Here is a 288,358-nt window from a genome sequence, read left to right as displayed (position 1 = left end):
CGATGGAAGACAAAGAATTCTTGAGAACCATGAGTAAAGAGTTCTACCAAGATGATTCCAACAGCTGGGTGGCACTGCTACCATTTTGCACCCCAAGTAAGAGAATTCCAAATAATAGACAACATGCAGATTTACGGTTTATCTCTTTAGAGCGCAACCTGAACCGGAAACCGGAGATAAAGAAACATTTTGTCGACTTTATGTAGAAGGTGTTTGAGAGAGATCATGCCGAGCCTGCACCCCCTCTTGCACAAGGAGAAGAATGCTGGTACCTTCCGTGTTTTGGTGTCTACCATCCTCACAAGCCTGACTAGATTAGGGTGGTCTTTGACTCAAGTGCTCGTCATAAAGGCGTTTCTCTCAATGACAATCTTCTCACTGGGCCTAACCTGAACAACAACCTCCTAGGAGTCTTACTCCGCTTTAGACAAGAACCAATTGCCATTATGGCCGACATCCAACAAATGTTTCATTGTTTCATCGTCTGTGAAGACAACAGAAACTTCCTCTGGTTCCGATGGTACCGTAAAATTGATATCAACGATGAGGTTATGGACTATCCGATGAAAGTACACGTTTTCGGTAATAGCCCTTCCCCCGCAGTTGCCATTTATGGACTGAGAAAAACGGCCCAAGAAGGCGAACAAGAGTTCGGGTCTGATGCACTTCAGTTTGTTGAAAAGAACTTCTACGTAGACAACGGGCTCAAGTCTCTACCTACGGAAGAAGAAGCCATCGACCTTCTCACCAGAACTCAGAACATGCTCACTACTGCCAACCTCAGACTACACAAAATCATCTCCAACAGCAATGAGGTAATGAGAGCATTTCCTTCTGATGATCATGCTGTCAGTGCTAGGGAATTCCAACCTGGGTCTGACCTTTCCCTCACAAAACGCAGCCTTGGATTGCTATGGGATGTTAAACAAGACACGTTCACATTTCAAACATCAGTCTGTGACAAGTCCTTCACAAAACGAGGAGTACTGTCTCCAGTAAACAGTATCTATGATCCCTTGGGATTTATAGCACCCTTTACTATTCAGGGCAAGATTTTACGAAGACAACTTACTTCAGAGAACACTGACTGGGATGCCCCTTTACCCAAAGAGAAACAACAAAGGTGGGAATCCTGGAAGCAGTCTCTCCAGGCATTGGAACAGTTTAGGATACCATGATCTTACACTCTTGCGTCCTTGAAGAATGCCACCAGACTAGAGATCCATGTCTTCTCTGATGTATCCATGGAAGCCATAGCTGCGGTAGCCTATCTCGGAGTTGTACACCTCAACTGTGAAATAGGTGGAGGATTCGTCATGGGCAAGGCCACGCTAACTCCAAAGCCTGCACATACTGTTCCAAGGCTCGAACTCTGTGCAGCCATGTTAGCTGTTGAAATTGCTGAGCTTATAAAGCACGAAACAGACTTAAACATTGACTCCTTTGACTTACACAGACAGCAAAATCGTGCTAGGATATATACACAATCAAACAAGACAGTTCCATGTGTATGTCGGCAATCGAGTGGAATGCATTAGGAAATACTCCATTCCCGAGTAATGGCACTATGTACCCACTGATCTTAACCCTGCCGACCTAGGCAGTCATGCAGTACCTGCTGCTGCTTTTCTGGATACATCATGGATATCTCCACTAGTACTCTTGAATGATGAATTCTTCTCAAGCCCTATAGAGTCTACCATTGAACTTATCCATCCGGAGTCCGATAAGTAAATCAAGGCCATTGTAGTTACACTTAATACCTCCGTGGAGGCAAAGGTGAAACTGAAATCTTACAGTTTGAACGTTTTTCCAAGTGGTCTTCTGCTGTATGAGCGACTGCACGTCTTATTCACATTGCTCATCACTTTGCAAACAGCGGTGACACTAAGAATGTCGTAAGTGGCGCATCTGTAAAGGACCCCCCACAGTTGCAGAGTTTGCTCAAGCGGAAAGGCTCATCATCCAATGTGTCCAACATGAAGTATATTCGCAAGAGATTCACAATGTGTCAAAGGGACTCAACCCCTCTGAAGACAGCCCTTCAAGTCAACTTGATTAAAGGGAGGTAAGAAGGACTGGTGCATGTTGCTGCCTTCCCCTCTGAAGATGGACTCACGGATCTATCTTCCCCCTAATGCTGTCAACTCTAAAGAGCATGTCTACAAGTATTGTAGTAATGTTTTCCTTGTTGAATTTTTGTTGTTCCTTTTCGGTTCGCAGATTTTCCAGAAGAAGAAACATCTATTATTCATGGACTTATCTAAAGTTTATTATTGTTATTAGAAATCATAGATTTCAACGGGGAGTGTCATGTTACACACGCATGGTTTGCCTTTTTATTCTGTGTGTCCCTTCTCTCTTCCCCTCCTGCTGTGCTCTTTGTACAGTCTCTTCCTCTCTCTCCCTTGCATTCTGGCTGCAGTGTTCATCTCAGCCACATGTATCCTGGTGGTCATGATTTTTTGACCTATCCATTTGTTCATCTGTGTATGATCTGCACAGTTTGGAATAAACGTCTTCACGATCTACGAGGTGTCATTTGGATCGAGTCACTGTCAGCCAATTCAACTAAGATTGATGGTTACCGCTATCTCATCACAACTGTAAGTTACAGAGATCACACTTTCAATGCTTAGATTGGAGAGGCAGAACAGAGGCCTTAGACATTTTTCACATATCACTGTTAGTGATGACGTCCATGGCAAGATAGTCAATGCTTCATCCATGAAGATGTCCGTGAAGAATGTCTTTGCTCCATGTGTATGTTTTTACCACACATGTGGCATCCATATTCCTCGGCCCGCTAGGTTGAAAAGAGGTTTCCAGTGTATCTCCTACCAATGGTCCATGAAATCCACTGGATACCATCCATGTTGTGTCAGTGGTTTTCAAAGTCTGATAGGGGGAGATTTATCAAAACTGGTGTAAAGGGAAACTGGCTTAGTTGCTCCTAGCAACCAATCAGATCCCACCTTTAATTTTCTAAAGCTCCTTCAGAAAATGAAAGGTGGAATCTGATTGGTTGTTATGGGCAACTAAGCCAGTTTTCCTTAACACCAGTTTTGATAAATCTCCCTCATAGACTTAAGTGCGCGTCTTTGGTCTGCAACATGGACAAAAGTAGTGCATTTCTTAGTGATTTTTCCACTGACCCACCGTCAGTGTAAAACCACTGATGTGTGAATAAACACATTATGGCTAGGTGGCTGTCCGTTGAGTACGCTATTCACTGACATGTAAAAGAGACCTCATTACCATCTCGTGAAAGTTAAAGGGAACCTGTCATCAACTTTATGCTGACCTCACTGAGGGCAGCATAAATTTGTGACAGAAATTCTGATTTCAGAGGTGTGTCACTCATGAGCTAAAAGTCAGTGGTTGCCAAGAACCAGCATCATATTCATTGCAGCCCAGGCCTTGAGAAGAGTCAAATCTACCTGAGAGTCATGGTTATTCATAATCTCCTGCTCTCCCTGCCCATCTGCTGATGATTGTCAGTTCTCTCCTAGAGAAAAAGGGAGAAAACTAGGTATTAGACTGTCAGTCATCAGCAGGTGGGCAGGAGAGCAGGAATTCATGAATAACCATGACTGTTCTCAGGTGGCCGGGACTCTTTTTCAGGCCCAGTCTGCAATGATTGTGATGTTGGTTCTTGGCAACCACTTATTTTTAACTTATAAATGACAGACAGCTAAAATCAACTCACCTGTCTCTACTTTATTCTGCTGTTAGTATGGGCAGCATAAAGTTGATGACAGGTTCCCTTTAACAGAAGGCCCTTACCATTGTAATGCTTTACTGGAAGAGCCTTCTTTCCAAATTTTAGCTCTTTATGTGGGAGGACAGAATCCTTGAACTGAGCAATCTTGGTTTATCTGGCAGATCACTACACACCTAGGTCGAGATGTCTGCACTGTTTAATGTGCTGTGTCCCGGTGGTTAGGAGAACAATGATTAACTGGAATGACAGCAAAAGGTGCACAGAGGCGAACCTCTGCACAGACTGATCATCTGATTAGAAGAATGGAGTGTAATTATCCATTCTTCACTGCAAGTGAAATTGGATGTCACATCCTAAGCCTAGGGGGCGGTAAACCATCAGAAGGTATCTGCATGACATTGGGCCAGACGTCCAGCTACAGATGTTCCATTGATCTCACACCATCGTTCTTGAAGGCTATTATGGTGCACAAGATGGCAATGGAGGATGAACTGAAAGTCTGTCCTCAGTGATAGTCTGAGATTGATCTGGAGACCATGTGGGTAACGCCATGAAGAGGCCTTTACAAGGGAATGTCACATGGTCCACCTCCTGGGATTATGGGGTGGGGTGGCATAATGTACTGTAGCTGTTCCCCTCTATCTTTGTTTCAGGTACACTAACAGCTCGGCGTTACATTGATTTAGTCATGGAATCAGTGGTGCGACCATTTCTCCGAAAATGTGCCAGAAGCCGTTTTTCAAAAGGACAGTGCCAGGCCGCATGTTGCTTGTGCTACTCTGAGCTGTGTGCGTGGCTTAAACCTGCCACAATGGCCTGCAGCGTCTCCAGATATGTCACCCATCGAGCACATCTGTGACGTCATTGGTCAACAATTGCAAACGGAGGGAGTCGGGAGAGAAAGCTACCGGCCAAATGTGGATAGCTTTATTCTCCATAGGTCCAGGAAGAGTCCTTGTCCATTGATTCAGAGCTCCCTATTGTTTATTGGAAGCTAGCAGGAGTAAATCTGTAAATCAGATCTTTATGAGGATATTGCCACACGGTCAGGTTTCTGCATACAGTTTTGGAAGCCAAAATCAGGAGCGGATCATAGAAAGGAGAGAAAGTATAAAGGACATATACAACTTCTCGTTTTTGAATCTACTCTTTGTTTTGGCTTCCAAAACTGCATCAGGAAACTGACCATATGGTCATACCCTAAGGGTATGGCCACACAGTATGGCTGTGTACCGCACGACCCCGCATGCCACATAGTATTCATTTTTTCTGGTATCTGGGCAACCTGGGTCAAACCAGTAGATTACCGGCAGTGTACAGGACCAACTGGTATATAGTGTCTTGATCCAGTACAAAAATGTTTAGACCTTGATGAGTATTTTTTTGGACCTAAGCATTTCAGAATGATAAAATATGAAGATTTAAAGTGTACCTGAGTTTAAAAGTAATTGCATAATGGCTGTGCTTTTTTTGTACAATCATAACTGTGAAGGAACAGGTTTTTTTTGGCCTTCCCCAATGGCTCCCTCAGCCATATTATTCTCTGTTTCAGCTACACAGATAGATGCATTTCACTCAGAAGCAGGGGGTGTCTCCCTTCTAAGGAATCTGCCAGTACTTTACTGGTCTGATTCCCTTTCTAGAGATGAGCGAATTTTTGAAAAGTTTGATTTGCCTGTTTCGCCAAATTTAAAAAAAAAATTCAATTTGTGACGAAAGCGCATTTTTAGCGGGTGCAATGACAGGGAGATGTGATAGCGCAGCCCCCCGTCATTGTACCCCTTTAGATGCCGCGTTCATACATGATCTCGACATCTCAGTGTAAAAACGGTGTAAAATGAACATAAAAAGAAATGTAATCAAACTTACCGCCTCTATTTGCTCGCGACGGGCCGACCTCCGCCATCTTGCTTGAAGATCAGGCGCGAAATCTCGCTCAGTGCCAGATTACATCATCACGCTGGCCGGCATGGTGACATCATACGTCACTGCGCACGGGATTTCGGCCGAGATCTTTAATCAAGATGGCGCCTGGCGGCCCGTCGCGAGCAAATGAAGGGGGGAAGTAGGAATTTTTCATTAGGATCAAATTTCACTTCGTGGGATTCGATTCCCTCCTCTCTAGTCCTTCCCCTTACTTCCCACTATGTTTGTTTTCAGTTCCGGAGCTCACATAACAGATAAGGATGGGAAAATCCCACTTTTAGACACACAGGAGGCTCCTGTTGTAGAAGCTGTTTTATTTATTTTTAGTTTTTTTTATCAGGTCCAAGATCTCTGCTGGTTCTGACACGCCCCCATTTCCTCTCTGCCATCTTATTTATCTCTGTTACCAGGGACAAATCTTGCCTGACAACAGGCACTGGACTCCAGATTAGGTGGAAGTGAGACCCCTAGTGGCCATGACTTTACAGCTTTTTTTTCAGGTGGATGCAGGCAGATTTTTTAAATGAAGTGATTTAGGAATTTGCTACAGAAGAAATAGGTGGTAGGACAGCACTACTTACTTGGATCAACTCAAAAGATTTTGCGGCGGTGCTCGTGGCGTCAGGTCTCGGCCTCAGAGATGTGTGGTGCTACACATCTCCGCTATACGTATACCCAGTGAGGTACTGAACCGTAGTCCTGATAGGATTGAGTTTTTTTAGATACCCTGCAGGGAATGGTTCCTTCGTCGCTGTTAAATGAAATCATATTTTGATTAATTGATATTACCACCTCTGACATTGTACCCGTGGTGATCGGCGTCCGTATATTTAGATATGCGCATCCGAATTAGCATTAATCAAAGAGGTCCACACAGTATAATTAATTATTTTTGTAGGACCTGTGGTTTCCATGACAGTGACCGGACGCTTAGGTGCGTCACCTGTCAGGAGACCAATAGGAGCGCCACTGATCATGTGACCGCTTAGTCGAGCATGTGATGCATGTGAATCTCGTCTGGATACTCGCGCAGCCGCAGTTACATGCGGAAGACGCCGAACACCATGAATTCATGACAGAATGGGAGCCTTCGTACGAACACTTGGTATGCCTTATATTATCATACACTGTGGTTGTTAATGTGAATTGATTATGGACATTGGATTATATGATTGTCTGTACCTGTGAGGGGGAGGGTTTGTTGTTTGGAGCACACCCACTAAGTAATTGGTATGGATATGTACCCTTATAAAATGTAGTGTGAGTCACTTGTAAACTTTTATGTAGCTTGATAAAGACTGTATTGTCGAAACGTTGCTGCTGTTATTTTGGTCCAATAAAGAAAACTGAATAAGCTACTAGAGTGCCGTGACCTTTTTCATCTCTACTTAGGAATTTGCTAGTTACGCCATTCTCTATTAAATGAAATTAAATTGTGTGAAACTACAGAGACCCTTTAAGCACCATTGATCAATGGCTTGGTTAAAAATCTTGACATGCTTAATATATAAAAAATTTCATCATGAAGGAAAATGGCACCAGTATAAAAATGGCACCAGTATATTAAACTGTTCTACTGAATTGTGGTTGACATTAACCATTGCAGGTGTGGACTGTGACCTGAACTCATCGCTGTGTTCTCTTTCTACAGTTAGGCAGCTCACTATTTCGAGAAGAACAAGCCCCGTATCTTATGTACCAGCCCCTTCCATGGCATGTGCAGTACGTAACACAGAATAGACGGGCGAGCCGAGACCAAGAGGTAGAAGAAGAAGAACATGTTTGTTAAATGTTGTGCAATTTTGATGGTTTTCCATAAAACAGCAAATAGAAATATTAAAGGGGTTTTACGAGAGTTTTTTTCCCTCTGGACAGGTCATCTGGGACCCTCCGCTGATCAGGTTGTTTGAACGCCACAGCCTTCTCCGTGCTCACCAAGTGCCTAGGGAAAGCTGGAGAAGGCCTCAGTGCTACGGAGAGCGCAGCTGCCTTCTCAAACAGCTGTTAGACCCCTTTGATCAAATACCGATGACCTATCCAGAGGATAACCCCTTTAATATTTCTTAAGTGTTTGTAGCAATAACTTAGTGATGAGCAGCATAGGCAATATTCGAATTCGCCATATTCTGCAAATTTTTAGCTGAATATTCGACGAAAATTCGCAATTGCAAAAATCGCCAATGTAATATGCACGTATTGCACGCGCAATTTCATTACCTATAACAAACAATCACACAAAGGCTATATGCCAACAACCTTTCTATGAGACAGGTATAGTCAGCATACCTTACAATGGCAACCTTGTGAACTATGGGACATTCAAGACCAGCTCTCTGTCCACACAAACTTGAGAGCCAGTAAGCCTGAAAGTTGCTTAACTTTTGTTGGATGGCTTGGGGGACCTGTGGACCTAGATCATTATCACTAGGGTGACAAAAATTGTAATTATTTTTTTTTGGATGCCAGCATTAGTAGAATTTGCCTACTATTTGCATGTCTTTCCCATATGCCCATGTTTATGCAAATGAGTTTACACGACAAAACAGTATAGAAAGGTTATTGAATATAAATGTTAGGACAATTAGAAAACTGAAAATTTGTATGCAGCCCTCCTAAGCAGTGAGAGAAGAGTTAGCTGGCATCCCAATTTTTTTTTTTTACATTTTTGGCACCCTAATAATAATGATCTAGGTGCGCAGGTCCCCCAAGCCATCCAACAAAAATCAAGCAACTTTTAGGCTTACTGGCTCTCAGTCAGATGAGAGTTGGTCTTGAATGTCTCATAGTGCACAAGGCTGCCATTGTAAGGTATGCTGACTAAGCTTGTCTCATAGATAGATTGTTGGCTTGTGCATAAAGCCTTTGTGTAATTTTCTGTTATACACTGTTTATCCAAAAAAAAAATCGCCACCAAAAATATTTTGTTGGACCGCCTTTAGCTTTGATTATGGCATGCATTCGCTGTGGCATTGTTTCAATAAGCTTCTGCAATGTCACAAGATTTATTTCCATCCAGTGTTGCATTCATTTTTCCACCAAGATCTTGCATTGATGATGGTAGAGTCTGACCGCTGCGCAAAGCCTTGTCCAGCACATCACAAAGATTCTCAGTGGGGTTAAGGTCTGGACTCTGTGGTGGCCAATCCATGTGTGAAAATGATGTCTCATGCTCCCTGAACCTCTTTCACAATTTGAGCCCAATAAATCCTGGCATTGTCATCTTGGAATATGCCCGTACCATCAGGGAAGAAAAAATCCATTGATGGAATAACATGGTCATTCAGTATGTTCAGGTAGTCAGCTGACCTCATTCTTGGAGCACATACTGTTGCTGAACCTAGACCTGACCAACTGCAGCAACCCCAGATCATAGCACTGCCCCCACAGGCTTGTACAGTAGGCACTAGGCATGATGGGGGCATCACTTCATCTGCCTCTCTTCTTACCCTGATGCGCCCATCACTCTGGAACAGGGTAATTCTGGACTCATCAGACCACATGACCTTCTTCCATTGCTCCAGAGTCCAATCTTTATGCTCCCTAGCAAATTAAAGCCTTTTTTTCTGGTTTGCCTCACTGATAAGTGGTTTTCTTACGGCTACACAGCTGTTCAGTCCCAATCCCTTGAGTTCCCTTCACATTGTGCGTGTGGAAATGTTCTTACTTTCACTATTAAACATAGCCCTGAGTTCTACTGTTGTTTTTCTTCGATTTGATTTCACCAAACGTTTAAGTGATCGCCGATCATGATCATTCAGGATTTTTTTCCCGCCACATTTCTTCCTCGAATACGATGGGTCCCCACTATCCTTCCAGTTTTTAATAATGTGTTAGACAGTTCTTAACCCAATTTTAGTAGTTTCTGCAATCTCCTTAGATGTTTTCTCTGCTTGATGCATGCCAATGATTTGATCCTTCTCAAACAGACTTACATCTTTTCCACGACCATGAGATGTGTCTTTCGACATGGTTGTTTAACCGCCTCACGTCCGCCCATAGGATATAAACGTCCTATGGGTGGACGTCTATTTCTGACAGCACGTTTTAAAACGTCCTGTCAGAAATAGCAGCTGCACGCTAATCGTGCAGCTGCTAATCGGGTTGCCCGCTGTCAGTGACAGCAGGGCAACCCTAAGACAAGGCAGGGACAGTGCCCAGGTGTCCCTGCCTTCACGATCGCTGCAGACACAGCGCTCACTGTGCGCTTCCTGTTCCGGCCCGGCGGTCATGTGACCGCCGGGACCGGAGTGTGCAGGAGCTGTGTGAGGTCTCTCAGAGACCTCGATCAGCCCTGCTGTGAGGCTGTACAGCGCAGGATTGCTGCTGTACAGCCTCTCTAGGGGTGCATTTGTCCTGTAACTGGGGCTACTATGTCAGCCCCAGTTACAGGAGAAATCAACTGTGAAAAAAAAAAAAAGTGAAGTAAATGTCCCCCAGAGGTCTTGTATGACCTTATGGGGGACGAAAAGTGTAAAATAAAATAAAAATAAAATAAAGGGTTGAAAAAATAAAATAAAAAAAAGTTTCACATGTAAAAAAAAAAAAGTAAGGAATAAAAAAAAAAATTAAAAATAGAAAAAATAAAATAAAATAGACATATTTAGTATTGCCGCGTCCGTAAAAACCAGCTCTATAAAAATATCACATGACCTAACCCCTCGGGTGAACACCGTAAAAAATAAATAAAAAAAACTGTGTCAAAACAAGCAATTTTTGTCACCTTGCATCACAAAAGGTGCAACACCAAGTGATCAAAAACGCGTATGTCCCACAAAATGGTACCAATAAAACCGTCACCTCATCCCGCAAAAAATGAGCCCCTACATAAGAAAATCTCTCAAAAAATAAAAAAACTATAGCTCTTAGAACATGGAGACACTAAAACATCATTTTTTTGGTTTCAAAAATGCTATTATTGTGTTAAAGTGAAACAAATAAAAAAAAGTATGCATATTAGGTATTGCCGCGTCCGTAAAAACCAGCTCTATAAAAATATCACATGACCTAACCCCTCGGGTGAACACCGTAAAAAAAAAAAAAAAACGGTGTCAAAACAAGCAATTTTTGTCACCTTGCATCACAAAAGGTGCAACACCAAGTGATCAAAAACGCATATGTCCCACAAAATGGTACCAATAAAACCGTCACCTCATCCCGCAAAAAATGAGCCCCTACATAAGAAAATCTCTCCAAAAATAAAAAAACTATAGCTCTCAGAACATGGACACATTAAAACATAATTTTTTGGTTTCAAAAATGCTATTATTGTGTAAAACTTTAATAAATGAGAAAAAGTATACATATTAGGTATCGCCACGTCCGTAACAATCTGCTCTATAAAAATGTCACTTGACTGAACCCCTCAGGTGAACGCTGTAAAAATAAATAAATAGAAACTGTGGATAAATAGAAACATGGAGCTAAAATATACTAGCTCTGAGTGACTGTATTCAGCTTAAATTGGCTGCGGGCATACAGTTGCGACTTTTGGTCCTGACCATAGGCCATATAGTACACGTTATATCCAGTGGTTTCAAATCCTTTACACTGCTACTGGATCAAGGTAGCGAGACTTAGTGTGCTGAGATCTGTATACCAGTGGGTATTTACCTGTAATTCTCCTTATATATTGTCCTCAGGGTCACTGGCACACACACGCTCTACATCCGTTCACACTGTCTCTTTTCTATTGTGTCCGTCTCCTGACTTGCATACTCTAGCTCAGGGATGCTCAACCTGCGGCCCTCCAGCTGTTGTAAAACTACAACTCCCACCATGCCCTTCTGTAGGCTGATAGCTGTAGGCTGTCTGTGAATCATGGGAGTTGTAGTTTTGCAACAGCTGGAGGGCCGCAGGTTGACCATGCCTGCTCTAGCTAGTCTAGCTAGCAAGTCAGATATTAGCCTGGTCTTTCTGGATATACAGAGGTGTTATTTAGTCTCCCCCTCTGTATGTTCATTAAAGACTAGTTGCCTGATGGTCACAGATTGTGACATATGGGTTCTCCCTACCCTATTTTAAACAGACTTTAAATAAAGGTTTTGTTTTTTTCTTTTTAAACGTTCATCAGGCTGTTATCTCACACTGCACTATTTGCCTAGCCTATGCTTGTCAATGACTGGCGCACTAGTCACTTAGTACCCTGTGCCAGTCAGGCTGATGCTCGCTATAACCACATTACTTTGAAAGCTCTCTTAAATGTTCAATTGGTATTAACCCAATAACTAAGGGTACTTTCACACTAGCATTGTTAGAATCCGGCAGGCAGTTCCGGCAACGGTATCATCCGGAATAACGGATCCGGTATTTAATTTTTTTCAAAGATCAAAAGAGAAACCTGCTCTTCCTATATCCCGACGCATGCGCAGACCCGAAAAACGGATCCTGCATTGCATCAATTTCTGGAACACTTGGTACCGGATCCGGCATTAATACATCTGGAAATTAATGCCGGATCCGGCAAGTGCAGTATTGTTCCGGGATTTTGTCCGGAAAAAATACCGCAGCATGCTGCGGTATTTTGTCCGGTCAAATACCGTACAACAGATTGAATGGAAGACATCCTGATGCATACTGAACGGATTGCTTTCCATTCAGAATGCATTAGGACAAAATGAATGCGTTTTTTTCCTGTATTGAGACCCTTTACTGGATTTCAATACCGGAAAAGAATAACGCTAGTGTGAAAGTACCCTAATACAGTCAGATCCATAAATATTAGGACATCGACACAATTCTAACATTTTTGGCTCTATACACCACCACAATGGATTTGAAATGAAACGAACAAGATGTGCTTTACCTGCAGACTGTCAGCTTTAATTTGAGGGTATTTACTTCCAAATCAGGTGAACGGTGTAGGAATTACAACAGTTTGCATATGTGCCTCCCACTTGTTAAGGGACCAAAAGTAATGGGACAATTGGCTTCTCGCCTGTTCCATGGCCAGGTATGTGTTATTCCCTCATTATCCCAATTACAATGAGCAGATAAAAGGTCCAGAGTTCATTTCAAGTCTGCTATTTGCATTTGGAATCTGTTGCTGTCAACTCTCAAGATGAGATGCAAAGAGCTGTCACTATCAGTGAAGCAAGCCATCATTAGGCTGAAAAAACACAACAAACCCATCAGAGAGATAGCAAAAACATTAGGCATGGCCAAAACAACTGTTTGGAACATTCTTAAAAAGAAGGAACGCACCGGTGAGCTCAGCAACACCAAAAGACCCGGAGACCACGGAAAACAACTGTGGTGGATGACCGAAGAATTCTTTCCCTGGTGAAGAAAACACCCTTCACAACAGTTGGCCAGATCAAGAACACTCTTCAGGAGGTAGGTGTATGTGTGTCAAAGTCAACAATCAAGAGAAGACTTCACCAGAGTGAATACAGAGGGTTCACCATAAGATGTAAACCATTGGTGAGCCTCAAAAACAGGAACGCCAGATTAGAGTTTGCCAAACGACATCTAAAAAAGCCTTCACAGTTCTGGAACAACATCCTATGGACAGATGAGACCAAGATCAACTTGTACCAGAGTGATGGGAAGAGAAGAGTATGGAGACGGAAAGGTACTGCTTATGATCCTAAGCATACCACCTCATCAGTGAAGCATGGTGGTGGTAGTGTCATGGCGAGGGCATGTATGGCTGCCAATTGAATTGGTTCTCTTGTATTTATTGATGATGTGACTGCTGTCAAAAGCAGCAGGATGAATTCTGAAGTGTTTCGGGCAATATTATCTGCTCATATTCAGCCAAATGCTTCAGAACTCATTGGACGACGGCGCTTCACAGTGCAGATGGACAATGACCCAAAGCATACTGCAAAAGCAACCAAAGAGTTTTTTAAGGGAAAGAAGTGGAATGCTATGCAATGGCCAAGTCAATCACCGGACCTGAATCCGATTGAGCATGCATTTCACTTGCTGAAGACAAAACTGAAGGGAAAATGCCCCAAGAACAAGCAGGAACTGAAGACAGTTGCAGTAGAGGCCTGGCAGAGCATCACCAGGGATGAAACCCAGCGTCTGGTGATGTCTATGCGTTCCAGACTTCAGGCTGTAATTGACTGCAAAGGATTTGCAACCAAGTATTAAAAAGTGAAAGTTTGATTTTATGATTATTATTCTGTCCCATTACTTTTGGTCCCTTAACATATGGGAGGCACATATGCAAACTGTTGTAATACACCGTTCACCTGATTTGGATGTAAATACCCTCAAATTAAAGCTGACAGTCTGCAGTTAAAGCACATCTTGTTTGTTTCATTTCAAATCCATTGTGGTGGTGTATAGAGCCAAAAATGTTAGAATTGTGTCGGTGTCCCTATATTTATGGATGCCCCCAGTTGAGCTAATGTTCCCATAATGTGCCAATATAAAATACCCCTTCTTAGTGCCCCCGTAGATGACCCCATAGTTCTCCTCTCCCCCTTCCCCATAGTACCCACCATAATGTGTCCCAGTATAAAATGCCCATATACAGAGCCCCCATATAAAATACCGCTTCTTTTTAGCCTCAGTAGATGCCCCTATAGTGCCACCCAATAATGTGCCAGTAAGATGTGCCCCCATAGATGCCCCCTAATCATGTGCCAGTAAGATGTGCCCCCATAGATGCCCCCAATCATGTGCCAGTAATAAGAGCCCCCATAGATGCCCCCAATCATGTGCCAGTAATAAGAGCCCCCCCACCATCATGTGCCAGTAGCCAGAGTGCCCCCCTATCATGTGCCAGTAGCCCCCTTATGTGCCAGTAGCCCCCCTATCATGTGCCAGTAGCCCCCCTATTAAGTGCCAGTAGCCCCCCTTATGTGCCAGTAGCCCCCCTTATATGCCAGTAGCCTCCTATCATGTGCCAGTAGCCCCCCTTATGTGCAAGTAGCCCCCCTTATGTGCCAGTAGTTCCCCTTATGTGCCAGTAGTCCCCCTATCATGTGCCAGTAGCCCCCCTATGTGCCAGTAGTCCCCCTTATGTGCCAGTAGCCCCCCTTAGTTACCCATAGTCCCCCTTATGTGCCAGCAGCCCCCTTTATGTACCAGCAGCCCCCCTTATGTGCCAGTAGCCCCCTATCATGTGCCAGTAGCCCCCCTTATGTGCCAGTAGCCCCCCTTATGTGCCAGTAGCCCCCCTTATGTCTGTGCCAGTAGCCCCCCTTATGTGCCAGCAGCCCCCCTTATGTGCCAGTATTGTAATTTGTACATATATATATAAAAAAAAATCAACTTATACTTACTTCCTCCAGGATGCGATGCAGGCCTCTTCCGGCCTGTGTCCCTCGCTGGCTCAGGCGGCGTGATGACGTCATCGCGCCGCCTGCACCGGCCTCTGATAGGCTGCCGGCCTAGTGCTAGCAGCCTATCAGAGCAGGGAGGGGACACACCTCTCCCTCCCCTGCCGGCTGCCGAAGCACAGACATTTGTATCGCCGTCCTGAGGACGGCGATACAGATGACTATAGAGATGAGTGAGCTCTTCCACAATGGAAGCGCAGCGCTCATCTCCTGCTGTGCCCTGCCGGCGCCCCCCTTCTGACAGCGCCCCGGGCGGCCACCCGGCCCAAGAAACGGCCCTGGCTCAGATGAGCTTAAGTTATTACTTTGCGAAGTCTCGCGAGACTTCAGGTAATAACTTCATAAATTAACTTCTACTGTAACTTCGGGAAAGGTTTTTAACAGTAGAAATTAATTTTTGAAGTTTATACTCGAAGACTCGCGAGACTTCGTCAAGTAATAACTTCGGCTCATCGGAGCCAATACATTCTAATACTGTACAGAGTGCTCGCTCCGTACAGTATTCTAACAAAGTTTTATGTGAATCGACTTCGGATGTGTCATCCGAAGTCGATTTGCTCATCCCTAGTCATGATAATATAATTCAACTACTCTTGTAATTTACGTTCTTTCTCAAAAAATTTCCATCTGTGAGCTGCCCTCTTTAGTTTATTATAGTGGCGCCTCCTGGTGTTTAATCTGTATATTAGTTGTACGATCAACTACTTAGGGGGTCGCACATGCTCAGTTCTATCTTTCAACTGCCACCAGCCACATCTAATGTGAAAAGCTGTTGACAGTTACAGGAAGAGAGCTGCAGCAGAAAGGACACACCCTCTGAGAAAGGACATGCCCCCTGAGCTGTAATAGAGCGCTGTAGCATATAGAACATGCCCCCTCAGCCAGAAATCCTGAAATAAATCTAGCAAAATCACTGATCAATGAATGTGGAGATCTCTGGATCCATGTGAGGTCCAGGGCTGGTTCTAGCTTTGTCATCTACTATATGATGTCTGATTTTCATTATTTACATTAATCATGGGATAACCCCTTGTAAGCTCTACTTTCCTTATGTTTTTCTCTCTTTTCTCTCTCTCTCTCTAAAATAATATGATCATATGTTAGACGTATGTTATATTAGGTCCATTCTGTGTGCCATGGTCTAGGGGCGCCCTTGACTTGTGCTAGTTAACAGTGCCCCCTCTGTGCCCATATTGTTAGCACACACCGGTGCCCTACTGGAACAGAATCCAGTGCCCATATTGAAATACCCATGCAGTAGTGCGAGACATACATCACAACCAGATATGTTATACGTGAGCAGCATATCCCCGACAAAACACATGCAATGTGCTCTTCCTGCAAAAATAATTCTGTGACAGAAGTATCAGATAACTCCAGCCAGGATATTCATGTGGTGGATATCTCATTCACAGAAGATACAGGAAAAATTAAAGGGTCACTCATTTTTCCAAAAACTTTGTGTCATAGAGACATATCAAAATTTTAGATTGGTGGAGGTCTGAACACTGAGATCCCCCACTGATCCCTACAACGAGAGGAGAGAAGCGGGTGCATGTCACGCTCTATGTCCTGCCTGCATGAGATGGGCTCCATAGAAGTCTATGGGCCTGACTCGATTTTGTCCTCAGCAGCGAGGGGTGCACTTCTCTCCCCTCGTTCTAGGGAGCAGTGGGGGTTGCCGTTTTTAGAAAAGATAGTGACCCTTTAAACTTTCTTCACTGCACTGCTGGATATAAAACTCCAGTGGATCCTGGGTTCTGCACCAATCCATTCCACAGTCTGCAAGGTTTCTCTTCATGTCAAGAGGCTCCTAAAATATACTTGCAAAGCAGAAATGAGATGTCTGTCCATAGAGCAAGATTACTGAAAACAGATAAATAGATTATAAAAAGGAGACTGTCACCAGGAAATTCACCATAAACCGGGCACAATGTCATGTAGGACTAGCTCAGCTGAATGTTATGATACCTTTTCTGGAGAAAAACTTTTAATCCGTATGCAAATGAGCAATTAAGTGCACTGAGGGCGGGTCCAAGCCACTCTGTGCACCCTTGCTCCTCCTGCTTCCTCTGCTACTCCTTCCCTCTCTTTTTCGATTGACAGGACCAGGCGAGATGACTATGCAGGAACCTGGCCCTGTCAATATTTGCAGGATATGCCATAAATATCTGATAGGTGAGGAGTTCTGTCTCTGAAGCCCCCATCTATCAATCCCCCCACCTCTGTTTTACAAAACAATACTCTATGGGGGCATCCACGATTATTGTAATGCCAATATATGTGTCATTTCTATTATGCGCTGCATGCTTTTTATAGAATTATTTTTTTTCTACTGCATATTAACCCTTCGTATGTTTATTGCACATTGTAGAGGAGAGGAAGCTGTCAGTACTCATGTACAACGTACCCTGCGAGAGGTCAGTATTCACCATGCGTATGCAAGCATGCTATAGAAATGTGCAGATGTGGTGATTATAATTTCTAAAGTCTGTGTCAAGTCCTATTCATAAATCAGGTCGATGCATGGTTGTGGTGAATGGTGTATGTACCATACAGGCAGCCCTTGGAGGGAATCCAGTCATGGTCAGTCCCATTGCCTTTCTGTTGGGTGCCAAGTATCTGGGAAGGTTGACTAACATCTACACTGCTGTGGGTAAGGGCATGGCAGGCATGACTAACACCATACCCTTATGTCCTGGGTTGTAAAACCTAGCACCGTAATGGGGACCCAGGTTGATCCTAGCCATGTGTGGCAGGCGGCCCTTCTGGAGCGATCGAGTCCTAGTGTTCAGGAATGCCGAGTGGTATGTTGTGTCCCTAATAGTTTGTGTAATGGTGCTCCTACCTGGATACTGTAGCTCCCTGGAGTTAGGCTCCGTAGCAACAAAGGAGTTGTAGTTGGTGGAGTAAGTAGAGTACAGATTTAGTGAAGTTTAACAGTTTTTACTTGAATAAACTTGCGATAAACTTGTGTCATCCAAACAATTCTCGATCTTTCTCTTGGCTTTAGCAGGCTAAGGGTAAACTGGCAGGTAAACTTGAATACTTTGCTTTATCTCTCCCTGCTGTGCTAATCTCTGGCTTCAGTCTGGTTCCTATCAGCTTCAGTTACTGCTTCTTATGAGAGTGAGGTATCCTGTGACCTGTTTTGCTGAGCAGGGTGTCTTTGGCACCATTTTGGCTCTCAGAGGTACTAAGTTCTTTAGGAGTGTGCTGCTCTCTGAGCTGCTTTTCCAAAGCTACTGCAGCAGTGAGGGGAAAACGCTCCCTCACTGCACCATGCTGCTTCATTCTCTCGCTCCAACTCTCAACTCCACTTCAGCTTCCTGCAACCCCTCCCTTTGTAGGAAGCAGGACTAGCCCACTACAGTCCAAAAGGGGGGAGAATGGAATTGTAAGTTCCATTCTATCTAAATGTACTCTCTGCCAGGCACATTACATGAACATAACAGTTTTTGCATGTAACAAAATGACACTTTGCTGCTGGTGATACAGTTGGTGGTGCAAACCAATACAATGATGGCAAACAGGCTAGCAATAGGAATGTAGGAGTGGTAGACGCTTCTGGGACACGACACATGTTGCCCCTTCCTTTTCTGTGGACACCAAAGGCTGTAGACCAAGGGTGCACAAACTTTTCTGATCCAAGAAATATTTGACCTATTGAAACACTCGGAAGGGCTGAGATAAAGCTTAGACTACGCAGCAACATGTATTGCGCAAGAAAAATTGCCAAAACAACTTACTGTACTGTCGAGAAACTATTTTAGAGCTGTAATTTAGCTATAAAAGACAAAAAAAAGTCAAATCACAGAAAGGTCACAGGCAAATCACCATCTCACTCTACTTGCACTGTGGTATGCGCTGGTCTATGATGGCAAAGCTACTTGTGACCAAAAATCCAACAGTGTTAGATTTTTGTGACTCTTGTGTCACAGTAGATCACGTCACAATGCGAGTCCACGTAATGCAACATTGCAATCTAATGTGACACATGTCGCTGCGTAGCCCCCGCCTCCCAGCCTAAAACTTAAAAGGGTTATCCAGAAATTAGTTTTGGATAGGTCATCAATATCAGATCAGCGGGGTTCCGACACCTAGGATCCACTGTTAGTAGAGGCCAGCGCTTCATGAGAGCCGTGACATCTTCCTAGGTCATGTGACATCACCATACATCGGTCACATGACCTAGTTGCAGGTCAGCCCCATTGAAGTTAGTGGGGCTGAGGTGCAATACCAAGCACAGCCACTATACAATGTACAGTGTAGTGCTTGGAAATTTTCGGTCAGCTGATCGTTAGGGTTTTTGGGACTCGGACCCCCATCGATCTGATAATGACGACCTATGCTGGGGATAGCTCATCATTATATTTATCAGGATAACCCTTTTAAAGGAGTATTACCGTCTGAGACATTTTATGATGTTCCACCTCGAGAACACCCACCTATTGGGATGATGGGGCGTCCAACTTCTCCACAAGTTAGCACTCTAGACAGTAGGAGACCAGCGTGCATGTAGCTCTCCATTGTAAATGATGGGTATTGTGGTAACTGCTTAGCTTTTCACAACTGCCATAAACTACAATGGAGAGAGCAGCGGGCATAGATATCCACCGCTAACTCTGGAGTGCCAGACAGGGGTTACTGGACCCCCATTCTCTAGATATATGAGCGCCCCAAAGATGGATACGCAGTTTAAAGGGGTTGTCTACCATATAAAGGTAGTAGAGGCCAGCAAACCCGACACGCCAGCTGTTCCAAGAACAAGTGTGCACGCTGAGAGTTGTAGTTTCACAGAAGCTGGAGGTTGCTGATCCCAGTAATAGAAGGTGGTCGACCAATAAACGGAGCCTCTACCAACTGCAGCAATAACTTAAATTAAAGAAAATGTCCAATCATGCTCTTAAAGGGATTCTGTCACCCCAATTTTGGACCAGTAGTACTGCATGGAGTCCAGATCACTTTTTTATTTTCTTACTGACCCCCATTCCCTCGCTGTCAGCGCTCAGAGCATGCGCACAGGAGTCCGCTCCATTATGTTAGAACAGCACAGCAGTCCGGACTGTGTATTTTAGGGAAGTTTAATTGCTGACAGTGGGGGAGGAGGGGGGTTGTAGGAAAATAAAAATGAGTGATCTGGACTCCATATCTGCAGTTCTAGATGTGTATTACTGTAGATAATAGTGCAAAATCAGGGTGACAGATTCCCTTTAAACAATAAATGTCTTTGAGTTGTGTGTACCTGTGACTTTAGATGGCTATATCACCTCCTGGGGTCTAAAAATCTCATAAATGTTATTATTACCCCAGGCTTAGGCTGCTGTCCTCTATCTACCTCATGCTTTACACTGCAGGTCGTATTGTGCTTAAAGGGGTTGTGCAGTGAAAAGATATTGAATAGGTCATCAATATCCGATTGGTGGGGGTCTGACTCCTGGCATCCCCTCCAATTAGATGGCCGGATTTCCTTTTCAAAGTGCCCAAGCCCACCGCCCTTCTCCCTAACCTTCCAAGACTCCTCCCTGGTGCCACTGTGATGGGAGGTTAGGAGAGGAGCAGACAGCGGGGAAGGGCGGCAGCGGGCAGGCTTGGGCCCTTTGAAATCCCACCAGCTGGGCGCTTGGGAGCCGTTTTTCAGAGAAATAAAAGTGCTTTTCCTAGACATGCAATAAACATCCAGATGACATAAAGGTATGGATATAATGCTTTTACAATGTTCTAATGGCCAATGCTGGGTGAAATGTACGTGACGAACCCCTTTAAGCTCATGTTATATCAGTGAACTCTTATCTGTAATATGCTACATAGGGCCGCCTATTAAAGGGGTTGTCCAGGTGTTTAATATTGATGACCTATCCTCAGGATACTGTAGGTCATCAATATCAGATTGCTAAGATAAGACTCCCATAATCCCCGCTGTTCAGGCCATGGGGCTTCAAACAGCTAAATGGCAACCTCTTAAAAAAGCAGATCGGCGGGGGTGCCAGAAGTCAGATATTGAAGATAGGTCATTAATGTTAAACACCCGAAAACCCCTTTAAGATGACAGATCCACTTTAGGTTGAGAAGTGGCAGATAAACTGGAATTTCCACTATAGATTACAGAAATTGACCTGCAGTGCGGATTTTAAATCCATATCATGTCAATTTATGTTGAGGATTTTCAAAGCGGATTTCATCCTTCACAATGCACCGGGTAAAATCCAAGACAAATCTGCAACAAATCCACGTCTAACACATGTGGGCACCACAGTGGCTCAACAGGTCCTAGGTTCGTGATGACATCTGCATGGTTTTGCATGTCCTCCCTGTGTTAGTGTGGGTCTCCTCCGGGTTCTCTGGTTTCCTCCTACACTCCAGAGATATACTGATTTAGAAATTTAGATTGTGAGCCCCCCTGGGGGGACACCAAATGATGATAATGTCTGTGAAGCGCTGCAATAGGAGTAGCTCTGAATTGCATTGTATCATTGTCACGTAATATCTGTCCTCTCCCAAAATGTCCCTCACGTCCGTACTGTAATCGGATCAGATCTACCTAATCCTTCCAGTTGAACAGAGGACAAATGCTTACTATTTATAGTCAATGAGAAAAAAGTCTAGGACCATGGCAAACCTTTCTTCTCTGTCTATTCCACAGGTCTGAGGAGCCCACGGAGGGACATATCGACAAAAGATGCCACTGAGCGAGCTGCCCTCACCATTCAGAGTCATTACCGCAAATATCAGCAGCACAAGCATCAGCAGGTGTAGGTGTCTGGATATACTGGACATGTTCGATCCAGCTCTGTCCTGGAGTGGAATGAACCTGCCGACCAGAAATCATCCCTGCAACTTAAATGAGCACAAGTAACACCTCTCACACTAGATCAGGGGCTTCTACCTCACAAATGGGGTCATGTATGAAAGAGGGCTAATAACATATCAAATTTATAGCAGCGCAACTTATCTATATAATAACCTACCCCTTCATGTGTGTGCCTGAATAGCATTGCCTTTTAATTCATTTTAATAGAATGTATATTTTCGGTGGGGGCCTGTGGCTACAGGGTGACCACCATCTCCCGTAGGTTTCAGAGTAATGTGCTGGTCACCTTTATAGAAGAAGCTATATATCTATTTGCTTACAGACAGTACTATCTCCTTGTCTCTCTGTAAATGATATAGGAACAGACAGAACTGCCTCCTTGTCTCTCTGTAAATTATATAGGAACAGACAGTACTGCCTCCTTGTCTCTCTGTAAATTATATAGAAACAGGCAGTATTGCCTCCTTGTCTCTCTGTAAATGATATAGGAACAGACAGAACTGCCTCCTTGTCTCTCTATAAATCATATAGGTACAGACAGTACTGGCTCCTTGTCTCTCTGTAAATGATATAGGAACAGGCAGTACTGCCTCCTTGTCTCTCTATAAATGATATAGGAACAGACAGTACTGCCTCCTTGTCTCTCTATAAATCATATAGGTACAGACCGTACTGCCTCCTTGTCTCTCTATAAATGATATAGGAACAGACAGAACTGCCTCCTTGTCTCTCTGTAAATTATATAGGAACAGACAGTACTGCCTCCTTGTCTCTCTGTAAATGATATAGAAACAGGCAGTATTGCCTCCTTGTCTCTCTGTAAATGATATAGGAACAGACAGAACTGCCTCCTTGTCTCTCTATAAATCATATAGGTACAGACAGTACTGGCTCCTTGTCTCTCTGTAAATGATATAGGAACAGGCAGTACTGCCTCCTTGTCTCTCTATAAATGATATAGGAACAGACAGTACTGCCTCCTTGTCTCTCTATAAATCATATAGGTACAGACCGTACTGGCTCCTTGTCTCTCTATAAATTATATAGAAACAGGCAGTACTGCCTCCTTGTCTCTCTGTAAATGATATAGAAACAGGCAGTACTGCCTCCTTGTCTCTCTGTAAATGATATAGGAACAGACAGAACTGCCTCCTTGTCTCTCTATAAATCATATAGGTACAGACAGTACTGGCTCCTTGTCTCTCTGTAAATGATATAGAAACAGGCAGTACTGCCTCCTTGTCTCTCAGTAAATGATATAGTAATAGGCAGTACTGCCTCCTTGTCTCTCTGTAAATGATATAGGAATAGGCAGTACTGCCTCTTTGTCTCTCAGTAAATGATATAGGAATAGGCAGTACTGCCTCCTTGTCTCTCTGTAAATGATATAGGAATAGGCAGTACTGTCTCCTTGTCTCTCTGTAAATGATATAGAAACAGGCAGTACTGCCTCCTTGTCTCTCAGTAAATGATATAGTAATAGACAGTACTGCCTCCTTGTCTCTCTGTAAATGATATAGGAATAGGCAGTACTGTCTCCTTGTCTCTCTGTAAATGATATAGGAACAGACAGTACTGCCTCCTTGTAAATCATGTAGGAACAGACATTAGTGCTCGCACACCCCTGGCCCCATAGAAGTGATCTGGATACAGTCCAGGTGCAATGCATTTTTCACTGATAGTTGCTAGGAGATGTTTGTAAATCTTAATTTACGCGCGTGAAAAACACATCAAAACGCATTGTACCCGCGCGGATACACTGAACACAATTGCAGACAAAACTGACTGAACTTGCTTGCAAAATAGTACAAGTTTCACTGAATGGCAAGAGAGTTTCATGTTCTGATGGATCAAGACCCCATTCCAGATTCTGCTATGGGACGCCTATGGTCACTCCCTCTGGTGGCATCCTCTCCCACTTATAAACACAGCACTAAGTAATGAAAGCAACTTTCTAAAAAAAATATGGCTGCTGGACCCAAGAAATTACATGTAATTGGACTTTAATATAATTAAGGCCAGAAGATTGCATATTAGTATGTAGCTGTTAACTGGCGGGTTCATGGGTAGGGGTAATATTGTAAAATTGTCAACTAAACAATGAAACTTGAGATGTTTTCAAGATATTCATTCAAATTTCCACTTGTCATTCTGAACCCTCCTTCATACATGACCCCATTCTCTAATACAGTATCAGAACACATTCATCTTATTGGAGATCATACAGATATTCATGGTTCAGACTTCGTATTCTACCATTGTAGTTGTTAAAGGGATTCTCCTCTATAGCTGCCTCCTCTGTCATGGCCAAAGTGAAACGCTGGGTCTCCACAAGATATGGACTCTAGAGGTAGAAACAGCACTATATTTTGTGTACAGGTATGGACGGTCACATACATAAGACATCCAGTCCTGATACTGCCTCTTGGGTCACCATGGTGCTGGAGGAGCAGAGAATCCCTCTCGTTACCATTAAAATATTGCATGGACACAAAAAGTCTCTGATAACTCAATTTGTCAATTTCAATTGTAGTTGTTTTTCTTATGTTTTTCCTATTGGTTGTTCTTGTAAGGGTAAATTCACACGTCGCAACTGAGGTACTTCATGTATGTTAAATAAATGTGTTTCACCTGCAAAAAATTGTATCAATGGTGCATGCAGTTTTTGGATGTGTTTTCTGATGGGGTTCAACTGCACCATCTGAATACACCATAAACCTTTCTTAAACAAATTGCTTACAATTTCTGCCATTTTTCAGGATCCATGTCTTCTATAAGTCTTGTGGTTTCATAAAGAGATTTACGGAAATAATAGTTAAAGAACCCTTTTAATGTCAGTGTATCATTTTGCAGTCCTGTAGAATCGGACCCCCCGCCAATCTGATATTGATGACCTCTCCTGAACTCCATCAATGGATGATAATGATCTTGGACAACCCCTTAAAGGTCATCTGTCCCTAGGACCTGTTACATGTGTGCTTGGCAGCTGGAGGCATCCAAGTTGGTCCCGTGTTCATATGTGCCCACATTGCTGAGAAAAATGAAGTTTTGATATATGCAAATGAGACTCTAGGAGCAATGGGGGAGTTGCTGTTACACCTAGAGGCTCTGCTCTCTCTGCAACTGCCGCACCCTCTGCACTTTGTTTGACAGGGCCAGGCATTAAAAAGCTTTCACTGCCTATCAACATTATTGACGTAACATTATAATCCAGAGGACAGAGAATGCAACTGAAAGGGAATGTAAAAACAGGTTTCACTGATTTCACTTCTGACTTGATTTCTAACAGCTATATCTTCCGATGTAATGGATATAATGCTGAAATGCCAGCTTTCAAACAAGACCAGTCCCATATCTCTAGCTGCTACCAATCCCTAGATATGAGCAGCTAAAGCAGCCTCCCCCGCCTCTTCTTAAGTCGGTTTGCTTTGGGAACTTGGCACAGCAAACCTCGCCTAGCCGGGCACTTGGGCACCGTTTCAGTAGTTTTTCAGCATAATAAGGACACTTTTTTTTTGGACATGGAATAAAGACACAGTGTACACACAGGTATGATTGGAAGTGATATAGGTGAAAATGATGTGCTAGATTCCCTTTAAAGAGTTTTCAAAATGGCAGGTCTGATGGGGTGTTCGCCATATGCAGCGGTTAGTACCTATTTTAGAACAGCAGAAGAAAAGCAGTGATTATATTGAGTTTGTAGGAGAGTCGTTGGAGTTTCTTTTGAAGCATAATGCATTTATGTTTGGGAATAGATCGTTTTATCAAAAGACAGGACCTGCAATGGGGACACCTGTCTCATCTACATTTTGTTCCTTACGGCCTTTGAGGATGGGTATGTATTCACCATAAATAATGCCTTTGCATCTTGTATAAGGCTTTTTTTGGGATGTATAGATAATGGGGGTCATGTATTAAGACTGGCGTTTTAGACGCCGGTCTTAACAACCCCTATATCTGGCGGTGGATCTGCCGAAGTTATAAAGAGGTGCTGGCCCCTCCATAACTTTGACGCATCCAGTGCCAGTCTAAATGTAAGACTGTTTCCTTGCTATCTTACATTTAGACCATTTTCTACACCTTAATCCTTTCAGGACCCTGCCATTTTTCACCCTTCTGCCCAGGCCATTTTTAGCAAGTGTCACTTTATGTGGTAATAACTTTAAAACGCTTTTACTTATCCAGGCCATTCTGAGATTGTTTTCTCGTCACATATTGTACTTCATGACAGTGGTAAAATTGAGTCAATAAATTTAATCTTTATTTATAAAAAAAAATACCAAATTTACCAAAAAATTAGAAAAATTTGTAAATCTCAATTTCTCTACTTGTATAATAGATAGTAATTACTCCAAAAATAGTTACTACTTTACATTTCCCATATGTCTACTTCATGTTTGGATCATTTTGTGAATGCCATTTTATTTTTGGGGGACGTTAGAAGGCTTAGAAGTTTAGAAGCAAATCTTGAAATTTTTCATAACATTTCCAAAACCTACTTTTTGAGAAACAGTTCAGGTCTGAAGTCACTTTGAGGCTTACATAATACAAACCACCCATTTTATAAACTACACCCCTCAAGGTGTTCAAAACTGATTTTACAAACTTTGTTAACCCTTTAGGTGTTCCACAAGAATTAATGGAAAATGGAGATGAAATTTCACAATTACACTTTTTTGGCAGATTTTTTTAAATTTTAATCAATTTTTTTTCCACTAACAAAGCAAGGGTTAACAGCCAAACAAAACTCAATATTTATTGGCCTGATTCTGTAGTTTACAGAAACACCCCATATATGGTCGTAAACTACTGTACGGGCACATGGCATTGTGCAGAAGGAAAGGAACGCCATATGGTTTTTGGAAAGCAGATTTCACTGAAATAATTTTAAGCTGCCATGTCACATTTGAAGACCCCCTGATGCACCCCAAGAGTAGAAACTCCAAAAAAGTGACCCCATTTTGTAAACTATGGGATAAGGTGGCAGTTTTGTTGGTACTATTTTAGGGTACATATAATTTTTGGTTGCTCTATAGTACACTTTTTGTGAAGCAAGATAACAAAAAATAGCTGTTTCGCCGCCGTTTTTATTTTTTGTTATTTACAATGTTCCTCCGACAGGTTAGATCATGTGGTATTTTTATAGAGCAGGTTGTTACGGATGCGGCGGTACCTAATATGTATACTTTTTTATTTATTTATGTTTTACACAATAACAGCATTTTTGAATAAAAAAAAATCATGTTTCAGTTTTCTCCATATTCTGAGAGCCCTATTTTTTTTTTTTTTTTTGGGCGATTGTCTCAGGAAGGGTCTCATTTTTTGTGGGATCAAATGGTGGTTTGATTAGTACTATTTTAGGGTGCGTAGGACTTTTTGATCGCTTGGTATTACACTTTTTGTGATCTAAGGTGCCAAAAAATGGCCTTTTTGACACTGTACGGTGTTCACCTGAGGGGTTAGGTCATGTGATATTTTTATAGAGCAGGTCATTACGGACGTGGCAATACCTAGTATGTATACTTTTTTTTATTTATGTAAGTTTTACACAATGATATCATTTTTGAAACCAAAAAAAATCATGTTTTAGTGTCTCCATAGTCTGAGAGCCATAGTTTTTTACGTTTTTGGGCGATCGTCTTAGGTAGGGTAGCAGTTTTGCGGGATGAGATGACGGTTTGATTGGCACTATTTTGGGGTGCATATGACTTTTTGATCACTTGCTATTACACTTTTTGTGATGTAAAGTGACAAAAAATAACTTTTTTTTACACAGTTTTTTTTTTTTTACGGTGTTCATCTGAGGTGTTAGGTCATATGATATTTTTATATAGCATGTCGATACGGACGTGGCAATACCTAATATGTATACTTTTTTTTATTTATGTAAGTTTTACACAATGATATCATTTTTTCCACATGCAAAGCGTCCGCCTTAATTTTGAGCAGCGAGCGTTTGAGTAGACACAGAAGTGGGATGGCTACGCTGATAATAGTGTTATCGCCGCTCACCATCTGTGTTGATTCCTCAAAGTTGCGTAAAACCTCACAGAGGTCAGAAATCAATGCCTACTTGTCGCTTGGGAAGAGCGGAAACTGACGGGAAAGGTGACGATCATGTTGCAGCTGGTATTCCACTACTGCCCTCTGCTGCTCACAAAGCCTGGCCAACATGTGGAACGTGGAGTTCCAGCGCGTGCTCACGTCGCACAACAGTCGGTGAGCTGGTAATTGCAAGCGCTGCTGCAGCGTTGCCAGACCGGCGAAAGCTGTCGATGACTTGAGGAAATGGGCAAACACGCGGCGCACCTTCAGGCAAATTAGGGTAGGTTTTGAGAAACCGCTGAACCACTAGGTTGAACACGTGGCCTAGGCATGGTATGTGTGTAAGCTTGCCGAGCTCCAAAGCCGCCACCAAGTTACGACCATTATCAGACACAATGGTTCTAGGTTGAGTGGCGAGAACCACAGCTCAGTCTGGTCCCTTATCCCCTGCTCTGCGGCGGTGTGCTGTTTGTCACCTAAGCAGATCAGTTTAAGCAAGGCCTGTTGCCGCTTCCCCACTGCAGTGCCACACTGCTTCCAGCTACTGACTGATGTCTGACTGGTTCTGCAAGATGAGAATTCAGAGGTGGAGGAGGAGGCAAAGGAGGAGAAGGGGGGTTGCAGCCACTATCGTAGGTGGTGGCGGAAACCCTGATGGAAGTACTGTAGGGCCCGCAATCCTTGGCGTCGGTAGCACCTGTGCCATCCCAGGGTACGACTCGCTCCCGGCCTCCACAATGTTCACCCAGTGTGCCGTCAGGGAAATGTTGCGTCCCTGGCCAAAAGCACTTGTCCATGTGTCAGTCATTAAGTGGACCTTCCCAATAACTGCGTTGGTGGGTGATGTTACGGGACACATGCTGGTGTAAGGCAGGAACGGCACATCGGGAAAAATATTGGCTGCTGGGGACAGAGTACCGTGGGACAGCTGCCGCCATCAGGCTGCGGAAAGCCTCAGTGTCCACAAGCCTAAATGGCAACATTTCCAGGGCCAGCAATTTGGAAAGCTGCGCATTTCGTGCTATGGCCTGTGGGTGGGTGACTTTCGTTCAAAGGCGTGGGGTATAGACATCTGTATGCTGCGCTGGGACACAAAAGTGGATGAGGTCGCTGATGGTGCTTGCGAAGGTCCAGGTGCATGGCGGGAGGCATCTGACAAGTTTATCGTCCGCACTTTCCTCAAAAAAGCGCCAGACTGCGGAACACTTACCCCTTGGCAAGATAGTTTGTTGCAAGGGGGTGCTCCGGGGAACAGTTGTGGGCCTGTTTGGTGTGGCCTGCTTTCTCCCTTTTGCCACCCCACTTCCTCTTTCCAGCCTGTTGCGGTGCTGCGGATCCCCCCCCTCTGTACTGCTGTCCTCGCTCGGCTTGCCGCCTTCGCAGGTTGGGTCAGTGATTTCATCGTCTAGCACCTCCTCTTCCACTTCCTCACTCTGGTCATCCTCCTGACTTGTTGACCTAACAACAACCTCAGTTATTGACAACTGTGTCTCATCCTCATCATAAACCTTTTGAGACACTAATTGTTTGGGAATCAGGGCACAAGATCTCCTCATGTCCCTCTTCAAGCGGGCTTGGCGAGAGGCCCACATTAAGGAATGGCGATGAAAACAGCTCCTCTGAATATCCGAATGTAGGATCACTTGTTTGCCAAGACTCTCCATGGTGGGTGAAAGGAGGATCAGGTGAGGATTTTGTTGACCAGACTTTTGGCTGCTGAGACTGGACTTTGTGGAAGACAGGGTGGTGCCTATCCGACTGGAAGCATTATCTGCTGCAATCCAACCGAACACCTGGTCGCACTGGTCTGACTTCGAGAGTGATGTTCTGCGCCACCCTGCAAACTGGGACATGAAGTTAGGTATCGTGGATGAGTGTGTTCCTTGTGCTCTGGCAGCAGGCACAGTTTTACCGCGCCCAGGGCCACAGCTTCTGCGTGCACCACCAGCAGCACGGCCACTACCCTGTCCCTTACTGCTCGCCTTGCGCATATTAAATGGTATATATGCTTGCAAGTATGTCACATATACAGTAGCGCAGGTTTTGTAAGTGTATGCGCAAATAAAGTACACAGAATGTCACAGATATTTTTAGGATGCGCACATGTTAAACAGGAGGTATAGCGCAAGTAATGTCGCTGTCACCACCGCCTAATAAAAAATTACACTGAATGTCCCTGATATTTATGATGCGCGCGCGTTATACGGGAGATGTAGCGCAGGTAATGTCGATGCCACCAGCAGCAAAACAATTAGACTGAATGTCACTGGTATTTTGGATACGCAAATGTTATACAGGAGATGTAGCGCAGGTAATGTAACTGTCCGCAGCGGACACAGTCTACGGAAAAAGTACACTGGATGTCACAGATATTTTTAGGTTGCGCACACGTTAGACAGGAGCAACAGTGCAAATAATGTCGCTGTCTGCAGCAGTCAAACAATTGCAAGCTATTTAGCGCAGGTTGCAGTAAAAATATTTATTGCTGCAAAATACAACAATAGTCCTTAAAAGGACTTTTGGGTCTATAACAAGTATAAAAGCGAAAATATTCCTATTTTACTTCCTACACTCTAACTCCCTTCTGCATTCCAGCTATCCCTGACTAAGGGCTCATGCACACGACCGTTTTTTTTGCGGTCCACAAAAACGGGTTCCGTTTTTCCGTGATCCGTGACCGTTTTTTCGTCCGTGGGTCTTCCTTGATTTTTGGAGGATCCACGGACATGAAAAAAAAGTTGTTTTGGTGTCCGCCTGGCCGTGCGGAGCCAAACGGATCCGTCCTGACTTACAATGCAAGTCAATGTGGACGGATCCGTTTGACGTTGACACAATATGGTGCAATTGCAAGCGGATCCGTCCCCCATTGACTTTCAATGTAAAGTCAGGAGTTAATATACCATAGGATCGGAGTTTTCTCCAATCCGATGGTATATTTTAACTTGAAGCGTCCCCATCACCATGGGAACGCCTCTATGTTAGAATATACCATCGGATTTGAGTTACATCGTGAAACTCAGATCCGACAGTATATTCTAACACAGAGGCGTTCCCATAGTGATGGGGACGCTTCTAGTTAGAATACACTACGAACTGTGTACATGACTGCCCCCTGCTGCCTGGCAGCACCCGATCTTTTACAGGGGGCTGTGATCAGCACAATTAACCCTTCAGGTGCTGCACCTGAAGGGGTTAATTGTGCGTATCATAGCCCCCTGTAAGAGATCAGGGGCTGCCAGGCAGCAGGGGGCAGACCCCCCTCCCTCCCCAGTTTGAATATCATTGGTGGCCAGTGTGCGGCCCCCCTCTATTGTAATATCATTGGTGGCCAGTGTGCGGCCTCCGTCGGCCCCCCCCTCCCTCCCTTTATTGTAATATCATTGGTGTCCAGCGTGCGGCCCCCCCCCCCCCATTGTAATATCATTGGTGGCCAGTGTGCGGCCTCCCCCGGCCCCCCCTCCCTCCCTCTATTGTAATATCATTGGTGGCCAGTGTGCAGCCTCCGTCGACCCCCCCCCTCCCTCTATTGTAATATCATTGGTGGCCAGTGTGCGGCCTCCCCTCCCCCCCCCCCCTGCCCGATCATTGGTGGCAGCGGAGAGTTCCGATCGGAGTCCCAGTTTAATCGCTGGGGCTCCGATCGGTAACCATGGCAACCAGGACGCTACTGCAGGCCTGGTTGCCATGGTTACTTAGCAATATTACAATATTAGAAGCATCATACTTACCTGCTGCGCTGTCTGTGACCGGCCGGGAGCTCCTCCTACTGGTAAGTGACAGGTCTGTGCGGCGCATTGCTTAATGATCTGTCACTTACCAGTAGGAGGAGCTCCCGGCCGGTCACAGACAGTGCAGCAGGTAAGTATGATGCTTCTAATATTGTAATATTGCTAAGTAACCATGGCAACCAGGCCTGCAGTAGCATCCTGGTTGCCATGGTTACCGATCGGAGCCCCAGCGATTAAACTGGGACTCCGATCGGAACTCTCCGCTGCCACCAATGATCGGGGGGGGGGGGGGAGAGGGGAGTCCGCACACTGGCCACCAATGATATTATTACAATAGAGGGGGGGGCCGGGGGGGCCGCACACTGGCCACCAATGATATTAATACAATAGAGGGGGGGCCGCACACTGGCCACCAATGATATTAATACAATAGAGGGGGGGCCGGGGGGGCCGCACACTGGCCACCAATGATATTACAATAAAGGGAGGGAGGGGGGGGGGGCGACGGAGGCCGCACACTGGCCACCAATGATATTACAATAGAGGGAGGGAGGGGGGGTTGGGGGAGGCCGCACACTGGCCACCAATGATATTACAATAAAGGGAGGGAGGGGAGGCCGCACACTGGCCACCAATGATATTACAATAGAGGGAGGGAGGGGGGGGGGCCGCACACTGGCCACCAATTATATTCAAACTGGGGAGGGAGGGGGGTCTGCCCCCTGCTGCCTGGCAGCCCTTGATCTCTTATAGGGGGCTATGATATGCACAATTAACCCCTCAGGTGCAGCACCTGTGTGGTTAATTGTGCGGATCACAGGCCCCTGTAAGAGATCGGGTGCTGCCAGGCAGCAGGGGGCAGTCATGTACACAGTTCGTAGTATATTCTAACTAGAAGCGTCCCCATCACTATGGGAACGCCTCTGTGTTAGAATATACTGTCAGATATGAGTTTTCACGAAGTGAAAACTCATCTCTGAAAAAGCTTTTATGCAGACGGATCTTCGGATCCGTCTGTATGAAAGTAACCTACGGCCACGGATCACGGACGCGGATGCCAATCTTGTGTGCATCCGTGTTCTTTCACGGACCCATTGACTTGAATGGGTCCGTGAACCGTTGTCCGTCAAAAAAATAGGACAGGTATTTTTTTGACGGACAGGAAACACGGATCATGGATGCGGCTGCATTGAAAGTCAATGGGTCCGCGAAAAAAAACGGAAAACGGCACAACGGCCACGGATGCGCACAACGGTCGTGTGCATGAGGCCTAAGGATGAGCCGTACATGTGTCATTGGGTGCTATATAGCACCTGATGAAGTGTTCCAGCCAGCCATTCACTGTAATGCCAGTAACCAACATGGCTACTGCATTACAGTGAATGGCAGTACTTACATGCATGTTTATTGGCTGCGTAGCAGCCAACAAACGGGCGGGGGGTAAAGTCGAGCATCGTGCTCGAGCACATGCGGTATTCGGCCGAACACCGCGATGTGCTGAGCATCGTGATGCTCCAGTAAAAGTAGTGTTCAGCCGAGCATGCTCGCCCAACACTAGTTAACACAGCTGTCCCATATGGACAATTTGTACACTTAAGAAGAATTGTGAGCAGTGTCGGACTAGGGTGCCTAGGGCCCACCAGTAAAATTTATTTTGGGGGCCCACTGTACGGATACATTCAAGTATGACCTGCTCACCCAACAGCAAAATGCTACCAGATGATTGAATATGGGGGTCCCTGCAACAACTTTGAGAAGGTAGGTCCTGGGGAGAAGAGGACACTGGCAGCTTTCCTCTATACCTAGAAGTCGTCTCATCTCTGATCGTGTCTATAATAATAAACCGGGGAGTTTCTTTACATGAACATCGGCTGGTGGAGGAGCTGTACATGGAATATATGTGTGTAGTGCAGTAAGTCTACTGTGTTATGTGCCACCTGTGCAGGGGGTGGGAGGCTAGGGGCCCATCTTTCCTCAGGGGCCCACCAGAGGATTCATCATCCTGTACCCTGTGGGCCAGTCCAAGCCTGATTGTGAGTGAAGAAAAGGATTTTATTGATCAATCCAGAGATCTAAAAAGGCGACTCTTGGAGAGAGGATTTCTGGAACATATACCTGATGACTCTTTTCAAAAGGCGTTGAGAAGAGATAGGAGGGACTTAGTCACTAGAAGGAGAAGGAAACAGGAGAGAGAGAAAAAATGAACAAGCAGTTTTTACTTTCAAGTACACCTCCATGGCCTCTATAATACGCAAGGCCATTGTAAATACGGTAATTGGCACATATTAACAAATGATGAGGCCCTGAAACAGAGAACCAGCAGGGAAGGAAGAGCCGCACCATTAGAGACAGTGTAGTGCGGAGTAGATTCCAGGATAGAAGGAATAACTGGTTAGAGAAATGTGACCCCCAAGGAAACTAGAAGTGTGGACCTTGTTCTGCATGTAAGATTATGATGAAGACAAATGGGCTCATATATCAAACTGGTGTAAAGTAGAACTGGCTTAGTTGCCCCTAGCAACCAATCATACTCCTCCTTTCATTTTTCAAAGGAGCGGTCCAAAATGAAAGGTGGAATCTGATTGGTTGATTTGGGCAACTAAGCCAGTTCTACTTTACAGCAGTTTGATAAATGACCCCTAAAGTATTTGAATATAGAAGGGACACAGCTAGGGTTGCCACCCGGCCGGTATCTCACTGGCAAGGCGGGTATTTCAGTGGCCCTGCCGGTGCCGGTAATTCTTTTCTATCGGCAATAATAATTGCTGGTATTTTCCTATATGGACTGTTACTAATGAGCGCTTCCATTGTGCTCATCCCCTCCATTTGCTCGCGCTGCGGGGAACACTCACTGCTGACTGGAGGACAGGGCCTGCGAGACGTCATCACGCTAGAGAGCAGGCCCTGTCCTGTCAGAGGTGAGTGTTCACCGCAGCACCAGCAAATTTTATTTTTTATTTTTTACAGAAGCAGAGAAAGGGGCACTAATGGGGGCATTATTCTTACTGGGGGGCACTAATGGGGGCATTATTCTTACTGGGGGGCACTAATGGGGGCATTATTCTTACTGGGGGGCACTAATGGGGGCATTATTCTTACTGGGGGGCACTAATGGGGGCATTATTCTTACTGGGGGGCACTAATGGGGCCATTATTCTTATTGGGGGGCACTAATGGGGGCATTATTCTTACTGGGGGCCACTAATGGGGCCATTATTCTTATTGGGGGGCACTAATGGGGACATTATTCTTACTGGGGGGCATTAATGGGGGCATTATTCTTACTGGGGGGCATTAATGGGGGCATTATTCTTACTGGGGGGCACTAATGGGGCCATTATTCTTACTAGGGGGTACTAATGGGGCCATAATTCTTATTGGGGGGGCACTAATGGGGACATTATTCTTACTGGGGGGGCACTATTCTTACTGGGCACACTAATTACTCTTACTGGGGGGCACTAATATGGGGCATTAATTCTGGGGCACACTAATGGGGCCATTACTATTACTGGAGGGCACTAATGGGGGCAGTACTATTACTGGGGGCATTAATATTACTGGGGGCACTAATAGGGGCAGTATTAATTCTGGGGGGCGCTAATGGGGACATTATTATTATTGGGGCTTACTAATGGGGGCATTAATATTACTGGGGGCACTAATGGGAGATTATTAATTCTGGGGGCACTAATGGGGGCATTACTATTACTGGGGGCACTAATAGGGGCAATATTAATTCTGGGAGGTGCTAATTGGGGCATTATTAATGCTGGGGGGCACTAATGGAGGCATTAATATTACTGGCGGGCAATAATAAAGGCATTAATATCACCGGGAAACCCTAGATCCAGCAGGTAGTGAGACAATTCATCTCATGTTACTCACAATACTTAGTATATGTCATTCTGTGCCAATGTGGTAGATTTCATATAGGAAAAAACATTAGGGGCCAGATTTATCATTAGCTCAGGTCAGAATAATGGAGTGAAAAAGTCCCCAAAAAAGTCCCAAACGCTAAAACTGCGCACAAATTTGCGACTTTTTTCTGCTCTGCACTATGCTCGCCAGTTTTCTGAAAGTAGGCGTGTTTTCTTATGTAAATGAATCTCTAGACAGATTTACTATTGGGACTATTTAAAAAGTCGCAATTTCACTCCAGTGAGGACCATGCTTATCTTATGAGACTTTTTAATAGAACATGCGACTTTTTCAGAAAAACGTGCTACTTTTTCGTAAAGATGTGCGACTTTTGTAAAGCTGCTTACTGACGGATAAACTGCTACCGTCAAACCACATTTATTACAGTCTTAAAGGGCCGATCATAAATCTGACTTGGCTAAAACTGACTTTAGCCATATGTTAAAGTGGAGTGAGCTGTCAGAGTCATGATAAATCTGGCCCTAGGTGTCTGTATGTGAGATTCAGAGAACATAAAAAATCAACTGAGACAGGCATAGAAAAAATGTGGGGATTGGGTCAGCACAACCTGTATGTGGTGCACATCACTATGGCGAAATACATATACAGTCGTGGCCAAAAGTTTTGAGAATGACACAAATATTAGTTTTCACAACGTTTGCTGCTAAACTGCTTTTAGATCTTTGTTTCAGTTGTTTCTGTGATGTAGTGAAATATAATTACATGCACTTCATACGTTTCAAAGGCTTTTATCGACAATTACATGACATTTATGAAAAGAGTCAGTATTTGCAGTGTTGGCCCTTCTTTTTCAGGACCTCTGCAATTCGACTGGGCATGCTCTCAATCAACTTCTGGGCCAATTCCTGACTGATAGCAACCCATTCTTTCATAATCACTTCTTGGAGTTTGTCAGAATTAGTGGGTTTTTGTTTGTCCACCCGCCTCTTGAGGATTGACCACAAGTTCTCAATGGGATTAAGATCTGGGGAGTTTCCAGGCCATGGACCCAAAATGTCAACGTTTTGGTCCCCGAGCCACTTAGTTATCACTTTTGCCTTATGGCACGGTGCTCCATCGTGCTGGAAAATGCATTGTTCTTCACCAAACTGTTGCTGGATTGTTGGAAGAAGTTGCTGTTGGAGGGTGTTTTGGTACCATTCTTTATTCATGGCTGTGTTTTTGGGCAAAATTGTGAGTGAGCCCACTCCCTTGGATGAGAAGCAACCCCACACATGAATGGTCTCAGGATGTTTTACTCTTGGCATGACACAGGACTGATGGTAGAGCTCACCTTTTCTTCTCCGGACAAGCCTTTTTCCAGATGCCCCAAACAATCGGAAAGAGGCTTCATCGGAGAATATGACTTTGCCCCAGTCCTCAGCAGTCCATTCACCATACTTTCTGCAGAAGATCAATCTGTCCCTGATGTTTTTTTTGGAGAGAAGTGGCTTCTTTGCTGCCCTTCTTGACACCAGGCCATCTTCCAAAAGTCTTCGCCTCACTGTGCGTGCAGATGCGCTCAAACCTGCCTGCTGCCATTCCTGAGCAAGCTCTGCACTGGTGGCACTCCGAACCCGCAGCTGAATCCTCTTTAGGAGACGATCCTGGCGCTTGCTGGACTTTCTTGGACGCCATGAAGCCTTCTTAACAAGAATTGAACCTCTTTCCTTGAAGTTATTGATGATCCTATAAATTGTTGATTGAGGTGCAATCTTAGTAGCCACAATATCCTTGCCTGTGAAGCCATTTTTATGCAACGCAATGATGGCTGCACGCGTTTCTTTGCAGGTCACCATGGTTAACAATGGAAGAACAATGATTTCAAGCATCCCCCTCCTTTTAACATGTCAAGTCTGCCATTTTAACCCAATCAGCCTGACATAATGATCTCCTGCCTTGTGCTCGTCAACATTCTCACCTGAGTTAACAAGATGATTACTGAAATGATCTCAGCAGGTCCTTTAATGACAGCAATTAAATGCAGTAGAAAGTTTTTTTGGGGATTAAGTTAATTTTCATGGCAAAGAAGGACTATGCAATTCATCTGATCACTCTTCATAACATTCTGGAGTATATGCAAATTGCTATTATAAAAACTTAAGCAGCAACTTTTCCAATTTCCAATATTTATGTAATTCTCAAAACTTTTGGCCACGACTGTACAAACGAAAAATACAAATGTGATAGCACTCTACATCCAGCAATTTGCCTCCATGCTGGATGAGGCATTGGTGTACATTTTGGCCAAAGCGTAGTAAGCCACTCACCACGTCAAGGTCGCCTCTATTTGAGTGGTCCCTAACTCTAGTTCCTACCTGTTCATGGGCCATGACAGCCACACAAAATCCAGGGAATGCAGGTCAGCGTGCACGCCAAGCATAGGTGAGACAGGCATAGGTTCACCAAGACTAATAGAACATGTCAGGATGGCACATGAATAATGCGATAAGATATGCCATAGTGATGACGTCCGGAAGAGCATAAATACATGTGCACGCCGACATCACCATGTGGGAGACCTGTGACGAAGAGCAACAAGCGTGAAACGGTGTATGTGCCCGCACTGGCCACTGTTTTTGCCAAATAAAAGAATGAAGAACTGCAGCAAGAACCTGGCGAGTGCCGCAAATCATTCTTATACCACATATGCCACAGGATGCCGACTCCAGTTTAATCTGGACACACGTGGCAGTGCCAACCCGGGTCTTTAGCTGTAGTTCATGACATACAGTATATATCAATCTGCTCAGCTCCTCCTGCTCTATAACCTGCTGCCTGCAGCTCAGACATGGTCAACATGACGGGTTCCCTTAAAGCCGTGACCATGCCAGGGGACATGTTGCGGTGCGCACAGCCGCAGCTTGGACCCACTCCGCTCACAGTTTATCTTCATTCAATGGAACTAAGTTGCAAACGATTTCAAATCTGCCGTGTGAATGGGCCCTTAGAGGTGTGGAGTCCATGCCTGTTGTTTTGGTGACACGAGGGGGCCCCTATACAATTCTAGGTAAGTGGTTTTAAAATTCTGTCAGTTTAGGTCCCACAGGAATATGACGGATGAATATGATTATTGATATCCCGCAGAAATCACTGTTACGGATTCTGTTTTTGGCATTCAGTAAATAATACAATAAAACGAATGAAACCGATGAATTTCGTCTTAGACTTTTCTGTCTTTTTTAGTGTATTTTACCAACGTCCAGACTTTTACAGTTTTCATCCAGTTCTAATCAAGATGTCCTAGATTCTGAAGTGGGCACACGCGTCGCTGCCTCATCAGGGTGTTGAGAAGTGCAGTTTCCTCAGCCGATTTAGCAGGAATCAGGGCGTCCTCTAATGGCACTGGGTAAGGGCCATATTAGATGGGTCCTTCAGCCTTGTGCCCTGGCACTTCTGTGCCATTAGAGGTGATGTGCTCATGAATACTGCTACAGGCGGCTATAACAGCTATGAACGATTATCACACAATGGGGGAGGGGGGGGGGTTCTTGGTGGAAATGTTCTGATCACTGCATGTAGAGGAAGTTTCATTGATAAAGTAATATACTGGAAGTGAATGATGGGGTGGACTTTACCTCCATGCAAATCAAGAAAATGCTTGGGGCCCCAGACATCAGCGGTCCCTCCCTCTGCTGGCCACAAACGGTTGGCTGAAAAAAATAGAAAAACTGACTAAACCTGGGACAGATATAGCACTAGAGATGGGAAGTTCGAATCTTTTACATGAATCGGTTCATTCAAAAGAACCGTTTTATGAATTGAATCTTCTATTAACTTGCTGACTCGGGCTGACAAGCAAGTGAACCGGAGCTCAGGAGCCGGATAGGTAAGAAGAGTTACATCAGTGGTGACCTGACTGACGGCTAGAACAGGAAGGGGGAGCTGGGGGCACTGATTTGGGCATTATACTGAGTGGGGGGCACTTCTGAAGGCGTTCTATTGTATGGAGGGGTGCTTAGGGGCATTATACTGAGTGGGGGGCACTTCTGAAGGCGTTCTATTGTATGGAGGGGTGCTTAGGGGCATTATACTGAGTGGGGGGCACTTCTGAAGGCGTTCTATTGTATGGAGGGGTGCTTAGGGGCATTATACTGAGTAGGGGGCACTTCTGGAGGCGTTCTATTATATGGAGGGGTGCTTAGGGGCATTATACTGAGTAGGGGGCACTTCTGGAGGCGTTCTATTGTATGGAGGGGCACTCATTTGGGCATTATACTGAGTGGAGGGCACTTATGGAGGCGTTCTATTGTATGGAGGGGTGCTTAGGGGCATGGAGGCAAATGACCCATTTCAGACCTAATAACTAAACCTAATAAATACTAAAATAATGACATGACACCTTGTGTTGGAATAAAAATGGCCGCAATGCTTTATTAAGGGTAAATAAATGAATAAATAATTAAAACTTCAAATTCATAAATAAATAACCATTAAAAATTCCAATAATTACCGAAATCCACTCAGCAATAGCGGAGTGATACAGCCCCTCTAATAAAGCAAAGTGACATAAAGCATAAGAATAGGGAGGGAGGGCGGGGAGGCGATCCGGTCTTGATAAAACTGGCCCAGAAGCGCCGCCGAAACCCTCTTTTTAAGGACCATACTTTCCCGCCGCTGGCATCCACACCAATCAGCTGTCTGGAAATCTCCCTCGGCAACCAGCTGCACCAATCAGAGAGGATCCCTGCTTGACATCCAAAGGCTCAGGTGAGACCGGTTAAAACCAGCTGATTCTGACAGGACTTAACCCTTTCATAAAACCTGAAATAAAAGAGCGGGAAAGCAAGAAAAAGGGTGGGGGGAAGAGAAAAAACGAGCAAAACCATACAAAATATACATATTAATGGTGTCATTGCCCCCATGTGTCCCCCAAGCGAAACGCTCTGGGGGGCCTGAACATTATACTGAGTAGGGGGCACTTCTGGAGGCGTTGTATTGTATGGAGGGCACTTAAGGGCTTTATACTGCTGCAACCTGGTGATTAGACTCCGTGTATTGTTCTGGAGACACACGATTCTTTTAACTCAAAGAATCGAATGAGCTTATAACTATGAGCTGATCCGTTTGAAACCGTCAGATAGCATAGCAATAGCAGAGACTCTAGCAGCAGGGAGTGTAATATGAGTGGAAGCCTGGCTATGAGCTGTGCAGCAAGGGACACGCCTCATACAAAAAATCAGTCAGAGGGAGCGCAGACACCGGAGCCTATACCGGGGCGAACGGAGCGGCGCCCAGACATACTAGTAAGTGCAGGGGGACCCCTGGGCGCCGCTCTGCCCACTGATATAGCTAGTTTTTAGTTTGTACAGTAGTGAAAGGTCCTCTTTAAAAATACTGCAACGCCGGATACGTCCTCCGTTAAAATGTAACAAAAAATATATATAACAGATCCATTTCTCCGGATGACATACGGAGAGACGGATCAGTTCTTGCAATGCATTTGTAAGACGGATCCGCATCCGGATCCGTCTACAAATTCTGTCTATTTGCATACAGATTTCCTGCGACGGAACTGCTTGCCGGATCACTCTGCCGCAAGTGTGAAAGTAGCCTAAGTCAGATGAATCGACTCCTCCAGTTCAGTGAAAGGAATCGATTGAAAAGAACGATTCGTTCATGAACCGGACATCACTATATAGCACCTGTGCAGCAGGATCATCTGCCCAGGGGTCTGGGATTGGTAGGGGGTGAACTTCCCATCTGTAGAGCTGAAGCAGAAGTGCCCAGGCTGCACTGCTAAGCTGAGAATGGGGCTTGGCCGGGCATTTGGGCAAAGCTTAGCAATGTGATGGGGTGGAGCTTAGTGGTGTGACAGGTGGAGCTTAGAGATATGATGGGGCAGAGCTTATCGGGGCCATAGGGGAGTTTAGAGGTAGGATAGGGCAGAGCTTTGAGGTGTGATAGAGGAGCTTAGAGGTATGATGGGGCAGAGCTTAGCATTGTGACAGGGGAGCTTAGAGGTATGATGGGGTAGAGTTTAGAGGCATGACTGGCAGAGCTTGGTAGTGCCATGATGGGCTCCCCATTCGTAACTTTGCCTCGGTCTACAGAAATGCCATATTCACCTCAGATCACTGGCGGATCCAGGGGGGGGGGGGCTCTGTTCAGGCTCCGTAGGTCTCAGATTGTCATCACTGGATTTCCTGTACACTTCCTGGACATGTGGCGTCTCTCAAAGCTCTGCCCCATCATACCCCAAGAATATATTGAGAGAGTGGGTGCCACTCCGTTCGCCTGTTATGGCCCCGTTACCTTCCCCTGCGCTGTATGGTAATTGCTACTATCAGAACACCAGGGAGGAGTCTGCCCTGTTTCTCCCTGGATGTTCCTTCTCCCTGGCTGTAGCGCTGTCCAATCGCTGCGCAGAGCTTACAGCCTGGGAGAAAAAAAACTCCCAGGCTGTGAGCTCTGCGCTGCGATTGGACAGCGCTACAGCCAGGGAGAAGGAACGCCCAGGGAGAAACAGGGCAGACTCCTCCCTGGTGTTCTGATAGTAGCACCTTCTCCCGCGCTGTATGGTAGTTAACGGGGCCACAGCGGGCGAACGGAGCGGCACCCAGGGATAATAGTAAGTGCAGTGAGATCCCTGGGCGCCGCGCTACATATACAGATAGTTATCTTACAATGTTTGGACCCATGAAAGGTCCTCTTTAATACGTTTTTCAGGGCCCCTTCACATACACTGGCGCGGCGGCGACATTGGTGGCCTGCCCTGTCGATTCCATCCGCCCCCCCTCCCCCCCATCCATCTTATCCGCTACTGCATCCAATATTGGTTTTCATATATCAAAACTGTCTCAGATATAGGCCTCATGCACACGACCGTTCCGTTTTTTGAGGAACGGAACAGGTGGCCCATTGTAGAAATGCCTATTCTTGTCCGCAAAACGGACAAGAATAGGACATGTTATATTTTTTTTTGCAGGGCCGCGGAGCAACGGATGCGGACTGCACAAGGAGTGCTGTCCGCATCTTTTGCGGCCCCATTTAAGTGAATGGGTCCGTACCCGAACTGCAAAAACTGCGACTCGGATGCGGACCACAACAACGGTCGTGTGCGTGAGGCCAAATAGTGTCTCTAACAACTAATCCATATTCCATTTCTCCTTTAGATATTATCATTAATCTGGATCAGTTATGGTACATGAAATCCAATGCTTTGCTCACTGCCGCAGGTCAATCTCCATGCAGAAAATTTCCGCAGCATGTGGATGAGGTTTTGTTAAATCTCTTCCTCATATCTAGTTCTGTATTCTGCTGCAGATCTTATGTGTGCAAATCCACAGCTGCAGCATGATTGCAACCTGTGAATTTCCTCTAAATTGTGACCCTTGTTTCCTACCTCTAACGCTCATGAAGAATAACCCACTTGTCTTGTAAACCATATGCACATGGACTATAAATAATAATGCGGTCCCTTTTCTCAGCCTTCAAGTTGGGGAATTAGTTCTTCGCTCATCAGATCCAGTAGTGCTTAGATAATGCATAAAATATGCAGCAGGCATAAATATTAATACCCACCCTACTGGCGTACTACAGCTACAGCATGGATTACCAGGCAGTCCTGCAAACATTACATGACACTGGATTAGGAACAGAACGACTGGATTTCTGTAATCATACCTCTATACATACGTAGGACCAAACCAGTGACCTATCTCACCTGGAAAATATAAATACTGTATATACTGAGCAGGGTTCATCGTAATTCGCCATCTGTCACTATGACGTCTAGTCCTAATCTGCAGAATCTCCCACTACTTTGACAAAGTCATTGACGTACACAGATCTCATGGGGCCACATAGCAAAACTTAGAATGAGCCCACTCTGTCACGTCCAGTTTCCCAGCACGCGTGGGTCAAACACTCCCAAGGCAAAGTGGAAAGACTCCCCAGATTCCTCATGAATTTTTATTTAAATTTTTTTTGATCAAAATAAAAAATTGCCCTCTGCCTCACCTGCTTTATCAGACTTATATGTCGAAAAAAGTGGAACAGGGTGCTTCATAAGTATAGTGCTCATTCTGAACACCATAGTGGCAGTGTATCAAAGGTCTACGCCAGAAATGTTTTGTTTTTTTTTGTCATTTTCTGCTGGTCACCGCTGAGGCCATCCATTGGCTGCAGCGCCACATGTCCAGGAAGTGTGCAGGAAATCCAGTGATGACAATCTAAAACCTACGGGGCCTGAACAGAGCAGCGGAGAACAGGTCCTGCCAGATGGAAGTGGGGGGAGGGGTGGAATTTTTTTTCCTGGAAAACCACATTACACATGGAGCACTTGCACTGTTTATGGGGGTCATGGCTTGTACTACTCACCTAGCAGCAACCGACTGGGGTTCCCAGGGCCACTAGTAAAATTCATTCTAGGGGCCCAATGTACAGCTACATGCAAATATTATCTGCTCACACAGTGGTAGGCAGCAGCAAGATGCTTAAGACCATGGATAAGGGTCCATTCACACGTCCGTTGTTTCTTTCCTGATCTGTTCCGTTTTTTGCGGAACAGATCTGGACCAATTCATTTTCAATGGGTCCTGAAAAAAATCGGACAGCTCAATGTCTGATTTTTTTCCAGGACCCATTGAAAATGAATGGGTCCAGATCTGGTCCAGATCTGTTCCGCAAAAAACGGAACAGATCAGGAAAGAAACAACGGACGTGTGAATGGACCCTTATAGGATCCTTGCAGTGACTTCGAGAAGACAGGTCCCTGGGGAAAGAGCATACCGGCTAGCATCTATAATAATGAACTGGGTAGTCTCTTAAATAATCTACCCAGTTTTCTATACGGCTGGTTGTCGGTTGTAACACCATGTGCCACTTCTGAAAGCGGTGGGTGGACTGGGGGTTCACCGATGCTCTGGAGCCCACTGGGGGGATCCACCTGTTCCCCTGTAGGCCAGTCTGAGTCTGGGTAGGTTCATAACATACTATCTGCATCCTGAGATATGTCCCTTACACTATACTTTGAAAGTAGGCAAATATATGACTATTTTAAGTTAAAACACCAATGTAGATAGCTAAGGCATTCCCCCAGAAGTGAATGGTGAGGTGGTCAGGCATGCCCATCACCCCTCCATTCCCAGTTCTTGTGATCGCCAGGGGTTCCAGCAGGTGGACCCCCCTGGGATCACACATCTATCACCTGTTCTGTGGATAGTTAATACATGTTTACTACTGACTGCAGTGAGAAGGATGATGAGCCCAAAGGGATTCAGGGGATACTATATCTCCTTATGGAGAGCACCTAATCAGCGTGAGGAAGCCAGGCAATGCTCCTCTGGAATTCTGGGAAGAGGAGATGCAAATGAGCTCATACCAATCCCACAATGTCTACCTTCTATATCATCCTTCTTCGCCTTTCGCTTTCTAAAACTTAACATGGATAAAACAGAATTCATCATCTTTCCCCCATCTTGCTCAACTCCCCCAACAGACCTATCTATCACGATCAATGGCTGCACACTCTCCCCGGTCAACCAAGTCCGCTGCCTTGGAGTGACCTTGGATTCTGCCCTTTCCTTCCGACCGCACATCCAAGCCCTTTCCACCACCTGCCGCCTCCAACTCAAAAACATCTCCCACATCCGCGCTTTCCTTAATTTTGAATCTGTGAAAATGCTTGTACATGCCCTCATCATCTACCGCCTAGACTACTGCAACATTCTCCTCTGTGGCCTTCCATCTAGCACTCAACTCTGCTGCCCAACTAATCCACCTCGCACCCTATTACTCCTCTGCCTCTCCCCTCTGCCAATCCCTTCACTGGCTCCACATTGCCCAGCGAATTCACTTCAAAGTACTAACAAATACATACAAGGCCGTCCATAACCTGTCCCCTCCCTACATCTCTGAGCTACTTTCCCGATACATCGCCACACACACTCTCCGATCCTCACAAGACCTCCTTCTCTTCTCTCCTGTTATCACCTCTTCCCACAATCGCCTCCAAGATTTCTCCCGTGCATCCCCCACACTCTGGAACTCGCTACCCCAACATATCAGACTCTTACCTACAGTGGAATCCTTCAAAAGAAACCTGAAAACCCACCTCTTCAGACAAGCCTACAACCAGTGACCCTGCTGCCTCTATACCGCCATGACCAGCTTCACCCGCACCTACTGTGTCCTTCTCCCATACCATGTAGATTGTAAGCCCTCACGGGCAGGGCCCTCTCTCCCTCTGCACCAGTCTGTAACTCGTCTTGTTTATGATTAGTGCAATTGTCTGTTTTCATTTGTGCAGTTGTCATTTGTACGGCGCCATGGAATGAATGGCGCTTTAATAATTAATAATAATAACAAGCTCTGCCTCTAATACCACCAGATGTAAGGCAGCTATCGTATAGGTCAATGGTTCCTCAGCCCAAAGGGCTATTCAGTATTTCTACAATGCTTCTTTATGGTAGGCTCAAACCATCTAGATAAACCATTATAAACTGCAAAGAAAAAAGGGGGTCAGTCAGCACATCCCAATGCGCAGGGGCACATTGCTATGGCTGAGAATAACACTGTAAAACAGAACATGCAATGAAACAGCTCTCTGCAAACCAAATAAAGTGCAAACATGCATACTAATTGCTAGTGCTATACTTATAAATTAGAGATGCTTGGCAAATCATTTTGTACAAAATTATTTGAGCCCGTCTGCCGCACGTCAAGGCGATCTCTGTAAGACGGGTTCCTAACACTAAATTCTACCTGTTATGTGCCATGACGGCTACCATAAAATTCAGGGAGTGTAGGTTCCACATGCATGCTGGGCCTGCTTTAATTTCTGTCATTTTTGGTGCCAAAATGGCCTCCATTATATCCAAGGAATGCAGGTACCAACATAGATGCCGGGCCCACTCCACACCACTCCTGGTGCCAATAGATCGCCTTGACGTGTGGCAGACGGGCTCAAATAATTTTGTACAAAATGATTTGCCAAGCATCTCTAATTTATAAGTATAGCATTAGCAATTATTATGCATTTTTGTACTTTATTTGGTTTGCAGAGAGCTGTTGCATTGCATGTTCTGTTTTACAGATAAACCATTATGGATCTAGTGGATGCAACTCATTTTTGCTACAACTATCTAAATTGTTTCTAGGTTAAAACGTGAAATTAAGGAGAACAAAAGATATAGGACTATAGAAGACAAAAGTTTGAGGCAACTTTCTCAAAACTGTCTTAGTTGCCCCAAGCAACCAATCAAATTCCACCTTTCATTTTCCAAAGGAGCTCTGAAAGATGAAAGGATCGATCGGATTGGTTAGTTTTACTTTACACCAGTTTTGATAAATGTTTCCTTAAGGCTGGGTTCACACTTGAGCGTTTTACAGCGCGTTCAAACGCGCTGTAAAACGCTCAACACATGAAAACCAATGCTTCCCTATGGCCCTGGTTCTCACTTGAGCGTTTTACAGCGCGTTTGAACGCGCTGAAAAACGCCCTACGCTCAAACAAGTTCTTGAGCTTCTTTGGGGCGTTTCGACGCGCGTTTGTGGCCATAGGACACTGCAGTCAATCACACAAACGCGTGTCAAACGCGCGTTTACTATTGCAAAAAACGTGCATAAAAACGCGCGACAAAAACGCGCGTTAAACGCGCATATCAAATACGCTCAGGTCTGAACCCAGCCTAAGGCCTCTTTCACACGGGCGTTGCGGAAAAATGTGCGGGTGTGTTGCGGGAACACCCGCGATTTTTCCGCGCGAGTGCAAAACATTGTAATGCGTTTTGCACTCGCGTGAGAAAAATCGCGCGTGTTTGGTACCCAAACCCGAACTTCTTCACAGAAGTTCGGGCTTGGGATCGGTGTTCTGTAAATAGTATTATTTTCCCTTATAACATGGTTATAAGGGAAAATAATAAGGTTCGGGTCTCCATCCCGATCGTCTCCTAGCAACCGTGCGTGAAAATCGCACCGCATCCGCACTTGCTTGCGGATGCTTGCGATTTTCACGCAACCCCATTCATTTCTATGGGGCCTGCGTTACGTGAAAAACGCACAAAGAGGAGCATGCTGCGATTTTCACGCAACGCAAAAGTGATGCGTGAAAATCACCGCTCGTGTGCACAGCCCCATAGAAATGAATGGGTCAGTATTCAGTGCGGGTGCAATGCGTTCACCTCCCGCATCGCATCCGCGCGGAATACTCACCTGTGTGAAAGGGGCCTAAGAGTTTCAGTTCTCCACTCCTATAGATAGCAAGGGCGTTAAGTGTAACACAAACCAAGCTAAAGTAAATTATTGTAAAGCTAGAATACTGTCTAGAATGATTAAAGATAATGCTACCGGGGCACAGATCCAACAGCATCATCAGGAGGTGGAAGGTCTCCTTTGATTTGTCTTACTTGAATATTAATTACAACTGGAAGCGTTTTTAATTTATGGACTATGTTCATGTTAGAAGGCTGTTGCCAGTGATAGAGACGTACGCTGCCGACTGGCCGCCTACGGTGCATCTTCTATATATCTGACGTGCAATGAGATAAAATCCATTGTCTGCTCTAAGCAGAAATTTCAAGCTGTGAAGAAGCTGATTGCTGTGTTCTTCAGTGGTACTCCAATAGGTTCAGAAATATCCCCCTGGTCACCACTTTACCTCTATATCCGCAGTTCTGCACCTGTGTTTGTATGTTATTAGCAGCTCTTACTAAATACAGATCCACCTCTCCAGATGATGGTGAGCTTAATCCCTTCCAGACACAGCAATTTTCCATTTTTGCGTTTTCGTTTTTCACTCCCTGCTTTTCCGTTGCCATATCTTTTTTTGATTTTTTCCTTTTCGGATAGCCGTCTGAGGGCTTATTTTTTGCGTAATAAGTTGCACTTTCTAATGCCACCATTTAATATGGCATACAATGTAGTGGGAAGCGGGAAAAAAAAAATTCCAAATGGGGTGGAATTTGAAAAAAAAAAAAGCGATTTACGGGTTTTGTTTATACAGCTTTCACTATGCGGTAAAACTGAGTTGTGCTCTTCATTCTACAGGTCAGTACAATTACGGTAATGCCACATATGTATAGTTTTGAAATTATTTTTTTCTTAGACCCCCTTCACACGGGCGTCGCCTGGTGAGGGCGATGCAGGTGCGTTCAGGGAAAATCATGCGAGTGGGCACACAATTTCAGTCAGCTTTGACTGAGATTGCGTTCCGTTCAGTTTTTTCCGCGCGAGTGCAATGCGTTTTGCGCGCGAGTGAGAAAAAACTGAATGTGGTACCTAGACCCGAACCCGGACTTCTTTACTGAAGTTCAGGTTTGGTGTTCTGTAGATTTTATTATTTTCCATTGTAACATGGTTATAACAGAAAATAATAGCATTCTTTAATACAGACTGCTCTGCGCCATCAAGTGGATGAGGCGAGTTATATTTTTATTATTTTTTTAACCCTCAATTGACATTATACTTAGCACTCTGTATTAAAGAATGCGATTATTTTCCATTATAACCATGTTATAATGGAAAATAATAAAGTAAATGGGGTCCCGGGATCGCACCACATCCGCAAGCAAGCAATATTTTCACGCAGCCCCATTTACTTCTATGGGGACTGCATTGCGTGAAAAACGCAGAATATAGAACATGCTGCGATTTTCACGCAACGCACACATGATGCGTGAAAAACATTGCTCATGTGCACAGCCCCATTGAAATGAATGGGTCCGGGTTCAGTGCGGGCGCAATGCATTCGCTTCACGCATTGCACACGCGCGGAATACTCGCCCCTGTGAAAGGGGCCTTACTGTAACTTTCAGCTATACAAGGTGTATGGCTGGCCTAAAGCTCATAGTAGGAAATTTACTTTACAAATACGATGAAGAAACCAAACTTTTAAGTCACCGGTTGGTCAACACATAGACTATAGTAGGTGGTTTTATAATCGTTGGTCCCATTTTGTAGGATACATCAAATTTTCATATAACCAAAATAATGAAGCTGCCATCGCAAATGGACAGATCCTACTTTGTCATGACTTTCCGTTTCAGAATGTTACAGATCAGGATATTTTTAGACTTTTTTCTTTCTTTTCCATCAGAGAAGGAAAAAAATGAAAATAATGGAATGCCAGATCCATCCCACGTAAGGCACCATCGGCACCCCATGGACCCTTTGATTTAAAACGGGGGCCATCTGATTGAACAATGGTGTCCATCAATTTTATGTAATCTCCGATGGAGGCTCCTGGTGAAGCCTCCACAGACGTGTGAACCGAGTTGCAGAACCAACAATATGCTTTTATCGCATGTATGTAAGTATGTATAGTACCGTACATCAATCTGACTGGATTTTGGGATTAAATTGTTAGTTTTGAAATCTAGAAAATCTCAAATCACTTTGTTAAAGCAATCCCCCCTTGGAATGAAGAGGTTCCTACTGACATTCTTCTAACCACTCAGTATAGTCATTTTAGTGGTGAGCCACTGACTAGACATTTTATGAAAATACAAAATAAAATGTTTATTATTCCTCCATTATATACCAAAATTTATCATAAAAATATGGTTTCGACTCCATGACTGAGCCATGTGCATGGAGCCTATGCAGCAGGACAAGGAGGCCATGCTGCTCCCTAGCATGGAGCTGTATTGTGCCCTTGTGCTGCTGCATTATTGCTCTGTCGGGTATTGTACTTACTAGAGATGAGCGAAGTTTTGAAAAATTCGATTCAGCAACTCCGTCGAAGTTCCCCAATTAATTTGATTTGAACGTATACCATGCCTTAGGGTACAGCCACACTGAGCGTCTGTGCTGTGGGCGGGTTGCGGCCATCCTTCGGTGAAGAACCAGGTGGCCAAATTGCCCGCAGCTGCTTTTCATTTAATAATGAAGACTGCACTGTATAGGCGGTTTTAGGTGGGGGCACAATATGCTGGCATACACACTTCTCCAACCCCTTCTTCTGCCATCTGCTTCTCCTCCTTTTCCACATCCTCTAATATCAATGAGAATATGTCATCAGGAACATCCAGCTCCTCCTCTCTCTTGATCTTGCTGACTTTTCCAGGACATGAAGACTTTGAAGGATGATTTTGAAGAAGTAAAACCAGCAAAAGATGAGCATGGTCATCATTAAAACCTGGCTCCTCTAAGGGGTCCAGACTGGATGGTATTGTTTGGCACGCTGGCAATGGAATAATAAAGGCTTCCATCTTATTGGTATTGAATTACATATCTTAGTTTATGGCTGATGTAGGAATAAGTAAATGTAGGAATGAATAAATAAAACTGATGCAGAATAAGTCTCGCTCTCCAATATTCTTCTATTAATCATTATCAGCAACACTGTCCCTAGCGCATGAGTGCTTGTCGTGTCTCTCCCTATGCTCAGCTCACAAGGCAATGGCGGAGACCGTGCTGGATGAGGGTTTTATAGGGCTGTGACATCACAGGGGATGGCTATCTGCGGATTGGCTGGCTGCTCGGCATTATGGGTGATCTAGCGTTCCCAGGCTTGTCTCCTCTACACTCAGTTTTGCTTTGGAACACGTGCAACCGCCATTTTAGGAAAATCTGATTCGTTACCACTGATTCATTGCGAAACAAAGTTTCCCTAAACTTTATACCAAATTCCGCTTCGAATGCTTCGCTCAACACTAGTACTTGCACATGTATTCTTCCCTAGGAACAGTGCTTCAAAGGAGAATACATCTGTAAAAACGACATCCAATGTTGCATGCGGTACAAAGTCTGAAACATAAGGAGGTACAGTAAGGGCCCACACGCTTGTATACACAGTATTGCAGCAGTGTTCTTACATGTCTAAAATCTGCTTGACCTGCTTTCCACTGTTCAGTGAATATTGAACTGTGTTATCTGAGACACATTGGGTGCCATGGTTTTACTGCCTGACAACACCTTTGAAAAAAGTCTGTAGCTGTAAGTCCCTATTCACAGTGTTAGATTGAACACTGATTTTGTTCAAGATTTTGCCCCACCCAATATCAAGATCTGGTAATCGACTTGCCCACAGGAGCTGCTGGATATCCTGAAGAGGATGTTGTGTAGTGTGGGAAGTGTGTGGGCGGCCATTATCTTGTTGGAACACCACTTCTCCTGAGTCAAAAACGCAGTAGAACTGGTTCAACAATGTCCTGGACATACCAAAGACTGGTCAATGTTCCCTCCACCAATACCAGATCGGTGTTGGTTTATTGTGTCTCTGCACTACACATGATGGCAGTAGGCACTCTCCAGCCCTCCTGAAGTGTAATGTAGCCATCATTAGTATCAAGGCAGAACCTGCTCTCATCATTGAACTGTACTGTTTTCCATGGAAGGCCACATCAGAGTTCTCAGGAGGGCTGGAGTGCATACTGCCATCATACATAGTGGAGAGACACACAAGACCATGATCAGGTGTCATGGTGTAGGGTTAGCTACCATGTTGTTCCTGTCTGGGAGGGAGCATTGACTAGCCTTCAGTATGTCCAGGACATTGTGGAACAAGTCCTACTGCCTTTTTTTTGACTCGGTTAGGAGTCTGCCCTATACAATGTGCTCTTCAGGGTATCCAGCAGCTCTCCTGGCCAGGCCCCTGTCGAGAACTTGATTGGGCGATGGATCTCACCAGCATAGCAGCCATAAAACACTTTGGCTAAACTATGGGTCCAAGTGGAAAGAGCTTATGACATATCACAGGATGACATTCAGCATCTGTATGACCATCACCATGCCAGCAGTCTGTATCACAGCAAGGGGAGATGCCCCAGAGGATTAATGTGACCCTGCTTCCATATATTCTGCTACAGAATCCAAAATAAAGGGTGCACCACCTTGGTCACTGACCAAGCACCACTAGCAGTTTATACTTTGTCAATCTCGTTGCATTAAGGGCTCATTCAGGTGGCCGTATGAATGAGTCCGCATCCATTCCACAATTTTGTGGAACGGGTGCGGACCCATTCATTTCAATGGGGCCGCAAAAGATGCAGACAGCACACAGTGTGCTGTCTGCATCTGTGGTTCGGTTCCGCAGCTCTGCGGAAAAGACAGAACATGGCCTATTCTTGTCTGCAATCCCGGACAAGAATAGGCATTTTCTATTATGGTTGCGGCCATGTGCGGTTTGCAAATTGCGGAACGCACATGGCCAGCATCCGTGTTTTGCGGATCCGCAAATTGCTCCGCAAAGCACTACGGCCGTCTGAATGGGCCCTCAAGGGAATCGGTCACCAGTTTGATACTTGTAGGTTCTAACAGCTCCAGCACATGCCGAGCCCTGATATGAACTTCTAGCTTTCTCGCCCCTGCCACTGATTGACAGATTTTTCCAACTGAATTAGCAGCAGGAAGGGGGGAAGGGGTGGAGAAATCCAGGACTCATCAACGTGTGCTGGAGCTGTTCAATACAAGATTTTAGCAAAACGGCTGAGTCAATTAAAGAAAGCGACCCAGTATTTTACTAAGAGGATCTGTCAGTAGTTTATGTTACCCTTAGTTTGGACACCATAAAACTGCTGACAGATTCCCTTTAAAGGGAGTCTGTCACCTCCATATGGCCATATACAGCGCTTACATGGCTCTGTAGCACACCTATACAGGATTGGAACGGTACCTTTGTTCTTTTCTTTAGACTTGCACAAGCAGGAAAAACGAAGTTTAATTCATATGCAAATGAGCACTCGCAAGTGCCCAGGGGGGGCGTTCAGTGTGTAGGTGCCCAGGCTGCTCTGCCTTCTTTTCACTTTACTCCTCCCGTCTCTGCCTTTGCCCACCCTCAAAGTCTCTTGCCTCATCGATAGGTCCGGACTTGGAGGGCGGGCAAAGGCAGATGCTGGGGAGGAGTAAAGTGAAAAGAAGGCAGAGCAGCCTGGGCACCTACACAGTGAACGCCGCCCCTGGGTACTTGCAAGTGCTCATTTGCATATGAATTAAACTTCGTTTTTCTTGCTGGTGCAAGTCTAAAGACAAAGACAAAGGTACCGTTCCAATCCTGTATAGGTGTGCTACAGAGCCATGTAAGCGCTGTATATGGCCATATGGAGGTGACAGACTCCCTTTAAGTTTTCCAGGTGTTCATTTTTCATTAGTACATATATACTGGAAATATCTTAAATATTTTGTCCCCTATTTAAATACATATACCACAATTTTTTGCATTAGTATTAATCCGTCTGGAGTCACCACCAAACACACTACAAACTCACTTTCACTTTGCAGCGGAGCTACGTCTTGTTTCATCTTCCTTAAAGTGCACCTATCCCTCACCAGGAGTCAACAGTTCAAAGCAATTTCTAGAAAATCTTTATTGGATTGTAAACACCAGATATGGCTTTAGAAGTGGGTGACAGGTTCACTTTAAAGGTTTACGTAAATCCATATGTGTCTTGAGATTTGCATTAACATGCTACTGCGACCAGCGACCTTCACACTCACTGCATACGGCACACTCACTCACCGTGTCCTCACTCTCGCTCCTACTTCACCCTTCTACAGATAAAATACAGGTTTCTTTTCTTATTATTTTTTTTTTTATCCCGAAGAAGAAAATAGTTATTTTTCATACAAAAATGTCAATCACCAAGTTTTTGTTAAATTCTTCATTCGTCCTTTGTGGGTTTTTTTTCTTTTCTTTTTTGAAATGTTTTTCAAAATATAGAAATACAGCCAAGACACTGCGGAGGGGGAAGGGTCTTTGCAGTCTGTGATTAAGTGGGGTAGGGTGTGTTTGCATGGGCAGGTGTCAGACCAAAGTGTAAGATTTGGAGTAAGCTCCAGCTCCTTGTTTTTGTGCCCGACCAGCTCCAGAGCTGCTCATTTCCAGCAAAGAGTCCCGGGAACCTCCCATCTTGCTGTGTTGGGTAGGCAGGCGATTTTCTAAAGGTCCAGCAGAAGCAGCAGGGTCAGCAGGGGCAGAGGGTGCTGTAGCTGCTGGGGCTGATGGGGCAGAGGCAGATGACCCAGCCATGTGCAGAGTCCGTTGAGGTAAGTTCACACTGGATGGGGCTTGGTGCGATAGACCAGGTGGGGGCTTGGCACCTGGCTCCAAAGTAAGATGGCGAGAGTGATAGCCCCGAGATAGATTGCGCATAGATGCCTCTCTGGGCGGCACAACTGGACAAGAGTCATGGGGGTCTGGCTTACGAAAATGGGGGTCAGATTTCATGTACATGGGGAGATTGCAATATTCACCTGAAAGAAAGAAAAAGAATGGTAAGCGATTAAGTCCTTTACATACAGCGAGGAAGTAACTTCTAATTTGGAGCCATTTTATTGATTTTAATGTATTTCTGGTTAAAAGCATTTTTTTAGGTTTTTATAAAAAAAAATGTTGCATGGTTTGGCTTTTACAGCTGCTATATTGCACACTTTATATCAGCAGCAGAAAGCCATTCTGTGATAAATCCATCATGCTGGCTGGCAGCTCGATCTCCAGACCCTTTCTCTCCTCTTCTGAACTCTCTTCTAAGTTGATTTATGCCCAATTAAGGTTGATTTTGTCATACATCAGCTTAGGCTAGTTTCACACTTGCATCAGGGAACGCCAACAGGCTGTTGCAGCACAGAACAGCCTGCCGGAGTTTGCTGGATCCGGCACTGCCAGATACTACCGCCTTCCCGACGGACCCCATTGACTAGAATGCGGTCTAGCAGAAATCCGGCCACTACCCGGCAAATATGGCGTGAGTGAGCTGGACCAAAACCGTTGCAATATTTTTCCGGCCAATCCCAGGCATTGTTTGCTGTACCTGCCAGCTGGAACACCGGGGATACATAGTAACTGTGTTACATATAAAGCCACTGAAGTGACAGGTAACATTTTTGAAACAGAAGACATTTTTAAAGTAACTAAGGGCCCGTATATAGATGAGAGAGTGCAGCTTACTTTTTGCTCTGTGGGGGATGGGCACAGCCACATTCTTGGTTGGATCGCTGTCCTGTGGTTTGGGAGGGGAAGCAGTAAAGCGGCAGATGCCTGGTTCAGAGGGAGTGCTCATAGAGGTCATGCTATCGCCATTGTCATTGGTTCCAGTTGTCATTTGATCAGAGGAACTGTCTGAGATGAAGCACTCGGTGATCTCAAACTTGGCGTGCTGTAACTGCTCTTCCAGCTTGGCATGCTCGTAGGCACGTGCTAGTTCTTCATACGTGGAGGATGCACTTTCTGTGGAGACCATACTGTTGCGACCCTTATCTGCAAAGAAAAATATATGGACAAGGTAACTTCACCACAACTGTCCATAGGAATTCAAGAACTTTCTCAAAAGCTTTAAAATATACAACTAGGGCCCATGGCCAGAAGCTGCACACAAACTTTCAAGCCAAATGAAGAACTTAAAGGTGTTTTCCTGAGATTTTTATATGATGACCTATCCTCAGGATAGGTCATCAATATCAGATTGGCGGGGGTCTGACACTCAGCACCCCCACTGATCAGCAGTTTCACTTGAATGGGACGGAGCTGCGCCTAGGCCACGTGACCAATGAATGTGACATCACTGGCCTAGGAAGAGATCACGGAGCACCAGTGATCAGCTGTTTGGGTCTTTTCCAAAGCAGATTGGTGGGAGTCCAACACCCCTGCCAATCTGATACTGATGACCTATCGTTAGGATAGGTCATCAATATTAAAATCTCGGACAACACCTTTAAAGAGTACCTGACAGTAGTATCAACCCTTAAACCAGGCATACTGGCTGGCAGGGTTTACCCTGCTGATTAACAAATACTTGCAGCATTCCCTGGGAAAAATACTTTTATTCTATATGCAATGTGTGTGGCCAGGACTGGAAAGTTGAGGTGCTCCGAGGACTAGGCCCAACCCCTTGGTGCACTGAAACCTTAATTTGCATGAAGAATAAAAGGCCTTTTTCTTGGGAACACTGCAACAGATTTTTGCATGACAGGTATGATTGTAATCAGCAGGATAAACCCTACCAGGCATATGCTTGGTTGAATAGGGATGATCCTTGTGACAGGTGCTGTTTATAGAAGATGGTCTACAAAAAAATCAATAGATAAATGTTGCTCAAACAAAATGCATTAACCCAACTCCAACGTATTTTAATTATTGCAATTTGTAAGAGGTGCATGACCATTATGGATTAGAGGCCACACTTTGTGCCAAGTTTACTTACCTGTGTCCTGAGAAAGACTGGCACTGTAACTATCACTCTCAGTCACAGTAATGCCATGTTGAGAACCAACAGTCCTCCAGTCAGAGGTCAGAGTTCGCGCTGGGGTAGAACTCTGGCATTTGGTGAGTGTCCACTGACTTGAATATCTGTTCCTGGTACTGTGAGCAGATTTCACGCTTTTCCGAGAAACTGGGTCTAGAGTTAAAACAGAGCAAGCGGGTTATTACCAAAAGCGGCCTCTCTCACCCTAGAATGGTTTTGTGGGTAAGAATGTACCATATGGCGCTGTCAGCTTACAAATTGTTAAAGGAAACTGTGAAACATACTGTTATCTCCTCTCTTGAAGGAACACCAAACCTAGAGATGACTGATAGAAGCACACGGTTTGTCAGTCTGCAGGTTTATAAAACAGCCGTGTAGAAATCCTGCAGAGAACACAGCTAATATCTCCCATGGGAAATGGTGTAGGTAGAGGGTACTAGTCAAAAGGCGTGGCTTAAAGGGGTTGTCCCACAAATAAAATTCTAGAGTTTTCAAACCAGCACCTGGATCTGAATACTTTTGTAATTGCTTGTGATTAATAATTTAGCATTGCCACTGAGTTATTCAATAAAATGTATCTGTATAGCGCCACCTGCTGTTTGTTCTTTTTCTTATTTCTTTGTCCGGATCACTGAGAAGGTCGCACATGCTCAGTTTCATCCTTCAACTGTCTCCTGAGCTGTGATAGGGTGAGCTGAGACACGCCCCCTTAGCTGTGATAGGGAGAGCTGAGACACGCCCCCTTAGCTGCAGCAGAAAAGACACTCCCCTTGAGCTGTCAGCTTGATAGAAATCTAGCAGAGCAATGAATGTGGAGATCTCTGGATCCATGTGAGGTACAGGGCTGGTTCTAACTTTGTGAGAAAGAGATTGTCATTTACTATATGATGTCTGATTTTGATTTTTCTTTTCCTTAATCATGGGATAACCCCTTTAACAATGTATTTTGTCATATTGCAGACAGAGAGAAGGGATGGGGGGGGGAGGCTCCTGCTGCAAACACTTGTCTTACAGTTACATTCAGGACAATGAGGAGGAGGGGAGATTTGCTTGAGCTCCAGAGACACACAAAAGATTAATTTAGATATTTCTCAGTTTTGATTGTAATATGAGACAAAATAGGATAAAAAAGTTAAAGGAAGGAACTGTTGTTTTTTTTGTGTGTATTTTCTATGTTTGATATCATAGTGTATGCCCACTGTTTCACAGTTCAGCGAGAGACTTAAAGGGGTTGTCCCATGAAAAATATTCTACAGTTTTGAAACCAGCACCTGGATCTGAATACTTTTGCAATTGCATGTAATAAAAAATGTAGCATAGCCACTGAGCTATTCAATAAAATGTATCTGTATAGCGCCACCTGCTGCTTGTTTTTTTATATTTCTTTGCCCTGCTCACTGAAAAGGCCGCACATGCTCAGTTTCATCCTTCAACTGCCTCCTGAGCTGTGATAGGGAGAACATGGACACGCCCCCTGAGCTGTTATAGGGAGAGCTGAGACACGCCCCCTGAGCTGCAGCAGAAAAGACACTCCCCTGAGCTGTCAACTTGATATAAATCTAGCAGAGCAATGAATGGGGAGATCTCTGGACCCATGTGAGGTACAGGGCTGGTTCTAACTTTGTTAGAAAGAGGTTGTCCTGGACTATATGATGTTTGGTTTTTATTTTTTACATTAGTCATGGGATAACCCCTTTAATATACATAAAATATTGTGTTATGTAGTAAATGCTTATAGTAAAGATCTGCATCCATAGTTCTGCTGGTTTCTTTTGAGAGCAGTTAGTAAGCTTATTGACCCAAATGCCTAATTGTATCTAGCCCCACATATGTGCTACAGCAATTCGACAGAGGAACAGCCTGCTGGAGTTCTCCGGGTCCGGCCTAGTCGGATAGGGCCTATCATCGCTGGAGCCTATAATTTGCAGAGATTTTTTTTCTGTCCGAATGCCAGGGAGCAGCCAGATTCCTGCCAGATCCCATTCTATGGGGTGTGACAGGCATGCCGGATCCGGAAAACTCTGGTAAGCTGCCGCAACAGCCTGCTGGATTGCTGTGCCGCATGTATGAAAGTACGTAGGCTTTTGAGCTAATATACTGTACAGGCTATGGTGTCAAGCTTATACTTCCAAGAATGCAAATCAATTACCACAGCAAGCTCTGTGTACACAATGACACAGCAAAGAATGCTGGGAGATTTCAGCTCTGAAGCCTGCAAGATTGTGAATACAGCTCTGAAATACAATACAGGCAGTAACTCAGTAACTAAATTGCAAATGTTGACATTTTGATTACATACTTGTTCCCGGTCTAATGTCGGACATGTCAATGAGTGGTCCTGTATTTTGTATCAGTGCAGGGTGATGCAAGGAAACTCCAGTGCAAAAGCTTTGTGGGTTTACAGTCTGGCTAAATTCAGGATCTGTTACAGGCAGTGTTGCTTTATCGTCACCTGCTCAAGAGATAAGAAAGAAAACATATAGCAATGTTATTATAATGTACTGAGATCGATATTAACGTAATAGGATTTAAAGCAAGCTCACGCATCGCTATGGAGAGCTATACTAAATATTAGTCTGGATATCATTTATACTAGGTAAAATGGAATTATAGGTATAATCAGCCCCATTACTGACCTAGACCACCAATAATATCACATGTTAAAGGGGTAATCCTTTTTTTTTTTATATTGATGGCCTATACTCAGGATAGGGCATCAATACCAGATTGGTGAGCACTTAGGCCTCTTCCTAGGCCAGTGATGTCACCTTATATCGGTCACATGGCCTCTAGGCGCAGCTTATTCCCATTCAAGTGAATGGCCTGAGCTTCAATATCAAGCACAGTCGCTATCCAATGGACGGGGGGCACAACCCGCCTTTTCAAACAGCTGATCGTCGGGGATGCTGGGACTCAGACCTCCACCGATCTGATATTGATGATCAATATCAAAATCCTAGATAACCCCTTTAAGCCCTAACACCCCTAGACATCCAGCGATAATACTAATGACCCATTTACCAGTCTAAACCCCCAAAGATATTAGATATTGACCCATAATCCTCTCTGACTACTAGAGATAATGTACAAATACTATCACTAACCCCTCGCCCTGCTGCCCGGGCCCAGCATTGGGACGGGGATGGTGGCATGTTTTGGAGTGGAACTCTCTCATCTATGTATAAGATGATTCTTACCAAGCTGCTTGACACCCTCTTTATCCTCAATGAGGAGCTGCACCCTGGGAATATCAATGTGTAATCTCGGTCCAGCAGGTGGACCCTTCACAGGCGTGTCAAAGCTGCGATTATTTTTGCTGGAATAAAGAATAAAAGGTTGCGAGTTTAGAAACTTACAAAAAAACAACAACAATGATGAATAAGCAAGAAAGATTTCACACTGGCCACACAATGCGGAGACGGTATAATAATCAATGCAATCAATCATAATATAGGAATGAATCATTTATAGCATGTGGTAATAACACAGGTAAATATTAAAAATTATAGGATACATTGTAGAATGACTCTCACCTGATCAGCATCTCTGCAAGACTTTTTGCATCTGTAAAACAAATTCAGAAATTCTTTAATTAAACATCATGGCGACAGAACAAGGTAATACTAAAATGGAAATAGAGATAAGATCCGTATGTTCAAACTTAGTCTATTATTTGCAAGGCAGTCAGTTCTAAAGCTGCACGCGCTACTTGAGGGTCACAGGATTTGCAGATACCTCCATGGTCACGTTGGTCCAGGACTAGAGACCTCTACTCACCTCTCAACCTCTTCAGTCTCTTCTCTTTCCTCTTCTTCCGTATAATAAACAAAAGGGCTACTCCCAATGTGGCCAAGATCACAGGACAAGCGATGGAGAACAGTTTCTTCACATCATCTCCCTCACCTTGTGCTGACTTAATGGGTGGAATTGTACCTGTAGAAGAAGACCAATATTAAGTTCAACCCAAATATTCCTCATAGCTAGAACAATATGTACGAAAAATAGCATTTACATATACCGGTAATTTGGTAGGCATTTGACATTGCTACTTGTTCTAGGACCTTGCAGACACCCATATATCACTTTTAGGCTTTTAAGTCTCACAAAAGCTATGGACGCCTTTTAAATGGATAAATTACTTTTACATATGATATTGGTTACTTTGTGTAATGTAACGTGAATTCAAAAGATTTGAGAATGAATAAGCTTATGCAGGCCAAGTGAATACATTTATTTACTAAGTGTGATTAAATATACGGTAACACAAACAAACCACACAGAATAATAAAAAGTAAATAAACATCATTAGCCTAAATATGCAACATGCAATATGGGGTGGCACTCCGGTCGCCATGTCATAGCTCATGGACGACAACCTAGGGTGTACAAGAGATAGGGCAAATCAACCCTTACATCCTACCTAGAATTAAGTCCACAGTTATTCCCATCAGCCCCTCCTCCAGTGTGCATCATGCATGTCTCTGAGATCACTCAGGAATGGGTTCTTATCAGCACAATGGGGGATGGGTACTATCTCTAAACCACTACAGTACAAAGAAAACTTTACTACACAGAGTATTAAACATAATATTAAAGAGGACAAAATTAAAGGGGACAGAACTTCCAGTACTTAAAAATACCCTTACAATACACTTCGAGTTAAAAATAAAGTTGCACTAAGTTTCAGTCTGCACTCTTCATTCCTTCATTTATTCTCAGACCACCTGATATTCAGTTTGCAACCAGCTCCTAGTTTCAGACTTTTCCCTTCTAGTAAGGCTTGATGCACACGACCGTTGTATGTTTTGCGGTCTGCAAAACACGGATGGCGTCCGTGTGCGTTCCGCAAATTGCGGAACGACACGGACAGCCATTGATATAACTGCCTATTCTTGTCCGCAAAACAGACAAGAATAGGACAGGTTATATATTTTTTTCCGGACCACGGAACGGAGCAATGGATGCGGACAGCACACGGAGTGCTGTACGCATCTTTTGCGGCCCCATTGAAGTGAATGGGTCCGCATCTGAGCCACAAAAACTGCGGCTCGGATGCGGACCAAAACAACGGTCGTGTGCATGAAGCCTAATACTGTAATCTGTATATGATGGATTTGTGTGTCCAGGATGCTGCTTTCTTCCCCTGCAAACTGCCATGTGTGTTCACTTTCCTCCCTATCTATGTCTGACTTGGCAGCACCAGCAGATAGGTGAAGGACTCTGCAGAAGCAAAATGGTTGAAATTTTTTTATGAAGACTATTTAGAAAGTTCATAAGGCTATCAATATCAGATTGGTGGGGGTCCGACATCCCGATGATCAGCTGTTCCCAAGTAGCTATAGTCCCAGAACTACACAGCTTAGTCCATTGTGTAGTGTACGTAACTGGTTATTGCAGCGCTGCTCCCATTCACTTCAATGGGAGCAGCAGTAACCAGCTTAATTTAATACATAATGGATGAAGTTGTGTCATTCTGATTGGAAGGGTGTTGGACCCACACTGATGTAATATTGATGGCTTATCCTGAGGCTAGGCCATCAACATCAAAATCCTGGACAATGACTTTAAGAGTCAAAAAATCTGTGCAAATCTGTCTATAGCCGCCACCTTGTGTAAATGGGGATTTGCTGGCCAGAAATAATGATTCTCTATGGGGATGCTAGATCGCAGTAGTGATCACTCGTCCCCATACAGAAGAGATGATTGCTGCTCTCACCTCTTATGAGCAGACAATCATCAGGACTGAATGGTTCATTCATAGTAATTGTCTGCTCAGTCAGCCCATGTAAAGGGTTCTTATGACTGGACACCTGATGAAATCAATGAAGGACCATAGTGTCCAGTGTTAACACAAATATAGAAAACTAAAGAGGAGCTGTCACCTCTCCTGACATGTCTGTCAGGCCTCTTGCACACAGCCGTTGTGAGGCCGTTCCGTGCATTGGGGACCGCAATTTGCAGTCCCCAATGCACGGGCACCATCCGTGGGGCTGCCGCAACAGATCCAGACCCATTAAAGTTGAATGGGTCCGTGATCCGTCCACACCGTAAAAAAATAGAACAAATAAATGGGAGCACACGACCGGTGACCGCATATTACAGACCCGCTGTTTGCTGCAATACTAGCCAATACTGGCCTTGGCCAGCAACTTATAGTACTTAAATGAATACCACATGAAATAACAATTCTGTAGTATCTTTTCTTATAATGTGTTGTGTTGTTCCTCTGTTATTCCTATTAGACATTTTTTTTTAGTAACTTGTCAACTGGGCGTTAGCATTTCTTTTCTCAAAGAGGTGTGTACCTACACCGTCTGACATTGTCAGCAGCGACTGGACAGTGTCAGACTGTGCAGAGACCTCCCCCCCACAACTGGTAACACCCAGTGGTATCTTTATACATACATTTCTAATGGGAAAAGTAGAGGAATGGCACAACATAGAGTTTTAAGAAAATGCGTTCCAGAATTCTGTGATTATGGGGAATAAAATTATTTCCTAAAACAGACATGTCAAGTGATTTCCTAAAACAGCTCCACACCCGTCCATGGATTGTGCCTGTTATTACAACTCGGCTCCACTAAATAGAACAGGGCTGAACTGCAATACCATATACATCCTGTGGACAGGTGTGGCGCTGTTCTAAGAAGAAAGCAGACATGTTTTTCTAATACTTTACAGTCATTTAACTACAGCCAAGCAAACTATGAACAACTATAGCGAAGACATAGTGACCAGCGTCATCCAGGGGTGAAATGAACAACAGGGGGCAGTATATGTATTTATGGTACATTCTAGACCCGGCCAAATACCATCCTCAGTACATCATGCATTGGCCTATTCTAAATGAATATCCATCTCTTCAGAGCAGCAAATCAAAGACACACGTTCACATGCGCAGAACCCTTTAAAAATATGTTTTTCCAGCTAAATTAAAACCTGTCACAAAAAAAAGTTTCTGTAAAACTAGTTCTAGAGATCAAAGGCTTGTCGGAGAGTGTGAAATGCGAGGTGTGGGATTAATAAATGAATAGAAATGGCTTCTTTTACATCAAACACCAGGGGTTTGTCATTAACTGCAGTGTTTATTTGAATGAATGCCCCAAAGCATCGAACTGCACATGAAAGACGTGAGCGCGGCCATCGCGTGCTGTATCCTCTCCAAAATATACAGGTGGGATGGGGGAGATTCATCCTGCAAAGGAAACAGGAAGCAGCCAATCAGATCTCAGCTTTCATTTTCTAAAGGGCTGCTGAAAAATGAGAGCTGAAATCTGATTGGCTGCTGTGGGCAACTGCTTCCTGTTTTCTTGGATGAACGGCCACTATTATGTCTTTATATTTTTGATAGGAAATGGCAAAATGATGGCCATGTTTTTTTACTTTCTTTCTTGTACCCCTGCCCATGCACACCCAGTCTAATGTCACCATGCAGGATAGGCAGTTCTATGGGGGTGCCGGCCGGGTGTATTGCGGATCCGCACTACGGACGTCTGAATGGACCCTTAAATTGTATTACTTGGGTCAAACGTTTTGGATATCCTTCCACAAGCTTCTCACAATAGTTGGTCGGAATTTGGGCCCATTCCTCCTGACAAAACTGCTGTGACTGAGCCATGTTTGTTGGTCGCCTTGCTCGCACCTGCCTTTTCAGCTTTGCCTATAGATTTCCAATAGGATTGAGATCAGGGCTTTGTGATGGCCGCTCCAAAACACTGACTTTGTTATCCTTAAGCCACTATGTACGGTATTAGTAACCCTTATATAATATGTATTATTATTACATGTCGTTCAGGGTGACTAATACATATCTTAATATTACATCTTATGTTAGCCTTGGATAAGGTTGACCATAGTCAGATTTGAACCCAGGACCCCAGTGACAACAGTGCTAACCACTGAGACACCATACTGCCCCGCAGCAGTTCTGGGTGCAGAGGGTATATTAGTCAAACAGCAATGTGGGTTGTGGTAATAAAGGAGAGCTGATGGAGCAGTTGGCAGGACATGTCCAGACTTCCCAGGAAATCTGGGACGGTTGGGAGATGTGCCTTCGATATGGTTTTAATCAATTTTTAAGACCCCTGGCAAAGTCAATTTTTATTTAGTCAGATGACTCAGAAGGAGCAACCCCACATAGGAACCTCCCCCTAAATGCACCCTATTAAATCTCTACACTGTCCTGACAAGCACTGGTTCATCATGGGAATCACAATACAAAATAGGAAGTAACTCCACAATAAAGATGCACAGAAAAAATGCCCTTCGGCTAGATGTAAAAGACACCTGGGCACCATAAGAAAACATGCATCAATTTCAAGGCCTACATAGGAGTCACTTACATCACCCACGTGCCCAGGAGATCCGGTCAGCTCCTGGCACCACTTGACAATTTACTGCAATTTATGTGTTTGAGGCCTCCAGGTTGGTGAAAGTTACCATGTCCTGGTTTTTACTATATGCTCAATAAAAGTTATGTTTTATGTAGCATATTTTCCAGTGACAGGGTGCCAAATCTGTATGGTGCCTTTATTTACAAATATTCCATTTTCTGACCCAATTATTTGTGCTCTTAGGGTCCATTCACATGTCCGTAAGTGTTTGGTGGATCCGCAAAACACTGACACCGACCATGTGCACATGGGCACTATAATAGAAAATGCCTATTCTTGTCCGCTATTGTGGACAAGAATAGGACATGTTCTATTTCTTTGCGGAGCCACGGCCCGGAAGTTCGGCGCTGCAGACTGGAAGTGCAGATGCGGACAGCACCTGTGTGCTGTCCGCATCTTTTCCAGGCCCCATTGAAAATAAATGGGTCACTACCCGTTCCACACGGTCGTCTGAATGGGGCCTTATTTGTAAACTGTAAAAATGGAATCCTTCAGGGTATAAAAGAAAAACCTGATACAGTACAGTAAGCCGGGCCTCACAGACGCAATACAGACAGCGTACTTACTCCCATCATAGTCCAGTGTTGCAAACTGTGACGTCTCATTTCCGCATCCAGCACTGTTACATGCCCTCATCTTCAGCTCGTACCAGGTGGCCTCTCGGAGGTCGGTGAGGAAGACGTCACTTGTAACATTAGCCTTCAGGCTCTGCCATTGCCAGCTGTTGCGTGGACGGTACTCTAGGATTACAGACGTAATGGGACATCCTCCACTGTTCCATCCATGGAGGTTCAGGCGGGCATGAGTTGAGTTCACGTGAGTGAAGAGGGGCTGGTCTTTGTTAAAAGATGGTTCTGTAAAAATAAGAAAAAGAAAAAGGGTCAAAATGCCAAAGTAATGATGGTGAAATATAAGGCAATGTTAGAATGCCACAATGATAGAGGCTGAGCAAGGGAGATGATCAAAAATGAACAAGCAGAGGTAAAGGGGATGAAATGGAAATTCTCTAGTAAGGAAGTTCTTACCTCTCCCATGAGTCTTGGCCTCGATGATTTCGCTGATTCTTCCAGCTCCAACACTGTTCTTGGCTGCCAGCTTAACTTTATACCAAGTTCCACATCGCAAATTCTCCAGGCGGAATGATCGCTCAGAGGAACTGATGAAAACATCCCTCCACTCTTCTCCATTATCTACAGAGTACTGTAGGACAAATCCTAAAGGTGGAAAAGAGAACATTTTAGGCTGGGTTCACATATGCATTGTGAACTCTGGTTGAGGAACAGACCAGCAGGGTTCACTGAATCCGGCATAGACAGATACTGCCGTGCACCACCACATCCCACTGACTATAGTGGGATCTGAAGAGGGTTTAAGATGCTTTCCGGCATAAATGCTGGCTTCTGGCGGTCAAAAAATACTGTATGTGTCATGGAAAGTGCCAGACCCCTATTCAGATCCCATTATAGTCAAATGGATCTGGTGGTGCAAGGTGCTATCTGGCTATGCTGGATACGATGAACTCCAGTAGTCCGTTCTTCTACCAGAACGCATATCTTAACCTGGCCTTATAAAGTACTGGTAGCTCTAAAGCAGGGGTTCAAGGGCGTGATGTCATTGTGTGTGACCTCCAACCATGAACCCCATATTACTATACTGTGTTATGCCTAGTGAAGCCGTGAAGGGGCAGTGCAAGCGTGGTATTTTCTGTGGTGCCCCATAAATCCCCTGATGCCCTGTCCTCCCTACAGTAGGACATGAGGTAGAAAGCTGGCCATGCATGTGTGGGGGACTACACCTTGTAGTTTATGGTATTTATGAAAAGCCACTCCCATAAACTATAGTGGAGAGAGACATACATACTCCTACTCTCTGATGTGGCATTGGAACCCCTTTTCTCCAATAAGTGAGCATCCTAGTAGTGGAACCATCACTGATATACTGACGTTATGCCAGGGGGAATACCCCTTTTAAGTTTTATTACGCCCCTTAGGGGTGCTTGAATCTGATGTAACCCTTGAACCAGAACCAAAGGTTGTGCACCGCTACAATACAGGTCTCAATGTACAACCTAAAGGTCCCCATACACATTAGACATCATTAGCCGAACATAACAATTTTGGTGGGGCCAGCTATCTAATGTGTATGGGGGTCTCCTTACTCTCCCTGACAGAAGAGAATGGAGGAAAGAAGGATTGGGCAACTTAAATTTCAATGCTTGATCCTTTTATGCAGTGACACCGAGCATGCATGTGTATGGGGACGTCAGGAGGAATGGACTCTTTTACAAGCAAACCAAACACAACTTGCATTGAATGATACTGCAAGATGACAACATAAATATACCTCTTATAGAGCTTCCACCATTGTCTCCTGGGATCCAGGCCAATGTTATAGATGAAGCTGAAGATTTAGACACTGTGAGGCGAGGCTGGTCAGGAGGGACTTCAGGAGAAATGAGACAAGTAGTTACGACACAATATAACTTTTAATGATTAGACTACAATTCTCTTCCTTTATCATGTAGCCCTCAACTCTGTCCATGAATGATCTGCCAGACCTTCCCTTCTTACCTTGCACAAGGAGATTAACAATTATTGTGTCAAAACCCAGAGTGTTAGTGGCTGTGCAAGTGTAGTATCCAGAATCTTCTGCTTTGACAGAACGTAGTGTGAGAGTGCCATTCGGGTGAATTACCCTATGCCCATCTAGTGCCACTGGAATAGCAGAGTCCTCACTATGGGAGAAGAGACAGAGATTTTCATTGCCATGGCAGGATGGATACACTTGAAGTCTATAATGACACCAAAGAAATTCCATATTTTCTGACATGTCATGTCCTTACAGCTAACCTGAAGGAAGTCATCAATGTCTGACAAAAAGGTGCAACGTTCAAGCAATAGTCAAGAACCTTAAAAGGGTTGTCCACTCCTTTACTACTGATGGCCTGTCCTCAGGATAGACCATCAATATCTGAATGGTGGGGGTTCGACACCTTGGTGATCAACTTGGGGTTCCACACCTTGCTGACACCCCCCTGATGGACAGAGCTGGTTACTGCAATGGTGTTCCCACTAATGTAAATGGGAGCAACGCTGCAATAAGTAGCTCGATCCACTAAATGAATGGAGCTGTGTAGTTCCAGTGCTGGAGCTACTCTGAAACTGCTGATCGGTGGGGAGCGGGGTGTTGAACCCCCACGGATCACATACTATCCTGAGGATAGGTCCTCATAGCAAAAGAGAGGACAATCTCTTTAAGAACATTTCTCAAACTTTTATTGTTCCATGGAAGTGGAAACTCATGTCCCTTGAAGATCTGTGGACCAAGATTGCTAAAATAACATGATTTAAAGGTTAATAACTCAAAATTACCTGTCTTTAGTCCATTTCATGGCTGGAGCTGGATCCCCTACAGAACTGCATGGCAGTCGGACATCCTTCATCCAGGGTGTACTGACTGTGCCACCAAATGATATAATTTTGGCAGGAGCTGTGATAGAATATATGGCTCTCATTATTATGGCAGCTGAAATCCTAACATAATTCTATTGTATTCCATATTTCATATGATTTTAATGTAAAAGTACAGAAAATCGGTCCCTACCTTTTCCTGCAGGCTCAATCATCACCCTTTCACTCACGTTGCCCCGTCCTGCTGATGTCACAGCCGCTACCCAGAGCATGTACTGCTGCCCTCGAAGAAGATGCATAATCCGGTAATGTAGAAATTCTGGGCTGGTCTCGTATTCACTGGGTGCCTTTAAAAAAAAAATCAGGTCAGTTACAAATCACAACGTCAAGGTAGAAAAAGCTGAAAATTTGGATGGCAAAGTGTTAACATGCATACAATGTGGCTTTAGGAATTGCATATAAGAAAATTATTTAACTCATACCTAATTAAAGCTAATTAGCTGCTACTTTTTAGCCAGCAGCATCATCTTTTCCATCTAGAGACTGAGGGGGAAAAAAACTTCAAAAGAGTAAAAACTTCAAAGATTTCCATTTTATTAAGATGAATCTTCCTCCCTTAGAGAGAGGAATAGAAAACATCGGGTGGCAGAGAACACAGAGCTTGCTGGAAACAGTAGTAATGGAAGCTGAAGGGGCACGTGACAGCATTCTGAGTCAACTAAAATGCAAGTGCATGCCCTCATCATCTCCCACCTGGACTACTGCAACATCCTTCTCTGTTGCATCCCATCTAGTACCATCTCATGCCTCCAATCTATCCTCCACCCTGCTGTCTGGTTAATCCACCTCTCCCCTCCTTTCTCCTCTGCTTCTCCCCCATCTGCCAAGTCCTTTACTGGCTCCCCATTACCCAGCAAATTTTGTTTGAAATACTAACAACTACTCTGTACCCTCCTTACATCTCTGACCTGCTTTTCCCGAGATGTCCCCACACATAATCTCAGATCCTCACAGGACCTCCTTTGTTCTCCTTTTGTCTGTTCCTCTCATAATCACCTACAAGATTTCTCACGTACCTCTCCCCTACTCTGGAACCCAATACCGCAGTACACCACACTCTCCCCCAACAGTCAAACCTTCAAAAACAACCTGAAAACCCTACTCTTTAGTAAAGCCTACCACCTGCAATAGGCATGCTGCCACCACACAGCCAGATGAGCAGCCCTACCCTCACCTACTGTGTTCTTCTCTTGTAGATTGTAGGCTCTGGCGGGCAGGGTCCTCACCCCCTCTGTACCAGTTTGTTACCAAGTTCATGCCTGTTGTACATGTGTTTTTAAATTATTTATGTGAACCCCTTCTTAGTTGTACAGTGCAATGGAATTAATGGCGTTCTCAAATAAATAATAATAATAGTGAAAGTTTGAGAGGATAAAGCATACATTAAAGGGGTACCCCATCTCAAAAGGGATGGTATCATATTAGGACATGCCATCACTTTATGATCATTGAAGGTCCAACCTCTGGGACCCCCACTCATCCTGAGAAAGAAGCTGGAGACTGATCCAGCACTGTGGCTTCTTCACTGCTGACCGCCTGGCTGTAGAGGGAACTATTAGCGGCGTCATTCGCTTGAAAGGAGCTGTGCTGCAGTTACCCTGCACAGTAGGTGGCGCTGTGCAAGGAAAGACTATGCAGGGGCTATAGCACAGATTCAGAACTGGCCCTCACTGTTCATAAAGTAATAGCATATCCCAGCAATACGCCGCCATTTTTGACACCCTTTTCACTAAAGGAAGGAATCATCTTCATAGAGGAAGGTTCACATTTATGTTGTTCTGTTGCAGATTGAAAGAAAAAGTAGTCCTGCATGCAGCACTATTCTTCCAGTAAACCAATGGGATCAGTTGGACACCTTCGGTGTCCACTGTGTGATGGATCCCTCACAGCGTTGTGTATTTTGTAAAAACCAGAAGCGACAACGCAGATGTGAACAGAGCCTGAAAATGACAAAAACGCGTCTAGCTCTGTCTTCAGATTTAAGGGGTTATATGAAGATAGAAAAAAACATGGTCACATTCGTTCTCCATGGGCTGCGTTTGGTCTTGAATGAAGTTGACCTGCAGAACCAGAGACATTGGAAAATTGTGGTGCTGTTTCCAGAACAACACCAACCATGTTTTTCTCACCTAATACCACCCCATTTATTGTTCACCTTCGTGCCTTCAACTTCATTTTCACTTGGCCAACTGAATAGACACATAAGAACCTGTCCAACCTGAGGTCCTCTAAGAAGATAAGGGCAAAGACAGCGACCAACTGGTAATAAGGTTTTATCAGTCCAGAATTTCATAAAGATCTAAAGGTGATGGGTCATGGATAAACTGTGGCATGAATATACAGGTTTACTAGGTTTCATCACACTTACAGGCTGACCAGATCCAGGCACTGAGCAGAATATGGTATATTTGCGAATTATGCCATTGGGTTTAGTTGGAGGTAGCCAAGAGACCACAACGCTGCTTGATGAGGCTGGTACAGCTTTAATTCCTGCAGGGGGACCTGGGACTGAATCAAATACAGGAGTCGTTAGCCGTGTGCATGCAGGTTATACTACACAATTCACTGTCCGGTTACAAGCAATGCTCCAATATCCACGTCCTCAGACATCACGCTACTCACTGTCCTCCTTGGTTTGCAGGTACAGCACACTGCTGCGTACTCCATCCCCTGCCTGAGTGTAAGCCAGGACTTGCACGCTATAATTGGTGAACTTCTCGAGAGATTTCAGCTCCACTCGCTCCCGAGGGGTGGTTATATTCTGCATTTCTCCCCATTCTGCAGACAAAAAGGGTACAGCATCTAGTAGATGGAAAACATGGGATAATATTAAACATGGATGAAACTTTGCAATTTACACTATATTCTTGGAGACCAAGACTGTACAGTGGCATTGTGCACTGTCTACACCCCCGAGTCTGTGCACCTGCTGTTTACACTGAAGTCTACGTATGCATCATACACATTGACTGGCAGTACAGATGGGTTCAGTCGGTAAACAATACAAGGAACCTCCAAACAACCTCCATATGATTAGAACTCCTAAAAGATGTAATAAGGATTCAATAAAATTGAGATGTAAATATACAGGGGGATGATATACACCTTCACTATACACACCTCCACATGCTATATAGTGTGATGCCGATGGTCAGTGTCCCCAGCATCTCCTGATTCCTCAAGAAGCTCTCTGCTGCTGTTGGTTCATGTCTGCCAGTGTCCCTCTGCTTCCGTCGTGCATAGTTGCCGTAGTGTGTCTTGTCTGGTGCTACACTGTAGTCCTCTTCTGGCCATCTCCTGTCTACTAGTTCTTGCTTTGGTCCCTTAGGGCGTGTGTGCACTCTACAAGTCCTTTAAAGTCCAGTGTGTGCCTGATCTGTCCCTAGTCCGATAGCTGTGTTCCATGGGTCATTTAAGGCGCCTTCCCTTATGGGAAAGTGCCTGAGCAGTAAGGTTCTTCGCCAGTCTAGATCGTGCAAACACAGTTGACCTTTCTAAACTGCTGTGCTTGACCTCAGCCTGTTTATCATGCTCAATCTGACCCGCTTGCCCTGACCTGTTGTTGGTTTACTGGGTTTAGCAAAATACATCTCCATTGACCTCAGCCTGTCCACTGATCATCCACCTGCATCTCTCCCCTTGCTGCCATGACCCAGGTGGGTCAGCAGTCACTGAACAGAAACTACTTCCAAAGGTGGTGGGCAGATAATCCCCCTGCAGCAAAGTCCAGATTCCCGCATAGGAGTGAGATGACAAAGAGTCAAAGCTCTAAGTGAAATCTGTTCAGTGACCCAGTGGATCCACACCTGCTGTGCTACATAAAAAAAGTTTCATCTTCTCCATAAAACACAAAAGCTTTCTTAAGGTGAATGTCCAGTCAGGAGGTCAAAAATGATATGTACTTGCTATTAATTTTCTTCAGATCTAGCTGCTTGGCTGCTTTCTATCTCATCTATATTAAGCAGATCTGGAGTCTCTGACTACAGATTGGCTGCAGTGCCTGCAGGGAGTCTGAGGTAGTCTAAGACACGCCCTCTGTCTCCTTATTGGTTCAGTATGCTGCTCTCTCCCACCCCCTGTGGCTCTGCTTCCTCAGATTGGTTGCTTTGTATAAACACAAGTCTTTCACCAGGAAGGGAGGAGAATGAGCATGAGTAATGGGGAGCCAGGAGGGTTTCTTTATTAAAGCACCAAAAATCCACCTGCCAAATAACTTCAAGCCCATTTCTTTCTCTCCTAATTGTCTTATTTAAAACTTACCTCCATCAGGATAGAGTGACCAGTAGATGACTCTGTAACCCTTAAGAAGCCCATTCAGAGAACTTCGAGGTGGCTCAGACCAAGAAATTACAGCCACGTCAGATGTGATGGAAAGAGCTCGTATGTTCTCTGGAGGCTGACTTGGCACTGTGGATGATATATAGTAGATTGTAGTACAGTAGTATAGTGACACCCATGAATACATAACATATAAAACTATGTACATTCATTATAAGCATATAAACAATATTGATGCTCGTTTAGCCTCCATCGGGTAAAGGAGCTCTATGGATACATTTGGTATATATGCCTGGAGCTCTTCTCAGTGTACAGTATATGTCAATCGAGCTCTAATGTCATATGAACAGAAATGACCTGGTATAATAGTCATTTACCCATAGCATGGAGCCAGCAGACTTCTAGGGAAGTATGTATGGAGCCATATAGCGTATTTTCTGTCCGACACCATATGCATGGGACATAAGAGAATGGCACCATGTTCCATGGTAATTCATAGAGATGCGATCCTGTACAATAGCGTATGCTCAAGCAAGGTATGTTCACACATGTCAGATTTGCAAACCGTAAATTTGACATGTACCATATTTTGGCCCACTGAATTCTGGTCTGATGTGCACGAGGATTCACCCCGTTCAATGGGGCTAGTCCACATCAGGCTAATCTGCTGGCCTTCTTGTGCAGAGTCCGCAGGAGTAAGTAGCAAAGAGAAATTTTCCATGGCGTGTGAATATGTATTGGGACCTGCATGGGACCTTCAGAAATGTCTGCAAAATGCAGGGCTGCGGAACAGACTTATGGATGCGGACTGCACATGGGTGTGCTGTCCGCATCTTTTGCTGCCCCAATGAAATGAACGGGTCTGCCAAAAATACGGATTGGATGCAGACCAAAACCACGGTTGTGTGCATGAGGTGATAGGCTCCAAATGGGTTGTCTTCTGCTGGACTTTTAGGGTGCATTGACACAACCGTAAGTATTTTGTGGTCTGCAAACTGAAGCTGTGTTCATGCCGCATCACGGTGAGGCCCACTGACTTCAATGGGTCCATGGTCCACATGTTGCGGCAAAGTATAGGACATGTCCTATTTGTTGCTGTGCGTCTCACTGGAGAATCCTCTGGAGACCCAGTCCATCCAGATTACTAGAGTCACCTCTACATGTATGCTCACCTGTAGCCATCCTATGAAGTAGAATATTTCTCTGTTTTTGCAGAGTACTAAGGGTTGGCTTCTGTTAGCGTATCGGCTATAGTTACAATACAACACGGAGAATAATACCGCACTCACCATCCTCTAAGGTAGTAGCATTGATCTCAGTGGAAGACGGTCCAGTTCCTGCTCTATTAAACGCTTGGACGACCACTCCATATTGAGCAAACTTCTTCATGTTGTCCAAAGTGTAGATCTCCCCATCTCCTGTAGCTTTCATCTCCACGATACTATACTGGCCGTTACTACCTGGCCCGTTCTCTCTGTAGCCAATCTGGTACCCACGGATCACGCCATTCTGTAGTTCTTTTCTTGGTGCCTAGGAGATTAAGGTTATTGAAATGTGACTCAGAGCCAACATTAGGCAAGCATCCCAGAAATGCAATGAATTGACCCATGAGAAAGTCACTTATATATCTAAAACGGCATCGGATACTATACAATAAAAAGACATATGAGGCACTGGGCTGACGATTATGTCAAAAGGGAGAATACTTAGATCTTAAAAATGAAAATCTTCCTTTATCAACTGCAGTATACAGGGAGTGCAGAATTATTAGGCAAGTTGTATTTTTGAGGATTAATTTTATTATTGAACAACAACCATGTTCTCAATGAACCCAAAAAACTCATTAATATCAAAGCTGAATATTTTTGGAAGTAGTTTTTAGTTTGTTTTTAGTTTTAGCTATTTTAGGGGGATATCTGTGTGTGCAGGTGACTATTACTGTGCATAATTATTAGGCAACTTAACAAAAAACAAATATATACCCATTTCAATTATTTATTTTTACCAGTGAAACCAATATAACATCTCAACATTCACAAATATACATTTCTGACATTCAAAAACAAAACAAAAACAAATCAGTGACCAATATAGCCACCTTTCTTTGCAAGGACACTCAAAAGCCTGCCATCCATGGATTCTGTCAGTGTTTTGATCTGTTCACCATCAACATTGCGTGCAGAAGCAACCACAGCCTCCCAGACACTGTTCAGAGAGGTGTACTGTTTTCCCTCCTTGTAAATCTCACATTTGATGATGGACCACAGGTTCTCAATGGGGTTCAGATCAGGTGAACAAGGAGGCCATGTCATTAGATTTTCTTCTTTTATACCCTTTCTTGCCAGCCACGCTGTGGAGTACTTGGACGCGTGTGATGGAGCATTGTCCTGCATGAAAATCATGTTTTTCTTGAAGGATGCAGACTTCTTCCTGTACCACTGCTTGAAGAAGGTGTCTTCCAGAAACTGGCAGTAGGACTGGGAGTTGAGCTTGACTCCATCCTCAACCCGAAAAGGCCCCACAAGCTCATCTTTGATGATACCAGCCCAAACCAGTACTCCACCTCCACCTTGCTGGCGTCTGAGTCGGACTGGAGCTCTCTGCCCTTTACCAATCCAGCCACGGGCCCATCCATCTGGCCCATCAAGACTCACTCTCATTTCATCAGTCCATAAAACCTTAGAAAAATCAGTCTTGAGATATTTCTTGGCCCAGTCTTGACGTTTCAGCTTGTGTGTCTTGTTCAGTGGTGGTCGTCTTTCAGCCTTTCTTACCTTGGCCATGTCTCTGAGTATTGCACACCTTGTGCTTTTGGGTACTCCAGTGATGTTGCAGCTCTGAAATATGGCCAAACTGGTGGCAAGTGGCATCTTGGCAGCTGCACGCTTGACTTTTCTCAGTTCATGGGCAGTTATTTTGCGCCTTGGTTTTTCCACACGCTTCTTGCGACCCTGTTGACTATTTTGAATGAAACGCTTGATTGTTCGATGATCACGCTTCAGAAGCTTTGCAATTTTAAGAGTGCTGCATCCCTCTGCAAGATATCTCACTATTTTTGACTTTTCTGAGCCTGTCAAGTCCTTCTTTTGACCCATTTTGCCAAAGGAAAGGAAGTTGCCTAATAATTATGCACACCTAATATAGGGTGATGATGTCATTAGACCACACCCCTTCTCATTACAGAGATGCACATCACCTAATATGCTTAATTGGTAGTAGGCTTTCGAGCCTATACAGCTTGGAGTAAGACAACATGCATAAAGAGGATGATGTGGTCAAAATACTCATTTGCCTAATAATTCTGCACGCAGTGTATTTTACAGGAATAGGCATACAGCAAAATTGGAGCATAGTAGGAACAAGTGAGCAATGGACGAGGAAACTGAGATTTAGAGAAAGTTCCAACAAAATATAAGAGCTCTTTTCATACTGCTCTTCCCCTACACGAGAGCTCCTGTCACAGACATCAAAGGGATCAATAGACCCCGATTCTCCTTCTGACCCCCATACTTTGGTTTTGCTGTTTTCTTGCTGTAGGGAATATTGCAGCAGAGTACACTATTCCATCCATACAGAAGGTACATACAAATATGTACCTCAACATTTTTTAGAAATGGGAGCCTATGGGTGACAGATGTGCTCCTCATGGTAGGAAACCTATGCCGTACACTGCAGAAGGCAGAGTGAAGGGAGGCGAATAGTTAGCACAATATGAAATAAATCCTAATTTTATTGCAACAGGCGGCTCTCATTGTGCTTAACTTTCTTTTACTACTCCCATAGCAGCAAGAACTATTACAACAGGTGAATGAAAAGTTTTTTCAAAACAGGTAATCAGTATGTAAATGAGGAATCACAGGTAGTCAAGCAATAAGCATCCCAGTTTATATAAAGGTGAAGAGAGCATAGACCCCTCCTCTTTCTTGCTGCTCCCAAACAAGAGATGCGTATAGATTTTTTCTTCTGTTATTATAATTCATATTTGTGGTAAAAATTTGCGAATTAATTGCTTTAATAGTTTTAATTATATTCGTATTACCTATATGTTGCCTATTGAATCCCCTATCGCCGTTTATTCCACTAGCGCATAAGAATTTTAGTTTTAACCACTATTATAATCTTCTGCTCTTTTCTGTCACCTTTAACGTTGTCTTACTTACTTCTATTACCTCTATACGAGTCTCCCGTTCGTCCCCTTGCATTCAGAAGCGCCATCTTACACTGAACGCCGTAATCTCGGATATCTCAAGATTTCGGGCGCTCTGCTTAATCTGTATGGTAATTCGCACGCGCTCCCGATTTCATCTCAGAGTGCGTCTCTTCACCTCACAGAGCATACTCCACACCTCTCACTGAGTACACTCGACTAATTAATCAATTAATTAATTAATTATAACTTTCCTCATTTCCTCTGTAAGTATACCTAATACAGTCATTTTTATATATATATATATATATATATATATATAGATATAGTACAGACCAAAAGTTTGGACACACCTTCTCATTCAAAGAGTTTTCTTTATTTTCATGACGATGAAAATTGTAGATTCACACTGAAGGCATCAAAACTATGAATTAACACATGTGGAATTATATACATAACAAACAAGTGTGAAACAACTGAACATATGTCATATTCTAGGTTCTTCAAAGTAGCCACCTTTTGCTTTGATTACTGCTTTGCACACTCTTGGCATTCTCTTGATGAGCTTCAAGAGGTAGTCCCCTGAAATGGTTTTCACTTCACAGGTGTGCCCTGTCAGGTTTAATAAGTGGGATTTCTTGCCTTATAAATGGGGTTGGGACCATCAGTGGCGTTGAGGAGAAGTCAGGTGGATACACAGCTGATAGTCCTACTGAATAGATTGTTAGAATTTGTATTATGGCAAGAAAAAAGCAGCTAAGTAAAGAAAAACGAGTGGCCATCATTACTTTAAGAAATGAAGGTCAGTCAGTCAGCCGAAAAATTGGGAAAACTTTGAAAGTAAGGGCTATTTGACCATGAAGGAGAGTGATGGGGTGCTGCGCCAGATGATCTGGCCTCCACAGTCACCGGACCTGAACCCAATCAAGATGGTTTGGGGTGAGCTGGACCGCAGAGTGAAGGCAAAAGGGCCAACAAGTGCTAAGCATCTCTGGGAACTCCTTCAAGACTGTTGGAAGACCATTTCAGGGGACTACCTCTTGAAGCTCATCAAGAGAATGCCAAGAGTGTGCAAAGCAGTAATCAAAGCAAAAGGTGGCTACTTTGAAGAACCTAGAATATGACATATTTTCAGTTGTTTCACACTTGTTTGTTATGTATATAATTCCACATGTGTTAATTCATAGTTTTGATGCCTTCATAGTCATGAATATAAAGAAAACTCTTTTAATGAGAAGGTGTGTCCAAACTTTTGGTCTGTACTGTATATATATATATATATATATATGTTTAATGTCATTTACATATCTCTCCTATTTACTCCAGTTTTTCTTTCCCTTATCTTTCCTCACACATTAGCAACATGAATCCCTCACAAGAACAACCGACTAGTCAACCCATGCCGGTTAACTATGAGGTAGTAACCACGGAGTCCATCCAACATATGGTGGACCAATCTGTTTCTAGATCAGTATCAGTGGCCATACAATCTGCCATGGTTTCTCTCCAAGACTCCATTTCAAAATCTCTTTCGTTAGTAATAGACCAAAGAACACCTCAGGTCTACCCTTCTACCCCTTCAGATAACTTCCTTTCCGCAGAAGATTCCATCGCGGAATTAGCTAAAGGATTCCAAAAATCAGGCAAGATTGCCAGAAAGAGGAGGTTCTGTAGCGAACCCTAATATCCCCAATATTTCTAAAACCCAGACCATGGGGACGGGTCAAATACCCAATGAAAACACGCATATCTTAAGCGGTAATGATAAAGGTGGCGAAAAATCCCACAAAAGACCCTCCGCCCGGGAGGAGACTAATAATAGCCGGGCTATGACAGCCAGTAAGAGGGCTTACAAAGAAATGTCTTCCATATCCCCATCCAGTGAGTCTGACTCTGACTCGGAAGACGGATTGCCTTTTTATTCTGAAGAGGACTCATCAGATAGTCCTGACGAGTCAGTCCCAGCTATCCAGCTCTCGGACTCCCTAATACTGGATAGTCAGGGCATCCCCTTTTTCAGCCCTGACCAAATAAAACACCCCAGATCTGGGGAGTGGGTTCCCCATCCTCAAATCTCAAAATTCTTATCTTTATGGGTCAACAAATCCCTAGACAAAGCTTCAAGGAATAAATTGAAAGTGCAGTGTCCGAGACCTACCCTGCCTCAGAAAATTTCCCAGACTCCGGAATTAGACCCCATCATCACCAAATACCTAAATAAAACGGGTAGAAATCCCAAAAGAGGCCTGGACAGGTCATTCAAATTATGTCAAGACAAACTCCTAGACCTATTAGGACCTCTAACAAAAATACTAGACCTTTCCGAACAAGCTGCCGCTACAGGCCAACCAGTAGATACTGCAGTACTCCACGGCTGGGCCCAAAGAGCCATATGCTTCTTCGGCAATATTAAGTCTGCCATCAGTGCAGAGAGACGAAGATGAAATGTCTTAATGAAGCTGGACCCACAGCTTTCTCACCTGGCTAACTCAGAACCAGATTCCTCAGCAGAGGGTCTTCTCTTCGGAGACACCCTCATTAAAGAAATTGGAAAATTTGTCGGAGTATTTACCTCTCTCGACAAAGCAAAAACATCCCTTAAAAAAGTAGGGCAACCAAAATTTTTGGGCAGGGATGGGAAAGGCAGGGTTTGCTTTCCCAGCCGAACCTCATACTTGAGACAGTCTCAACAGGTCCCCGACCACACAGAAAACAGACCTACCACCTCCACATCTTCTGCCATACCTACACCATTCTTCCCTACCAGAGGACGCCCATGGAGAGCCCGAGGCCATCGAGGCTTCCCTATATCAAGACCATCATCAGGTAAGCTTTTCTACCCTAAACTATTCCCACATACCCTTAGGGGGAAGACTGAAACATTTTTTCCAGACTTGGGTTTCGCTAACCTCAGACTCATGGATCCTTTCAGACTCATGGATCCTGAATACTATCTCAGGTTATCAAATAGATTTCCTATCTCCTCCATCCCAAAACCACATACCTCAACCAATACTCTTCTCTACCACAGACCAAAACCTCATAGAATCAGAGATAAAAGATCTCTTCTACACAGGAGCCATCATCCAAGTTCCCCTCCTATCACCGGGTTTCATCAGCAACATCTTTCTAGTAAAAAAGAAAGATGGGGTCACAGACCGGTCATAAATTTAAGAACCCTCAATGACTTTGTAACTTACCATCACTTCAAGATGGAGGGAATCCATCTTCTCAGGGACCTGTTACTCCCTCAGGATTGGCTCATAAAGATAGACCTAAAGGACGCCTATGTTACTATTCCTATACACCCTCACCATCAATCTTACCTACAATTCTTTTGGAACGACCAAAAATGGCAATTTAGGCTACTTTCACACCTGCGTTTAGGTCGGATCCGTCTGGTATGTGCCCAGACGGATCCGCACCTATAATGCAAACGTTTAGATCCGTTCAGAACGGATCCGTTTGCATTACCATGAACAAAAAAAAAAAAAAAAAAATTTTTTTTTTTTTTTTTTTTTTGTTCATGATAATGCAAACGGATCCGTTTTGACTTTACATTGAAAGTCAATGGGAGACGGATCCGTTTGAAAATTGAGCCATACTGTGTCATCTTCAAACGGATCCGTCCCCATTGACTTACATTGTAAGTCTGGACGGATCCGTTTGCCTCCGCACGGCCAGGCGGACACCCGAACGCTGCAAGCTGCGTTCAGGTGTCCGCCTGCTGAGCGGAGCGGAGGACAAACGGAGCCAGACTGATGCATTCTGAGCGGATCCGCATCCATTCAGAATGCATTAGGGCTGGACGGATCCATTCGGGGCCGCTTGTGAGCCCCTTCAAACGGAACTCACAAGCGGAGCCCCGAACGCTAGTGTGAAAGTAGCCTTACTTGCCTCCCATTCGGCCTATCATCAGCCCCTTGGTGTTTTACCAAGCTAATGAAACCAGTGATCTCATCATTAAGATCCCGGAGTGTACGTCTAATCATCTATTTGGACGACATCCTAATTATGGCACAGTCCCTTCCTCTTATTCGACTTCATGCACAGTGGACATTATCCCTTCTCACCAATCTGGGGTTCCTAATCAATTCCAAGAAATCCCTTCTTTCCCCATCCAAGGAAATAGAATTTGTAGGTTTCAATATAAATACTGTTTCAGCTCTCCTGAGTCTCCCTACCAGGAAACTCTCCCTGATTCGGAAGGAAATCCGATCAGTATTAAACAGACTATTGCACGGATAGTAGGGCTGTTATTCGCCTCCATACAAGCCATCTTTCCCGCCCCCTTACACTACAGGGCCCTTTAACGACTCAAAGCACAACATCTACGGGAAGGCCTACAATATTCCAACAAAATTCCCCCATCTCCAGAAGCCAAAGAAGAACTTCTATGGTGGCTCCAACACATCCAGGTCTGGAATGGGAAAATTATATTCAATTCCTTACCAGATCTGGTCCTAGAATCAGACGCCAGTCAATCAGGCTGGGGCGCTCGTTGCGGCCCTTTTTCCACAGGAGAGAAATGGTCAGAAACAGAATCTCTCCTACACATCAACTGCTTGGAGCTTCTGGCAGCTGCATTCTACTGCGTATGGACAATATTGCCGCAGTACAGTACATCAATCGTTTAGGGGGCACCACTTCCAAAAAGTTGAGCGACATTGCCAAGGATTTTTGGCATTTCTGCTTGGACAAGGACATTACCCTGATAGCAGAATACATTCCGGGTTTGATCAATTCGGTTGCCGATTGGAACTCCCGATACCTATCGGATTCCAGCGACTGGCAACTGAATCCTCTCCTTTTCCAACAAACTTATGGGGTCCCCTCCACATGGATCTGCGTCACGACTAAACACCCAATTACCCATCTTTTTCAGCTGGCGCCCAGATCCGGATGCTCTGGCCATGGATGCCCTTCGCCAAATCTGGCCACAGAGACGCCTTTACGCTTTTCCCCCCTTCGCTTTAATCCCCAGAGTTCTGCTTCAGACGATATCCCAGAGATCCACATTAGTGATCATCACTCCTTGGTGGCCGTCTCAAGCATGGTTCCCCACTCTACTCAGCCTCGCCATAGATATTCCAAGAATTGTCCCACTTTCCCAGGATCTCCTCCAAGATCCTTCAGGACATCCTCATCCTCTGATCTTGTCGGGACACCTATCATTAGTAGCCTGGCTGATCTCAGACAATCAAGATTCGATCACAGCCTTTCACAATCTACTCTCGACATCCTCTCTGACGCATGGGCACCAGGTACCAGAAAGGTTTATAGATCAGCCTGGAAAATTTGGCTTCATTGGTGCTCTCAATGGAACTTTGATCCCGTTCATGCATCTATTACCCACATGTTAAATTTTTTATCCGCATCCTTTGAATCAGGAAAAGCCTATAGAACCATAAACCTTTACCGCTCTGCCATATCATCGGAACATACCCCCGTTAACTCCATCCCTGTTGGTAAACACCCGATGGTCTGCAGACTTATGAAGGGCATATGTTTTAGGAAACCCCCTGAGCCTAGATATCATTCTACTTGGGATGTTAGCCTCCTTCTAAACCTCTTCTCATCTTGGGAAGACAACGAACACCTATCCCTAAAACTACTTTCCTTTAAACTCACTGTTCTCTTAGGTCTCATCTCTATTAAGAGAGTCTCAGACGTCAGATCTTTTACCCCTAACGGAGTAACCTTCCGTATTGTTAGACGAACCAAAACCACCCTGTCTTCCACAAAGTCCAGTCTCAGAGTCTGTTCAACAGAATCCTCACCCTGATCCAACTTCCTTCCACCATGGAGAGTAAGCCCACACAGCCTGATGGCGTGGTAGCTGCAAATACAGTGGAGGAGTTTAAGCATGCATGGGATAAGCATAAGGCCATCCTTCATATAAGATAGGGCCAGGGGCTATCCATAGTATTTAGTATATTGGGCAGACTGGATGGGCCAAATGGTTCTTATCTGCCGACACATTCTATGTTTCTAATCTACACATGGTCTTCTACACAGCTTTCCCCTCCCATAATAAATTATGTGTTGTCCGTTGTCTAAAGACATATGAACTTATGACCCAAACTCTACGCACCCCTCAAGTGTCCCAACTTCTTATCTCTTTCCGTAAACCACATCTTCCGGCATCCTCTCCTACGCTATCCAGATGGGTTAAGCTCACCATGCAGATGGCCGGGATTAACACATCAATCTTTGGTGCCCATTCAGTACGAGGCGCAGTATCCACTAAAGTATTCCAAAATGGAGGCTCCCTCTCTGATATTCTGAAGGCTGCAGACTGGTCTTCAGAATCCACTTTTGAAACGTTTTATTTCAAACCTGACTCTCATGTCTCTATGTCTATGTTATGAATCTTTATTATTAACACATCTTTACGTATTACTTAGCTTTAAACTTGCACAATGAGAGCCTCCTATTGCAATAAAATTGAAGATTTTCCTAGCTATTGTAATGAAAAATATAGATTTTATTGAAGACAGGAGGCGAACATTGTCCCTTCCTATTAACCCAACCCTAACTGTATATATTTTATCTCCGTAGCATACTAGAACATCCTGGATAATTCACCATTTCATACATCCTCAAAAGTTCCTGTTACTCCAGTTTCCATCGTCTAAACCTACGACTATTCCATGATTGCATTATTCGGATTACTTCAAACCGGATCCACTCCTTCTCTGGTCGTCATCAAGAAAGAGGAGGGGTCTATGCTCTCTTCACCTTATATAAACTGGGATGCTTATTGCTTGACTACCTGTGATTCCTCATTTACATACTGATTACCTGTTTTGAAAAAACTTTTCATTCACCTGTTGTAATAGTTCTTGCTGCTATGGGAGTAGTAAAAGAAAGTTAATGCACAATGTTCGCCTCCTGTCTTCAATAAAATCTATATTTTCCGTTACAATAGCTAGGAAAATCTTCAATTATTATGACATTACATATGCAATAAGAAGGCCCCTGAATCCATCTTACCTTCCAGGTCACTTGGATACTCTGTGAAGTCAAAGGCTGAAGTGTGACATCCATGGGTGGTCCATCAGGAGCTGTGGAATGGGGAACATATCAATGGCATGGTCACATCCAATATCTCCAAAGCATGTTGGTCGTGTGCACACATAACTATATTATATGCTCTATGACACTAGGAGCACACCACAATCTGCTTTGGCTGACTTTGGTCTAGATAGAATATCTCAGCAAGGTCAGGCAGGCAAAGGAAATGTTCTAGAATGTTTAACCTCTCCATGAGAGCGGATGTCCCCAATGTGATATGAATGAGGCCTACGCTATGTGTTTTTTGGACTTGACTTGGAGTAGCCATTGGAAATTGGATCTGAGGTTGGAGAACGAAATTAAGATTCAAGGAGGAGAGTCTGAGAAGTGGTGTCGAAATGGTTTTATTAGCTGCAACTGATTTATGGGATCATTACTATCCCTTCAGTTGTTTTGTTGCTATCAGTTGTACATTTATGCATGCATAACGTATCTCATATTATAGGGACCTCGGCGATCACTTACCTGCTTCTTCGGTACTGATGGTCAGCTCTTTACTTGGCTCACTACGCCCAATCTTATTGAAGGAGTACATTCGTATGCTGTATACAGAGGCTGGGTGCAGATCAACAATATTAGCCTGGTTGATGATGGGGGAGATATTTCGGGTGGATTGTTTAAAGTCCCAGGTGTCTAGAGGAAAAGGAGGTGATTGTTAGATGTGTTTTTTAGTACTGGGTGCTAGAATTGCCTATGATAACTTTATAAGTAGTGGTGCCAATAGTAAGCCTGTCCTCCATCAGTGGCATTAGGAGGTCCCTCCATTCCCACCTTCCCCCCCGCTGACTCTTTGAAGCAAGGCTCAAGGGGTAAGAGGGACAGAGAACATGAACTGGTATTATCAGCCACCCAATAAGCACTAGTTCTGTGCTCAGTGGGTAATGGTGAGCATACAGATTAGCCTAATGTTGACCGAACCCACTCCCATGACCCGAGCCATAAATGGGGTGGGTCTTGTAGGTGGCATTTCAGTAATTTTGAGGGTTTTTGGGGATGCTGCTTAAACATCCTGATTATTCCTTTTTATATGTTGGTAAGTATGTGATTTCAGCCGCTTTCAAGGGGTTTTCTAGGAGTAAAATACTGATGACCTATCCTCAGGGTAGGTCATCAATATCAGACTGGCCAGCTGTTTGAAGAGGCCGTGGTGCTCAGCACAGCCTCTTTCTAAGCCAGTGATGTCACGTTCAGTGATGACAGGGCCTGTGTGCAGCTTCGTCCCATTCAAGTTGCTCGGCTCCATAGGAACTATAGCTGTGGTAGACTTGGAGCCTGAGGGTTGAGGTTACCATAATGAATGAACGGCTCCCTTGATCAACGTGTGGGGGAGCCATGAGGGAGCGGTCCTAGGGAAAAGGCTCTCAGATGCTGTGGTCAGAATTGACCACAGCAGCTGAGGGGTGAAATGTCTGTGATCGGCAATAACGCTGATCATGAACATTGCCTCTGGTTGTCTGCTGTTTAAAACAGCAGAAACCAGGCGGTTATGGCACCAGCTCAGCTTGTTTAAAACCCCAGACTTCCAGCATACACGTATGGAGGTCATCCTTAAGGGATTCATGGGAGTTTGATTAGTATAAGTCTGCGAAAATAACACATATTTAAGGCTATTTGGCTTAACAGCATTTGTCTGGGCTAGAAGCTTCCAGTTCCCAGGCATACTCTAGGGAAAGACTGCTGGTCTATTAAAGGGCTACACCCCTCAGTGGGTATGGTAGCACTATATTTTGGGAGAGTATTGCCCTTGAGAGAATACTGTACCACCGGGCTGGATCAGTTTTGAGCACAGACATATGTAAAGATTTTATCTGGGTGTGACATATGGAGTGTATCCTCTTTGTCCAGCTGAAAGTTCACTGAAACTGTTAATAAGGACCGTTCCTACTACTAGTAGTACAGGTCTCTGCACATTTGCTGAAAGTTTCCAGTAAAATACTGTTCACCTGTTCACCAAGCCGGCCTTATCACTGTGCAGCGCCGCGCCTGGATCCCTGCCTTGCACCCCATAATCTTCCAACACCAATGGCACCCTAAGCACCATCAGGCAGGAGACCCCACATCAGGGTGTGCCCTCCATTCACTGTGCATGTGGCCCCAATAGGTGTGCTGAAGTAGGATGAACCACAAATCTGGACTACCACTCCCATTCTCTCCACCTAGCGCCTTCCCTTGCTGGGCCTGATGTTGCACATAGACCTTGTATTGAGCCTGTCTCCTGCAGTGAGCCCTATGTGAGCGCTTCTCTCTCCTTGTTCTAGTGATTGTATGGGTCTCAGCACTGGGACTCAAAGTTTTTTGAAAGCTCAGTAACACTTTAAGGTCGACAGTGATGTCACAGAACTAGGATTATAACACAATGATATCACATATATATATATATTAACACCGTGATGTTACATTTATTGATATTAGCACTGCTATATCTATACTAATTTATAGGAAAGGTTGATTACACATAGTAATGTCACAGTATGGGAAAAATGTGCACAATGATGTCACAGAACAGGGAAAATAAATATAGTGACGTCACTGCTAAAGGCTAAGGACCAGAGGGACGTCATAGAACGGGGATAATAACATCGTGATGTCACAGAATGGGAATAGTGTACACAGTGATGTCACAGAACAGGGAAAATAAACATTGTGATGTCACCTCAAAGGCCAGGACCTCAGTGATGTCACAGAACAGGGATAATACTAACAACACAGTGATGTCACAGAACAGGAAAAATAAACATTGTGATGTCACCGTAAAGGCCAGGGACCACAGTGATGTCACAGAACAGGGATACTACTAATAACACAGTGATGTCACAGAACAGGGAAAATAAACATTGTGATAAAACTAAAAGCTATGCACACAGTTATGTCCCAGTACAGGGATAATAAGCACTGGTATGTCCCCATGGGGCAGAGTCGCCCTAGGGCCCACAAGTGACTGCAAACTCTGCACCCCACTTAATGTGCACCCCTGGAAGAAGAGCGTTACCTGATTTATTTTTGTATTCAATATCAAAGGCAGTGATGATGCTGTTTCCATCGAATCTCTGCGTCCAGCGAAGATTCATGCTGCGAGCTTTTACTTCTCGAATTTCCAGTTCAGGGGGGTCTGGAGGTTCTGCCAGATTAATAATTTTAAAAAAAGTCAGAAAGGTCAATGAACCCCCTCCCCCTAAAAAATCGATGTCTTTTCTATGTGCCTGTACCTTGCACGGTGAGCTGAATGAGGCCCCTGTCCTCTCCATATGAATTTATGGCGTGACATGAAAAAAACACAGAGTCTCCGCGCTCTGCCGGCTTAAGCTACGGGAACAAATATAATCGTCAGAAACAAGATCATCTCACATTTTCATTGATTTCAATATAAACGGAAAATCCAATGAATCCATCGAGCTCCACCCTCACCGTCAGCGTCGAGATAACTTCATCTCCACTGTCTTTGGTGGCAATCACATATCGCAGGTTCCGGTCCGGATCTATGACCGTGTCGCCTTTCTCCCAGCGGATGATAATGGGGCGTTCTCCTCGTGCTGTACAGTTTAAACCCTTTGTCTGGCCTTTGATTGCAATGGTTGTATTGGGGTGAGAAGTAATGGTGGCAGGAACTAAAGTGACAAAAAAAAATAAAAAAAAGCATGGAAGGATTAGGCAGATGGCCAGAAGGGAAACAGATTGGTTTATTGGAAGACTGCACACTCGTATGGTGCCAAACTCCGAGACAATGTTTTATGAAGGGCATAGGCAATGGCACAGAAACATGTCTGGTCCTACACCGACCATGACAATAAAATAGTCACTGATCAGAATTCCTATATCCGCTGCTCTGCACGCCGCACGTCAGATGTGCACAGTCTCGTAACGCAAGCATTCTGAGATCTCTCCACCTGGGGGCACTAACCCCCCTCCCATCCGCGATATTACAGGCTCAGGTCGAAGCTGCAGAAGCAGACGGAGGCCGCGGGCAGCTGAGCTATCGCTCGCTGCGCTTGTAAAGCCGTCTCCAGTGAAGTGGCAGAGAGACACGCTCCACATCATTTCAATTTGTAGTACGGCCGAAGAGAGGGGGAGAAAGACGGGAAGAGTAGGGTGCGGAGGGAGAGAGCAAAGGGAGAGAAAGAAGAAGGGAAGGGTGGAATGAAGGAGGAATGCAAAGGAAAGGCAGAAGGAAAGAGCAAGAAATGAAGAAAGATAGAGCGGTAATGATAATGAAGGATACTATCAACTATGGTTCATGCCCACGGCCATATTACGACTTGTACAAAGCTGTAATATGGCACCCATGGAATACTAGGAGCCCAACATCTGCCTATTCCTCCAATTTTATAGGGAACCATACAGAAGTTATATCTGTTCCATATGTTGTAATATGTTCCATTGGGTGCCTTACACTAAAGCAATGCTTCCAGGAGACAATAATTCTGTATGATGGTGCTGTATGGAGACATATGGCGGCATATGGAGCAATTACAACTCTGTAATTGGGAGCCGTAAGGACCCCAACTCTATATACAGTCCTAGTACTGCATTATTCCAAAATAATTGCTGTCATACAGGCCTGAATCTTTTTTTGCGAGACTAAAGTGCCCATACACCTTCAATAATGGCCGGCTGAGTGCTCATTACTCTCAACTGCCCCATTCACACTCGGAAGCACATTCACTTGTTTTCAATGGGGCTCGGGGTATAAGCTGCAGTCAGACACCTCAGGCAGCGGATTATTTAATGTAATTCACTTGTTCCTCCAACAGATAAAGTTGGCGTGTCCTCATGAACATATGCCAGTCCTGCCAATATCGGTGGATTTGGTCATCTTTGCTCTTACAATGACTTTGGGCAGCTTTAGGTGTAAGACCAAAAAAATCACCCAAAACTCAATAACAGTAATCCACATTTTGCCAGATTTTATCAACAAAGAGACATAATATACAGAATAATTTGTTAAAGGTACAAGAACATCTGCATTTTTTCCAATACAATATTATTTCATAACGATTGAGATTTTTTTTTTTTAAAGGGAAACTGCAGTACCCCAGTGCAGGGTGTATCTGCAAATACAGTAGTTTTGTTCTTAAATGTTATTTAAAATATTGTTATACCAAGTGGTGTATTTCAATCAGTGTAGTGTGTATGGATGGCAAAACCAGGGTTAATCACCCGGGCTCAGCCCTAGTAAAAGAGGTTAGATGTGGGCTGGCCCCACCCCTAACCTATAGGGAGAGTCTAGACTGGAGTTTCAGAAAAGAAGGAAGCAAAGTCCTTCTTCCTAGGCCTCAAGTTCCAGAGACTAACAGATCTCTGCAAAATCTACAGCTAGAGAAAGACAGAAAGAGAAAAGGAAAACAATTAAAGGAGCCAGAAATACAGCGACTACTGCCATTCAGACCTTACTGCAGTGGAGGGATACTGTTAAAACAACCTTGATACTTGGACACGTCCTGATCAAACATAACTTCAGAGCCCCATGTCCTGCAGTGGAAACTACAGCCACCATTGCAAGACTACTATTGTCAGCCATAGATTCTACTTACAGACATTAGCAAGCTTGAAAGGAAAGAGGGCCATAACGCCCACCCTTGCCAAAATTCATACATCGCTATCTGGAGAGAATTGTGCAACTGGAACTGCTATCCCCCTATTTTGAACTATAGTAAAGAGAAACATTTATGCTTCTATCCTTGGCCTGGTTTCCTGACTCCTACGCCATACACTGGCCATTGCAATATACGCACCCTGCCTTGCGCCCATCCAAACATCTAGCATCAAGGGCACCACATTTACTATCAAGCAGAATCCCCAGAATCGGCTGTGACTCCCCTTTACACTGCAAAGTTCCAATTTACACCAATTGGCCAATAACCAAGCCAGTTGGTGTAAGTCAGGGATGTCAAATACGTGGCCCTCCAGTTGTTGCAAAACTAAAACTCCCAGCATGCCCTGAGAGCTGTAGGCTATCCAGGCAATATGGAAGTTGTCGTTTTGCAACAGCTGGAGGGCCATGAGTTTGACATCCCTGGTGTAAATAAATAAGCCTCTCCTTACTAAAGTTCAGAATAGGAGTAGTAGTACATCTGACAGTAACAAGTCACAGTTCCAAGTATACCCCAGTGCAATTCCAATAGCAATGTATGGATGACAGCAATGATGGAGGTTACAGTACTTCTCTCTGTCTCTCTCTAAAGTCTCTCAGTAGAACCTTAGGCATGCAATGAGCTTCTTTGTAAATGTTTCTGCAAATCCTTGAACTGAGGGGAGCAGATTTAAGACATGGCTGGCCTAAACGTCTCCAGGTATGGAAGGGTGTGATAACAACGTTCCCTCTCACAGCAGCAAAGTCTCTCTCTGCCATAAATGTGCACAATACCTTGCTGTCTGACTCCAATGCACAGCCAGCAGATTCTGGACATCTTCATTTCTTCGCTCTGGAGCACTTTTAATAAAGTTCCTTCCTTTACCGTAGATTATTTCAAGGATGGAGGTTCTCTGAGCTCAGGCCTAGTTCTGAGGAGCTTGCACAAGTAGGTCCTCAATGTAGCACAGCTAGAATCTCTACTCACTAACCAAGAGCGGACCCAGGTCCATCTCCTGGCAAACTAAGGGGATGAGTCAAAGTGTCAACCCCAAACTGTCCATACAGTGCCATTACGTATACAAACACAACATTTCGCTTAGCAACAATATACCCTTTGCAGTGACCCTGTTCTGGGGTTTCTGCAACTCTATGTTGTGTCATTCCTCGGTTATTCCTACTGGAAGTTTATTAATAAAATGCCAACAATACAATAAAGTTTCAACTGGATGTTACCTGTTGGGGGTGTGCCCCAGCGTGTCTGACACTGTCTAATCAGTGCTACCAGAGTCAAAATGTGCAGGTATCACCCCCCCCCCCCCCAACTGGTAACACCCAGCCGGAGCTTTATTCATAAAGTTCTAGCAGGAATAATAGAGGAATGTAAGAACATAGAGATTACGGCGCTCTGGCTTTCTGATGGCAGGGAGCAAGGAGGAGATTCGGAGGATGCAGGGCGGTGCTGGGCTCCTTCACGCTGAACTCATCTCAGGTAAATATGCATATGTATCAAATCTTTTTTTACACACTAAAAGCACACAGAGCTATGGGGACTGGGTATTGCGGATGTGCTAGCGGCCATGTCCTCAGCTCTATACACAGAATCCCGGTGACAGGTTCCCTAAGTGAACTTTACATATATGATGCTCTGTATAGTTGTTATTATAGTCTGATAATTCGGTGTCCTTGGTTTCATTTCTTGGAATAAAATGCATTTAAATACTGTAAAATAATAAATGTTCCCAATATATTATGCAACGCAAGGAAAGAGGAATACTACGTGAGAACATACCGTATGCTTTAAACTCCAGTTAATTAATTAAGAGCAGACTGAACAGGATTACAAGGGTCTCTGCGGGGTGACAGATTTACCCCCTCCTCCAGGCTGCAGCCCTACAGCTTTATATTGATTTGCTAGAATGTCGTCGCTAATACTTCATCAATATCTCATAACTGAACATAAGCGCTGTAACCTTCTTATGTTCTTATGAAAATCATCCAGAAGTCAGGCCAGATTATACCACAAAGTGATGCTTACAACATAATCCACGCAAAACCCACAATGGACTTTGGGGACCACAATGGAGTAATAAATGTGACTTTTTGTCCCGCTTCTTGTCACGCCCCCGGCTGTATTATATATTAGCTATGTAAGTCCTCTTCTGATACAGAGTACTTCTTGTTGGATTCCATATGTATCCAACAGAAAAAAAAAAACAATTACCACTGTACTCCATACATACCTTTTAGGGGAGATTACCCCACCCCGCAGTCCGTGGGAGCCTGTAGTGGTTCATGCCATATAATGCACTTGTGTTCAGGTGTAACCTCCGTCATGAGGTCTGGAATGTATTGTACAACACTGACCTAATGCTGTCAGTATTATCCAATACATTACAGAACTGCAAGGGTTACATAGCATCATAAATCACTATAATGCTATGCAACCCCGGCAGCGCTGGGAGGTCAGGACGGGAGCTGCTGCATACTCACACTGCGAGTGCGATGCGGGGAACTCGCTCGTCTGAAAGGGGCCTATGTCTCTATGTATTAATCCTATTGGAATTAATTATATGCTGATAGCATACTGCATATTGAGCTTATTTCACTTACTGCAAGGACAGAACAAGTGTACAGATATTAGTGGGGGCTCCACAGCAAAAATCAAAATGAAGCACCTTGCTGGCACCAGTTTCTACCATCATATACCATCATCTCAGGACAGAAAGGCTTAAAGCTTCTTGACGCCGCTTCATTTCCATCCTATGTTGTATACAACCACATGATCCTTTAGAAATGTCCTGCTTACTTGTTTTCGGTGCGTTCTTTGGTTGTGGGTGGGTTTACAAAAAAAAAAAAAAAGAAAGAAAAGGGGTAGGACTAGCCTGAAATGAGTAACACTGAGGCCATTGCAGCTGCATGGAAGGTATGCATTTTGACTCTTGATCACAATGTTATTCTAAGAACTTATCCCTTTAAAAGAAAACTCCAGATTAAAAGGCATCTGTCAGCAGTTTTGTACCTATGACACTGGCTGACCTGTTGCATGGGCGCTGGCAGCTGAAGGCATCTGTGTTGGTCCCATGTTCATATGTGCCCACATTGCTGAGAAAAATGATGTTTTAACATATGCAAATGAGCATCTAGGAGCAACGGGCGGCGTTACCAGTACACCTAGAGACTCTGCTCTCTCTGCAACTGCCGCACCCTCTCCAGACCAGGCAGTGTAAATGTCATCACACTCAACCCCGCCAATCAAAGTGAAGAGGGCGTGGCAGTTGCTGAGAGAGCTGATCCTCTAGGTGTAATGGTAACGCCCCCGTTGCTCCTAGAGGCTCATTTGCATATATTAAAACTTCATTTTTCTCAGCAACGAGCACATAAGAACATGGGACCAACACAGATGCATTCAGCTGCCAAGCGCACATGTAACAGGGCAGCCAGTTTCATAGGTACAAATCTGTGTTATGTTGGTGGTTGTCAGGTTCCTTTTTTTGGTCTATTAAAGGGTGTCAGAAAAATGCTATTCCTCCTGACCCCCTTTACAAGCATGAATGTGTTCTCAGTGGGGAATGGGGACAATGCTGCTGCCAGAAACCTATGTTGAAACTCAACCGCCCTGTCCTTTTTTCTCCTAACATCTGCCAAACATTTCATTTGCATTACATTTTCGGTCAGTCCTATCTACAGGCTAGGCACCTGCTAGTCAGGTAATTTCCTTCCATCTATTTGCAGCGGATAACAACCAGAGCTTTATTTTATGCACATTTTAGGAGAACACCGTCCTAGTCTTGTGTATTCAGAACTTACTTTTCACAGTAAGAAACATTGACTTGCTGATGTCGGTGCCAACACCATTGCTGGCCTGGCATAGGTAATAACCGATATCCTCTTCCAGAACATGACGTATAAGTAAGGAGCTGTTGGGCAGAATCTGGATCCGGCCAGTGAGCGGCACCGGGTGGTACTGTTGGGGGTTCCCACTGCCTAGATTGAGACAAAAGACATTTGATGAATATAAAATGGAAGCTGGCACTTCTGTGGCTGCGCCATGCGTGGAGCTGAGCCTTAATGATGTGTGACAGAGGAAGAGCTGCAGCCCATAGTGTCGCAGTACACGCGATGGGGAGGAAGATACGGCATCTGTTTGACGTCTATATGTCTGTATACAACTGCATCATGGCGAGCTGTCATTGTGAGGTGGCAGGTACCCAGCAGCACCGTGCTGCAGAGGGTGTGCGCCGTGACAGTGTGTGTGACAGGACCACCGCTCTCACCTTTGGCATGTTTCCAGACCACCTTTGGAGGTGGATAGCCGTCGACAGAACAATTCAGGACCCCGGCTTTGCCATAAATTCCGTCTTGGTTGTTTGGCTGAACAACAAATCTGGGGGGCACTGAGACAAGAGGGAAAAGATAAAGCTCCATTTCACCGCAGAGCATAATACAACAACAGGGTGTTTATAATGCATGTCATTACTGCTGCGCATTCACAATGCAGAGCGCTTTACTTTGAAATCACTACGAAAGGACCGCACTTTTTTTTCCCCTTCTTCTTTAGGATCCTGGATCGCAACGATCCTCACGGAGATGACTGCAGAACACTCTAGATTGTGCGTTGCATATTTCTCAAAGTATTTGTCTTTACTGTCATTTTGCAGAGCATTGCGCGTCACTTACACAGTCGTCCTCACACCAGAATCACGCAGCACACTGCACCTTGCACCCCAAACCACACCGAGCATGCCCGAAGCCTGCAAGAGCGATGCACCTCCCTCCAAGAGCTATGCAGAACACTGCCCATTGCGCTCAAAGCCATGCAGAGGATTGCACCTTTCTCCTAGAGCCATACAAAGCACCGCATTTAAGGGAGCGTTCACACAACCGCATCCATCTTACAGTCTGAAAAATACAGTGTGGTCCATGTGTATCCTGCACTTTTCACTGGCACCACTGAAAAAAGTGCCTATTCTTGTCCGCAAAAAGGACAGGAATAGGACAACTTTTATCATTTGCGGCTTGGCTGCATAAATGATATCCGTGGGCTGTTCGCATTTTTTGGTTCCCCATAAAAATGAATAGGTCCATGTGAGATCCGCAGAACATCCAACCCTTTCTGCAGAAATGTCCTATCTTTGTCCTCAAAATGGACAAGAATAGGACATGTTCAATCTTTTTGCGGGGTCGTGGAATGGACATATACGGATGTGGAACCGGACTGAAAATAGGCTTGTGTGAATGCTCCCTTAGGGCTCATGCATTTTTTTTCAGATCGGATATGGACCCTTTCATTTTAATGGGGCCACAAAATACGCGGACAGCACACCGTGTGCTGTCCACATCTGTATGTCCGTTCTGCGATCCTGCAAAAAAGATAGAACGTGTCCTGTCCTCGTCCGACATTTTGCAGAAATGGTAGCATGCACTCCGCCGGTGTCCGTATTTTTCAGACCCACAATTTGCGGACCACAAAACGGACACGGTTGTGTGCATGAGCCCTTAGGGCTCATTCAGACGGCCGTGTGCTGTCCGCTAAAATGCAGATCCGTTTTTTTAACGGCTTGCATTCCGCATTTTTGCGGACCCATAGACTTCAATTGATTTTCACTGACAGGTATAAGACATATTTTATTTGTCTTGCAGAGCCGTAGAATGGAAGAAAAGAGCCCCATGGAAGTAAATGGGTCTGCATCTAATGGGCAAAAAAACGGATCCGCATTTTTGCGGACAGCATACAGCCGTTTTAACGAGCCTCTAATCAAAGCAGTGAGTATGTCTTTGTACTCTGCGTTTTTACCCCACACCCAGGACGATGAAGAGCTCCGCAGCCAGTTACTGTATCAAAAGCAAATAAACTGGAATCCGAGATCAAGCAGATCTTTCGACGCCAACAACACCGCATCTGAATTCCGGCCTCTCAAGTAGAATGTATGCAGAGCATTGCACCTCCCACACATGAGAATGCACATCCCTCACTTAGTGCCCACCATAAGCTTCCAGCGCACACACGCCACTCCCCACATCCTGCGATATTTATTCCAGGCGAACACAGACCAATGAATATTTATCTGTATGTGCCGCTGCTCATTATATATTCATGATTATATCACCATGCCGCACTGAATCACAAGCTCATCACATATTCATGCTTACATTAACACAGCGCATTAAAAACTCGTTAAATCCACAGGGCCCATTAACCCTCTGGAAGCTGTCACTCAGAAGTAAGCGGTCAAAATTACATTTCACCATTTGCTTAAAAAAAAAAATGTTCTCCTCCACTGATCCTTTTCTGCGGGTAGCAAGGGCTGACGTTTCTATGTTGTGTCTGTCTCAGTCGTGGGGCCCTGCGGCTGAAGAAGGGGCCGACCTATAACTTACCTATTGTCTATGGACAGGCTACATATAGAGATTTACATGGCGGTGACCTATGTCTATAGATGAGACGCGCCTATGACCATCTCCCATAGCCATGGACTTACACTAAGCTGGCCATACACACAAGATAACTATTGGCCCCCGATCCCGCCATACAAATGCATGCTTGGCCGAGGATGCCTATGTCGGGAATGGGGAGGGTGGAGAACCAAAGGATTAGGCAGCCGAAATCCAACATGCCCAATCTTATCTCCTCCGACATTACCTGTCAGGGGAAAGTCGGGAGGTCCCATACACATTAGTCGGCAGAACGAGCCGAAACCAGCAGGTTCAGTCTATGTAGGTCTAATGTGTATGGCCCGCTTTACTACATGTGGCTTCTTGGCTATTGACAGCGGATGTTACTATAGTACCCCAATGACACTAAGGGTTTCTTAGCATTAGTTAAAGGGGTTGTCCCACAAAATATATTCTACATGTTTCAAACCAGCACCTGGATCTGAATACTTTTGTAATTGCATGTAATTAAAAATTGTGTATAGCCACCGAGTTATTCAATGAAATCTATCTGTACAGCGCCACCTGCTGTTTGCTCTTTTTCTAATTGCTCTATCCGCCTCACTGAGGTGGACGCACATGCTCAGTTCCATCCAGCTGAAGAAGACAGGACACACCCCCTGAGAAAGGGCCCCCACTCAGCAGCCAGCTTGAAATAAAGCTAGCACAGCTATTGGAGCAATGAATAGGGGCTGGTGTCCGATTTTTTATTTTTGACATTAATCATGGGATAATTCTTTCAAAATTGGCAGTAGAGTCGTAACCAGAATTTCCGAGGGAGCGGTGTGATGCCTAAAGAGTTTGTCTACTTTAGAAAACTTATTTTCATCCACCCTATGAGAAATAAGTCAAAACGCCAACAGCCAGTGGATTACCTTCCAGGACTAGAAAAAGATGGCTTCTTTCTTCCAAAAACAGCACCACTCCTGCCCACTGGTGGCGTGTGGTATTACAGCTCAGCCTCAATCACTTCGATGGAGCGGAGCTGCAATACAAGACACAACCCAAGGACAGGTGTAGTGCTGTTTCTGGAATAATGCAGCCATGTTGTTCTAATCCAGGATGACCCCTTTAATGTGTCGTAGGGGGATTGCAGGGTGGTCGTAACTCCGGGAAACGAGCAGTGTATAATGTGACGGAAAAATGAATCAAGCCGGCAAAGGAGACCATATGGACAATCACAATACATTAGTAAGTGCCTGGTATTAACTTTCTCTGCATGATAAATGCCATTTGCTGAAGTGAGAGGACCCCTTTAACAAGACAATGAATTAAGTAGCACAGCCTCACATGTTCCTGCGTTAAGTTTAGAAAAAAAATGGCGATGACAAGCTTTGACACTTATTTCTGCCAGGCTGTGCTCATTTTCCCTCTGCCTCACCGATGGGTGGTGAAATATCATACAATTAAGACATTTGTATTCAGCTAGTTTTTGTCTAGCAAAAGTGGTAACAGCTCTGCTCTGGTAGAAGAGAAAAAAAAAGCTAGTGGGAAGAGGACATTCAATTTACAGTATAGACGGGGCGACTGGTAAGTGACAGAACGACAAGCATGACGCTACTGTGAGCTTACTTCCAACTTCCAATGAAAGTAATGGCTGTAGCCTCATCTTCTTAGGCAGCTACTTAAAATTCTGACACACCATGGCTGACAGATGGAAAGTGAGCTTCATACAGAAAATACGTTTTACAGATAATCACAAGGGAAATACAGGAAAAACTCAATTTTGGATGGTCATTGGTTCTCACAACTTCCCCTTACCAGATGTATTCCATTCCCAACATGTGTGGGAAATGGGATCATGTACGGCTGCTTAGGCTAGGTTCACACCCCGTTCGGACACTACGGGGGTCATTTACTATTCTGAAATACGCCTATATTAGGCGCAGATTGCGGTGCACAACGGTCAGTTGTGCCACAATCAATGACTTTTCCCCAGTCATGCCAGGTCTAGAATAGTGGACGTGGCGTGGGAGAGAAGGCGTAGAAAATGGTCTAAATGTAAGACTCGGAAGCTGTCTTACATTCAGAACTGGCGCTGGATGCGCCGAAGTTATGTAAAGGCCGGCGCCTCTTCATAACTTCGGAGGATCCACCGCCAGATGTAGGGGTTATTAAGGGTGTCTAAAATGCATATAGTTGTGATATTATGCTTTTCAATAAAGTTGAGACATTTTCTTGTTATATATTTGGGTAAAAGAAATCTATGGGCAGGGTAGATATATAAGTTAAAAAGGTTTTCTGAGATTTTTTTTACTGATAACCTTCCTCTGGATAGGTCATCAGTATCTGATCGGTGGGGGTCCGACACCCTAGACCCCCACTAATCAGCTGTTTGAGAAGGCATTGACGCTCGCAGTAGTACAGCAGCCTTCTCACAGCTTTTCTTAGGCCATGTGATGTCATGTTCATTGGTCACATGGCCTACGAGCAGCTCCGCCCCATTTACGTGAATTGGGCTGAGCCGCGATACCAATCACAGCCGCTATCCAATGTACGGTGCCGTGCCTGGTGTGCAGAGAGAAGGCTGAGGAGCTACTGCAAACACCAAGGCCTTCTCAAACAACTGATTGGCGGGGGTCCCAGGGGTCAGACCCCCAGCAGATGCTGACGAACTATCCCAAATTTTTGGAAAACCCCTTTAAAGACATTTTCTGGCATATATAAACCAACAAAAACTTTTCCTTAAAGGCTCTAAACAGCTTACACGTCAAAAATGGAAGGCAATAAATAAAGCTTAGCTACACGGACCATGTAATGGCAAAGACCAAAAAGGTTTCATCATATGGAAGCTGTACCTGCATTTCCAGTACCTGACCCACTGTTCAGTGCCAGCAGTGCTTGGAAAATGCCCAGAAGGGCACACACATATAAGATAGCACGTCAATGGTTAAGGTTTTTATACATTGCTTTTGGTTTGGACACATTTTTACAGGAGCATCGCCCGTCTCACGTCAGCTCCTTCCTGCTGATGTAGCATGTCTCCTGCTCTGTCGCACACAGCACTGCTATCCCACCAGCTCTTACCTCGCACTATAAGCTGCCTCTCCCGGCTCACTGTGGCCGCGTCATTACTTGCTATGCAGGTGTAGTTCCCATTATGCTTCAGAGACACACTAGAGATCTGCAGGGAGCACATGAATTCCTTGGTCTCAATGGTGATGCCGGAACTGGAGACAATGACCTGGCCATCCTTGCGCCAGGTGATACGAATGGGCATATCTCCGGAGGACACAACACATGGGATGTAAAGTAGTTGTCCGATGGAGGCAGGGGGGAACTCAAAGGGCTGAATAAGTGGAGGCACTGAGAGATAAATATAGACAGAATTAGTCACGTTATAGCCTTCACATGCATGCACAATCAGTGGAAGTCACTGGTCTTTCCTTAGAACTGTGTTGTGTCATTCTTCTGTTATTCCTTCTAATTAGGCTACTTTCACACTTGCGGCAGCCTGCTGGATCCGTGCTAACAGTAGCCCACCGCGCCGCAGGAAGTCCACTCCGGCACCATTCACTTTAATGGGGGTGGGCTGGAGGTCCAGCCGCAGCACGGCAAACAAGCCGAGATACGGCCGGACAAAAACCGCAGCGTGCTGTAGTTTTTGTCCGGCCATCTCTCGGCATGTTTGCTGTGCTGTGGCCGGACCTTTGGCCCGTCCCCATTATAGTGATTGGGGCCGGAGTGGACTTCTGGCGGCATGGTGGCTAGTGTTAGCACGGATCCAGCAGGCTCTTCCCCTGCCGGAACAGCCTGCTGGACCCTGCTTCCGCCAGTGTGAAAGTAGCCTAAGTTGAAAACTGGGAGTTACCATTAACCTTGTCAATGGCACATGCATCATTGATAAGGAAAATGGTCATGCCCATTGAATTCATAAATTTTGTGTAGGACTATCAGAGGGATGGCACACTGCAGGTTAATTTTATTAAAGGGAGTCTGTCAGTGGTTTTGACCATGCTAAACTGCTGATAGCCCAAGGAAGGAGCTGCGGAAACCAGGAAAAACATAACTTTTGTGGAGCTTTTATTATGAGGTGTAGTGTGAATATGAAGTTTTATTCTGACAAATTCTACTTCAGCAAATTCCCAGGAGGTGTAGCTTCACTGTAAAGTGCTTCCTGCACTGAGCCTTAAAGCCCCTCCGCTCTACTCTGAGTGACAGCAGTAGCATCCAACCAATACAGCTGTCACTCAGAGCAGAGGGGAAAGAGCAGAGAACATTTCACAGTGGAGCTCCCCCTTCTGGACACTTGCTGGAGCAGAACATGGCAGAATAAAATATCATATTCACACTACTCCTGATAATAAAAACCTTTTTGTATTGTATTTTCTAAGTTTGTATTGCTCTCCCCAGCCCCTACCTACTGCTGTCAGCAGGTTATCAGGCACAAAACTGCTGACAGCCTCCCCAAGTATTTACTAAGGCAGACTAGGTGCTAATAAAATGTAACTGAATATTTTCTCTTTTTTTTTGTGGTACATATAATACCATAGACTTTAGGAATCCGTTTGACTATATCAGGAGAAAATAAAAATATTCATAAGAACTTTCATGAGCATCAACAGAAAAAAACAACCAAAACTATAGATGCCGATAGTAAATTCTGAAGGCACATTGGTTACTTGGCTTCTATCTATCCTGCTCTGCTTCTTACCCTAAGTTCACATCAGCATCCGGAAATCCAGCACTTCCAACAGAGGAACAGATTTCACTGGATCCTGCATTGCTGGACATGACCTGGCACCGCCGAACCCCATTGACTATAATGAGATCCGAGCACTTTCTGGCATAAATGTCGGCTTTTGGCCAGACAAAAAGCCCTGCATGTACGACTTTTTGTCTGGCAGATCCCACTAGAGTCAATGGTGATCCGGCGATAAACACGTCAAAATCCGGTATCCTGTTCTTCTGCTACACTATTCTATCATATGGGACCTATAGGAGCTTGAAGTTGTTACCCACAGTAAGACGAGAGTGCGATAGACGGCCTCAGCGACGGTGCCGAGTAACACAGGGAAGCCGTGCACAATCTCAGTCTGGCTCTCACACGCCGCTCTATTCATTAGGAAGGATCTCTCCCCGGGTGCTCCTGAATAATTGATGTGCTGGAGAAGCTTTTAAGTCTCCGGCAGATCTAGGAGACCACGACGGACGCATTATTTTTTAAAAGCCAACAAACACTACGGAAAACAGCGAGCGGAGACTGGGAGTAAAGGGCAGGGCATTAATACGCCGTGTTTACACAGCAGGTCCCTGTGCTGGGGCTTGTCAGAGAAACAGATCAGGGGCGAGGAGGAGGCGGAGAGGGGGGCTACGCCGTACAGGACACAGCCATAGCTCCTACACGAAGCACGGCATACGAGTGGTTAATTCTGCACTGCACAGATGGATATCTCTTAGCCTCTGTATAAAATATGATCCTGGCTTCTGTTGGATCTATATGTTGAGGATGTACCATATATACATCCCACATCGGACTGTGATGGGTGGCATCTGTCACTCTTAGGGTCCCATTGTAAAAAGTATACATTAGCCTGCGGCGGCCCTGTGTACGGGATGGTACACTGATACATGCCACCCTGATGGGGGTCAAAAGGACACTAAATGGGGGCCTATGATAATTTTAACCTATACGCTGGGTGCGTTCTCTGGCATATGTATAGTGTACTAGCGCAGTATGTGCTTTCCCTTAGGGTCCGTTCACACATTGGGTTTAAACTGCGCAACTTTGGTGCAGACAGCTGCGCTGAAATCTCACCAGTCGCCGTGTGGTTTCTGCCTCCTATTCATTTCAATGGAAGGTAGCACTGAGGAACTTAAGGCCCCATTCACACGACCATATTTTTTGTCTGCATCCGATCCTCATTTTTTTCGCGGATTGGATGCAGACCTATTAATTTCAATGGGGCTGCAAAAAAATGCGGACAGCATGCTATCTGCTGTCTACATCTGCATGTCTGTTTTGCGGTTCCGCAAAAAAGATAGAACACGTCCTCTTCTGGCATTGTTACAATGGGTCCGCAAAACAAACTAATACAACAAGCACGTCACCCGTATTTTTTGTGGATCCACGTTTTACGGACAGCAAAATACATACCGTGGCATGAATGCACCCTAGAGCTGCGGCCGTGCTGATAAGGGACACGTCGAAAAACATGTTTGGCGAAATTTTAGCGTGGCTGTCCACGTTAAAATTAATAGACCCTTAGGGTATGACCACATGTGGTGGCTGCACTGCAGACGAGTACTTTGCGGCCGTGGGGGCCGCAGCGGCTCCAATTAAACTAACGAAGACCGTACCCCTTAGTAGGTCTGCTACATCGGGAAGCCTTTTCTGGCGTAGTGTTAATTCTATTATGTCCTTTGTTGGTTACATGGCAAGAATTTTATATCCTCTTATATACTCCTGAATGTCAAATCTGTACAGAACTGACAGTATCGTTTAGGACTACGTGTTGTCACCCAGCTTTCCTAGAGAATCAGGTATTGGGGGCATATATATACGCATGGTGAGGGGTGTCAGGAGCACAAAAATAATTTCGATTTTGGGAACAGACAACCTCTGGCCATGGCCATACACATTAGATTAATGTCAGCAGAATCCTCTGATTTGGTGGGATTAGTGGACCATCTAATGCGTAAGAGGGTGTCCATGTCCACAGCAGATGTCAGGAGAAAGGATTGGGCTGTTAGATTCCAACATGCTCGCTCCTTCTGTTCACAGGGGAGATAAGTAACCACCAGAGGTGTCTGGCAGTGGCTTCCTTCCCCTCTTCTGATTCAGAACACATGCATGCTTGGCTGGGGGTGCATGTGTATGGGTGGGTTGGTAGAGATAGTTGTCGGACGACAACTACCTAATATGTTAAAGGGGTATCTGATCGGTGGGGGTCCAACACCCAACACCCCCGCCGATCAGCTGTTTGAGAAGACATGGTGCTCGAAGTAGAGCCGTGGCCTTCTCTCAGTTTTGCCTAGGCCATGAGAGGACACGTTCATCGATCAGTTGGCAGTAGCGCTGAGGCCTTCTCTCTACTCACCAAGCAAGGCACTGTACAGTGTATAGCGGTTGTACTCTTACATTCATTTTAATGGGGCTGAGCTGCGCTTAGGCCAAGTGACCCATGAAGTGACGTCACTGTCCTAAGCAAAGGCCACAGCAGTACTGCGAGCGCCGATGCATTCTCAAACAGCGTATCGGTGGGGGTTCTGGGTGTCAACCCCCACTGATCATATACTGATGACCTATTCTGAGGATAGGTCATCAGTATAAAAGCCTTGGAAAATCCCTTCAACATTCACCTGTGCTTTTTTAACTGTTTCTTTAAAGGGGTGGTTCAGGTCCAGACAAACATGGCTACGTTTTTTCCAGACTCAAATGTTTTTCCTAGCGCCACACTTATCCATAGGTTGTGTTTGGTATGGCAATACCACAAACAGCCTGAAAACAAGTGCGGCACAGTTTTTGTAAAAAAAAAACTGTCACATTTGTTTCTCTCTAAAACTGGACATCCCATTTAAGCAAGTGTAATACGCATAGAGGATACTGATTTCCTAATAACAGATGCGGATGCAGCGATGGCCTCTTTCTCCATGCTATAAATATGTGGATAGAGATACAAAGCTGCAGTATTGTAATTGAGTCAGTCATAAAGTCACTGCATTGTAAGTCAATGTCGGGGCTGTTCACTATGGCGGTTCGTCTTCGTGTATCCCATTTGCCCTCTGACCTTTGACGGTGATGTGGACGCTCTGGCTGATGGAGAGCTGCGGTTGAATGAGGACACTGCACAGGTATTCGCCTTCATCCATTCCCTTCTGTACGTCACTCAGCATCAGGGTCCCATTCTCGAACACCACCTGCCTGTGGTTATCGGGGAGCAGTAGAGAATCCTTGTACCAACTGATGAAATAGTAGGGATACCCAATTACCCGGCAATGAATGAAGCTATCTCTTCCAGCCACTGCTGTCAGGTTCTTCATAGGACGGATACTAGGTGGTCCTGAAGTGAGGTGCAAGGAACGTACATTAGGTGGACACAAATCAAGGAGATACATAAGAGTTAGGGGCAAGAATGTTAAAGACAAGGGAATAAGAAAAGACCACCCCCGAGGAGCAGTAAAAGACTCGTATAGAAATCATTACTGAAAGTGAGAAAAGTACAGGAAACAGAGCAAAGGGTGAGGAATATGAGATATGAAGGATAACCAAGGGATTAGACGATGGAGAGAAATGAAAGAGATTTCCCATAAATGAAGGATTACTGCGAGAGACTAAAGCCAAAGGATATTTATAAATGTTGGGATTTAAGCTATAGGAGAATGTATATTCTACAATCTGCTTACTCTAACAGATCTCATAGGGGCTCCTGTAAAGCTATTGCAAGGGGTTGTCTGAGATTAGAAAAAAGGGTCTCTTTTTTCAGAAACAGCGCCACTCTTGTCCATGGGTTGTGCCAGGTATTGCAGCTCAGCTCCATTAACTTCAATGGCGAGGAGGTGCAATGCCAGACACAGCCCATGGTCACGAGTCGTACTGTTTCTGGAAAAATTCTGGTGAAATGTACTATTCTGTGTAGCTAGGACGTCAATATGTCTAATATAAGAGCTAAAGTCCTGTGGTTAAGGGCGTCCTTCGTAGGAACCGTAATTTTATGCTACAGACAATTCCGCCTTTAAATCCACATGCACTATTCAGTTCTCTGCTGTAGACACTTTCATACAATGATTACTCAGTACAGTAGAAGAATGAATTCCCCATAAGGAGAAAAAAAAAATCATAAATGTAAATCACGCATGACCCTCTTCTGTACATCAGCCATATTACAGCTCAGTATGGAGCCACGATACGACTTCTGGGCCTTCTCAGAGGTGGACATACTACATGTACGACCCAGACAGCTGCACAGGGTCCCTCTAGATAAGGGGGCTCATTTTCACGTTAAAGGCAGCTTCCTACTGTCCTATTAGGTTGCATGTAAGGGACTGGGCTAATGGGCTGCCCATACAGGACATACTCGGTGAGACCAGAGGTCCGAGCATGCATGTCTTCTGAACAGGAGGAGGTGGTATAAACTGCCGCCAGACACCTCTACAGACAGTTTATATCCCTAAGAACAAGAGCATCAAGTAGGTTGAAATCCTTCTCTCCTCCGACATCTGCCATTCGGGAAAAGTTTAGTTCTCAAAAGTCCCGAATTTGCAGTGACTGTCCCTAATTTTCAAAGACAGTGCTGGCAAATTCGGGCTGTCCTGGGCTGAAAATGGGTTTGGCTCTAGGTGGGTGGTTCTAGGTGGGTTTGGGGTGTTCCCTGGGCTGCAGCTTATATTCCCTAAATTTACATACTACAATGTTAGTAAGTATGGAAAAATTGGGACTCCCCACACACATCAGATGGTAGGCTGGCTTTGCCAAAATCAGCAGGGTCAGCTGATACACGTCTAATGAATATGACCAGCTTAAAGGGGTTGCCTGACTATAGAAAATAGCATTCATCAAGTAGAGAAATTGAATACAAACCACTTACTAATGTATTGTGATTGTCCATATTGCTTCCTTCGTTGACTAGATACATTTTTCTATCACATTATACACTGCTCGTTTCCAGCGGTGGTCGTGCTTGCATACTATTGGAAAGAGCACCAGCCTATGTGAGCTCCCACGGTCCCGGCCACCAGAGAGGCCGGCACTTTTTTTTATAACGTGCAAGCATGGCCACCGCTGATGCATTGCAGGGTGGTCGTAACCATGGAAACAAAAACGGTATACACTGTGTGCAGAATTATTAGGCAAATGAGTATTTTGACCACATCATCCTCTTTATGCATGTTGTCTTACTCCAAGCTGTATAGGCTCGAAAGCCTACTACCAATTAAGCATATTAGGTGATGTGCATCTCTGTAATGAGAAGGGGTGTGGTCTAATGACATCAACACCCTATATTAGGTGTGCATAATTATTAGGCAAAATGGGTCAAAAGAAGGACTTGACAGGCTCAGAAAAGTCAAAAATAGTGAGATATCTTGCAGAGGGATGCAGCACTCTTAAAATTGCAAAGCTTCTGAATCGTGATCATCGAACAATCAAGCGTTTCATTCAAAATAGTCAACAGGGTCGCAAGAAGCGTGTGGAAAAACCAAGGCGCAAAATAACTGCCCATGAACTGAGAAAAGTCAAGCGTGCAGCTGCCAAGATGCCACTTGCCACCAGTTTGGCCATATTTCAGAGCTGCTACATCACTGGAGTGCCCAAAAGCACAAGGTGTGCAATACTCAGAGACATGGCCAAGGTAAGAAAGGCTGAAAGACGACCACCACTGAACAAGACACACAAGCTGAAACGTCAAGACTGGGCCAAGAAATATCTCAAGACTGATTTTTCTAAGGTTTTATGGACTGATGAAATGAGAGTGAGTCTTGATGGGCCAGATGGATGGGCCCGTGGCTGGATTGGTAAAGGGCAGAGAGCTCCAGTCCGACTCAGACGCCAGCAAGGTGGAGGTGGAATACTGGTTTGGGCTGGTATCATCAAAGATGAGCTTGTGGGGCCTTTTCGGGTTGAGGATGGAGTCAAGCTCAACTCCCAGTCCTACTGCCAGTTTCTGTAAGACACCTTCTTCAAGCAGTGGTACAGGAAGAAGTCTGCATCCTTCAAGAAAAACATGATTTTCATGCAGGACAATGCTCCATCACACGCGTCCAAGTACTCCACAGCGTGGCTGGCAAAAAAGGGTATAAAAGAAGAAAATCTAATGACATGGCCTCCTTGTTCACCTGATCTGAACCCCATTGAGAACCTGTGGTCCATCATCAAATGTGAGATTTACAAGGAGGGAAAACAGTACACCTCTCTGAACAGTGTCTGGGAGGCTGTGGTTGCTGCTGCACGCAATGTTGATGGTGAACAGATCAAAACACTGACAGAATCCATGGATGGCAGGCTTTTGAGTGTCCTTGCAAAGAAAGGTGGCTATATTGGTCACTGATTTGTTTTTGTTTTGTTTTTGAATGTCAGAAATGTATATTTGTGAATGTTGAGATGTTATATTGGTTTCACTGGTAAAAATAAATCATTGAAATGGGTATATATTTGTTTTTTGTTAAGTTGCCTAATAATTATGCACAGTAATAGTCACCTGCACACACAGATATCCCCCTAAAATAGCTAAAACTAAAAACAAACTAAAAACTACTTCCAAAAATATTCAGCTTTGATATTAATGAGTTTTTTGGGTTCATTGAGAACATGGTTGTTGTTCAATAATAAAATTAATCCTCAAAAATACAACTTGCCTAATAATTCTGCACTCCCTGTAATGTGATGAAAAATGAATCCAGCCAGCAAAGGAGGCAATATGGACAATCACAATACATTAGTAAGTGGCTTGTATTAACTTTCTCTACATGATAAATGCTGTTTACTGCAGTGACACAACCCTTTTAAGCTGGTCATACTCATTAGACGCGTATAAATGCCACTTGCTGAAGCGACACAATCCCTTCAAGCAATAAGAGCTCTGTGCTGCGCAATATTATGTAAGGTCTACACTGATTTTAAAACAGATGGGCAACTTACAACTACTGGGCACCAATGCAAAATCTCCAATGTGGCCCCAACATACCATGAGCCAGCTGTGATACTGGGTCATCTCATTTGGTAAAGGGGTCTTCAGGACCCCTTTAACCCCTTAAGGACTCGGCCCTATTTCACCTTAAGGACTTGGCCATTTTTTGCAAATCTGACCAGTGTCACTTTAAGTGCTCATAACTTTAAAACGCTTTGACTTACCCAGGCCGTTCTGAGATTGTTTTTTCGTCACATATTGTACTTCATGACACTGCTAAAATTGGGTCAAAAAAGTTAATTTTTTTGCATAAAAAAATACAATTTTTACCGAAAATTTTGAAAAATTAGCAAATTTCAAAGTTTCAGTTTCTCTACCTCTGTAATACATAGTAATACCCCCAAAAATTGTGATGACTTTACATTCCCCATATGTCTACTTCATGTTTGCAGCATTTTGGGAATGATATTTTATTTTTTGGGGATGTTACAAGGCTTAGAAGTTTAGAAGCAAATTTTGAAATTTTCAGAAATCTTCAAAATCCCACTTTTTATGGACCAGTTCAGGTTTGAAGTCATATTGTGAGGCTTAGATAATAGAAACCTCCCAAAAATGACCCCATTCTAGAAACTACACCCCTCAAGGTATTCAAAACTGTTTTTTCTTTTTTTTCCAGAATTCTTCCACCTTAGGGCATTTCCACCACAGGTGTGCCATAGTTCCTAGGGATCCGCATCCCCTCCAACACTCTCCCGTTTGTCCTTCTTTGAATTTAGATAGTTTATCTGGGGTCATGTACCATCCAGTCATACATTTATAGCTCATCTCAGCTGTACGGCTGTCTACTGCCGATGAATGGACCAGTGTCAGCATTTTTTCTATTGTGATCCTATCTCGCTTTGATCCAAGTTCCCTCTCCCATTTTTTAACAAAAGGAGGGATCATCCGCTCGTCCACCTTTAACAGGATCTTATATAATTTTGAGATCGTTCCCTTAACCTTTTCCGATGTGCATAATTTTTCTAGATCGGTTAGCTGCTCCCCTGACCTCAGTGGATGCGGCAGTCTTTGTATAAAGTGGGCTAGCTGATGGTATCTCCATTCGTCAATTTCCAAAAAACAATTTTTCCCCTTTAATTCTTGTAGTGTTATAATGTGCCCATCTTTTATTACCTCCCTTAATTGAGTGGTGTCATTTTTTATCCAATTTCCACCAATCTGTGTTTTGCCCGGTGCAAAATAATCATTATTTTTTAGTGCCAGTAATGGTGAGTTAAATTCCTTTTCTATTTTTTTATATTTAATACCCCAAATTTTTAGTGCATTTTTAGTTATCTCGTGAGAATTCTTATCTAGTATCCTATATTGAGGTGGGTTCCATATAATCTTGTCCAAGCTGGCTTTTGCCATTTCGTTTTCGATATTAACCCATCTTTTTTCCTTACTGGCCCTAGCCCATTCCACCACCCTCGACAAAACCACTGCCTCATAGTATGTTTTAATGTCTGGTACTGCTAGTCCCCCCTTACTTTTGGGTTGTCTTAGGATTTGGAGAGATACTCTATGTTTCTTATTTCTCCATATAAAGTTCATAATCTGTTTTTTTTGGGATGCATAGAAGAGATCATAAAAGAAAAAATTAAGCTAGACCCGTGGGTAGTATTGTTTCATGGGGGTGGGGAAAAAATCAAAAAATATAAAAAAACCCTGGTCCCACATCTATTAAATGCTGCCAAAAGAATAATACCGAGAAATTGGCAGGAAGTAGACTGCCCCCACATTTGGGAGTGGATAGACTCCGTGGAAGAAACTTACAGAATGGAAGAATTGAGAGTAGGAGTGGAAGGCACTGATATAGTCCAAGATAAAAAGTGGGAAAACTGGAGGATGTTTAAGAGATCCTGGAGTTATGCCGAAAAATTAAGGGCTGAGACCTAAAGATAAAGCGAAACAGAGAAGTAGGCATCAGGAGAAAGTATTCTGGATTGTTTTTGGTGAGATAGGGGGGAGGGGGGGGGAGAAGGGGGGGGGGAGGGAGGAATGGGGATAAGGTAAAGGAAGTGAAGAATCATCCTACCTGAGATCACTAACAAAAAAAAAAAAAAAGGAAGGAGTAATACCTTAAACCCCAAAAAAAAAAAAAAAAAAAAAAAAAAAAAAAAAAAAAAAAAAAAAAAAAAAAAAAAAAAAAAAAAAAAGATATAATAATAAAAGGTTTTCACATATTGGGGTAAGAGAAAAATAAAGTAAGAAAAAATAACTACACTAATGATGCGAAACCTGCTTAGAGACGCTAATGGGCTGGTAAACGGAACATGAGCGTATAAGTGTACACCCTAGGAGGTTGAAGTCTGAAGTGAAACAAAAAAAAAAAAAAAAAAAAAAAAAAAAAAAAAAAAAAAAACTGTTTTTTCAAACTTTATTAACCCTTTAGGTCTTCCACAAGAGTTAATGGCAGATGGAGAAACAATTTTGAAATTTAAATTTTTTGGAAAATTTTCCAATATAATCAATTTTTTCCAGGAGTAAAACAAGGGTTAACTGCCAAACAAAACTCAAAATGGGTTGCCCCGATTCTGTAGTTTGCAGAAACACCCCATATGTGGTCGTAAACTACTGTTTGGCCGAACGGGAGCACATAGAAGAAGGGGAACACCATATGGGTTTTGGAAGGCAGATTTTGCAGGACTGGTTTTGTTTATACCATGTCCCATTTGAAGCCCCCTGTTGCACCCCTAGAATAGAAATTTCAAAAAAGTGACTCCATCTAAGAAAGTACACCCCTCAAGGTATTCAAAACTGGGTTTACAAACTTTGTTAACCCTTTAGGTGCTCCACAAGAGTTATTGGCAGATGGAGAAACAATTTAGAAATTTAAATTTTTTGGAAAATTTTCCAATATAATCAATTTTTTCCAGGAGTAAAACAGGGGTTAACTGCCAAACAAAACTCAAAATGGGTTGCCCTGATTCTGTAGTTTGCAAAAACACCCCATATGTGGTCGTAAACTACTGTTTGGCCAAACGGGAGCACATAGAAGGAGGGGAACACCATATGGGTTTTGGAAGGCAGATTTTGCAGGACTGGTTTTGTTTATACCATGTCCCATTTGAAGCCCCCTGTTGCACCCCTAGAATAGAAATTTCAAAAAAGTGACTCCATCTAAGAAAGTACACCCCTCAAGGTATTCAAAACTGGGTTTACAAACTTTGTTAACCCTTTAGGTGCTCCACAAGAGTTATTGGCAGATGGAGAAACAATTTAGAAATTTCAATTTTTTGGAAAATTTTCCAATATAATCAATTTTTTCCAGGAGTAAAACAGGGGTTAACTGCCAAACAAAACTCAAAATGGGTTGCCCTGATTCTGTAGTTTGCAAAAACACCCCATATGTGGTCGTAAACTACTGTTTGGCCAAACGGGAGCACATAGAAGGAGGGGAACACCATATGGGTTTTGGAAGGCAGATTTTGCAGGACTGGTTTTGTTTATACCATGTCCCATTTGAAGCCCCCTGTTGCACCCCTAGAATAGAAATTTCAAAAAAGTGACTCCATCTAAGAAAGTACACCCCTCAAGGTATTCAAAACTGGGTTTACAAACTTTGTTAACCCTTTAGGTGCTCCACAAGAGTTATTGGCAGATGGAGAAACAATTTAGAAATTTCAATTTTTTGGAAAATTTTCCAATATAATCAATTTTTTCCAGGAGTAAAACAGGGGTTAACTGCCAAACAAAACTCAAAATGGGTTGCCCTGATTCTGTAGTTTGCAAAAACACCCCATATGTGGTCGTAAACTACTGTTTGGCCAAACGGGAGCACATAGAAGGAGGGGAACACCATATGGGTTTTGGAAGGCAGATTTTGCAGGACTGGTTTTGTTTATACCATGTCCCATTTGAAGCCCCCTGTTGCACCCCTAGAATAGAAATTTCAAAAAAGTGACTCCATCTAAGAAAGTACACCCCTCAAGGTATTCAAAACTGGGTTTACAAACTTTGTTAACCCTTTAGGTGTTCCACAAGAGTTATTGACAGATGGAGAAACAATTTAGAAATTTCTATTTTTTGGAAAATTTTCCAATATAATCAATTTATTCCAGGAGTAAAACAAGAGTTAACTGCCAAACAAAACTTAAAATGGGTTGCCCTGATTCTGTAGTTTGCAGAAACACCCCATATGTGGTCGTAAACTACTATTTGGCTAAACGGCAGGACATATAAGAAGGGGAACGTCATATGGTTTTTGGAAGGCAGATTTTGCTGGACTGGTTTATTTACATCATGTACCCTTTCAAGCCCCCTGATGCACCCCTAGAGTAGAAACTCCATAAAAGTGACCCCATCTAGGAAACTACGGGATCAGGTGGTTGTTGTTTTGGGACTATTTTAGGGGTAAATATGATTTTTAGTTGCTCTTCATTACGCTTTTTTGAGGCAATGTAACAAAAAAAAAAATTAAAAATTGTTTCTACATTCGCTATTTAGTTTTGTGGAACACCTAAAGGGTTAACATAGTTTGTAAAGTAACTTTTGAATACCTTGAGGGGTGTAGTTTCTTAGATGGGGTCACTTTTTTGGAGTTTCTAGTCTAGGCTACATCAGGGGGGGCTTCTAATGGAACATGGTGTCAAAAAAAAAACTGTCCATCAAAATCTGCCTTCCAGAAACCGTATGGAGTTCCCTTCGTTCTATGCCCTGCCGTGCGGCTATATAGCCATTTACGACCACATATGGGGTGTTTCTGCAAACTACAGAATCAGGGCCATAAATATTGAGTTTTGTTTGGCTGTTAACCCTTGCTTTATTACCGGCAAAAAGGATTCAAATGGAAATTTTGCCCAAAAATGGGTGTTTTGGCACCGTTTTTATTTTATATTTTTAACACCGTTCATCCGAGGCGTTTGGTCAAAAGTTATTTTTATAGCGACGACTTTTACGCACGCGACGATGCCCAATATGTATGGCTCTCAGACTTTGGAGACACTAAGCAGGCATCCTAAAAACTGCGGCCCTCCAGATGTTGTAAAACTACAATTCCCACCATGCCCTGCTGATGGCTGTAGGTTGTCTGGGCATGCTGGGAGTTATAGTTTTACAACATCTGGAGGGCCGCAGTTTGAGGATGCCTGCTCTAAAACTAATATTTTTTTGGGGAAAAAAAATTGTTTCCGTGTCTCCAAAGTCTGAGAGCCATAGTTTTTTATGTTCTCTAGTGGACTGTTGGGGATTATAAAAATTTAGTACTCCATGGAAGTGTGATACTCCCTGAAGCAATTGATAATGCAGAGGCCCGGATGATCGGGGCACGTGTCACATTGAGTAGTGGTGTCCTTCCGTATCCCCCTCTTGTGACACACTCTGCATCTTTTTTGGGTTCGTCCCTTCTTTCCAGTATGGGGGACCACACCTGGAAAGTGTTGGCCAGGGACGATCCGGGCGCCTCCAATTCCCGAGGTACTCCGGCCTGCTCTTTCCCGGTCCGAAAAGATCAGGTCTTTGAGGACTGCCTCATAGAATTGGAGGAATGTCCCTGTGCTGCCAGCGCTTCGGGATAGTACAAAAGAGTTGTACATGGCAACCTGCACCAAGTAGACCGCAACTTTTTTGTACCATGCCCGGGTTTTGCGCATGGCATTATATGGCTTGAGGACTTGATCAGAGAGATCAACTCCTCCCATATACCGATTGTAGTCGACGATACAATCGGGCTTGAGGACCGTTGCCGCGGTACCTCGCACAGGGACTGGGGTGGTGCTGTTACCGTGGATTGTGGACAGCATAAGGACATCCCTCTTGTCCTTATATCTGACCAGCAACAGGTTTCCACTGGTAAGTGCACGGGTCTCACCCCTGGGGATAGGTACCTGGAGGGGGTGGGCAGGGAGGCCGCGTTGATTTTTCCGCACGGTCCCACAAGCGAACGTGGATCTGGCGGCAAGGGACCTGAACAAGGGAATGCTGGTATAAAAGTTGTCCACGTACAAGTGGTAACCGTTATCCAGCAGTGGGTACATAAGGTCCCACACGAGTTTCCCGGTAACACCCAGAGTGGGGGGACATTCTGGGGGTTGAATCCGGGAATCTCGCCCCTCGTACACACGAAATTTGTAAGTGTACCCTGAGGTACTCTCACAAATTTTGTATAGCTTCACGCCATACCTCGCCCGCTTTGTGGGAATATATTGGCGGAAACTGAGTCTCCCCTTGAACGCAACGAGAGACTCATCAACCGCGACCTCCCTTCCAGGTACGTAGGCCTGCTGAAATGTGGCCCCAAAGTGATCGATGACCGGCCGTATCTTATACAGCCGGTCATAGGCAGGATCACCTCGGGGTGGACATGCTGCATTATCGGAATAATGCAGACATTTCCGGATGGCCTCAAACCGGGGACGTGTCATAACCATACTGTACAGTGGGGTCTGGTATAGGACGTCCCCACTCCAGTATTGTCTGACACTGGGTTTTTGGACTAGACCCATATGCAGCACGAGGCCCCAAAATGTCCTCATCTCGGCTGCACTGACTGGCGTCCAGCCACCGGGTCTAGCCAAAAATGAGCCTGGGTTTTGAGCGACGAACTGTTGGGCATACAGATTCGTCTGCTCCACCATCAGATTCACCAGTGGGTTACTGAAAAAAAAACTAAAATAGTCAATTTCAGTAAACCCCACTGTGGGAATCTGGATTCCAGGATTGCCAGCAAAATCCGGAATCTCAGGCTCAAAGTCCACTGGGGGACACCAGCTAAGTTCATCGGCAGGGGGCTCCGGTGGACTTATTTGGTGGGCCGGGAAACCAGTACGAACCCCAGGGCGGCTCGTACTAGGGTGGGCCACAGGATCCCTAGCATGTGGGGCCCCTGGCTCCGCCTGGCGGCGTCTCCGCCGCCTTGGTGGCTCATCGTCATCCGATGATGATGAGGAGGATGCGGATGACAAAAGGAACGTGGGGTCATCCTCATCCTCACTGGGGCTCTCGGAGTCGGAGGCAATCTGGGCGTATGCCTCCTCGGCCGAGAACATCCGGCGGGCCATGGGTGTGTGTGCGTGTATGTGTGCGTGTGTGGCAAACTTTATTATATGTGCGTGTGTGTGGGGGCAACGGGTGTTCGCGTACTAAATAAGGAAAAAAAAGGGGCAAGTGTTTAGAAAAAAAAAAAAGTTCAAAGTTGCTGATCAGCGGTACAACGCTGATCAGCGGTGGGGCGGTGAGGCGGGCGATGCGCTAACAGTGGCCGGACAAAAAAAGAAAAGTGCCGGACAGTCAGCGCACGCAGAAAAAAAAAATAAAAAAAAAAGTGGTGGTAAGGGTGGGGGGGGGGGGGGGGGGGTGGTAAGGGGGGGGGTGGTGAGGTGGGGGCTGGTGGGGGGAAGGGTGGGGGGTGGGGGCGCTGGTGGTGGTGGGGGGTTGGTGGGGGGGGGCAAGTGGCAGGGGGGGGTCTGGGGATTAGATGGATCAGAAAGAAAGAAAGAAAAGAAAGTTTAGTAAAAGTTTTTTTTTTTGGAAGTGCTTCTCTTTATCTGTTGACTTCTGGGACCACCTAACAGTAACAGCGTGCACAGAGCTGGCGGGAGTCGGCCGCCCGTCCAAGACAGGAGCCTGCGAGGGGAAATTTATCAAAAGCTTGGTTTTGCTGGCACCGTTTCAAAGCATCTGCACATTTGCACAACAAACGGGTGATTTTGTTAAAAAACTGTGGGATTTATAGTCTTCGTGTTTTTGTTAATTCAGTGTTTCTCTTCAAGGGAGGAGTATATCTGCCAACGAGCGCTTGATATACCTGAGGCATTTATAATGCCGTACAGGTGCTAATAAAAATGACCGCCATCTGCTGCAAGTGGAAAAATGCATATCTGAACTCACGCATGTATCCCTGTTACAACAATATATGAATTCTATGGCGACCGGATAAATGTGTCTTAAAGGGGTCCGGGCGGGTCATTAATAGAGGTCACTGAGCAAGGACTTAAAAATGGTTATGAACCCAAGGCGGAAACAGGACCGAGGCCAATCTTCCAGGAGGCTGGGGTTAACCCATTTGTCGTCTTGAGGAGGAACCGATTTGCAGGATGTCAATTTGTAGGTCAATTATGTGCAAGCCTTTCCTGGAACAGGAGAGTGCTGATGTGTGCGCGGTGGGCAGACGCTTGGTAAACAGTGAGATATTTATGATGGTAAGTGCGCTTCAGATTTATGTCCTCTAATGAAAATGTGATGTGAATGACCAGCGCCATGAATCACCCGGAGATCTGATTACAGACTCGCTAATATCAGTCATTACATTGGCTGGGTCACAAACCAAAGATAAAAGTGGTACTTGTATTTTTCAAGGGAGTGATCAGCCTAAAAGCTAAATATCAATGTGCTGTGTTAAGCAAACTATACAAAGGATGATTTACATTTCCAAGATGGAGTATACTTAGGAGATATAAAGATGGGAACAATCCAGGCAATAGTGATATATGGTGCTATACCTATGGCAGGGTCTGAGAGGGTGGAGCATGGAATTCAAAGAATACTAAAGAGACAGTCCCTGTGTCATGCCCCGCCCCTGCAGATCCAGCACTGAACATAAAAGAGACAGTCCCTGTGTCATGACCCACCCCTGCAGGTCCAGCACTGAACATAACACAGCATATTAGTTTAACCTGGGGTCAGCATCGGACTGGCCCACCAAAGTACCACAGGATCCTCCATTGGGCCCAGGTTTTGATGAAATGGTGGTCCACAAAGGTCCGGGTGAAAAATAAAACATTGGAAGGTGCCTTTGGAGAAAATCACTGCCCCTAGGATCTATTTCTTTTAGACATTATTGATGATATAGGGGTTGGGCCCCAAGATTCCTCTGGTGGGCCCAAAGACCCCAGTCCTACACCGCCTGGAGTTTTCCTACAACAGCCAAAGGTATTACAGAGTGTCCAGGGTAGATCTCTACATCATTCTGATTTCTGGAGAACTCCTCGACTGAGGTGCTCTACTTGGCTTACTTTAAGCGGAGTCTGTCAGCAGTTTTTATCCCTGAAAGCTGCTGACAGGGCTAGCTAGTTGAGGGCTAAAGATATTAAAACATACTTTGGTGAGCACTCATGTTCCTGTATGGCAATGGTTCCTTCATGTGCAGTGATTGAGGGCTTTATGATCCCTTACGTCTACTCTGTCACTACAGCTGTCACTCAGAGCAGAGGAGGTGGGGGGATGAGCTCAGGAAGCGTTCAGTTCAGAAAGCCCAGGACTCTGCACATAAAGGGACCGCCCTAATGGCACTTGTAAGCGCAGTGCCAGGGACATTAAAGCTTGACCTCTTTAGTCGTGCAAGAAACATAAGCACCCAACAAGCAGGGGCGTAGCTATAGGGGGTGAAGAGGTAGCAGTCACTACCGGGCCCAGGAGCCTGAGGGGGCCCAAAGACCCTTGTGCCACATAAGACACTGGCATTATAGAAAGTGCATGTTGGTCAATTTACACCTCTGGCTGGAGGGAAGGGGTTAGGTCAAGAATTTGGCATAAGGGGGTCCCCTTTCAATGTTTGCCTCTGGCAGCAGGAAGGCTATGTGCTCCCCTGCCCCTTGCCAACAAGCACTAAGGGAATGGGGGCTCAAGCTGAACTCTTGCACCAGGGCCCGTGAGCCTTTAGCTACGCCCCTGCCAACAAGCATAGTTGTCAACCATCCTGGATTTGCAGGGACTGTCCTGCAAATTTGGGCCTTCCCGGGGCTAAATGGTCAGGGTTTATGAATCCCTGCCCATAAATGGGTGGTCTCACACAGTTTGGGGGTGTTCCTGGGTTGGGGGGAGCTAAAGGTCTACTTTTCTAATTTACTAGTTGGCAAATATGCCCAAGGTATGTTTAAACAGCTTTATCTCACACCTGTTTCATGGGTCAAAACTGCTGACAGACTCCCTTTATGTGGTCTATTCACCAGCAATATGTGGGATTACAATCCAGTTTACTAACTGGCTCAATACATAAAAGCACCAATATAAACTAGCAAAAAGGTATTCCTAAAATATATGGCTAGTAACGACAGTGCCAGGACATAATGGTTCATAAACATAAGCTTATAAAGCTTACAGTGTTTTCCCCGATTCTCAATATGATTAACATCTAACAATCAATCTTTGTTGCCCATAGCAACCAATCAGAGCTCAGCTTTCCTTTCTTAAGCTGCTCTGGAACAATGAAAGCTGAGCTCTGATTGGTTGCTATGGGCAACAAACACACTCAAACTCACTGTTCGTTTTGATAAATGAGGCCTAGGGCCAAGGAAGTACAGGGCCCATTCATCTCATATACTATAAAACTAAACAGGCCCTTATGTTTCTATCGCTTAGAGAGTCCTTAAATAAAACCGATGGCGGGCCTGTTTGGGGTTGCGTTTGGGCCTTGGGGAAGATTTACCAAACTGGTTCAAAGGAAAACTGCCTTAGTTGCCTATAGCAACCAATCAGATTCCATCTTTCATTTTCCAAAGGAGCTCTGGAAAATCAAAGGCGGAATCTGATTGGTTGCTATGGGCAACTAAGCCAGTTTTCCTTTTCACCAGTTTCGATAAATCTACTCCAAAATATTAATTAAATATCAAACATTTTGTTCCATGACGTCATGAATAAAGGGGAGATGTCCTGCTGTGTGCCATTTTTGCACTTTTGTTTAAAAACTATTTGAAATTAAAGACTTTGTTTCTACAATGTGGATTTGCTTCTAAGGATCTGGCAAAGGCGGTGGGCCGATTGCATTTACTTTTTTGTGTAAAAACCGCATGTATTACAGAGGTTTTTTCCATACAAGATTTATCTGTCTATAGGTTTAGGGCTCATACACACGACCATGGATATTGGCCGCGTGCATTCCGCATTTTGCAGAATGGAAGGCCAGCCCCTAATAGAAAGCTCCTATCCAAGTCCGTTATGCGGGACATGTTCTATTTTTTTGCGGAACGGCCATGCGGACACGGAATGCACACGGAGTCATTTCCGTATTTTTTTTTGCAGCCCCATTGAAGTAAATGGTTCCACATACGGGCCACAAACAAAACTGAACAGACATGGGAGAAAAATAAGTTTTCATGAGCCCTTAACTGATAAATATTAGATTGCTGGAGATCGCACTGATCACTAGTACAAGGGGGTCCTCCTCACCACCACGTCCACGGTGAGGACATTGTATGGAGCAGCAGATGGGCCTATGAGCTGCTTTACCGTACAACTCTATGGGAGTTATGGACACAGTCAACTGATAAATGTTCTTTGTGGGAATGTAACCTAGTACCTTGAGAGAAATTGTATCATCTGCTAATAAAAAAAAATAATAAACTCCACAAAAAACATCAAATGGACCACAAAACACTGGTTCATGATATTGTCTTGGCAAAATCAAGACTGTTGGCAATTATGCTGTATGGGGCCCAAAACGTCTGGTGGTGGCCCTGACTGTATTCTTACATGTAGAATTTATAGTTGTGACTACGGAAAATTAGGTAAAGAATACACAAGCACAGTGTGTACCTCCAGTTATGTCCTCCATGCACCAGGCCGCTATTTCAGTCATTTACATATAAAATATATATATTTATTCAGATGTGAAATCCTCAGGCAGCCTCGCCGCTCTACACTCTGCCTCTTAAAAATGGATAAAATCTAAGGCCGGATAATTGCTTGGAGATTTGAATGCTTGATTTATTAGTAATGATTCCAAATGGTAAGTTGAAGATCTCCGCCTGGCACACAAAGCAGAGGGAACAATATACTGTAAGCATACAACACATCAAAAACTAAGAGAGTGGGCGCAAAAGTGCCAACTGATCGACCCTCCTATTTCCCAATCACCTAACAAGCTTCGCTGCTCCTTTCAAAGAGTTTTTTAGATGGACAATCCTAGAATTTTGTTTGATCAGGACTTGTGTTCTTTTAGTAAATTTCATGGTTTGGCTCAATAAATAGCGGACTTTAGCTTCTACAAGCCTGCCTGTAATCTAACCTCACGGTATGGTATCATCAATTCATGGGGTTAGGTTAGTTTCACATCTGCATTTTTAAGTCTGGCAGTCATAGCCAAATAGGGCCGTTTACCGCCGGACCCCATTTATTATAATAGGATCTGGACGGTTTTGGGCATGAGTGCACTCATACCGGAAACGGGCCGGATCCCTGTCAGATTCCATTGTAGTCAATGGGCATCTGGTGGTGCATAGCCCTATTTGGCTATGACTGACGTATTTAGAAATGCAAATGTGAAAGTATCCTTATCTCATGAAGATACTCTCTATACATGTAATCTGTTAGGGCAAATAAACATCATACAGAGGGGTTCCCAACTTGGGACCACCCTCTATGAGCCAGGACAAAGATCTGCTCTGTACAAGTGATTCCCACTCTGGTGGACTCAAGGTGTCCTTGTATTACATGGACGGCCATTAATCTAAATGGCCTCCATGTAATACGACATATTCCCTGCACACATACCTGGTCAACTAAGGCTTCCCAGGCCAAAAACAGCTGTTCTGGGGGTGTTCTGGGATCAACATATTTATGGCATGTCCTCTGGATAGGTCGCCAATATCAGATTGGTCGGAGTCTGACTCACGATACCCCCGTCAATCTTGGAGGGCCTGCAGTGTTTGTTCGAGTGCTGTAGCCTCTTCAGTCTTTACTTTGGTCCCCTGACCTGCAGGCCATCTGCTAAGTAGCAGCGGTGCAGAACATTGCAACTGGGTCTTATCCACTCAAAAGGGACTAAGTTGCAATAATCTGCACTGCCTGTAACATATGTGTGGCTTGCAAGTAGATAGACTTTGGTAAACACTAAAGAAGCAGTAGATCCCACAAGAGCGTGGTGGCCCTTTGAAACAGCTAATTGGTGGTGGTACTCAGAGTCAGACCCCCACCGATCTGAGGATAGACCATCAATATGCTGATCCCGGAAAAAATTTGGTCAACTGGTTGACTGTTTTGGGTGATTTTACTTTTCCAAAAGGTTGATGTAAATGTTGGATGTCTTACAACTAAAAGTTTGATGAAAATGAAGAAAGGTGAAGAGAAGCTTAAGGGCTCATGCACACAACCGTATTGTATGCATCAACATGTTTTATCAGACTTCGCAAACACATTGGTGTTCTCCCCAGAAGCATTACTTCTTGGGGGGACTATATCCATACATACAGTACTCATCAAAGGCAGCATGTGTGTCTTCAACACACTGCCATACAAATTTCTTCCATGTGCATGAGCTCTAAGAGGAAGGTATAAGTGATGGAATTGTGGAAGGAAAGTAGAACGAAAGAGAAACGAGAAGACAGAGGGTGCCCAGGTAACATGCCCAAGGAGGCTTCATAGACCCTATTCTGATATGTAGAAGTAGGACAGGCACCTCTTACGTTTATTCGAGCTTGGTATTCCGCAGTCCCCACAGAGTTGCGTGCAGAACATCTGTACACACCCCCATCCAAAATCTGTGGACTGCTCACGTTCATGTAACTTATGGTGCTGCCATCTGAAGCAGTGTATTGATTGGAGCGGTGGCCTGAATCTCGCTGGATGGGTTCATCATCTAGGGTCCAACTTATTGTAGGAGGAGGAGCTCCTTTGGCAGAGCACATAAGAGAAAAGGGCTCCCCCGGGTTCATGACTTTTTCACTGAATGAAGAGAGTATACGAGGCGTCCCATCTGTAAGGACAAGAAGATGAGATTACTATTGCTATTTTGTGAGGTAAGGTGAAGGTGTTTACTTACAATTACTTAGACGTTTGCCAACGTGGCCTAAAGTATTGAGGAAAAAATGTTTTGCTTTACATGATATAAAGTACCGTACAGCTGTGTCCACCTTCATACAAAAAGTTCTTGATAATACATGTGGGCCTTTTCTGTAATTACGGATGTGTCCTTTCTTACCTATTTTTGCTCAACATATCCTGAGATGATGAGTTTGTGACGCTCTGTCAGGAGAAGTCTATGCCATATGAGTCTATGTGGGACCACCCAGTGGTTGCAATGTGCATTGCTGTCTGTTGAAGGTATTGCTAGCATGTTGCAATATTGTATTGAATTTCTATAGTGAGAGACTGGGAATCCTTAACAAAATTTGTAGAATGGTTAGGGTGGACACATCTGTAGGATGTTCTGAATATACAAAGACTTGCCATTATATGGGAAAACACTGTGGCTGGCACTCCAGAGGCAGGGTCAGACTAGGGTTCATTGGGCCCACCAGAGAAAATTATTCTTGAGGCCCACATTTCATGTGATTTATAATATCTAATAGGTTTTAATTCAAAGAAATAGACCCTAGTGGCAAGTTAGTGCCTCCAATGGCAGCTCCAAATGCTTTTCTCCTGGACCTTTGGGGCCCTCTATGGTATCAGACAGTTGGACCACCGGAGGATCCATTGGTGGGCCAGTCCAACAGTGTGCACAGGGGAACAAAAAGAGGTTCTGCTGCAGATGGAATGTGAATTATAAGGAACAACAAGGAACAACAAATCCCCTACTAAATATTAGCATTCACCTCTGAGTTCAGTAATCTGTAGATTCATTTGGTCATACGGTATATGGGTACTCTCATGTGATCTTATTTAGATAAACCATCACTTTTTGATACCTCTGGGACCACCATTGATCCTGAGAAGTAAGCGGCCACAGTGCTGACTTAAAGGGGTTGTCAGAATTATGAAAAATGTGTCCAAAGGTGGATACTGTGATAAGATTACAGAAAAGCAATACACACCCACATGACCCCTCCACACGGCTTCAAGCATGGCCGCTACTATGACACCCCCGGGTTGTTTACTTGCCGACATGCATGTACATACACGTGACTGCTGCAGCCAAGCACTTTCCTCAGCGGTATATGGCATGGGACCGCTGAGGTCATCACTGCTGCCAAGTCTCATAGGTGCATATTTTTTCTTATTGTTATCTGATCGCAGTCCCTGAATAACTCAACCCCTTTAATAGATAAAATCTTGATATTAATCTTTAGTAGTTGCGCGGACAGAGGTCTTACTTACCTTCTAGCACCACGATTGCAAAGTCTTGGACAGTTTGTGTTTTACGGCTCCCGAAGCACTGATATGCCCCAGAGTGTATTTTTTGAGCGCTGCTTATGACAAGTGTTTCGTTATCTGTCCCTCGTATAGAAATGAACTCGTCAGCTTCGATGGGCTCTGTGTTCCGGTACCATCTCACAGTGTAGCCCGGTGATCCGCTGATGGAACAGGACAGGATGACAGTACTGCCAATTCCTGTTTTCAGCTTCTTGGGTGTTAAAGTCACCCGGAGCTTTTCTGTGATAGAAGAGGAACCATGGAAGAAAGAAAAACAAGTATTTAGTAAATCAGACATGTAAGGAAAGCTGAGGAGTCCTCTATAAAGGGATAGCTGAGTAAAAAAGCTTGGCTATCTCAGGCAGTCCCATAGGGCTGTAGGGAGCAGCAACGTGCATGCAAGACCGCCGCTCTATTCAAAAAGGGACGCAAGGGCCACCGTTCTCATGATCAACTGTGGTTGGCCCCCTGCCGATACTTTCACACTTGCGTTTTTCTTTTCCGGCATAGAGTTCCGTCACAGGGGCTCTATACCGGAAAAGAACTGATCAGTTTTATCCCCATGCATTCTGAATGGAGAGTAATCCGTTCAGGATGCATCCTGGTCTTCAGTTCAGTCGTTTTGACTGATCAGGCAAAAGAGAAAACCGCAGCATGCTACGGTTTTATCTCCGGCGAAAAAAACTGAAGACTTGCCTGAATGCCGGATTCGGCATTTTTTCCCATAGGAATGTATTAGTGCCGGATCCGTCCTTCCGGTCTGCGCATGCGCAGATCGAAAAAAAGGTGAAAAAAAAAAATGCCGGATCCGTTTTGCCGGATGACACCGGAAAGACGGATCCGGCATTTCAATGCATTTTTTTTGACTGATCAGGCATTTTTAAGACTGATCAGGATCAGGATCCTGATCAGTCTTACTAATGCCATCAGTTTGCATACATTTTGCCTGATCCGGCAACGGAACTGCTTGCCGGATCTCTCTGCCGCAAGTGTGAAAGTAGCCTAACCTGTGGGCAGGGGATAAGCTGTCCTAATGGGACAACCCTTTAAAAGCCTTCTCCGCTTTACACAATCCATACCTGTTAGAAGGGTTCCTTGACAAATAAGGAGATCACAATGTGTCCTGCTGGGACCCCCACCAATCAGTTTTAGGCCTCTTTCACACGACCGTTTTTTTGTTTTTTTTTGTTTACAGGTCGCTTTTTGCGTTCCGTATACGGTCCGTATATGGAACCATTCATTTCAATTTCCGTTTTTCCGTTCCGTTGAAAGATAGAACATGTCCTATTATTGCCCGCAAATCACGTTCCATGGCTCCATTCAAGTCAATTGGAACGCAAAAAAAACGGAACACATACGGAAATGCATCTGTATGTCTTCCATATCCGTTCCGTTTTTGCGGAACCATCTATTGAAAATGTTATGCCCAGCCCAATTTTTTCTATGTAATTACTGTATACTGTATATGCCATATGAAAAAACTGAATGGAAAAAACAGAACAGAAACAGAAACAAAAAACAGAACAACGGATCCGTGAAAAACAGACCGCAAAACACTGAAAAAGCCATACGGTCGTGTGAAAGAGTCCTTAATCTGAGGGGAAACCACCTGGAAATAAGTGTTTAGTTTCCCTGCAGTGCCTCCACAGGGGAAACAGAGCATTACACAATGCCCATTGAAATCAGTGATACAATCTTTGTAACCGCTCTCCACTTTGGCCAAGCGATAATGATCCTTAATTAGGGACCCTTTCAATAACTCAGAATTTCCTACTACTCTATAAGTCAATGTCTGACCCCTTAAAGGGGGTTTTCTGGGGCTAACAGAGCAAATCCATTCACTAACTAACCAAACAAAAACTGAACACATATAACCAAGGTTTTAAACACAAAAAATAAAACCCAAACAATAGCGGAGCTTTTTGTAATGCAACTCATTTTCCCATCGGAAGCATCCTCCATGGATTCCGCAGCAGAAAATATGAGGCTGATCCTTGGATTTCTGTTGCATATTTGCAGTTTGTAATGTCGTAGATCAGCCCCATACAGATGGAATCTGTTTCAGTAAGTGGCATGTGAGTTCAGTACTGATAGCCTATGCTCAGGATAGGTCATTAATATCTGAATGGTGGGGGTCCAACACCTGACACCCCCGGCCAATCAGCTGTTTGAAGAGGGTGCGGGGCTCTGGTGAGTGCTGCGGCCCCCTCACAGCATACCAAGCACAGAGTTGTACATTGCATAGTGACTGTGCTTGGTACTGAAGCTCAGCCCCTTTCACTGTGACCAAGGAACATGACGTCACTGGCCTAGAAAGAGCAAAGGATGGTCGAACAGCTGATTGGTGTGGGTACCAGGAGTCAGACCCCCACCGATCAGATACTGATTACTTATCCTGAGGACTTGTCATCAATTATTGAACTCCCAGAAAACCCCTTTAAAATCTACAACTGTATGAACGGCAGAGCAGATTTACCGATATTACAAGACATGGAATCTGCATGAAAATGTGGACGTGCTTTTGAAGAAATACCTTCTAAGGAAGGAAGGACAATGAGCATATTTTAAAAATCACTCATAAGAATGTTCTTCTAAGAAGCCACCACATAAGAGCTCCCTTTAACCTGAACTGTGATTTTATCTCGACATGCCCCCCTCTTGCCCTCGTTAACACAGTATCTGCCAGACTCTGTGTAAATGCCACTGAACAATATCACACTTGTCCTAGTCCTCCTTCCTGTCCTGTCATGATTGTTCACACACATTGACGCCATGATGTGCCCCCCAGTAAAGAAGATAAACTTGTCGTTACTTGGCTGGACATGTAGACTGTCGCTTGGACAGGTGGTATCATGTACGATATCCCACCTATTAGATAAATCCCTAAATAAAATATCCACTAGATACTGCTTTCCTTTAGAGCAACCAGACACTGATACAGCTACGCAGTGCAAAAAGTCACACTGGAGTATACCAGTATATCCAAGATATAGGGTGACTTTACCTATGATGGTCAACATGCCGGTGACTTCCGCAGAACCAAAGCTGTTTGTGATTTCACAAATGTAGGTTCCGCTGTCTTCTAGACGTAGGTCTGTCATACTCAGACCTGTAGAACGTTTACTCCAACGACTGTCCGAGGGAACAGGGCGGCCATCTTTAATCCAACGAGAGGCCAGGTTTGGGTATCCTGAGGCAATACATGGTAGCTCCACTTTATCCCCAACGAAAACCTCATGGGATTGGAACCCATCGAGGAGAATGGGTACGGACTCTGCAGGCTCTGTGGAGCAAATAACCAAGAGGAGTATTGTACGGTGGATATTACTGGGAATATATGGAGACATTTTTCTGATATTTGTCATTAGAAAACACAGGGGACTTACCTGACACTATGAGACGCGCTCCATTGCTCTGTCGCGTCTCTCCACTGTACCGATGTCTGGTGATGCAGCGGTAAGTAGATAGGGCATCCTCCTTCTGGACATCCAGGATGTAAAGGGCACCGGATGGTGAGGTGACAAATCTCCCCTCTAAGAGAAGGCAAAATGGAGAACATTACTAACCTTACTAGTACTGGTTCTTATCGAGGAGATTCTGTTAAAATGTAGGAGTGTTACAGGCAAAGCTCCATGGGAAAATATGAAAATTAGCTCTCTTCCAGAAGCCCAGAAACCCGTCCAAAATTTTGACATCGTAAACTCAGACCAGAGAGTCCATCACTGTGGCTCAGGCTGCATGATACATTCGGTGCACCTTGGTAGAGGTTAGACACCTATTGGTTGGCTGACTTTGCAGCAAAGTTTTCTGCCAATTTTGGCACAATGTGGTGCATGTTTTCATATTATAATCCATGCCCCTTTCCGTTAAGCCTTGTCCCGTTTCCTCTAAGCCATGCCACCTTGTCCAGTAAGGAGCAAAAAGTGTCTAAAACACATCATAAATGTAGTGCAAGGCATGGACGCCAGTTCTTGATGTAAACTGAGCGAGAGTTCTGAAGCATTTAGCTTAGTGAATCTCTCCTTCTCTCTAGTGCCACTTATCGTAGGCGTAAGTCAAAGTCTGATCCTTTAAAAAGGTTTTCCGCGTATTTTATACTGATGACCTGTTCTCAGGATCGGTGGGGATCCAACTCCTGGCATCCTGTGACGGTCAGCTGTTTGAAGAAGCCACGGCGCTCCAGGGAGTGAAGCGGCCTCTTCCTAAGCTTTCAGTCACATGGCCTAGGCGCAACTCCGTAACATCCAAGTGAATGGTGCTCAACTGTGATGTCAAGCACAGCCCCTATCCAATTGTCAGTGCTATGCTTGGTAAGCCGCAAAGAGGCTGTGGCACTCCACAAACAGCTGATCGGCACGGGTGCCGGGTGTCAGACCCACCAATCATATACTGATGACCTATCCTAAGGACAGGTCACCAGTAGAAAACACTCAGAAAACCCCTTTAATGAACCCTGCAACAGGACTAACCCTATACATAATAGGAGGCCACAAATCACAGCACCCCACACATACATGAGGATGATGCTCAGTTTAGATGGTCGAGATAGGAACTGATCTTGAATTTAAACTTGACCAGCCCCGGAAGGATTTAAGAGAAGAATTGAGAAACTTTCTACACTCCATCAGTTTAGAAAAGTACGGTACATGAAAGAGTAAGGAATTCAGGAAGAAACAGGTTTCAGTTGCTGATCATTAGTCAAGTTGTCATTCATTTCCCCCTTCAGCCAATGTCAGCATTGCAAGTGCCAAACCTGTCACCTACACAGTCTTTTAATCGCACAGTCTGGCGGCTTTTAAATACAGGCCTTATGTACAGCATGCAGCATTATGTAATGCACAGAGCTCAATCTGCCAGACACTATTTATAGAGAGCACTGCCTGACTGCTACTTATGGCACAGGGTATATATACCGTAGGTATCTGTCACCACTGATCTGTGCACCTCCATAACGGTTCATATACACAGTACCCATAAAACAGTTCATACAAATGTCAAATTTTATTGTAATCTTTTGTCCTTATCTGCCACACGTGATCGTCTGCATCTATTCACTGGTGTATTACCTCTTGTCCATATGGCCTATTAAGGGCATGTAGAAGTCATGGGGGGGGGGGGGGGGGGGGGGGTGGTTATCTGTTTGAGACCCCATCTATGACCTTATATTACAATGATAGCCATTTGTAGTGCCCTGGAGCAAGGGTACTTTGGACTATGGATGTCTGTGGACATTTAATCCTTTTGATACTATGCAAAGTCATTAACTCACTACTTTATTGCACTTTAATGGGTTAACTTGCACTGCGATTTATGTAGTTATTTGTACTTTTCACTGATTTATATTGCTGAACTGCATTTTATATGTTAATTGTACTATATCCTGTTCATTTTCACTGTTATTGCACCATATTTGCACTGCACTGTGGAAAGGGTTAATACACAGTCAGCTAAAACAAAAACAAAGACTTTGGGACTTTCTACCTAGATGTTAGAAACTACACACAGTTAAGCCTCATTCACACGTCCGTGTCCGTGCTCAAATTGTGAGCAGGTGGTCAGTGATGCATCTGTGAAGTTGTCCGTGAAGCATCCGTGTTGGGTCCGTGTGTCCGTTTTTTGCTGTCCGTGTTACATCCGTGTTTCACTGACACTGAACAGCTGAAAAATAATTTTCAAAGCATCTCTTCTTAATGATCTGTGAAACACGGATGCAACATGGATGACATCTGTGTTGCATCCGTGGTTTTCACAGACCCATAGACAATAATGTACGCGATGGATCCGTGAACACGGACAAAATAGAGCATGCTTCCGTGCTAAAAACACTGACCCACGGAACGCGCTAAAACACTGATGTCTGAATACACACATCTCCGTAGAGAAGACGTACAGCACACGTCCGTGTAACACTGACGTGTGAATGAGGCTTTACTATAAGGGACTATGCAAAGTTTTGGAGGGGACAAAACAGACACACTGACCTTTTGACTGTCTGGTTAAGGCCTCTTTCACACTTGCGTTGTCCGGATCCGGCGTGTACTCCACTTGCCGGAATTACACGCCGGATCCGGAAAAACGCAAGTGTACTGAAAGCATTTGAAGACGGAACCGTCTTCCAAATGCGTTCAGTGTTACTATGGCACCCAGGATGCTATTAAAGTCCTGGTTGCCATAGTAGGAGCGGGGAGCGGGGGAGCGGTATACTTACAGTCCGTGCGGCTCCCGGGGCGCTCCAGAGTGACGTCAGAGCGCCCCATGCGCATGGATGACGTGATCCATGTGATCACATGATCCATGCGCTTGGGGCGCCCTGACGTCACTCTGGAGCGCCCGGGGAGCCGCACGAACGGTAAGTACACTGCTCCCCCGCTCCCCGCTACACTTTACCATGGCTGCCAGGACTTTAGCGTCTTGGCAGCCATGGTAACCACTCTGAAAAAGCTAAATGTCGGCTCCGGCAATGCGCCGAAACGACGTTTAGCTTAAGGCCGGATCCGGATCAATGCCTTTCAATGGGCATTAATTCCGGATCCGGCCTTGCGGCAAGTGTTCCGGATTTTTGGCCGGAGCAAAAAGCGCAGCATGCTGCGGTATTTTCTCCGGCCAAAAAACGTTCCGTTCCGGAACTGAAGACATCCTGATGCATCCTGAACGGATTTCTCTCCATTCAGAATGCATTAGGATAATCCTGATCAGGATTCTTCCGGCATAGAGCCCCGACGACGGAACTCTATGCCGGAAGACAAGAACGCAAGTGTGAAAGAGCCCTTAGCTATTTTGTTTATGGCTGAAAAAAACTGCATTCCCATTGACTTGTATAGAAATTGCATTAATGACCATAAAAAGACACTGAGATGGGGAAACTGAGCCACAGCCGTTTGACCAGGACACCAGCCAGAAGACTAAGCTACAGACCTTGGGCCACCAGCCTTTGGCCAGGGTAGCAGCCTTCTGAGAGACAGAGGGACAGCTAGCTGAGGATTTTCCTCAGCACGGATCCTTCTTCTGCCAGGATGGAGACTGGAGAACCCAGCTCAGCGCATTGCCTTGTTTACTGCAGACCCTGACTCTCTGGACCTATTTTCCATTGGGGTGCACCACGCCTTACCATCCCCTTCAGAGAACAGCAACACGTGGTGACAACTCAACGGTGTTCCTGGACCCCATGTAGCGTTGGGACCACCCCAAACCTGACCTGACCACACATCTGAATGGCCACCATGTAATGCCACGTGAACACTTTTTTTTTTGTCGAAAATCCATATGTAAACTGTCAAATTGTGGACATCAAGAAGACACTATTGATATTGAATTAACACTTATGTTTCGGCCAAAAATATGTGTGTCCTTACTTGTGTGAAGGAAGGAGGGTGAACGTCTGCCAGACATCTTGGGTACTGCTAACAGAAACTGACCAGGGAAAATCATCCCCTTCCAAATCAATCTGTCTGCGAGAGCAGAAGCAAAAGCGTGTCCGACAGCCCTACATTAGATTGTCAGATTACCCAGACTTTTTCTAGGATGGAAACAATTATTTTATTTACGCTTCACAGAAATGGGGTAATTAAAATCTGAGCCGAGCGCCGTTGTATAAAATACCTGAGGAGAAAGCCAATGACTCAACCGGAAGCAGTAGGGACCTAGAGGTCTCAGAAGGGGGTCTCCAGGGCCGTTCTCAGCCTTTAGGTGTAGTTCTCTTTTAATTACTAGTTAATCAGGTAGCAGCATCTCTAAATGTATGGAACGCCCCTAACAGTCCCATGGATGAAGGTCCAACCCAAAATGGAATGTGATCAGGGAGGTCTATGTCCTATTTAGGTTACACTTTCAAGCCTTCAGTCCTTCAGGCTGGTCATATAACGATAATCATTTTTTCATGTTCTGCTTGTCACCGGCAGAAAACTTGTGGAGAGAAAGAGATTAATGAGGGGAGATGATGAAGGGTCAGCAATGTCTCACGCTGTCATTTGGATTTTTGTAGCGAGAAGGGGGACGTGCACACGAAGGAGGCTTTACACGGACTGTATATATGAAGTACGTTCCCAAATCACAAAATCTTTAACATATCCCAGATACAGTCATTGAAGGGGTTGTACCAAAACTGACACAGATCGGACATAAGTGTATCATCAGTGGGGGTCCGACTGTTGGGACCCCCACAATTACGAGGAGTCCTGTCCCCCACCCCTGTTTGAATGGAGTAGGGGTTGAGCATGCACGCTACTATCCCGGAATCCGAAAGAATATTCTACGAAAGTGCTAAAGAGATTGAATGAAAGAACAGGAACATGGGGGAAAATTTACCATAAACTAGCGTAATCCTCTGAGCCGACGGAGGACACGCCTAATTTATGACAAGGCACACTCTTTGTTATACATTAGGTGCATCCTCTGGCAGTTAGTGCTCCTAGACTGAAATCTACCACAGCTCCGAGCTGCTCTTGTAAACCAGAAAGAAGATGGAGAGATAAAATGATAAAAATAACAAGATAAAAATGGCTCCACCCCTCCCCATCTTCGCCACGCCCCCTTTTCGAGGGTGGCGTAAAAACACAGGGTTTGCGACTTTTTTTTTACACCAGTCTGGTGGAGGAGATGGTAAATCCCTCCCCCTATAGGCCTTTTTTCTAATCTGTTTTTATTTTCTAATCAGACTATGATGTTGGGGGCAGCCATCTTGCCTGAGCTGTTGTTAACAGCATTTAGAGATACGCTTTACGGCAGTCACTACGGACCATAGGCCCAACAGACTAGAGGGAACCTTATTGACTCCTATGAGAGACTCTTCTAGGCATGCTCTGTGCCCTGTGCAGAGGTCATTGTGCAGAAAGGGAGTAGATAAGCTGTGTCCATCCCCTACTGTGAATGGTAGATCCTGCAATATTTAGGTTACCTGTTATTGTAATCCTGTCTGGGAAGATATTGAGATGCCTGCTAAAAAGTGATTTGTACAGACCAGAAAGTGGTGCCTATTAGTGGTCAGAGCAAAAACTGGGTGATTTTAGAATGATTATTTTTTAACGTATAAACAGTGCCACGGAGTATTATAAAATAGAATCACCACAATTCTTTAAAAATATCTTTATCATTAAAGGGGTTATCTAACCCCTGAAATGCCCCCCCTATATACCTGGGCCCCTCACACAGAATGTACTTACCTTGCTCCCCGGCACCCGCGTCACCTCTAAACCCTGCACGGCCACCGCTGCATCTCCCCGTGCGCAGATGAAAACATTCGGCGTTGCGGGGGGCAGCCAATAGCAGGTGGTGACGGGGACGAGCCTCCTTTGCTTCACCCGCGATGCTGGGAGGCTCATCCCTGTCACCGCTTGCTATTGGCTGGCCCCCCCCCACGACGGATGTTTTCATCTGACGACGGGGAGATGCAGCGGCGGCCGTGCGGGGTTCAGAGGTGACACGGGTGCCAGGGAGCAAGGTAAGTACATTCTGTGTGAGGGGCCTGGGCATATAAGGGGGCATTTCAGGGGTCAGATATACCCTTTAATAATAGGTCATATTCTGATGACACATTCCCTTTAACCTGTCACTGTGCAAAGGTCCTCGTGCAGAACAGACCGGGGCCAGGCTCTGACACATACATTACTGTCCACCATCACTCATGGAAGACCACAGTTGGAGCACAACATGTGAGGTCTTTAATAAACTTCCTGTGCACAGTCCCGGGGGACTATTCAACAATATAATCCAACCTTTCTATGGGGGAAAATGGCTTCTTTTTCAGGAAGGAGATTACACAGAGAATGATAGAGCAACTCATTAGGCTGCAAAGATTAGGCAGAGAAGTCATAGCTCCAGCTTCGGTAAAGCCGCTTATCCTTTGGCGACTCAGAAATCAGCTGTAACTGCTTTCACACGTGCCACTTAGCGCTAATTCTAACGATATATGACATCCTAAAAGACACGGCAGAAACCTGTGTCCTTGGTCCTGCAACCTCAGACCTGATGCACCGCGCCAATCTCAGGCACCACGTGAAGGTGTTTTATGCCTAAATTCAAGCTAATATTTTAGCGTCTCTTGTTGCTTCTAAAAAAACATTCCTTCCGTAGAAATCTGCCCAAGTACGACTTATTATAGTCCCATACTAAAAGCTTTGGAGAGCCACATCAATAAGGCTCCAGCGCGGATGCATTAGAGATCTGATCATTTCCATAATGTATTAATACAGCAGTCTGTGCCCCATTCACATATTACAGGTCTGGATGAAGCACACTTTGTGGGGGTTGTGTCAGGAAACATATTCTACATTTTTCAAACCAGCACCTAGTTCTGAATACTTTTGCAATTGCATATAATTAAAAATGTAGTATAGCCAGCGAGTTATTCAATAAAATCTATCTGTATAGCGCCACCTGCTGTTTTGTTCTTTTACTTATTTTTTGTCCGTCTCACTGAGCTGGTCGAACGTGCTCAGTTTAAATCTTCAACTAACACCAGCCATATGTTCTGTTAGAAGCTGTGACAATTACAGGGAGAGAGCTGCAGCAGAAAGGACATGTCCCCTGAGCTGCAGCAGAAAGGACACGCCCCTGACCTGCAGCAGAAAGGACATACCCACTGAGCTGCAGCAGAAAGGACACGTCCCTGAGCTGCAGCAGAAAGAACATACCCACTGAGCTGCAGCAGAAAGGACATACCCACTGAGCTGCAGCAGAAAGGACATACCCACTGAGCTGCAGCAGAAAGGACACGCCCCTGAGCTGCAGCAGAAAGGACATGTCCCTGAGCTGCAGCAGAAAGGACATACCAACTGAGCTGCAGCAGAAAGGACACTCCCCTGAGCTGCAGCAGAAAGAAGATACCCACTGAGCTGCAGCAGAAAGAACATACCCACTGAGCTGCAGCAGAAAGGACATACCCACTGAGCTGCAGCAGAAAGGACACGCCCCTGAGCTGCAGAAGAAAGGACATACCCACTGAGCTGCAGCAGAAAGGACATACCCACTGAGCTGCAACAGAAAGGACATGTCCCCTAAGCTGAAGATAATCTAGCAGAGCAATTGGAGCAATGAATGGGGAGATCTCTGGACCCATGTGAGGTACAGGGCTGGTTCTAGCTGTGTTAGAAAGAGATTTTCATGTACTAGATGATGTCTGATTTTCATTTTTCCATCAATCATGGCCTAACCCCTTTAAGGCTTTATTAATTTGGGGCCAAGTATTGGAAAAAGGGTCCACGGGAACGTTCGATTGTCCCATATAACTGTGTCATCACATGATTGTTTGTTGGCTGATTTGCACCTTTCATCAGAATGAAAGACGCCTGATTATCGGCGACACGTCGACCTCTGTCATCCGGGGTGTGCCGCTTCTAATCAATAGAACTGAATGGAAAAGGAACATGCTAGCAACCCTTCCTCTCCCATGTACTCTGCACTGGCCTGTCTAATAAGCAGATGCAAACGAGTTCATTGTCAACTGGCGCCGAACATTGGCCAGGATAATAGCCACCTTCATTGTGGACTGCTAGTAATATATTGATAAACTTCTAGCAGGAATAATAGAGGAATGGCACAACATAGAGTCATAATAGATGTTCCAGAATTATTAGTACCTGGCGGATGCAAGCAGTTACTAAAACAGACATGTCAGGAGAGGCTCCACTTTACAGATTATGGTAAAAGTGAATCCATCTCTGACTTTAAGGGCTTGTTCACACGAACGTAAGGGCTCCGTGCCCGTGCTGTGGACTGCAAAATGCGGTCCGCAATGCACGGGCACCGACCGTGGGGCAGCCGCATACGCATCGCGGACCCCTTCACTTGAATGGGGTCTGCGATCCGTCCGCTCCTCAAAAAGATAGAGCAAATTCTATCTTTTTGCGTGGCGGAGGCACGGAATGGAACCCCACGGAAGCACTCGGTAGTGCTTTCGTGGGATTCCGTGCTTCCGTTCCACACCGCATCTCCGGATTTGCGGACCCATTCAAGTGAATGGGTCCACATCAGTGATGCGAAATGCACACGGCTGCAATACGGTAACGGAGGGACAACGGCCGTGTGAATGAGCCCTAAGAGTAGGGATCATGCGGAGTGCAGTGCATTACTGAGAAATTCTCCGGCATATAATAATGACTTTTGATGAAGAACTTAAGATTTTCTCCAAATGAATCTGATAGAAAAAATTATTTTTGTATGAGGCATACGGTACACAGTAGGGGCCCCAGCTATTTTGCGGGTACCATATTGTGGCTCCGCATGACACGTGATGTGGCGGTGTACACGAGGCCTTTAAGGATGCATTAATATACATGATAAAACAAGATTGCTAAAGTAACAATCCCTCAGCTTTTACCTGGGAGCATTCTGATAATAACCTGTAGGACTGCGGGAAATTATGCGGAATCGGAAACTGACGTAAAAATCCCGCAGGTCAATATTGTAACGTTTTCATCAGCAAAAGTGGAATTGAGCCAAATTCACATCAATTTATGAATTTGGCAGATCTCAGATACAAATTGTGTCACCGGAGAGTGTCCTATTGTGTCTGGTATACCATGCAACAGTTTAAAGGCAGTTTGTCATCAGAAAATGACCTCATTTATAAATTGTGTTTTTATGGTAAAGGTTTTTTTTTTTTGGTAAGTTCTTTTTCATTTTTCCACGTGACTTTCAATATTTAATATTTTTTTTATATAATCCTGCAATTTTCACACTGGCCACTAGGCCTAACAGTGTCAGAATGGCCCACCAGAGTACCAGAGGATCCTGTGGTGGGCTCAGGCTCTGATACCATGGTGGGCCCAAAAGGTCCAGAGAAAAAACAACATTTGGAGCTGCCTTTAGAAACAATAAATTGCCACTAGGGTCTATCTCTTTAAATCAAAACCTATTAGACTTTATTGATGATATGGGGGTTGGTCCCCGAGAATAATTCTCTCTGGAGGGCCCAAGGAACCCCAGTCCGATCCTGAGTCCTAATAATATATCATGATTTCCTGTTCTGTGCAGGTAACTTTTTAGCAGCCATCTCATTATCACAACAGGCAAGATTAGAATGACAAATAACACATCTGTATAGATAACACCAGGGGCGCACATAGAAATCACTGGGCCCCATAGCAAGAATCTGAATTGGGCCCCCTAGCCCCGCCCATTACCCACCCCTGGCCCATCCCACCTTCTGTCCTGGCTCCTCCCCCCCTGCCACACCCCCATTCGCCAATAAAGAAATGTATACATGACCTACTGAAACCGTTAGGGATAAATCTTTTTATTTATTTAGTATTATTAACCAACTTTGTAGCAGTAACTAAAAAGTTTTAATTTATTTTTACACTATTTAGACATAAAAAACCTATACATATGTGGTATCGTTGTAATCGTACTGACACAGAGAATGAGAGGCACAGGTCGGTTTTTCCGCAAAGGGAATGCCGTAGGAACAAAACCTGTAAAACGGTGGAGAAATTGTTTTATTTTTTTTTTATTCTAATCCATTTGGAATTTTTTTGCCCGCTTCCCACTACATTGTATGCCATATTAAAGTACAAGTCATGGCTCAAGGAAGATAGGGAAGAAAAAAGAAAATGTAAAAATGAAAAAACCTCCGGTATCCTAAAGGGGCCCTATTATGCCCCCCAAAATGCTCAGGCACCAGATACAGATAATACTTATGCCCAATGGGGGACGGGGGGTGCAGCCGATAGCAGGCCGTGTCGGAAATGAACCTCCCTAGCATCACCCGCGATGCTAGGGAGGCTCGTTCCCATCGTGGCCTGCTATTGACTGCCTACCATGTCGCCAGATGTTTTCTTCTACGTGGCGGGACAGAGGCAGTGGTGGCTGTGCGGGCATCAGGAGCAATGCGGGTGCCGGGGAATGAGGTAAGTGAGGTGCCCGAGCATTTTGGGGGACATTATAGGGGTTGGATAACCCCTTTAACTCCTTGCTGCTGATGTCACCAATCATATTTCCTGATGAGTGATGTGCTGGGGGGGGGGGGGGATCCTGTAGGCTCATAGAGGACTCAGGTGTACAGTGTGCTTACCAGCCCCCCCCTGGTGGGGGAAGGGGGGTAAAGAGGGGAAGAGTAGGAGGAAAGCACACTGTCCTCCTGAGTACTCTATGAGCCTACAAAGCGCCCAACCTTTTATGAAGTCTGCTGGGGGGGCTGCACTCACTGGTTGATGACTTGAAGTTGAACTGATACCGGGCAGCACGCGAGCGCAGAGAACTGCCACGCCGGGTGCGCGCCTCTGTGTGTGCTTGAGCTGCGCGGCCAATTAGCAGTAGGATCTTTGCGCTGCTAAAAGCTGATTGGCCAGTGTGAAATGCAGCAGATGCAGGACTAGGGAGCCCGCAGTCCGGATCAGATGGAGCAGAGGTCAGAAAGGGAGGGAGCCAGGAGGGGTCTTGTGCACGTCAACCAAGGTGCTGGGGAGGGGGGGGGGGGGGGGCGGTTGTTGCTGGAGGCAAAAGGCAGAAAGTGTTAATATATTTTAGGCCTAGTGGCCAGTGCAAAAACTGCAGGATTTTAGTTTTTTTTATATAGATAGTGACATGGAAATGTTTTTTAAAAAATCACCAAAATTTTTTTAAAAACGTGTTTAAAATAAAAATGTGACTTAAACATTAGTTCATGTTCTGAGGGCTCATTCCCTTTTAAGGCTATGTACACCTTTGGAGGCAATTTTTGTAATTAGTGTATTGTACTCATTATGAGCTAAAAAAAAAAAATTCAATTGTCTTTTATTAAAAATATGGAGTCCTTTTCTCTGTACATAGTTCTCTTTTCTGTCATTTGGGGAGCTGACAGGCTCCTTATCTCTGCTCTCTGACATTATAAACACTCATTATAGCTCAGTTCTTAATAATGTGGCTTAATTAAGTGTTTATGACTTCTTAGTAATTTAGAGATAAGGTTTATTAGATGACCGGAAAGGAGGAATACGCACACAGCTAGAAAAACAGTTAACCCTTTGTGACAGAATGGCTCAATATTTTTAATAAAGACCAATTGAAAAAATGATTTTTAGCCCCAAATGAGCAAAATGCAATCATAAAAATAATTGTCCCCAAAGGTGTACATAGCCTTTAAAGGTGGCCACGCACCTTAAACCACTATCGGCAAAATACTTGTTTGACCAACAGGTATTATTCCCCATACACATAAACGCTCAGCTGGGCTGAGCATGCACGTTTTCTCAATGGGGAGAGGGAGTATGCTGCTGGCAGACACCTCCGGTGGTGGTCTATTTTCCTTGAGAGCTAAAGGGTTGAGCAATGAAATTCAACATGCATGACAGGAGACGTCGGGGTCAGACACCCCCATACACTCAGAGTAAAGTGAGGCAAGCAGGTTTTTTATGCAGTTTTTGAAGCCCAAACCAGGAGTGAATAAAAAAAAAAAAGAGAAAAAAAAAAAGAGAAGCTGAATTTGCCCTTAAAGGGGTATTCCCATCTCATTGATGGTAGATCGCTAGGATAGGTGCAGCCAATAGCAGGCCACGACGGTGACCAGCACCCTTGTGTCACGTGTGACATTACATGTGACACAAGGAGGCTAGTCACTGGATGTTGATTTTTGCTGGCAGGGGAGATGCAGCCACTTGTCTATGGGTCTATGGTCAGTCTACACTTGTTTGGAACCTATCAGTGGCGTAGCTAAAGGCTCAATGGCCCCGGTGCAAGAGTTCAGGTTGGGCCCTACCCTTCTCTCAGTGCTTTGTGGTCAGGGGCAGGGGAGCACATAGCCTTCATGCTGTCTGAGGCAAAAATTGAAACGGCACCCCCTCCTCCCATGCCAAATTCTTGACCTAACCCCTTCACCTAACCCCTTCCCTCCAGTCAGAGGTGTAACTTGACCAGCATGCACTTTCTATAACAGTGTCTTTTTAGGTGGGACAAGGGTCTTTGGGCCCCCCCAGGCTCTTGGGCCCGGTAGCGACTGCTACCTCCGCACCCCCTGTAGCTATGCCCCTGGACCCCATGTACCCCAGTGCAGGTCTATGCACGTACATGGCCCTATACACATTCAACCCCTTTCTATACATGAAAATGTTTGCACACGGCATGGTAAATTGCTCCATTTACACAGCACATACACATGCTTCATACATGTCCATCATCAGCGGATGTGATTCTAGATATATAAGTGTACGGCCCTTCCTTGACCTCATCCAGAAGACAAGATGACAGAAATAACTTGCAGCCAGCCTCTTGATTTTAAGATCAAATAATGTTAGCGTCGCAGCGTTCAGCACATGAAAGCGAACATTCACGCGTCTTCCTAAGAGGTGTAAGTGATATTATTGTAGCAGCTAATCCATACCGAAACAAACACGGCCGATCGATCAGCAGCAGTTAAAATAAAGTGCGATGTGAGGGCGGCGGAGAGACGGGGGTGGGGGCGCCGTCTCATTACTTGGATGAAGTGAGCAAGAGGAGGAGGAGGAGGAGGCCACCCCATCGTTCAGATTAATGTGCGCTGGATGGAGCCCTGGCGGCCAATCTGGATCGATCGACATTTGTCAAACTGAATTGGGGAGTCCCCAAGCAGCGCTCAGCACGGGCGCTCTCCAGGGAAGGGTGGAGAGCGGAGAAGGAACGTTTTGAGGGAAAGGCTGAACTGAGAAGAAAGCGGCGCAGAGAGAAGGAACTACAGATCTGGAGCTCAGCTATCTAGAAGCAAACGCTGGCAATGGTTCTGATTAGAGATGAGCGAATTTCATATTTTGAAATTCGTTCACGCTTCGTTTACTGGTAAAAGGTGAATTGCGTTATGGATTCCGTTACCTCGGACCATAACGCAATTCTATGACGGAATGCCTTTAGAGGCATTCCGTTATTCATTCCATCATAATAGAAGTCTATGTGCTGCAAAACGGATCCGTCCCGTTTCCGTTATGCAGGGGAGTCCTCTCCTGCATAACGGAAACGGGACGGATCTGTTATGCAGGCCATAGACTTCGATTATGACGGAATGAATAACGGAATGCCTCTAAAGGCATTCCGTCATAAAATTGCGTTATGGTCCGTGGTAACGGAATCCATAACGCAATTCTGCTTTTACTACCAAACGAAGCGTGAACGAATTTCGAAATGTGAAATTCGCTCATCTCTAGTTCTGATAGTGTTGAGAAATAATAGCATACATCAGCTCACCATCATTCAAAGCACAAATACTATGTAATACACACTACATAATACTCTGCAAGACGCCGCCGTGGGCCAAGGCTATCATGAAGTGCAGATCTCTCTCTATCATATTTCAGTTTTACATTACAAATGTTGGTAATCGCAATGAAATGTGGTCTTCCAGGGGATGGTCTTCTCAAAGAAGATGGCCAGTATGTACACTACGTGGTGGATCTGAACGTCTGTCACAGAACATCTGGTCTGGATAAGGCGGTGGTCTTCTCAAAGAAGATGACAAGTATGTAGTCTATATAGTGGAACTGAACGTCTGCCACAGGACATCTGGTCTGGATAAGGGGGTGGTCTTCTTAAAGATGGCCAATATGCAGACTATAAGGTGGAACTGAAAATCTGTCACAGGACATCTGGTCTAGATAAGGGGTTGGTCTTCTCAAAGAAGATGGCCAGTATATAGACTATATGGTGAAACTGAAAATCTGTCACAGGACATCTTGTCTAAATAAGAGGGTGGTCTTCTCAAAGAAGATGGCCAGTATATAGACTATATGGTGGAACTGAAAATCTGTCACAGTACATCTGGTCTGAATAAGGCAGTGGTTTTCTCAAAGAAGATGGCCAGTATGTAGACTATATGGTAGAACTAAATGTCTGTCATAGGACATATGGTCTGGATAAGGGAGTGATTTTCTCAAAGAGGTGATTGTTTGTATTCTAATGTATAATGTTTGGTTCTAATGTATACTGTAGGTGTGGGACAAGTGTGCATGCAGTGGCTGGGTTTTGGGTGGCCCCAATGCTTACCCTGGGTCTCTGGGACACTATCAAGGCGGTGGACCCAAATGGGAAATAAGTCCAGAGAGTCAGGGTCTGCAGTAAACCAGTGTGCTTCTTTACTGGAGGAACTCAAGTGCAAAAGAATATAGGCAAGACGCTGAGCTGGCTTCTCCAGTGTATTCTCTGGTAGAAGAAGGTTTTGTGCCGAGAAAGGCCTGATCTAGCTGTCCCTCTCTTTCTGAAGGCTGGTACTCTGGTCAAAGGGCCCAGGGTCTGTGGGTCAGTTGTCTGGCTGGCTCCCTTGTGAAAGGGCTGATGATTCAGGTTGTGTGGCAGAGTATCCCCATCTCAGTGTCTTCTTCTGGTAACTTGTGCAGTCTGGCAGAGTCTCTCCTGGTCCCTATCTTCAGACAACTAGGGGCTCTGACTGCTCTCCTTATATAACATTTCTAACTGAACTAGAACCTTCTAGTGGAAGGGGTGGAGTGGAGAAGCACAGAACAGCACAGCAGAAACAATATTGAAATTTGACTTTGCCATAGACTTGGATTGAGCGACAATACAAGTCAATAGGGATGACAAGGCAGTTTTCAGATGTAAACAACCCTCTTACGGAGGTCAAAGGGGTTGTGCAGCCTGTTTATATTGATGACCCATCCTCAGGATAGGTCCATACCTCCCAACTGTCCCGGATCTGCCGGGACAGTCCCGGATTTCAGTGGCTGTCCCGTAATGGCCAAGGTATGTGTGTCTCGCTCTCAGCTGAGTGTAATGGTGAAGCAGGGAGACGTCCGCTCCCGCTTCATGATTCCTCTCAGTTGCTGGCGATCCCCAGCAGCAGCATGATGCAGTCACACATTGTGAAATCCTCCTACACAGCAAGCGCGATGTGTGACAGTACATCGTGCTGTTGCTGGGGAGCTGTGATCATCGGAGGAACCAGGTGGGTATTTACTGTTTTTTTTTTTTTACTTCCTGGACTTTTTGTGGGCATAACTACTCTCAGGGGGCACATTTGGACATAACTACTCTTAGGGGGCTAATCTTGACATATCTATTGTGACGGCGTCACATATCTTGGCATAACTACTCTGAGGGGGCACATCTGGGCATAACTACTATGAACGGTGCACATGTGGGCATAACTACTCTGAAGGGGCACATCTCAGCATATCTACTGTGGAGGGGGCATATCTTGACATAACTAATCTGAGGGGGCACATCTGGGCATAGCTACTATGAAGGGGTCACATCTGGCATATCTACTATGAAGGGGGCATATGTAGGCATAACAACTCTGAAGGGGCACATATCTTGGCATAACTACTCTGAGGGGGCATATCTTGGCATATCTACTGTGAAGGGGGAACATATTTTTGCATAACTGCTGTGAGAGGGCACATAACTGGGCATAATTATTGTGAGGGGCACATATGTGGGCATATCTACTGTGAGGGGGAACATCTGGACATAACTGTTGTGAGGAGGCATATCTGGGCATAGCAACTGTGAAGGGGGCACATATGTGGCCATAACTACTGTGAAGGGGCACATGTGAGCATTACTACTGTGAAGGGGGCATAATGTGGGCATAACTACTATGAGGGGCACAATGTGGGCATTATTACTGTGAAGGGGGCACATATGTGGCCATAACTACATAACTACTGTGAAGGGGCACATATGGGCATTACTACCGTAAAGGGGGCACAGTGTGGGCATAACTAATTTGAGGGGCACAATGTGGGCATTACTACTGTAAAGGGGGCACAGTATGGACATTACTACTATGTGCTGGCACAAAGGGGGAATAATTGCTATGTGGGGGCATTAAGGGGACTGGGTGTGTATAGTTATGCTTTCGGTGGAGTTAGAGGTGTGGCCTTGTATGAAAAACATTTCTGAATGGTGCTTGCAGAAAAGCATACGCTTGTCCCCAAAATGACCAAATTCAGGTCAATGGAATTGATTTTCCAGCGTAGGAAATTCTGCAACAAATCTGCTACATGTGAATACGTTCTTAAAGGGGTTATCCAATGTCATAAACACCCCCCACCCCCATGTGCCGGGCCCCTCACACAGAATTTACCTACCCCGCTCCCCGCTCCCGCATCGCCGCTGATGCTTCTCCCTGTACACGGGTGAAAACATCCAGTGTCGGGGGGGGGGGGGGGGGGGGGGGCAGCCAATGTCAGGCGGGGACGGGGACGAGCCTCTCTAGTATCCTGTCTAATTGGAGCGCATCCCAACTCTGGGACCACTCTCAAGAACAGGGCCTTGTCTTGCAACGCTGCAAATGGATAATTGGATGCGGCTTTCAGCATTGACTTCTGCGGGAGTTCTGAAAATAGCCGAGAGAGCTCGCTCACCTATTTTTGGAACAACCATTGAATTGAATGGGGAGATGCATATGCCGTAAATGTCTACTTATCTTTGGGGGTAAGCTAAACAGACAGGAGACTTGGCCCTCGTGAAATACAAGTTTTTGGGAATGGAAAAGATCCCATTCTGTAGACAATGCACCAAGTAGATATACATGCATGGAGTAACACGTGACCAGTGTCATGTCCTACGAGCCCGGAACGCGCCAGCTGTCCATCAGGGCTGCAAATCCGTGTCACCGAGGGGAAGGGGTTAAAAGAATTCGGGCACTTTTCACTACTCTTGCTACAAGGTTTTATTTCTAATTAAGCCGTAATCAGAGTGGGAAGACACCCAGGGTTTGCACCAAATGACTTGTACGCACTCCGCAGATTGGGTCCCTACTCGGCCACACTGCAAGAGCATTCTCCCTGAAATTCATTAGACATGCATGAGAGGGGCCTTATGAATAGAATTGCATTTAAATGGATTTTCTGAGAGAAGAGAGAGGAGGGGGAGGGAGAAAGGGGAAGAGTGTGTAGGAGGAAGAGAAGCAAATAGAGGGATAGGGAAAAGGTAGAGAAGAGAAAGGAAAGGGTAAAGCTATACCCAAAAGCAGAAAAAAAACTAAAACAAAAAACAAACAAAAAACAGGTGCATGGGCATAAAGGGTCAACGCAAAGCGGGAAAAAAAAAAAGATGGAAAGAGTCATGAAGTGGCAATGAAGACAAACGGAGGAGGGACGATAGGAAGTGTTGTTAGCGAGAACCAGAGACAGCAGAAGAGGGGGTGTAAAGTGCGAGACAGCGGAAAGAAGACGAAGAATGGCAGAAGAACAGCAGCCATGTGGATGGAACAAATCTGGACTCCCCGGTGAACCTATTCATTACACTTAACGGAAGCATCGTCCTTCCAGGGTGGCATTACCCCTTGCTCTAATGCCATGTGTGCCCATCTGCCTAGGAAAAAAAAAAAAAAAGTCTCAGCCAAGCAGCTGCTACGGGTATAAATTAATTAGTCCTCCCAAGAAAGAGAGCGAGAGAGCGCCGGCTAATACCAGAAAACGACAGCCCAGGAGGGCGAGGTATTAAAGAGCAGGGAGGGCGGCTGCTAATCCTATCAAGCAGCTACTATCTGATCAGGACAATTAGGATTTCTGCTGCGCGGAGAAAAGGGGAAATTAGGATGGCGGCGGGGAAAGTGTCAAAATTTGGAACGTGATTTGGTAGGATAGGAGGGGGGGGCATGAATTCATTGTAAAGGTCAGGGGGGCAGATAGGGTAGAGCTACAAGGAGGACTAAAAATCGGGGACGTTGCGATGCACGACACAGCTTTGTCTTGGGAATTTTTCAAACGCCGCAGCGGGGAGCCTACTATTGGCCGGCGCTGAAACAGTTAATGAGTTTATAGACATATTTACATCCTCTGCAAAATGAGCAGCGCCCAGAGAAGCTTCACCAATCACCGATGAGAGAGAGAGGAGATGTGCGAGCGGGAGCGATGGAGATGAGAGAGAGCGAGCGGGAGGGAGATATTATACGTGTGTGTGTGTACATTATCCAAATGAGATAAGCCATCTTAGATATAGGGTGAGAAAAAGTATCGAGATGCAGCAGAGCCGAGTCCGCACCAGTGGATTTTACAAGGGGATACCTTTGGTGTTACATAGGACTGCAGGGAAATGTGATATCAATTCCGAGATATGACAATATCACCGAAACGGCACCGTCACAAAGCGTTACATGACACACTCATCCCTACGTCATCCATATACGACACTTACTAACACAACGCAACAGTTTTTGGCGTAAAAAAGTCACAAAGACCCCTTTTTTGTGACTTTTACCCCATCCTCGCCACTTGGGAGTGGGGGGGCCTGGCAAATTTACTAACATTTACACCTGGAAACACTACCCCAGTCAGGGAGTGGAGTACTTTTTCACTTCAGGCGCATGGACGCATGCCCCATCATAAATGATGTGCATCCTTCGAGAACATAGGGGGGAATCAAAGACCGGTCAATGACCCTCTAAGTGCGCTCCATTTGTCCATTTTTTCCGTCCGTCTGTAGGTCATCCCATGCCCATAAAAAAAACAAAAATTAAACGAACAATGCCACCCAGTACTTCCTAGCGACCGACTGTGAAAAACGGACCGTGCATAGATGCCATAAATGTGCTTTCTGTTTTATCGTTCGCTGACCCATTAACTTGAACGGGCGAGTCTAGTGCAGAAATCGGACCAAAATAGCGCTTGATTAGATTCTCTCTGCTTTCAGAAAGGAGAACACAAGGGCTGAATGCAAAAAAATTGCTTGTTTTAATAATCTCTAAAGGGGTTGACCCATCTCATACATTGGTGGCATATCGCTAGGAGGTGGGACCCACACCTATCTCTAGAACATAGCCCGCAAAGTGAAGGAGAGCGGACAGCGAATGCATTGCAGCCCTCCATTCATTTTTTATTTTTATTTTCATTAAGGCAAATTGAATGTATACATACATTGTTGATTGTGCATACATAAATTTTTTATGGGACTGCCGAAAATAGCCATCAGCCCCTTTCAGAAGTAAATAGCGTGGATGCTGCGCTTGCGCAGTGCACGTCCCATTCCTTTCTATGGGACTGCCGAAAAAATAGCCGAACACTGACTGAATGGAGTGGAGGCCACGCTTGCGCAGTGCACGTCCCTTTTCTTTCTATGGGACTGCCGAAAATAGCCGAACACTGACTGAATGGAGTGGAGGCCGCGCTTGCGCAGTGCACGTCCCATTCCTTTCTATGGGACTGCTGAAAATAGCCGAACACTGAATGGAGTGGAGGCTGTTCTTGCGCAGTGCACGTCCCATTCCTTTCTATGGGACTGCCGAAAATAGCCGAACACTGACTGAATGGAGTGGAGGCCACGCTTGCGCAGTGCGCGTCCCATTCCTTTCTATGGGACTGCCGAAAAAATAGCCGAACACTGACTGAATGGAGTGGAGGCCACGCTTGCGCAGTGCACGTCCCATTCCTTTCTATGGGACTGCCGAAAATAGCCGAACACTGACTGAATGGAGTGGAGGCCACGCTTGCGCAGTGCACGTCCCATTCCTTTGTATGGGACTGCCGAAAATAGCCGAACACTGACTGAATGGAGTGGAGGCCGCGCTTGCGCAGTGCACGTCCCTTTTCTTTCTATGGGACTGCCGAAAATAGCTGAACACTGACTGAATGGAGTGGAGGCCACGCTTGCGCAGTGCGCGTCCCATTCCTTTCTATAGGACTGCCGAAAATAGCCGAACACTGACTGAATGGAGTGGAGGCCACGCTTGCGCAGTGCACGTCCCATTCCTTTCTATGGGACTGCCGAAAATAGCCGAACACTGACTGAATGAAGTGGAGGCCACGCTTGCGCAGTGCACGTCCCATTCCTTTCTATGGGACTGCCGAAAATAGCCGAACACTGACTGAATGGAGGCCACGCTTGCGCAGTGCACGTCCCATTCCTTTCTATGGGACTGCCGAAAATAGCCGAACACTGACTGAATGGAGTGGAGGCCGCGTTTGCGCAGTGCACGTCCCATTCCTTTCTATGGGACTGCCGAAAATAGCCGAACACTGACTGAATGGAGTGGAGGCCGCGCTTGCGCAGTGCACGTCCCATTCCTTTCTATGGGACTGCCGAAAATAGCCGAACACTGACTGAATGGAGGCCACGCTTGCGCAGTGCACGTCCCATTCCTTTCTATGGGACTGCCGAAAATAGCCGAACACTGACTGAATGGAGTGGAGGCCGCGTTTGCGCAGTGCACGTCCCATTCCTTTCTATGGGACTGCCGAAAATAGCCGAACACTGACTGAATGGAGTGGAGGCCACGCTTGCGCAGTGCACGTCCCATTCCTTTCTAGGGGACTGCCGAAAATAGCCGAACACTGACTGAATGGAGGCTGTGTTTGCGCAGTGCACGTCCCTTTCCTTTCTATGGGACTTCCAAATGCAATACTCAGCTACTTTGGGGAGTCCCACAGAAATGAAAGGAAGGCGGCCACGCATTCGCTGTCTGCTCTCCTTGACTTTACGGGCTCCGTTCTTATGATAGGTGGGAGTCCTAGAGGTGATATGCCACCAATGCCTGAGACGGGCCAACCCCTTTAAAGAAGTTGTCCTGGGTATTACTACTGATGGCCTATCCTCAGGACAGACTATCAATATCTGATGGTTGGGGGTTCGACCATCATTGTGCAGTGGACAGAGGTTGTAACTGCGGCACTGCTCTCATTCGCTTCAAGTAACCGGCTACATCCACCGCACAATGGATAGAACGGTGTCGTTTCGGAGCTGACCTTTGTCTAGATTGAGCAAATCCCCAATGATGGGCAAGTTCAGCCAATTTCACACAGCCAGTGTTTAATCAGTTTTTGGTCAGTGATCTTTATCGTGGATTGTGAGCCAAAACCAGGTGCAGGTCAAAAAGACAGAACAGGAGCAGATCTTTCCATTATCCCTTATCACTCTGTAGGCTTCACTCCTGGTCTTGGCTCACGATCACTGATGGAAATGAGTGATGGAAAAACTGACAGTGGGAAAACGGCCTAACAGACGGGTAATGAGACAGATGGATAAGGTGTAGATGTAGAAGGTGGGCGACTGGTAGGTACCAGAAGTCTTGGGGTATCAGTCACCAATATGGTATAATAACAGATAGCAGATTTCTGTCCAATTTACCGTATCTGAATGGGGTTTGCAGAAAACCAGGTGCTTGCCGCCAAAACGACCCTGTTCTCACCCACAGAACCCACTATCGGTCACAGAAATTTCAAATCTGCTGCGTGTGAGGTGCTGAGAAGACAGAACATTACTAAATGAAGGATGCATGGAATAGCCTTCCTGCAGAAGTGGTAGCTGCAAATACAATGAAGGAGTTTAAGCATGCATGGGATAGGCATAAGGCCATCCTTCATATAAGATAGGGCCAGGGACTATTCATAGTATTCAGTATATTGGGCAGACTAGATGGGCCAAATGGTTCTTATCTGCCAACACATTCTATGTTTCTATGAAGGAATGGGAGCTTCTATGGGGATGGAGCCATGGCTGCGGGGAGAAGCGTGGAGACGTTAGGCCACCCAGTTTATTCGCCCCAATTCCAGGAACGTCTCTTATGGTCCTGCTCGAGTTGCGGAGAGCGTCCAGTACGGATGTGACGTATATCATATACATACAGTATATATCGATGGAATAATGTGCGGAAGACTTCCTATGTCTGCGGAGTGTCCTGATCCCACCCTCGTCTCTACCCCTACACTTCTCCTCCTTCATTTTCATTCACACGATGTGGAGGCTCGTTAGTGATTCCTAGCAGTCTCTCCGGGGGGCATCATTATTATTACTGTTAAAAAGCAGGGGAAGCAGAGCATGCTGGGAGGAATACAGCATCTTCCAAGAGACGCTCTGGTTTGTGTAGAAAGCTGCAAACCTAGAGATAAAGTGAAAACAAGGCCGAAAAAGAAAAAAAAGAAAAGCAACAGTAACCAATAAATATGGAAGTTTTATGCAGGACTAGTATATGGCGGCATACTGTATAGGTAAGCGTAGTCTGCAGAGCTTTCCTATACAGAGGGATACAGTAAGAAGACCATATATCGTGTAGTACACGTATACTTACCAACATTTTAGCCCTAAACCCTGGCAGGAACACCCACTTTTGGGTGGTCTTACATAAGTCAATCTTGTGCCACCCACTTACGGACGGAGTTAGCACCAATCCCACCTATTTTGGCTTTCAAATTTGCATAAACCGTCCCTGAAAATTAGGGACTACTCCCTGCAAATTTGGGTCTATTGGCCACTATGTATGCATTTTACTTTTGCAATAGGAGTCAACGAGAGACATAAGCTTTTGTATTGCTGCACATCAGGGAATACTACCGCCATATACTGTTAGAAAGGGAAAATTCACACAGTGGGATGAATTTATCCAGAGTTTCATATACCAGTCTTGAGCTAGTTTGCACCTTTGCCACGTCTCGAGAGGTCTGTGAGCCAAAAACCGAAAACTACGCCAGATTTCAGGTGTAATTTCCACCAAATCTGTTGGGTTGCATAAGCCCTGAAAAGTGAAGAGTGCTGCATACACTTACTCTGGCATTTTTTGGGCAAAACAGGGCTTGTGGAAATATTTGCAACTTTTAATGCCACCTTTCTGGCACAGGGGCATGATAAACGCCTCTCAGTGTCTTTCTGGTGTTGCATGCGCGCTCCTTCTTGGTAAGCCATACCCCCCTAACTATAGTGTTGTCCGGTTATGGGCTGTTTCTTGAATGTGACAATCTACAAGTGCACTCACTAACCTGGTCGTTGTCAAGATGCAGATCTAGCAGTGCCGAGCGGTCAATTCTGGCACAGTGAAGTTTGACAGGTGAGGTTATATGTATATATACAGTTGCAAGAAAAAGTATGTGAACCCTTTGGAATTATATGGATTTCTGCACAAATTGGTCATAAAATGTGATCTGATCTTCATCTAAGTCACAACAATAGACAATCACAGTCTGCTTAAACTAATAACACACAAAGAATTATATGTTACCATGTTTTTATTGAACACACCATGTAAACATTCACAGTGCAGGTGGAAAAAGTATGTGAACCCCTAGACTAATGACATCTCCAAATGCTAATTGGAGTGAGGTGTCAACCAACTGGAGTCCAATCAATGAGATGAGATTGGAGGAGTTGGTTACAGCTGCCCTGCCCTATAAAAAACACACACCAGTTCTGGGTTTGCTTTTTACATGAAGCATTGCCTGATGTGAATGATGCCTCGCACAAAAGAAGACCTGCGATTAAGAATTGTTGACTTGCATAAAGCTGGAAAGGGTTATAAAAGTATCTCCAAAAGCCTTGCTGTTCATCAGTCCACGGTAAATTGTCTATAAATGGAGAAAGTTCAGCACTGCTGCTACTCTCCCTAGGAGTGGCCGTCCTGTAAAGATGACTGCAAGAGCACAGTGCAGACTGCTCAATGAGGTGAAGAAGAATCCTAGAGTGTCAGCTAAAGACTTACAAAAGTCTCTGGCATATGCTAACATCCCTGTTAGCGAATCTATGATATGTAAAACACTAAACAAGAATGGATTTCATGGGAGGATACCACAGAGGAAGCCACTGCTGTCCAAAAAAAACATTGCTGCACGTTTACAGTTTGCACAAGAGCACCTGGATGTTCCACAGCAGTACTGGCAAAATATTCTGTGGACAGATGAAACCAAAGTTGAGTTGTTTGGAAGAAACACACAACACTATGTGTGGAGAAAAAGAGGCACAGCACACCAACATCAAAACCTCATCCCAACTGTGAAGTATGGTGGTGGGGGCATCATGGTTTGGGGCTGTTTTGCTGCATCAGGGCCCGGATGGATTGCTATCATCAAAGGAAAAATGAATTCCCTAGTTTATCAAGACATTTTGCAGGAGAATTTAAAGGGTTTCTACCATCAGGTTTTGAGATTTTTCGCTGACTGACACTAGCGATCTGCTATGGGGGCGTCTTTTCAGCACCTAGAGGCTCCGTCTACTCACTATTTCTGCCGCCCACCGCGTCCCTCCAGCCCGCCCCGCTCCTCTTGATTGACAGCCAACCTCGCTCCATCTCGAATTCCAGCACCTGCACCATGCGCTTCTGTATTCGGGCCAGGCGCAGTGACTGTCGGACCGCAGTGAAGATGCCGGCGCAGGGAGCGGTCCGACAGTCACGGCTCCTGCGCCGAATACAGAAGCGCACGGCGCAGGTGCTGGAATTCGAGATGGAGCGAAGTTGGCTGTCAATCAAGAGGAGCGAGGCGGGCTGGAGGGACGCGGTGGGCGGCAGAAATTGTGAGTAGACGGAGCTTCTAGGTGCTGAAAAGATGCCCCAATAGCACCTGAAAGCGAGACACCAGACATCCCAAGAATATTGCTGAACTGAAACAATTCTGTAAAGAGGAATGGTGAAGAATTACTTCTGACCGTTGTGCATGTCTGATCTGCAACTACAGGAAACGTTTGGTTGAAGTTATTGCTGCCAAAGGAGGTTCAACCAGTTATTAAATCCAAGGGTTCACATACTTTTTCCACCTGCACTGTGAATGTTTACATGGTGTGTTCAATAAAAACATGGTAACATTTAATTCTTTGTGTGTTATTAGTTTAAGCAGACTGTGATTGTCTATTGTTGTGACTTAGATGAAGATCAGATCACATTTTATGACCAATTTGTGCATAAGGCCTCTTGCACACGACCGTATATATTTTGCGGTCCGCAAAAAATACGGATGATGTCCGTGTGCATTCCATATTTTGCAGAACATGCGGACAAAAACAGGACATGTTCTATATATTTGCGGAAGGGAAATAAGGAAACGGAATGCACACAGAGTACCTTCCGTTTTTTTTGCGGACCCATTGAAAGAGGCCTAAAGAGGATGGGGCTGAGGTGAACTACAAGTGGGGTGCCGACCCTTCATATGACCTGACTATGGCGGGGGCTACATGGCGATCTTGGGCACGACACCCGTTGTGAGAGCACAGATCGCTCTGTATCAGCGCAGCCATTAAAATGAATGGGATTGCAGCATAAATCACAAGTTGCTGCGACCTCAGAATTCCCAAAAATTTAGCAGTGTTGGATTTTTTTTTATGCTAATCTCACACGACCATTTTGATTAAGGCTTGGGCTACATGGCGATCTTGGGCACGACACCCCTGAAGTCATTAAACTTGGGCCTACATGGCGAACTTGGGCATGAAACGCGTAAAGCTAATGAACTGAATGGAGTTGCAGTGTGACTCACAAGTTGCTGCAACCTCATAATTGCAAAAAAAATTAGCAGTTTTTGGATTTATTTTTAATTTTTTTTGTATGTGCTTCGACCACATTCAGTTCCCTGTACTGCACTGCTACACAGCAATTTTTAGTTGTATGATGTGTGTCGTCTCAAGCCTAAAAATGAAGCCCCTCGAGGTTTTAGCGCCGTTTCCTATCTGGGCGCTGGACATCTTTGTATCCTTTTTGGCTGCATTTTGCGCTCTTTGTGCCTGCTGGTGTGTATGGCGTTGTGTTAGTCCATGTGTGCACCATGGCCTGGTGTTCATCACAATCTGTACGTTGGCAAATAATGACATAACCCTGTCTTCTCGCGTGTGGGATTTATTGCAGTCACTAAATGCGGCTTCCTGCAAATGAGACTGAGTACACAATCGGCAGAGCGGTGGGTGAACGTGGCAGCGAAGAGAGGAGAGGCGGTGCTAGGAACAATGAGCCACACAGCGATATAAAAGGGGTGACGAGAGTTCAGACTTGTATGTGGGACGCCAGGGAGCATCAGCAGCAGGGAGGGCAGAGATGGCTGGGCTTTTCAGCACCTCGGACAGCGTACATCCACAGCGCATACCGCGCATACATTAGTAGCCGCGTAACTCAATTTATACCGCTCCGCTAGAGTATAAGTGAATTTACAAGAGCATAAGAATGCACTGTGCCTCTTTTAATCCTCCCCAGTGTTCCAAGTGTGCATGGTACAAAAGATGCACTTCAAGGGGTTGGTAAGTTGTTGTTTTTTAAAGGGGTAGAATGGCATAAAAAAGTAGAAGTGATATTTACTTAAAAGGGTTGTCTTCAACATATGGCATTTATCATGTAGAGAAAGTTAATACAAGGCACTTACTAATGTATTGTGATTGTCCATGTTGCCTCCTTTGCTGGCTGGACTCATTTTTTCCATCACATTATACACTGCTCGTTTCCATGGTTACGACCACCCTGCAATCCATCAGCGGTGGCCGTGCTTACACACTATAGTAAAAAGTGCCAGCCTATGTGTGCTCCTATGATCCTGACCACCAGAGAGGCCAGTGCTTTTTTTTCTACATTGTGCAAGCATGGCCACCGATGCTGGATTAAACGGTGGTCGTAACCATGAAAACTAGAATAATTAATCTAGCTAACTAAGGAAGCAATATGGACAGTACCAATATGTTAATAAGTGCCCTGCATTAACTTTCTCTACATGATAAATGCCCCTTGCTGAAGTGAAACAACCCCTTAAACCGATCCCTTACTGGTCCCATCCTATTGCTTCCCGAGTGCCTACTGGTCTGTACTTCCTGGGTCTTCACTGGTTTCTACTTCCTGGTCACACACAGGAAATGACAGTTCAGCCAATGACTGGTTGAGGTGGGTCACCACTGAGGCCAGTGATTGGCTGAGAAGGAACAGGAACCAGTAGGAACCAGTGGGGACTTGTATCAGGAGCAGCGATGATCAATGACTACTTTTTTTCATGCTATTCTGGGCATTATTTTTATTTCTTTAATGGGACGGATTAACCCTCTAAACCAGGGGTGCACAACCTGCGGCCCGGGGGCCACATGCGGCCCTTGATACCATTCTGTGCGGCCCCCAACCATCTGGTAACAGACATGTATGCCTATGTCTTGTGGCTTCTCACATGCATTTTTCATGTATTCTTCCATTAGATGGGAGTCCTGGAGGTATAACTAGACATTTATGATATATAACTAGACATTTATGATATATAACTGTGTGTACAATACGCAATAAATACAGTATTTCACTTGTTAATACCCCTTTAAATTTTATTTTCGGCCCTTGTTATTCCTTCAGTCTGACAATGTGGCCCCCACCCAGAAAACGTTGTGCACCCCTGCTCTAAACCAACAAATAATTTTAGGCACCTCCTCACAGGGGCAAACAAAGATACACTTAAAGGGCCTCTGTCAGCAGTTTTGTCCCTATGACACTGGCTGACCTGTTACATGTGCACTTGGCAGCTGAAGACATCTGTGTTGGTCCCATGTTCATATGTGCCCGCACTGCTGAGAAAAATGATGTTTTACTATATGCAAATGAGCCTCTAGGAGCAACGGGGGCGTTACCATTACACTTAGAGGCTCTGCTCTCTCTGCAACTGCCGTATCCTCTGCACTTTGTTTGACTTTAGGAGAAGTCAGGACCAGGTGTGAGGATGTTTTCACTGTCTGACCCTGTCAATCAAAGTGCAGAGAGTGCAGCAGTTGCAGAGAGAGCAGAGCCTCTCGGTGTAACTGCGACTTATGGGGCCATCATATTATATTGGGGACACTAAACTGGCATCATTATTGACTAAAGGAGCACCATTAGTGTGTCGAGGGCACTAAAGGGTCAGTCTTAGGCCTCTTGCACACGACTGTATGGCTTTTTCAGTATTTTGCGGTCCGCAAAAAATACAGAAGACGTCCCTGTGCATTCCGTTTTTTGCGGAACAGCTGGCCCCTGATAGAACAGTACTATCTATGTCTGTTATGCGGACAATAATAGGACATGTTCTATCTTTGAACGGAACGGAAAAACGGAAATGAAAGGCATATGGAGTACCTTCCGTTTTCTTTTACGTATCCATTGAAATTAATGGTTCTGTATACAGTCCGTATACGGAACGCAAAAAAACGGAACGTAAACAGGGAAAAAAAAAACATTTGTGTGCAAGAGGCCTAACTGTGATGGGACACCATGATCGCCACTGTGGCTTCCAACTTAAAAGAGCACTTCTTCCCAAATAAAACAGCAATGTAACATGACATGTGTAAAGCCCGTGTATGAATGCATATGTGTGCAAGTTGAGTTATATAACATGGTCTTCCAGGCTCCCATTGATGACCTATCAATATGGATAGATCATTACTATCTAATTGGTCGGGGTCTGCACCTCCACCGATCTAATACTAGCACTTTGAATGGAGCCGGTAGCATAGCGCCGTTCAAAGTGTAGTGGCCGTACTAGGTAACTGCAGCTCAACTTCCATTCAATCCCATGCTACTTATTTCTGCTGCTTTTGTTTCCATGTGGGGGGGCTAAAAATCCATCTGGAAATTTTCCGTAGCATGTGAAACCTCTATTGTTAGATTTGTCAAATCTGCCTTTTCAGTCTATTCCGCCACTTCTGAGCTCTCCTGCTTTCCTATGTAAATATCAAATGTTGAGTGACCACCAATAACCTGAGAGCTCAGAGCGATTGTCAACCAGCTTCCCACAGATGCTTCATACATCTGTATTGTTATGGAGTTACATTTCCCTGGCTACCTTTCCCTTTCTGTTCTATCAGTGTCAGTCTTTACTGCTGTTCTGGCATTCACTTTATCAGGTGGCAATGTGCTGCAATGCATGCATATTTGGGGCGATTAATAAATATTTTTTCAGTAAGCCATCTGACATCGGACTCTTAGATCAGCTTCTTAGGAGGGCCCGACACAAGGATTCACGATTTAGCCTTTTTTTTACTGGCGCTATTTAAAATTCTTCAACCTCAGAAGTCGTTTGGTATGCGCTGAAGTGAAGAACGTCTGACACGGCTCCGCTCGCACAATGCCTCATTATTGATCCTGAATTTCCTCACGTTGCAATGTAATTAGTATCCCTAAATTATTACCTTTTGTGAAGAATATACAGGAATCAATGCATGGAGCGCCAGTCACCTGCGCAGGACACACACACACAGCCAAAAGGGCGCTGCCACACATAGCTTTGTGTTGTGCGTATTTGGGGGGCCTTAACATGTTTGTCCATATAGTGTGTTTTACCACCAGCGTTTTTTTCATTGCTTTTAAAAAAAAAAATTAATAGCCATGGTGATATCACTTCCTCTGTATGGCTGTGTGGGTGAGGAAAATAAAAGTCATGCAAAAACAACATTAAAAAAACACAAGCAGTACAAAAAAATCCTATGGAGGTCTATGTGACAAAAACTCCAGAGAATGAAGGGAAAAAAAACACCGAACTCACAGTATACTGTGGTTTTATTAAAAAAATTTTAAAGCCATTATCACAAAAAAACGCAATGGAAAAGTGAAAAAATGCCATCGCATTTAATATTTCCCTTAGACTTCCGTGTAATATATGGGGCTGGAATTTTTGCATAAAACCCCAGCAAGAAAGTCCAGCGAAAAAATAAATCCACCAAAACCCACAAAACCCCTCAAGAACATCGGCATGATGACACTAGCTGGCGGTTTTGACAGTTTTTGCTGTGTTTCTTTTCAGTGATGTGTTTTGGGCCTTTTTACTCAAACCACCAGATCTTAGCTTTGACAATTTTTGAAAAACAGTACAAACACGCGTTTTTGCAGAGGCTTTGCATTGGGTCCATTTTTGGAATATTGCAGTATGTTCTTGTTATGATGTTTTCTGGCATTTGTGCCATAGACAGTCAGAGTTTTTTCCCCCCTGCTTAAAAAAACAACAACGCATGTCATTGGGGGTCATTTACCATGAATCTCAATGTCTGAAACTGGTGCAAAAAAGGCACAAACTATAAGTTTGTGGGTTTTTTTCAATGCTTTTTCTATGCTGCCCTCGCCACTTTCCAAAAGGGTGCGGTGAGGACGTGCTGTGGGTGGAGGTATCGGCCCAAGCACATTTATCATCATTTATGACAGTTTTCTTGGGTAAATGATGACTGAAATCTACACCAGATACGAGCTGGCATAGATTTTATTTTAGGCACAGGTGCAGCGTCCCACTGCAGAGCAGTAGTACACTGCAAAAAGGGGTTAAAATAATAATTTTTGTATAGTACAGATGCAACCGAGCTAAACTTGATGGTTAACACATTAAAGGGGTTCTCCGGGAATTAAGAAAATGAAAATACTTAAATATTACTTAATTATAAATATATTCCCAAATACTTTACATTAGTTATAATGGCTCGTTTTGTCTAGGCAGCAATCATCAGGAGAGTTAACATGGCTGCCGTCCTATTAGTGCACACAAAACCTGTCCTAATTACACAGGAGGACAAGTTACTTTACAACACTGAGCTAAAGAGCTGCCTCATCCTCCTCTCTGCTCTGCTTGTCAGGAATTATGATCCTGAATACAGATGATAAAATCTTTAGCTGAATCTCTGTTGGAATTAAGTTCATTAGCAGATGTGGCTAATAAGCAGCAGCACTTGTATGCAGTATCCATTACCACAGCCTGTCCTCTCGGTACTTCATGTCTCCTCATGAACTCCATTCCCACAAAGATTTATCTAAATATCATATTAAACTGTATTCAGGATTATAATCCCTGACAAGTAGAGCAGAGAGGAGGACGAGGCAGCTCTTTAGCTCAGTGTTGTGAAGTAACTTGTCCTGCTGTGTGATTAGGACAGGTTCCGTGTGTACTAATAGGATGGCGGACATTTTATTTCTCCTAATGATTGCTCCCCAGACAAAACGAGCCATTATAACTAATAAAAGGTATTTGGGAATATATTTATAATAAAGTAATATTTACGTATTTTCATTTTCTTAATTCCCAGAGAACCCCTTTAAGTAAAGAATGGCAAGAAGCTATTAACTGAATTTTCAATATATTTCAATAGCTTTTGTGAAAAGATAACTGAGATAACACTGTCACATGTGTTATTAGAGTCAAGTTTAGCTTGGCTACATCTGTACATGCATTTCTGTATATATATAAGGTGTTCATAGGCCGTATTCACAGACACCGCTAGATAGGGCTAGTGTTACGCCCTCTATATACGGAAGAGGGGTTAGTCCAGTTTAGACTAGACCTGTGCCAGGTCAGAGAGAGTCTAGTCTAAGCCGATGAAGAGAACAGATGCAAAATATGGTAGTGGACAGAGAGACCAGCCCTGGATTACACGTCTACCATGGCTAGGCCAGAAAAGCGCTGGAAATGCAGGCCAGAAGAAAGGAAGAATGAGAGGTGCAGAGTAGAAGTTCTGTATAGGTAAATTGTGAAGTGACACATGATAGAGGTGAGATGAAGTAAGTCTTGTGAAATTTGCAGAAATGTCGGAAAGACCTCAGCGGAGGCAATACATTTTACAGTAGGACGGAGCCCATATTCTTAACGAAGTTTTCAAACAAATCGAGTTCGGATACAGCAATCTGAACCCGATTCTCTAAAGCCTAGTTCTCTTTAATGTCTATGAGCACCTAATGTTTGTGATTAGATCGAATTTCCCTAAAATACACACGACAGCCATTCACGTTTGGTTGGCATTTGGCATGTTTAAATTGGAATGCCTCAACGTTACCACTGAAGAAGCTTTAACATTTTACCAACATGGAAATATATAATGTCTCCCATATTGTGTCATGGAAGCCACGTGAGGCCTGCTGAGCCTCAAATAAGAGCCCAGACTTCAGTAAGATAGTCAGGGAGTCCTGACACTTCCCTGAGTGACCAAACTAGCCCTGATAAAAGGTAATTATGATAGCTGGACTTCTCCAGTCCATGCAGACTGGCACAAAAGGAGATAGCTGTGGTACATTCGAGGGACTGCTGGTGGTAAATAAGAAGAAACATAAAGGAGATAGGTGTTGTATTTTAGGGTCACTCTGACTACATGAATGTAGCGGCACTACTACTACTGTCATCATTTTTTGTGATCACTGCTATATGGAAGCACCATTATTCTCCTTACATTGTTGTGCAGATATTACAATGTAGAATATGGGAAAGATGCCACCATTATTGTGGCTCCAAAAAAGCAGAGTGCAAGCCACCCTGCTATAAGGCCTAAAATGGTCAGGGTAATGCTACGTCAACAGCATAATTAGTCACACATTTCCTACAGTAGAGACAAGGAAATAACATACAAGGCACAAGGTCTACAAATCCTACATTTTTATCACTGGATAATAAGTTGGACACTTAGTTTCCTATATGCAAATTAAATGGCAAGTGTCCAGTGGGCGTTGCCAAGCCAGGAACGTGACCTGGCTTTTCATCAATGATACGTGCCCTTTCATCTTGGCTGACACGTGCCCTTTCATCTTGGCATTCTCTTATGTCATTGTTTGTGCCATCAAAATCCTGCGTCAGGACTCCAGAAGCGGCATATATGGAGTGACTCTGCACTCTGCTGCATTCATGTGCATCCATGAGGAGTTGCCCAGAACGCAGGTTAAAACAACACCGATCCACCACACTTGTCAGCTAAGATAAAGGAGGAAGAGCAGGTATCATTGATGAAAAGCCAGGACACTTGGCAATGCCCAACGGACTCTTGCAAGATCTGTCAGCCAAGGGGAAGGGTTGGGAAGGCATTGTTGACCAAAAGTGAAAACACTTGGCAATTTCCAGCCTCTCTTCAGCTAAGATGAAAGAGGAGGGGTTGGGGAGGCATTGCTCACAAAAACACACAGCAATTCCCAGTGGACTCTTGCAAAGTCGTCAGTCAAGATGAAAAGAGAAATGGTTTGGGAGGCATTATTGATAAATTGCAAGGACGCTTGGTAATGCCCAAATGACTCTTGCAGCTCTTACAAGAAACAGCTCTTACAAGAAACATCAGCCAAGACAAAAGATGAAGGGTTGGGTAGGAAATTATGATGACAAGGAACCGCCAAGATACTTGGCAATGCCCAGTGGACTCTTTCCACTCTTGCAAGACCCATCAGCCACGATGAAAGATGGTGTTGGGGAGGCATTACTAACCAAAAGCTAGGACGCTTCACAATGTCCTGCAGACTCTTGCCACTCTTGCACGACCCGTCAGCCAAGATGAAAGAGAAATGGTTGGGGAGGCATTATTGATAAATAGCCCGGACACTTGGTAATGCCCAATGGACTCTTGCCGCTCTCACAAGACACATCAGCCAAGACAAAAGAGGAGGGGTTGGGGAGGAATTAGGGATGACAATCCACTTCCAGGTTACTTGGCAATGTCCAGCAGACTCTTGCCACTCTTGCAAGACCAGTCAGCCAATATGAAAGAAGAGGTTGGGGAGGCATTATTGATGAAAAGCCAGAACCCTTGGCAATCCCCAGTGGACTCTTAAATATGGTGCAAGATGGAATTAAAGTTAATTTTCTGAGCTATGCAATGGCTAAATATTTGACTTTACACTTGTTTTTATGTCAGCTACCTAGTCGTGTTAGTGGTTTGGTAGGTTCAGATCTGCTGACAGAGTCCCCTTACTGCCCGTGAATGAGTATTGGCAAGTTGGCTTTGCTGATCTGCATTTGGTTATCTGCATAATAAAGTTCCTAATTTACCCAATTATTTGACTTCTCTGCTCCACACACACACCACGTTACATGGCCCTTGCTCTTTTTTAATGAGTGTTAAAGGGTTTTTGCTCTAGGGGTATTACGTAGGACTAATGAGGAGTCCAAATTTTGATCAGGACGAGAGAACATGATAGATCACCACCATTAACTGATCAATACACAAGCTGTGTTTCAATACCTATTATAGCTGTAGGTCACATGTGAAAATCTAAAATAAAAGATGCCACATGATGCAAGGAATGGCATACCGTAAAAGAATCACCCACCGATATACGTGGGTTTAGCAGGTGACAATGAACTGACCCATAGCATCCGCCATCTAACCAAAATGGTAAATAATAGAATGATATGGAGAGAATTTACAAAGGGTGACTCTGCTAAATCACTCGCTCCACTCTCTCCTCCTCTTTCACACAAGATGGAATCCAATTAACGGACGTTGCATGTAAGCCGAGCCAGCAAAATAATTAAAGCAGACAATGGATTTATGAAATGGGACCGGAGACTCTGGTCACTGGGAAAATAATTTGGTTATGAGCAGCAGGCGCAGAATAACAGAACGAGATTCAGGGGCAAGAAAGGTTAAGAAAATAAATACAGTCACATACATTGTATCAGGGATTTCCATATGCTTGTTACTGTGTCTGGGATTCTGGATATAACGTGCCCTAATATCAAACTAACGCGTTTTGAACCTGAGATCAGGTTGGTAAAGGGGTTGTTCAGGACTTAGAATATTGATGGTCTATCCTCAAGATAGGTCATCAATATCTGATCGGTGGGGGCTGATTCCTGGCACCCCTGCTGATCAGCCGTTGGAAGGGGCCTCTTCCACGGCATGTCACGTCCATTGGTGACATGACCTTTGTGCAGCTAAGTGTATAGGATTGCGCTGCAAAACCAAGAACAGTCACTATACAATGTACAGCAGTGTGCTTGGTATACTATAGAGGTCACATTGCTTGTCCATAGGCCCTTCCATGTTGTGGTTGCGAAGCAGCCATTTTGCAGTCGGATACCACGTGGCCACTTTGGTCACGACAGGCCCCAATTAAACTAATGAGGACCGCACTGTTTAGTTGGTCTGTATTATTAAAGGAGTGTTCCCATCTGGAATCGCTAGGTGCGGGTCCTAAGCACTGGGACCCACACCTTTATCGAGAATAGAAGTGAATGGGAGCGCACCGCGCACCATACTTGCGCGGCTAGCGCTCAGCTATTTTCGGCGGCCCCATAGAAATGAATGCACCTATCAGACAATGGGGATATATCCTAGTGATATGCCCCCATTGTCTGAGATGGGAATATCTCTTTAAGCTCTGCATGGTCATTAACAATGCAGACCGACTGAACAGTGCGGTCCTCATTAGTTTAGGGCCCGCTCCAAAATGCTCAGCTGCGCAGTACCCAACCACAGCGTGGCCATGCCGCAAACCCAACCTGACCGCGGCATGTAGTCGTACCCACAAACTGCGTAGGAGCACACCCTTTTAGCAAGAGGAATGGTAACACCGAGTTGTCAATTTATGTGTACATTTCTTTGAGGAATAACAGAGGAGCACATGCATGCTCGGCTGATGGGATCTATGCTGGATACAACAATGGAGCATTTAAATACAGTGAAACATTTCCATATAGTGTTATTAATGTCCATGACAAGTCCTAGTGACTCTTCACTGCCCATTTTGCAGGTCCACCCCTATAGGTACGTTAATACCCATCACCTATAACCCTTGATCATAACACGTAACGCATTATTCTTTTCTCACTTTGTTCAGGTGGGTGACTGGTACGTCGCGTGAATGTGTCAGTGTGAGAATAATGTCTCTCATGAACCCACGTCTGCTATTTAATGATCTGACACATCGGATACCATGTACGTCACCGACACCTGCAGAGCTGACAGCAGCAGGGTGAATTGTTAGAGCCCTCAAGGGTCAAACCCATACTGACTCTATACAGTCCTAGAATGGAGTGACTGTGACTAGTCCACCTACACCACAAGCACAAGGATATCCACCTGGCCACAGGTGGTGGGTGATATTACAGCTCAGCTTGGATTCACTTCAATGCAGCTGAGCTGCAATACCCAAAACAACCAGTGGGCAGATGTTGCACTGTTCTTGAAAGAAAATAAGTAAGCAAGCTTCAGAGCCAAATCCACTATTTTCTAACTCGTTCATTAACTATATAGAAGATATAATTAATACAGCTGTTTTTATTTTTGCAGATAACACCAAGCTATGTAGTACTGTGCAGACTATGGAAGATGTCTATAAATTACAAGTTGACTTGGACACTCCACATAAGGTTTAGTGTGGATAAATGTAACGTTATCTATCAGGCTTCTAATAATCTATTACTATGACTAGTAATCTACATGCATTATATGCCTTAGGGGGAGTAAAACTGGGAAATTCACTTGTAGAGAAGCATTTGGGAGTATCATAGACTAAATAACAGCATACAATGTCAATCAGCTGCTTCTAAGGCCAGAAGAATAGTGTCGTGTATTAAAAGAGGCATGGACTCGCAGGACAGAGATGTCATATTATTACCACTTTACAAAGCTTTGGTGCGGCCTCTTGTGGAATATGCAGTTCAGTTCTGGACACCAGTCCATAAAAAGCATGCCCTGGAGCTGGAAAAAAGTACAAAGGAGAGCGACTAAACTGTTAGGGGCATGGAGGGATCTTCAGGTGGCCCTACACCTTACTCTAAAGTTGACCAAAATTGACAATTTCAACCAAAAACAAACATTCATCAGTTGAAATTTAAAGAGGTTCTGTACCTTTTGATTACTGATGATCTATCGTTTGGATAGATCATCAGCATCTGATCAGAGGAGGTCCGACACCCGGCACCTCCGACGATCAGCTTTTTGAGAAGGTCATGTTGCTCGCAATAGCACCGCGGCCTGCAGGAAGCAGTGAGGAAGCCGCGGCTCTACTGTGAGCGGCGCTGTTTTCTCAAACAGCTGATTGGCAGGGGTCCAGGGTGTCGGACCCCGCTGGTGAGATGGTGATGAAGTGATGATGTATCCAAAAGATTGATCATTCGTAATCAAAAGGTACAGAACTGAACCCGGACAAATCCCCATTATCACCCAGACAGTCCCCCTGACTTGAGCATCGGAGAAGTTCATGCTCCGATGCTCTCCTTTGCCCTGCACTAAATAGCGCAGGGCAAAGGCATTTTCTGGAGCTTCCGCCCAGCCTGTAAAACGGCTAGGGCAGCGCTAAAGCCCGCCCATCAGAGCCGGTGACGTCACCGAATACACTGCTGGGCGGAAGCCTCCGCCCGGCAGTGTGTTATTTTAAATAAAAGAGCCCTCCCTTGCCCTACGCGATCCAGCGCAGGGCAAGGGAGAGCATCGGAGCAGATGCTGACATCAGGGGGGCTGTGAAATAATGGGTATGTCTGGGTTCAGCTCTGAACCCGGACAACACCTTTAAGAATGAATGATTGTTTGTATAGAAGTCAGCCATGTTCACTATTTTCATCCGATAGTCAACCAACTTCTATCTAATGTGTATGGCCAGCTTCTATCTAATGTGTATGGCCAGCTTCTATCTAATGTGTATGGCCAGCTTCTATCTAATGTGCATGGCCAGGTTCTATCTAATGTGTATGGCCAGCTTCTATCTAATGTGTATGGCCAGATTTAGTTATGAGGAAAGGTATTTATCTAGTCTTGAGAAGAGGCGTCTAAGGGGGGACATGATTAACCTATACAAATATATAAATGGGCTGTACAAAAAATACGGGGGTGGGAAACCTGGATTATTAACATTTACCCTATGAAAAAGAAGTCTGAGCATAGGTGGCCAGAAGACATTTTTTCTAGTTATGTCCGTTTTTCCTCTCTTTTGTATAGGTCTGCTTGCCCATCAATCTTCTGTGCCAACTGCAGTGCCACATTACACGGGAACTTCTTGGCTTGGAAAAGTGTGTAAAATGAGCTTCAGGTTTGACATAAATTATAGAAGAAGAATTGTGCGTCAGGAGGATCAATGACACCATGTAACCAGAATATCACTGTGACTGGTATGGGCCACCTGTCACCACCAGCTGAATTATGCAGTACCAGGACTATCTCACTCAATGCCACCCACTTTATTACCCATCCAGATAAACGTCTATCTTATCAAGGAGAACCTCCCTCTGCAGCAAACACAGGGAGTGTATATTACTTCCTCAATTTTCCCTCCCTCATGCACCTCTATATCCCTAAAGCTCTCTCTCTGTCTCTGTAGTCACCCCCTCCCGATCTCACTCCATCACTCTACATGATGCCCATGTTCAGAGGATGCCATCTGTTCAGACGCAGATGCACAGAAGAAGGGCTGCCAAGCAGGACGGAGAGCTACTCCTGACCAGTGCCTGACACTACCGATGCAGAGAATTCCGCAATGCTCTGCAGGTTTATGCAAACCGAGTGAGCTTATTCAATAAATTATTCAATGTATTCATTTTTTTAAGTAAATGAAGAGGAAATATATCAGTAGATTATCAGGCAGCCCATAAATGATACTGTTTTTGTTACTCACTGTAAGGTTGGCCATGCATGGCCTGATTCTGCCCAGTTCGATGGGCCAATGCAACCATCAGGGAAGCATTGGTTTGTCCAGGGCTTCCCTTGGGGCTATGAAGAGGGCGCTGGATTGCTGCACGCAGGGATTTTCATATTTGTTTTTTGATCCATCAGTTTTTTGTTTTTTTTTAAGAAAGGGAAATGAAATTGTTAACAGTGCGTGTGCCAGCCAAGGCCCTGAGGGCTTCAAGACAAGCAGATGTCTCTGTGCCTGAAATCCTTGGTAAGACGATTGTCCTTGCGTGGCCACCCTAAATCTGTCATATTCCATGATTTTAGAATTAAATTAAATTTTACCTGGATGCAACTACATGTGTATAGCATGATTGGCTGAATTCTCATTGTGCTCAAGGACCCCAACTGACTCCCTGGTTGGACAGTTTTAGTCTGTCATGTTGAAGGTGGGATTGTGTGTACAAATGATCCCTCGGACAACTGATTGGCCACCATGCGGCTCATTGTTGTCTCTCGTGTAGCTAGCTTTAGTATACGTAATTGAGAAGCTTTCTCTACATGCTGACAACTTATTGGTCTGTTATGTGACCTCTGCTGAACATGCTGAAGGGTTAAATGGTCACTCGGACCTCAGCGTAACTTTTGCAACCTCTCTGACTAGTAATCATACAATTTTTATCTTTATTAATCACTCTTTTAAAATACATTTACTACTTGGGAACTCGCTGCTTAAAATTCCTCAGGGAGATCAGGGTTCGGGATCTGCTGAACATGCATGACCATGATTGGTCAAATCACTCCATGAAGTCAACAAGCCCCACCCTACAGACACACCCCTTCTTTATCAACTGAACCCCCCCACTTCCCCTGCATGGTCTGTCTTCCTCTTCCTTGTGTCCTGGAGTCAAGCTTTCTGCCCTCCCACCCTATTCTTCGGCCACAGTTGAGTTGTTAACGCTTTTGGGGATTTAGTTTCTTGGGAGTTTTATTATGTGTTTGCTGATTTGGTTTTCTTTGTTATTTGTGAGGTTTCATATTCCAGTAAGTCAAAGATGGCGATATGAAGATCAATGGCGATGTGCAAATATTTACATATTTGCTCTTCAATTCCCAAAGCACTTTAACATGTAAAATGTACGACGCTCTGACAACTCTCCTCAATAATCCCTTTTAGTGAAGCCTGGCATGGCTTGGCATGAACTCACTCTTTGCGCCCCCCCGCTCTGGCACGAGAAGAGGATTATGTTGCATGGAAATTTCTGTGTATGTACTGAGAGGATGAAGAGATCTGTAAATAGATAATACGAGGATTGTTCTGGGAATCATGGTCTATCCACAGTATTATAATATACCGAGTACTCATTGTGGATCCATGGAGACCTACGGTAGTACCATGCTGGCTAACAGCTAGCCAGCAGGAAATACTGGCAGGTGCAGACGTCATGTTATCACATCTAGGAGGTCCACATGGCCATTTTCCGGATCTGTGCCACATGGATCCCAAAATTCAGCATGTAATATATCGCCAAATATAAAATAAATATGTATGGAAAATATCAAACTGATTTGGCAATTCTCTCCGAATATAATGTATGAGTTATTTGGAGTTAAGAACACCAGGAGGACTCATCACCAGGATTCAACAAGAGTTAGGCTACTTTCACACTAGCGTTCGGGTGTCCGCTCGTGCGCACCGTTTGAAGGGGCTCACGAGCGGCCCCGAACGCATCCGTCTGGCCCCAATGCATTCTCAGTGGAGGCGGATCCACTGAGAATGCATCCGCCTGCCAGCGCTCAGCCTCCGCTCCGCTCAGTGAGCGGACACCTGAACGCTGCTTGCAGCGTTCGGGTGTCCGCCTGGCCGTGCGGAGGCGAGCGGATCCGTCCACACTTACAATGTAAGTCAATGGGGACGGATCCGCTTGAAGATGACACTATATGGCTCAATCTTCAAGCGGATCCGTTCCCCATTGACTTTCAATGTAAAGTCTGAACGGATCCGCTCAGACAACTTTCACACTTAGAAAATTTTCTAAGTTTTAATGCAGACGCATCCGTTCTGAACGGATGCGAACGTCTGCATTATCGGAGCGGATCCGTCTGATGAAACATCAGACGGATCCGCTCCGAACGCAAGTGTGAAAGTAGCCTTATATTAAAAAAATGAATAATGCGATTTATTTTCACTCTTCATAAAAGTTGATTACTTACAAAAATAATTTAGGAAGTCTTAGTCTAATTGTCCATGTGTGAATATTGAAAGTCCTTGAAGTATCATTGTTGAAGGATGGGGATCTTCTTCTAAGGCTCCATGTGTTCTTCTTCAAGAACAACCACCCACAGAGTGTGAGAGTGAGAAGACGACCCCCTTGTCTGTCTGTCAGTCATTTATACCATAGATACAGGTGTGTCTTACACATGTATGTGCTTCTACATTGTCATATATGGAGACTTCAAATATAGGTCTTGACGTTCTCATGCAGACCTCCCATTGCTAAGTGTATTACTATAGATGGTGTCAGTGTATAGTGTAATACATCCTTTATATTAAATATCAATTAATATAATTTCACATATTATTTAACACAGCACCAGGAGAATTCTGTGGGCCTTTAAGATACAATCATGTGCCATATCATGGAGAATAGTTCCTCCTAGAAGTATTAGCTTCATTTCTTAAAAATGTATAACAGTGATAGGCCTCATACACACAAACATATATTTTTTATCTTTGTGCTTTTAGTATTTTTTGTGGATAGTACACTGACCAATTCATTTCTATGGGGCCACGCACACTTTTGCATTTTTTTTTTCCGGATCCATGTGGCCTTTAAACAAATTACAGAACTTGTCCTATTCTGGTCCACACCGAGGACAGTCTTTTCTATTGATGGGAGTAAGAAAAAAAAACGTGGAGGGCACGTGTATTTTGTGGATCCGTGGTTTGTTGACTGAAATATGGACACGGCCATGTGCATGAGGCCTAAGGCTGCCTTTGCTGCCCATTGCAACCATCTAAATGCAAAAATTAAAGCTGAGCCCTGAATGGTTGTCTTTTAACGTGAATTCAACAATTCGAACATAAATATGCTTACACAGGCTAAGTGATAAAAAATATTTACTAACTGTGATTAAATATATTAAAGATAAAAAAGGCAAACAACTCACATACACAGAAAAAAATATTCACTCAGACCTGTGTTCATGCCAATGAGCAAGCTCCAATCGGCCACGCTACTAACATAGCATATGACCCACCCCCGAGGTGTTACGACAGGTGTTGTGAGAGACAACCTTCTTCCCATGATGTCTCTTGGAGCTTCAAGCTCTTCGTTAATGCACACAACTTTATACCTTCTGGCCCATCTCCTCAGGATGTCCAGTGTTCAGAATGCATGTCCCTGAGATAACTCAGGAATGAAGTCCTCACAGCATAATGGGGTCTTGTAGATACTGACTAGCTAAACCAAGTAACTACATTTAAGGAATAGAAAAGGTAATATAATAATAAAAAGGGAAAGAAGCAATCAGTACGTAATTAAAAATATGCTTCTAACACAGGTTGCTAGGGGACACAAAGCACACTTTTGATAAATGAGGTCCACGCTATTTTCATATAGTGCCTTATGGTAGAAAAAGATGTACAAATGAGTAGATATTACAGCCCCCAGTGCAGTCTTTGCATCACCCTATAGTGACCAAAACAAATATGTGTTGGTGTAGGAAACTTAAAAACGCCTCAATGGGTACTAGTGTACTGGTGTCACTGCGGGGCCCAGTGAGCGCTGTACAGGCCGGAGGTCACATTGTTGCGTCAGCTCTGCTAAAACCTGGCATAGATGTGCTATGGCAGGCTTTAAAGAAGCGGACAGACAAACGAAGCGATGTGAGCAAAGGTTTCAATAAAGTATATAGAAAGGTTAAGGTAAACTTTAAGGGCCATCTTGTGACTGCCGCATCCAGTGTTTACTCATGGTACCCACAGGCAACAAGGAGGCATCAAATTTGGAGCTGCCATTAAAGGGGTCTCCCCTGGCTCCTTTCAGTGGTCTTCTGGTCTCTTCAATGCAATCACATGCACTGCTGTAGCCAATGACTGACCCCAAGTGACACACCACTGGAGGGTCACGTCCTGCCTGGAGGCATGTCACCACTGAGATATCCTGACATGAGGTCAACAATAGAAATCAGAGAATTCCACTTCCAGTTGCAGTCCACTGCCTGTCAGGCAAGATCCATCCCTAGAGACACCGAAGACTGTTCACAGGAAGTGAGGATGTGTCAGAGCTAGCTGAGATCCTGAGCCCGATAAAAGAACTGCTTCTGCACTGCTTCTGAACATCACAGGAGCCTCCTTTGTGTCTGTAAGGCCTCATGCATCTGTTTTTTGTGGAACGGGACAGCTGGCCCCTGATAGAACAGTACTATCCTTCTCCGTTATGCGGACACTAATAGGACATGTTCTATCTTTGAACGGAAAAATGGAAGCGGAAGGCATACGGAGTACCTTCCTTTTTTGCGGATCCATTGAAATAAATGGTTCCATATACGGTCCGTATACGGAACGCAAAGAACGGAGCGTAAATGAAAAAAAAAAAACATTCGTGTGCAAGAGGCCTAAGTGTGACCTCTCCCTAAAAGCAAGCATAAGGTTGTAAGTAAGGGAAATGACATCACAGAAGTACAGCATTGGCAGATTCTATAGAATGGAGATGCCCCTTGCTTCTGAGAGAGATGCATCTAGCTGTGCAGCTGAAGAGGGGAATAATTAGGCTAAAAAAGACATTAAGGAACTTCAAAAAAGACCTATTCCTTCACAGTTATGATTGTACAGAGAAGCACAGCCATTATGGAAACTTTTTTTTTAGAAAGCTCAGGTACACTTTAAAGTAGGCAGAAAATACTGGGTGACAGCTAGTGAGAAAGCTGTAAAAGGCGGCAATGTTGCTAGTCGCCCATATTTTCCCGAAACAGTTGAATAGAAAATTTGACAACCAGGATCTTTTAGGGTAAGTTGCTTAGTTTGGTATCACGGGAGGTCATAAAAAGCTACTAAGGCAAAATATGTCTTTTATACCTGTAAAACTTGTATATTTCGCTGGCTGTCCTAAGCTTACCTTCCTCTGAACATTCCAGCCTCAAAATGTCTCTCTGCATGTAAATAATATGCAGATGCTAATAGATAGCATTGTGGCAAGCACAGACGCATGAATGCCTCATAAAAGGACTATTTTAATCTTATCAAGTCCTAGAAAAGAAAGATAAAAAGAGGAAATATATATATATGGCTACTTTTACACTCGCGTTTGGTTCGGATCTGTTATGGATCTGCACATTTGGATCCGTTCAGATAATACAACCGTCTGCATCCGTTCAGAACGGATCTCACAAACGGAAATCCAAAATGTGAGTGTAAAAGTATCCTAAGAAATACTCTAAGGCCTCATGCCTCATGTCCGCAAACCCGCAAAAAACGGAAGCCGCCCGTGTGCCTTCCGCAATTCCGGAACGGAACGGGCGGCCCATTGTAGAAATGCTTATTCTTGTCCGCAAAACGGACAAGAATAGGACATGTCATATTTTTTTTTTCGGGGCTACGGAACGGAGCAACGGATGCGGACAGCACACGGAGTGCTGTCTGCATCTTTTGCGGACCTATTGAAGTGAATGGGTCCGCACCTGAGCCGCGAAAACGGCGGCTCGGATGCGGACCAAAACAACGGTCGTGTGAATGAGGCCTTAGGGCTCATTCAGCCTGCCGTATGCTATCCGCAAAAATGCGGATTCGTTTTTTTGCGGATTAGATGCCAACCCATTGACTTCTATGGGCCCTTTTCTATTCCATGGTTCCGCAAAGCAAATGAAACATGTCCTATACTTGTCTGTGATAATCAGGACATGGCCCTATTGAAGTCTATGGGTCCTCAAAAATACTGAATGCTATCCGTTTTTTTTGTCGATCGTTTTTTTTGCGGATCCGCAAAAAAACTAATAGCATTCAATATTTTTGCGGACAGCATACGGCCGTCTGAATGAGCCCTAATAGTGATGTGATGAGGCATGCCAAGGTGAAGATCCAGGAGAAGAAACCGTAGATAAGCAGGTTATAAACAGCGGCCATATAACAGTCACAGAGCGCTGCCCTCAACCGTAAGCATAATTTACCATGTGAGCTCATGTACAGTCAGATTCATGTCACATAGATGATGGTTCATTGAGACAGACATGAGACGTCGCTGTGCCTGACAGAACCATCGCCCTCTGCGACGTGACAAGACTTGGCCTGACAGGCTTCAGCGATGGGAGAGACGTACAGCAGAGGCCTCCCAGACACCTATAGTCTGACATGCAATCTGTCTCTGCGCACACAACTCAGCCCGCTCTCTACCAAATCTCAGGACTCATGGGGGTCCCACTGCGCGGACCCTCACGGATCAATGTTTTATCACACCCATGTCATAAAACACTTAGCCAGCTACCTCCCACGTCATACATGTGGTGGTCCTGAAAGTTGAGATTCGAAGAGCAGCTTGGTGGGGTCCCAACAGCACACGTTAAAGGGCCTTTCAGATGAGCGATCAAGAACACCTCTGTGTGCTGGTCTTCTAACTAGTCACCCTTTCATCCTTTGACTTAGGGCTCATTCACACGACTGTATGAATGGATCCGCATCCGTTCGCAATTTTGCATAATGCAGAACGCACATAGCCGGTATCCGTGTTTTACAGACCGCAAAATGCAGCACGGTTATGTGAATGCACCCTTATATAACAGCAGCTCTCCAGGGTCAACGAATTTGCACGACCATTAGAGTACGACCACACGGCGCGGTCGTGAGCCGTTCAGGGCACGGCTGGCTGTGGTTGAGAACCGCGCAGCCAGTTAGGCCACAGCTGCCTTTTATATCCAGTATTCATTATTAATGGCCGTGCGGTATTGATATTGGTCAGTTACTCCTCCCGATCCTCTTAATCCTGCATGCAGGTTATAATAAACGCATAAAACACATTGGGGGTCATTTATTGTCCTGAAATACGACTATATTGGGCGTATTTCAGGTGCAGATTACAATCTGCGACTTTTTCACCGTTCACGCAAGGTCTTTAAAAAGTGGGCAGGGAAGGGGACAGGCCGGCAGGCCCGTCTCATTCATCGTTTTCTACGTCTGTTTTAGGCATAGAAAATGGTCCAAGACAGTTTGGAAGCTGGCTTACATTTGGACTGGCGCTGGATGTGCTGAAGTTATGAAGACACCTGAGCCCATTCATAACTTCGTCGGTTCCACCGCGAGATGTAGGGGTTATTAAGACCGGCGTCTTAAACGCAGGTCTTAATAAATGACCCTCATTGATTCTTCCTGTGCTAAAGGAAAAGGCAAGGTATAGCGGCGCATCTATGAGCCTGACCTTCTGCACACTATGTAACTGCATCCGTAGCCCCTATGAGAGCAGGTGGTCCAGAGAGCAGAGAGGGAGATAAGCTCATTAGAGATTTACAGTCTCTCAGAACCTGTCCTCATTGTACTCAAATGAGCCCTGGAGAATTATGGAGGAGAGAGAGGTCTGAACACAGCTTCATGGCACGGCGTAAATCACCACCGGAGAAGCAGAACTTTCTAACAAACGCCCATCATCTAGAACAATCAGCGGCAATTATCTTGGTCTGATCTTCTGCTTTATCAAAGAAGACCAAGGCAATATCTTGCCTACTGGACTTTACCTGGCATTAGCAAATACTAATGGCCCCTTCTAGTTATAGATCGGAGACTTTACTTTCTATTACAGGAGTAATGCTCAGCCTTCCAAATAATAAATGGAAAACAGAAAAAAATCGGGCAAGACAACGGGGGGCTACACGATGAATTATGTGTATGGGGCGACGACGGGGCGAGGGAAATCATCAAGACTTTAGAGCAAGTGCAAAGTAAAGAGGAAGATGGAAAGAGAACAGTGGAAAGACATCAATTGATAAGGGGAAATTGTAAAGCAATTGGCAGGGACGTTCCAGAAAGGCCCCCAACGTGTTTGGTACGTCGTGGTCCTCTACAAAGTGGGAGACAACTGCACAGGGAAAAGGCAGTAAATCTGTAAAATTACAGCAAAAAGAGGTCAATAGCAAGATGCGTTGTCAAGTGCTTATCAGCCAGGGGTTCACAAGAAAACTACTCGACTACTGGTGATTGGAGGGTAGGAAGAAGAGCGACAGGGTGAGAATTAGTGAAGGCAATGAAAGGGACATTTTATTGAGGAGGGGCAACAGAGAAGGTTGGAGTTAATGAGGATGGATGTGCATATCTACCACTGCGGAGTGAGGAGAGTGTGAGATAGGGTTCACTACACTGACTGATTATTACATTACAGAGGCAGGGAGCTGAGGAGAAGAGGGGGGGGGGGGATCAAGACACGATGTGCTCCGAGAGAGGAAATAAGACAGAGCTAAGATCCTGGAAGACGGGACCTGAAGAGAATCCAAATACCAGCCGTGGACGGCTTGTAAAAACACAGCGGGCATAAAATGTACACATTGCCTTCTCCGTGTTGCGTTTGAAAAGCTTAGTCTGTGTTCACACTTGAGCTGGATTTGTCTGTTGCAAGTTCAATCAGGTTTGGTGGGGAGATTAGCGCTGGAGGCAAAACAATGGACATCTCAATGGACTCATACACATGACCGCATACGTTTTGCGGTCCGCAAATCGTGGATCTGTAAAACACGGATACCAGCCATGTGCCTTACGCATTTTCCCGGTCTACGTTAAAAAACGCCTATTCTTGTCCACAACACGGATAAGAATAGGACAAGTTCCATCTGCTTTGAGAGACGGAGGAATGGAAAATACCCATGTGGACAGCACGCGGCCCCATTGAAATAAGCGGGTCAGCATCCGATCCACAGAAAATGCAGATTGGATGCGGACCAAAAATATGGTGGTGTGCTTGGAGCCTAACTCAGTTGTTCAGTTGGTACCTCTGATATGATGGATCCGGCACTGCATCATGGCACGAAGCAAGTGTGAGCAGCGGCTTATTTCTCCAAATTGAAAATTTCATGGGTGACAAACTCATGGCACTTTAAGAATATAATAAAGTTGTCCAGCCAATAAAAATGTTACACAACGGGTCAATGTGGCTTAAAAAATTAAAAATATTATAATTTTTTTTTAAAATCATGCCTCACTAATCCCCCACTGTCACATTCCTGTGCCCCCACTTGACACAGAAAATGTGACTGCTTAGACAATCACTGGCCATCCTGGTGACACGCCTCAGCCAGTGATTGGAGCAGTGGTCGCACTTCCGGGAGGAAACAGGAAGTAGAGAGCAGCGGGGGACCCAGGAAGTGAAGGTAAGGTGGCGGTATTAGTGAAGCAAACATGGCTACTCTCATGTTTTACATTTAAAAAGAAAACACTTCACTAGATGAGCAACCCCTTTAAAATGGGAGGTTGCAGCTCTGCCATCTAGAAGCAGTAGTTACCGTCTCCAACCCAGGGCCAGAAGTACTAAAGGTATGATTATTTAAAAAATCCTGTTAAAGGGATTGGTCCCTCTCAGATATTGATGGCATATGGGTAGGATATGCCATCAATGTCAGATGGGTTGCCAACCGTCCCGAAATTTCTGGACAGTCCATAAAAATAGGCGACTTTGATGTGTCCATGATTTTTATTGGAGGCTGGTGGTACCTGACTAGATTATTTTGGTGGTAATTATCATCATTTTGCAGCTCACGGTAAATGCTAGTAACGAGTTCTTATCAGTATATTGAGATATAGACATGGATTACTTAGAATTTTTATCATTCATTATGGTTTTCCAATTTGTCCGTAAAAAATGTTGTCTGTCCGTGATTTTGGGATAAGTTGTACGGAAAAAAAGAAAAATTCTGGTTGGCAACCCTAGCGAGGTCCAGTACAGGACCCAAAGTGAAATGCTCGGCATGATCTACATTGACTAGTATGGAAGTTCCAAAAACAACTGAGCGAGCATGCTCGGATATTTTTGGAACTCCCATAGCAGTGAATGGAGGGTGGCCGCGCTTGCGCAGTGTGCTCTCCTTCACTTCAGAGGCCCCATTCTGTTGATAGGAGCAGGTCCAAGAGGTCGTACCCACATCTATCAGACATTAATGGAACACCCTAGCGATAAACCATCAATGTCTAAGGCTACTTTCACACTAGCGTTGTTTTAATCCGGCGTTCAATTCCGACACCGGAACTGCCCACCGGATCCGGAAAAACGTGTGAAAACGGATTACATTTGAATCCTGATCAGGATTTTGATCACAATGAAAAAATGCATTGGAAAAAACGGATCCGCCATTTATGGACTTTAACTTTTTTTTCAAATTTTTCGGGTTTAACATGCAAAAGCCGGATCCGGTTTGACTGAACACACAGCGCCAGATCCGGCGTTAATGCAAGTCAATGGGAAAAAGGCCGGATCCGGCGTTCAGTCAAAGTGTTCAGGCTTTTTGGCCGGAGGTAAAAATACTGCATGCTACGTTTTTCTGAAAAGCCTGATCAGTCAAAAAGACTGAACTGAAGACATCCTGATGCATCCTGAAGGACTGACTCTCCATTCAGAATGCATTAGGATAAAACTGATCAGTTCTTTTCCGGATTTGAGCCCCTAGGACGGAACTCAGCGCCGGAAAAGAAAAACGCTAGTGTGAAAGTACCCTAAGATAGAAATATCCACTTTAAATTGCTGGAAAATAGTGTTAGGAGTTTTGCAGTTGCTGATTTACAGCACTTTCCCCCAATTTTCTGTCGAAGGGTCTCCCAGACTTATTGGTACACTACCTTGGCACATTGGAAAATCACAGAGAAAAATTATTGCAAATTTACCCCTTGGTGTAGATGATTTCAAATGGCGCTTTAAATTTGATCCCACTTTGTCATTGCCGGCTATGATGATAGATTACATAACCCTGATAATTCTGCCCACAAATTTTTGATCATTTTGGGTTTGTGTATTGTGATTGTCCATATTGCCTCCTTCGCTGGCTTGACTCATTTTTCCATCACATTATACACAGCTGATATCTAGGGGTTGCGGTCACCACTGCAGCGCAGATACGAGGTGGCCGGGATGGAACTGCTGTATATGCGTGCCTATGTGGACTCCCGTGGTCCCGGCCACCAGAGAGGCCAGTGCTTTTTCCTATAGTGTGTACATGGCCTTTCTGCATTTCAGTCCCACTCACATGAGTGGGATTGAGCTGCAATACCAAGCGATACCGTTTAAAACAGCTGATGGCGGGGGTGCTGGGAGTCGGACCCACAACACATCAGATATTGATGACCAATCTTGACTGAGGTCATCAATATTTATTTCCTGGTAGACCCCTTTAACCTAGTGAAGGGATGGTCCATGACAAATTTAATCCCTTTGGTTGACTCCCTGTGTGACGTAGCGTCCACCTCAAGACCTACGCTAGATCTCACATGGTAATTCAGTTTGACCCAGATTGTTCCTCTAACCTGAAAGTCCTGGAAAACATCATCGTTGTGATCCAATACAACTGCCTTTTGGGCAGTTCCTCGACAGGACCATGGGCAGAGTCCTGCTTACCCTGAGTGAAAGCTGTACATGGCAATATCTACCATCTTAGTCAGCAGATTCAGATCTATTGGTGGACACGACAGCTTTTTTCTTTTTCTGCATGCTTGCAATTTGTAAATAATCCCCAATAAATCATGCGCCAGCACATTGCGGCATGCATCATTTTTCTGCCTATCGTCTGTCCATTGTGGGTTGTGATTTATATAAAGTAATTACATTTTACTGCAAGTCTGATGTAATAAAGGAATTATACACTTCATCCAAGGAATTCTGATGAGGTAAGAGTGCCCGGTATGCCGATTCATGCAACCCTCTTCGATTCATTCTGAAATACCATACACTACCAGTATGTTACTAGATATAGCAAATCCCTATGCACTACAGGGAAACCTCTCCGAAAGACCACCTCTTTGAGAAGACCAGCCCTTTAGCCAGACCAGATCTTCAGTTCCACCATATATTAGGCAGTCTGGAGCAGAAACCTACATTATCGTTTCTGGGCAGCAGAACCCTGTTTAGCCAGCACCATCTGCTGCCCAGAAAGAATGATTCTCTATGAGGATGAGCGATCCTTCCTCCCCTGACAGCAGAGGTGAGTGCTGCATGTAAATGCAGCTCTCACCTCTTCGGACAAGCAGGCAGTTATCAGGAAAGAACAGTTTGTTGGCTGCTGTCCTGGCCTAGTATTGGTCCTACAGCAACTAAATGCTTGAAAACATGCCGTCACCTCTTTATAGGTTCAATATTATTGAGCTAGATAACATTCACATTGATCACAGCAAAGTGGGAGACATCTTTGACATTGATCCTCTTTTGCAGCCAAAAAGATCAGAGCCAGGGCCGGGGTTTGATTTAGGCAACATTTAGGCTACAAAGTCACCAAAAGAAGCAGTAATACAAAGAGCAGGTCCTCTCCATGCAACAAGGTATAAACCTGCGTAATCCAGAGCCTTGAGGATAAATTCTCAAGAAGATTATTTTTTTCCAGCCATTGTGTCAAGTTCTTCATGTGTCGAGCACCACAGCCCCGGTACAAGAATCTGTATCGGCTAAAATCGTAGATCTGCCGAAAATCACCAGCGGCAATTCTGCTATGTGCGCCCATACTCTAACTCTTACCAGCCACCAGTGGTCTCTGCTGACCGCTCGACAAACACCGAGCTCTTGCTGATGGTTTCCCCTTACAGACCAATAGATGCCTGGAGATTTTTGTTATCCATTAGGCACTAATAGGTCAGACGGCAAAAACACAAAGCCATTTTTCAATGCACGCTCCACTAAACTGGGAAAAGTTGCCCAATTGTGGTGCCTTTCTTGTCTGGCATTGTAGTCTGGAGAGTGGAGAGTTTTATACTGATGACCTATCCCCTGGATAGGTCATCATTGTCTGATCAGTGGGCCCCCGGCACCAGGGACCCCCGCCCATCAGCTGTTTGAGAAGGCACTGGCACTCGCAGTGGAGCCACGACTTTCTCTAGCTTTTTCCAGGCCATATGACGTCACGTACATCTGTCACGTGGCCTGGCTCAGCCCCAATGAAGTGAATGGGGCTGAGCGCAATACCAAGCACAGCCACCATACAATGTACGGCGCTGTGCTTGGTGAGCTGAGAGAAGGTTGCGGCGCTCCTGAGAGGGGCCCTTCTAAAACAGCTGATTGGCAGGGATCCTGGGTGTCGGACCCCGACCGATCAGATACTGATGATCTATCCAGAGGATAGGTCATCAGTAAAAACCTCTCGGAAACCCCTTTAAACAATCTAAGGCTACTTTCACACCAGCGTTGTTACTGGATCCGTCATGGATCAGCAAAAACGCTTCCGTCATAATAATACAACCGTCTGCATCCGTTCTGAACGGAACCGGTTGTGTTATCTCTAAAACCATTGAAAGTCATTAGGGGACGGATCCGTTTTCTATTGTGTCCGAGAAAACTGATCCATCCCCATTGACTTACATTGTGTGTCAGGACGGATCCGTCTTGCTCTGCACCACATCGCGGACAGAAAAATGCTGGGGATGCAACCAAACGGAACGGAATTCATTCTGGTGCACTCTGTTTAGTTCACTTCAGTTTTGTCCCCATTGACAATGAACGGGGACAAAACGGAAGCGTTTTCCCCCCACGTTTGAGATCCAGTGACTGAAGTTTGAAAGTAGCCTAACCTGTGATGCCAGTTACTGCACTGTTTCAGAACATAAAACCGTTTTATCGTTACATACAGTGAATTAAAGGGGATGTTTGGAAATGTAAATTTTTTTTTAATAACTAATACCCACCTGTCAAGACCCACCCTGATGGTCTTTGTTTACTTTGCTGCAGTGATGATGTGCCCTACATCCATGTGACCTCTGCAGCCAATGACTGGCCTCAGAAGTGATGCTAGTACCTACAACATGATCGCCGAGTGGTCACCTGGGTGTATGACATCATCGCTGCAGCAAATAAACACTAGTAGGAGCACTGGGGGATTTAACAGGTGAATATTGGCTATTTTTTTTATTTTATTGCGTTTCCTGCAGTTATTTATAAAAAAAAAAACATTTTTATTCTGGAAGAACCCTTTAATGAACGCAGTTAGCCCCGTCTCTTACTAACTGTAAGTTAGATAAGTAATATTTGATGTCCATGCTATAGGGAGAAGTAGTCATCCTCCTGTGCTCCCCTCTAAACAGGGGTGGATTTTCTATTTCCAGGGCCCCAAACACAACTAAGCTCCGCCCTGTCACAGCATTAAGCTCCACCCCCACTCTAAGCATAGCCAGTTCAGTCTGGGCAGCTGGAAGAGACTCCCCTTCCCCAGGCCCCTGTGCAGCCGAACAGGCGATATGTCCGCCTCTTTAGTCCTTTCTTAAAGCCAACAACTCGTGGCCAGCAGGGGGCCCCCTGATCTCTGGGGCCACAAGCATTTGCTTGGTTTGCATGGTGGTAAAGTCGGCGGCCCCTGACTCTAAAGCCATCACTATGTCCGGCGTAGTCATTGAGGTTGTAGCATCTGGTTAACCCTTTCCCCACAGAAACCCGACAGGGTTATCTTTCACTATTCCTAACCCATTAGCGGAAATACCGTGACTGCTAATCTTTCATTTATTCACTCACATTTGTATAGCTGCATTAGGATTTTGCATTCATCTAAATCTTTTGAGACAGATTTAGCATTTAGCCGCACACATAAAATGGATTTTGCTTGTCCTCGTACAGCACACTGTGATTTTCACTGGAAAATACCCCCCTGGCTACTAAAACCACTGGACTGCGACCTGAACAAAAATGTAGTAATGAAAAAATGGCGCTATGGCTGTCGATATAATACCAAAAATGTTTTATTAAAATATGCTGGATTTTTTTACACTGGAAAAATCAGCTTTCTTTCCCAGAAATAGTGCTACCCCTGTCCTGCGTTAAGTACCGCAAGTCAATCACGGGCTGATGTGCAATACCAGACACAACCAGCGGATAATAGTGGCGCTGTTTCTGGAGGAGGACAAAAGCATGTGACAGGGACTATGATTTGCAAGAAAAAGTATCGTAAAACTGATCCCACTTCTAAATGGGGCAATTCCACAAACAATAATTCCAGTAAAATGAGGGAACTGCCTATAATGCATCTTTCTAGGGCTAAGTCCAGACGCTGAGGATTAGACGCAGATTTCCATGTGGAATCCATGGTAAAATCCGCTTCAAATCCACGCTCAAGCCTGCCACCCCATTCACATACACCGATTTAGTGGATTCCGTACCCACTTATTAGCCCCATGAATTCGACCGTGAATCCTCTACTTCAATATATGTCAATCTTGAGGATAGGCAATGACTTGTAAAACCCTGGACAACCCCTTTAAATAGAAGCCACCTTAAATGTGGTTTTCCATTATTATAAAAAAAAAAAAAAAGGCTGCTTTCTTGCAGAAAAGAGCACCACCACTGTCCATAGGTCATATGTAGTATTGCACTTCAGCTCCATTCATTTCAATAGAGAAGAGTTGCAATACCAGACTTGGAGAAGTGTGGCGCTATACTCAGCCGTCAGCTCAGTTCCATTCAAGAGAAGGGACTTCAGCTACCGTACAGCATAGTTGCCAACAGTCCTCAATTTGCAGGGACTGTACTTAATTTTCTGAGACAGTCCCTTCAAATTTGGGCATTCAATTTGCCAACGACAAGGGTGGTAAGTATGGCACAGTACAATGAAATGTCCACTGCGACTGTAAACCATGAGCAGAACATGGCACTTGCTGTGAAACCTTTCGATTTGTGGTGGACCCCCACCGATCAGATTTTGATGGTCATCCCTAATAACAGGCCATCATTTTCACAGTCCTATTATGTCCCTTTGTCATGAGTCTCTGACTAGGTTTCCAAATTAACCCTGATCTTGCTTCCTAGTCTATGATGTATCTGGGAAGTTCAGAATCAAGTGGCAAAGAAATAGCTATAATCATCCTTTTATCAATGACTTCAATACAGTTCAGTGTAAAAACTGATATAAGGTGTCATCTGACTCCATAGTCAGATCCAGATGGAGTTGTCTTCTGCTGGACCTTTGGTTTCCACTACTGTGTCAGAGTCTGGACCTACTGGAGGATCCTCTGATACTCTGGTTGACCAAAGCAACCCTGCCCTGGTCTTATAATGTCCATAGGTAGCTAAGTAGCGACCAACATCATCCACCTTAGCAAATCCCATTTTCAAGACGTTCTGTTGGTAGTTGGCTTACAGAATGAATGAGCATGACTGGTGGCAGATAATGCTGATCTAACGTCCATGACAAGCTCTTCTGTGGCTCCAGAAATGTTCATTTACCCTCTTTAAGATCTGACCGTCTGTATCTACAGTCATCACTCCATCAAAGCACTTCATTCAGCTTCTCTTCTAGCTTTGTTATGAAGGCACCAACCACAAAAGAACAAGGCCTCCATTTCTTCTACAACCTCCCTAAGTCACTGGTACGCTTTGTATTATTAGTGCGTAGTGCAGCATGGAGTAGTACCTCACACAGAGCATCCCGCCTTAAACATTAGTCAAAGATATATAATTTATTACACCAGGAGCACAAACACTTACTGTGAAAATCATAGCTCAGTGTCAGATGCTACAAGACTTCAGGAAAACTGGGCGGACAAACTCTACTGTCCTCACTATACAAATCAGTTGGCTCACTTGCCAAGGCTGAACCCTGCTGAGATATAAAACCTGGAGCTAAACTCAAGTAATCCTAACTAGTGTTGAGCGAACTTGTGTTTTCAAGATCGGCCTACAAGGTTTGGGTTATCTAAGAATTCCGTTATGGATTCCGCTACCACCGACCATAAGTTATCCATAACCGAATTCATAGATAACTCGAACCTTGTAGGCCGAACTTGAAACATACGTTCGCTCATCCCTAATCCTGACGTATAATTGTATTGCTTTAGAACGCCGGCCACTTAGGAATACTGCATGTGGCACTTTATGGTTAACGTTGTGCGAAGGACAGGACTTTACGAATTGAAATGCACAGTTTCTGTATGGCGTTTTTTAAGTAAATTATAATAATAGTCATTGGAAGTGGCGCCCAGACCGGGTCTAAAGTGGAGCAGAGCACTTGAGAATATCACACAAGTTGATATTTCTACACCGGAGTGCTTTCTTCTATCCTAGTGCACGTTGATTAGACTGGAAATGTAAGAGAAGGCCGCTCTCTTGATACCGACTCAGTCCTCCTGGCATCAAATGGGCGGTCTACCGGCCAATCCCCCTGGACACGGCACAATCTGATAAAAGACAACCTGATTATGAGTTCCCCAGATACTTATCAACTCAATGCAAATTTTTTTTGAAAGCCCACTTTCTGGTGCAGATCTTTTATCGAGTTAGTGCAATATTATTAATAATTAACGGGGAGCATTCATTAATATGGTAATGTATATGAATCATTCATGGCAGTGATAAACTGAAAAGAGCCTGACAAGATTCCAGTCTCTTGAATAAATAGTGTGAAGAACAATGGCACAATGGTCCAAGATCTTCATGACAAGGTAGACTATTTGACACCAGTGACGAGCGGCACGGGCAATATTCGAATTCGCAATATTTCACGAATATTTGGGCGAATATTCGTCATATATTCACGAATTCAACAATTCGTGATCTCCAGTCATTATTTTCTTGATTGCGAAAAAATTCACGATACGAAAATTCGCGATCATGGGTACTAATGAAAAAGAAAATCGAGAATATTCGCGATTACCAAGATATAGCACTATATTCTAGATATTCACAAATTCTCAAAGTGCCAATATTCGCGATAAAAATTCACGATTAGAATATTCGCGATCAACGCTATACTAGACCAAAAAGATAGATCAATGGTCCTACAGAAGATTAGGCTAAAGACCTCATACCCATTAATGAAGGATGGTAGGTTCAACCAACAGTCTAATGGGGAGCTCCCAACTCTGTGTTAAGAGAACTGATACATTTTTGCCCGATCCTTTTGTTCTCCTAGTAGATAAGGCACCACCAGAAGTGTCTGGCACCAGTTTCCTCCTCTCTCTCCATTGGATATACATACATGAATGTGTATGGGGGGAGTCGGGAGAGATAGCTGCTCGACCTTAAAGGGGTTGTGAACTAATTTCCAGACCTCTCAGACTGGTGGGACTACGTTGGTCATCATACTTACCTGATCCCTGGTGCAGAGTCCAGGCTCGTCTACTCTACAGCCTCCGCTGATTGTCTCGGGTCCCTCCATGTAAAAGTCCTGTTTGAAGCCACTGCAGCCAATCACTGCTACTCTTGGGTCATGTCAAATGGTCACTGGACGCAAGGGGAGCAAATCATCGCTGCAGCCAGTGCTTGGGCGTAGCTGCATCAAACCGTAAGTTTACATGGAGAGACATGAGATAAGTGGGCCAGGGAGCAAACGGGCCGAGACTCAGTGTCAGAGATCAGGTAAGCATGATCACCGGCACAGTTCCCACTAGTCTGAGAGGCCGAGTAGAGTGACGGAGCCGACTAGGATGCCATGCACCCTCCCTGCAAGGGCTGGATTGCTACCTCTCATGATTAACAACCACAGCAGGTTTCTAACCACATATTGGCTTACTTCCCCTGCATATGGCTACTGTCTAACTGACCCCATAGTTTCCTGTGGGATTGTTCATATACATCCGGCACATCGGTTGTGATGTCAAAAAGTGTTGGATAGAAAAACAATGCATACATAGTACAATTTTCTGGCTGACGCTCTCAGTTTATAAACTCTGGGGGTCCTATATCCAGAAATGTATGGGGGTCCTGTATCCAGAAATGTATGGGGGTCCTATTTCCAGAAATGTATGGGGGTCCTGTATCCAGAAATGTATGGGGGTCCTGTATCCAGAAATGTATGGGGGGTCCTGTATCCAGAAATGTATGGGTGTCCTATATCCAGAAATGTATGGGGGGTCCGGTAACTAGAAATGTATGGGGGTCCTGTTACTAGAAATGTATGGGGGGGGTCCTGTAACTAGAAATGTATAGGGGTCCTGTAACTAGAAATGTATAGGGGTCCTGTAACTAGAAATGTATCGGGGTCCTGTAACCAACAATGTATGAGGGTCCTGTTTTCAGAAATGTATGGGGGTCCTGTATCCAGAAATGTTTGGGGGTCCTGTATCCAGAAATGTATGGGGGTCCTGTAACTAGAAATGTATGGGGGTCCTGTATCTAGCAATGTATCAGTGTCCTGTAACCAATATTGTATGGGGGTCCTGTAGCCAACAATGTATAAGGGTCCTGTTTTCAGAAATGTATGGGGGTCCTGTAACCAGAAATGTTTGGGGGTCCTGTATCTAGCAATGTATCAGTGTCCTGTAACCAATATTGTATGGGGGTCCTGTAGCCAGCGCTGTATGGGGGTCCTGTAAACAGTATATATACAAGAATAGCTGAGTAAGTGTGCATGCTGGGAGTTGTAGTTCAACAGGTTGCTGATCCCTGCTGTAGAGTGAGGAGGCCTAGGGAGCTCCACTGATGTCATCCATCCTCCCCCGGCTATCACAGGAGACGGGGCTTCCATGTCAGGGCCCCGGTCAATTGTGTATTGAAATAAGATGTTCACCTCACGCCTGGGTGAGCGGCTCCATTGATTGCCTATCGACAGACTGTTTTGCTGTGTTTTCCCTACAGGAGAGCTGCAGACAGAGCAAGTAAAGCTGGTGTCAATCGTTCTCGGCAGGGTGGACCTCCTTCTTCTATCAAGATGTGATACAGGGGAGTAACTATCCGATCCCCCCATACACATGCACACTCAGTGTTCTCAATAAGGTGAGCGAATAAGTCGCTGTCAACCATTCAGAAAAATGTGTGAAAACGTCAGAGTAAGGGCTTGTTTACACGAACGTGACGTATTTTGCGGATCCGCAAAACACAGATGCCGCCCGTGGACGGAATGGCCCTTTATAGAAATGCCTATTCTTGTCCGCAAAACGGACAAGAATAGAACCAGACTCATAATTTTTGCGGGGCCACGGAACGGAGCAACGGATGCAGACAGCACACGGAGTGCTGTCCGCATCTTTTGCAGCCCCATTGAGGTGAATGGGTCCGCACCCCAGCCGCAAAAAATGCGGCTGGGATGCGGAACCAAACCACGGTGGCGTGAATGAGCCCTAACTAGTAGTGTACTAGGACTATACTCCCTTCTATATTCAACCTATTAATAATGCAAAAGAGGGGGCCATTTAATAAAACATAAAACTTCACTTTTAATCTGATCGTATCTAAAAATAGACAACAATGTACAATAAATTGAAAAAGATAATGAAAAAAGAGCGGTCTGTTGCTAGTTCGATTGGCACTTGAATGCCGGGCTGATTAGGGCGATGCCAATAGGATGGTACAAAGATATGCGATCTGTCCCTACCATGCCCTGTCAAGTCTATTTTTCCATAATGACCTCCTAAATACGGAGTCATCGCCCTGACAAGAGCGGCCCCGTCCGAAACCTTGCCCTATTACCAGGCCCTAACAAAACCCTATTACAGGGAGATGGGAGAGGGAACACCTAATATCTGACAATACCCTCCCTAATCCTAAACAAAAACAAAAGAAACAATTTACTGTCTCAAAGAAAAAATGGCCCAACGCGTTTCGTCTTGATGGGTTCCCCCAGACTCATCAGGGAACGAATGAAAAAAATGATATGAAAATTATCCAATACAGGCGGCATTTTGAGGGAGATTTACTGGCCCTCCCTTATGAACTATGGTGTTCACCAGACTCATCAGGGGACGAGGGGTCAAGATGGAAAAAATGATGTGAAAGCTAGCCAAAGAAAAGGCAAGTGGTGAACACCATAGTTACAGTCCGGTGTCGCTCATGCATACTATACTGTGCAAGCACGGCCACTGGTGATGGATTGCAGGGTGGTCGTAACCATGGAAACAAGCAGTGTGTAATGTGATGGAAAAATGAATCCAGCCAGCAAAGGAAGCAACATGGACAATAACAATACATTAGTAAGTGCCTTGTATTAACTGTATCTACATGATAAATGCCACTTACTGACAACCCCTTTAAGTTTTATGTTTTATTAAATGGCCCCTATAAGTCGCTGTCAGACACCTCGTAGGATCGGCACGTTGAAATGTAACATGCATGATCTTTTCTCTCCCCAGATGACTTTCAACAACCCAGTACACATGACACGGTTGGCCAGTCACAGGTTCAGACAATTTCTAATGCGTATGGCCAATTTAAACAATGGTTCCTGACCTCAGTTTTGCAACCAAAAAAAAAAAAAAAAAAGGCTGATGTAAGGACACATTATTCCTGCTAGAAGTTATAAATGAACTGCCAGCAGTTTGCAATGAAGGTCCAGATGGGTGTTACCAGCTGGAGGTGTGTCCCTGCACAGTCTGACATTATCTAATGACTGCTGCCAGTGTCAGGACACACCCCTAACACCCAGATGCTTGGACGCAGACTGCTGACAATTCATTTATAAACTTCTAGTAGGAATAGTAGAGGAACAGCAGAACCTAGAGCGATAAGACCAGGTGGTCCCGAATTGCTATTACACGGGTGATGCAAGTAGTGACTAAAACAGACATGTCAGTAAAGGGGACAGAACCTCTTTGGCAGGTATTGCACTTTATACATTTTGCAGATGCACTCTAAGGCTCTGTTCACACTTGCATTAGCTTCTCTTCCGTCACACTCCATTTATTTATTTTTGGACGGTCAGAAATTAGTAGATTGATGCAATATTGTATGCACCCTAATACCTGATAGTTTTTGGTGCGGATCTGTGGAAAAAAAAAAACGCACGGAATATGGAGCAGTTTTTTGATGCTTTCCATTCATTTTAATGGGAGATTCAGAACGGATTCTTCACGTGGTAAAAAAAAAAAAGCAAGTGCTGACCATTGAAATGAACTGGAAGCGTTTTTTTTGCAGCTGATTTTGGGGCAGAAATGCTCTAAAATCAGTGCCAAAAAACTGCGTGTGAACTGCTGCGGTCACTTCTTCTTGAGATCGCCCCCCCCCCCCCCCCCCCCCCCCCCCCCAACAAAATGAATTTTAAGTGTGGAAACAAGAAGAAGAGCAGAAGAGACGGTGGGGGAGAGGACCCGGGTGCTAGGAAAGTCAGACATAGAAGTGCGGAGATAGTGGAGAGCAGGGGGTGGAGTGATTCCCATGATCCATGAAGGATGCAGCCCGAGGACGCCCCCCCAGAACCCACATGTTCCCTGTCAGATCCATGCAGAGCGCTCCGCTGATGTGAGAGGCTGCAGCCCTGGGCACTGCGCACGCAATGAACTCGCCACACATACACAGACTGAACACACAGGGTCCGCGGCAGAGATTTACACAGGGATCCTCACACATAAAAAGCTGGAGCAGATGGACCCTGGATGGCAAAACGGACAAGAGAATAGCACAAAACGTTACGGCACAATCCTGCAATACGCACCATGTTCTTAAGATACGAGCGGGCGTCACCAAGAAGCCGTATAGCCGAGGTGCAGGGACACAACCGTTCTGTTGTTATGTTCACTTGACTATTCTTTTTCTACAGAGGCGCCGGCCTCTACATAACTTGGGCGCATCCGCCGCCTGCCTAAATCTACGCCAGCTTCCTTGCTGGCGTAGATTTAGATCCTTTTCTACTAGAAAATTATAAATGTGATGGGCCGGCCCACCACCTTCCCCGCCCATGCCATTGCAGCGTCCCACTCAGGACACGTGGGAACTGCAAAATAGCTTAAAATTGCATTATCATACTGCATGTTATTTTGTACTACAACACCTGTTGTATCCCTGTTCATAGGCTGGTCTGGTGTCATTTATACATCCCACCACTAGATGGGGATAGTATTCAGGTGATATAAATACCTAGGTCAGGCCTAGTGAGATAGAGAGTAGTGGGAGAGGTTATGCAGAGTGAAGACTTCACACCACAGATTAGTGAGTGGAGCCAACTTCGCTATGTGGTAGTACCAGGGTGTGAGGCGCAGAAGAGCGTTTTCCTTCTGTGGCCGGACTATAGACTTGCATCCCTGACCAGCAGGAGAGAGTTTGCCTCCCTGGAACAGACCCAAGCATCAGAAAGAGTCATCGGTGATAACAGCCGCTATTTAGGGCCACAGACACCTTTGCGCATGGTGGAGGACATTATAGCTTCTGGCAGCCACACCATAATTCTGGGAAACAGATTAGCTACCTGTCCCAATATTCAGCTCGGAGGGAAAGGACAAGGTATAGGACTGAGCATACCAACAGGAATAAGGTACTCCATAACCACAGCCTGAATCAGGCCCCAAGAAAGCCTCTAAACAGCGGATTCACAGAATAACTCTAGTACTAACAAAAGACTGCACTTTGTTTGATGTACCTACTGCAACTGGAACCAACGTCACCATTAACGGTACTGGCGTCACAACAAAAACCATCAAGAGACTCAGCCGCAACAAGCACCCTAAGCACCCCTAACATAAAGGGCACCTCAACCACCATCTTGGCTGATGCTTCCCTACCACAGAGCGTGCCCCGGAGGATTTCGTGCTGTCCACCTCAACACTGTGCTGCCGGCCCAGGGAGGCAGTAAACTGATGAACTGTGTGTTATATTATTTGGCCCCTCATCGGTCCACCGTGCACCTCACGTGTTGCCCCTGTGGTACTGGCTGGCTGCACCATGCCCCGTTTTTCAGAACTGGCGTACTTGCCGTGGATGGGAAAGAGATTGCAGTTCTCTGCAAAAATTGGTGTATATCTATTCATAAATGACCCCCATAATCCCTTTGTTATTCCTTCTAGAAGTTATAAATTAATTTCAAGCAGTTTGCAATGAAGATCCAGAGGGGTGTTACCAGTAGGTAACCAATGTCCAGAGGGGTGTCACCAGTAGGTAACCAATAGCATCAGATAATCTGATCGTCATCTTCATACTTTGGTCCCTTGAAGAACCATACACATCAATAGCGGGGAAACGCCTCGGAACTCTTTTTCATAAAGCTAATGAAGATTCTATTCTAGGGCCTTCCAGGTGACATTATAAGGGTTTAGCCCCCGAGAATTGGGGTCGCCTCCTTCAGGCAGGGGCCTATCTATTTCCTGATCCCGACTTCAAGGTGGCATCATAAATATGGTCTAAACCCTGTACAACTGAACTGTGGGTAAAATATTGTCCTCACCTGTTACGGCTACTGGATATACATCTGATTTATCTTATCCTTCCCACAACTATGTCTGGGCTTTATCTATCAATTATTATATTATATTTTATTATATTATATATATATAGTTGTTTCTTGTTTGCTTATTTCTACATTTTTATGTAACAAGCTAATTGAAAGTTACGTTTTAGAGAGTATCCTAGACAGCGACAATTCTGGTGCGTCCCTCCGCTATTTATCCCTACTCTGTGACAGTTCCTCTATAAAGGACTGCACTGAGAGGTGGACACAGTCACCCTACTGACAACACCCCGAAGCCGATTACCTTGAATGTTCTTTCTTTTTTTAGCACTTGTACATAGGACTGCAGGTAAACTTAGGCTACTTTCACATTAGCGTTTTTTGCGGATCCTTCATGGATCTGCAAAAAACGCTTCCGTTGCAATAATACAACCGCATGCATCCGTCATGAGTGGATCCGGTTGTGTTATGTCTTCTATAGCCAGGACGGAACCGTCATGAACACCATTAAAAGTCAATGGGGGAACGGATCCGTTTTCTATTGTGTCACCACATTGCGGACAGAAAAAAACGCTGCTTGCAGAGTTATTCTGTCCGCCATGGGGACGCAACCAAACGGAACGAAATGCATTTTGGAGCATTCCATTTCGTTCAGTTCAGTTTTGTCCCCATTGACAATGAATGGGGACAGAACTGAACCGTTTACTTCCGCTATTGAGATCCTATGACTTATGTCAATAGCGGAATTGAAAATGCTAATGTGAAAGTAGCCTTAGGCCTCTTGCACACAAATGTTTTTTTTTCCGTTTACATTCATTTTTTTGCATTCCATATACGGACCGTATATGGAACCATTGATTTCAATGGATCCGAGAAAAAACGGAAGGTACTCCGTATGCCTTCCGTTTCCGTATTTCCGTTTTTACACTCCGTTCAAAGATAGAACATGTCCTATTATTGTCCGCATAATGGACAAGGATAGTACTGTTCTATTAGGGGACAGCTGTTCCGTTCCGCAAAAAACGGAATGCACACGGACGTCATCCGTATTTTTTGAGGGTCAGTTTTTTGTGGACCACAAAATACTGCAAAAGCCATACAGTTGTGTGCAAGAGGCATTACTTGTACACAGGACTGCAGGTAGACTTACTTGTACACAGGACTGCGGATAGACTTACTTGTACACAGGACTGCAGCTAGACTTACTTGTACACAGGACTGCAGGTAGACTTACTTGTACATAGGACTGCAGGTAGACTTACATGTACATAGGACTGCAGGTAGACTTACTTGTACACAGGACTGCAGGTAGACTTACTTGTACATAGGACTGCAGGTAGACTTACATGTACACAGGACTGCAGGTAGACTTACATGTACACAGGACTGCAGGTAGACTTACTTGTACATAGGACTGCAGGTAGACTTACATGTACAGAGGACTGCAGGTAGACTTACTTGTACACAGGACTGCAGGTAGACTTACTTGTACATAGGACTGCAGGTAGACTTAAATGTACATAGGACTGCAGGTAGACTTACATGTACACAGGACTGCAGGTAGCCTTACTTGTACACAGGACTACAGGTAGACTTACTTGTACATAGGACTGCAGGTAGACTTACATGTACATAGGACTGCAGGTAGACTTACATGTACATAGGACTGCAGGTGAACGTACTACAGTCTCACAGTCCTAAGACTTTCTTTAGGATCTGCATCCACTGTACTGACAACGCTCCGCTGCGTATACCCCCTGATGTTCACACCATCGCTCTTGCTCCGCAGACACAGCCTCTCGCCGTAACAATGTCACTGGGACCTGGATCCACTTATATATTAATATTAATTATTGTAGGTTTGCTAACCATATAATAAAGGTTTTACGAGAGCACAAAATGTAATTAACAGGCGGAGGATAGGGGATCTCGTTATTCACAGATATTAGAGGTGGAGGAATAATTAGCTAATGTAACCACCCCCTTGGGCACAGTTACTCTTAGTCACTTACACCATTAAAGGCCACAGTCACTAAGCAGCACTCAGTAAAGAGCCCGGGACGGTCCTATAAACCTTATCAATATACACTAATATATATATAATCTGGAAGGATGACAGAGAAAGGGATCAGACGGACCCACACGAATAGGGCACGATGGATTTCTATCAGTAGCATTGCCTTTTATTCATTGCTCATAGATAAGGAATAGTGACTATAGAGGAAAAGGGAGAACAAACCTATGTGAAAAATGTCAAATACAATAGCGTAATAATATGTCCAGTAATATACCAGAAAGTCCCCAGGAATCATAGGCCACAGGAGCATGCACTCTTACCTATGCTATTGTGTAACAGCCCAGCTTCTATTGGTTACAATGCAGGGGTCAGCAACCTCCGGCACTCCAGCCAAGTAAGTGTGCATGCTGGGAGTTGTAGTTTCACAAAAGCTGGAGTGCAGGAGGTTGCTGGTGCGGTAAAGAAAGGACTTTTTCTACAGTCTAAAATAACGGATCTCTGACGGAAATAGCTAAAAACTGATGCAAAATAAAGGATCTCTTTTTTTTTGTTTTTTTTTGCAGTTTTCTGTTCTTCTGATTGATCAGTAGTACGGAAAATGAAACTTATATGTAAAAGGGTACAGAAATAACAAATTATCACCAATCTGGTCTCCATCAGTCCCACAGACTTTGCATGGAATGGAGATGTGCCTGCAAAAGAGAGCAGAAAAAAAAAACACGCTCTGGTAGTCGGTGGGGGAGCCAGTGGTCGGACCCCCACCAGTCTAGCAGTCCACTATCAAGTGGATTGGTGATCATTCACTACCACCGGAATACCCCTACAATATTAAGTATACCACATTTTATTTAGACATTGGATTAGATTGCTTTGTTTTGGTCAACGTACAGTATGTCGGTTTTATTTAAGCGCTGTACGATAGTCGTTTTATTTAGGAAACTATTGGTCACCTGATTAACACCTACTGTCAAATACCTTTGAATGTAAAGGGCTACTGACAGAATGCAGAAGTTAACACTATGGTACGCCTTTTTTCTGGCTTAAAAAAGTTGGCATTGATGGCATTGTTGCAATTTTTTCCGTTTTTTGTGACATTTTGGACTCTACGTCAATTCTGCAAGACGAAAACTCCAGATTTGACCGGGATTATGGCACGTTTAGTATGTGCAACTTTTCAAAATGCCTCAACAATCTCACATCTCTCACCACATTGCACTCACGCCACATATATTATTAAGTGGCCCCAGTTCATTTATTTGGTGGAGGCTTAAAACTGACACAAAAACAACCTTAAACGTTAATTGACCCCCTCAAGTATTAAATTATACAATCCGGCTACAGAAAAACAAATAGATTTGCAGAAATCTATGAAATTCTATTTTTTGGGGAAATTTTCTGCGTTCTTGCCAAATACAGCAAAAAGTGATCAAATGTGGCTTGTGTGACTTGGTACAAGCCTGCACTTGTAGTGATGTACTGGGGCATGACACAATGAGAATATGCCAAGTCTTCACCTTTGGGACACGGCTTGTCTGAGCAGCTTGGCAATATTACTACTGTTAACAGACAAAGAGCCCATCGAGGGGAAAATAGCGCACCAGGTCTTCCTTATGAACCATAAGGTAACAAAACGCTGAAAATACTGAAATTATATTCTGTCATGTCTGCAAATATCTTAATAGAAGCTTCTGTAATTAGAAAGAAAGAAGGTCACACTCGAGAAGTGCGTGTGTCGCACCAGCACAGAGGATGGCATGAGGCTCAGATCAGGGCACCACCTGCATGGAGTTGTATGTCCCCCTATGTTTGCTTGGGGTTCCTCTAAGAGTGCTAGCTTCCTGACATTGTCTAACAACGTACTAGCAGGTTAATTGGCTGTCTAAAAAGATGGCGAGAGAGTGAAAAAGGAAAGAGAGCCAAAGAAGAAAGAGAGTCAGAGAGAGAGAGGGAAAGTGAGCCAGAGAGAAAAAAAAAGAGAAGAGTGAGTGAAAGAGCAATAGAGGAAAAGAGAAGAATGAGTCAGAGAAAGAGAGGAAAAGAGAAGAATGAGTCAGAGAAAGAGAGGAAAAGAGAAGAATGAGTCAGAGAAAGAGAGGAAAAGAGAAGAATGAGTCAGAGAAAGAGAGACAGAGAGGAAAAGAGAAGAATGAGTCAGAGAAAGAGACACAGAGAGTGAGCCAGTGAGAGAGAATGTGAGTTAGAGAAAGAGACAGACAGAGAGGAAAAGAGTAGAGCGAGTCAGAGAAAGAGACACAGGAAAGCGAGACAGAGAGAAAGAAGTAGAGCAAATCAGAGAGGCAGAGAGAGAGAAAAAAGAGAAGAGCGAGTCAGAGAGAAAAAAAGAGAGAGAGAGGAAGGAAGAGAAAAGCAAGCCAGAGATAGAGAGAGAAAAATGAGACAGAGTAAGGCTACTTTCACACTTGCGGCAGAGGATTCCGGCAGGCAGTTTTGTCGCCGTAACTGCATTCTGGATCCGTCAAAATGTATGCAAACCGATGGCATTTGTCAGACGGATCAGGATCCTGATCCGTCTGACAAATGCATTGGAATGATGGATCCGTCTCTCCGGTGTCATCCGGAAAAACGGATGCGGCATTTATTTTTTTCACATTTTTTGCAGTCAGAGCATGCCGGATCAGTTTTTACGGAACACACGGCATTAATGAATGTCAACGGGAAAAAATGCTGGATCCGGCATTCCGGCAAGTGTTCTGGAATTTTGGCCGGATAAAAAACAGCAGCATGCTGCGGTATTATCTCAGTCCTGAAAAGTCAAAAAGACTGAAGTGAAGACATCCTGAACGGATTGCTCTCCATTCAGAATGCATGGGGATAAAACTGATCAGTTTTCCGGTATAGAGCCCCTAAGACGGAACTCAATGCCAGAAAAGATAACGCTAGTGTGAAAGTACCCTAAAGGAGAGGAAGTCAGAGGGAGAAATAGAGAGAGAGAAAAAGAGAGAGGAAAGTGAGTTAGAGAGACAGAATAACAAAGAAAGAAAGACGTCAGAGAGAGAAAGAAAAGAGAAGAGGAAGTCAGAGAAAGAAAGATTAAAGACAACGTTTGTTGAGAGAGAAAACCAGAAAATTTGGAGAGAATGAGGTTAGTAGAAAAGAGAGAGTGAGAGAGGTAGAAAAAGTAGAGAGTATGAGAGAGAGAGAAAGAGAAACTGAGAGAAAAAGAGAAGAGCAAGTCAACGACAGAAAGATAGGAGCCCAAGAGAGAGAGAGAGAATGAGAAATAGGAGAGGGAGTCAGAGAGAATGAGAGATAGAAAGAGGACAGCAACTCAAGAGAGAGAGAGGCAGCGAGAGAGTCATAGAAAAAAAGGTTATGTATCACTATCTGATTTATACAGATTTCAAGCACCAATAATTTCTATATCTGTGTCTCGGGTTATTGTATACTCAAGCAGGAGAGCAGGCGCAGGGACATCATCTCAGTGGCTATTCTTTCAGAGGTGTTATCACAATGTGCAGAGAAGCATGGTGACAACCACTCTCTCCATTCACAGAATATTCTCTTCTCATTCATAAATATGGTGCTGGAATGACAGTCCCATAAATCATACTTGACAAATCTTCCCAAATCCTCCCAGACACCCAGAAGTGCAGGCCAGACTCCAAGGAGCCCCACATCATCTCTCCTGGTAAATGTGATCCACTTCAATCTCAAGCACTGACCCAGACAATGTCCTGAATGTCCTGACTGTGGGGCTAGGTTCAGGGCCCGGCCTGCAGAACAAACTAAGAGAGGTGACTATTTGCAGAGTCTGGTTTGGGTGGTTTTTATTTAGGGGGTCTGGCCAGGGTCTGTATTTGTTCAGGGGAAGTAGGGTCTGTATTTATTGAGAGGGTCTTGTCTATGTAACAGTGGATGGTATTTGTTCAGGGGGTCTTGGATTTGTATTAATGGTATCTGTGTTTGGGCGACGGGGTCTGTTTTAGGGAGGCTGGACTGGGATCTATATTTATTTAGGGAATCTGAGTTCTATATTTGTTTAGGAGAACTGGGGTCTGTATTTATTAAGGGGACCTTGTCTAGGTCTACATAACAAGGGACAGTATTTCTATAGGGAGTCTTGGATCTATATTTATGGGGTCTGTGTTTGGGAGACAAGGTCTGTATTTAGGGAGGCTGGGTTGGGGTCAATATTTATTTAGGGAACTTGAGGTTTGTATTTGTTTGGGGAGTTTGGTCTGGGGTCTGTATTTGTTTAATGGTCTAAATTTGCTTAAGGAGTCTGGTCTGGGGCCTGTATTTGTTTAGGGGTCTGTATTTGGTTTGTGCGTTTTTTATTTAGGGGGTCTGGCCAGGACATGTATTTGTTTAACAGGGATGGGCAAACTGCGGCTCTCCAGCTGTAGTAAAACTACAACTCCTAGTATGCCCAGTCTGCCTACACCTATCAGCATACAGCAGAGCATGATGGGATTTGTAGTTTTACAACAGCCGCAGTTTGCCCATCCCTGGTTTAGGAGAACTTGGGTCTGTATTTATTAAGGGGGTCTTGTCTCGTCTAGGTCTATGTAACAGGGGGTGGTATTTGTTTATGAGGTCTTGGATCTATATTTATGAGGTCTGTATGTTGGGGATGTGTCTGTATTTAGGGAGGCTGGGCCGGGATCTATATTTATTTAGGGAATCTGACGTCTTTTATTTGTTTAGGGATCTGAGTTTGTTTAGGGAGTCTGGTCTGGGGTCTGTATTTGTGTAGGGATCTGAATTTGTTTAGGGAGTGTGGTCTGTATTTGTGTAGGGATCTGAATTTGTTTAGGGAGTGTGGTCTGGGGTCCTTATTTGTATAAGGATCTGAATTTGTTTAGGGAGTCTGGTCTGGGGTCTGTATTTGTATAGGGATCTGAATTTGTTTAGGGAGTCTGGTCTGGGGTCTGTATTTGTGTCGGGATCAGAATTTGTTTAGGGAGTCTGGTCTGGGGTCTGTATTTGTGTAGGGATCATAATTTGTTTAGGGAGTCTGGTCTGGGGTCTGTATTTGTGTAGGGATCTGAATTTGTTTAGGGAGTCTGGTCTGGGGTCTGTATTTGTGTAGGCATCTGAATTTGTGGTCTGGGGTCAGTATTTGTGTAGGGATCTGAATTTGTTTAGGGAGTCTGGTCTGGGGTCTGTATTTGTATAGGGATCTGAGTTTGTTTAGGGAGTCTGGTCTGGGGTATGTATTTGTGTAGGGATCTGAATTTGTTTAGGAAGTCTGGTCTGGGGTCTGTATTTGTTTGGCAGGTTTATATTTTTTGTGGGGTCTGTATTTATTTTGGGGTGTGAAGAGGTCATATGCATCCTTAATTGAAATGCTGATCATGCCCTATATAAATGGGTCACATGGTAAAATCACTCATGGAACATTTTTGGAATCTCCTTGATTTCTCTTCTCAGACAAGTACACCGTGAATATTGATTTGAGCATGGAACATCCACAGATAACTGTTGTGGGAATTTTTGTCCTCATTACGCCCCCTCTACAAATATAGAATTTAAAAAGCAAGATTTCTAGCTGTAAACAGCCCAATATAAGTCCTCATTTCCTAATACACTTGTGCAGCCATTTGGTTCCCAAAATCGCGTTTCCAGCACATTGGCTACAAGTTGAGTTTGTTAGATTACAGAGGAAGTAGGCGGTGCACGGGTGCACATAGTGGCTTGGGCCCGCCCTCAGTGCACTTAACTGCTCCTCTGCATATGGATCAAAAGTACTTTTTCTCCAGAATGAAGCAACAAATCGCTAAGTGAAAGGTATCATTGCATTCAGCTGAGCTAGACCTACAAAGCATTGTGAATTTTCTGGTTACCGACTCCCTTAAATACCTATTCCTATATCCTGTATATTCTGGACCGTATTACTCAGCATTACATGATTCAAGCATCCTCATCTATAAATGAACACTGTAAACAGAGCAACCCTTTGAAGACCCATAAAAGTCGCCTACGTTGGAGCCTCATATGATTGATACATCCTTTTCTGCACCGCCATAGATTCCCATAGAATCCAGGACAAATACCGCCCTCCTCCTAACCACATCAAGCACGCCGAGCGCAGACACCCTTAACTAACCCACATTGTTAGTGTTGTTTAGTGTCGTTGCTTGCTCTTCTAATCTACAGTCCATTTCTTAACACAGAATTCCCTAATAGTCAACGATCTCCGTGCGCCCAGAAAGAGACGCTACGCCTGACATGTCAGTGGCGCCGGTGAGTTCCCTGCGGTTGATGGAACTTCCACTAGGTGCTGAATAATAAGATATTGATCATCTTGTGTTTATCTGATTGATATATAGCGGTGACATCTTTCCACAGTATGTGGCGTAAAATAACTGCAGTGTGTGATCTGCACCCGTCTGCCGAATCGAATCCTCACTGGGTGTCAGGGATCTACAGAGAGGGGGAGGGAAAGAAGTTCTTCCCCATCAGGGCCAGCTGTTCTAGCAACAAATTATATTAATTATTTACCCACAACGCTGCGTGAATATTAATGTAACGAAGAAGAGAATGATCCTCCCTCCAAACTCCCCCCCCCCACCCTGTCTGAGCCAGAGGAGCCTGGGGGAGGGCGAACCAGAGAGATCGCAGAAATAAGGAAGATAGTGGAAGAACGAGACAGAGGGGTCTGTAACGAGAGGAGTGGGAGGGGAGGAAAGAAATAAAAATAGTGCAATGGAAGAGGGGGGAACAGAAGCGGAAGAAAGCGAAATGAGCCAAGCAAGGTGGGAAAGGGAAAAAACAAGAATACAAGGCACAAAGGATTGGCGGAAGTGGAAAGATGGACATTTGGACGACCATGAGTCTAATAATATCGTGAGCTTTCAAGATAAAAAATATTAAGGACTTAGACTTCATGCACACGAACGTTAGGGCTCCGTGCCCGTGCTGCAGACCGCAAATTGCGGTCCGCAATACACTGGCACAGACAGAAGCAGCCGCATGCGGATCGCGGACCTATTCACTTGAATGGGGTTCGTGATCCGCATCCGATGGTCCGCACCGCAAAAAAGTAGTGCATGAGCTACTTTTTTGCTGTGCGGAGGCACGGCCAGAAACACCAGGGAGTGCTTCCGTGGGGTTCCAATCCGTGCCTCCGTTCCGCCTCTCCGTGATTGCGGACCCATGATCCGGTCCGTGATCCGTGAAGTGGAATGCACACGGCCGGTGCCCGTGTATTGCGGACCCGCTGTATGAGGGCCGCAATACGGCCACGGGGGGCACACTGTCGTGCGCATGTAGCCTTAGACAAAAGCATCTTTGGTCCGCATTTATTTTATGGACGCATTCATTTCTATGGGTCCGCAAAGGATGCGGACAGAACATGGATGTTACCGAGTCTTGTCCGCATTCTCTGGAACATGTCTTGCAGACATGAATAGGAATTTCCAGTGAAAGGAGTGAGAAAACTGTGGCATGCATATGGCCGGTATCCATATTTTGCAGATCCACGGTTCAGAAAATCAATGTGGTCATCTGTATGAGACTTAGGCCTCTTGCACACAAACTTTTTTTTTTCCGTTTACGTTCCGTTTTTTGCGTTTCGTATACGGACCGTATATGGAACCATTCATTTCAATGGATCCGCAAAACAAACTGAAGGTACTCCGTATGCCTTCCGTTTCCGTATTTCAGTTTTTCCGTTCAAAGATAGAACATGTTCTATTATTGTCCGCATAACGGACAAGGATAGGACTGTTCTATCAGGGGCCAGCTGTTCCGTTCAGCAAAATACTGAAAAAGCCATACGGTCGTGTGCAAGAGGCCTTAATCAAGTGGATTTAAAAGGAAACTGTCAGCAAGACAGAATCCCTTTGGTCTAAGCTATGGCCCTATGAAAGCCTGGCACAATTGCACCTGCAATCAGAGATCACTTAGGCTCCATCACATCAGCGTCATGACTTCTGTTCATAAAGGAGCCATGAAAATGACGACAGATCTGCTTTCAAATGGATCACATGAATCCTGATGGATCCCTTTACTTAAAATTTAGTCTGGCAGATTTCCAATATTTTTTGCCATACACTGCATTGCTAGAAAGATTAGTAATGTGAACACAATCATAAGCTGGCTGTACACTATAGATAGCTGTCATCTATTCCTCCTGACCACCCCCAAACACATACACGTTCGACTTGATACAGCATGCACGCGTTCTTCATACATAGAGGGTCTTTTTGAAAAAAGGATTGGGCATATTAAAAACCCAACATGCCTGATCTTACTTCCGACATCTTCATCTGATATGCATGGCCATCTTTACATAGGAGGAAGCCCATGAAAACGCCACCAAACAATACTCCGTGGTCAGTCCGCACCGTGGGTCCGTGGTAAGTCCACACCGCAAAAAAATATGACATGTCAGGGGCTTTAGTTTGCTGCCCTAGTCCTGTATCTAAATAATCTGACCAAGGTAAAGAAGTTGGGTTACCCCCCCCCCCCCCCCCCCCCAAGACACTTAGCACACAGGGCACTAGGGTACATGCCCAAGCTGCTCCCTTCGTAAATATGCCTCTGCCAATAAGCGATTAGTGGAGGCGATTAATAATTTGTTTTTATTTTTAACATTTTCTTTAACAAACTTTCTCAAGATATCTAACCTCTAAGACCCTATGTCCAATCTCTCTCCTGGAGGAGCGGTGTACACCAGAGTCTTTCTTATTAATACATTTCCTGTTCATTTATTTTTCTTGGTTAATTGGGGAAGACAGGAGTGATCTCCAAAAGGTGGCTCTCCAGCTGTTCCAAAACTACAACTCCCAGCATACTCTGACAACCTGAGGGCTATTAGGGCATGCTAGGAGTTGCAATTTGCAGCAGCTGAGCAGGGCCGGTTTTAGACAAAATGTGGCCCTGGGCAAAATAAAAAATGGGGCCCCAAATCTTGTAATAATGGGCTAACAACAAAGTCACATTCCGTCAATTCCGTAAATGAAAACAAATATGTAAACATGTGTGTTCCCTCCATTCTCCAGGTCAGTTCAGTCTACAAAGCTGTGAGAGGGTTCATTATTTGCGGGACGATCTGTCGTTTTTATTTATACCATTTTGGGGTGTGTAAGACTTTTTTATCTGTTTTTATAAAAAAAATTTTAGAGGAGGTGAAGCAACCAAAAAATTGTGAATTGGCCATTTTTATATATTTTTTTTCGTTATGGCATTCACCATATGAGTTAAATACATTCATATTTTAACCTTAAGGGTGTTTTTGGACATTGTGCCTATGATGTTTATTTTTTGTTTTTAATATGTAGATAGGGAGTGATTTGAATTTTTATATATTTTATTAAACTTTTATACACATATTAAGTTTCCTTAGAGGTCTTGGACATGTGATCATTTGATCGCTTCTCCCCTATACTGCAATGAATTACCATTGCAGTCTATGGAAGATTAGCTGTGTTCCTATGGAGCCATTCCACAGGATGGGCCCAAGGCTGCCATAGCAACCAAACACTCCCTCTATATTGGGGGTGCAGTCCTCCCATGGTTAACCCCTCAGATGCTGTGGTCAACTGCAACCATGGCATCTGAGTGGTTAAATGTCCAGGTGTCTGCAGTGTGAAACAACAGAAACCCAGCAGCTGTGGTGCCTGATCAGCTTCTGACCGAGCACCATGGGTTAACTGGGCCTGAAAGTTCTGCTTACTGGGGAGCAAAATATGTAGTATATAGATAGATATGAGAGAGAGAGATGAAGTACTGTTATGGGGATCTATTGCTTACACACTATTATGGAGGGAATCTGGGAATGAAGTACTGTTATGGGGGATTTGTGGATGACACACTGTTATGGGGGATCTGTGGATGACACACTGTTATGGGGGATCTGTGGATGACGCACTGTTATGGGAGATCTGTGCATGACACACTGTTATGGGGGATCTGTGGATGACATTGTTATGGGGGATCTGTGGATGACACTGTTATGGGGATCTGTGGATGACACACTGTTATGGGGGATCTGTGGATGACGGACGATGTTATGTGACTATACCTCCCCTCATCCTTAAGAATGCATCCTGGTCCTGCAATACATGGATGCATTCTTAACCCTTTCAGGACCAATCCATTTTTCACCTTTCTGCCCAGGCCATTTTTAGCAAATCTGACATGTGTCATTTTATGTGGTAATAACTTTGAAACGCTTTTACTTATCCAGGCCATTCTGAGACTATTTTCTCGTCACATATTGTACTTCACGACAAATTGAAGTAAAAAAAATTCATTTTCATTTTTATTTATAAAAAAATACCAAAATTACCAAAAATTTCTGAAAAATTAGCAAATTTCCAAATTTCATTTTCTATACTTTTATAATAGATAGTAATAATTTCAAAAATAGTTACTACTTTACATTCCCCATATGTCAACTTCATGTTTGGATAATTTTGTGAGTGCCATTTTATTTTTTGGGGACGTTAGAAGGCTTAGAATTTAGGACCAATTCAGGTCTGAAGTCACTTTGTGAGGTTAACATAATAGAAACCACCCAAAAATGACCCCATCTTAGAAACTACACCCCTCAAGGTATTAAAAACTGATTTTACAAACGTTGTTAACCCTTTAGGTGTTCCACAAGAATTAATGGAAAATTTAGCTGAAATTTCAGAATTTCACTTTTTTGGCAGATTTTCCATTTTCCATATATTAAATATGACTATTAACCCCCCTATTAACTCGCAGTACATTCCTATGAATGAGTGGGGTTATAGTTATATTTAATACATATTTAATGTCCAGGTCTGCCCCTGAGCGCCCCTTCATATCCTGGCTGTCACTCACCTAGGAACTTGAGGTGAAGACTGTCCAGGGGATAGCACAGCATTCAAGGGTGACAGAAGGCCTCCGTCCTTCCTTCCTAATAGCAGTAGCACGCGTAGCTGGCCGGGAGTAAGCTGATTGGTGGATGCGGTGGAGCACCAGTTCACGCCGGTAATCTTCACCAGTCGGCAGTTCAAAGGAGAAGGAGAATGGTTCTCCTCTCTTCTCCTCTGGAATGGACCCCGGTTTCACTGAATGCTTCACTTCTACCGCCGCCCGCACTGCCCTGCAGTACACCATGCCACACTGCCGCTGCCCACCCGGCCTCACACTACAGCATGCCTTGCTGTCCATGCCGCCTACCCCGCACTACAGCATGCCTCGCTGTCCCAGCTGCCCACCCCGCACTACAGCTTGCCACTGCCGGCTGACCAACGCATCTGCAATGCACCAGCCACCATGATTTTGGGACATTTGCTTTATAAGACGCACTGACTTTCCCCCCCCAAAAGGGAGTGTCTTATAAAGCGAAAAATACAGTAGATAGATATGTGATATATCATAGATAGATAGCTATATAATAGATTGAGTGGTAGATATTAGATAGATAGCTATTAGATAGATATGAGATAGATAGCTATTAGATAGATATGAGACAGACTGGCAGGCAGATGGGCAGGCAGATGGGCACACCTACACACAGCATATATACAGTTACACATACTGTACACTTGCTTAGTACATATACACCTACTTGGAGATGTCAGTCTCTCCACATAACTTTGCTGTTATCCAGGTCTGGGAGAACCCAGACAAACTGTGGTGCTGTGTGGGGGAGGGAAAGGCGCCAGGAATCTTCTGCTTTCTACTGCATCGGGCAGTGGGTCCCCTGTTCTATGACCCGTGAGAGCTTGTGCCATGTTGGAATTGCCCAGAGGAGGCCCGTTAAGGCCCACCATCAGCACTGCAGCATCAGTGACAGAGAGCAGTAGAGAAGAAATGAAGCTCAAGAGAGTATCTATTATATTCAGTCTCCATTACCACAGTCTGTCCTGTCCGTCATCTCTGTACTTTATGTCTCCTCATGAACTCCATTCCTACAGAGATTCAGCTAAAGATCTTATCAGCTGTATTCAGGATCATAACCCCTGACAAGTAGAGAGGAGGATGAGGCAGCTCTTTAGCTCAGTGTTGTGAAGTAACTTGTCCTGCTGTGTGATTAGGACAGGTTTTGTGTGCACTAACAGGACGGAGGCCATTTTGTTTCCTCTGATGATGGCTCCCCAGACAAAATGAGCCATTATAAATAATGCAAGGTATTTGGTAATATATTTATTGTAAAGTAATATTTAAGTATTTTCATTTTCTTAATTCCTGGAAAACCCCTTTAGAGGTTACGTCACTGCTGTCAAGATGATACAGCAGGTGAGTCTGCTTTTTTATGTTCTGGGGCACAGGTCCGGACCATAGGGGTTGTCAGCGTCAAGGTGGGCCAACCCCTTTAAGGCTTTATTCAGACGACCATAAGTGTTTTGTGGCCCGCAAACTGCGGATCCGCGGAACGCACACGGCCAGCCCTACATAGAAATGCTCTATATTTTTTGAGGGGCCGCAGAAAGGAACTACAGATGCGGACAGTACACAGTGTGCTGTCAGCATCTTTTGCGGCCCCATCAAAATGAATGGATCCGCACCCGTTCTGCAAAATTGCAGAACAGATGTGAATCCAGAAATATGTATGTCTGAATGCACCCTAACAGTGTATTTCCTTTTAACAGGCTCCCTTTAAAAGGGTTATCCGAGACTACAAGAATGTACAGCATATGCCCGGGCCCCTCACACTGAATATACTTACCTGGCTTCCCGTGCCACTCCTGGTCCCCGCACCGCCGCTCCTGCTTCTCCCCGTGTGAAGATTAAAACCTCCGGTGTCGGGGGGGACGGACAGCCAGTGACAAGTGGTGACGAGCCTCCCTAGCGTCACCCGCGATGCTAGGGAGACTCGTCCCCGTCACCGCCTGCCATTGGTTGCTCCCCCCCGACACCGGAGGTTTTCATCCGCGCACGGTGAGAAGCAGCAGAGGCGGCGCAGGGAGCCAGGTAAGTAGATTCAGTGTGAGGAGTCCGAGCATACGCGGTACCAGTGGCGTAGCTAGAAATGACCGGGCCCCAAAGCAAATATTTGAATGGGGGCCCCCCCCCAGTAATTTTTTCGCAACCCCTTCCTTTCATGCTGCCCCAATTCCTGTGGCTAGTAAGGATCGCTCTCTCAGACCAGGCCCGGCAGCTGTTCCATCCGTTTTCTACACTGTCTATACTGTCACTGTATATCATTTCATTGTGTAATACTGTTGAGGGGGCCCTGACAAAATCCTTTAGTCCTCCTCCTCCTGGATGGGTCCCTTCTGGGTCACGGCCCCAAAGCAGCCGCTTCCCCTGCTTCCCCTATAGCTACGCCCCTACGCGGTACAGTTTTTAGTCTCGGATAACCCCTTTAACTTCACTAGGCATGCAATGCTATTCAATGGTTAATAATTGCACACCGGCAATTCAATCTTTATCTCCCTGCTCACCGGTGGAATACAGGAAAGACATTGCATTTCTGGATCATCTAGATTTGCCCCACCTGTTGCACCCAGTGCACCCTAATAAACTCTACTTATCCTCTATGCCGCCCCCATTCCAGTGCTGTTTCCATCATTATCTTATGTCTGTCTCCCTCTCTGCCGCATACATCACATTACACACAGATTATGATTTATGCAAACTGGTCGAACTCTGCGTTGTGTAGAAGATCCGACTCTTCTGCATCTGCTTACCTAGCTGGGCGGTATGTCTTTATATAAGGGGGTGGATTCCAGAATAGGGAGTGGTCGGGATAAACAAGGGTATGTAAAACGACTACAGAATACACAAAACCTTGAGGTGCAAAAATTAGGAAGAAGACTATCAGACGTGATTCAGTAATGTATCACCATGGCTGGTTACATTTTCTATTCCTGTTTTTTTGCACTGCCTCCTCCCTCCTTGGCAGTGCCATGCTGGTTGTCACGGTGACACAGGCGGGCATACCTGCCATCATCTCCCCCCCCCAGTGCCCAGCCCTGCCATCTGGCACGCTTACACACTGGTACAGCTGAGCATGGAAGGGGGTTGCTGATTGGCAGGATATGTGCAGAGGACGTGCCTGAGAGGCTGATTAGTGTGTGCCAAGCTCTGGAAGCTGGCAGCCTACCAGAGACCACCATTACTCGAGACCCTTCCATCTACGTTCTCTTCCCCTCCACATGCCACAGAGTCTTTTTTTTGAGAAGCACATGAACATTTTGTCTGTCTGGAGAACACTATGCACACACTTATTATCCATTGTATCGAAGAAGACGGATGATTTTGCTGTCACCAGTTCTGTTTTGCCGCTTGCACTGAAGTGCAAGCCTCTAAGGCGGTGGCTCGCCAAGCTTTACAGATTTCGCCATTTAAGCAAAGACAGAACCCAAGAGTCTTGGAAATTTATACTGGTGATATTAACCTATCAGTCTATTCCTAGTCTGGCAATTTTACTGTCTGAGAAGCCATCATTTATAGGGCTATAAGTTACAGATGAGTCTCTGTTCTTCCCCTTCAACTGGGAACGTTTATTTTGCTTCCCTGAAAACAAACAGCCTGAGTTTTATCTCCTGCACACAGAGGCCTTCCACATCATTCATCATCCCAACTACCAGAATATACTGGGATACTGGCGAGTGAGAGGGGGAGGGAGGAGGAGAAGAGTCAGAAGGAGAGAAGTATGAGGGGACAATTTGGAGGCAGAGAGCTGGAGAAGAAGAAGAGGGAGAGAAGTATGAGAGGACAATATGAACGCAGAGAGATGGAGGAGGAGAAGAATCACAGGGAGAGAAGTATGAGGGGACAATATGAAGGCAGAGAGCTAGAGGAGGAGAAGAGTCAGAGGGAGAGAAGTATGAGGGGACAATATGGAGGCAGAGAGCTGGAGGAGAAGAAGTCAGAGGGAGAGAAGTATGAGGGGACAATATGGAGGCAGAATGCTGGAGGAGTAGAAGAGTCAGAGGCAGAGAAGTATGAGGGGAGAATATGAAGGCAAAGTGCTGGTGAAGGAGAAGAGTCACAATGAGAGAAGTTTGAGAGGACAATATGAAGATAGAAGGCTGGAGGAGGAGAAGAGTCAGATAGAGAGTAGTACTGTATGATGGGACAATATGGAGGCAGAGAGCTGGAGGAGGAGAAAAGTCAGAGGGAGAGAAGTATGAGGGGACAATATGGAGGCAGAGAGCTGGAGGAGGAGAAGAGTCAGAGGGAGAGAAGAATGAGGGGACAATACGGAGGGAGAGAGCTGGAGGAGAAGAAGTCAGAGGGAGAGAAGTATGAGGGGACAATATAGAGGCAGAGAGCTAGAGGAGGAGAAGAGTCAGAGGGAGAGAAGTATGAGGGCACAATATGGAAGCAGAGAGCTAGTCGCTAGAGGAGGAGAAGAGTCAGAGGGAGAGAAGTATGAGGGGACAATATGGAGGCAGAGAGCTGGAGGAGAAGTCAGAGGGAGAGAAGTATGAGGGGACAATATGAAGGCAGAATGCTGGAGGAGTAGAAGAGTCAGAGGCAGAGAAGTATGAGGGGAGAATATGAAGGCAAAGTGCTGGAGAAGGAGAAGAGTCAGAATGAGAGAAGTTTGAGAGGACAATATGAAGATAGAAAGCTGGAGGAGGAGAAGAGACAGAAGAAGGGAAGTATGAGGGGACAATATGGAGGCAGAGAGCTGGAGGAGGAGAAGAGTCAGAGGGAGAGAAGAATGAGGGGACAATACGGAGGGAGAGAGCTGGAGGAGAAGAAGTCAGAGGGAGAGAAGTATGAGGGGACAATATAGAGGCAGAGAGCTAGAGGAGGAGAAGAGTCAGAGGGAGAGAAGTATGAGGGCACAATATGGAAGCAGAGAGCTAGTCGCTAGAGGAGGAGAAGAGTCAGAGGGAGAGAAGTATGAGGGGACAATATGGAGGCAGAGAGCTGGAGGAGAAGTCAGAGGGAGAGAAGTATGAGGGGACAATATGAAGGCAGAATGCTGGAGGAGTAGAAGAGTCAGAGGCAGAGAAGTATGAGGGGAGAATATGAGTACAGATTGCTGGAGGAGAAGAAGAGTCAGATGGAGAGAAGTATGAGGGGAGAATATGAAGGCAAAGTGCTGGAGAAGGAGAAGAGTCAGAATGAGAGAAGTTTGAGAGGACAATATGAAGATAGAAAGCTGGAGGAGGAGAAGAGTCAGAAGAAGGGAAGTATGAGGGGACAATATGGAGGCAGAGAGCTGGGGCAGGAGAAGAGTCAGAGGGAGAGAAGTATGAGGGGACAATATGGAGGCAGAGAGCTAGAGGAAGAGAAGAGTCAGAGGGAGAGAAGTATGAGGGGACAATATGGAGGCAGAGAGCTAGAGGAAGAGAAGAGTCAGAGGGATAGAAGTATGAGGGGACAATATGGAGGCAGAGAGCTGGAGGAGAAGAAGTCAGAGAAGTATGATGGGACAATATGAAGGCAGAATGCTGGAGGAGTAGAAGAGTCAGAGGCAGAGAAGTATGAGGGGAGAATATGAAGGCAAAGTGCTGGTGAAGGAGAAGAGTCACAATGAGAGAAGTTTGAGAGGACAATATGAAGATAGAAGGCTGGAGGAGGAGAAGAGTCAGATAGAGAGTAGTACTGTATGATGGGACAATATGGAGGCAGAGAGCTGGAGCAGGAGAAGAGTCAGAAGGAGGGAACAATATAAAGGCAGAGAGCTGGGGCAGGAGAAGAGTCAGAGGGAAAGAAGTATGAGGGGACATAAAGGCAGAGAGCTGGAGGAGGAGATGGATAGAGAGCTGACGTGAAAAAGGCAAAAATGGAGGAAATATATGTGATATCATCTGTTAAGCAGGCAATGTATATTAGGTCACATATATGTGATTCAGAGTTCAGTCTATAAATCTAGGGGAATTACTATTCTAGGAGTGATATATAATTCAACTGGCGCTTCACCATATATATGAGATCGCAGCGGTGTTTATAGCAGACCCGTACCTGCTATGAAAGGTATTGTGCAGACGAGCTGTACGAATAACAAATATAGGAAATAAATGTAACACTGCGCGCTAACATTGGGTGATTGTATTATATAAGAATAACTAGCCACAAACTGAAAAAACCATCTACCACTCTGGCATACAGTGCCGCAAAAAAACCACTAGATGCGTATAGGTCCTACCTTAACGCACGTGTGTTTGTGGCGGTGCAATGTTCTGCAGCGGTCCTCCTCTTGTATTCTCTAAGCAGAGTGAGAGAAATGGATCCAAGGGGAGGGGATGGTCAGCATGGACTGGTGAGTGTAAGAATATTATAAGTATTGGGAAGCTCGCCCCGGCCGGTGGCAGAGTATTCCCGTTACCTGTAGGTTAGTGCTCACGTCTGAGCCAGTGACGTCACCGCTAGTGAGTTACGGGTTGGGACCACCGGCCGGGGCGAGCTTCCCAATACTTATAATATTCTTACACTCACCAGTCCATGCTGACCATCCCCTCCCCTTGGATCCATTTCTCTCACTCTGCTTAGAGAATACAAGAGGAGGACCGCTGCAGAACATTGCACCGCCACAAACACACGTGCGTTAAGGTAGGACCTATACGCATCTAGTGGTTTTTTTGCGGCACTGTATGCCAGAGTGGTAGATGGTTTTTTCAGTTTGTGGCTAGTTATTCTTATATAATACAATCACCCAATGTTAGCGCGCAGTGTTACATTTATTTCCACTATTCTAGGAGTGTTCCTCCTAAATTCTCAAATTCTTCATTGACTGAGTCCTCCTAGACTGCTTGTTCTAGGCCAGAAAACTAGATGGCTGTGCTTCTACCTGATGGATATCACATGGAATGGCTCTGTATGAGATGTGTAAATTTTAGAACAGATTACTAGATTGTTCTTCAAGGAGCTGCTACATCACACATGCACTTACCAAAATGGCAGTTGGTAAATTTTGGACAAATACACCCCACTCATGGGAATGTCTCCAGTGTGTGGAGGCCACTCGGGCGAGGCTTGCACAAGTCCCATCCATTTTCATGGACTGTCTCTGAAAATTAGGGACAGACCCTGCAAATTTGTGACCGTTACCAACTATGCACATCCACATGGCTGCTGCAGCTAATCAGTGGTAATGCTTGCATGTATGGCATGAGACCACTGAGGCCAGCGATTGGCTGCAGTGGTAATGTGGATGTCATCGATGTCACCACTGCAGGACCACATACTTGCCAACTTTTTACATCCAGTACCTGGGAGAAAGGGACATTTTTTGTTGCTTTGACCCCCCCCCCCCCCTTCCCATATACTAAGTCTATCCCACAGTGTCTCTATACACTGTCTGTAACAGAGTGCCTTCTTACACTATGCCTGCCAGAGTGCCCTCGTATGCTATGATTGTCAGAGTGCCCCCCCACACTGTTCTTCCAGACTTCCCCCATACATTGTGCCTGCCAGAATTTTCCCAAATACTGTGCCTGCCAGAGAGCCTCCATACACTGTGCCTGCCAGAGGGCCTCCATACACTGTGCATGTCCCACTATGCCCCCATACATTGTGTCTGGCCCAGAGGGCCTCCATACACTGTGCCTGGCAGAGTGCCGTCATACACTGTGCCTGCCATAGTTCCCCCATACACCGCACTGCCATAGTTCCCCCATACACTGTGACTGCCAGAGTTCTCCCATACATTGTGCCTGCCAGAGTGCCTCCATACACTGTACCTGTCCCACAGTGCCCCCATACATTGTGTCTGTCCTGGAGTGCCTCCATTCACTGTGTGTGCCAGAGTACCCACATACACTGTCCCTGCTATACAGTGCCCTAATACGCTGTGCCTGTCCAAGGAGTATCTGTACCTGCTAGAGTGACCGCATACATTGGGCCTGCTAGAGTACCTCCATACACTGTGCCAGTCCCAGGAGTGTCTGTACGTGCTAGAGTAGCCCCATACATGGTGCCTGCTAGAGTGCCTCCGTATACTGTGCTGGTCCCAGGATGGCTCTGGCTAATACATGGGACCCTCAGCTGGGGATGTCCATATGCCTTCTCAGGATACGTAGGGGTTGGTCTTTCATTCATGATTACAGATATTACAAGATCCCTTTAAATCCATGGCAAGGAGTCACCGAGGAAGCAGAGAAAACTCAAATTTTTATATTTTTCTATATATTTTAATATGGTGTCAATAGTCCTGTCCTACCCTAAACAGAAGCAACGTGTATGGTAACTGCCATCTGCAATGCCTGATTTTTCTGTTTTAGGGATGGGAGTCCATACAATACAGCCGTGCAATATGCTGTGTGCCGTGATTAGTGAATGCTGGAGGAGAGATGCTGATTTCCAACACCTCGCTTGGTTTTAAGCTGAATTATTTATTGCAGATTAGATGTAAACGCGCCGTTCCTTGCTTCAGGGCCCTGAAACCACTTTTAGTACAAAAAAACCCCACACTGTCTGCTACTTAATCAGCAGGGATTTCTGTCCCAGAAATCAAGACTCTCGCTGGCTCCATTTGATTGGAACCCTATGGCCCTTAAGCGCCTGATCTGGGAACGTGTTCCACCGCGTGTTCATAAGGGAAGGGTAAAGGTTGGAGTTTACTTTGAATTTGTGTATTCTCTGAGTACTCGGTATGGTGATAATATGATAAAAACTGCTAGAGCTGGAGAATGATGCGTGCAGCGGGAGAAAGACAGAGCGCCAGAGCCGCCATTCATCCCGCATGGAGAATGTTCCCCGATGCTTCATTGAATGCCACATGGACCCTGGAAATCTCATGTTAACACCCGCACTACCAAGACAGCTGAGAGCAACGCACTTCGTTCCTAGCTGACGAGAGACTGCTCTGGCAATCAGTGGGTTACATCAAAATTTTCATGATAACCACCGAGTCATCCATTCTCTGCAGCTACGATGAAAGGGCCAAGCTAAAATCTACTGAATAATTCAGATGGAAGAGAAATTAATCGGAATCTATGATATTAGCCAAAGCAACGGAAATAAATTGACTCTCTTTTTCTACTGCATTTATTTATTTTTATTTATTTTACGCACTTATATAGCGCTACTATATACCGCAGCGCTTTACAGACATTAGCCTCCAACTGTCCGCAACGGGGCTCACAATCTAAGGTTAGGGGGTCATTTAGATCATTTGCGGTTGTTCTTGTGTCAGTTTTAAGTCTGGCTTTGCTTTGTGCGCCTGCACCAAATTTATGAACTGGTGCCCCTAAAAATCCATGGATCCAGGGATCTGTGGTTAGTACTTTTAGGTGGCGTGGCGTGAGATGCATCATTTGGAAAAAATAAATGCGCCACCATAATCCCGGTCTAATCTGGAGTTTTCGTCTAGAAAATTGACTTTTATTAGACCAGAAACCCAGTGTACCATAGTTCATAACGGCCTCACAGAGCGCACGGCCAATAAAAAGGTGCAAAACTCCTTTAAAATAAATTCTGTCAGTGAGATTTTTTCCGAAAATCTACCAAAAAACTAAATGTCTCACCCAAATTTTTTTTTACTGCCAGTTAAAATCGGATAGTAACACATATGCTTTTTTTTCTAATCTGTTTATTTTCTCATTTGTAGATTTTTTTAATTCAATTTCCTGAACATGATTATGGGGGCAGCCATCTTGCCCGAACTGTTCTTAAAGGGGCTATGCCATGACTAATGTAAAAAATAAAAATCAGACATCGTATGGTACATAACAAAGCTAGAACCAGCCCTGTACCTCACATGGATCCAGAGATCTCCCCATTCATTGCTCTGCTAGATTTATATCAATCTGACAGCTCAGGGGACGTGTCTTTCTGCTGCAGCTCAGGGGGGCGTGTCTCAGTGCTCCCTATCACAACTCAGGGGGCGTGTCTCAGCTCTCCCTATCACAGCTCAGGGGGTGTGTCTCAGTGCTCCCTATCACAACTCAGGGGGCGTGTCTCAGTGTTCCCTATCACAGCTCAGGGGGTGTGTCTCAGCTCTCCCTATCACAACTCAGGAGGCAGTTGAAGGATGAAACTGAGCATGTGCGGCCATCTCAGTGAGCAGGTCAAAGAAATAAGAAAAAATCAAACTGCAGGTGGCGCTATACAGATACATTTTATTGAATAACTCAGTGGCTATGCAAAATTTTTAATTACATGCAAATACAAAAGTATTCAGATCCAGGTGCTGGTTTGAAAACTGTACAATATTTTTCATGGGATAACCCTTTCAACTGCTCTAGCAGTGAGAATTTTTTCAGGTAATCTACCAAAAATAACAAAATGTGTCACCCAAATATTTTTGTTTCTGCCAGTTAAAACCATATAGCAACACATCCCCTTCTTTTCTAATCTGTTTTTATTTTCTGATTGCAGATTGTGTAATTCTATTTCCTGATGGGTCGGCCATCTTGCCTGAGCTGTTCTTAACAGCATTTACAAAGCATTAAAAGAATTGCTTTACGGCAGCCCCATGGGCCATAGGCACAATGGTCAGTAGGGGACCTCATTATATTCTATGGGAGAGTTTCTAGGCATGCTCTGTGACCTGTCAGTGGGGATTAGATAAGCTGTGATATCACCTACTGTGAATGGTGGATCCTGTCTTATCTATACACAGAGGTGATATCATTCCAGGCAGGATTAGAATGATAGCTAAGCAGGTAACTGCAGTTAAGCTTAGTGGCCAGTGCGAAAACTGCAAGATTCTATGGCTGTTGTTTAAATATAGATATTGACATTGAAAATGAAAAAGAACATTATCAAAAACTCTTTAAAAATATGTTAAACATAAAAATGTGATTTAAACAATAGGTCATTTTTTTCTTGACATTTTAAACGTTTCGTTTAACAGTTGCGCGGTCTGTATTTCTTCTCTTTTACCGGATCCACATAGCCAGTCCTGGGGTTGTAGCTTAGATTTTTAATAACTCCACTTTCGCTTATCTCATTACAACCCACCATCTTTGGAAAAATAACTCTGTGTCTGAATGATCTCTGACAAGCAGAGTAAGTAAAGAAATTTACATCAGAGCACAGTGGTTGCTATGTTATCATCTTCGCTTATGCCTGGTTATTCGGATAGAAAATCCACTTTGAACATTTTAAGGACAGTCTGTTATAGAAAATGGGTCTTTTACTAAGCTGTCAGTCAAGCTAATTTCCTGAAGAATGTGCTTCTAACACCCGATCCTGCTCCCTAATCCGCTCCGGTCTGGGGCGTATACCTTATTCATTAGCTGAAGATAATCAGGATACTACGGATATATTACAATTACCAAGATGGTGAAATAGTAAATTAAAATGAAATGGGTATTCCAGTGACGTACTTCATCCCCCTATCCACTAACTAGCTGTAAAGGTGGGGATCTGACCGCTTGAACCCCCACTGTCCCGTTATCCCATCCTGGTGGGGCGGCAGGTCAAGCATACGCACTGCCACTCCATTCATTCTCTATGAGAAGAAGCTGAGGGCTCATGCGTTACGGAAGCCATGTCCTCAGGATCGGTGAGGGTCCCAGCCTACCCCACCGATCAGTTACTTATTCCCGCCAAACAGCACAATGAAGGTGAGCGCTACTCGTCCTACACATTTTTTTACAGCCTCTATGCACACAGCTCTTTTGTATGCATGAGCCCTTAAAGGGGTAGTCCAGCTTTTAGATACTGATGACCTATCCTCCACAAAAGATGAATATCTGATCAGTGGGGATCCGACACCCGTTGGCGTTAAAAATCTATACAGTGGACTGGAAGCAGAATTCTCCGTCCATTGGCTAGTGGCCGTGTCTGCATACTGCAGCTCAGCTCCCATTTAAGGGGGGGGGGGGGGGGGGGGGGGGTGAGCTGCATTATTCCAGTCCCTTCAGCTCTGTTCAGGTTCCAGCATGGCGGCAGCCAAAAACAGCTGATCAGTGGGGGTGCCAGCTGTTGGACCCCCCACCGATCTGATACTGCTAACCTAACGGGAGAATAGCCGAAAAGATAAAATAGCAAAAAGCTGGAATACCCCTTTAAATGAAAATGTTTCTTTACTCATCATTTTACCAGCAGACTACGAAATGTCATTTTATCAAGATTGTTGTATTGTTACTAAAAAAAAAAAGTGTCAGTTTGCAATCTGGGCTGACGAGCAACTGACAGAATCCTGAGTTAAATTACAAGAAAAAGAAAGTTTTGTTTCTGAAGTTTGTGCGAACAATATGCTAATGTCTCCAGTCCAATCCTGGCTGACAGAGTGATGCCAGCCCTGCTCCCCCGACTGTCCCGCTACACTCAGGGGGGTGTCAGTCTTCTGCACCGGGTCTCATGAAGACGCTTGCCTTGAAGATCTGAAGCTTCCCAAAGGCACAGCAATACACTTTTAATCAGATGTGTTAATAAATGGATATTGCGTCTACTAAGTGCCGAGCAGACCCAGGAATTTGCAGATGTGCCAACCCCTTACCCATAGGCGGCATGCACCTCCAGTAGTTGTCAGTCCCCATACACACGCATGCTTGGCTCAGCCGAGTGTGCATCTGTTCTGAATGGGGAAAGGGGAGTAAAGCTTTGTTCACATCTCATGGTCCGACACCACTGGGACTGGCAGATCCCCATTCACTGTAATGGGATCTGGTGGGGATCTGTCAAGTTTCCGGCACAAATGCTAGCTTTCTGCCATGCAGTGCTATTTCTCCTGCAGAAAGATGGCATTTATGCCCGGAACCTGGCAGATCCTATTACAGGGAATAGGCATCCGGCAGTGCCTGTTGGTGTCTGGTTATGCCGGATATGGTAATTCTGGTAGTCTGTTCCTTTGCCTAACTAGACTACCAGATTTACAAAATGGAGATGTGAACGTAGCCTAAACTGCTGGCAGACCCCTCTGGTGGGGGCTGTTTTGACCTGAGAACATAAAGGATCGGGCATGCTGAATTACATCAGCCCGATTCTTCTTTCCTCCAAAATCTACTGTCAGGAGAAAGTCAGGACACCCCTGACAGGCATTAGATGGTTGAATTGTCCTGCCAAAATCAGCTGGTTTATTGCAAGGTACATTAATAGGCCCGGTCTTGGGCGTAGCTATAGGGGGTGCAGAGGTAGCAGTCGCTACCGGGCCCAGGAGCCTGAGGGGGCCCAAAGACCCTTGTGCCACACAACGCACTGAGGGAAGGGGGGCCCAAGCTGAACTCCTGCACCAGGGGCCATGAGCCGTTAGCTACGCCCCTGGCCGCCCGGTTATGGTGGCTACAATAATTCCGATAGTCTGGTTCCTCTGTATGAATAGACTACCGGACTTGCAAAACAACGCTTTCTGCCAGAGAAATAAAGCTGCATGCGGCAGAAAGATGGCATTTATGACGGAAACCCACCAGATCCCATTACAGGGAGTGGGGATCCTGTGGGCCCGTCGGTGTCTGGTTATGCAGGATATATTCATTCCGGCAGTCTGTTCCTCCGCCTGAGCAGACTACCAGATTTGCAAGACAGAGATGTAAACCTAGCCAGTTATTCCACCTGAGAACAAAAGGATCGGGCATGCTGAATTATATCAGCTCGATCCTCCTTTCCTCCAACATCTGATCTTAGGATCTCGCATTAGATGGTTGACTTGTCCTGCCAAAGTCGGCGGGTTCAGCTGACAGTAAACGTATGTGTAGGATCACCAATATATACAGTCTAGATAAAGAAGATGTCTTTGCATAATATTACCAAATCAGCAACACTTTTGTAACGGCTTTTGTCACTCATTTGACGCCATAAGGGGACGGCCGCGCAGTCTCGGAAGCCAAGATCAGGAGCGGATCATAAAAGGAGAGAACATATAAAGGACAGATACCACTTCTCTTTTTTGAATTTACTCCTGATTTTGGCTTCCAAAACTGCATCAGGAAACCTGACCGCGTGGCCGTACCCTAAAACCTCTGACCAACAAGCAGACGAGCCTGAAGTATAGCTAGGGGGCAGTCTCTATCTACATTCATACATGTAATATGCAGATACGGATCTATACTAAGCTATTCAAGCGGTTTATTCCTTGAAACGAAAGCCTCCATACACTGTAATAAGTGCATTAGCAGAAAGCTACAGAAATACGTCTACAAGTCTTATGAAAATAATCAGCTTTGGCCTTGGAAATACAATGGAAATATTCTTCAGGCAAGGAAGGCTTCACGAGCATTTTTCATTTTGGTTTATGTGATGTGTAATATAAATTGTTACATACCGGAAATGTAATTAAAGGGGTTGTCCAAATGTTTTATACTGATCACCTATCCTTGGTATCTGATCAGTGGGGGTCTAACTGCTGGCACCCTCGCCGATCAGCTGTTTGAGGACGCCATGGTGCTGCAGCCTCCTCAAAGCTTACCAAGCAGAGCGCCGTATATTGTATAGTGGCCGTGCTTGGAATTGCAGCTCAGCCCCATTCACTTGAATGGGACTGAGCTGCGCATAGACCATGTGACTGATGAACGTGACGTCACTGGCCTAGGAAAAGGCTGTTGCGCTTATTGGAGTGCTGTGGCCTCTTCAAACAGCTGATCGGTTAGAGTGTTGGGAGTCAGACACCTACCGACATCAGACATCGATGACCTACTACCTACTCTACCTGTAACCTGAGAACAGTTCATCAATACCAAAATCTGGCTAAGCGGGATTGCCCTGATGCCACAAGGGTTGACCTCGGAGCGATCTGTCACCATGCCCGATCCTTCTGCTCTCAGCAGAGATAAGTTGCCGCCAGAGGAGTCTGGCAGCCCCTTTTCCCCACATGTATGGTGTTCATTTGACTGCTATCTAAAATGTAAGGCCCGCCTAAAAAACAGCATGTCTGGTTCTGGCTTGTCCATGTATTATATGGTCATCCATTCATTCGAGTGATTGGGATGTATAACTATCGCTTCCCCCCCCCAGGGGTCTAGAAAGTAGAAGATGATTAGTAGGAGATGCCTGCTATATTTCCATTTTTAATTTTTATAATGGTCGTGCTTTTTTTCTATCCTTATTCCTGTGCATTAGCAGCTTCAGGGACATTGATTTCCACCAGTTAAAAGACTAAATGCTTCCAATTGATCGGTGGACACTGGGCATTGTTTGCGTTTGGCAGTGATAATGATACAGAGATTTGTGTCAGTGGACGGAAATCATCTTGTGGAAGACAGTAGCCCTCTTTCTCTCTCTTTCTCTCTCTCAATGATTCATTTATTCATCCTAGCAAGCTGCAGGAAGAAGCCTTCAAGAAAGTTGGAGGGGACTGGAATAAACTAGCGGTTCTTGATCTACGTATCACACCGTCCTTTTTTTATATTTAACACGTAAAATGTCAGATCCAGTTTCTCAGTCTTAAAGAAACAGGAGAAAATACAGACTGTTGATGGCAGAAAAATATCCCCTGTTCCATCTAATCTGCCTCCATATTATTTCCTCTTTACTTTCAGATAGATATTATTGTCAAAGGCATGTTAAAGATCAATTACTGTGAAAATATAAGATAGTTTTTTTTCTTCTATTCTGTACATGATTATGGGGGCAGACATCTTGCTTTTGCGACTGTTAACATCCTTTAAATATTTACTTTATGGCAGCCACATGGACCTGTAGACTGGAGCTGTTCATTGATTTCTATGTGTTGTGGGCGTGCTCTATGCAGAGGTCATTCTGCGGGGAGGAGAAGTAGATAAGCTGTGACCCTCACTTGCTGTGGACAGTGAATCCTGTTGTTAGCTATATATGAGGAGCACAGTACATAAAGGTCAGCAGGGTCACACAGTGCTGAGGAGTATAGTGCATAAAAGTCACCAACGTGAGTCTAAACCTCCTCTGGCATTAACATCATGACCAAAGCTGTGCTGTGCCTGGAGCTTCATGGCATGAAGGCCTTCAGTATCCGTAGTTTCAGGTGCTGCACATCTCGTATCTTCACAGCATAGACAATTGCCTTCAGATAACCCCAAAGATAAAAGTCTAAGGGGGTCAGATCGGGAGACCTTGGGGGCCATTCAACTGGCCCACGACGACCAATCCACTTTCCAGGAAACTGTTCATCTGGCTGGCACGTTCCCTGAGTTTTTCCAGCAAGATGGTACACCACCACATAATGGGTGTCAGGTCCGAGCATTCCTAGATGAACAGTTTCCTGGAAAGTGGATTAGTCGTCGTGGGCCAGTTGAAGAGTTTGGTATGGAAGAACTTGGTTGGCCACACTGAGTCCTGACCTCAACCCCATGGGAACACCTTTGGGATGAACTAGAATTTAGATTGCAAGCCAGACCCTCCCCTCCAACATCAATGTCTGACCTCACAAATGTTCTTCTGGATAATTGAATGAGCAAAAATTCCCAAAGACACAAAATCTTGTAGAAAGCCTTCCCAGAAGAGCAAAGGGAGACCAACTTCATATTAATACCTATGGATTTGAGATATCGTGAAAGCTCCTGTAGGTGTAATGTGTAGGTTTCCCAATACTTTTCTCCATATAGTGTATCTTCTCATGTATATTCATTAGGGGCACAGTCCACTTCTCTTTGAACATACATTCCTTGTATACCTACACTGCTGAGCAACAGTGAACGCTATTGGTCAGTCAAACAAATCCACAAGCTCTACCCAATAAATAGAAGAAACCCCTTAGACCCATCCATAGAAACTATAATTAACAAGTCCTGAAAAGAGTCTCAACAGGATATATAAAAAAAACAAAAAACAGTCCAACGAGAATATATAATAAAACAACAGCTGACAACAGGTGACAGATTCTCATTATATCCTTAAGTACCATCACTAAGGAAGTCGGCATGACAAAGCGGCAAGTACAATGGACTGTAAACTACCGCCATGTTATTGAACTAAATGGCTCAGCTAATTATACAAAGAGTGAAAAAATCCATTCACTAAAGTTATATTTATAACCAGTCTTGCCATTGCAAAATTCAGAATATTTCATCATTAACATCCTATGCCGGTGATAGTAATAGACCACTGAGCCATTAATAAGCTATAACAGCTTCATCTGTAGATAGATATACAATGTGCTAGCGTGTTTATAGCCAATCAGGAAGGAATTAACGGGAAGTGCTTTCCATTCATTAGGAACAGGCACTCCATCCCTAAGGTGGCCATACACATTAGATAGATGTCGGCCATACCCATCGAGACCAGCGAACCATCTAATGTGTATGATGGTGTCCCAACACTAGATCTAGCCTACTGGATTCTTGACCTCCGATTTACACCCTGACCTTGATCTTTGCCTGATGATGTGGACCCTGACATTTCTTCCTGGTTTTCACCCTGGTTTGGTAGTATATTGGATTTGTCTATTTCTGGTTTCCCCGATCTTGGTATTGACTTTGGTGTGGTTCTGAGTCTGCTTTACGGTTCCTGATTCAGTTTAGTTTTGTCTCTCTTGGTTTTAATCTGCCTTGTCTGTTTCCATCATATTCCTGTTTCTGTCATATTCCTGTTTTCGTGGCTGCCGACATGTCACTAGTTTATCTTCCTCCTGGTCTTCCCTCCCGTATAGACCCTTGCACTTATTGAGGAAGGGACTGTCGACAAGTTGTGGGCCACTGTCTAGGGAGAATCGTGCAAGTAGATATGGACAGTGGGACTGGTGAGTTCAGGGTACACTGCTCCCACCGTGACAAATGCTTAGCCAAGACAAGCATGCATGTGCATTTGGTGGTCAAGAGGAACAGTTGTTGAGTTGTTGACTGAATGAGGATAGGCATAAGGGTAGACCATGAATGTGGAATTTGTTGGGATCCCCAAGAATTCCCACAGATCAACCAAACAAAGGGACCACAGCTGTAGGTTTAAATCACTAATCACACATTGGTGGTCAGTCCTATGGGTATGGCTCAATGGCAGAGCCAAACCCACTCACAGAATCTAATGGCTGTACAATTTTACAGAAAAATCAATAGGCGTAAATCACCAATCACACATTGGTGGTCTATCCTAAGGGTATTGCTCAACGGTGCAGCCAAACCCAGCCACAGAATCTAGTGGCCATACAATTTTAAAGCAAAATCATGCGGCCAAACTGTTTAAACATACCCTTAGGATAGACCATCACTGTGTGACTGGTGATGTAAGCCAATAACTGTGTTCCCTTTGTTTGGTTGATCTGTATGTGGCCAGCTGCACCATGGGGCTGTATCCTAACTATAAAAAAAAAAACTTTGATAGGTTAGCTCAAGCAGTAATGCCATACACATTAGATGAATGTAGGCCAAACCCAGCTGACCATCTAATGGCATAGGGGTATACCAACTACCTGATGTCAGATATCTGTTGAAAGAAAGATTTGGATTTCAACAACTTCGATCCTTTATTCTCAAGGAAGATAAGCCACTTTCACAGCACATGCACATTCATCCATGTGTTGGGGGGGCGGGGGATCCAGGAATAACGGATGGCCCCTTAACTCCTGACTGCTCATTAGTGAATGGGACCAGTCTGGAACCTTACAGTGACCAACAGGTCCCAAACTCGCTCTGACAACCAGAGAGTAGCCAATGGCAGTACCAATGACCATTAGATACCAAATATACTACTGACCGCAAGGGACGTGTAGCTATTCACCATTATATGTTACGGCTGATTCTTCCTAAAGATCCCGTCTCAGTGCTTAATGGTCAGAAACAGAGCTATCTCCCAGTATATACACTATATTTATAATGTATGGTATGTACATATGCAAGACAGTATATTCTATGGCAGCCTATAGGGCAGGTAGGCACAGGCTACGTACTGTATGTAGACCTATTACACGCAAAGACAATGCAGCTTTTCAGCCTCTGAATATAACAAAGTGTTTCTCAAGACGCATAAAATGTGTAGATAACTGAACAAGTGATAGGCGAGAGAGTGATGCATTTCATTTAGCAATAATAAAATGGGCGAAAATGGAGGAATTTGTTTAAAGCTTCAGGTAAACAGCCTCATTTCAAAGCAATTCAGCCCCGTAGTATCGAAGATACATGCTGGGAATAAAATGCTTAGTATTACTGACTGGATGTGTACACAGATACTCAATATTTCTGACAGGACTGGTACACAGATTCTCAGTAATGCTGACAGGAGGCACACACAAACATTCAGTATGTCTGACAGGGAGTATAAAGGTATCTAGTTCTCCAGACAGAACACACCAGATATCCAGCCTCACCGCCGCAAGGGTCATAGATTTATTACAGAGTGCGGAGAGACAAACTTCTATCAGTGCGCTAAGTCTATATGTAGTCAGCATTGCCAATAGCACAGAGTGGAGATGACAGGTAAGATATGGTCTACAGAAGAAGTGTACATTTGGAGTTCGAATGTTACTAGTGATTCCTATCAAGAGAAAAATGTGGGCATCGCTGTGCCACGTTCTCCTGGTTCAGGGGCGGTTTGGCCATAGACCTTACAGGGAAATTTTCCGGTGGGCTGATGCCCAGGGGGCCGCCTGGGCCCTCATGTATTTTGTGCTGCTGGCAGTATTTTGTGATGGACTGTGGTATTTGGCTCTGTTGGGGTGGTATAATGTGCCACAGTATGGTATTGATGACCCTGCCTTCCATCAATTCCGACCCGACTACAAAACTATGCCACTTTTAGTATTTTTTCCAGGGCCACTTTAAGTTCCCAGTCTGCTACTGTCCTGGTTGCATGGCCAGTCCAAAATTGGGGGATCGCGACTCCATTTCTAGTGATCCTCCGGCATCCACCTGTGGGGCCCCACTAATCAGATATTTATCACCTATCCTGTGGACAGGCAATGACTATCATTTGTGGGAGAACCTCTTTAAATGGCAACCACTCCAATCCTGAAGAAGATGTCCACCTTGAACAAGTTCATAAAGTAATAATTTTCTGATAGTTTAAAGCTGATGAAAAACCCTTAGACTAAGTCTTCAATGGGAGTCTAACATCTGGTATCCCTGTCAATCAACTGTTTGAACAGGCCACCTCACGCAGCTGAGTGCTACTGCCTCCTCAGCACAGTTCTATACATTGGAGAGCGGCTATGCTTGGCACTACAGCTTAGGCCCATTCTCTCGAAAGGGACTGAGGTGTGCTTAGGACAAGTGATCGACGAATGTGACATTCTGAAACTGGAATACCCCTTTAAGCCCCACAATGACTCATCAATATAAATAAAAGCATCACTGTTGTTACTGGAGACTCTTCAGAATATAAGCTGCCATGTATGAGTAACACCATATCTGGCTATCATATGACTGGTATTCTATATTGATCTCTGGGTTTCCACTCTGCAGACTCCATCTCTAACTGTCAGCCTTCCCTGAACTAGTGGGTGGGGAATAGTTGCCATGATGTCTTCCATATACAGAGAAGAGAAGATCAAGTGTCCCATCTCTGTAGAAAATCCTCAGAATCAGCAGCAGTAGCATTGCAGACATTATGCAGCAGTACTGAGCAGTGTAGCTACAAATCCAGCATTGGGGTGAGAATAAAACTCACTCTTAGCTGCTGCAGCATCATCAATGTGTGTCTGCGCCTCTATCCCCCTTGAGTAACTCACTCTCCCCCCTTCCCTCTAGACTCCAGACTTCTTTGAGCAGCAGATAAGTCAATCCCTCAGTTAATTCTCCTCTTGTCTTTTAGGCTACTTTCACACTAGCGTTTTTGCTGGATCCGGCAGGGTTCAGCAAAAACGCTTCCATTACTGATAATGCAACCTTCTGCATCCGTTATGAACGGATCCGGTTGTATTATCTTTAACATAGCCAAGACGGATCAGTCATGAACTCCACTGAAAGTCAATGGGGGACGGATCAGTTTTCTATTGTGTCAGAGAAAATGGATCGGTCCCTATTGACTTGCATTGTGGGTCATGACGGATCCGTTTTGCTCCGCATCCCTGGATGGAAAGCAAACCGCAGCATGCTGCTCTCCAGTATGAGAATGGAATGCATTTTGAAGCACTCGGTTCTGTTCTGTTACGTTTTGTCCCCATTGACAATAAATGGGGACAAAACTGAAGCGTTTTTTTCCGGTATTGAGACCCTATGACGGATCTCAATTCTGGAAAATAGAAAAGCTAGTGTGAAAGTAGCCTTAGTTGTAAGCTGAGGGTAAATGATCAGGAGATGGAAGGAGAAGAACTGGCTCAAAGTGGAAAAAGAAGTGTTTTTTTTGTAATGAAATATATGAGAAAGTTTTTTATATTCACTTGTACTATTGATTTATGCAAAGTTTGTTGACCATTTAATGCATCAGTCATGTCTTTCCCTTACTTAAAACTTAGAAAAGTCTGAAAAGTCTTTCTTGTGGATGACACCTGATTTCAGGTCTGCACTCCTGTTCCTTATGCCACTTGCACCTGGGTGTATTGTGGAGGTATTTTGCATCAGCAAAGCAGCAGGTAAGCAGATTCCTCAGTCATCTCTACTCTTGTCTTTTAGTTGTGAGCGGAGGGTGATTGTTTAGGAGATGGATGGAGAAGAAGTGGCTCAAAGTGGAAAAAGAAGCATTTTTTCTAATAAAATATATTACAAAGTTTCTTATATTTGCTTGTACTATTGATTTATGCAAAGTTTGTTGAAAGGTTAGTGACCATTCAATGCATCAGTCATGTCTTTCCATTACATAACACTTAGAAAAGCCTTTCTTGTGGAGGACACATGATTTCAGTCCCTTATACCACTTTCACATGGGTGTATTTTGGAAGTATTTTGCATCAGTATTAATAAGCCAACTACAAGGATGCTAATTGTCATTCCAAAGCATACAGTATTGCACTTTTATTTACTTATTTATGATGCACTTTTTTTTATATATTGATACCTTATATCAGGCAGGCTAAACCCGCGGCCCTCCAGCTGTTGCAAAACTACAACTCCCACAATGCCCTGCTGTAGGCTGATAGCTGTAGGCTGTTCGGGCATGCTGGGAGTTGTAGTTTTGCAACAGGTTGAGCATGCCTGCCTTATATCATGTCTAGTGGGTTTCAGGAATTCTTAGGCTCAGTAGGATACGATCATTCATTCCTTTCCCACTACAAATAATATTACAAATCCAATCACCACATATAATAATGCACTGAGTATGCTGCAGCGCTCTGAACAGCTGTACCAATGCGAAATTAAACAAATGAAAGTGCCCTTTTCATGTCCACCTGTCATAAAGGAGATATTTGCACATAGGTGTGTATGTATCAGTGACAGGAGGTATACAGATATTATGTATCACTGACAGAATGTGAGCACAGATACTTTGTATCACTGACAGCTGCTGCGGATCTCACGTACACAGCCTGTGCACCATCAAGTCTCAACCAGTAACAAGGCCAAATCATTTACATAATAAAGAGGAAAAAAGAGGAAAAACTGGCAAATTAAATAGGAAAAACTGGCAAACTTAAATATTCATCATAGCGAGACGTGGGATGGCAAACGAGAGGAGAGTTCATGGAGAATACCTGTTATATAGTGATGAATACCTAAGTAACACAATACCTGTACATGCAAGCAGTGCCCTGGAATAAAGTAGAGATGTAGCAGTGCTGAATTTGCTAATGGTGCAGAGCTTGTACTTTTGAGCAGCCCATTGTGATTTGTCAATATGCTGTTAGGGGATCTACATAAAACTGTAGGTTTAGCTAATATGGCTGCAAATCCAGCAGCAATGGAGGATAGAAATGGAAAGACATCTCTAAGGTTGCATTCACATCACCGTTTAGCTTTCTGTTCTTCTGATCCGTCAAAAAGAGAGAGGGAAAAAAAAACAGGATCCTGTAACAAAACGATCCTGTTGCACCAGTTGTCATGCGTTTGAGCCTTTTCCGTCTGAGATCCCTTTTGTTTCCATCTAAAAAAACGGATCTCAAATGGAAATGGCTCAAACGGATGACAACTGATGGAAAAGGATGCATTTTTTTACTGAATCCTGTAAAAAAACGCGGATCAGTTGCAATCCTATGCATAACTGATGCAACAGGATCCGTTTTTTTTACAGTTTTTTTTTTCCTCTCTCTCTTCTTCTGACGGATCAGAAGAATGGAAAGCTAAACGGTGATGTGAACTCAGCCTAAGGCACTGCTTCTCAATTATTTTCTGTCATGCCCCCCCTAGGAAGAAGAAAACATTTCACGCCCCCCGCGCGACTGTAAATAGTATCATTTGTCTATAAAATTGTTATAAGTACACCTCTGCATAACACTGTATCCTTATTAACGTATAAGAGAATAAAAAAAGAAAGAAATGTGGATCGGACACACACTTATGGGGGGATCTGTGGATGACGGACACTTATGGGGGGATCTGTGGATGACGGACACTTATGGGGGGATCTGTGGATGACGGACACTTATGGGGGGATCTGTGGATGACGGACACTTATGAGGGGATCTGTGGATGACGGACACTTATGGGGGGGATCTGTGGATGACGGACACTTATGGGGGGGATCTGTGGCTGGCACTGTTACAGGGGGATCTGTGGCTGGCACTGTTATATATGTGCCATCCACAGACCCCCCCACCCCATAACAGTGCCATCCACAGTGCCCCCCCCAGCCCATAACAGTGCCATCCACAGACCCCCACCCCTTAACTGTGCCATCCACAGATTCCGTGTGCCCGCCGCCGTTTAAAGTTATTAAACATGCCCCCCTCACTCCTAATAGTACCGTATATCCGAATTTCTTCTGTATAATGCCGGCAGGCGGGCCGGCGCGTCCCTCAGTGACGTCACTTGTCTGCGCCGCCTGCTTCATTCATAAAGCAGGCGGCGCAGGCACGTGACATCACTGTACAGAAGAAATTCGCACACCGCAAAGGCCGGCCCTGAACGAGCCCCCCTTTACTGAGGCTGGCACCCCCCCTGGGGGGCGCGCCACACTATTTGAAGGGCAGTGTTTACCAGGGTCCTTATACCTCCTTGCTTTGTTCATGAAGCACCTTCTGCATGTGGCCTCAAGAACATTGGTTCAATACCCAAAGTGCCATCACTGTTATGTACTGGCAACATGCACACTTCAAGAGCCCCTGAGAAGGAGTTCATTATCTCAGTTCTGCTATTTATTTTTCCTGTTTGAGTTATGAAATTAGCAACCTTCCAGAAGGAAGAAAGCTGAAGCAGCCATCTACAGCTGGAGGTCTCAATGTTCCTCCTAATCATGTTTCAAGGCTCTTTTATGGGTTTGGACAGTGATTTACAGGGTTAACTACCTATAGGTGGCACTAGAGAGACAATTTTCTTAATTCTGGAGGAAAGCTAATTTGCATACTTTTTTTCCCCATACAGCATTGCTTGTAAGACTCCTTATACCAGCTGGATCTCCTCAAGGAGAACCAGTATTCCCCAGAGATGTTTCATAATGCAATACAATAAACCCAATAAAAACAAAGAAAACTAGTGGATAATTTAAATTATTTCCAATATGGATAGTGGATAATGCAATCTCTTAAAGAAAGTTGATGTGTTGTGGATTTAAAGGTGTTTTCCAGGATAGGTCCTCAATATCTGATCGGTTGAGGGGCCCGATACTTGGCACTCCCACTAATCAGCTGTTTGAAGAGGCTGCGGGGTTTCCGCAAGCGCTGCAGCCTTCTCCCCAGCTTACCAAGCACAGCGCTATGCTTGGTATTGCAGCCCAGATGCATTAACTTGAATTGGAATGAGCTGCACACAGGCCACAGAACCGATGGACATGACATCGGCAGAGGTGCGGTGAGTCGGAACCCCCTCCAATGAGATCGGTTTACAGTTTACCCCAAAATTAAAAATTAAAATCCAGAATCCAGGCTGATTTTTTTTTTCTGACGTTTGCTAAAATCTCATCAACTTATATCTGTTACAGTAATACATGGCAGATTACATTCTGTCAGCAAATTCTAGATGAAAATCGGCAACGTGTCCCCCTTGTGAGAAGATAACCTTACGGTATATCAAGACTGCCCAATGTGTGCAGCAGGTGCCTCAAGCAGAAGACAATGTGGAGAAATACTGTTGATATGGTCACCAGGAGGTGAATGTGGGATGATGACGCTCAATAACGAGTCCCCCGATTCTGGTAATAGATCTAGAGGACTGCTGAGGACACCATGGGAGGTTGACTCTAGGAGAGCAGAAGACTATAATAGCCCTGGCTGAACTAGGAGAAAATATGTCTTCTTTTCAATCACCTGGACTATATCACCCCTTAAGTTCCCTCCTTGTCTTCATTGAATTCTTTGCCATTTCTTCCACACTTAGAATATTCTCTCCATCAATCACACCCTCGGTCCCAGCGCCCCCCATCCTTTCCTTTGTTCCCTCCTCCTCTCTTCTCCCCTCTCCCTCCTCTCTATGCACAGCTCACAACTTCATCTGAATATCTGAATTAACACAGAAAATGAAAACATCTCGCACCTTCTCTTCCCGTTTCCATGGTGATGAGATAAGAATCACGCCGGGCCTCACAGGGAAGATCGCTGAGAGCTTGATATTTCCTTACCCCCAACCCCCCCTCCAGCCCCAATATGTCCCAACCCCAAGTCCAAGACCCTATAGGCAAGAGGGTCGGTAAGGAACTGTACATAAAATATGTCCGTTAGCGCTCATTTACACTACCATGGGATATGGACTCCGCCATGTATGATAATCATATTCAAAGCTGTAGTATAATCCGAAGCTTAATGATCGCCCGGAGTAAATATATGAACAGTACAAGCCCCAAACATGGGAAATATCTCATTGTCCAAAATTTCGCTCTGTTCTGAAATAGTCCTCAGAAGTCCTGTGGATAAACTCTTAGGGTACACGACAGTCGTTAAAAACGGCAAAATGGCCCATGTTTAATGGACTTTTTTTTAACCAATGCTTTCTGAAACACCTCTGTTAAAAAAAAGGCCCCCTTCAATCGTATGGGGGCTGTTGGTCTGTGAAAATGGCCAAAAATAGGACATGTCGAATTTTTGGATGGCCATGAAAAAAACAGCCATGTGAATATGCCCATAGACTTGCATTGCTCTGAAAATGGCTGTGTGACCATACTTCGGCTGTTTTTCCACTGTTTTTCAGTGTTGCTGTGTCCCAAGACATGGGAAATTGTGTAATACAGCTAATACAAAGGACTAAAACACAATAATATAATGAGAGTCATAAAAATATATCTAAGGCACTGTTCAGTTCTCAATTCTGGCTATGTTGGAGGTATAACTTGAGAGTATTGGGAGTATTCCTTGATATTCTACCTCCGATAGGTCAATAGGCCGCCACTGTGTGCCAGAAATATGTGTCCTTTTGGCAAACACTAGGCAGATATGGGTGGGTGTACCTTGTCACTGTATAGGATTGTGTAGTTTACTACAGGGCACATATACCACATGGGATATTTTTTTTTTTTTACAATGGCCGATGTACTGGAATACATCAGAGGCAGGTGGGGACGAGCCTCCCTAGCGTCACCCACGATACTAGGGAGGCTCGTCCCCGTCACCGCCTGCCAGTGGCTGCTCTCCCCCGACACTGAATGCTTTCTTCCGCGCACGGGGAGAAGCAGCGGTGCAGGGAGCAAGGAGCCAGGTAAGTATATTCATTATGAGGGGCCCAGCATATGGGGGACATTTTTATAGTCGGATAACCCCTTTAATGCAGCCTTAAAGGGAATGTATCACCAACATATTTTACTGATCAAAACCAGATAATGAAAGCTTTGATTTACAGCAGTCGCACTGACCATAGGAACCTTTAGTTTAAAGATGTTTATTGACTTCCACCCGAAAGTGCTGTGGACATGCTCTGTGACCTGTGTAGAGGTCATTGTGCAGGGAGGGGGAGGATGTGAGCTGTGACCATACTGTAACCTGAGGTACTATCTATCTACAGTATATATATACATTGCCAGTCAAAAAAAAAAAGTCACCACCTGGATTTAACTAAGCAAATAGTTATGAGCCTCCTATTGGATAATTACTACATGGGCGATTATCTTTCAGCTGGCAACAAGTTATTTAACCCCAACTGGTGCAATGAGTTGCTTCTCATTTCTTAAACAACCATGTCGAAAGACTCATCTCGTGGTCGTGGAAAAGATGTTAGTCTGTTTGAGAAGGGTCAAATCATTAGCATGCATCAAGCAGAGAAAACATCTAAGGAGATTGCAGAAACTACTAAAATTGGGTAAGAACTGTCCAACGCATTATTAAAAACTGGAAGGATAGTGGGGACCCATCGTATTCGAGGAAGAAATGTGTCGGGGAAAAAATCCTGAATGATCGTAATCGGCGATCACTTAAACGTTTGGTGAAATCAAATCGAAGAAAAACAACAGTAGAACTCAGGGCTATGTTTAATAGTGAAAGTAAGAGCATTTCCACACGCACAATGCAAAGGGAACTCAAGGGATTGGGACTGAACAGCTGTGTAGCCGTAAGAAAACCACTAATCAGTGAGGAAAACCAGAAAAAAAGGCTTCACTTTGCTAGGGAGCATAAAGATTGGACTCTGGAGCAATGGAAGAAGGTCCTGTGGTCTGATGAGTCCAGATTTACCCTGTTCCAGAGTGATGGGCGCATCAGGGTAAGAAGAGAGGCAGATGAAGTGATGCCCCCATCATGCCTAGTGCCTCCTGTACAAGCCTGTGGGGGCAGTGCTATGATCTGTGGTTGCTGCAGTTGGTCAGGTCTAGGTTCAGCAACAGTATGTGCTCCAAGAATGAGGTCAGCGGACTACCTGAACATACTGAATGACCAGGTTATTCCATCAATGGATTTTTTCTTCCCTGATGGCACGGGAATATTCCAAGATGACAATGCCAGGATTCATCGGGCTCAAATTGTAAAAGAGTGGTTCAGGGAGCATGAGACATCATTTTCACACATGGATTGGCCACCACAGTGTCCAGACCTTAACCCCACTGAGAATCTTTGGGATGTGCTGGAGAAGGCTTTGCGCAGCAGTCAGACTCTACCATCATCAATGCAAGATCTTGGTGAAAAATGAATACAACACTGGATGGAAAGAAATCTTGTGACATTGCAGAAGCTTATCGAAACAATGCCACAGCGAATGCCACAGCAAAGCTAAAGGCAGTCCAACGAAATATTTTTGGTGGTGACTTTTTTTTTTGAAAGGGTAGTATATATATATATATATATATATATATATATTACCTGTCATTGTAATCCTTCATGTGATGATAATGAGATGACTGCTGAGAAGTGATCTCTACAGAACAGGATGTGTTAGCCAATTAGGAGGCTTATTGGTCAGTATGAAAACTGCAAGATTTCAGGATTTTTACTTAACATAAAGTAGACAGTGAAATGAAAAACTTAAATAAAATCAAAATGACTTAATCAATATGTCATTTTCTGAGGACACATCCCCTTTAAGGTATATCAGTCACCTACCCACAATGGACGTTGCCATCTCATAACATGACATGTCAGTAGGTTATCAGGACAACATCTTGCATCTTACCACTGAATAATGTGAATGGCAATGACTACATTAGTACAAATCATCAAAAAGTGGACACCGGAGTAATATAGGTCATATGTTCTCAGTTTTGCTGTCTGGAGAGGGTGACAGTACGTATGGTGCTATACTTAGAAATCCGGCAGGCATCCCCCCTCCACCCCCCGGCTGCACCTGCGCAGGTGCTGCACTAATTATAGCCTCATCGTTAGCATTACCAGTAATAGTATTAGTCTGTAATAGCCTTATAATTAGCCGTTCACCTGTATATCGAAAGCGGAAGGTATTCCCATCTGGGTGTCTGATGGATGTATGAGATTACTCCTGGACTGTGTATGCAGCCGTACTTAATTTGCTAACAACTAGCAGAAGTTGAGTAATGACTTTGGGTAGAACATTGGGTTTTTGCTGACCAGTGGCGTATCTTAAGTTGCAGATTTGTAAGAAAAATTCTACAGTAATCTATTGTAGGATTACAATGAATTAAAGTAAAAAAAAAAGTATGCTGTAATATAATAAAATACGTCATACTCCCCTAACTGATCCCCCACCACTCCCCAGCCCTTACCGGTGGCCCGCCAGTCCCTACTTTCTGGTTCTTCTCAACACGCAGGAACTGACCACTGAGCCAATCACTGGTTGCAGTGGTTCATCGTGCCAGTCACATTTCTGTGACGGGAGGGATCAAGAAGAGGAGTCTGACGGGGGTCCGGTAAGCATCGGAACAAGAGAAATGAGGGATCGGTGAGAATTGGAATGAAGAAACTTTGGGGGTCATTTATTAAGACTGGCGTTTTTAGACGCCGGTCTTAATACCCCTTTAGCCGGAGGTGGATCCGCCCAAGTTATGTAGATGCACCAGCTTCGACATAACTTCGGCACATCCACCGCTGGTCTAAATCTACGCCAGATCCCTAAAACAGGCCTAGAAAATTATAAATGAAATGGGCCTGCCCCCCTTCACCACCCCCTTTTTTAGACCTGGCGTGAGCAGAGAAAAGTTGCAGATTGCAGCGCAAATAACCAACAAGTGGCGTACATCTGTTAGTAAATGACCCCCTTTATACACTGCTCAAAAAAATTAAGGGAACACAAAAATAACACATCCTAGATCTGAATTAATTAAATATTCTTCTGAAATACTTTGTTCTTTACATAGTTGAATGTGCTAACAACAAAATCACACAAAAATTAAAAAATGGAAATCAAATTTTTCAACCCATGGAGGTCTGGATTTGGAGTCACACTCAAAATTAAAGTGGAAAAACACACTACAGGCTGATCCAACTTTGATGTAATGTCCTTAAAACAAGTCAAAATGAGGCTCAGTAGTGTGTGTGGCCTCCACGTGCCTGTATGACCTCCCTACAACGCCTGTGCATGCCCTGATGAGGTGGCGGACGGTCTCCTTAGGGATCTCCTCCCAGACCTGGACTAAAGCATCTGCCAACTCCTGGACAGTCTGTGGTGCAACGTGACGTTGGTGGATAGAGCGAGACATGATGTCCCAGATGTGCTCAATTGGATTCAGGTCTGGGGAACGGGCGGGCCAGTCCATAGCATCAATGCCTTCGTCTTGCAGGAACTGCTGACACACTCCAGCCACATGAGGTCTAGCATTGTCTTGCATTAGGAGGAACCCAGGGCCAACCGCACCAGCATATGGTCTCACAAGGGGTCTGAGGATCTCATCTTGGTACCTAATGGCAGTCAGGCTACCTCTGGCGACCACATGGAGGGCTGTGCGGCCCTCCAAAGAAATGCAACCCCACACCATTACTGACCCAATGCCAAACCGGTCATGCTGGAGGATGTTGCAGGCAGCAGAACGTTCTCCACGGCGTCTCAAGACTCTGTCACGTCTGTCACATGTGCTCAGTGTGAACCTGCTTTCATCTGTGAAGAGCACAGGGCGCCAGTGGCGAATTTGCCAATCTTGGTGTTTTCTGGCAAATGCCAAACGTCCTTGTAAGCACAACCCCCAGCTGTGGACGTCGGGCCCTCATATCACCCTCATGGAGTCTGTTTCGGACCGTTTGAGCAGACACATGCACATTTGTGGCCTGCTGGAGGTCATTTTGCAGGGCTCTGGCAGTGCTCCTCCTGTTCCTCATTGCACAAAGGCGGAGGTAGCGGTCCTGCTGCAGGGTTGTTGCCCTCCTACAGCCTCCTCCACATCTCCTGATGTACTGGCCTGTCTCCTGGTAGCGCCTCCATGCTCTGGACACTACGTCTCATGCTACCACTAGAGTGAAAGCACCGCCAGCATTCAAAAGTGACCAAAACATCAGCCAGGAAGCATAGGAACTGAGAAGTGGTCTGTGGTCACCACCTGCAGAACCACTCCTTTATTGGGGGTGTCTTGCTAATTGCCTATAATTTCCACCTGTTGTCTATCCCATTTGCACAACAGCATGTGAAATTGATTGTCACTCAGTGTTGCTTCCTAAGTGGACAGTTTGATTTCACAGAAGTGTGATTGACTTGGAGTTACATTGTGTTGTTTAAGTGTTCCCTTTATTTTTTTGAACAGTGTATATAATTTTTTTTTTATACAATGAAAAAGAACGTTTTGCAGCTCGAAATTTCAATCATGCACGATGATGAACAGACAAAAATCATCAGATCTAACATCTTCCTAAATAGGGAGGAGTGAAGAGTCCCCACAGGTGAAGAAGCGTCCATCTGCATCTTGATTGACAGGACTGAACATTTCGCCTGGCCCTGACAATCTCCTGCCTACGCCGCTGGTCTGAGTAGTTGCACAAGCGCAGAGCCTCTGCCTCCGCTACCGGAGCAGTGACTGCGCATGCACCTCTATACTCACGGGTAGTGGCGCATGAACAGTTGCTGCTCTGGAAGCAGAGTTTCTGCACTTGCGCCACTGCTCACAGCAGGCCCTCGTTTTACCAAATAGCTAATCTGCATATCACAAAATCAAGGATATCTCAAGAATGTACCCATTGGATTCTTACTTGGATTACTATGGAGGTTCATGATGACGCAGAGGTGAATGTTAAAGAATAAGACCTTGTTATTGAACCAATAAATAGCAAGGAACAGCAGAGGAGGACGACAAATTTATGTCCCAAGTGGAGTCCGAAGTCGATAAGCTCCTAGTTTACAGGCACAATAAGTCCAGGAACCTATGAACTAATGAATGACCGATTTGTGAGCTAAACCCAGTATTGAGGCATTGGCTACATTGAAGCCCATGTATCACTGCCGAGATGTTCCTGTGAATAGTCCTGGTAATTCATGTACACTCATTTCCTCGGCTACACAGATGGAGAATGTGACAGATCTGACAGCTTTTTTTTAAAAAAGAAAAAAAAAAAGAAAAAGCTGCTCATGCACTTAATATAAAAGCCGTAGTACAGTATGTACTCACACACCATTAAGACTTAAATCTGGTCCATGAGATAAAAAGTGGAGAAATTGAAAAAAGAAATCTATTAAATCTTGAATTCCAGAGCTGAGTTAAAGGGGTTGTCCCATGACAACAACTCATCCCCTATCCATACTTGTCTGTTGCTCCATTCACATGCATGGGGGCTGCTGGAGATAGCCGGGCAGAAGACTAGGGGCCCCAGTGGTTGTACCCTCACTGATTATTATTATTATTTATTATTAAAGCACCATTCATTCCATGGCGCCGTACATATGATAAGGGGTGCACATACATAATACAGACAATTGTACTAAGCATGAACATGACGAGTTACAGACTGGTACAGAAGGAGAGAGGGCCCTGCCCGAGAGGGCTTACAATCTACATGGTATGGGAGAAGGACACAGTAGGAGAGGGTGAAGCTGGTCATGGCGGTATAGAGGCAGCAGGGTCACTGGTTGTAGGCTTGTCTGATGAGGTGGGTTTTCAGGTTTCTTTTGAAGGATTCCACTGTAGGTGAGAGTCTGATATGTCGGGGTAGCGAGTTCCAGAGAATGGGGGATGCACGGGAGAAATCTTGGAGTCGATTGTGGGAAGAGGCAATAAGAGGAGAGGAGAGAAGGAGGTCTTGTGAGGATCGGAGATTGCGTGTGGGGATGTATCGGGAAAGTAGCTGAGAGATGTAGGGAGGGGACAGGTTATGGACGGCCTTGTATGTATTTGTTAGTACTTTGAAGTGAATTCGCTGGGCAATGGGGAGCCAGTGAAGGGATTGGCAGAGGGGAGAGGCAGAGGAGTAATAGGATGAGAGGTGGATTAGTTGGGCAGCAGAGTTGAGGATAGATTGGAGGGGTGCGAGAGTGCTAGATGAAAGGCCACAGAGGAGAGTGTTGCAGTAGTCTAGGCGGGAGATGATGAGGGCATGTACAAGCATTTTCGCAGATTCAAAGTTAAGGAAAGCGCGGATGCAGGAGATGTTTTTGAGTTGGAGGCGGCAGGTGGTGGAAAGGGCTTGGATGTGCGGTCAGAAGGAAAGGGCAGAATCCAAGGTCACTCCAAGGCAGCGGACTTGGTTGACCGGGGAGAGTGTGCAGCCATTGATCGTGATAGATAGGTCTGTTGGGGGAGTTGAGCAAGATGGGGGAAAGATGATGAATTCTGTTTTATCCATGTTAAGTTTTAGAAAGCGAAAGGCGAAGAAGGATGATATAGAAGATGATAAGACACTTATCTCCTATCCGGTGGAGAAGGGATAAGTTGTTGTCATTAGACAACTCCTTTAAACTCTAATTTTGAGCCTACATCGGAGGTATACAGTACATTAGGAGGAGCCTCTACGGAAGGTGTATACTTTAGATGAACAGTAGGATACCGCCTGTAGGCTGTTATTGTAAAAGAAAAGTATACAAAGCAATATACATATTATTATAGGGGTTCACATAGGTCATCAGTATCAGATCAAAGGGGGTCCGACACCCGGCACCCCCACCGGTCAGCCGTTTCAGGCTACAGCAGCACCTGAAAATTATACAGTGTACGGAGTTGGAGGCAACATCGCCATGCAATGCATAGTGGCCCTGCTGGGTACTGCAGCTCAGATTCCATTCAAATGAGTGGGAGCTGAGCTTCAGTACTCCAGGGCCCGAAACTACACAGTGAATGGAGCCTTCTGCTTCCATCCATATACTGTTAGCTTCCAGGATTCGGCTGCCTGAAAAAGCTGACCAGTGGGGTTGTCAGGTGTGGGATCCCACCAGTCTGATATTGATGACCTATTTAGAGGTTAGGTCATCAAAATCTGTGGCCAGGAGCCCACAAAAACATATAGAGACACATTCCAGCTCAGTTTATGCCCAAAAAAACACTCATAGCAAACACTGGGTGCATGAGGCCTATGGACACGTCAAAGGAGTGAACAGTGCCTTACCCTGTTACAGTGTATACACCATGAATAAGAGGTTACAATATAATACATAGAGTAGCTCTTGGTGAATATATGTCTGGATATATAAATGTATAGAGGTGTCCTAAACAGTTATGGCTATTAAACCTCCCAATTATCATGAAGAAGAATGTCACATCATATCAACAGCGGGCCAGAGCGATGTACCGATAGATTTCCATTTTTCTAGTCCTCAAGTATAATTGAAAAGTCAATTGCTACTTTATTTTTTCAATCTGGGTCAAATAAAATGAATTACATTTGAACAGTTAAGTGTTCTCTAGTAATCTGTTGTATATTTGTAAAAAAAAAAAAGGGTTGAGGATTACGGCAAATGCAACAGTTTTTATCTCCCTGACCGGTTTCTCTAAGATGCAGTGAATTCAGGTCAGTAGACTCTGGGTCAGCCCAGACATGTGTCCACAGAACTGTGCCTATAATATACCCGTGTGAAACTGGCCTGAGACGTGATACAGAAAATGGGATCAGATCACGTCCCGCAAAAGCAAGAAAAGCTCCTTCAAGAAAACCATAGACTACCATGGCCAACTGGTAAAACCGCATGGAGCCTGGTTGTTGCGGGATAACTTCAGCAACTAAGATTCACTTTAGGAAACACTTTATGAGGTCCACTTTTGGCTACTGGGTCTGCCTAAAATAACATCAGATAAAAAATACCACTACTCACCTCATCAGTCCCTCACCAATCCAGCTCAGATGCTCCCCGCCTGTCTTCCTTGTCAGTGATGATGTGACCACTGCAACCAATCTGTGGCCTCAGTGGTCAAGTGCCATATTACTGGCATCGAGGCTCGGCACAGAACCACAATGCCAATAGTGTGCCACAGGACTGCTGAGACCAGTGGTTGGCTGCAGTGGTTATGTGCTGGCAGCTTGTAGACATAGACTGGGAGACCACCAGAGCATCCGCGCTGGACTGGCAAGGGATTGGAGGAGTATATGTGTTTTTTTTTAATTTATAATATTTCTGGATTTTTGTTTTCCAAAAACTGAACGGCCTCTTTAAAGATTCCAGTCTATGCTGACATGATTTGCCGTCTGCACCTTCATATCATGAAGCTCCTGTTCTACAACATCCCTATGATGCTCTACTGGTGACTGTGCAGCCACTGAGGTAGGTACACATATTGTCATTCTTGTGGAACCATCACGATGAGGTGCCTGGTACAAGAAAGCTGGGGTCAAAAAGAGATCTTGGTGAGCAACACTATTCCAACACTATTTGCACAGTTGGCTTTAGGGGGTCTAAAGTCTTCCAAGAAACCATTTGCCACCCCCACTGCATTACAACCATAACGCTAGGCCGGAGGATCTCATGGCTTTATGTACCTTCTACAAACCTTTGATCTTATCATCTACTTGGTGCAGCAGAAATCACCAGACCACGAACTTCTGTTTCCTGTTCTTTGCTGACAGGAACAGAAGCCAGTGCTAAAATAGCTCCTCAAGTTCATGTCTAGCAGATGCTCTTCTGAATGTGACATGTGATTATTTTTCCGTTATTGTCACCTTCCCATCTACGTAAACCAGTCTGCCCACTTTGTGACCTCCTAAAAGACCTTCTCATGTACAAATCTGGTTCCGAGTAGACCATTATCTGTCAATTCTGAACAAAGAATCCAAAAAATCAAGCTCGAACCACTCAGATTACCAACTTTAGTGCTTTTTCCTGAACCGTCACTGGCTGATTTAATAGTTGTGCCCTTGAGAAGATGTATAGATATCCCTAATAAAGCAGTAGCAATAATTTCAAATATTAACCAATGGGCAGCAACTGAATAAACATCATATTCAACTGAAAACGATAAAGACTTTTCGGCAAAAAGTGTAATGACAATTCATGGAGTTCAGCTGGAGCTACTTGGCTGTAGTCCCGCAATGACCCCACCTCGTATTATGGTCATGGCCACAGGACTGCATTGAGATGATCAACCTGAGCAACTGAATGTGTACAAAAATCCCAAAATATGTTACGTTTCACCCTAATAGAGATCATGCACCAAGCACTGAAATTGAATTCACTAGCAATGGTGAAAAAAAATGCTCAAAATTTTTGACTTTAAGTTGCTTGACTATCCCTGTGAGGAACAGCAAGCTGCCATGTAGCCCAGTGGATTGACCTACCTGATATGAGGGATACGGTATCCTTCTCCCAGGACACAACGCTGACATACTCCTGTACGGAGGGCTGAGTGAGGCACTTGAAAACAGCCGCACTTCCACGCATGGCGCTCTGGTCCTCCACACGCACTGTGTACGGCTCCCTGAAAACTAAGGTACAGGCACTTGTGAATAACGTGTGCAGCTATGTAGCTAAATAGGTGAACATTTTACACAATGAGATTGCCACTAAATACATATAACATCACAGGTAATAACAGTAATAGAAAAAATATAATAACAACCCTCGTCTTTGACAATCTAAGGAACGGAGAGCAGGGTGGTGCTTGTCTGGCCTATAAACAATATACTGAAGCATGAAATATTACCTATATATTATTATAAATTTTTTATTTAAAAGGGTTTTCCCACAAAAAATATTCTACATTTAATAAAAAATTGATAGAAAAATAATAAAAAGTTTTAGCAAAGCCACTGAGTTATTCAATAAAATGTATCTGTATGGCACCACCTGTTATTTCTCTGTCCACTTCAGTAACATCACTGAGGTGGTCACACATGCTCAGTTCCATCCTTCAAATACCACCAGCCATATCTACTGCAGAGCTTGCGGCAGTTACAGGGAGAGTTCAGCAGCAGAAAGGACACCCCCCTGGTCTTCACCAGAAAACACACGCCCCCTGAGCGGCAGCCGAACGAATACCCCACATGAGCTGTCAGCCTGAAGAGAATCTAGCATAGCAATAGGAGCAATAAATGTGGAGATCTCTAGATCCATGTGAGGTACAGGGCTGGTTCTAACTTTGTAAGAAAGAGATTGTCATGTTCTATATGATGTCTGATTTTCATTTTTTTACATTAATCATGGCATAACCCCTTCAATATTAGGGCAATTTCCCTGAAGCAATGCAAATTAGGCGTTAATATAGAGTTTCTGGGATTTTCACATGGATGTCCATTGTCCAAACATTACCATATCTGATCTGTAGGTGTCTGGTCCCCAGGACCCCGCCAATAAAGAGAGTAAACTGAACCCATTGTCTACACCCTACATATGGTTATGACTGTTCCTGCTACTACAGTTCAGTCCTATTCAAAGTGCTGGGAATAAACTGCTCTGGGAAGTAAGGTCCCTTTAAAGGCAATGGACACCCGTGACAAGGAAAAATATGCCTTCACATATGTTAGTGGTTAGACATCTTCATTCATTTTTAGACCCCCTGATATTCACTTGTAACACACTCCTGGTTTCAGACTAGTAACACATGAGATCTGCCTATCCAGTATGCTGCTGTCCTCCCTAGCTCTCATGTATCAGTGCAGCTTCATTCCTGGACCATTTTCCTATTCTACAGTTCATGAGGAACCTAGTCTTGTACTGACGGTCACTGATGCTGAGAAGTGTGTTATCCACCTACCAACCCCCAATCCCACCAGCCACAGAGTCTGCTTTGTGTGCTCTCGTTTCATCTACACTAATAAATAACCTGTGTGATCTCTTCCTATCCAGACTGCCTTGAATGAGCTTTTCTCACTATCTACATATGTGATCTTCTCTTCCTGAAAACTTGGGATGCTTTTCCCTCCTCTCCACTCTCTGATCTGCTGTGCACAACATCCTCCCCAGGACAGCAGAGAGCAGCTCTCTCTGCTGTCCTGGGGAGGATGTTGTGCACAGCAGATCAGAGAGTGGAGAGGAGGGAAAAGCATCCCAAGTTTTCAGGAAGAGAAGATCACATATGTAGATAGTGAGAAAAGACATGAACAGTGTGCTGGCAAAGACATGAACAGTGTGCTATCCAATCTATGTCAGATTCAGCAAGACAACCAGCTAGGTGAATGAGTTACACAGCAGCAGCAAAATAGCACTTAGGGTACTTTCACACTAGCGTTACTCTTTTCCGGCATTGAGTTCCGTTCTAGGGGCTCTATACCGGAAAAGAACTGATCAGTTTTATCCTAATGCATTCTGAATGGAGAGCAGTCCGTTCAGGATGCATCAGGATGTCTTCAGTTCAGTCTTTTTGACTTTTCAGGACGGAGATAATACCGCAGCATGCTGCGGTTTTATCTCCGTCCAAAATTCCAGAACACTTGCCGGAATGCCGGATCCAGCATTTTTTCCCATTGACATGCATTAATGCCGGCCCCGAGTGTTCTGGCAAAACGGATCCAGCATTGCGGTCTGCGTATGCACAGACCGCAAAAAATCTGAAAAAAATGAAAGCCGGATCCGTTTTTTACGGATGACACCGGAGAGACAGATCCGTCATTTCAATGCATTTGTCATACGGATCAGGATCCTGATCCGTCCGACAAATGCCATCAGTTTGCATACGTTTTGACGGATCCGGCAGGCAGTTCCGGTGACGGAACTATCTGCCGGAATCCTCTGCCGCAAGTGTGAAATTACCCCTAATTTTTTATGACAATTATTTCAACACTTACTTAGTTTTGCAATTAGGAAACAGACAAAAAAAAATCAATGCCATGTATAATAATTAAAGGCTATGGAAACTTTCGGGGCAACTTTCTATGATTGCATTTTACTCATTTTGGGCTAAAAAACTTTTTTTTTCAATTGGTCTTTATTATAAATTTTCTGATGTTTTTGAGTTACACAGGTTAAAAATCTGTCTGTTTGCAAAGTATCACTTCTCAGTCCTGTCAATCGATAGCTCATGTGTAGCTGTATCTCTGATCTCCTGACTTCCTGAACATTCATTATAGCTAAACTCTCATCAAACTGATAAGAATATGGCTTAAACAAGTGTTTATGAGGTCAGGAGATCAGAGATAAGGCTTCACATGAGCTTTCAGCTGATGCCTGAGAAGTGATATTCTAAAAAAACAGACTGATTTTTAACCCCTGTATCTCAAAAACAGCTGAAAATGTTTAATAATGACTAACTGAAAAAATAATTTTTAGCCCAAAATAAGTAAAAATAATAAAATAATAAAAAAAATTGCTCTGAAGGTGCACAGGTCTAGCATTCACAGACTGATAGCGCGGGACGGAAAAATATAGTGCATGGCAGGAAACTATGGGATCAGTTCTAGCTTCAGGTTTTTTTCTGCACCACGCAGGAGGGAAGGTGAGCCGGAACAGCGGACATACGCTAAGAGGGGGCCTTAGATGCAACTGGGTGAAATCTTTAAGATCTGTTCACAGAGGTGAGGGCTCTAAAGATATCCAAGATATGGTGTCCTGAAAAATGGCATGGTGTTCTGAAAAGCACGGGGCCCTTCCATTTTAGCAATCATAGGGGCCCCAGATCATGTCATCATATGGGATGTCTCAATGTCTCTATATTTCTAAAAGCAAACCTGCACTTTTCAATATTTAACCCAATCCATGTGTTGCATGTGTGCTTGGATCTCATGTGATATTCCATGCCGTATATATTTCGGAGCCTGGCGACGCTGCCTTCCATAATACAAATGCACGGAAAACGTATCACCTGATCAATAAACCTCTCTCTGCAAAGTACAATATTGAAAGTATGACTTGCCATTCACGCTATAATAGATCCATTCTGCTCCTAGCAAGCTTATCGAATAACAATTACCACCGTGCAGTACTAAAGACCTTGAAAAAGAATAACCGCCGCGATCGTCTGCGCTCAGTCTCCCTATGATCAATTCAAAGATTACAGTTTCAATTTCTGAAAACAATGGGCAATGTATCTCCAAAGTCATCAAGCACAATATTATAAGCTATATACACATGTACAGCGCTTTATTTTCTTGTTCCTCGGCTACAGAGGGTGCAGGATTATTATTTTTTTTTTGGCTGGAGCTGTCCATGGTACTGATTATAGTTAGCTAACCGAAGTCTATTCATAATGAAGCCATATGTGGGTCTGGGTTAAGGTTTATTCGGTGACAATACACAGTAATATAGGTCTTGTTCAGATTGGTGTATTGTACTATTAACTGTTTAACAACCGGTACTCTAGACGTAATGCTCTTTCTATTGAACTGAATTCCCAGAACTCTCTAGGGACCCGTGATGTTGAAAATTCGGTTCAGGAGAAGCACACAATGGCCCCCCTAGGGGTTACATCCAGAATATGAACAGTAAGGCTACATGCATATGACCGTAAGTGTTTTTTTGCGGTGCGCAAATTGCGGCTCCACAAAACACGGATACCAGCCGTGTCCGTTCCACATTTTGCGGACCGCTTTTAGCCGGCACTATATAGAAAATGCCTATTCTTGTCCGCAAGAATAGGACATGTTCTATATTTTTGTGGAGCTGCAGAATGGAACTACGGATGCGGACAGCAAACATCTTTTGCAAAGAATGTGTCACAGGGCGCCGACGAGGCGCTTCTTCTCCTCAGCACAGCCGGCGCCCTGCAGTGAGATCGGAGTGAGGACACACGCTGCGCCCTCGTCTATAGAGTAACAAGGGGCGGGGAGGACCTGGCCACGCACGTCTCTCCAGCGTGGCTGGCGTCCTCCGCTTCCATAGTAACAGAGCTGAGTCTGAGCGCCGAGCTGAGCACTCGGCGCTCAGCTGGGTGCAGGAGAGCGAGTCATGTGACGCTGGCCACGTCACCACGTTACCTAGGACGGGTAAGTGCAAGTAGGCATTGACAGAGGCGTGTGTGGCAGTCAGGGGTGCACTTCTCTTTACCCCCCCTGTGTGTGACAGAATGGGTCTACACCTGTTCCGCAAAATTGCGGAACGGATGCAGACCCATTCATACGGTCGTATTAATGCACCCTTAAACTTGGCTAAAATACACATCTATTGTAAAGGAGGTTGTACAATTTTAGCAAGAACGGCGAACCACCTATATTGTGGGGGAAAGAAGGATTCAGAAATTTTTAACCAGCCTGATCCTTCGTTCTCAAGGGAAAATACATCTTTGTACTGTACATGAAATCTTAAAGACACCTTTAGGGGCAATTTTTTTTATTCATATATTGTACTCATTTTAAAAAAACAAAATATAAATTTAATTGGTATTTATTTAAAAATGTCAGCCCTTTTCTCTGTCCAGGGTTGAGATTCTCTATTATAAAGCTCTTTGTGTCCCGTCAGGGAGCATAGCTGATGGCTCATGTGACCTTTATCTGATTTCCTGAGAGCTCATAAACACTCATTATAGCTCAATTCTTATCTTACTGATAAGAATGTGGCTTAAATAAGTGTTTATGAGCTGCTAGTAGTTCAGAGATAAGGGTTATCAGATGACAGCACAAAGCAAAAGTTAGATGCTCACAAATAGGCGAAAACTTAACCCTATATGACAAAAAACTGCTGAAAATGTTTTATAAATTTTAAAAATTTTAAAAATGATATTTAGCCCAAAATGAGTAAAAAAGTAATCATAAAAAAGTGTCCCCAAAAGTGCATATAGCTTTTAAAGGTGTTTATATGAAAGCCTATGATTAGGCTGATTAGTGGGGGTAGGTCATCAGTATCTGATTGGTAGGGGTCTGACACCCTGTACATCCACAAATCAGCTGTCCGGCAGTAGCTTTGGTGCCAGTACTACATAGCTCCATGCACAGCTCCGTGACAGAACTGATAACTGCAGTGGTGCTTTCTTTGAAGTGAATGGGAGCTGCAGTACCCAGCGTCATCCACCACACAGTAGAGGGAGCTGTGTAGTTCTGACAGTATCTGGCATTGCTGGATACTGCCATTCACTGCCAATCTCCCACACAAATACTGCAGAGTGCAGCAGTTTTAGTCAGGCCAAAGGCAGGCATTTATGCTGGAACAGCCTACCGGATTGCCTAAGGCCTCTTGCATATGAACGTGTGTCTCCCGTGGCCGTGCACATTGCGGTCCGCAATGCACAGGCACCGACCGTTGCGGATCGCGACCCCATTCACTTAAATGGGTTCCGTGATCCCTCCGTTCAGCAAAAAGATAGAGCAAGTTCTATCTTTTTGCGGAACGGAAGAACAGAATGGAACCCCACAGAAGCACTCCGTATTGCTTCCGTTCAGTGGTTCTGTTCCGTACTGCACCGCATCTCCGGATTTGCGGACCCATTCAAGTGAATGGGTCCGCATCCATGATGCGGAATGCACATGGCCGGTGCCCCGTGTATTGCGGACCTGCAGGATGCGGGCCGCAATACAGCCACAGTGGACACACGTTCGTGTGAAAGAGGCCTAACACTAGTGTGAACCTAGCGTTAGATAGCAAAGAAACAAGGAGCACGATCATTCCAACATCCCAAAAAAGCCTCGCCCTTTACTTTCCCTTAAATTTGGCATCTTACAGAACTGCATAAATAGTCATTTTCAAATACAATTCATCTTCTTATGGTAATTTGTCTTTTTTCGTTTGGGAACTGATCTGATATCGGTTTGTAGTTACAGATAATCAAATATATCGACTCAATGTTCCCCTGATATGTAAATTGGTTTACGGTTCACCGGTAACAGAAGAAAAATGTGAGAAACAATTCACCTATTATTCTGAAAAAATATATATTGTTTGCAAACAAGAAGAGCAGATGATTTTCCTGAACGAGCACTGATCGGCGATATGGACCAATCGCTGGCTTGTGTAAATAGCTTTCTCTTATCTGTTCTTACTCCAGTTTTACCACTTGTGTCACTCTTTTTATCAGCAACTCACGATAGGTGTTACAGTTTGCATTTAAAGTGAATGTCAACAATTTGGATTGTTTTTCCAATCAAAATGTGTCCAAAATGATGTGCTAGTAAATTTAAAGTCACTTTTATAAGGGTTGTCATTCTTATTACAGAGCTCCAATAATAATAATAATATCTAATCATTTAGAAAAATTAAAAATATTATGGCAATCACCATTATGGGTGCACTCTGTTACAGTCCCAATTGCAATCGACAATAAATAGGAATATACTATTAAGCTCCCTCTAGTGGTGGCTCCTGGCAGCAAACATTTAAAGTTTTTTTTCCAGCAACAAAAGTTATGGTGTAAACTGCTGATGGTGGTCAATGCTGCCTGGTCCCCGCTACTCTCTGTTTCCTGGCCCAGTAATGATATTCTACCACAGGGTCTTGTGACTTTATGAAGTTGAAGCATATCTGCAGTGTGAATTGAATAGATTTGGCTTACGGCTACTCCTAAGGGTGTTATCTAAGTGGCCCCTGATTTTCATCCTTTAACCCATATACAGGAATTTGGAATCCACTGCAGGGGAACCTCCAGGCTGCTACCATTTGGAGCAGTCTTTGTTCAGATGACCCTACAACGGTCAAGGGACACTGTTGTGGTGCACTGAGGGATTAGCCAAAACTGTAGTCAGGGACAGGGCGGCATCAAGCAGAGTTTGTGCAATTTGATAAACAGTCTGAGGTCAGGGTGAGCGGCTCAGGGTGAGAACAGTGGTCAAGCAGAGGTCAGGTCATGCAGCAAAGGTTCAAAATTTCGGGAAACAGGCAGAAGTCAGTACATGGCAGACGTACGTAGAAGAGCACACCTAGCAGGACACTAGGGGACTACAACCTATTGCTCAGGCATCTTCCTATAAGGGGAAGGTGCCTTAAGTATCCCAGGGTAGCCAGCCATTGGCTCAGGAAGAATAAGGTGCGTATGAGGGGCTAGAGGGAATGCGTGCGTGCCCTATGGGCAGAGTGAGGCCCAGCCGTCAAGAAACAGACTGTAGCCTACATGGAGGGACAGAGCTAGACTGGCGACAAGGCTTGGCGGGAATGAGGAGAGAGAGGCAGGCGGGTCAGAGCTGCTGGAAACTGGAAGCGCCGAAGCAGGTGAGCAGAGCATTTCACAGTGACCACTGCAACAGGTTACTGATGCGGGCAGAAACTGGCTGCAGTGGTTATTTCTTAGACGTTTTCAGAACGTCACCGCTGGACCAGGAAACAGAGAGTAGCAGGAGACTGGTTACTGTCAGTATGGGAGCACGGGGGTCTATGAGGTGCGTATTACTCATTCTGTGTTTGTACAGTACCATCAGCAGTTAAATTATAATTTATAATTTTTCTGGAAAACCTCTTTACCGCTACAGCAGTGTAAAAGCAGATTTAGAACCCTAGAGCTAAGAAGTGGCCATCCATTTTACAATTTTGGTAATAGCAATCCATCTCTGGACACCGCAGAGCACAGGTCATGGTATAAAATATACAGCAGCAGTATAATTCCACACAGTGAATAACTACTAATGAAATATCAGTTTTCAAAGCTCAAACTTAATTAATATTGAAATATAACAATGAATTAATGAAAACATTTCATTAGCAAAGGTTACAAAAGAATTGACGGAAATATTTGATCACATCGTGTCAGAAGTGTTTTTGTTTCAGGTGCTCCTATCTAAATCTTATGTTTTGTGTTTATAGAGCATCTGTCGCCGATGTCACAGGTTACAGTCATTGTCATATTACAATATATTCAGTCAATTTTCCAGAAACTTTTACGTAGAAGTGAATAAGTCTCAGAGTATCGTCTTTTCTAAATGAGCTTCTGGAGCTTCTATGAGGGATTTGACTGAAAAGTCGATGTGAGAAGTGATGGGCCAATCAGCTGTCAGCATGTAAAGAAAACCGGTCAATTATTGGCATGGTCAATATGACTGCTGACATAGGTGGTTGGCACAGGCATTTAAATATCAAACTGTTTAAGTTTTTCCACTACTACAAACAGCAATGCCACTTACCAGCTTTGACGCGGATGTTTGGACTCCGGATTTTTCCAGCGGAGTTCTCTGCTGTACAGAAATAGTCATTATCATGTATAAAGCTATTAAAAGCGGACTGAGAGAAGGGGTACAGCTGGAGTGTGCCATTGGCGTGGACGTGCCTAATATGAGGCACATCATAAATGTCATCTCTGTCCCCAGGTACCATCGGAGGGTGGCGCTGGGAGATCCAGCTGCAGGGCAGGGATGAAAACCCCCACTGTGCTGGAGAAGGTGATCTGCAGCAAAGAAGTGTTCACAAAGTATAAACTGGTGCTGGCATCCTCAGAGCAAGCTGCGGAGAGAAAAAAAAAAAAAAAACAGGTGTTGGTGACAGAATATTTCAGTTGCCACTAGATATAAATAACATTAAGAATATATGGGTATGTTTTCTCAGCTGATTAATATATATTAAACATAATTTTCATTATCTTGCAACTTTGTGCTGCACCATTGTTTTAATGCTGCTAGGGCTTTCCGTGGGTGGAGATTATAGTTTCCTTCCCTGTCACAGACACTCCCATTACCTTTATTTACCTTAATCTGCATGCCAGTCTATTACAAGGTGTTAGGTAGTTCTGTAATTGCTCAATGGCCTCACACACAACACAAATATGCCACTAAGAGAATTTGCTGCCCAGCATGTTACACAGGACTCCTCCAGGGACAGAGAGTGATGGGAGAGGGCAAGATGTCAAACAAGAAGGGCAAGATGTCAAACAAGAAGGAGATAAACCCCATGACACCATGTATAGCACAGTACAGCACAGACTCTAAGTAAAGAATTTAAATTTTAACTGTCAGCAGTTCTGACCATGCTAAACTGCTGACAGCACTAGTTAGGGACAGAGTAGAAGTACAAACATACTTTTTGTGGTGCTTTTTTTCAACAGTAGGGTGAATATGAACTTTTATTCTGCCAGGTTCTGCTCCAGTAAATGGACAAAAGGCGGAGTTTCACTGTGGGTGCCCTCTGAATGAAGCTCTTCCCTCTGCTCTGAGTGACAACAATAGAGGTCTCCTGGTTGGATGCTACAGCTGTCACCCAGGGCAGATGGGAGGGGGGGGGGGTTGGGATGGTAAAGCAGCACTTGCAGGGCAGAATCTGGTACAATAACACTTCATATTCACACTACTCCAGATAATAAAAGATCCACTGACATCAACTTTAGACAACTTTGACAGTGGTTTACCTTTCCTGATAGTAAAGCTGTTATCCCATGACTAATGTAAAAAATGAAAATCAGACATCATATAGTACATGAAAGCTAGAACCAGCCCTATACCTCGCATGGGATCCAGAGATTTCCCCATTCATTGCTCTTCTGATTTATATAAGCTGACAGCTCAAGAGGAGTGTCCTTACTGCTGCATCTAAGGGGACATGTCCATGCTCTCCCTATCATAGCTCAGGAGGAAGTTTAAGAATGAAACTTTAATGTTTATACTGCTCTACCCAGCACTACCTACTGCTGTCAGCAGTTTTACCTGGTCAAAACTGCTGGCAGGACTCCCTTAAGAAGCCAGATGACTGTTTCAGTCTCGAAGAACATCTAACTTAGGATTTAGAATCTTGATCCACATTTTTGTCAGGTAGTCCCTACTGCCCCGTGATTACTTATCCTTTGTTATCGCTACCTGCATCCACTTCTATACTCTCACCATATTGAGAAATACCCGCTCCTATCTCTAGAACAGGGCCCCCAAAGTGAAGCAGAGCACACTGGCGGCAAGCGGGGGCAGTGGGAGGTCAGTCTGCTTCACGTTCTGGGGCCCATTTAGGAGATAGGTGTGGGACCTACACCTACATGAAATTGAGGGGATATCCTAGGGATATACCATCAATGTCTAAGAAGGGAATACCCCTTTAAGTAAGTTTGAGATGCTACCATTAAGAACATAGAAGACCATACTTACCAACTTTGTAGTTGGTAAATTCGGGGCATGTAAGCCCTACCCTGGGAATGTCCCCAAACCCATGGGGAACTCCCATATCAAGGGTGGGACTTACATAAGCCTTGCCTATTTCACCTCAGTTCGAATTTGCAGGCACTGTCTCTGAAAATTAGGGACAGTCCTTGCAAATTTGGGACTGTTGGCCACTATGGAAGACATATGGATACTTTAGTATTCATTTTCCCTGAAAAGCTAAACTCTGATATTATATTCATCTCGATTCTTTCATGAACCAATATATAAATGACTCAAGTAAGAAAAAAACTGCCCTGCTTCCTCCATTAACGTGCTCGAGGGGGTACTGGCTGCTGAGTAGGTGGGACTGACATTAATTAGATGTAAAGTGTCGAGGCGAGGGCACTTGTGCACACTTGTGGGTGAAGTTTCCTTGTACTCTGGAAGGATAGCACAAGGAGCGGAGGTATGGATCGCGGTCAACCGCGGCTCCTCTCGTGGGTGTGTGTGCTCACCGATGCATGCACAATGTCGAGAAATTGTCCTTGTTAATGAGCCATTATAATGCAAACTAGATACTGTAAAGCCATACAAGTCATTTTGTGGGCATTCAGGGCACAAGATGCCGGGCATCAAGTTTCTATGGCAACTAAATTATTGTACCAATAATATTTTCATGAAAACCAGCACAATAGCATTGTGTATTACATGAACAGCAGCCAATTTACATCACTAACCTGAATTTTCAAGTGTATTTTGCCTTTGTATTGCTTATTCTTGTATTTGATTTACTGTTGTTTTCTGCAGCTTAAAGGGCATCTGTCCGCAGTTTTGTACCTATGACACTGGCTGACCTGTTACATGTGCACTTGGCAGCTGAAGACATCTGTGTTGGTCCCATGTTCATATGTGCCCGCATTGCTGAGAAAAATGATGTTTTGATATATGCAAATGAGCCTCTAGGAGCACCAGGGGCGTTATCATTACACCTAGAGGCTCTGCTCTCTCTGCAACTGCCACGTCCTCTGCACTTTGATTGACAGGGCTGGACAGTGTAAACGTGATCACGTCTGGCCCTGACTTCTCCTAAAGTTAATCAAAGTACAGAGCGCGCGGCAGTTGCAGAGAAAGCAGAGCCTCTAGGTGTAATGGCAACGCCCCTGTTGCTCTTAGAGGCTCATTTGCATATATTAAAACATTATTCAATGTGGACACATATGAACATGGAACCAACACAGATGCCTTCAGCTGCCAAGCGCACATGTAACAGGTCAGCCACTGTTAGGGTCCATTCACACATCCGTGTGTGTTTTGCGGATCCATGGATCCGCAAAACACGGACAGCGGCAATGTGCGTTCCGCATTTTGCGGACCGCACATTGCCGGCACTAAGAGAATATGCCTATTCTTGTCTGCTATTGCGGACAAGAATAGGACATGTTCTATTTTTTTCAGGATCGGAATTGCTGACCCGGAAGTGCGGGTCTGAAATTCCGGATCGGGGCCGCACGTCGTGCGGCCCCATAGAAATTTATGGGTCCGCAATTCCGTTCCGCAAAATGCGGAATGGAATTGCGGATGTGTGAATGGAGCCTTATAGGTACAAATCTGGTGACAGATGCCCTTTAAGTATCCCATAGGGCTGTGCACAGCACTCAGGTCAGATGTATCCCCACCACTGCTCCCCCTCTCAGAGCATGTGCTTTCACAGGAACAGAGAGATACTGCAGCTACATCCCCTCCTCCCCCTTTCTAGTATTCATTGTATTATTTCATTTTATGGGGACACCCAGAAGATTTTAGAACATTTACCGAGAAACTGTAGGTAGGAAAACAGGACGTAAACAGCTAAACTCGGTCAAGCACCGCAGCCTCTTCATAGTGTACCACCACCCATTGTATAGCGACTGTGTTTCATACTGCAGCCCAATCCCATTTACTTGAAGGCCATGGGTCCTTCTAGGGAGCACAGAAGTAAAATTTTAAAGGGGGTTCCTAGGAGTTTGATATAGATGATATAGTCCATCAAAATTTGATTGGTGGGGGTCCGAAACTCAGCACTCCCGCCGATGAGCTATTTGTAGAGGCCGGGGTAGTCCTCATGGCATACCAAGCACAGTGATGTACGTTGTACTGCGACTGTGCTTTATACTGCAGCTCAATCACATTTACTTGAAGGCCATTGAACCAATGGATGCCACATCATAAGCCGAGGAAGAGGCAGAGCTCCTGCCTGAGCACCATGGTTCCTTGAAACACCTAAATGGTTGGGATACTATGAGATGGACTGCTACTGATTGGATATTGATGATCTATCCGGAGGCTAGATTATTAAGTCCCAGAAAAACCCTTTAAAGGGGTTTTCCAGGAGTTTAATATTAATGGCCGGGCCTATCCTCAGGATAGGTCATCAATATCTGAACGGTTGTGGTCCATCTCCTGATACTCCCACCAATCAGGTGTTTCTAAGGGTCATGGTGCTCAGGCAGGAGCTCTGCCTCTTCCTCGGCTTATGATGTTGTATCCATTGCTTACATGGCCTTCAAGTAAATGGGATTGAGCTGCAATATGAAGCACAGTTGCAGTACAACGTACAGTGCTGTGCTTGGTATGCCATGAGGACCACCCCAGCGTCTACAAGTAGCTCATCAGTGGGAGTGCTGGGTTTTGGACCCCCACCAATCAAATATTGATGGCCTATCCAGAGGATAGGCCACCTATATAAAACTCCTAGGAATGCCCTTTAAATTTGCTTCTGAGCTCCGTGGAAGGACCCAATTCATACATGAATATCAACACAATATACAGGTTGCTGATTACATTTTTGGAGCAAATATAGAAATTGACTTGAACTTTGGAGTTCCAGACAGAATATTCCTGGAGAATTTCAAATTAAAGGGTTTCTGTCACCCCACAAAACTCTTTTTTTTTTTTTTGGATAGTTATATTCCTTATAGGGCGATATAGGAGAATATAATAGTCTTACTTACTTTCATGCGGCCGATTCTTTATAAAACAAAGTTTTATAATATGTAAATGAGGGCTCTACCAGCAAGTAGGGCGTCTACTTGCTGGTAGCCGCAGCAGCAATCCGCCCCCTCGCCGTGTTGATTGACAGGGCCAGCCGGGATCTCCTCCTCCGGCCGGCCCTGTCAGTATTTCAAAAATCGCGCGCCTCTGGTCATTCGGCGCAGGCGCTCTGAGATGAGGAGGCTCGTCTCCTCAGTGCGCCTGCGCCGATGACATCACCGAAAGAGAAGACGTCATCGGCGCAGGCGCACTGAGGGAGTTCTGAGGAGACGAGCCTCCTCATCTCAGAGCGCCTGCGCCGAATGACCAGGGGCGCGCGATTTTTGAAATACTGACAGGGCCGGCCGGAGGAGGAGATCCCGGCTGGCCCTGTCAATCAACACGGCGAGGGGGCGGATTGCTGCTGCGGCTACCAGCAAGTAGACGCCCTACTTGCTGGTAGAGCCCTCATTTACATATTATAAAACTTCGTTTTATAAAGAATCGGCCGCATGAAAGTAAGTAAGACTATTATATTCTCCTATATCGCCCTATAAGGAATCTAACTATCCAAAAAAAAAAAAAAAGAGTTTTGTGGGGTGACAGAAACCCTTTAAGAATTCGCCCAAGCACAAGGATGTCACAACGCTGTGCTCAGACACCTGCTTGAAGGAAGCCTATGTGCAATTGTCGCAGCTTGTGTTGTAGGTGCCATGTCTGAATGGACAGGATTACTTTATTATTAATTGTGCTCTCAATAAGTAAATTATTTCTTTGTAATTAGAGGAAGAGCTATGGAGATCACTGACCCCGAACCTGCACGGCATGAAGTTACAGTGACAGAACGGGACATTGAATACTGTGGATCATGGACATCTGTGCTGCCCTAGTTATCAGTCAGCGACTTCCAAGAAAGTCAGGTTGTTCAGATCTTAATAAAGAGGGTTTCTTGGCATTACAATCAAAGGCATATCCTTAAAGAAGTTACCCTATGATTATTATCAATCTCTTTCTGACAAAGCTAGAACCAACCCTGTACCTCGCATGGAGACTTCCCCATTCATTACTCCAGTTGTTCTGCTAGATCTTCTTCAGACCGGCAGCTCAGGGGGAGTGTCCTTACTGCTGCATCTCTCTCCCTATCACTGCTCAGGAGGGGAGGGTGTCCTTTCCTCTGAATATCTCTCCCTATCACAGCTATGGGGGGGGGGGGGGGTGTCTTTCTACTGCATCTCTCTCCCTATCACAGCTCAGGGGGTGAGTCTCTTTTCTACTGCATCTCTCTTCCTATCACAGCTCGAGGTGTGTGTGTCTTTTCTACTGCATCTCTGTCCCTATCACAACTCAGGGGGTGTGTCTTTTCTACTGCATCTCTGTCCCCATCACAACTCAGGGGGTGTGTATTTTCTACTGCATCTCTCTCCCTATCACAGCTCAGGGGGTGTGTCTTTTCCACTGCATCTCTCTCCCTATCACAGCTCAGGGGGTGTCTTTTCTACTGCATCTCTCTCCCTATCACAACTCAGGGGGTGTGTCTTTTCTACTGAGCTCTCTCCCTATCACAGCTCAGGGGGTGTCTTTTCTACTGCATCTCTCTCCCTATCACAACTCAGGGGGTGTGTCTTTTCTACTGAGCTCTCTCCCTATCACAGCTCAGGGGGTGTCTTTTCTACTGCATCTCTCTCCCTATCACAACTCAGGGGGTGTGTCTTTTCTACTGAGCTCTCTCCCTATCACAGCTCAGGGGGTGTCTTTTCTACTGCATCTCTCTCCCTATCACAACTCAGGGGGTGTGTCTTTTCTACTGAGCTCTCTCCCTATCACAGCTCAGGGGGTGTCTTTTCTACTGCATCTCTCTCCCTATCACAACTCAGGGGGTGTGTCTTTTCTACTGAGCTCTCTCCCTATCACAGCTCAGGGGGTGTCTTTTCTACTGCATCTCTCTCCCTATCACAACTCAGGGGGTGTGTCTTTTCTACTGAGCTCTCTCCCTATCACAGCTCAGGGGGTGTCTTTTCTACTGCATCTCTCTCCCTATCACAACTCAGGGGGTGTGTCTTTTCTACTGAGCTCTCTCCCTATCACAGCTCAGGGGGTGTCTTTTCTACTGCATCTCTCTCCCTATCACAACTCAGGGGGTGTGTCTTTTCTACTGAGCTCTCTCCCTATCACAACTCGGGGTGTGTCTTTTCTACTGCATCTCTCTCCCTATCACAGCTCAGGGGGTGTGTGTCTTTTTTACTGCAGCTCTCTTCCTATCACAGCCCAGGATGTTTGTCTTTTTTCAGGGGTTGTGTCCTTTCTGCTACAGCTATCTTTCTGTAACTGTCACAACTTCTAACAGTAGATACAATGGTGGCAATTCAGGGATGGAACTGAGCACATGCAATCATCTAAGTAGGTGGACGTGTACATTACTATATATATGAAACACCAGGTTTCGTCAGTATAATGAAGTAAAGAGAACATTCTCAGAACAGAAAGTAACTAGTTTTTCATGCTGAATTATATTAAAATGACATTGCATGGTTGCACAACCCCTTTCAGGTAAGTGATCAATGTATGATGGGTGGGGATCCGGCAATCTGCACCCTATCTTGTCTACAGAATGAAGGTGCTGGAATGCCGCAGACAGTTCCTGGTTTTTAAAGCCAAGTGTGCCTGTGTGTGGTACTGAAGTTCTGCGCTGATTGATGGAGGCCTCAGAGGTCTGATCCCCACTGATCCTACACAGATAACTTGTGTTAAAGTCGATATAACCTCTTGATGCCCTCTGTGTCAGTTAAAGGGGTATTCCGGTTATAGAAAGCTATCCCTTATCCACAGGATCAGATATAACTATTAGATCGGTGGGGGTCCTACTGCTGGGACCCCCACCGATCACTTGAACGGAGACCCTGCATCTCATGGAGCCCCCGTGAAAGGGACGGAGTGGCCGGTTGAAAATGTGTGCCACCGCTCCAATCATTTCTATGGGAGCGACAGATCTTCGAACCCAATGGCGGGGAATAGGTAAGTATGAACATCGCGGTCGGCCACTCTCGGAGGCCTGTATTAAAGGGGTTTTTCCATCTCAGACAATGGGGGCATATCGCTGAAAGTTATGGGCAGATGACCTCCATTTATTTCTAAGGGGCTGCCAAAATAACCAGTTTAATTGTGCCCAACAGCGATTTATTCTGCCCCCTCCAATACACATGCATGCTTAGTTATGCCAGGCATGCATGTGTTCTCAAGAGGGAAAGAGAAATATGCCACTGACAGAAACCTTTGGGGGGCGATTTATCTCCCAAGAAAGGATGGGTCAACATGTCCAATCCTTTTTTCCTGGATACCGAATATTAGATGGTCAGCTTTTGCCAAAATTGTCCAGCTGGGGTAATATTAGTATGTTTACCGCTAGAGTTTCTTCTGTGCAATGTATAAGCCCAAAACACCCACCTTTAAAAGGGTTTTCTGGGATTTTAATATTGATAACTTATCCTCAGGGTAGGTCATCAATATCAATCAATTTCTTTTTATTAATTAATGAGGATGTAAACCATACAAGGCTGATATAAATAGTACAAAGGCTTGAGATACAAAATTGACATAGCTATTTATCAAACATAATATGGATCGTAACAGCAAATTGTCGGTACGGTATCAGGTGCAGTTGGGATAAAACAAAACGGGGTGGGGTATGAAGGGGGGGGGGGGGGTCAATTTATCCCATGTCCACTCCCCAGGTAGGCAGACTTTCATCCTCCAAGTATTAAAATACACATGGGCCCGTACGCATAAAAAGTGCATTTTTGGATGTAAAGGCCTATTGCACACGACCATATGGCAAAAAACGAATCCGCACAAAATACGGATGACATCTGTTTACAATCCGTTTTTTGCGGAATGGAACAGCTGGCCCTTGATAGAACAGTACTATCCTTGTCCGTTATGCGGACAATAAGGGTCCATTCACATGTCCGCAAAATGGGTGCAGACCCATTCATTTTCAGTAGGGCCGGAATGTGCTGTCCGCATCCGCATTTGCGGATCCACATTTCCGCATCCGTGCTTCCGTTTCCGCAAAAAAATAGAACATGTCCTATTCTTGTCCGCAATTGCGGACAAGATTAGGCATTTTCTATTATAGTGCCGGCAATGTGCGGTCTGCGGAATGCACATTGCCAGTGTCCGTGTTTTGCGGATTCGCAATTTGCGGATCCGCAGAACACTGACGGACGTGTAAATGGACCCTTATAGGACATGATCCATCTTTGAACGGAACGGAAAAACTGAAATACGGAAACAGAAGGCATACGATGTACCTTCCGTTTTTTTTGCGGATCCATTAAAATGAATGGTTCCATATACGGAAAGCAAAAACGAAACGGAAAAAAAAAAAAACGTTCGATTGCAAGAGGCCTAAGCCTCCTGCAGGTATACTGGAAGTGACCTGTAGTCACATGGTATTGTTCGGGTTGTCAGAGTTCTGCCTGTATTCTGTGAACTCATGATTAGGGGATCTGCTGATCCTATAGATCTTCCAGGGATTCCATATCTTTAGGAATTTCTCATGTTTTCTCTCTACCCAACCCCTCTAGGCCTACTTTGTCTCCCCACTGTTCTATGGTGGCTGGATCCTTACTCAACCATTTCAATGGGATCAATAGTCTCGCTGCCTGAATCAGACGGTTGTCGAGAGGTTGTGGGCAACCAGAGGAGTACAGCTTCTGGGGTATCAATATCTGACACCTCCACCAATCTGCTGTTGGAAGGGTCCGCTGCACTCGCTCAAGGGTTGTCACCTCTTCCTCAGCCTGTGACATCATGTCCATCGGTCCCATGGCCTCCCTGCAGCTCAGTCCAATGCAGGTGAATGGGACCGAGCTGCAATACCAAGCACAGCCACTATACAATGTACGGCGCTGTGCTTGATGTAAAATGAACAGGCAAAAGTGCTTGTCTGAGCGCGGTGGCCCCTTAAAACGTTTGATCGGCTGGGGTGGCAGACCCCCAGGGATCAGATATTGATGACTTATCCTGAGGATAGGTCATCTGTCAGCACGTACCATGAAATAAATCCAGCTACCATGGGAGATGTGTGCAGAGCAGCTGAATCTAACTCCATTTGTCTCATGTAGATGTGCCAATCCAGAGATGTGAGCTATTTTATAATATGCTAATTAGCCCCTTGGTGCAACAAGGGCATTGCCGTTGCACCCGGAGCTCCGGTAAGTTTCTGTGCCGGCCACGCCCCCTCCACTGTGAGTGACAGGGCCAGACAGTGTAAAGGTGATCATGCCTGGCCCTGAAATCTTACAGCAGTGCGTTTAACTCTTTGATCGGCGCACGCGCTGTACAGCAATGCAGCCCGCCGGGAGGATGGATGCACGCGCGGAACGGATTCCATCCACCCGGTGAGCTTCATTACTGTACGATCAAAGAGGGGCACGCACTGCCGTGATAAAGGTAAAGGTGATCGCGCCTGGCCCTGTCACTCACAGCAAAGGGGGCGTGGCTGGCACAGAAACTTACTGAAGCTCCGGGTGCAACGGCAGCGCCCTCATTGCACCAAGTGGCTAATAGGGATAATATAAAATAGCTCATATCTCTGGATTGCCACCACATATCTACATGGGGTTGGATTCATCTGCTTAGCGCACATCTCCCAAGGTACGTGCTGACAGATTCCCAGAAAACCCTTTTATAACTCATCTGGACCAAGAAGGAAATGACATGTGTGAGGTGTACGTCTCCACACCCTGGGCCTACATAGTGTTTGCTGTGACATCTGTCAGGTGGAGGAAGATAAGAAGGGTTAATTATTACAGAGTATTTGCCCTGTCTCCACGTCTCATGGGAACGTACTAAGTTGGGCCTCACCAGAAATTAAAAAATGTAGAAATTTATGACAGAATTGACAACCGGGTGCTACTAGTTGGGTGTGCACCTGCTAAATGAACCCGGCCTAAAATTGGGTCACACAATACAATCAGAAATGTGTTTGCCCCCGGTAATCACATGGAAGACAACAATACCTTTGAAAAGACATCCTTAAGGGCTCATGCACACGACCGTCTGGATTCTGCGGTCTGCAAAATACGGATCCACAAAAAATATGGAGGACGCCTGTGTGCATTCTGTATTTTTGCAGAATGGAACAGCTGGCCCCTAATAGAACAGTCCTATCCTTGTGCGTAATGCGAACAATAATAGGACATGCTCTATTTTTTTTGCGGAACGGACATACGGAAACGGAATGGACACGGAGTAACTTCCATTTTTTTGCGGATCCATTGAAATGAATGGTTCCGCATACGGTCCGCAAAAAAAAAAAAAAAAAAAAACGGAACGGACAAGGAAAGAAAATAAACATATTTGTTTTTTTGTTTTTGTTCCGTTTTTTACAGGTCCGTATGCGGAAGCATTCACTTTAATGGGGCATGAAAAAAAAATACGGAAATGACTCCGTGTGCATTCCGTGTCCGTATATCCACATGGCCATTCCGCAATTTTTTTTTTATTAAATAGAACATGTCCTATTCTTGTCCGTTTTGCGGACAAGGACAAGCATTTTTAAAATGGATCAGCAAAAAAAAAACGGATGCAACACGGACGTCGCATGGATGTCATCCATTTGCGGACCGCAAAATACATACGGTTGTGTGCATGAGCCGAAACACGGTGAAATGAAGATTTGGGGGACAACCGGTAGGAAAAAACATGCGGCGTGTCCACAATGAGATTTACTCCCATGTGATCTTATACGTAAGTATCGGACCATTACACGTGAATCCACAGTAAACTGAACCCAAAGGGGCCAAATCTCCACGTACTGAAAATAACTCCAGACACAAGATCACACCAGTGTCCCTCACTCACCCAACGCCTTTCCTAAGAATGCTAATGCTTCGTCAGGGGTTGGGTACGCATGCGCAGGCTGAAACTGTCCAGTTAATAAGCAGAGCGCACAGGGCACACCGCTTCGATGAGGAGTATGGTAGCACCCAGTTGTCAATTTATTCAGGAGCTTCTAGGAGGAATAACAGAGGAATGGCAGAATATAGAGATGCTCTTCTTATTGGGAATGCAAGTATTTACAAAAACAGAGACATAAGGAGAGGTGACAGGTCCTGTGTAAAGCATCTCTGAGGGACCGTTCTGAGGACTGGCCATCGTGTAGTCGGCGCGGATACGACTCCTAGGAAGCTTTTCTGAACAGCAGGAGGACTCTTTTACAAGTGAAACAACTCATCCATACATGGTCTGTTCTGCTTCTGAGGATAGGTAATCAATATACGAAACGTGGAGAACCCCTTTAAAGGTCAGGGACACCTTTGGGGACAGTTTTTTTTTAATCATTGTATTTTACTCATTTTGGACTAAAAATCTTTTTAAGTTTTCCCCTAAAGCAGGGATCAGCAACCTTCGGCATGCCAGCGGTTGTGAAACGTCAATTCCCAGGATGCTCCATTCATTTCTGTGAGAGTTCTAAGAGCAGAGGAAGTATGCATGCTAGGAGTTGTAGTTTCGCAACAGCTGGAGTGTCGGAGGTTGCCTACCCCTGCTCTACAGCTTTCACTTTCAGTGCATCTTAAGTCTATTGCCTTTAGGCTATGGACACCTTCGGGACAATATCTTTTTTTTTACGATTTCATTTTACTCATTTTGGCCTAAAATCATTTTTTTCAATTGGTCTTTATTAAAAATGCTCAGCCGTTTTCGAGTTACAAGGGTTAAAAAATCAGTCTGTTTGCAGAGTATCACTTCTCAGTCCTGTCAGCTGATGGCTCATGTGAAGCCTCATAAACACACATTTCTTGTCAGTTTGATAAGGGTTTAGCTATAATGAGTGCTTCAGGTCCGAGATGATGCTTCACATGAGCCCTCAGCTGATAGGACTGAGATTCTCTGCAAATAGACAGATTTTTTTTAACCCTTGTATCTCAAAAACGGATGAACATTTTTATGAAAGACCAATTGAAAAAAAGATTTTTAGCCTGAAACGAGTAAAATGCAATCATGAAAAAAATTGCCCCGAAGGCGTCCACACCCTTTAATGTATAATCCTGGATTTTCTAGGCCTGCGTCCTCTACTGTCCTAGCGGGCTTGTGCTATGCTTAGTGACTGGGAACACAATCTGTTCCCCGCAGGTCTGCTGACTCCAAATAATTTATACTGAATATTTATCTCCCCCATTTGCATATCATTAGGTACAATCTGCATTAATTGAGTGTATTTGCATACAGTAGATTATCAGTGTAATTTTTTTGCACAGACCAAATTGGTAAGTACATTGTTATAATTGATAGGTGTACCTTGTGGACAGTACCCAGAGGCATCTACTATGGCACGTGAGTAGTATCAGTAGGACTTCAATCCTCTCTGTCACCGGATAATGGGAAACCATTAGCAATCCTGCACGCAGCAATCCTTTGCGGCGTACTGTGTTGTGCGATGTACTGATGTACACAGTGTATTCTATGCAGCAGAGGAGAATGGACGTGTTACAGGGCAGCGGTCTCCTGTAATGTGCTGATAAGTGCCTCTCGATATTCACAGGTCACTGGCTTGGAGTGGTCGTCTGCCGTAATGAATGCAGCAGTCTGCGCGGTCGGCTGTGGAGTGTGCATTACCGTGATATTCACTTGTACTGTCGGCTGCACTTTTCATTCATATATGAAGTATGGCAGAACTGGCTTCAGGGCCATGTTGGCCTTCTGCAAGGATGGGAAGGGGTATGCACAGGGAGCAGCGCATCATATATCCCAGACTGGCCTATGTGATGACATAACCAGCAGGGGGTCCCATTAAAAAAAAAAGTATTTTAATGCATTCCCTCTGCTCTGTATACGAACCCCTCCTATATTAGCTTACCATAGAACAGAACATAAGAACAGCATGGGGTATTCCTCAGGATAGGTGGGGGTCTGACTCAGCTGCTGGAAAGGGACGTGGTATTCGTGCTTCGGCCTCTTCCTTGACCGGTGATGTCACGTTCATCGGTCACCTGGACTTTTTTCTATTCAAGTCAATTTGAGCTGCAGTACCAAGCACAGCCACTGTACCATGTATGGCGCTGTATTTGATATTCTAAGGCTACTTTCACACTAGCGGCAGCCTTCTCCGGCAGGCTGTTTCAGTGGGTGAACAGCCTGCTGGATCCGTGCTGCCGCTAGTGCACGCGTGCCGCCAGAGGTCCGCTCCGGCCCCATTAACTTTAATAGGGGCGGGCCGGGGTTCTGGCGGCAGCACAGCAAACATGGAATAAAACTACGACATGTTGTAGTTTTATTCCGGCCGCCTCTCGGCATGTTTCGGAAAAGGCTGCCGCTAGTGTGAAAGTAGCCTAAGAAGGCACTGATTGGTGGGGGTGCTGGGGGTCGGCCCCCTTAACGATCAGATATAAATGACTTATCCCTAGAATACGTCATGCATATTTGAAACTGTACAAAAACTTAAAGGGCATCTGTCAGCAGTTTTGTACCTGTGACACTGGCTGACCTGTTACATGGCAGCTGAAGGCATCTGTGTTGGTCCCGTGTTCATACACTGCCTGTCCAAAAAAAAAAGTCACCACCAAAAAATAGCTTTGATTATGGCACGCATTCGCTGTGGCATTATTTCGATAAGCTTCTGCAATGTCACAAGATTTATTTCCATCCAGTGTTGCATTAATTTTTCACAAAGATCTTGCATTGATGATGGTAGAGTCTGACTGCTAAGCAAAGCCTTCTCCAGCACATCCCAAAAATTCTCAATGGGGTTAAGGTCTGGACTCTGTGGTGGCCAATCCATGTGTGACAATGATGTCTCATGCTCCCTGAACCACTCTTTTACAATTTGAGCCCGATGAATCCTGGCATTGTCATCTTGGAATATGCCCGTACCATCAGGGAAGAACAAATCCATTGATGGAGTAACCTGGTCATTCAGTATGTTCAGGTAGTCGCTGACCTCATTCTTGGAGCACATACTGTTGCTGAACCTAGACCTGACCAACTGCAGCAACCACAGATCATAGCACTGCCCCCACAGGCTTGTACAGTAGGCACTAGGCCTGATGGGGGCATCACTTCCTCTGCCTCTCTTCTTACCCTGATGCGCCCATCACTCTGGAACAGGGTAAATCTGGACTCATCAGACCACAGGACCTTCTTCCATTGCTCCAGAGTCCAATCTTTATGCTCCCCAGCAAACTGAAGCCTTTTTTTCTGGTTCGCCTCACTGATTAGTGGTTTTCTTACGGCTACACAGCTGTTCAGTCCCAATCCCTTGAGTTCCCTTCGCATTGTGCGTGTGGAAATGCTCTTACTTTCACTATTAAACATAGCCCTGAGTTCTACTGTTGTTTTTCTTTGATTTGATTTCACCAAACGTTTAAGTGATCGCCGATCACGATCATTCAGGATTATTTTCCCGCCACATTTCTTCCTCGAATACAATGGGTCCCCACTATCCTTCCAGTTTATAATAATGCGTTGGACAGTTCTAAGGCTACTTTCACACCTGCGTTAGGTGCGGATCCGTCTGGTATCTGCACAGACGGATCCGCACCTATAATGCAAACGCTTAGATCCGTTCAGAACGGATCCGTTTGCATTACCATGAACAAAAAAAAATAAAAAAATTTTTTTTTTTTTTTTTTTTGTTCATGATAATGCAAACGGATCCGTTTTGACTTTACATTGAAAGTCAATGGGGGACGGATCCGTTTGAAAATTGAGCCATACTGTGTCATCTTCAAACGGATCCGTCCCCATTGACTTACATTGTAAGTCTGGACGGATCTGTTTGCCTCCGCACGGCCAGGCGGACACCCGAACGCTGCAAGCTGCGTTCAGGGGTCCGCCTGCTGAGCGGAGCGGAGGCCAAGCGGAGCCAGACTGATGGATTCTGAGCGGATCCGCATTCACTCAGAATGCATTGGGGCAGTACGGATCCGTTCGGAACTCACAAGCGGAGCCCCGAACGCAAGTGTGAAAGTAGCCTTAACCCCATGCATGCCAATGATTTGACCTTTCTCAAACAGACTAGCACGACCACGAGATGTGTCTTTCGACAGGGTTGTTTAAGAAATGAGAAGCAACTCATTGCACCAGTTGGGGTTAAATAACTTGTTGCCAGCTGAAAGATAATCGCCCATGCAGTAATTATCCAATAGGAGGCTCATAACTATTTGCTTAGTTAAATCCAGGTGGCGACTTTTTTTTTTTGGACAGGCAGTGTATGTGTCCGCATTGCTGAGAAAAATGATGTTTTACTATATGCAAATGAGCCTCTAGGAGCAATGGGGGCGTTGCCATTACACCTAGAGGCTCTGCTCTGTTTGCAACTACTGCGTCCTCTGCACTTTGACTAACAGGGTCAGGCAGTGGAAACGTCATCATGCCAGGCCCTGTCAACCAAAGTGCAGTTGCAGAGAGAGAAGAGCCTCTAGGTGTAATGGCAACGCCCCCATTGCTCCTAGAGGCTCATTTGCATATAGTAAAACACAATTTTTCTCAGCAATGCGGGCACATATGAACATGGGACCAACACAGATGCCTTCAGCTGCCAAGTGCACATGTAACAGGTCAGAGAGTGTCATAGAGACAAAGGACTTTGGCCGACAGCTATTCCTCCCAACTCCCCTTAAACACATGCATGCTCAGTTCAGCCATGTGTTTACAAAGGCAAGGGAGGGTAAAGTTGCCGCCTGATGCCTGTTCTATCAACTGATCATGTATAGAAATTCAATTTGCCAGATCCTAAAGGAATTTTACCGCTTATAATGTGAACTGTTACACCTCGATAGTGTATAAACTGTGATGTATATACGTTTCGTCTTACATCACGGCTCAGTACATTACTACACTACAGCTGACTAACATAGCAGAGGACTACAGGACCTCACAGGACACTCTAGGTCACCATCGCATGAAGAAAGCCGCTCCTGTGTCAGACCTCCATATACAGCTCATACACGTTAGAGTAATATGCCGATTTTGGTGGGACAGGCCGACCATCTAACGTGCATGGTGGTGTCTCATCTGTCCCCTGAGAAGGTCCAGCATGTTGGATTTCTACAGTATATCCTCTCAAAAGAGACAAGCCACCTCCAGAAGTGTCTGGTAGTGACTTATACCGCTCTCCCTATTGAGAAGACATGCATGCTCAGCCGAGTTTGTGTATGGATGGGTCAGGAGGAATAGTTGTAGGATATCTAAGGGTTTTCGCATAGACCGTCTCTCCTGTGCCACTCCAGGACATACAATAGGGAACATATAGAATATAAAATGCCGCCTCTCGATAAGCGACACATCTGCTGTGGACGGGCTCTTTGTCTTACAGGGGTCTCCCGACGATAGGCTGATTACAGGGCATTCCACTCCTAAGGCCGATGGAGATAACCTGTAATTTGTGAGGACACCTGGCAGCAAATTCCCGGCAGTGCCGCCACTTGGGAAATAAGGCATTATAGCGCCCACTGAAATCAGCATGCTGTGTGTATAATGCAGATGTCGGGAATGAGAGGCGCTCTTTGCAGATGCTCTCTGCCCTGCCTATTAAATAAGGGGTGCCTCCTCTAATCACTCAGTATTCCCAGACTATTTCAAATGGGTTTTCTGCTATAATTCAGACACTCCTTTTAAAGCCCCCCGTACATATTAGATTATCACTAGCTGAACCTGTCAATTTCAGCAGGGCCAGTCAACTATCTCATGGGCATAGGGGCCTCCCAACTCTCTCCCAACATCATCTATTGAGCTTTGATTTGGGCACGAATCAGATTAGAAGATCGTTCAGGAGAGGACAGAGAGGGACAGGAGACTGGTCAGATGGCTTTGTCACAGAACGGCCTTCTGCAGCTGCTAGGTAGTGTGGAACATAGAGGCTCAAAGGGATTTTCTGACTTTTTTATACTGATGACCTATCCTCGGGATAGGTCATCAATATCTGATCAGAGGTAGTCTGACACCCAAGCCAATCAGCTGTTTGAGGAGACTGCAGTGCCCTGGAGAGCGCCTCTGCCTCCTCAAAGCTCCCCAAGCACAGCGCTGTACACTGTACGCTTTCATTGGTTTTACAGCTCAGAAACATTCACTTTAATGCGGCTGAGCTGCGCCTAGGCCATGAGACCGATGAATGTGTCGTCACTGGCCTAGGCAAAGCTATGAGGAGGCCGTGGTGCTCACAGGAGTGCCACGGCCTTCTCAAACAGCTGATCAGCGGGCTCCCAGGTGTCAGAGCCCCACAGGTCAGATACTGATAACCTACCCAGACGATAGGTGATCAGTATAGAAAAGTTGGAAAAACCCTTTAAAGGGGTATTCCCATCTCAGACAATGGGGGCATATCGCTAGGATATGCCACCATTGTCTGATAGGTGCGGGTCCCACCTCTGGGACCTGCACCTACACCGAGAACAGAGCGGGGAAGGTAGTGGCCGGAGGACCCCGGGTTTTCCTGGGTCCGGCCACCACCAAGCGCTCTCCCCATAGAATTTAACGATAGTGCACCGCTCATGTGAGGCCACTGCACCCATTTATTTCTTTGGGGCCGACGCAAATAGCCGAGCCAGAGCTCAGCTATTTTTGGCAGCTCCATAGAAATGAATGGAGGGCAGCTGCACTGTTCTCGATGTAGGTGGGACCCGCACCTATCAGACAATGGGGATATATCCTAGCAATATGCACCCATTGTCTCAGATGGGAATACCCCATCACTGACTTAAACACCTTTTTTAAGCACAATATACATGTAAACTAATCATTTGTCATTTTTAAGTAAGAAATGCAATGTGCTGTAGTACAAAAAATAGTCACACCGATCTGCGTTCTCAAAAATGCAATTGTCAATTATTTCTACACTTGATGAACCTCTTACTACAAGCAGAAGCGATCCTCAGTGCAGGGAGGCCACAGGGAAATCAAATGCCCCATGGCTTCCCGCCAGCCCTGTTTTCTGTCAGTCTGTATCCCAGACACACTAAATACATACACACATATATACATACACTCACCTAAAGAATTATTAGGAACACCATACTAATACAGTGTTGGACCCCCTTTTGCCTTCAGAACTGCCTTAATTCTACGTGGCATTGATTCCACAAGGTGCTGATAGCATTCTTTAGAAATGTTGGCTTATATTGATAGGATAGCATCTTGCAGTTGATGGAGATTTGAGGGATGCACATCCAGGGCACGAAGCTCCCGTTCCACCACATCCCAAAGATGCTCTATTGGGTTGAGATCTGGTGACTGTGGGGGACATTTTAGTACAGTGAACTCATTGTCATGTTCAAGAAACCAATTTGAAATGATTTGCGCTTTGTGACATGGTGCATTATCCTGCTGGAAGTAGCCATCAGAGGATGGATACATGTTCTCATTCTGTTTACGCCAAATTCGGACTCTACCATTTGAATGTCTCAACAGAAATCGAGACTCATCAGACCAGGCAACATTTTTCCAGTCTTCAACAGTCCAATTTTGGTCAGCTCGTGCAAATTGTAGCCTCTTTTTCCTATTTGTAGTGGAGATGAGTGGTCTTCTGCTGTTGTAGCCCATCCGCCTCAAGGTTGTGCGTGTTGTGGCTTCACAAACGCTTTGCTGCATACCTCGGTTGTAACGAGTGGTTATTTCAGTCAACGTTGCTCTTCTATCAGCTTGAATCGGCCCATTCTCCTCTGACCTCTAGCATCCACAAGGCATTTTTGCCCACAGGACTGCGGCATACTGGATGTTTTTCCCTTTTCACACCATTCTTTGTAAACCTAGAAAAGGTTGTGCGTGTAAATCCCAGTAACTTGGCAGATTGTGAATACTCAGACCGCCCGTCTGGCACCAACAACCATGCCACGCTCAAAATTGCTTAAATCACCTTTCTTTCCCCATTCTGACATTCTGTTTGGAGTTCAGGAGATTGTCTTGACAGGACCACAACCCTAAATGCATTGAAGCAACTGCCATGTGATTGGTTGACTAGATTATTGCAATAATGAGAAATAGAACAGGTGTTCCTAATAATTCTTAGGTGAGTGTATATGTATAATATATATATATACCACTGCTCAAAACAATAAGGGAACACAAAAATAACTACATCCTAGATCTGAATAATTAAATATTCTTCTGAAATACTTTGTTCTTTACATAGTTGAATGTGCTGACAACAAATCACACCAAAAAAAAAATATGGAAATCCAAATTTTTAACAATGGAGGTACTGGATTTGAGTCACCCTCCAAAATTAAAGTGGAAAAACACACTACAGGCTGATACAACTTTGATGTAATGTCCTTAAAACAAGTCAAATGAGGCTCAGTAGTTTTGTGTGGCCTCCACTTGCCATGTATGACCTCCCTACAACGCCTGTGCATGCCTCCTGATGAAGGTGGCGGACGGTCTCTGAGGGATCTCCTCCCAGGACTGGGACTAAAGCATCTGCCAACTCCTGGACAGTCTGTGGTGCAACGTGACGTTGGTGGATAGAGCGAGACGTGATGTCCCAGATGTGCCTCAATTGGATTCAGGTCTGGGGAACGGGCGGGCCAGTCCATAGCATCAATGCCTTCGTCTTGCAGGAACTGCTGACACACTCCAGCCACATGAGGTCTAGCATTGTCTTGCATTGGGAGGAACCCAGGGCCAACCGCACCAGCATATGGTCTCACAAGGGGTCTGAGGATCTCATCTCGGTACCTAATGGCAGTCAGGCTACCTCTGGCAAGCACATGGAGGGCTGTGCGACCCTCCAAAGAAATGCCACCTCACACCATTACTGACCCAATGCCAAACCGGTCATGCTGGAGGATGTTGCAGGCAGCAGAACGTTCTCCACGGCGTCTCCAGACTCTGTCACGTCTGTCACATGTGCTCAGTCTGAACCTGCTTTCATCTGTGAAGAGCACAAGGCGCCAGTGGCGAATTTGCCAATCTTGGTGTTTTCTGGCAAATGCCAACGTCCTGCACAGTGTTGGGCTGTAAGCACAACCCCCACCTGTGGATGTCGGGCCCTCATATCACCCTCATGGAGTCTGTTTCTGACCGTTTGAGCAAACATATGCACATTTGTGGCCTGCTGGAGGTCATTTTGCAGGGCTCTGGCAGTGCTCCTCCTGTTCCTCCTTGCACAAAGGCGGAGGTAGCGGTCCTGCTGCTGGGTTGTTGCCCTCCTACGGCCTCCTCACGTCTCCTGAAGTACTGGCCTGTCTCCTGGTAGCGCCTCCATGCTCTGGGTCACTACGCTGACAGACACAGCAAACCTTCTTGCCACAGCTCGCATTGATGTGCCATCCTGGATAAGCTGCACTACCTGAGCCACTTGTGTGGGTTGTAGACTCCGTCTCATGCTACCACTAGAGTGAAAGCACCGCCAGCATTCAAAGTGACCAAAACATCAGCCAGGAAGCATAGGAACTGAGAAGTGGTCTGTGGTCACCACCTGCAGAACCACTCCTTTATTGGGGGGTGTCTTGCTAATTGCCTATAATTTCCACCTGTTGTCTATGCCGATTTGCACAACAGCATGTGAAATTGATTGTCACTCAGTGCTGCTTCCTAAGTGGACAGTTTGATTTCACAGAAGTGTGATTGACTTGAGTTACATTGTGTTGTTTAAGTGTTCCCCTTTATTTTTTGAGCAGTGTATATATTACACAGACAAAGTTGTCTAAAATGGCTGCAGGAGCAGCTCACTGTGCCTCGCCTGTAGATTTTTCATATGGTTTCCCTATGTAAATACAGTAAAGAACATATGTCAGGCCGGATGCAGTAGCTCAATATCTATTTCATCTATGAACAAACAGAGCTGGTCTGAAAGCTCACAATCTGTCCGATGTTTTTCTTGGCTCTGTCACTTTAATTACTGATATAACGTAGTAAGGAAATAGTTTATATACTGGAGTAAGGATGTAGATTTTGCAGTGTCATAAATCAGTAGCTCCTATAGTCCTCATAGTAGTGTACAGAATATATACAACTTGTGTATGCATAGCTCCCTGAATGGAAGTATTGGCTTGCTATAGGCATAGAAGCTGTTATAGGGCCCAAAGGCTTAGGGGGCCCCATTTAATGGGGTTTCCAGGGAAATAATCAGTATGTTTATTTATTTATTTATGTAGTTATGTTTATTGATTTATTTTTAAACAACTGGTCAGAATGGGCTAAAAATAAACAAAGAATAAATATGCTGGGTTTACACGTGCCCATAGTCGGTCAGATTATCAGGGATGAACATTCCTGCGAACGCTCGTTCCTGACAATCTGCCCCTCTAAAGGTGCAGCCGATCACCCGATGAACGAACGAAACGTTGGGTGAAACAGTCGTTGGTGCAGGCACCTAAATTATCCTTTCTGGGCAGGAGATCAGGGTTTCTAAACTCGATCTGCTGCCCAGAAATGATGCAGCTGTATGAGGACGAGCGATTGCTCTTCTTCATACTGTGGAGGTGATTGTTGCTTGTAAATGCAGCACTTCATCTCCACTTAACGAGCAGCCAGTTGTCGGGAAGGAAGCGTTCCTTCCCGATAATCAGCTACTCCTCGTCCCGTATAAAGCCACCTTAACTCGTCTTCACTGATGTCCCACCGATGCCGTTGCAGTGCTGCTCCAATCCCTGCTGGATTAGTTCTGGCAGGGGCCTCCATCACAGATTCCAGAAGAATGCTGGTATTCATACCGGATTTGGGAGGTACAATATCTCCTTAAAGAGGACCTGTCCCCTCTCCTGACATGCCTGTTTTAATAGCTTCATGCATTCCCCATGTAATATCAGTTCTGGGACATCTATTCTTATGTCTGTATGTTGTGCCATTCCTTTATTATTTCTACTAGAAGTTATGAATGAATTGCTAGCAGTCTGCAGTAAGGGTACAGCGGGGTGGTTACCAGTTGGGGGTGTGTACCTGCACAGACTCCCTCTATCCAATCAGGGCTGCCATTTTCAGTCTGTGCAGGTACACCCCCAACTGGTTACCACCCCTCTGTACCCTTACTGCAGACTGCTGGCAATTCATTTATAACTTAGAAATGATAAAGGAACGTCACAACACAGAGCCATACGAATAGCTGCTCCAGAATCGTTATTACACAGGGAATGCATAAAGCTATTAAAACAGGCACGTCAGGAGAGGTGAAAGGTCTTCTTTAATCAGCGAAATGAGCAGAGCTTGCTAAAAGCTCATTTACATACCTTCTTCCCAGTATTCGGAAACCTGACAGACCCCATTGTAGTGAATGGGATCCATTGGACTCCGACAGTGTCTGGTATATGCTGGATTCTGGTATTTTCTCCCTATGCCAGAAGATCTGAACTTTTAGCCTTATGTTTCGGGTGCCACACAGTCTGAAAATCACTTTTATTATATATATATATATATATATATATATACACACACACACACACACACATATATATATAATTTTGCCTCTTTGCCTGGTTAAACTGGCACCTTCTTATTCAATAAGCATTTTTAACCCATTCTATGGGTGTGAAGAGTGCACAAATAGACTAAAGGATTATTAACAGATTGTAACCCCTTAAGGACAGAGCAGGTAAGTCCTATCTAAGCCCACAGTACATGCTGTCTGTCTGTATAGTGTCAGACTGATCGGTCAATGGAGACCAAGACAGACGGGCAGGTGAGGACACGCGAGGTTTAGAGAACACAGATGCTGTACTGAATCTGGGGAATTTTTTAGACTCTTAGAAAGGCCGATTGGCATTAGTAACAGAGCTCCGTAAAAATAACCGCATTAATAATGATGATAATAATAGTAAAAATGCACATTATACCTTTAAACAGTGCAGCTGCATGGGGTTCCACGCGGTTTGAATTCTATATTGCCATATGGATGTGATGCATATACAGTTTCCTATAGACGAACTGCAAATCCAGAGCGTCTGTGTAGGCGACTACAGTGTATATGTAAGGAATACGCCTCCCTCGTGCAGCCGCCGTCTAAGGTCGTTACTAAGCTTAATTTTAACACAGCATAAGGGCTCATGCACACGAACGTTTCTTTCCATGTCCGTTCCATTTTTTTTTTGCGTATGCGGAACCATTCATTTCAATGGGTCGCAAAAAAAACTGAAGTGACTCCATGTGCATTCTGTTTCCGTATGTTAGTTTTTTCAGTTCCGGAAAAAAATAGAACATGTCCTATTATTGTCCGCATTACGGACAAGCATAGGACTGTTCTATTAGGGGCCAGCTGTTCCGTTCCGCAAAATACGCATGCACACGGACGTCATTCGTATTTTTTGCGGATCCCCCTGGACTCAAAATGAGTAGAGATTGAAATGAATTAACTACAAGATACGCTGAAAATGTCCATCTGCTCAGCTCCTCCTGCTCTATAACCTGCTGCCTGCAGATAGAATAGGATTCTCAACGTAACGATTCCCCTTTAAGAACATCCACTATTGGACAATTGGAGCTAGAGATGAGCGAATGGATTCTAAATGAACCAAGTCCGTTGCAAATTTCCCAGAAACTTTAGATTCCGACGGATCCAAATTTTATGGGACTTGTCCAACACAAATTGCACAAAATAGCGGCCACTATTTTACAGGTCAGGAGACAGAAAGAAGGGATCTGTCACCCAAAAAGGGATCATTTTAAATGTTTAATGTTAAAGGGGTTGTCTCATATTAGATGACTTATCTTTAGGATAGACCACCAATATCTCCAGAACGGGACCCTTGGAGAGGAAAGCAGCTATGTAAGCGCAGCCGCCCTTCATTCCTATGGGGCTGCCGGAAATAGCTAAGTGCTTGCTCCCCTATCTCCGGCAGTCCTATAGAAGTGAATGGCGCGGTGGCTGCGCTAGCGTGGTCCGCTCTCCATTAATTTCTATGGGACTTCCAAAAATAGCCAAGCCCTCTCACTAGGCTATTTTCATAACTCCCAAAGAAATGAATGCAGAGCACCCTGCGCATGTGCGATGCGCTCACCTTCAATTTCAGGGGGCCCGTTCTGGAGATAGGTAAGGGTCTGAACCTATGTGACTTTGATGGCATAGGGAATACCCCTTCCATATAAACAAAATCTGACAGTGTAGTGTGCTATTAAACAGGAAAAGCAGGATACCGGAGCGAGGCTAAGAAATGCACAGCAAAAAACGAAGGTGTTAATATAAGAGGGCGCTAGGTGGGTGCTATAGACAGAGAGGGTGCAGCAGGCGGCTAGCATACTTATGTCTGTATGTGTCAGCCCGGCAAATTGAAATAGGAGCAGATATGAACAGAAATCCCGGGGATTATAACAGAGGATTGTTCCAGCAATAGAGGGGGATGGATTTTTAATAATGGGAGTGGGGGGGATGAGATATGGACAGGGTGGGGGGGGCACATGACCTTAAAACCACATAATCTTCTTTGAAATATAACAGGGACAGCACTATCCTAATGCTGCCTTTTCAAATAAAATCGGACCCCAATCATGCAGATTAAAAAGAAAAACATCAAACTAAGACTGTAATATTTATAAATCACATGAGACATCTGTGGAGCGGCCACCTGCCACCAGAATAGGACCTGGGAGATCAGCGAGGAGGAGGAGGCGCCACGGATGGACAACGGATCAAATATACAGCATGAAATTAGGAGAGAAAATATTCCAGTTCAATATGAAGAACCCTCATTGGTAACAATTCTGGAGCATCTTGTCTTATATTGCTGTATTGTGCGGATCTTCTGTTATTCCTCCTGGACATATATAAATACTGTATATTGAGAACTGAGTGTTACCAGTTGGGGGTGTATTCCTATACACTGCGACGCTGCAGCGCCTGTGGCAACCAATGCTTACACAAGTTTGCGGCAAACTCATCCAGCCATTGATTGCCACGGGTGCGCATGGCTTGGCCACATGTGGGATTGCACCCTCAGACTGTGCCAGGACATACCCCTTTGACAAGTGGAATGGTAAAGTCCGCTTGTCAAAATAATCATACATTTATTGGAGGAATACCAGAGGAACAACACAAGGCAGAATTATGAGAAAAGATGCTCCAGAATTGCTATGGGAAATACAAGTACTAAAACAGACATCTCAGGAGGCAACAAAATGAAACCTGGCAATGTTTGAATACTGTCCCGGATCTATTAGACAAAGCGACCACACAATGTGGCGATCGCGTGGTTGCTATACGAGTGGTGCAATGTATTGGGGGAGATGCCATGTACAGAACTCAGTAGAATGTATGGATTGGAGGGAAGGCCATGCATAGTACCCCAGAAAGGGCACTGCAGAGGGTTAATTATTGCTAAACCGCTGCGGTTTTCGTCTGGCCGATTCTTGTCATATTTGCTGGGTTGCGGACGGATCTCCGCTGGTTACCATTACAGGTAATGGGGCAGACGGCCATAATGTAATTTCCAACAATACCAGAATGCAGAGACATTTCCTTCCAGGAACAGCCTGCCGGATCTAAAAGCGCTGGTGTGAAACTTCTGGAAGAAGGAGAACAGACATCTTGAGAAAGTCTAAAATTTGCATGCCAGGATAACACTAGGGTGACCATACGTCCTCTTTTTCCTGGATATGTCCTCTTTCTGGGACCTAACAAAAATTGTCTGGCTTGGATTTATAAATGATTTAATGATCAAAAATGTCTGGGATTCTCAAGGGGGCGGGGAAGAGCTGAAGGATCTGTGATGATGTCACTGTCATGTGATCACTGCAGGAGAGGCCGGAGCTCAGCAGTGGAGAGGAGAAGTGGTAAGGACCCGTGATGATGTCACTGTCATGTAAACACTGCAGGAGAGGCCAGACCTCAGTATTGGAGAGAAGTGGTAAGGACCTGTGATGATGTCACCGTCATGTGATCACTGCAGGAGAGGCCGGAGCTCAGCAGTGGAGAGAAGTGGTAAGGACCTGTGATGATGTAACCATCATGTGATCACTGCAGTAGAGGCCAGAGCTCAGCAGTGGAGAGGAGAAGTGGTAAGGACCTGTGATGATGTCACTGTCATGTGATCACTGCAGGAGAGGCCGGAGCTCAGCAGTGGAGAGGAGAAGTGGTAAGGACCCGTGATGATGTCACTGTCATGTGATCACTGCAGGAGAGGCCGAAGCTCAGCAGTGGAGAGGAGAAGTGGTAAGGACCCGTGATGATGTCACTGTCATGTGATCACTGCAGTAGAGACCAGAGCTCAGCAGTGGAGAGGAGAAGTGGTAAGGACCCGTGATGATGTCACTGTCATGTGATCACTGCAGTAGAGACCAGAGCTCAGCAGTGGAGAGGAGAAGTGGTAAGGACCCGTGATGAGTGGTAAGGACCCGTGATGATGTCACTGTCATGTGATCACTGCAGGAGAGGCCGAAGCTCAGCAGTGAGAGGAGAAGTGGTAAGGACCCGTGATGATGTCACTGTCATGTGATCACTGCAGTAGAGACCAGAGCTCAGCAGTGGAGAGGAGAAGTGGTAAGGACCCGTGATGATGTCACTGTCATGTGATCACTGCAGTAGAGACCAGAGCTCAGCAGTGGAGAGGAGAAGTGGTAAGGACCCGTGATGATGTCACTGTCATGTGAACACTGCAGTAGAGGCCAGACCTCAGTATTGGAGAGAACTGGTAAGGACCTGTGATGATGTAACCATCATGTGATCACTGCAGTAGAGACCAGAGCTCAGCAGTGGAGAGGAGAAGTGGTAAGGACCTGTAATGATGTCACTGTCATGTGATCAATGCAGGCTGGGGTGGAGTTCAGCAGTGGAGAAATGGTAGTCCTCTCCTCTTATATTCCCTGTCTGAATTGTCTTCTGATATCCCATTATAACAGCCTGGACATGCTAGGAGTTGTAGTTCATCAAGAACATCCTAACTACCACCAGACAGGAGCCCCAATATCAGAGTGTGCTCCAAGGGAAGAAAGGGTGTGCCCTCCATTCACTGCATGGCCCCAGGGACAGCCAGGAGAAGAACTGCCACCGTGAACTATGAGTACTACTACTACGCCCAGGGCCAAAACTACCACTCCTTTCCTCCTCCACTCCCCTTCCTGGGGTCTCTGCACATGTCGGTGTGAAGGTCATGTCTGCAAGGCATACAAGATCCTGAGTCTATAGTGGGGGGAACTGGCACAACATAAAAGCAGCAGAAGTGTTAGGGTATGGCCAGATAGTAAGGCCGGCCACATGTGGCAACAAATGACTATGTTTTGCCTCGCCGTCTGGCTGTACTCTTAAAACGACCCTCCGGTTCAAGATTTTTTTTTTTACTTTTAGTGGGGAACAAACAAAACACTCACATGGTGACTTCTGTTTCATTTTTCAGCTGAAAAACATTATTTCCAGGGGTCTTCTTCTGTCATCCAAGATGGCCGCACCACTACTCAGACTACCTGATACACACTGTGCAAGACACTTCCTGCTTGCCCAGCCCTGCTCTTGGATTGGTCGGCGCTGCTCACGTGATCACGGCTGGCCATCATGAGGACAGCAGGAAGTGTCTTGTGCTACCAAAGGTGTAGTGTAGATCAGGCAGTCCAGGAATTGATGGCTTTGTGATGAAAAGGAGGGCCACCTCAATGTAACCAAATTAATTTATTTGTAATAAAATGGTCAATTTAAAGCCAAAGTTTTGAAAAATCATGGACAGCCCCTTTTTTTATTTATTTTTTATAAACTATAAACCTTTTTTTGTGAAGCTGAGGACAGCCTATTGTTATTTGTTATCAGGTTGAGCAGAGTCATAGGAACGTCCACCTCTATGGTCATTAATTAATGGTACAGATCTCCAGGTCCTGAGAACCTCCAGGAACGTAGACACAGACGTGAGACTGGTCTTGGAGGTTCTTTTACTAAAGTGAATTGGTATGTATTTTAGGTTTAGGGCTCGTTTAATGCATTGAGAGGGGTACGGGGTGTCCCCCACTTCCAGGACTAACCTCCCATGTTGCAGTTATTACAGCTGATAGGACGTTGTTGAGGAAACAAGCGGCTGAAGGAAGTGAAACCGGTAATAGAGATGGGGGAAGGTTACAATCCGACCCCCTCCTCTCTCATTACCAGGCTGACAGTAATTACCCCTCTTACACGCGCTGACTGACGCCGAGCCTTTGTCTCTGCGCCGCGCCATACGTTAACACCTTCACTGCACAGACCATCGAGCTATAGGTCTCTCCTCTGTAGGGAAGACATGTAGATGTGGTCATGGGTGGAAAAATCAACTATGGAGAAGTAATCTGGCCCTGATATGACTCAAAAATACAATTTCCCATTGTAAGAAAAGACAAATTTCTGTGGGACTTCCCGTTATACAATGATACGCCTATAGTCCAAAGAAGTCCAGGGAACAATAGAACATACATCAGTGGTCTGTAAAGGGTTAAACATAGGGAGAAGAGCCAAGAACCAGTTCAGTGTGGAGGTCAATTCTCACATTTTACTAGCAAAATTAAGGAGCCACTCTAGGGGATATATTATAGACAAGGGTCAAAAGCTGTGACCATTATAGGGGACCAGTAACTTAGCTATGAGCTTTCTCTGCTTTGTAATCCACTGTTTAGAGTACTTCTTAAATAGCAATTCCCTAACATCCTATTATCAGAACAACTCCCTTTAACCAGCGGAGCATTTATTTAAAGGGGTTCCCAGGGACTTTTATATTTGTAACCTATACGTAAGATAGGTCATTAATATCAGATTGGTGGGGGTCCGACACCATGCAGCGCGCTGCAACCAGATACAGCTCCATACACTGCATAGTGGCCGTGCCTGGTTACTGCAGCTCTCTCCCCATTCACTTGCATGGGACCAAGATGCAGTAACCAGGCACAGCCACTACACAGTTTACGGAGCTGTACCTGGTTTCGGTGTGTGCTCTAAAATCTGTTGATCTGCGGGGTTAGACCCCTGCAATCTGATATGGATGTCCAGGAGTAGAATATTGATGACTAGGGACGAGCGAATCGACTTCGGGTGAAACATCCGAAGTCGTTTCGTATAAAACTTCATTCTAATACTGTACGGAGCTCCTACTCCAAGTTCGGGAAATGTTTTTTTTACAGTACAAATTAATTTATGAAGTTATTGCGCAAAGTCTCGCGAGACTTCGCAAAGCAATAACTTCGGCTCATCGGAGCCAATACATTCTAATACTGTACGGAGCTCCTGCTCCGTTCAGTATTAGATCGAAGTTCTATGCGAATCGACTTCGGATGTTTCATCCGAAGTCGATTCGCTCATCCTTATTGATGACCTATCCTCAGGATAGGTCATCAATATCTGATCGGTGGGGGTCTGACTCCCATTACCCCAGCCGATCAGCTGCCTGAAGAGGACAGTGATGTCACGTTCATCGGTCTCGTGACTTATGGTGCATTCATTTCTATGGGGCTGCAAAAACCGTGTGCCGTCTGCATCCGTGCAGCCGAATCGCAAATTATAGAACGTGTCTCATTCTGGTCCATTTTGAGGGCAAGAATAGGCTTTGCAAAATGGATACAGTCGTGTGAATCCCCCTTTAGACGCAGCTCAGCCCCATTCAAGTAAACGGGCCTGGGATGCAATACCATGCACAGCCACTACACAATGTATGGCGCTGTGAAGAGGCTGCAGTACTCAGCGGAGCTCTTCAAACAGCTGATCGGTGGAGGTGCCCAGTGTCAGACCCCCGCCTATCAGATATTGATGTCTTCTCCTCAAGATAGGTCATCAATATTCTACTGCTGGAAAAACTCCTTTAATAATCTGCAGGACCGAAGTGATTTTGACGTTCCCTATTCTTGCAGCCTGCATGTAATTGACTCCAGCCTATATGCATTTTTGCAGAAGCCGTTATCCTGAGACGTGAATTCCTGTGTAATTTATGATCACATGTCAATAATCCGTTGCAGGCCTGTGCATAGAAAATAACCCCTCCGTACAGGATACACTGGGGGAGCCGCAGAAAATGGCGGCACTGGCTGCTATGGGCAGCTGCTAGGGTCCTCTTACAGTCCCTCCGTTATGTTTCGCAGCATCTCCATTAACACAATGCCACCCTTAAAACATAAATCAAAAAAAATGGCGCAATTGTACTCAATGACAAGTATGAAACGGCAACGCGATAACGACAATTTGCGCTGCTCTCTACTGCCCTGTGTAGACACGAGACATGAATTATTAGAGGAACAAAATGATTTTAATGAGTGCCGAGCCTGACAATAGCACAGTGTGTGGACTGAAGCGAGAAAAGACAAAAATGAAAAAAGTGCGAATTCCAATTTACGGTTGCGATTAAATTTAGCCCGTAGGCTGTTAATGTACAGTGCGCGGCTCGGTTACACATATGGAGCTTTAAACAGAGCATAATAAAACCTGGCTGCTCCTGCATGTGTTATAACATGCGTGCACACGTGAACATTGTGCTCAGTTTTGCAATAGGCCGTGGAAAGGAACACACTGAAGACGCAGTCCAATCTGTTTGCAGCATGTTATAGAGCAGGAGGAGCTGAGCTGATTGATACATAGATTTATGGGAACAGATTCAGTATAACTTGTAATTCATTCTGAGCTTAGGAGTCCAGTGGGCGGTCCAATCAGCCTACTTTGTAGCTGTCAATCAGTGAGTAGGACCGCCCACTGGACTCCTAAGCGCAGAGCAAATTTTTTTTTTCAAGTTTTACTGAATCTCTTCCAGCTTATTATTTCCACCTTGCTGCAATGCCCTGAACATGAAAAATGTAGCCAGTATGCAATAGGTCTGGATTTAGCATTTCCTATTGTTCTGTCTCTAATGCTCCTATTGAGACCTCTGTGTCTCCATGGTAACAGACTACAAACAAACCCTGCGTAGTCATACTCGCTTCTATATGTCCTCTACTGCCCTTCACATACATTTACTAGGTTAGCACGAAGTTGAGGCCAGATAGGAGAGAGTATGCGTCTATGGAAATATTGTATATAAATTTGTATACACAGATAGCTGTCAGTGAGTAGGACCGCCCACTGGACTCCTAAGCTCAATGTGAACAGAAGTTATGGTTAAAAAAAATAAAAAACGCAGTCCAATCTGTTTTCAGCAAAGAGCAGGAGGAGCTGAGCAGATTGAGATATAGGTTTACGGGAAAAGATTCAGTAAAACCTGTAACTCATTCTGGGCTTAGGAGTCCAGTGGGCGGTCCTATTAGTGAATGACAGCCTTCTTTGTATATGTCTGAATACACAGACAGCTGTTAATCAGTGAGTAGGACCACCCATTGGACTCCTAAAATTTTACCAAGTCTCTTCCATCTTAAGGGCTCATGCACACGAACGTATTTTTTGTCCACACCCGATCCGCATTTTTTGTGGGCCGGATGCGGACCCATTTACTTCAGTGGGGCCGCAAAAGATGCTGACTGCACACCTGTGGCTTTGCAAAAAAACAGAACATGTCCTATTCTTGTCCGTTTTATGGACGAGGATAGGACAGTTCTATAGAAGGCAGGACGTTCCGTTCCGCAAAATGCTGAACACACATGGGAGGTACCCGTGTTTTGTGGATCACAAAAATGGCAACAGTCGTGTGCATGAGCTCTAAGGCTTATGTCCACCTGCTTGAATGCATCAAACATGACAACTGTAGCCTGTTTACCATAGGTCTGGACTTAACATTTCCTATTGTTCTGTTTCTATAACTTCTATGTGGACCCCTGTGTCTCCATGGTAACAGACTACAAACAAACACTGCGTAGTCATACTCTCTCCTACCTTTGCATACATTTTCTAGGTTAGCAAAAAGTAAGGGACAGGTTGAAGAGAGTATGACGGCAGGAAGAGACTACATTTTGCATCTATGGAAATATTGAAATATTGTATATTATATATTACTCACTCGCAACATCCCAAACTCGTTCCAGCCGTCATCTTCTGGAATTCTGTATTAAAGGGAACCTGTCACTGGGATTTTGTGTATAGAGCTGAGGACATGGGTTTCTAGATGGCCACTAGCACATCTGCAATATCCAGTCCCCATAGCTCTGTGTGCTTTTACTGTGTAAAAAAAACGATTTGATACATATGCAAATGAACATAAAAGAGTCATATCTAAGGGCTCTTTCACACTTGCGTTCTTTTCTTCCGGCATAGAGTTCCGTCGTCGGGGCTCTATGCCGGAAGAATCCTGATCAGGATTATCCCCATGCATTCTGAATGGAGTGAAATCCGTTCAGGATGCATCAGGATGTCTTCAGTTCCGGAACGGAACGTTTTTTGGCCGGAGAAAATACCGCAGCATGCTGCGCTTTTTGCTCCGGCCAAAAATCCGGAACACTTGCCGCAAGGCCGGATCCGGCCTTAAGCTAAACGTCATTTCGGCGCATTGCCGGAGCCGACATTTAGCTTTTTCTGAATGGTTACCATGGCTGCCAGGACGCTAAAGTCCTGGCAGCCATGGTAAAGTGTAGCGGGGAGCAGGGGAGCAGTGTACTTACCGTCCGTGCAGCTCCCAGGGCGCTCCAGAGTGACGTCAGGGCGCCCCAAGCGCATGGATCATGTGATCGCATGTACACGTCATCCATGTGCATGGGGCGCTCTGACGTCATTCTGGAGCGCCCCGGGAGCCGCACGGACTGTAAGTATACCGCTCCCCCGCTCCCCGCTCCTACTATGGCAACCAGGACTTTAATAGCGTCCTGAATGCCATAGTAACACTGAAAGCATTTTGAAGACGGTTCCGTCTTCAAATGCTTTCAGTACACTTGCGTTTTTCCGGATCCGGAGTGTAATTCCGGCAAGTGGAGTACACGCCGGAACCGGACAACGCAAGTGTGAAAGAGCCCTTACTTGTGTGACCAGAGAAGAGTCATATTTTCAAGCTCTGACACATCTCAGGTTAATTTGCATATGTATCAAATCAGTTTTTTTTACACAATAAAAGCACACAGAGCTATGGGGACTGGGTATTGCGGATGTGCTAGTGGCCATCTAGCAGCCCATGTCCCCAGCTCTATACACAAAATCCCGATGACAGGTTCCCTTTAAGACTGTATATAATGGAGACCCTATAAACAATGACTTTCTATAACGGGTTCCTGGCTTGTGATTGCTATTCTGTGCGGTAAATGCGGGCGACTTTATCGTGTCTGTTCTGCCTCTTGATAAAGGCATTACTGTTTAACACGGTGAGCAGGTTTATTATACGCTAAGTAGGTAGCCACATCCGATCCGCTCCCTCCCATCCTTCACCTTTCATTCCTATAGTTCTAGGTGAGTTGTGAACACAGAAGCCTGGATCTGGAGAGGCAGTAATAACAATGGCTTTTGTTCTGTATGATTTCATACCGGGCCTGACACATTGTTACAGAAAATACCGTAATGAAGACATTTCTGAAACTGTTCCGTAAATACATTTCGGAGCAATTAGAATCGCTGCTTTTTCAGGAAACCTTATCTACGCAAATAATGTGCTGGCTTTGTCTCCTACATGATAGGATTCCTCCAAACCGACTCTCTGGTCATACAGTACTCGTTAATTAAGGTTAGTTGAATCCCCACAATTTCGGCAGGATTGGCGGACTCTGATTGGTCAGTTGGATTTCAATGGAGTTCCAGTACCAACAAAGGAGTCGGGCAGGGCCTACCCCCGCTCCCTAATGAGAACACATGCATGCTTGGCCTGGCTAGTCATACACATGAGTCAGCTGTTTGGTCAGAAGTTATCTCTCCCGATCCCCCCAACACATGCATGGGGGGTCGGGACAGCTAGCTAATGTGTATGGCCAGCCTGACCAAGTGTGCATGTGCTCTCAGTAGACAGAGCGGAGTAAGCTGCTGCAAGACATCTCTGGTGGCTTCTCTCCCCTGAAAAAAAAAGGATCAGGGATGTTCGAATGCATCTGCTCGATCCTTCTCTCCCCCGATATCTGGGGAGGGAGTTGGGAGGCTTGCAATACACACATTAAAGGGGTTGTCCCGTGAAAATATTCAACATTTTTCAAATCAGCACCTGGATCTGAATACTTTTGTAATTGCATGTAATTAAAAATGTTGTATAGTCAATGAGTTATTCACTGTAATTCATCTGTATAGCGCCACCTGCTGCTTGCTCTTTTTCTAATGTCTCTGTCCTGCTCACTGAGGCGGACACACATGCTCCGTACCATCCTTCCACTGACACCAGCTGCAGAAGAAAGGAGATGCCCCTGAGAGTGCGCATGCGGCGCATAGTTGGCGCATGCGCATTAATTACTGTGATGCCGTACCAGGAATGGATATCGCAGTGCGCATGCCCCGGCCGACGGACTCAGAGCGCAGGCGCGGGATCTCGGCGAGAGAAGAAGTAAGAAGATGGGCGGTCAGAGGGAAAGGATGGGCGGGGGGAAGCGACGATAAGGCAGAGCTGCCTGGGCACCTACGAGGGTAATGCCGCCCCTGGGCACTTGAGAGCCCTCATTTGCATATCCTACTAAGATGATTTTTGCCAGTTTTATAAGTCCACGATTGCTTATAAAGGTAAAGTTTTTATCAACTGTAATTCTGCTAGAAAGCTATGGGAAGGGTTAAAAAGGTGAAACTGTGATGACAGACTCCCTTTAAGTTAGTTAGAAAAAGACTGTCATGTACTAAATGGTATCAGATTTTCGTTTTTTACAATTAATCCCTTTAAGGTGTGTGGCTTGCTTTATAGTAGTTGAAGAAGACCGGTGTATTCCATGTCTTTTATAAACCTAAATGCAGCAAATTGACTTTTGAGGCAGAGCCCCCCCTAATAAATGTAAGGTGAAAGCTGTGACACTAGTAATGGCTTCTGAGGCGACAATCGGTTCTAAAGATGAAGTTCGAAGTCTGCAAACAGCTTGGATTTCCTCACTTCTGACTCCTGGGATGTTAGATTTAAAAGTAAGAACACCTTCACAAAGTCGAATCATTTCAGCAAATTTAGGGCTCGTTCACACAAACGTTTTTTTGCGTTCCGTATACAGAACCATTCATTTCAATGGTTCCACACGAAAAACGGAATGTACTCCATATGCATTCCGTTTCCGTATTTCCATTTCGTTGAAAGATAGAACATGTCCTATTATTGCCCGCAAATCACGTTCCGTGGCTCCATTCAAGTCAATGGGTCCGCAAAAAAAATGGAACACATACGGAATGTACTCTGTATGTCTTCAGTATCCGTTTTTGCGGAACCATCTATTGAAAATGTTATACCCAGCCCAATTTTTTCTATGTAATTACTGTATACTGTATATGCCATACGGAAAAACGGAACGGAACCAGTAACACTACTGAAACAAAAAGAACGGAAAAACAGATCCGTTAAGAACGGCCCGCAAAACACTGAAAAAGCCATACGGCCGTGTGAACGAGCCCTTAGTCTACATGCACACGAACGTTGTTTGTTTCCGTGTCCGTTCCGTTTTCTTTGCGGGCAGGATGCAGACCCGTTCATTTCAATGGGTCCGCAAAACCGTGTGCTGTCCGCATCAGTATGTCCGCTCCGTAGCCCCGCAAAAAAAATAGAACATGTCCAATTCTTGTCCGTTTTAGGCATTGTTGCAATGGATCCACAAAAAAACAAAAAAACGGATGGCATCCGTTTTTTTTTTTTGCGGATACGCAATTTGCGGACCACAAAACACATAGGGTCGTGTGCATGTAACCTTAGGGAATTAATTCCTACCAGATGAAAGAACTGAGCTCTGAGTTGGACCCACATGGCACGGTATGTACGGAAGAAGCGGAGTCCATTGCTTCTCCATGCGGTGGGCCACTCAAAAGAGCACAATGAGGTCATCTAATCTGCCGGAAGTATCACTGTCATTGTTAAAGGGGTTCTCCGCTTTTTACTACTGATGTTCACTTCTATGGGACGGCTCTGTCTGTTCCAGTGAATACTACCGCATAGCTGATCGGCGGGGATGGCGGGAGTCAGACCCCCGCCGATCTGATATTGATGACCTATCCTGAGGATAGGTCATCACCATAAATAAAGCGGACAACCCCTTTAATAGGGGAGGTGTGAAAACAACAGTCGTCTCAAAGGTCTTAGATATTGATGGTCTATCCTCAGAATAGGTGATCAGTATCAGATTGGTGGGGGCTCGGCGATTTGCATCACCGCCGATCAGCTGTTTCAGGCAACATAGAGGTTGGAAGGCTCCGCCACTGCGTACTATCCAGCGCCAGCGTAGTGCAGCTAACCTCCCATAATAATACCTTAGTAATAAGTTTTTCATTCTGGATAAAAAATACTTTAAATTAATATGCAAATTAGTAGTTAAGTGCACTGAGGGCGGGACCAAGACACTCTTGTTCCTTCTACCTCCATTGAAGTCCCCTCCTTCTTGATGAGAGGGTCAAGGCAAGGTGACCACGCATTTTCCTGTCAATCAGGGATGCGCTGGCAGAAGAAGTGGGAGGAGCAAGGGTGCAAACAGTAGCTTGGTCCCGCCCTTGGTGCACTTAACTGCTCATTTACATATGGATTAAAAGTACTTTGGGGGAAGATTTATCCATCAATCTGCACCAAAAAAGTAACACAAAATTTGCCAAAATGGCACGTAAACTAAATTGCACCAAATTTATCACATGCCTGCGTTAGGATTCGCGCCAAAATAGAAATCTGCCTAGAAAAGTAGGTGTGATTAATAAAGTGGCATTAGGAGAAAAGGTTCAAATATAGGAGATGCTGTTACCCCAGACAAGCGTAAGGGAAGCTGGTAAGGAGTGCAGAGGAGCATCATAGGCCGGGAAGCAGGTAAGTTATCTTACCTTTACAGGTCCTGTAAAGTGTGTGTGTTGGGGGGGCTGCCAAAAAAGAAACCCTATTCTTGCACATTTAACACTCAATGTATCGACGATCGGGGCTCATTTTTACAAATGTATTGCCACAAGTAAGAGTACGGCCACACGGTCAAGCTTCCTGATGCAGTTTTGGAAGCCAAAATCAGGTGCGGATCATAAAAGGAGAGAAAGTATAAGGCCCCTTTCACACAGGCGAGTATTCCGTGCGGATGCGATGCGTGAGGTGAACGCATTGCACCCGCACTGAATACCGACCCATTCATTTTTATGGGGCTGTTCACATGAGCGGTGATTTTCACGCATCACTTACGTTGCGTGAAAATCGCAGCATGCTCTATATTCTGCGTTTTCCACGCAACGCAGGCCCCATAGAAGTGAATGGAGTTGCGTGAAAATTGCAAGCAAGTGCGGATGCGGTGCGATTTTCACGCACGGTTGCTAGGAGACGATCGGGATGGAGACCCGATCATTATTATTTTCCCTTATAACATGGTTATAAGGGAAAATAATAGCATTCTGAATACAGAATGCATAGTAAAACAGCGCTGGAGGGGTTAAAAATAAAAAATGTAACTCACCTTAGTCCACTTGATCGCGGCCCGGCATCTCCTTCTGTCTTCTTTGTTGAATAGGACCTGTGGTGAGCATTAATTACAGGAACAGGACCTTTGATGACATCACTACGGTCATCACATGGTACGTCACATGATCTTTTACCATGGTGATGGATCATGTGACGACCGGAGTGACGTCATCAAAGGTCCTGTTCCTGTAATTAATGCTCACCACAGGTCCTGTTCAACAAAGGAGACAGAAGAGAAGCCGGGCTACGCGATCAAGTGGACTAAGGCGAGTTAAATAATTTTTTTTTTAACCCCTCCAGCGCTGTTTTACTATGCATTCTGTATTCAGAATGCTATTATTTTCCCTTATAACCATGTTATAAGGGGAAATAATACAATCTACAGAACCATGTTATAAGGGAAAATAATACAATCTACAGAACACCGATCCCAAGCCCGAACTTCTGTGAAGAAGTTCGGGTTTGGGTACCAAACATGCGCAATTTTTCTCACGCGAGTGCAAAACGCATTACAATGTTTTGCACTTGCGCGGAAAAATCGCGGGTGTTCCCGCAATGCACCCGCACATTTTCCCGCAACGCCCGTGTGAAAGAGGCCTAAAGGACAGATACAACTTCTCTTTTTAAATTCATTCCTGGTTTTGGCTTGCAAGGAAGCCTGACCATGTGAGCTTACCCTTAGAAAACCCTTAGGCCTAATGTACACTGCAAAATTGTGTACACAGAGCATGGACGGTTCCCACAGTGTGCTACCATACTGGCACCACTGGAGCAGGGGTTCTCTGGGATTTCGATATTAATGGCTTACCCTCAGGAGGTCCGACTGCTGGCACCCCCGCCGATCAGGTCTATCCAGTGGCCGAGATGCGCCATGAGCGCCTTAGGCCTATTCCTAGGTCATGTGACCTCACATTCATCGGTCACATGGCCCAGGCGCAGCTCAGTCTCATTTAAGCAAATGAGGTTGAGCTGCAATACCAAGCACAGCCACTATCCAATGGATGGCACTGTGCTTGGTAAGCTGCGAGGAGGCCACGGCGCTCCTATGAGCACCACAGCTGATCATCGTTGGTGCTGGGAGTCCGACCCAACACCAATCTGTGCCTGCCGTTCCATGCATTGGGGACCGCAATTTGTGGTCCCCGTTGTATGGGCAATGTCCGTGCGGTTTCCGCAGAAAGATGCAGACACATTAAACTTGAATGGATCTGTGATCTGCCAGCACCGCAAAAAAATATAGAACCTGTTCTATTTTTTTGAGGTGCAGAGCTGTGGGGTTCCATGCCTCCGTCCCGCACGGCACCTTCCGGATTGCGGACTCATTCAAGTTGCAGAAACGGTCGGGGCTCGTAAATTGCGGACCGGCTGTTTGCAGGCCGCATACGTTCGTGTGCATTAGCCCTGATACTGATGACCTATCCTGAGGGTAGGCCATCAATTTGAAAATCCCGGAGAACCCCTTTAATCCTTCCATCTATAATAATCTTCCACTTTTATTTTCCTGCAAATGGAAAACTGATCCAAAAAGGGATCTCTGCCTCAATTTACAAAGTATATATCTAGGAAAAATCCCACAGGGGTCGATGAAAAATGTCAATTTTTCTCAGTTTTGTTGCAATCGAAATGATATTCCATTACAGAATGGCTCAAAAAATGTTCCTGTTAAATATTTCCTTCATGTTCTCACTGCCAAATATTGGATTGTTCATCGCTGGATGCCTACCAACGGATATCACAGGATCATACAATATTTTCCCATCCTTCACGACCACCCTACCCTAATCTCGAAATGAACCTAGAAAACACGCCATCCGTCGTCCACCCGCCGTCTCCGTATAACCCATCGCCCAAGAACACAAAACATTTCCAAATTCACATCCCAATAAATCCCAAAATCTCCCATTTCTCAGAATCAGATTCTCCAAAAAAAATAAAAAATACAGCTCTGCACAAGCGCCAGATAAACCTTGCAGTTCAGTCAGACGATACACCCCGACGCCCACCCTCCAGCATCCATCCCCCACCTTCCTGCATCTTATTTCTGTCGCAAACATTAACATAAACAAATGAAGTGCAAAAAAAAACCCGACCCCTGCACGGCGCGGCTACGTCTCCGTCTAGATTAACCCTCTCCTGCCTCCTTATTCCAACTCTCTCCGAGAACCGAACCCCGGTGAAAGTAGTCAGCTACCGATACCCACGTAGGGCTATGGAAATATTCAATTTTACTGTAATATTGAGGGTGGGGGGGAGATCTTAAATAGGGGTGTTAGAAGGAGCGGATGACCCAGTAGAGGGGGAAAGAGGTCTCGTTGGTCAAAGCGTTTCATCCCACTTGAGAACCGTTTTCCCTCTTTGGTCTGGAAATCGACTCATTTGCAAGTCGACAAAAAAAATGAATTTTAAAAAGGAAAGAGGGACGACAAACACACGGAAAGGGAGACGGCGGATTTGGGATTTTTCACTGTAATGCTTGTAGGGGTTTAATGGTGCCCTGTATGGAGGAACGAAAAGCTGGGAATTGGAAATGTAATTCTGCATCTTTTAATAATGGGGGAGGGGGCGGCGAGTTTATATCCCCCTGAAACGTGGTTCTCTTTCTAAAGAGCGCAGACTATCTGGCGTATTTGTCCACGCTCCACTACATCTGTATGTGATCAGGCACGAGCATCTCTTACATCTGCGATGGCTTCTTATGATAAAATGCATTGCAAAGCAAATTAAGACAAATGGCTGCCTCCCCCCCCCCCTCCTCCTCCCTTTTACATTGTGCAGCCTTGGAAGGGTTAATGAGCTGTAGGTATGGGAATAATTAGCGGCGGCACACAGCTCGCTTGCACGCCGTCCTACTAAAAGGTACAGTACATGAGACCTCATCCCTAAAATCTGGAAGGGCAACGGACGGGGGTTAATGGTGCTAATTAGGAAGCAATGAATTAGGGTCCCAGGCGGTGGGATGGTAGCCTCGGACAGATGAAGAGTCTGCCAGAGCCCTAGAGGTCTGACCTACTGATTAATGGGGAGCTCAGGGTCCATCCCAGAGGGCAGGAGTTACAGTAAGAGGAAGGAAAAGCGTAAAATCACCCCAAGCAGAACGAAACACACAAACAGCTTGATGCAGGCGAATCGCAAAGGGGCAGAAAGGTAACAGGCGGACGTATGGGGGGTCAATACCGCTACACCTAAACTCACAACTCCGCTGACCCGGCAAATCCTAATCCAAAGAGAAGGAAGATCAATGAATTATAGAAAGACTCAGGGGCAATTTTCGAGCAGGCACGGAAATCTGTTACTACATGTAGTGGATAGAGGCAGACGTCAGGAAGGAAATTGTCACATATAAGCAGATCATATTAGGCTGAAAAAATGAATGTAGGGGTATATGTATATATGTGTATGAGTATGTATAGTGTAGGTGTGTATATGTATGTATAGTATAGGTGTGTATATGTGTATGTATAGTGTAGGTGTGTATATGTGTATGAGTATGTATAGTGTAGGTGTGTATATGTGTATGTATAGTGTAGGTGTGTATGTGTATATGTGTATGTATAGTGTAGGTGTATATATGTATGTATAGTGTAGGTGTGTATATGTGTATGTATAGTGTAGGTGTGTATATGTGTATGTATAGTGTAGGTGTGTGTATGTGTATGTGTATATATGTATGTATAGTGTAGGTGTGTATATGTGTATGTATAGTGTAGGTGTGTATATGTGTATGTATAGTGTATGTATAGTGTAGGTGTGTATATGTGTATGTATAGTGTAGGTGTATATATGTATGTATAGTGTAGGTGTGTATATGTGTATGTATAGTGTAGGTGTGTATATGTGTATGTATAGTGTAGGTGTGTATATGTGTATGTATAGTGTAGGTGTGTATATGTGTATGAGTATGTATAGTGTAGGTGTGTATATGTGTATGTGTATATGTGTATGTATAGTGTAGGTGTGTATATGTGTATATGTGTCTGTGTATATGTGTATGTATAGTGTAGGTGTGTATATGTGTATGTATAGTGTAGGTGTGTATATGAGTATGTATAGTGTAGGTGTGTGTATGAGTATGTTAGTGTAGGTGTGTGTGTATGTGTGTATGTATAGTGTAGGTGTGTATATGTGTATGTGTATATATGTGTATGTATAGTGTAGGTGTGTATATGTGTATGTATAGTGTAGGTGTATATGTATAG

The 288,358-nt window shown here is 44.8% G+C and overlaps 1 protein-coding gene across 2 annotated transcripts; it reads right to left on the bottom strand.

Moving 5' to 3' along the window:
• Positions 1–54,085: 54,085 nt before the first annotated feature.
• Positions 54,086–246,087, bottom strand: DSCAML1 (DS cell adhesion molecule like 1). Of its 2 annotated transcripts, none has more exons than XM_040425824.1 (32): positions 245,944–246,087; positions 237,313–237,459; positions 125,932–126,078; positions 125,550–125,828; positions 122,510–122,785; positions 120,873–121,169; positions 103,667–103,939; positions 98,964–99,242; positions 93,779–93,898; positions 93,312–93,488; positions 87,341–87,540; positions 87,142–87,238; positions 86,925–87,053; positions 84,401–84,568; positions 83,855–83,925; positions 74,001–74,241; positions 72,694–72,840; positions 71,056–71,211; positions 70,802–70,941; positions 68,567–68,720; positions 68,335–68,452; positions 67,534–67,697; positions 67,307–67,405; positions 65,989–66,177; positions 65,530–65,817; positions 60,348–60,503; positions 60,104–60,134; positions 59,768–59,886; positions 58,870–59,025; positions 56,529–56,723; positions 55,277–55,585; positions 54,086–54,582 (listed from the first exon to the last, which is right to left on the bottom strand). In XM_040425824.1, exons 2-32 carry the CDS (start codon positions 237,413–237,415, stop codon positions 54,134–54,136), a joined length of 5,727 nt encoding a protein of 1,908 aa, XP_040281758.1. In that variant the 5' UTR covers positions 237,416–237,459; positions 245,944–246,087; the 3' UTR covers positions 54,086–54,133. The 2 variants fall into 2 exon arrangements, with proteins under 2 accessions (XP_040281758.1, XP_040281765.1); XM_040425831.1 differs by having other exon boundaries at positions 58,870–59,022.
• Between the last annotated feature and the right edge of the window lie 42,271 nt (positions 246,088–288,358).

The sequence above is a fragment of the Bufo bufo genome, chromosome 1 (genome assembly GCF_905171765.1).
Source record: "Bufo bufo chromosome 1, aBufBuf1.1, whole genome shotgun sequence".
Classification (NCBI taxonomy): Eukaryota; Metazoa; Chordata; class Amphibia; order Anura; family Bufonidae; genus Bufo; species Bufo bufo.
The sequence above is the reverse complement of the archived record's forward strand: the minus strand, read 5'-3'. Positions and strand labels throughout refer to the sequence as shown.

Bases quoted from the DNA above. Each gene is read 5' to 3' on its own strand.
- DSCAML1 (XM_040425824.1), bottom strand. From the start codon at position 237,415: ATGCGTGGAAGTGCGGCTGTTTTCAAGTGCCTCACTCAGCCCTCCGTA. The intron at 93,489-93,778 runs GTGAGAGCGGTG...GTCTCAATCTAG, and splicing joins GGTCTGGAAACATGCCAAAG to GCAGTGGGAACCCCCAACAG. The intron at 84,569-86,924 runs GTAACGCTCTTC...CTTTTCCTCTAG, and splicing joins TGAATACAAAAATAAATCAG to ACACCTGGGACTTTAAACAA.